This window comes from Schistocerca piceifrons, chromosome 4 (assembly GCF_021461385.2).
Source record: "Schistocerca piceifrons isolate TAMUIC-IGC-003096 chromosome 4, iqSchPice1.1, whole genome shotgun sequence".
In the NCBI taxonomy this organism is placed as follows: domain Eukaryota; kingdom Metazoa; phylum Arthropoda; class Insecta; order Orthoptera; family Acrididae; genus Schistocerca; species Schistocerca piceifrons.
This window is the reverse complement of record NC_060141.1, coordinates 486322206-486610563: the sequence shown is the minus strand read 5'-3', so window position 1 is coordinate 486610563 and position 288358 is coordinate 486322206. Positions and strand designations below refer to the sequence as shown.

Sequence of the window (288358 nt, the reverse complement as noted above, 5' to 3'; positions counted from 1 at the left end):
ACAGTAATTATACAAGAAGTACAAACATCTAGGTATATTTCTTGTTTACAGAAAGATACAAAAACTTTCATATAAATGTATAAAATGGACGGAATTGTTACATAACCTTGTACATAAAAGCTTTACTAGTTCAGCAGCTATTACCTAACAACAACATTACAAAATACCTTAATTTTCCATTAGGAACAGGATTACTAAATACATCGATTTTCAGAAAAGTAACATCTTCCAGAGAATTTTAACCAATATATTTCAGCATCCTGAAGGCACATCTTATAACTTTTTAAAATAAATGAAATTTAGCTGACACACTTAAAGGAGAAACAAAAGAACCAATATTTACTCTAATTTCATTTCATGGTTCTTCCTTATCCTGCACTTTCCAAATGACAAGCAATTCTTGTTACAACTATTCATCCCTGGGAATAAGATTCATTTGTTTTTCCTTTATTTCAAATATCTGATTAGAATTGTGCATCCAAAAGCAGGTTCATATAAAAAAAATCTCTGGTGCTTTCCCTAATACACAGAAAATTGTCAATATTACTTTCATACTTGTCACTGTGGCCCCAAGTACAAAAATTTGATTTACCATTAAAGGTAAGAGTACAATAATACTGCAAAAGAATATAGTGTACTGACACAGGAATTTTCAATAAACATGTAAATCAAGAATATAATTATTTTAATGATGATAAAGATGTCTAAAGTTTCTCAGATATCAATATCAAATGTTACTTTTTGTTCCATGTAATGATTTCGTATCTGTTGGACAGACAACCAACAATTTGTGCTAATATTAAACAAACATGAGCAGAACCCCTTGTAGTTTTGCATCATGTGATGATTCCTATCCAGTTTGCTGAAACATGTCGTCATCAGCATAAGTGAAGTGACGGTTTGGCACTAGTATCACAAAGCAGAATGAGAATGTTGTAGTGATTACTTCTTGGCCAGTTAATCTCAATAGTGTTTCTTTCTTTTTAAGATGTAACTTCTATTTATAAAACAGAATAATAAAAATTATAAGTAAGTGAAAACATATGAAAAAATATAGCTTTTACACTTTATTATTCTGTGAACCCTGTTCAACTTAAGGCTGAGATTCTGTGTGAAAAAAAAAATTGTGTATCAAATAACACAATGAAACATAACATTTTCACAAAAATGGTGTGGTCCTTCTAAAATATAGAAATTGTAGTGTACATTCCTGCCATTTGAATTTTACTACTGTGAGTTGATTACATATTTTTCTGAACACTACACCTACTGTATTAGAGGCACTTGCATTTCTTCTTTACAGAATGTTAGTAATGGCAGTATCTCTGTGCAATAGATACCAGAATGAAACTATCACTCTGCAGAGGAGTGTGCGGCAGGAAGTTCCAATAGATACCAGTTTCACTACAGCGATACTTAACAATACGCTGTTTCAGATCAATTGTCAATACAAAATTAACTATGCCAAGCATATTTGCTTCTTGAGTTTGTGTTAACTCTACTGTAAGAAAAGATGTAATGAATGGCAAGACAATACCAAGTATGTTAAAGTAATACGAACAGAGAGTTGCCGCTGTCAGGCGTAAGAAAGGTAAAAATGAATATATTGAAAATTACCAAGTAATTCTTCCTATATCAGGAATTTCTCAGTTTGGCCACCAGAGCTGAACTGTTCCTACATTGACACTACTGTCTACTTATGAACCATAAATGATAACTTCTGAAATCTCATTTATCACTGTAGTAAGCACATCAATTATTATCCTGTAACTGAAATACATGTTTTCTACTGTAACTGGATCACGTCAAAAGTCTCCAAATTCAGTTAATATTATGGTGAATTAATCACTATTTTCGTAGTCAAAGAATCAAAATTTATTTTCTTCAAGTACTTAATTCAAATACTATGAAAATATGACACTAGACATATAAAGTTTTCATGGGCAATGAGGATAAAAGAAAGCTGAATTCAACCCACCAATTACCTTTCTTCTACACGAGAAATTATCAAGAAAAATACACAACTTTGATAAAATTCTACCTGAAATGAATTATTCTCAAAACTATGCATACGATACTTTCTGTTCATATGTTTTGTCTTCCCATTCATACTCTGTTGGTTTTGCTGTGTGTCGTGTTTTGCATATTCTGGGACCATATTTAAGCATGACAATAATAATCCCCAGAATAAACAAGGTAAATACTGTCAGAGCTGGCCAGTAGATATGGAAAGCCATTGCAGATTAGAGATCACTCTCACGCTTTTGAAGTTCCAAATACTCCTGAGGATATTCGGCAGCAATCGGTTTTGAGGGTATATAACACTCCTCAAGTTCTGTAAGGTCAAGTGGTGGCTGATGATGTGGAGTTTTCGTCCAAATTGACACAAGCCAACGATTGCCTGGAAAAACAGCAAACAGTACGTTAGAATTTCACGTACAATGCAACAGTAATTATTAATGCTACACAAAAGTGGACTGAAAGTGGTGAATTACTTAAGACATAAAAAAGTTGCAAATTGACAAAACTGCTACATAGAATACTGTGAAGAGATACCTGGCTATCCATTCCCTCCAATTTGACACCATGGAAGTAAATAAAAGAATGAGCAATGATAACCACTCACTGTCAAATCATTTACTTTAACTACCATGTCCAGGAAGAAATCACACTTTTCTTCTTCTGAACTGCACAACTTTTATGCCCTTTGCAAAACAGGATTTTTCTGTAATTTCACTTATCAGTAGGTGATTCGTGTCTGGACTGCTCTGCAGATGCACATACTATCCTCCTCATACCCTCTTGTGACCAAATTATTCTGCACCTTGGGACTCCTGTTCTTAATCTATTACAGGTTCTTCAATTAGTGTAACTGTCTATTACAGGTTCTTCAATTAGTGTAACTGCAGTTAATTTCTTCCCCTTGGACTGAAGCCCTTCTTGCTTTCTAGCACTTTCTTATGACAATAAAATGCGTGCAACATCTGGGTTGACATGTAATGGTAACATTCGGTACAAAAGACCTTTTTTATACACCAAGTGTCTTGAATTCTCAATCTAGTTGTTCTGTTTCATTTCTCCCACCACTCTGCATGGTTTTAGTGGGGGTGCACTGCCAGTCAAAGGGCAAATCTTTGGGAGTGTAACCAAGTGGACTAACTCATTTAAGGTCACATCCACATGCATGGTGTGAACCAACGGTCCCTAAACTGGTGCCCCATTTTCTCTTATAGAAAAACAGGATCCTAAGACGAATGACTTTGAAGATGGGGATTTTCTCCCCAAGTAGAACTTGTCAGCTTTCTCAAGATGTTTCTAGTGCAGATTTTTCCTTTCAAACCCATTCAAGTATGTTCTAAACCACAGGGCTTGGTCCAGAGTAATTCTCAGATATTTCGGGATGTTACAATGCTGAATTTCCAATTCTCTCCACTTGATATTAAGTTTTCTTTTATTGTCTCCGTTTCTTATGCAGAAAGCACTTACTTGAATCTTTCCTGACTTGACCTTAAGAAGGTTTAGGTCATAATATTCTCCCAAACATTCAAGTCTATTGCTTATTTTGGTTTCAATTTCCTCAAATGTCCTCCCTTGGGCAATCGTGCAGCTGTGTCATTCTCACAGGTAAAACACCTTGGATCTGGAAGAAATGTCTGACTACTCACACAAATATTGTAAGGAACTGGGGGAAACACATTGCCTTGGGATAATCCATTCTTCTGGTTTCTTCAGTGACACCTCTTATCTTGCAGTGTTACGCAGAATCTGCTGCTATGGAGCGAACCTCTGACTACATTTGTTAGCCTGAAACCTTGTTACCTCATACAGCTTTTGGATATTTTTTTGATTCACACTGTCATATGGAGCACTGAGGAATACAAAAGCTGCACCAGTGACTAGTTTTTTCTCATATCCACCTCAGATGTGTTGGATAAGGAGGGTGATTTCATCTCAAATCATATAAGTCATGTCAACTCGTGGTCATGAATTTCTTCAGAAAAAAATATATATTAGATCTCTATATCACAAGTGTTAAGAAATAAAGTATTTTCATTTTATCTTAATTTTTGTAAATGGTACAGCTCTTTGAAAAATGTATATCTTGTAAATAGCTCTTTAAACAACACGGGGGGTGGGGGGTGGGGGGAGGAATATAAAAGTACGGGACACCTGGTATATGTTTTGCGTTAAAGCTCCCTCTTAGTGTCCTGGAATTTAGTTCACACCCGCACACTCATGGGGCTCGTTTAACTTACAAATTTAAGACAAAAATACAAAATTTAAGATAATTTTTCCACTTAATTGTTTTTCTTTTTAGTTTGGAAAGTCACAGAATGCTATCTTTACTGTCATATTACCAGATACTACTGATGTGATTATAAACATATCTTCTCTGCTCCAGATATCTGTATTATGTAAATACTTATTACTAAAAATGTATAAAATTGCATTTTTCTGAATTTACCCAAAAACCCCCATCCGAAAACTTTTGAGAATTACACAAAATACTGTTTGATTAATATGTTAGTAGTCAGTGCAAACACAGTGGGCAATATTTTTGTGTGTAAAGTGTTAAAATTTGTTTGACATTCAGCATATTTCGCATCACTGAATGTTTAGTGTAAAATATACATGTTGGCAAAACTGTTTTCAGTACTCTTCTGTTTATAACAAACGAGTGAGCAATTGCATGTAAACCATTCTGAATCAAGTTTTGTATTTGGTTTGAACTTTTTGTTAGATACAGTGTCAGTTAGGAAGTACAGTAGTGACAGAGGGAGGTGTGTGGACTATTAAAAGAAGACACAAGTAGGTGGTGTTTAAGAAAAGAGAAAAATACTTCACAGTTGTTGAAAATCTGTCACAGGGTGTTTCAGAAGTATCTTGGACCTCAAGTAATGGTATTAGCATCACATCCATTGTGCAGGAATTGCTACACTCACAACAAGAATTAATTTAATGACACCCCACCCGAAAGATCACCTTCACCCGAATGTGAAACTGAAGAAGACAGTTCAGGTGTTTATATTCCTGGGTGTGAAATTGTTGATGTGTTGAATGTTAGCATTTCTGATAAAGCCCCTACTATATCCTCACTTAAACAACCAGCAAAGTTAAGAAGCACTAGAAGAAAACAGTATGTAAAAGAAAAGTAAAAGAAACTGAAACAAGTTTTACACAAGCAACATCTCCAAAACCTTATGAAGTGTATAATGTAGATGTATTTGGCATAGAACCTGAAGATAGTGATATGAGCATGAAATGTGATGTGTGGTTTCCAAACCTAAATACTGCAGCCTCAGCAGCCACCTATACAGTAGTTACTGACACTGATACCAGGTAGCTACTCTAGGCAGCAGATACAGAAATACATACCCACTTCCTAACATTATTTACTTTCAAAAGCTCATAAAATAAAGAATAAGAAAGGTATTTGGGCATGTCCAGATTCTTACTGTGGGCATTTGTTGGAAGATGATAAGCATACTGTTGCTCTGGAAGACTACCTAAGTGATGACAAACATTGCAGCAGGCAAAGTCCTAACCAGGCTGATGTTATCTCTGTTAGTGAAAAAAGATACATGACAAGATCAATAAGAGAAGCATGTCTCCTAATTAAAAAGGAGTGCCCGAATTTAAAAATTGGTCTCACAAAATTCTACTCCTTACCAACAAAATGGGTAAAATGTCAGCCAGTGAAGTAAGTATGCACAAGTATTTAATTTGAAACTTGTTTGTTTCTGCATAAGTAGTGTCACAGGAAAGAAGTACACAGAGATGGACCTGATGTTTTGTGTGTATTTCAAGAGCAGCAAGATAAACGTTGGTTGCAGGAGTGTGCGATGTGTATTGGTGCTGATGTGATGACTGTTGAAGCATTACACCATCAGGATACTGACAATGACATAACCTGTCTATTGTGGGAGGGTGTAGAGGTGGTGAAAAAGCCAGTAAAGGCAAAGAAGTTTGTTACAGAGGTTACACATTGGGACATGAAAGGAATAGCTCACCATCATAGTCAGAGACAGCCCATAGCAGAAGTATTATTGGGCACATCCCAGAATACTGACACATTAGTTCATTTCAACATAGCTGCGAACTAGTCTGTTGCTTTGCAGAACAAAATTGAAAGTTACTACTGGAATGCATCATAGGTATCAATATTCACATGTGTTGCTCACTTCCATGGAACATCACAGTGTTTTGCTGTTGTCAGCAATGACCTCATTCATGACAGTGCACATGCATGCTATGCTGTTAGCATGATAGCTGATGACATAGCATCCAGATGCCATGCATTTCCTAAATGTGTATGTGACTGATGGTGCAGCATCTCATTTTAAAATCTGCTTTAAGCTTTATGAGCTTGGTCCACTCTGTAGTACAGAAATTAAGGCAAAAAAATGGATATTTTCAGCAATAGGTAATGGAAAAAGTGCATGTGGTGGGGTAGTAGGTCTCTGTAAACATCTTGCAACAAGATTTAATACCAGCATGAAGCTCTTGATGCTACAAGAGATGCTACTGTATTTGTACATACCATACCAGCATTAGTAACAAACACGACACTCTTAATTCTAAATGAAAGTACATTAAGGGAATTCTATTAAGAAAGAGAGAAGAGTGGTCTACTATGAAACCAGTGGCAGGAATTCAATCAAACCATTACTGGGTTGCATCCCAGAGTGGCACATATGCTGCAGGAACGGTTCTCCAAGAAATGCAGCCTGTTGTTGTGGTCTTCAGTCCAGCGACTAGTTTGATGCAGCTCTCCATGCTACTCTAACCTGGGCAAGCCTCTTCGTCTTCGAGTAACTACTGCAACCTACATCCGTCTGAATCTGCTGACTGTATTCATCTCTTGGTCTCCCTCTATGATTTTTACCCTCCACATTTCCCTCCAATACTAAACTGGTGATCCCTTGAAGCCTCAGAACATGTCCTACCACCCGATCCCTTCTTCTAGTCAAGTTGTGCCACGAATTCCTCTTCTCCCCAATTCTATTCAGTACCTCCTCATCAGTAATGTGATCTACCCATCTAATCTTCAACATTCTTCTGTAGCTCCATGTTTTGAAAGCTTCAATTCTCTTCTTGTCTAATCTATTCATTGTCCACGTTTCACTTCCATACATGGCTACACTCCATGAAAACTCTTTCAGAAAGGACTTCCTTACAATTAAATCTATATTCCATGTTAACAAATTTCTCTTCTTAAGAAACACTTTCCTTGGCATAGCCAGTCTACATTTTATATCCTCTGTACTTCGACCATAATCAGTTATTTTGCTTCCCAGATAGCAGAACTTAGCTACTACTTTAAGTGTCTTATTTACTAATCTAATTCCCTCGGCATCACCTGATTTAATTCAACTACATTCCATTATCCTTATTTTGCTTTTATTGATGTCAATTGTTACTGTGTGTGAAATGCAGAGACCACAGGATAAATTAGAAGACTTTGTAATGAGCCACTTCATTTCTTGTGTGTATAACAATCAGTGGTGGTTGGGACAGTTAATGTGTGTCTCCCATAAGCTGCAAGATATAACCGTGTGCAAATTCAGCTCGGCTATACAAGTTCAATGAGAAGCAGAAGAAAAAAACAAATGAACTCTTTTCAACGGTGCACTGTTGCTTGTTACATTGTAGGCAATTTTAATTCATGGAAAGTGAGAAAGAAGTACAGTCATGACAGAAGACAATAATAATTTGTGAATAATATCTTAAAAAGAAAAATGGGTATACATATATTCCATATCTCATTTTTTTATAAAATGCTTTCACACAAAATTATGAATTGTTTTCCCACTCATAATGTTGTAAAGTAATTATTTTGATTCAGAAATACCAGTTCTGCATAACATTTACTTAAAACCAGATCAATTTAAAATATTTAAATGTCCATGATTTTTTGACTTGGAGAGTAAAGCTAGGTCTACCTAAAAAAATTTTCACACTTTGTACAGACAAGTATTAACTACTCTGATTGTACATTCCCAAAGTACAATGACCCACTAATGTACCACGAAATTTTTAGAAGATTTAGGAAGGGAGTTTTGGAGAAAATAATTTGTAAATAACCAAAAAATATTTCAGATTCTTTCATGTTTATGTACAAATATTTTGACAGTTCAAGAATTTCTTGCATTAATGTCATAAATGACAGTTAGCAGTCCTTCCACTTGATCATTTCTCAAGACAGTTAACATCCTGTGACTATCTATATTTTCAAAACATAATTTTTAAATTCACAAAAAGTTACAAATTTTCATAGTTTATTAAAAGAAAAAGAAGCTCAGAAGTGTGTATGTATTAATCATGTCTCATAGTATTTGTGTTTGTTTGTGTGTCTATTGACCTGCCAGCGCTTTCGTTCGGTAAGTCACCTCATCTTTGTTTTTATATATAATTTTTCCCACATGGAATGTTTCCTTCTATTATATTGATATCAGTATTGGGAACAAAGTATTTATTGAAAATAAATTCTGATCTCTATCACTTTCAGTTTCTTTATTACAATTTTTCAGTTTTCCCTTTCGTTACGACATTTTCACAAATACCCTTATTTGGAGGGGTCTGTAGCGTTTTAACAAATCACCAGAAAATCAAAATATTGTAATTTTGGATGGGTATCATGTGGAACATACTTTTTTTCAGCAAACTATGAAATAGTGGTGTGACACACTCACTCTTGACCTGTATGGTTTGAGATGAAATCACCCAGGACCTAGCCAGAGCATGACTTCCCTGGCCTAAAACCAACTTGCTCTGAAACAATATTTTCATCTCCATTCGATCAATTCCTGCATTACCTGACAAAAAAAGTGAAGCACCTAGAATGAGAGGAGGAAACGAAATGAGTTTATGGGGTGAGACAGGGGGTGGGTGAGAGAGCGGATATGTGATGATATTTAAGTGATTACAAAATTATGTCAAATTTACAAAAAACTTGGCAGTATGAGCTCACTTAGCAGAATGACTTTACTTCCCCTACAGACTGGATACATGCACTGATTTGACTGAAAAGGGTGTCGTAAGGCCAGCTTCACACTTGTTAGCTTGTCCTCGATACCTGCATACTGGCACTGGGATAGTGTGAGACTGAGTTGGTCCCACACAAGTTCTATCAGATCTGGAGGTCTTGCTATACATATAAGTATCTGAATGGCTAGCAGCAGTTCACAGGTGTGCATGTCGTGTGGGCGAGCATTGTCCTGTTGAACAATGGCACCACGATACTGTCACGAGAGGTAACACATAGATACAGATAGTCTGATGTACAATTGTGTTGTCAGAGTTCCTTCAATCAATACGTCATTACCTGATGGCTCTCCACACCATGAAGTCAGGAGTGATACTGCTGCATCTCTCCAAAACGTTAGAAGAAGGGATCCTCTCAGCAGAGTGCCACAATAGTTACCAAAGGTAGTCACCTGGGGTAGAGCAGAACTGCAATTCATTGCTGAACACCATGTGACACCATTCATCTGCAGCCCTTGCTTCCCAGTCATTGCACCACTCCACACACAGATGTTTCTGTTGTGACATTAGCAACATTCTATGCACGGGACAGGAAATCCATAGTCTGTCTGCTGCTAGTCTTCTACCAATGGTGCAGGATGACACACAATGTAGCAGATAGTCCACTTCTTGTTCTGAGATGGCAGTCACAGACGTGAAAGGGTTAAGATGTGTTTGGTGCATAATAAGGTGATCCAGCCTCATTGTGATCAGACAGGGTCGACGGGAATCTTGCCGACCAGTACGAATTTCAATACTGGGCCACTGTCATGTCACATCCAAATGCCCCACAATTCTGGACATTTTTGCAACTCAAGCCGTATGATGAGGCCACTTTCAAACTCTTTCAGGTGCTGATAACACTGTCTCACACAAGTATGTGGCATCTCTATGATCTTCAGTGTGTTCAGTCAAAATCTGACACTGTTCATGCCACTTATAATGTGCCATGCCTGGAGCAACACATATGCACCCTGGTGGCCATTGTAGTTATCACAGATAATTGCAGCTTTAATAATTAACAAGCCCAGTAATTGAGTGTAAGTGTACAAAATTATGCTGACATTTGAACATGTCTTCTGGCTGCTTCACTCTTTGTCAGGCAGTGTAATCAATATCATTCAAAACAGGCACACAAGGAAGACGTCTTCCTTTAGAACTAACAAACAAAATGGATGCAGTGACAAGCTATCTTTACTCATTCCCCTGTTTGTATTCCAGTACCATACTATTTTGAAATAAACAATATCAACACAAAAAAATATGTGTACTCTTACCTGTATTACTGTCCTTCCAATATTCTTTGTACTTTGAACAGCAGCAAAACACTATATTCAGCAAGAAGAGGAATGCCCCAAAAACAGTGCAAATACCTATTGCAATATAAAATGCCGTGTAATCACCAAACTCTTTCTTGAAAACCACTGGTTCTTTCATGTAATCCTTTGGCTCTTCTAAAATGGACATTTTTCAAACCACTGTTGCATATTCTAAAACAAAAACAAAGCCAATAATGGAGCACAAGAACAATCCTCTGAAGCAACGATAGTTATGTCTCTTAATAGGGTTCTGATTCCGATTTTAAAGAAAAGTGTGAATATAGTGTTTCAGGAAATTAATTATACTCATCTAAATTAAGTATAATACATAGTATCCCATAATAAAAGTACGACAATAATTACTATATTTATTTTACTCATTATGAGATTATTTCTTGCCTCTCAGCTTGTAGCAAAATGAATGGCTTTACTTCATTTCACACTGCCACACTGTTCTCGTTACAGGACTGCAGGTCTCATTTTAATAAAAGTTATGTTCCAAGTTTTTCTAACTAATGCATCATCTTGACTTTGAAATTTATACATTCTGCTATCACATAGTTTAGATGAATATTAGGTAGAGAAATTAATCAATAATCTGCAATGGTCAACTTTTACAATATGCCTACTATTATTGAAAACTGGTCTCTCAGCAAAGCAATGGGTCAAATCAGACAGGGACAACTGTCAATTTGGAGCAAAATGTCATTAACACTTTTACTAAAATTGCCAACATTCAGTTAAACTCCCACTGACACACTAGAGATTTTTTTATCCACAAATTTAATTTCATCAAACATAAAACTGGAGACAACTTCTTCTAAAAACTGCTGTCTAACCAATTTGGAGCAAAATGTCATTAACACTTTTACTAAAATTGCCAACATTCAGTTAAACTCCCACTGACACACTAGAGATTTTTTTATCCACAAATTTAATTTTATCAAACATAAAACTGGAGACAACTTCTTCTAAAAACGGCTGTCTAACCAAACAGATTAACATAGTGAAGGATAAGTATTCAGCGAAGTGTGGTTGGCTGATTATTTATGAAAGATACGTGTATGCTAGTCACCCAATCAACACATTCAAATCTTCTCCCTAATAATGCAGGAAGCTAATTTAAATTGTACCACATTTAATTTAAACCATACCACATTAATGTCCATCCACAGTAAAGCATTGTGGTGCTCAAACACACCCTCTGATTGACAGCTTTACCTTTTATTTTACTTGTCACACATCCACAAGGGAAGGTGTTCTCACCAGAGAAAGATTCCATGTGTCTGGATATTGTGTCCAATAGAGAAGCACAGTAATATCACTCCAAAATTATGAGAAAGCATTGCTGACAGGAACTTACCTTCAGGAGGTGAAATAACAGTAAAGTCAATATACATATCTAAAAGGATATCCAATATCCCAGCTTTAAGAAGTAATAATTCCATCATCAGGGAGGAGAGCGGGAGGGATTGTGGGTGGATAAGAGGTATCCATGTATTGTGAGGCTGAGGGCAAATGGAGCTACCTCATTCACAGCTTTTATGCCATCAGAGCCACTGCTGTTGCTTCACTGTTCTTCCCTTGCTGCTTAACTAGTCTGAAATAAGGAGACTCTGGCTGCAGTCTTTGAGTACAGGAAGTAAAGTTCTGGTGTCACAGCCAGACACTAATTGTTCCGTTTTCATGCTGTAAGTGATGGAAAAAGCCTTACCATCTGCAGTGCTGCAGTCATCTGCAACGGGCAATCTGTTTGATTCAGGTGTGCATATCAGGATACACAACAAGGGTTAGGTCATATTATTACTGACTAGCTTTTTACCCACAGGCTCACCCACATATGCGTATGTCATTTGTATATTGCCCCCCCCCCCCCCCCCCACCCAATGGCAGTGCTGCTTTAAGGCCCATAAGCATTATGTGTAACAAGTTTTGTTGAAATTGATCCAGTTGTGTAAGTGAAGATGTGGAACACACACATACTTTATATGACACAGATTTCTCACTCAATCTCATCCCCCCCCCCCCCCCCCCCGAACCAATTGGCACTGTCGCTTTGACTTCAATTGGGTGCTTACTTATCGACGTAGTACACTTCTTTTGCCCAGATGCCAATGACAAAAGTAATGTGATTCTTCACCACCAGGTCTTGGCTGGTGCTTGTGCCCTCAATGCTTTGCCAACTTGAAAAAAGGTTCTTGGGCCTTCCACCAACAGTGAACACTATCACTTGAATACAGTATGGAGCACTATGATCAAACATAGGCGCCCCCCCCCCCCCCTCCGACTATCCAACACAATCTACTGGAGCCTCAGCAAGAGGCAAATACATGTTGAAACACACATCAACACCTGCTTCGATTCTGTCACAATGATGGGAATGTAGTAATAAGGAATGGGAGATGAATATATAACTCAGATAGGAATATGTTCATTCATGGCTAACAAGCTGCAAACACATAAGGGAAAAAGCAACATACATCCTATAGATGAAAACAACTGAAGACAAAAACAACTATCACTGGAAGATCAGAACCAAGAACAGGTTACACCAATGAGAAACTCATGAAAATTACATAATCGTCAGTCTGAATGAAAATGATGTGAAACTGTTCAACATAATCTATATTCTTGTTTTGTCTCTTTTGTTTCAAATGGAAATAAATTATGTTCTTCTCTCACTGTATTCTGCTTAACTTCCATTTTAAAAGGTGTATGCACAAGGTTAAACACCAATGAAAGAAACAATCTGAAACTATGGTTGCGATGACAGAGTCATCTGTGACGTAACCGGAGTTCTAGGTTTGACTGGATGGTCACAATTTGACTGGGAACTGATGAACTCAATATGAAATAAAGGTTGTGGTAACCAGTTGGTGTGTAGTGTAACCATTATTATACCTTCATTGGTGGCAACAATCACTCTATATTTAATACACAGTTATAATAAAATGTGAACTTTACTTAGTGATTGGTTCAGCCATTAACCCTCGCAATACCATTGCGGAGAGGGCGGGGGGAGGGGGGGGGGGGTAGCTTATGCCCACCTTTAGAAAAAAGTAGCCTATTATAATTCTATCAGTTTTCTCATTCTTTTAAAATTCTGAAAAAAGTTTGTTGTTTTAATGAATTATTCTGCCAGATTCCATATGTGTATTAAATTTTTCAATTAAATTTAACCCAAAAATTTAAGTCTCAGTAGCAGATTCACTTCCTGCAATGAAAGTTGTATTCATTATTTCCAGTTTCAGGGTCTTACTTTCACGCCAGTATCTCTTTAAAAAGTATGTTGAGAGTAATAGTAAACAACAATCAAAATTTACATTTTTTATGGTGGTCAAACTTGGTTCTACACATTACTGAAAATCTGTTGATATTGCTATGAATGTTTTAACCGGTATTTTCAGTTTCTGGACCCTGATTACATATCAGAAACTCTTTAAAAAGTATTTTGTTAATGTAATTCAACAACAATTAATGAATTTGGTTTGTTTTAGTGTTGGCACAAAGTACTCCTCCTGGGTAATGCAGGTTATGGAAGTCTTGGCATTTCTAGGGTTAATAATTACAGAACAAATCTGTTACTGTCATCAGTCCAAGATAAACTGAGGAACATTGTATTACATAAGAGAGAAATGCTAGTTTTGATCTATATTATACACATGTACAAGTCTGCCTCAGTGTGTGTGTGTAAAGCTAAACTTGTATGGCACTCTTTTCATGGTGTCTGCTGGCAACTCAACATCTCCTCTATATGGTGAGTAGCACTATTTCTTTTTCATAATATTCTACATAAATTATGATAAATACAAAGTGGGGCTTACACAAGTAATGTGACAGAAAGAAAGCAAAATATGAGTATCTTTGTGTGCAATTCCATATGGCATTAATTAAGAAAGGAAATAGTGTGACTGACAAAGTTGTTAATTGCAACAACTCGCATATGTGATTACAGTGTCTGGTAAGCATCACTGTATCATTGGTCTACAAATTTTAAGTGCCTCCCATTCTATTAATACTCTTTAATACAAAATACTCAAAACTTTTAATGTCTTGCTACAAATTCCAGCTTATGATACCATACTCTGCTACCAAACTAGTGAAACTGGAGCTTAATTAATAAACTTAAATTACCAATCTGCCATCAATATTTTGCAATATGTGCTACAGTACTTTCTAAACAGCCACGTCACGGAGACTGTTTTCTAATGAAATTGATTTAAACTATAGAATGTCATGTGTCTGCATGAAATCTACTCAACAATTTGGAAGAACTTAGTATTTCAGGGATCTATGAAATTGTAACTGCGGTGGGGTGGCGGGATTGGTGTGTTCGCATGTGTGTATATTATTGTTCTTACAGCGCTTGAGGGTTATACAGCCGGGACACAAGCATAATCCATATTCCATTTCAATAACTGTAAATTTGTTGGAGACATCCATAGTGTATTAACGATGCACTGTGCTTAAAATTGTAATCAATCATCGACTATAAAATTCATTAATTTATTTAACAGTCCAGTTTTCGTATATTAATTGGCGGTAGATTCCACATCACTAATATAGAAAATTTAAAAACTTAAGAGTTCGACGCACAGTCATCCGTCCACTTTCTTTCATGTTACGTTTTATTTACATTTTGATGGCATACCAATGAGCAAACGTCTTACCAGCTCTTAGCAAACAATTTCTATGCATAGAGTGAATCGCTAGCGTGACGAAAACAAATTCATGTAAAACTTACAAAACATTTCCACCAAAATTCGTAATAACAAACTCCACCACGACCTACATCTCAATAAGCATCAACCACCGCCCTAACAAGTAACAACGCCCAACAGTAGAGTGACCAACCTACGGAAAAAATACATTAGTCATTAATATCTATAAACATGCTAATGGGAAACACCGGAATCTGAGGCTCTTAGTTTTAAAAATTACAGTCCTTCCGCATTTCTATTTGTTTATTTTCTATCAGAATTACTATGTAATCTGGTTCGACTCACACTACACGGAAGACAAGGAAACGTCAAAACTGGCGGCATTCAACGAAACGGAACGTTAACGTTATTGGGGAAAAAAGACTTGACGCTGACGGGGGAGGGGGGTAGCGTCGTCTACATATCGAATGTTAACCCATTTTTGTGTTCTCGCTCACTCAATTCATAATATGAACCAGAACCACACTAACATAAACAGTCTGACAGTCACTACTGTGAAAATTGTTGCCACCTGACGGTTGGTGGGACCATGGGCGCCGACTTATAAAAAATATTAGGGGGTCCATACTGGGGTCTTGTCCCGGGAAATTTTCTAAATTTTAGATGAAAAATAGTGAGTTTTAAAGCTTAAGCATTATAGATTCATATGATCAACATTAGAACCCTGCAAACTGGACTCTCGATAACTCGACAAGCCGACACATTTTTTGACTTTGAAAGAAGAAACAAAACATAAACACGCACGGAATTTTCGTAAAAAGCTAATTTAATTTACAGTAATAATAATGTGTATAGACTTTTACAGAGCAGTGACCATATAGCTCGCGATTAAAGAATCCTTAACTATCATTAAACATAAAATATTGCTGTCACACAGTAATAGCACTTTGATTAATGAGTGAAACAGCTGATTTAAGCTTCCTTTGAATAAGGCTCAGTGTTCATTAAATAGAAACAATACTCAAAGTTAATGCTTTAACACAATTAATAAAGTTAATACAGTATGCCTAATACTTTCAGTCAAAAAGTATGTAAACAGCAGGTTTTAATTGGGTCTTACACCCTAAAAATGTTTAAGTCTTTGAAAATATCTAATGCAGTACTATAGTAATACAGTACTAAATTAGTAATATTATTTCGAAAATGAAAATTTAACATTATGTATGTATTTAATTCTCTATTTTATAAAGATTTTTAATATTGCTCTAAATGCCATTATTAGGGCTAGTGTGTGTTTGGAAAGATGCAAATGTCGACCGTCTGACTGGATTACTGAATGTGAAGTCGTTGATGACTGGTCAGATATCCAAAACATCTCGGTGGGCATAAAGAACAGCCAAGTTGTTCAATTGCTTCTGTACCATTGTTGATCGGAGATATGAATTCAGATGTCTAAGGGTGCTAAATGACCTTTCTGCTGTTGCTGCCTTGATTGGAACTACTTTGAAAAGCTTAATGCACTTCACTACTTCAAATAACATTTCTCCAACTACAGCACTTGTGTAGTGTCCTTTCTTACATCACACATGATTTCTAAGATCAGTTGTTTTTTATTAGCGATATCGGGTAACATATTCAAGTGTAAGTGCAGTCTCTCAATGTCTAGGTCATTTTTGAAAAACTCAGTTGATTTTTACAAATTTGTTTCACCTCTTTTTACTAAAAGCAAGCAGTCTTCTTCAACTGCAATGACCTGTGTGAGTCCAGTTGAAGCAAACCTCTCAGTAATGCAAGATTGCACCGTTTTACAAACTTCAGTGTAAATAGCTTTGTAGTTTTTAGCTTTGTAGTATCTCTTCGGGGTTTTGTAAGTGTGCAGTGAACTGGCTTCACTGTTTTCATACTTCTTTGGTGTACTTTGATTCCGAGGAAGCGAAGGATCATCAACTTGTGAAGGTTTTTCTTTTAAACACTGTTCCCAAACATCTTCAAAACTATCATGCCTTCCAGTCAATATACAAATCAAGCCCACATATATTTTTTCCAGATCAGCAACATTTAGATGAGGCCATTGAATATTTTCATTGACATCTTCTACTGGGTTCATTGCATGGCAATAAAGACGTAAAAAGAATTAAGTCTTGAATTGTAACATTGACTCAAGGTAGCCTGCACAATTGTAACCTGCCTCTGTTTTGTTCTCTGCAGAAAATGTTTCAAAAACTCTAGAAGTTCTTCAAAGTTTTTCAATATTCTCAAGATACTAGAAGCTCGCATAGTCCATCAAGTCGGGCAAAGGGGTCGTAGACCAGCTTGGTCGTTGGCACTCTCACAGCTTGTGCTTCTGGAAAGTCCCATGCTTTTATTGGATTCCCTTACGGTGTTTAATAAGTCCTTGGCTAAAGCTATTATATCCCTCGTAGACTTAGGATGGTGGAGACTGTCTACAAGTGGCAAGTCTAAACTGTGAGCAGTGCAGTGCACATAACATTCTTTTGGTTGTATATCCAAAACTAACTTTTTTAGTCCTTTGAACTTAACTCTCATATTCGAGGCACCATCATAGCACTGTCCTAACTTATCCATTGACAAATCAAGACGAGCAAAAACGTCTTTTAAAATACTAAACAGAGTTTGTGATTCAGTGTTGGGAGTCTCGTGTAAGCCAATAAAGTCTTCATTGATGATTATGGAATCATCGACAGTACGAACAACACTTTGTGAATTGAACAATCACTTGTTTCGACAACCATAATAGAAAAATGTTCAGTCTTCTTAATTGATGCCAATACCTTTCTCAATGCAGACTTTCTTAGTACATCTACATCAACATACATACTCCGCAATCCAATGTACGGTGCGTGGCGGAGGGTACCTTTTGTTGGATCAGATCAATGATCTGGTTTTCAATATCATGGGATGTCCACTTATACCTTGAATGTCCTAACAAATCTTTAAACTCAGGTATGTCATTCCTTCAGAGTTCCAACAACTGAAAAAAAATTGAGTTTACATCTTCATGCCCTCTAATTGCTAGTCCTTGTCGGCATAGAAATTGCACAGCAGTAAAAATTGTCTCAAGAGATAAACGGCCTTTCCTCATATCACCATCTAACAGTTCATTTAATTGGGAGGCCACACTTCGGTTAGTGAAAGAATTTAGTTTCTGAACGCTTTCTTCATGTGTAAACATATTTTCATGAAGACAGAATTTTTCCAGTTAGAAAACCCTACAGAAGTAAATACATCTTCTTTTTTTTTGAAGTAAATTGTAATAGATTTTTAGCATCTGCCTCTTTGCAGGTTTTGCAAAAAACTTTTTTGGTTCAAATGGCTCTGAGCACTATGGGACTTAACATCTGAGGTCATCAGTCCCCTAAAACTTGTTGTTGTTGTTGTTGTTGTTGTGGTCAGTCCTGAGACTGGTTTGATGCAGCTCTCCATGCTACTCTATCCTGTGCAAGCTTCTTCATCTCCCAGTACCTACTGCAGCCTACACCCATCCTCCTGAATCTGCTTAGCGTATTCATCTCTTGGTCTCCCTCTGAGATTTTTACCCTCCATGCTGTCCTCCAGTACCAAATTGGTGATCCCTTGATGCCTCAGAACATGTCCTACCAACCGATCCCTTCTTCTGGTCAAGTTGTGCCACAAACTCCTCTTCTCCCCAATTCTATTCAATACCTCCTCATTAGTTATGTGATCTACCCATCTAATCTTCAGCATTCTTCTGTAGCACCACATTTCGAAAGCTTCTATTCTCTTCTTGTCTAAACTATTTATCGTCCATTTTTAACTTCCATATATGGCTACACTCCATACAAATACTTTCAGAAACGACTTCCTGACATTTAAATCAATACTCGATGTTAACAAATTTCTCTTCTTCAGAAACACTTTCCTTGCCATTGCCAGTCTACATTTTATATCCTCTCTACTTCGACCATCATCACTTATTTTGCTCCCCAAATAGCAAAACTCCTTTACTACTTTAAGTGTCTCATTTCCTAATCTAATTCCCTCAGCATCACCCGACTTAATTCGACTACATTCCATTATCCTCGTTTTGCTTTTGTTGGTTTTCATCTTATATCCTCCTTTCAAGACACTGTCCATTCTTTTCAGCTGCTGTTCCAGGTCCTTTGCTGTTTCTGACAGAATTACAATGTCATCGGCGAACCTCAAAGTTTTTATTTCTTCTCCATGGATTTTAATTCCTAATCCAAATTTTTCTTTTATTTCCTTTACTGCTTGCTCAATATACAGATTGAATAACATCATGGAGAGGCTACAACCCTGTCTCACTCCCTTCCCAACCACTGCTTCCCTTTCGTGTCCCTCGACTCTTATAACTGCCATCTGATTTCTGTACAATTTGTAAATAGTCTTTTGCTCCCTGTATTTTACCCCTGCCACCTTCAGAAATTGAAAGAGAGTATTCCAGTCAACATTGTCAAAAGCTTTCTCTATGTTTACAAATGGTGGAAACGTAGGTTTGCCTTTCCTTAATCTTTCATCTAAGATAAGTGGTAGGGTCAGTATTGCCTCACGTGTTCCAACATTTCTACGGAGTCCAAAATGATCTTCCCTGAGGTCAGCTTCTACCAGTTTTTCCATTCGTCTGTAAAGAATTCGTGTTAGTATTTTGCAGCTGTGACTTATTAAACTGATAGTTCGGTAATTTTCACATCTGTCAACACCTGCTTCACCTAAAACTTAGAACTACTTAAACCTAACTAACCTAAGGACATCACACACATCCATGCCCGAGGCAGGATTCGAACCTGCGTCCATAGCAGCAGCGCGGTTCCGGACTGAAGCGCCTAGAACCGCTCGGTCACAACGGTCGGCAAACGTTTTCGGTAGATGCTTCATAGTCTAGCCATGTATATTTGATCAACGAAGACTTCTGAAATGGTCTTCCCTTACCGGATTCTCCAGGTTTTGGCTGTGAACTGTTCTCACTTGAAGACAATGAAGCAATCGATGACACAATAATTGTTGGAGGTTGATTTGCGGTATCACCAACTTCCAAGCATGCCTTTTTGGTAACAAATTTATCCATTTCAAACTTAATTCACAATACACTAAGAGACTAAGGTAAACGAATAAAATGTAGTCATATAAAACAGTCCACTAAAGTCATAACTCTAAATAAGTCTGCAGCATGCAATGAACGAAACTATCCACACTGAATGACTGCAAGAGCAAGGTAGGCTTTATATAGCCGCGGCGTCCTGACGTCTCGAAGTGTCAAGGCGATGCAGAACAGAGTGTTCTGCTCCAGTCCTTTCGACGTCGCTGTGGCCACAGCGCTGGCATGCCGGCGCCAGACTTTATCCAAAGGTTCGTGCACTGGGACAAATTCTAAGCGTGCCCATAGCACTGTAACACTATCATGATTCACACCATTTGTTTTCAGTTAACCTGCTTACTACTGTAATAATTATTTGTCTTAACTTATTACTGAATATATTTTAAAAGGTGACTATCGTCAAACAAGGAAAATAAAAAATTCCAGCACAATTTTGTGATTTTACAAAGCATAATATAACTAATAATTTTCTTAAATTATTGGGACCCTCCCCCCCCCCCCCCCCCAAATGAATTTTTCAGGGGGCTCGGGCCCCCTCACGCCCAATGGAATCAGTGCCTGTGGATGCGACACTAGTGCCCCAAGCGGCGAGAAAGCATCCATAAAATTAAAGACTGTTTTTAATCATTTTTCTAGTTAATTAATGAAATAGTTATTAAATTTTTGTCTTCCAAACATTATTAAATTATCAAGAGACAAGAATGATCATAAAATACATATAAAAACAGCCAAATCGCCCAATCGCCTTTATTCAGTGACATAAACTACACATTAATGATGAAGGGGTACTTTCGAATATGTGTATATGCCATAAAATTTCCGTCGTGCAGTCTTTACGCCGCAAAAACATGAAGATGCACATATAAATACATATTTCATGCATGAAACGAATATATTTCTTTTGTTGTCTGTTATTATGATAGGCACTTTGATTGACACGTAACAACTGTTAAGAGAGTCTAATGTTCTGCACCATCAGGGTACCATAGCATCACGCCAGGTCATGTGATCTCAACTTGCATTGCTGTTCTCAACTGTTCTTTGTGTGGGAATTACGATCTTCGCGAGATGATTTTCAACTGTTTTTACACGCGAAGTGCACATACACAATGCGGTAGCTTATAGGCGTGGATTCTAGACTCCACATTTGTCCCAAAATGGTGTTTATTGAACTGAAATAATTCGCAGCTTGCAGGGATAGTTTGTATATTAGATGATGATGAGGTGCCATACTCCGAGGAGCGTAGGGAACGATGTGGGAGACCCACACTGTCGAGCAGACAAGGTCGCAACGGAGGTGGTTTGCCATTGCCTTCCTCCAACTGTAATGAGGATGAGTAATAATGATGAAGACAACACAACAACACCCGGTCATCTCGAGGCAGGGAAAATCCCCGACCCCGCCGGAATTGAACCCAGGAGAACACTGCCGCAAGACTGTATATTAGAGAAAGGAGACAGAAGTGCAAAACAACACAAAAAAGTGTATGGATCTGAAAAAATTAAGTGGTACAACAGAATTTCACATGTTACACAACGAGCTTGAGTAAAAGGAATATGCATTTTGTATTTTGGATAGGGGAAGCATCAGTTTTTTTCATTTGTTAAGTCAAATTGCACACAGAATTATTAAAAGGAACACAAGTGTTATGAGCTGCCATCACATCTTTGGACCTTATAAGGTTGTAAGACAGTTGTCTGATGTTACTTATGAAGTTGAAGATTTCGACCCCGACACAAGACGACAAAAGATCAGAGATACAATCCACGACCTTCTAATGAAGCCCTACAAGAATCCTGCAACCCACAGTAAATCTGAAGCTCCAGCGACAGGTAACAAGCGGAAAGGTGATGAAGAGCATAGCGGCTAAAGAAGTTCTAAGATCACCGCCAGGGCGAGCATCAGTCATTGGTAGTCTGAGTATGCGGGACTGATGACTCATTCCCAGACTAGGAGGACATAACACGGAGACGCTGTTCTCTTAAGGAGAGAGCAATGTTGCAGAAGTAGCTGAGTAGCACAGTCACTGAAGTGTAGTGGTTATGATACTAGACTGTTGCATCGAGGGTTCTGAGTTCGAAACTCACCTGAACTGTAAAATTTTAAATTCTATATTCAGTTCGAGTACATTCTAGAAGTATCCACAAATGTCAAGAGTCATTGAACTGGAATGTTGTCTAACTGTATATATACCATATGTGTTCTGGCCAGAAGCAGTTCGCTTCACGCTCTTGTATGTGCAAGAGCTGAATAAACCTTCGTTAAGCGAAGTTAGTAGAGATGGGTAGTTTGCGAACGAACGGGTGCAAAGGAACGGTTCACCAAGATGAAAGAAAGGACCGAGGAACGAATTCCAAGGAATGATCGGTTCATAGTTCACTTCAGTCGCAGCGGTCTACTTATAGTTCCCGCGAACGAGGAACGATCGGTTCATAGTTCACTAGTTCACTTCGGTCACTTCGGCAGTTCTCGTTCCAGCCTTGGTCCCGTGCTCATCTCAGTCTCGGTCTCCCTTGGCCGCACTCGTCGTTCTTCGCATGACCGCCTGTCTCAGTTCCACTGCCGACTGCTCCTAGTTAGTTCAGTATCCAGTTGTTCGTTTCGTTCACTGCGCTCGCCCATTTTACATGTGTTCCAAACTGTTCTTGCACTTGGGTCTGTCTATTCAGCGTCCACGGCCGGTATTCAAAACGTATTTTATAGTTATGTAAATTACATAAAAATTATGTTGTATGTAATAGGTACGTCTTTTCAGGTAACAAAAGGGCATATCAGCTCACTTCATTACATCAATGAACAGCAGAAGACAGACTTATAACAAGGCAAGTTTTTTTTGTTATTCATATATTTTTTGGTTTCATTGACTTGATTAAGCAACTAACTTTCAATAATAACGATTTTTGTGTATCTTTCATATACAAAACATTACATTTAGGAAGGCTCTACTTATTTTTAAGTTTGGTTGTTTCCAATTTGCATTACCTGCTAGTTTGGTTTCTTTGAGAAAAAAAAAAGGAAAAAGTGGGTTGTGGGACATTTTGGCTCAGTAGGAAAAGCAGTGCCTTTCCATTTGAAAAGACGTAGATTGCCATAAAATCGTATTCACTTATTATCTCAAAAACATTTGTTCAGAAGGAGCTTTAAAATCAAAAACTTTATTACTGCGAACTTAATTATTATTATTATTATTGCTGCATTAACTTTAATAATGCAACATGAAACAAATGAATGGTGAAAGTAAAAATGAACGGTTCCCAAAAAAGAATGATCAGCAGTGAACTAGTTCCCAAGGATGAACGAGTTTGCCCATCTCTAGAAGTTAGTGTTTGTCATTCATCTAATTACACCTTCTTCTACATGGCAATATTATGGACTCCCACAAAGAAAACACAGAAGTAAATAATAGAATATCTGAATTAGGGTTCACTATCATAAATATAACAAGGGAGTTATATTTTGGCTAGCTGTAGTCTGATTTAGTTATAAATCCATTAACTACATGTTGGGTTGATTTAAATACAGAGTCAAATGATATTTCAGAAATTAGTGTCAATTTGAATATTTTAGAGCAAAGTACAGATTTAAGTAAGGTTGACATTTTATGTTCCACTTCGTCAACTTTGAAGGAGTGCAGTAGTGAAGCATTTGAACTTGGTTTAACAAGGTTTTGACATGACTATCAACACACCGCATTTGTGAGATGACATAGCTAAGCAATCTATTTTGGAAAGATTAATTGATTGTAGTGTAAACAAGTAGTTAAACTGGTTGATCACGTATGTGACAGATTAGTCAACAATTTTGAAATAGTTTTATAGATTTTAGCTGTCTATTAGCATTTCATGTTAATTTATATGACACATTATATTTTCATAAAATTAAGTAGAAATGATTTAGTGTTAACATTTAGTGAAGTGATTACTCGTGAAAAGCACAGTGTTGGCCTCAGTTACATATTTATATTTTTATTTTAACCCTTTCGTCCCTGAATTAATATATTTTGCCATATGGCATATAGTTAGTACTCACGAAATGATTGCCAGAATTTGATAAAATAGTTTATTTTTAAGAATTGAATACAAATACAAGATATGCTTGTGATACAGGGAAGAATATCAATGCAACAAGGAGAATATACCTTTATATGGATGACATGACCATTTCTAAGTTTTTCTTATACAACATAATATAAACATGCTGTCAAGGTAAGTTACAGAAAACTTCATTTATTACTTGGTGTGGAAAGACATAAATCAATTTTTTTCACTTGGTAGACATAGGAACACTTTACATTTTATGCATGACACACTGCTGAATCCTTTAGGGCATAGCATGCATCGGCCTTTCTGGTGGCTCTGTTGTGGCCAGTGACCAACTTCATCATATCTGACATCTGCAATTGGCCTGGAGGCTGAGAACCTCTTCTTTGGAGCTTATATATCTTTTGTAGATGGTCTTCCTCTTTTGCAATGAACAACATTTCCTGCCATAGTAAGACCAGAAGCAATATGAGTCTGGAAATCCAGAAAAGAAAGATGAGATGTTGCGTCTCGCTTATTCAAGTGATGTCTGTAAAGCAACCACAAATTTACAACTGCAACATTGAAGCACCAATAAACTATTTGCGTATACTACTTTTTCGAATGGACATTTATCCTATAAAGTTCTATGAGCATGTCTGCTAAAGTCACTCCTCCCATGTGTTCATTATATTCCTTCACAATCAGTGGTCAATTTATCTGAATTGACTGATTATCCTTTTTATTCCACCTCTTGCATCTATCCCGTGGATTAATACGTGCATATGTGTAAACCAGCTGCACAGCTTTATTGTCATACCACCTTACTGCTATGATGTTGGATGATTCATCAATGCTATAATCCAGTGCCCTTCATCCTTTCTTTCTCAGCTCCTTTTCTTCTGCTATGGGGCTGAGTGACACTCTGTCTGAATGAATAGTCACAACACATAAAATAACTTCCTGTTTGAGAAAGTGTACAAGTTCTAAAGAGCTGAACCAATTATCAAAAAATATTTTGTAGTTCTTGCCCTCTCGTAAATTGCAAAGTCATATATTAGGCCTTATACTCAATCTTGAGTACACACTTTATATCCCCATTTATGAGGTTTGTTTTTGAGATACTGAACTAAAGAACTTCTTCCCTTGGAAGGGATTATCTGTTCATCAATGCTCTGTTTCTCTTCTGGAGGGAGTTGCAACATATTGTTCCGTAAAGAATCTATCAGGGGCCTCACTTTGAACAACTTGTCATGCTTCGGATCACCATTTGGTTTCTGGTTGTTGTTATTGTTTAGATGGAAATATGACTTTAAAGTTTCAAATCTATTCCTACTCATAACATATGCAACTGGAGGAAAGCAACACTGTTGTGAACAGTACATTTTATATTGTGGCATTGGAACTGCACCCATAAATAGTAAAATACCAATATATTGTTTTATTTCATTACAAGAAACATCAATGACAACCTCATCTTTGATGTGTACGTAATGATTTGTTGCAAGGGCAATGGATTTACATATTTCATCATCAATGAACATCTGAAAATAATTCATTGCAGTCAGGTCTTCATTAGATGGTGGTGGAGGTACGTTGTGTTTCCATTTGGTATTTGGCGGAATGAAATCACCTTTGAGGGTTGACCTGCTTCCTGTAGCATAATGTATGCATAAACAATCAGTTTTGTGCATTTTGAGGTAACACTATGTAATAATTTTTCATCCTGAAAAGATATAACACTTACCTTACTGGTGGTAGGTTATACACCACTACTCTCTATGTTTGTTGCTTGCAGTTTAGAGATGTCCTCATGATCAATACTATAATCCTTCCCTTGCATATGTATTTCAGTATAATTACTTTGTGGATATTCTAGGACACTGTCGGAGCCTTGTTGGATAAAGTCAGACTCATTATTTTCTTCATCTGACGAAAAGCTAAATTCTGAAATATGGAATATGGAGCAGCTCTAATATTTCCTTATCAGTTAGACTTTTCTGGGGGAATGACAATCTCAGAAAACTGTGAAACAGGAAGCAGTTTCTGAGATTACGTAAACGCAAGACATGAATTCCCATAGTTGCCAAATGGCAGCAGTCACATTTCAGTAAGTGTTCTGAGTATAAATCGTTACAAATGTGTTATTATTTTACAGTTAGTGATACAATGCAGTTTTAACAATATTATGCAAAACTTACCTTATAAATATTCATGAAGAGACGAGTACCAAAGCACAACAACTAATAGCACACAACAGCTGATTGAAACATCAAAATGGTAGCTCATACCAAAGATTACTTTTAAGACCCATATGTGGGCATTCCGCTGCCATCTGTTGCTGTTTTCTCAAAACACATATGTGTGGCCACATGGCAACTGCAGGATAAAGATTTGAGGTGGAAACATCCAAGAATGGCCCATAAGAAAGTAGTGTTGCCACATGGCTACACTGGGGATGAAAGGGTTAAGTTATGTTATTAGTGATTTTAAATGCTTATGGAAGATCAAAATGAAATGAAAAGGGAGATTTGAAATGGAATGTCGACTGCTTGTAGTGTTCTGTGAGCAGATCAGGATGGGAGCTGAAGCTATCTCCAATTGTGAAGTGGTTTGTCCAACTTGTAGACCTGGTGTCTGAGAATACAAGCTGGAATATTTTTAGATAAGGAAACTTGGTGGTTAAAGGACAAGGAACTCAGAATAATAACTCAGACTGGACAACAAAGTAGGATTGGACATTATTGTTGAATCCTACAAGGCACTATCACATTGATCTTATTCTTCACACAGATTTTCCTACAACGATATTCACCCATTGTTTTACACATGAACTGAAAACACAATTTACAACATTTACAATGTTTACAAATTCAAAATACTACAATCAAGATTACAATGCTTGACACTACATAACTCCAAGCAGGCATGTTGCTTAATGAAAATCCACTAAAAGCACTCCTTTGGAAATACAAAATTTCGTTTTCCAACTCATCCAGTTTATGCCCTGCTGCATTTAAATCTTCCAACTATCTCATTACATGTTCAACAGACAGATTCAAAGTAAGTACTGTTATATTCTTCTTTTCCTGATTGACAATGCAACACTCTATGTCCATATTCAAATTCAGGATTGGATTGATTTGGTGGAAGAGACCATACAGCAAAGTCATCGATCTCATCGGATTAGGGAAGGATGGGGAAGGACGTCAGCCGTATCCTTTGAAAGGAACCATCCCAGCATTTGCCTGAAGTGATTTAGGGAAATCATGGAAAACATAAATCAGGATGCCTGGATGCAGGATTGAACTGTTGTCCTCCCAAGTGTGAGTCCTGTGTGCTAACCACTGCACCACCTCGCTCGTTATTCAAATTCAGGACTACATAATTATTTGTTACAGTCTTCTAATAATATGTTCAGACTGCATTAATACGAGGGTGAGTCAAATGAAAACCTTAAATATTTTTTAAAATATTGTTTATTGTGCATAAGTGGTACAAAGCTGTATCACTTTTCAACATAATCTCCCCCACGCTGAATGCAAGTCCTCCAGCACTTACAAAGTGCATAAATTCCTTTAGAAAAAAATTCTTTTGGTAGTCCACGCAACCACTCATTCACCGAGTGGTGTACCTCCTCATCAGAATGGAACTTCTTTCCTCCCATTGCGTCTTTGAGTGGTCCAAACATATGGAAATCACTTGGAGCGAGGTCCGGTGGATGAGGAAGATGCTCAAAATGCAGGTCTGTGATTGTTGGAACTGTTGTATGTGCAGTGCAGGGCCTTGCATTGTCATGTTGCAAAAGGACACCTGCTGACAGGAATCCACGTCACTTTGATTTGATTGCAGGCCGCAGATGATTTTTTAGGAGACCTGTGTATGATGCACTGGTGACAGTTGTCCCTCTAGGCATGTAATGCTCCAAAATGACGCCTTTTTCATCCCAAAAAAGAGTCAGCATAGCCTTCCCTCGTGATGGTTCTGTTCGAAACTTCTTTGTTTTTGGTGATGAGGAATGGCGCCATTCCTTGCTCGCTCTCTTTGTTTCCGATTGGTGGAGTTAACCCAGGTTTCGTCTGCAGTAACGATTCTTGCAAGGAAGTCATCACCTTCTCATTCAAAGCACTGAAGAATTTCTTCACAAGCATCAACATTTCGTTCTCTCATTTCAGGAGTCAGCTGCCGTGGCACACATCTTGCAGACACTTTGTGAAACATGAGCACATCATGAACAATGTGGTGTGCTGACCCATGACTAATCTGTAAACATGCTGCAATGTCATTCAGTGTCACTCGGCGGTTCGCTTTCACTACAACTTCAGCTGCTGCAATGTTCTGTGGAGTCACAGCTCGTTGTGCCTGACCTGGACGAGGAGCATCTTCCACTGAAATCACACCATTTGCAAACTTCCTACTCCATTCATAGACTTGCTGCTGTAACAGACATGCATCATCGTACTGAACCTTCATTCGTCGATGAATTTCAATAGGTTTCACACCTTCACTATGCAAAAACCGAATAACAGAATGCTGTTCTTCCCTGGTGCAAGTCGCAAGTAGGGCAGCCATCTTTATACAGATACTGCGACGGTATGTGCACATCTGCACTATTCTGCCACCTACAGGCGATTCTGCATGCTATTTGTAGCACACTTCCCAACTTACAGGATAATGGCACGAAATTTCGAATTGTTATTACAAACTTAAGGTTTTCATTTGACTCGCCCTCATATTTGAACACCATATCCTCTACATTTGCACAGAAAAATTTCAATTTTCATGTGCCATGAATAACGACAACAGTAGGTTTATTATTGCGACATCATATTGCTGTATAACACTATAAGGCCTTCATCATTTAGTGTTACAAATAACGATTCATTACCTCTTATTTGTGTCCAAACACTTTCATTTAACACTATGTACTTTTGGGTACAATCTTTAGGTATTTTAGTTACAGGCTGTAACATCCCAGCTTCAAGCATTTCATGGTCATAGATAGGTAAAAGGAGTAACGTCTGATTACATATTCTATGACTCTGATCTAATTTTTTACATAACAACCAATAATGACTTAACTTCACATACTGTCTTTTTGCTTCATCAATTAACAGTATTTCCTCCTCAGGCCCTAAAAATGTAAACAACCGTTTCTTTACATCTACCTCGACAGGAAATGGCCAGATTTTATACGTGTTAAAGACACTATGTCTACAAGGGACTTAAAACATTGCCAGCTATGAACACATCAAGGTCTGTTACTTTGAGCTACTGATAATGATTGTCCCCTGCAAATGCTATTGGGAATCTCTTATCTTTAATGTAATCTTTTATCAGTTCTAAATATTTTTCTACCTGCACGGGAGTAATAAGATATGGTTCTAAAACACGCTTTTGTGCATTTACAATTGCAGTAATTACCAAATCATATTCCCATTCTAACTCACTAAAGATAGATGTCTGCTGAATTAGCTGCTAATAAATGGTTATCAGTATAACAGCTCTCTGCAACCTTCTATTAGTGCTATTTTCAAACTGTATTATGTACTGAATAAGCCTCTTCATTCCCTGTATGACAATCTGTCCATTTCTTGCTAAGGAGATAAGTGTTTGGTTAAAACTCATTAGTATTGCTTTTACTATGGTAACTTGGTCTCTTATTAACTTGTTAACTGTAACAGCTCTTTTGGCTCTCCTTCCAATACATCAATTTTTGCCCTAACATATGATGCACCATCTTCATCCAGAGTTCCAAATAATATTTTTCTTATTTCCCCAATAAAATTTAGAACTTCACATTTTTTAAAATTATTCTTTCATGGTGCTAACTGTTCGATTAGGCTTTGTGATTCCTCTATTTTACTTAAATGAAACTGTAATGCCTGCTTTGCACTGGCACTTTCTGAAGCACTCGTGTTAAGCAAAGTGAGTCTTCCCCAATAGAATTCCACAGCTCTAGTAGCTAATACTTCAGTGTTTTCAAACTCATTCTTTAATTCTACTGAGTTGAAATAACTTACAATTTTCCATGTGACACTATAAAGACTGACTTTCCCCATGTTGTCATACTACAATCCTGAGGATGAGTGGAACTTGGATGATGTGCCATCCTTTGAACCACAGTAATTCTGAAGGACAGTATGGCAGTTGCCACTCCCAAACATGTTGTGGCCGTACTGTATTAATTACAGTACTCTGTGCCCATTGTTTCACTAATAAAGTTACCACTCATATCAGTCAGTAGTATGGATGGTATACCAAGTTTTAAAAGAATATTTATACTAAAGTGCTTGCTGCCTTTTTGATATCTTGCCTTTCAACAGGTTCAGCAACTAGGAACTTTGTTAGTGAATCCTGAAAGGTTAGGATGTACTTATAACGTTTATCTGCATGTAGAAGAGGCCAACAAGGTCGACATCACATCTTTCAAAAACACACTCAAGAGTTGTCATTATTTTCATAGGCATTTTAGTTTTATTTTCGGTAATCTTATTCTTTTGGCAGCTTTCACACTGGCGAATATACTGATCTATATCTGCTTTCACACATTGCCAAATACAATATTTCTTTATCCTGTCATAAGTTCTAACTATTCTCTGATGGCCACCAATTTGTGAACCATGGAACTCTTTTAGAATCGCTTTCTTTTCCTCTGGACTCGGTCTAACAGCTGGTTCCTTCAGCATGCCATGACCTGTGTATGTTTATTTTCCACAAGGCCTGGGTTGCTGGCCCTGCTTATCTCCCCTTCTTCAGATGGCCCATTAATGTCACCACTTACAGCCTCAGGAATGGCTTTTAAACTCCCATCCCCTACAGCTGCCTCAGCTGTTCCAATTGCCATTTCCAAGTTGCTTTTATTGTCTTCTTTCTCATCAGTCACAATTCTCAGATTTCTAATTCTAGAGAGGGAATCTTCAACCTGATTTTGCTTGCCACTTTTGTACAGCATTGGATATTTACACTCTTCCAGTTTTAATCCAAACTTTAACAATCAAGATGACTGATTTGAAATATTACTTATCCCTGTTAATGGCTTGTGATTCAAGCATACTCAGAATTTTTGGCCAAATAAATAGGTCGAAAATGTTTAACTGCCCCATATTGGCTAATATTGCCCTCTCTACAGAGCTGTAAGACTGTTATACCTTATTCAATGTTTTGGATGTATAGGCAACAGGTAGGTCACTATTCAGTTTTCCCTGGCGCAGTACAGCCCTAATACAGCACAAGCTAGCACCAGTTATAACAGTGAACTCTTGACTAAAATCAGATCCTGCTATATTGTAGGACTTAACAGTTTTTCCTTCAACTGTTGAATTGCTTCCTCCTGTTTCATGCTCCAGTTGTATGTTACTCCTTTCTTCAGCATATCATATAGGGGTTCTGCAATTTACTATACAGTAATTACTTATAAAATGAGGTAGTATCCACTTAACCCTAAAAAGATTTTAAACTGTGAAGTCTTTGTTGGGAGGTTCTGCTTTACTGCCTCAACCTTCTTTGGATCACGCTTTAACTCCTCCGCTGTAGGAAAATGTCCCAAGAAAATAACATCTTTGTGCAAAAATTCACATTTATCTACTTGTAACTTTAAATTGTAAAGACCCAATCTTTCAAAGATCTCTTCCAGTGACTCTTAAGCCCTTCTAGTGAAGCACTAAATATTACGACATCATCTACATAAATGAATACCTTTTCTCCTTTCAATCCCATTAGAATGGAATTCATTAACTTTTGGAATGAACTTCGAGCTGTTTTCAAACCCACTGCCATTCTCTTCTATTTATAATGCCCATATGCCATACTAAACACTGTTTTCTCCTGGACTTCCTCAATCTAACACCACTTGATAGTACCCCTTGGCTAAATCAAGAGTTGAGAAATACTTGGCTTTTTCTAGCTCATTTAAAATCTCATCCACCCTAGGTAGAGGATATACATTATTAACAGATATCTTCTTCAGACAGCAATAGTCTGCTACAATCTACCATTTTTGTTTCCTGCTAGAATCCATGTTCTTTGGAATCATTATAAATGGAAAATTCCACCTATTGCTACTTGGAACTATGATACTGCCTTGCAACATTTCACCAGCTTCCTCTTGCAAGACCTCTTTTGCACCTGTGGTATTCTATATGGCTTTGAACATACCGCCCAACCTCCTGCTTGTGGTATTAACTTTATTTCATGCCTTAACAGATCTGTGTGCATCAGATGGTCTCCTGGAAAGTGAAATATATCGTTATATGCCATACATATTTTCATTATGGCATTTCTTTCTCCATCATTTCAGTGCTCAATCTGAGTTTCTCTTTTAACTTACTTGCCGTGGATTTTATCTTTGGCCTTACTTTTTTCACCTGCCTTTCTCTAGATGCCTGTTCAGGTGGCACTTCTGCAGCCACAAATACTGAACACTTCATTGGCAGACACTCTTCAGTCGTGTTTAGCATACTCATTATGTATGTGGCATTTGTTACTCATACCAGTGCTTATGGAACATATATTTCTGGTCCAATTTCTTGCTTAGGAATGATCGATTCTGACACATTCCTTAAGTCTACATGCACTTCAAAAATTCGCTATTCTTTGGACCATTATTATTCTTTGACTTTTTTAATCTCTATTATTGCTCTTGCACTGACATTTCCCTACATTCGCTGCTCCAACTGCAAGTGAATCATCATCTTGTTTAACAGCTTCTGCTGTTATCGACCCAGCTCCAACTCCATTTGATAACACTGCCTCTGTCTTGTGTTTCCAACACAATTGAACCAACACATTGCTCTATAGTGGCTCCAACTGCTTCTATGTTAAGCTTTTGTTTTTCTGTGGCTCCTACCGCCATCAGACCGGCACCTACCATACCTTTTCCTCATCCTATGACTCTACCCACAAATGAACAAACAAATGGCTTTCTTGTGGTTCCTACTGTCATCAAAATGCCACCTACTGTATTCAATATAGTTTTTTCTGGTTCTGTGGCTCTGACCGCAAACGGGCAAACACACCGCTGTCTCGCGGTTCCTACCACACCTCCACTAGAGTAACTGTTTCTTGTGGCTTCTGCCACTCTATTGTTTACATTTTTCATTTGAAATTCTCTTTGGGAACTGTCATTCCCTTGCAGTTCACAACTCAATTCGTTTCCAACGAGTCCATACACTTTTTGTACCACAATTTATTACAGGATTCTGTCTGATTAGCAAATATCTTCCTAATAGAACCTCAAATGACAGATCTACTTCTGCCCCTGCAGCGTGAACGTGTGCCTTACTAACAGATCTCTTATGACCAGTAATTCAGTGTCTATAGTACCTCCCATCTTAGCAACAGTATTAGCGATCCCTCTGATCTTGGTGCCTGTCTCTGTTCCAACATTCCATAAACTTTCCTTTTTAATTAAACTACTCTGTGTGCTTTATTTATTAAAAACCTCATCGGATGCCAGTTTCCTTTTGTACAAGTTATACAAAATCATTCTTATTTCTGCCGTTGATAGCAAATATCTTGCCTCATAAGGCACAATGCGACTGCGTCATTAAGCTTTGTTTTATTTTTCGAGCACTTGTTCTTTCATTTTGCTAACCACACCCACTCATTGCACTGTCTGGCATAATGGCCTCTCTGGTTACACTTAAAGCATATTACGTTACATGATACTGAACATGGAGCACTTTGTCCTAATAATTTGCACTGGGAGAACTTCATTGGCTTTAGATAGTCTGTTTCTCTACAATGCTCTGTCCCCTAATAATCTGCACTGGGAACACTTCATTGGCTTTAGCTAGTCTGTTTATCTACAATGCCTTTTGAATTCTCATTTTATTTCTGCCAGCCTTTCCACAGTTTCTTATTCTAATTTCGCTAGTCTTTCTGCCTTTTCTTTTCCTCCTTGGATTTTCTTTCTGCTTCTGTCTCAATTATTCTTACTCATTTTTGCTGATGATAATCTTTTGCCAAGTGTCCTGGCTCATCACAGTTGAAGTAAGTTAGTTTTTTAGGTCTGCCTGTCCTCAGTATTCTAACAACAGTTCTCCCTGTCAGCTTTTCCTTTGCCAACACAATAGCATTTTCCTCTTTACAGGCAACATCGACGACCTTACAGTGTTTTACTGTTTCTCCTCTAACCCTTACTATTGTTTTAATTCTGTCATCATAAAGTCCTTTCATGAGTACTGCCCTGCCCAACTTCTGAACCTGAGCAATACTGCCAGCTAACTCTGCTTCAGTCATTGCACCTCTAATAGCCTCTCTAAAATGATGCTGCAAGGCATCAATGTGTGAACCCTACTGTGCAATGCTTTCACTATGTTCTTGTCTACTTGTAAACATTTTGCAGGCATAGTAATCTAAAGTCCATTTGCAACTGCAGTTTTCCACCAAAATAGCATGTAAAGTTGGCCTAGTAGTTGTCAGGGATCTGACTAATAATTTACTCCTAGTAGCACCAATTATTTGTGCCTTAACAATCTTGAGTAACACATCATGCTGATATTAGGAGCCACTAACTCCAATGCACTGCCACAGTTATCTAGAAATTCATTTAAGTGTGCTTTATTACCATCAAAAGATTGTGGCAGTAAATTCACAGCATCACTTAAACAATGTACTGTCTAACTGGTGATGATTGCCCAACATTACTATCACTTACTTCTGCCTGCTTATGTGTTTGCACCAACAATTTTTCTTACCTTATTTGAGTTCCTCTGTAGTATGAGTTGGCCTTCTCCTGTCGCATCGCCTCCCAGCCATGCCGTTAATCTTGCCAGCCCCGACCCAGCTGCCACCAGTCTTCGGTTACATCATCTCGTTTATTGGTGCTGGCGGACCCCTCTGGAGCGTCTGCTGAGAGATGTCACTGCGTCCATCTCTGGAACGGTGTTTTCCCACATCTGGTGCTGACTCACCTCCCATGAAGTTGAACCCATGCTGTGGGGGACCTCATTGGCCCACGTGAAGATCTCGCGCCACTACCTCTCAAGACTGGCGTGCTGTCACACCTCCTCGTCAACCCACCTCTCATGCCATCGAACTAGTGCTGTAATGGACCTCCCTGGTCCACCAGAATAGTTTTCTTCTTTCTTCTCTCTTCTACTTTCGCCTCAAGACACCTATTACACCACTCTCAGATTTATTTCTCAATGCCATCAGTCCTTTCCTGACTTTGGGCTGAGTATCATTACAAGTTAATAACATCCTACACCTATTTCTCAGATCTGTGACCTGGTTAACTACAGTACTGTGCAACACAGTAAAGCTGTGGCAACCTGTAACCAAAACCTGACAGAAGCGATACCTAATATGTGCTAACAGGATGGGAGCTGACGCTATCTCCAGTTGTGAAATGGCTCGTCCTGTTCTTAGACCTAGTGCTTGAGAATACAAGCTGGAATATTTTTACATAAGGAAACTTGGCGGGAAAAGGATGAGGGGCTCTGAATAATAACTGAGACTGAAAAACAAAGTAGGATTGAAACTACTGTCGAAGCCTACGAGGCACTAACACACTGACTATATTCTGCAATCCTGGGTAACATGTGCAGCTAAGTGCCATGAGAAACTAAGTCTCATCCTGGGGGCAGAGTAGCACAGGTCCAGCATCTGAGGCAGACTGAGATCAGAATACCCAGCAGTGCCAGTAGCACCACTTACATAGGCTCTCGTGATGCTCCTCCCATGCGATTACGCACTGTCCCCCTGACCTCAGCTCCTCCACAAGCTTCTATGCTGCTGATTACATACTCCACATTATCTTTTATCACAAAAACACAGTTTCTCCTGCTCCCTAGCGTCCTTCTAGTGTTAGGTTACTCCTTTAATGGCACACCTTGTACAACATTATACGCTTAGCTATACACTCACAATTATTCATGATACTCATTCGCGACATGTACATGAGATGCCTCATACCTATATTAAGCAAACTGAGTAACATCGGTTGACTAGCGCATCCAGAAAAGTGTCGTGCAGGGGCAGGTCTTTCTTAAGGACTATAGGTGCCCAGCCCAACTAGAAATTTTGTGATATAAAGTTATTCTGTGTATTTTTTCGGTATTTCATCAAACATTTTGAGTATGGCATGATTCTGGTGTGGTACAAGTGACAGAGACCAGAGATATATAGGTCTAGTTTCCATAGCTCTGCTGCAGAGACACAATTACTCCGAGCTGCCAGCAGCCGGGTCAGGGTCTTGCTGCTACCCCTTCCCTCACCACAATCTTCCACAGTGTCAAACCCGTTTTCCTTTCCCTACCGCAAACATCCAACAGCAGGACCAGTGTCAGGTGGCTCCCACTCCTTTCACACCCCTGGTGCCTAAACTGCAGTCACAGTTATGTGACCACAGTGTTTCCCTTTCTCTATCTCAGCCCCTTGCCATAGCATAGCTTAGGGCCATCTGGGGCCGGCCTGATGGATGGACCAGTGGACTCCCCTTCGCCTTTCTCTGCACCTCAGCAAATCCCTGCATTCTGTCTCTCTCACCTCCATGCCCACCTGTCTATGTAATATTTGCGGCCAAATGGTTTGGGCTCTTAGTCAGAACCACACCAAGCTGATCCTGTACCCCTGGTAGAACTGCCAAAGCTGCATAACCGCCCCCCCCCCCCCCCCCCCTCCAAAAAATGATCTTCCTGCAATGAAGTTTACTGAAAAATATTACATAAATGAGTCATATAGCTGAAAAATATTGCACACAACAAATTTAATGTATCTTGGTAATAAATAAATTACATATTGTACAAACTTTATAAAACAATTGTTGAAAGTAAAACAAATTATGACTTAATGTTCATGGCAGCTAATGCATTTTGATTTTATCATTGTGTATAATAAAGAACAGATTTTATTTGTTCCTATTAAATTATTACCAGTGTACAAATCATTAACAGGAAATAAAAGAAAAGAGGCTACATTTAAGTGTTGAGAACACATTCCTTTCCAAGAAATATGTTGTTATTATTAAAATTTTGTTTTCCATTTCATGCTTTGAATGTCGAAAGCTCATTGATAATGTCAATGAAGTCAAAGTTATCAGCTGTGTGTCATATTCTTTTGAAATGATAGCTGAATTGGACAGTCTGCTTCATATTAATTGACCTTAGATAGTTTATATAAACTTTAAATTGCTGAAAGTATGTTGAAATTGTCATAAATATCCTCAATGCTATCTCAGTGTTTGGACAAGCGTCTCGTACCTCGTGTCCATGCTCTTCATGAGCTCTTTCTATTGCAATTTGAAAGTGCCTACTTCACTGACTACCTTTGCTATATACATATTTCTTTTGTATTTGGCAACAAAATCTGCTGCATATTTTTTCAAAATAAGATACTGAGCTCTCATGTAACACTTCCCTGACAGAAAATTGTGTTACATGTGATATCTGTTTCCCGTTTCACTTATTATTCTACCAAATATTTTGAAGCAGTCTAACATAAAACACTTTCACTCCAATCTTCAGTTGGCAGAAATCGGCAAACATAGGCAGCCTTCAGGTAAACAGCATCTTATGTGAAGGCTCAGTGGCTAATCTTTGAAGCCCTACAATACTGTTGCAAAGTAGCAGCAAAAGCTCCATTGTTGAACATTTGCTAGCTGTGTCGGCAGCAGCTGTATGAACCAAGTGCACTGTTGACAAATAACCCAAGTGAAACCTGTTGGTAGTAGTCATTTATTTATGTGCTACTTGGATGAAAAAATGACACTATGACAACAATGTGCATTTTCAGACTCATGCTAAGAGAGGGGCTTTTCCTGCAGGCTAAAGATAGGAACACACTTGGGGCAGAACTCACATGCCTCCCAGTTAATTATTAAATTGCTGTTCTCACTTTTTCTTACCTGGTCAGTTTTTGCACCCCCTCTGTGCCTGCAACCTTGGCAGGAGCCATGACCTTGGTATGGCCCTGCCTGTGGTCTGAATTTTCACTTGCACCATCTTCCATATTCTGAAGCTGTGTCATTGAAACTTGAGAATTCTTACAGTGATTTTAAAATGACTAAAGTAAATTGTTTGCTAAAAATGCTCCTTATTAAGTATGGAGGAGATGTTAAAAATCAAGCATTTAGGTGCACATGAACACCAGCTGCTACTGGTGTCTTTGGATACAGTTTTAGTTACATGCTATAGTGGCATGGGCACAAACTGCAGCATAATGCCAAAACCCGAATGTTTGCCGACACCCACAAGCTCAGCAGTTACACCATGCCAGCAGGTCCGCAACAAAGACCCAAGTGCTGGGGGCAATAACCTGTGTTTTGAGACATTTTAAGGGCACTTGGTAGGCTGCATATATGACCTCAACTGAAAAAAGATCTCTCTTGTCTTGCATAAAAGCTGGCCATCTGGCGTATTGACACAGCTGGGTTTCAAATAGGCATCCACTCTGTGTTGGCTTCCGCTGTCAGGCCACCAATGTTATTTCCGGTGCAGGCTGTCATTGGACGTGGCGAGAATCAAACCAGTACTTTTCTGGTTGTCAAGATGCTGAGTGCCTGTCAGTGCCCAACATTCACTTCAGCTCATTGGGACACAGCTGCCCTGCCAGCAATGTTACAACATAATGCTGCCACACCTGACTGACACTACCGAGGTATGCCAACCATGTAAGGCTTTGGAACTTCTGGAATAGCAGCTACGACTGCTTCTCAGCACCTTTTGCCATGACACTGATGCCTGACCATGCTCTTGAAATGTGGACAGTGGGCTTCACCACTGAATGAGGGTACATAATTGCTGTAGCTTGTAATAAACAGTTTTCATGCATACCATCCATCTTGATGTAGCCAGCTTCACCTCTGATGGACTCCCGTAGCCCTTGCCAACCCATGGAACCCACAATGCCTAGATGGGGTAAACTTCGCCATCTTGAACTCTAGAACTACAACTCTTCCATCTCTCTACAGCAGTCATTTCACTGACAGCCTGCAACCACTTTGGTGGCCAATATGAGGCCATCCAACACTCCTGCACTACTATAGTGAGTCCAAATAGTATTCGTCTAGCTGTATATTTTTTTAAAAAAGGTATGTCTGTGGCATGTGAAAAGAAGCAAATACAGAATCAGAAGCGCCCATCTTGTGGAAAGTACCACAGTAAATCATTTTTATTGAAAAACAAGGAATAAGTTACATTAATAATGCTAATAAGGTTAACAAAATAGGAAATTTCATATAAAGCTACTTCATAAAGTATTCGGCCACCGTGTGAATATGCCTAAAATTCGCACCCAGGGATAAAACTTTACTGCTGACTCCTGGCACACTCTAGCATCAATTGTTTACTACCAATGTCTGCCACTTGTTATTGTTTTGAGTGGTGCCAGTACAGTACATTTGCAACATGGACCGCATTTGGTATTGAGATGACCATAATTGAAAGAAACCAGTAGTGGGATTGGCAAAGGTGCTATAGCATTAGCAATGCAAGTAAGTAGCAGCATGTGTTTGGTAACTTCTCAAGGGTGCCTTGTTTCCACTTTTCCTGGTTTTGTGTCTGTGTGTTTTTTCCTTTTCTAAGACAAATATGTCAGGAACTAATATGAGTGTATATTGGGAAAGTATAGGCAAGTTGTAAATAGGAGATGATTGTATAGATAGCACGCAAGTGTAGACACTATTTATTGTCATCACATAGGTTATAAAGTGAGAGTTCTCCAAGGGTCTACGCTAGTAGATTCATTTGACATCTACAGACTGCCCAACTGATGCAGCATTTCATCTTTCCTTCCCATTTCTGCTACGCACTTCTACCACTTATTCTATTTTCTAGCATGGTAATTGTAAACCATGGGACAGTGTTGACGAGATGAAGCATACATCATTATGCAAAGTTATCTTATGGTTTGGGTCTTTTGTCTATGTATCATGCAGCATTGAGCAGCAATATGCTGAAGGTACCACACGGATGCAATTTTTTTTTTAATCTTTTTTATTTTATCTACAAATTCCATAGATCCTGTTATGCGTATGACGCTAGGATGTAGAATGACTTGAGTAATATATGTTCACAGACCATGGTATCAATTAGTTTACAAGAGCAGAACTAGACATAAATTACATAAGACTTGCAAAAATAATAATGAACTAAAATAAAGTCGTAGGAATAATACATTATGCAAAGTTTATCACATTGCAAAAGCCTATTTGTCACAGTAAGTACGTGGTTACAAATAGGAACAAAAAGAACATAAACAAACAACAGTAAATATAAATACATACAAAGACTACTTTTCTCTGTTGAAGTATTCATCAAGTGAGTAAAACGTTTTCTCGATTAAATATGTCTTTAGATTATTTTTGAATGATGCACTGTTACTACGTAGACTTTTTATATAGCTCGGTAATAAGTTAAATATTTTGACACTGGAGTAATGCACTCCTTTCTGTACTCGAGTTAAACTTTTTAGTTCAAAGTGGAGGTCAGCCTTCTTTCTTGCATTATGATAATGGAAGCTTTCATTGGTTTCATAGTGGGCAGGATTGTCAACCAAGAAACTCATTAGGGAAAAAATATACTGGCAGGTTGTGGAAAGTATTCCAAGTTTTTTAAAGAGCGTACGGCAGTAGGTTCTCGGGGGTACTCTGCACATTATACGGACTACTTTTTTCTGCATGAGGAAGATTTTTTTAGATGAGGGTGAATTGCCCCAGAAGATAATGCCATAACTCATAATGGAATGGAAGTATGCAAAGTGTGTGGACTTCGTGACATTTATGTCTCCAAATTGTGAGATTGTCCTAATGGCAAAAATTGCTGAGGACAGCCTTTTTACAGTCTCAAGGACATGGTGGTCCCAGTTGAGCCTACTGTCTATGTGGAGGCCTAAGAATTTGGTGCAGTGTACCCTTTCTATCTGATTATTGTTATTTAAAACAGTAATCTCCTGGGGGAGTTTGTGGTCAAGGCTGAAATGGATATAATTTGTTTTGCTCAGGTTTACTGTGAGCAAGTTCACTTGGAACCAGGTTAATAGTACTGTAAGTAATTTGTTGGCATCAACCTCTATATCAGTGAGCTGTTTGTTACTAATCAAAATGCTGGGGTCGTCAGCAAACATGGTGAACTTGCATGTATTGCATGAAAAAGGTAGGTCATTTATGTATATCAGAAACAGCAATGGACCAAGGATGGATCCCTGGGGTACTTCATGAAGTACAGTGCCCCAGCCTGACTCTACTACCTCTCCCTCTTTATTGCTCCCATTGAGAATTACCTTCTGCTTCCTGTTTTGGAGGTAGGATTTTAGCCAGCTTCCCAGTGCCCCAGTGATCCCCTAGTGGTGTGCTTTGTTGAGGAGTATTTTGTGGTCCACACAGTAGAAGGCTTTGGACAGATCACAAAATTTTCCAACTGCCTTCATTTTATTTTTTAGGGATTCCAGTATATCATTTGTGAAAGAAAATATGGCCTCAGTTGTGGACATACTTTTCCGGAAACCGAACTGTCTATCACTTATGATGGCAAAGTTTTCTAGGTGCCTTACAATTCTAGAGTCCAGTAGTTTCTCAAGGAATTTAGTGAAAGTGGACAGGAAGGAGACTGGATGATAGTTTGAGACTTGCGTTGTGTCTCCCTTCTTGTGGAGAGGCTTCACTATAGCAAGTTTCATGCCCTCTGGGAAAACACCCTGGTACACAGAGGCATTAAATATATGGGCTAATACTTTGCTTAATTGGTCAGAGCAGGTTTTTAGCAGCTTACTGGAGATATTATCTACACCAGATGATCCCTTACATTTTAATGAGGCAATGGTTTTTTTAAATCTCAAATCTGGTTATGGGGGATGTCCTTATCTCGCTCACTGGAATGGGAAAACTGTGCTTCAGTAGATCCATGGCACTTTCTAAGGATCCATTGCAACCTATTTGCTCTGCAGCACTTATGAAGTAGTCATTGAATGCATTCGCAATAGTCTCTTGGTTGCTTACAGTATTGTCATCAATGTTTAGTACAATGTCTACTGGTTTACTGGCGCTGTTCGTACCAGTCTCGCTCATTATTATGTCCCAGATTGCTTTAATTTTATTACTGGATTGGTTGATTTTGGATCTAAAATATATGCTTTTTGAAAGTTTGATTACCTTACTCAAAGTTTTACAATACTTTTTATAATGATTTATTTGATTGGGGTTTCCTGATTCTTTTGCTGTTATGTACAAAATTCTTTTTTGCTTGCAAGATGTCCTAATCCCATTTGTTAACCATGGTTTTTTTGTGTTTTCTTTTGGTACATTCCTATAAACTTTTTTTGGGAAGGAGGTTTCAAATATTGATGCAATTTCTGTACTAAACAGGTTATACTTGGAATTTACATCTGTTTCAGAATATATGTGACTCCAATTTACATTATGGAGGCATGATTTGAATGTTTTGATTGTTAGTACAAGACAATTCATTGGCCCTGATATCATTTAAACCACTCAATGTCTGATGAGAGACAGTGTACGTGATAGCAGGAAATCTGCCTGGGATAACTGTCAGAATCAGTGTAAGGGAGGAATATTTAAGTCTACCAACGGGCACATGTTGTACCAGGGAAAGTGGCTGTGCTTGAATAAATCAGTGATATCAAGGAGCTGAAGCAGCATGATTCACTGGAGGAGCCTCTTGGGGTGACAGGTATAGTTTAATGTTTAGGTGATAGTTCTCTGGTTCTTATGGGAATTATAATGTGACTGAAGTGACTCTACCTTGAATTAATTACTTTTGGTGTTTGTGAATACTTTAGGTTAAGCTCTTCTTCTGAAAATATGTGTCACATGTTATGGCTGTCTCTATGTTTGAATGCATTTAGGAATGATGAGATTCAAATTGGAGAAGGTGCTGTATTCACACATGAGCCTTGCATAGTAGCATAAAGGAGACATTTTGCTGTAGTTAAAATATGTGATTAGATAATATTTTAAAGGAACTTTTAAGTGATATTTGCATTTTTGAGGAATGCTTAATGTTGTAATGTGTATAATGGAAACTTAGCAAGTTTTGTTTAATCTGGCAACATGCTGACCATTTTCTGTAGTGTGATAACTAGGTCAGGTTAAGTAATGTGTTTTCAGAGTTGAGTAGAAGAGTCAAGAAGGACAGCACAAATGAAAGACAGGGCACATAAATCTGTAATGTTGTAAGATGCCTTCCAGAACCCCAGAAGATTCTTCCTATGAGGTGGTTTAACAATGCTGCCAAATTGACAAGTGAGTAACATGGACTGTGTTTTATGGACTATCTTTGCCTAGAGGTTCAGTGAGACATCATAGGAAAGTTTGGAAGGAGCAGTGAGTGGACTCTGAAAAGTGGTCTGAAGTGTGAATGGTGTAGACATCAGTAGCCAATGGAGTTAAATGTAGTAACATATTAGGTATATTAATGTCTATGTCACAATACTTGAGCATAGTTTGCAGAACCAGCCGGTGACTAGAAGAGTATGAACTGTAGATAGACTTGTCTTCATAACTGCATATGAGCCCAAGAAGGCAGAACAGTGAAAATAGCGTAAATACAGAGGGGTCCAAAAAAATGTATCCACTGTTTAAAAGTCCATAACTGACAAACTAATTGGCGCAGTTGTCTCATCTTTAGTAGTGAAATAGTTTGTAGTTCTGGCAATCGCCACAGAAGCATTGTATTGTGTTGTTTTGTTTTGTCAGATGACAGTCGCCAGATAGTCAGTGTGTTGTTCTTAGTTGCACCTCGTTCCTCGAGTAAACATGGCTGGCGCAAGGCTTACATTTGATGAAAGGAAGTAAGTTTTGAAGTGGTATTTTAAGTACAACAGCATTAATGAGGTTCAACGGTAATGGCAATCCTGACGACCTGTAACAGTAACAAGTCCAGCTAACTCCCGTCCTGTGTTACAGCAATTCACTCGCTCACCACAGAAGTCTGTGAGACAGTGCACCCATGACACTGGAGTGAGTTGTTCAAGTGTTCGGCGAATTTTTAAGACAGCAAAGTGGAAGTGCTTCATCCCACGATTGCTACACGCAATGAACGAGGACGACCCAGATCGTAGAATGGAGTACTGTGAGTGGTTTACTAACATGGTGTGCAACGATGAAGAGTTTGCAGAGATTATTGTGTGGTCTGGTGAGGCACAGTTCAAACTCAATGGTACAATAAAGCGCCACAATTGCATCTACTGGGCCGCCGAAAATCCGAACATCCATGTAGACAAAGCTGTGAATTTGCCAGGAGTAAATGTGTGGTGTGGGTTGTCTTACCGGGGCTTGATTGCGCCATTCTTCTTTGACAGCACAGCTACCAGTTAGGTGTACCTTTAGAAGCTTCAGACATCCAATTTACCTTCCATCTGAGACTTTTATGGAGATGGAAGAGTTTACTTTCAACAAGATGGTGCCCCAGCCCACTTCTAAAATTGTGTTAGGGTGTATCTCGACAAAAATCTACCAGGAAGATGGATAGGCCGTGGAGGTGCTGTGGAGTATCCACCACGTTCCCCCAGACCTAACTCCTCTGGACTTTTACCAGTGGGGAACACTAATGGACGTCATTTATCAACAAAAGCCACGCACATTGGATGAACTTCGAGAATCCATCCTACATTCATATGCAAATATCCAACAGAACACGTTGCAACCAGTAGTTCGTGCTGCAATTCGGCGGTATAGTTTGTGTGTGGATGTTAATGGTAACCATATTGAACACCTACAGTGATATCTTCAAGTTGGACTTTAAGCTACAATTTCACCCAAAATGAGACAACTCTGTAAATTAGTTTGCAAGTTATGGACTTTTAAACAGTGGATACATTTTTTTGGACCCCTCTGTATAAATAGGGGAATGAAGAGTACAGACATATGTCAGCTAACTTAGAGTCTTGTAAAATATGAACAGTAGAAGCAGTTCCTTTGTTGCCACCAGACGTTAGCCACTCAGGAATCTGCTGGGAGGAATTACTCCAGGATGGGAGGAGTACTTGTATAGGGGTGTGAACACAAGCTGGGGTCCAATGCTGAAATCCTAATGCTTGCCAACACCTGCAACCTCAGCACTTATGCTGTGCCAGCAGCTCTGCAACCACATCCCAGACACTAATAGCAATATCTGGCATTTTGACAGCACTTGGGTGCTGTGTGCTTGGCCTCAAACACAATAAGACTTGCATTGTCCTGTGTAATAGCTGGCTGTCTGTTCACGATGGGCATGTCATCATAGCTGGGCTTCGAATCAGCATTTATTGTGGATCAGCTTCCGCCATGAGGTTGCCAATGTTTTTCCTGCTGCAGGCCACTGCCAGATGGGGCAAGGATCGAACTGACATTCTCTTAGTTAATGAGACGTTGGGCACCTGCCAGTGCTCAACACTCACTTCAGCTGGGCTGAACACAGCTGTACCTCCAGCAGTGTGAGAACAAAATAAGACTGCTGCATCTGATGCAGCACTACCAAGGTTTGCCACCATCCAAGGTTGTGGCAGTTGCAGGTACCATCATCCTCATGACACTGCATCTCACCACCATGGACTGAGAAAGCAATGCCTGTCAATGCACATGGAACATGGACACTATGGGTTTGGCACTGGGCCACACCACTGGGTGAGAGGAAGCACCTATAACTGCTGTAGCCTGTTGGAGCAATAGAGATTTTACATGCAAGCTACCTGTCTTGCTGTAGCCCTCTTCACCTCTGACGGACTCCCATAGCTCTTGTCAACCCATCAAACCCACAATACCTAGGTAGGAGAGCCACCACCGTACTGACCTTTAGAAGAACGGGTTGTCCACCCCTTCATAGTGGTCACTGTACCCCTGACATGTGCAGTTGAACTCAGAAGCTTTACAATCTTTACGAATTATGTACAGTGATGCTTACAAGGCCTTACTTAATAATTATATTACTTCATATTTTGTTTTCTGCATGACAATCCTATCCACTTTAAATTATAATTTCTTCTACTATTCCTATTTATTTCTTTGAAAATAATGGAACACTAGCAGGTGATTTAGTTACAGCGGAGATGTTGCCTTTCTCTCACAGGAATTATTCATGATTTTTCAGTACAAATAATAAAGTGGAGCAGCCTGAGTCTGCAATGTTTGTAGAATCCAAATTCTGACAGGAAAATTGGAGATATGGAAGTGTATTATAAATGTGTGTTGCTGGTGTATAACAAAATATACTTATTATAGCCGCATGATGGAAGTGAACAATTCAGTTACAACACAAAGATTGTATCTGAGTGAGATGAGTGTATGATGAACTTGTAGAAGACTGATGTTACTATAAAGCCAGAGAAAAGGTACTTTACCTACACATTTTTAAATACAAACCCAACATTCTAAAAAGGTGATGTTAGTGACATTACATTGTAGAGGGGAAGAGAGGAAGGATGGAAAGTACTTAATTTAGCTTAAGCCAAAGGAGATGCTAACATCCAGATTAGGGCCTAAAGAGGCCATTGAGGCTCATATCAGCACACATTGATATCAGTTTTTTAACTCACTAGAAGTCCTATATAAGTAACATGTTTTGGTCACTGTTAGGGTCATAAGTGGAATGCTCAGTAGTCAGAAAGTGCAGAAACTAGGCAATCAGATATGAGTTCACAATAAAATGAAAGTAAGTTATCTCAAATACAGAAGAAAAAAAGTGGGGGAGGTATATACTTATAAACATGATGCTGTTTCCTTGTATATTTAAATCATGGAATGTAAAACAAAGATAGACTGCTACTTACCCTAAAGATGACAAGTTCAGTTGCAGATAAACATAATTAATTGTGCCTGTCCGCAGCTTATCTTGTCATCTTTACGGTAAGTAGAAATCTATATTTTCCTTACATTGTTGATATTCCAACCCAGAGTTTCCATTGTTTAAATTACAGAATGCATAGGGTAAGTGTACTGGGGATGAACACCTTAGTGACAAAAGGGAGATATAGAATGTTTCTGTAAGAGTGTGCAAAAATTTAACAGGACGCAGAGGATGCTGCACTGAACAATTTGAGGTAGGGAACTTGCGGTTGGAGAAGCCAGCTTAAGGAGACAATCGGAATAAAATCACATTACTGTGTACTTTTTAATTTACTTTAGTTGCAGTTAACTGCTAATACCATCACTGACACAATGAACATACCATTTATATTGTATCTTACAAAATGTGCTCAACCTGACACCCATCAATCTCAATGAAGCATGACATCAGTGAACAAGATTCTGATGTACCCTGACAAAAATCCCTGATGTGTTTTGAATCACATCACAGGCAGCTACAATTTGGCAACTAATTCCATATCCAAATCCATTGTGGTCTCAAACACAAGTGACTTTACACACCCCTGAATAGCACTGAGTAATTAATGGGTCTGTCAAGGGGATTCAGGTTAGGTGACATCGCAGGCCCTGGAATACAACCTCTCCTTCCAATCCGGTGACCAGGAAATACGGCATTGAGATGGTTGTGGACAGCCAAAAGTATGTTCTCCAAAAACTCAGGTAGAACACTTTGCTCGAACCTCAACCAAGGGGACCATTAAGACAGCCATGTAGAAGATATGGCCCAGTGAGATTGTCGCCTGCAATACCAGCCGAGATATTCACAGCAAAATGTACTTGATGGTGTGACTCTACTGCAGTGTGAGGGTTTTCCTCATCCCATATGTGGCTATTCCTGCTCTTCGAAATACCATCATGATCAAATAAGGCCTTTCAGTAAACAGCACAATTTGGAGGAAATCTGCTCAATCAATCCATTATTGGAGCAACCACTGACACAATGCAACCCTCAGTGCAAAGTCAGTCACAACCATTGATTGGACTCATTGTGGGTGATGTGTAATTGTTGTTCGTGGAGTAATTGCCACACGCTAGTATGTGCAGTGCCCATTTCATGTGCAGTATGTCAAGTACTTATAGTGGGGTCCGCTGTAACACGTTCCAGCACCACCTCTTCAAAATCGGGTGTGCAAGTGGTCCTCATGTTGCCAGATCTCTCATTCTTCTTTCCAATGTTCCAGTCTCCTGCATTCGTCAATTGAGAGAAATAAATACTCGTGATGGATGATGCCTCTCAGGAAATTGTTCCCTGTACAGCCTATCAGCAGCGAGTACATTGCAGTGTACTTCACCATACACAAGGTGCACGTCAGTGAGTTCTGCGAGACTGTACCAGTACTGCTCCATCGTATTGTACTGTACGTCTCTGAATAGCATTGAGTAATTAATGAGTCTGTCATTGATTCATGGCACATTCTGTCATGGGACAATGTAAATGTGGTACAATAGAGCCACCTTATGGACAAGTAAAGTAAACAAAACCTGCATTGTGACTTCCTAGTAACCAGGCTCACCCTCCTTGTTTCCTTGCTGGAAAATAAGAATATACATGTAAATAAGCAGCACAGTACATGTAAACTTTAATGCATGTTAGTTGTAAATCAGCTAGATAACAGTAACGCAAGACAAGTTCACTTCTGGACCTCCTTAAGCTGGCTTCTCCAACCCAAGTTTCCCAACCTCAGTGGAGCACTCTCTATGTCCTGTCGCCATTTTTGCACACTCTTACAGAAACACTCTGTGTATAGGGACACAATCACTGTGTGAATGGTTATATGCTGTGTGAATATCCCTCTGAAGAAGGAGATGTTATTGATAGTTTCTACAGAGCTAGAGTACCATAGGTCTGAGACTTAACCAAAAGTTGCAAATTAGAGGCATCTACCTGAGCTGTAACAGTCTAACAGATACACTGGTTCAGGAAATGATTAATAAGGAGACAAGTATCTGAGTTTTGCATGCTGACCATAACATAAGTTGTAGTGATTAATGGACTGTAGTATATAAAGCTATTAGTAGTTGCTCAAATGTAACTCCATCTGCTTAAATGCAGTGAGCAAATAGAAATAAAAACATTACAAAATAGGTGTTGTAAGGTACAAAAATCAAGCCATTACAGATTATGTGTATCAAGCCATTACAGAATAAGTGCTGTTGTAAGGGATACAATATCAGTAAATAACATTACATAACAAACTGATGGAGCCCATCTATTGACTCATTATCAACACATATTGTTGGAAGTATATGTTACTGTATTTTATGAGAGATTTTGTACATTTAATTTATTTAATAACAAAATCTAGTGATAGTATGTGCAGTTTTCTACTGGGTGGCAGTAAAAATAATTGCCATGGATTTTGGAATATTTTGAACATGCTGAATAATATTATTAGTTTTGAATAATTTTCTAAATGTAAGTAATGGGCAAGTTTAAAAGCTTATGCAGATATGGCTAGCATAACTGTAGTATGGATAGCCAATCTTTTTAGAGAATTCAAGAATAAGCTACGAGTTTAGCTAAATAAAACCAAGGTACAGATAATTTATCATTAAGATAAATTGCATTTTTACCACATAAAGAACTTAAGAATAAATTTCACAAGTGGTTACTTTGGAGCAATATCCAAGTAGCTTCTGGATGAAGTTATCTGACGTTAAGATCATAAAATAAACTAATGTTTTTTAATTTAAATTTGACACAAATTAACAATGCAACCCTATATGAAAGATATAAGATCAATATAGTTATTCAAAAGTGATAAATTTAAAAATACAGATATCACTGCATAGTTATTTAATTATGTTTCGCATGTTGCTGTGACATCATTCATATAAGCAGTGGAATATGTGGTGTAACATATCCCCCCAATACAGTAATGTGTAACCCTAAGTTAACCTAGCTAATGAATCATAGTCACTATAGTTGAAAACATTTGTTCGTTAAATAGTTAAAAATAGAAAACTCTTTGAGGTTTCTGTAATTTGATTTAGCGTGTGATGCAATACGGATTGACTTCAAGATGGGATGGCATTTGCATTATTACTGGCTCATAGTAGGGAGATACACCACAGAGTACGGAACGCGCCATGAAAATGTTGCCACCATCACAACAAAAGAACTGTCAAATCATTGACTCATTCATGTAATGTCAGTGTCAGTGTCAAATGTATAGAGAGAACTGTACATATAGGCAGCATTTCTCTACAGTAAGTAATTGTACATGGAGATGTGCTATAACTGTTATTAGAAGATGTACGGTGTATTCCTTTCTAGCAATTAAAATTTGCTTGAAGATCCTAAGTTTCCTGCATAGTTAAAACTGCAGCAGAAATGAAGTCCAGATGACTGATGTATGCATGGCCCGTGAAGAAGATTTATTCACAGGTACAGCAGTTCAAAATTTCAGGACGACAGTAAATCTAAACACATGTGTAAGGCAACATTGCACAGTTTATTTATGATCACTTGGTAAAGATTGTGAATCTGACATAGTTCTTTTCAATATTTCTGTGCAGAAACTAACACGTTTATCAAAGTAATAACTTCAGCAGTATATATAGTTTTGCTTTATTAATATAAAAATATTTTTATAGAGGTGCAACATGACATGAAAAAAATCACTACGTATTTGGCAATCCTTCCCCTCCCCTTGTGACCTGTCCCACCTAATCTCTTCCCAAACCCTGCAGGCCCCATCACCTGGCATAGAACAGGCAATACATCTAGCAAGTGTTGCTCAAGAAACAGCAGTGATGGTTGACACATGGTATCTACCAGCCATCTTACTGGAATGTCAATCACAAAGTAATTTTAATCAAAATATAGGACTGCTGCAGCTACTGGCTTGGCTTGGGGTCTATGCAAATGGCAAATTTTTAATATTTGAGTAATAAATCATGATGGACACAGGAAGGCATGGATTTAATCTTAAGGGCAGTTACACTGAGAAATTCAGAAATTAAAAGCAGATGCAGAAAATAGGAGATATTAGGGTCAAATGTAAACAGCTCTTCGACTTTAACCAATGAAAGTGCAATGGACCGAAAGGTAGTTGGAACTTTTATTTGATCCCTACTGTTCTGGCCGAAAGATGTCCATTAGTTTGCTTTTATTTTCCACTCAACAGTCAGACAGTTACACATACTCTTTGCTGAACCACAACCTCTACAGTAGGTCTTTGGAGACTGGGTTGGTCATCAGGCAATAGGATTTGCTAACGACTAGTAAGCGGTGTGAGCATTTTGTTCAAAGCAAGTAGCCATTATTCTACTTGCAGTTATCTTGCTGTACAGTACTCTGAAGTGTTAACATGAGTCTGGTTCAGGGACTTTTTGAGGACGCATGCTGTTCTGACGAAGTTCCTTTCGTTTGATGGAGAACCATATTATTGAACAATCTGGAAGACGTCTAATTGGATCAGTCCAATTTATATTCTGTATTGAAGTGGAATTTGCCATGTGAGTTTGCGTATGTTTGTCAGTATTACTCTACATGCTGGTATCCTTCTGCATGCTTTCACACAGTCGTTTAGGTTCAGAGGGGTTAGTCCTTGGAGGCTGGTAATAGCATCATTTATAACTTCATTTCATTCTGTAGTCTTAAATCCCATGATGTAAACTGTTCAAAGAGTGTAAGGTTACTATTGTAAGTATGATTTTGGATTATGTGCTCAACACTATTGTCTTGATTTGTAATGAGAAGTGTGGATTACCCCGCAGCCTGTACAAAAATGTCTCTAATGCACTCTGTCCAGATTTGAACAATTTTTCCTCACTGTGCAAATTGTTCTCTCTGAACTCATACACATTGGCATTTTCCAAATGCTGTCTACAAAATGCTCCATGTGCTCTCCATCCAAGTTACGTGTGCTGTGGAGCTGCAACGTGCAAGACAAGCTTATATTTTTCCTCTTAAGCTTTTGGAGAGCTAATGGTTTTATCCTTACAAAGAGGACTTTTTATCTTTATTGACTGGTCTGAACTAAACTGAATGCCGTGCTTCCGTAGAAGTCTAATGGTCTTTCCAGATATTGGGTCAGCATAAGACAGGCAAGTGATTATTGGCTTCTCTTTTTCTATGTCTGTCTCAGTTTCTTTCTCAGGCATTCTTGAGAATGGTAATGCCCAGTCAATTTTGAAAATCGGAGTACCCACTCCTGAAGAACACTAATTGCCTGTGTTTTTGTTATTAAAACACATTTCTTTATTGTGAAAATAAAGTCCCTCTATATTGAGCTTCCTCTGAGAGTAAGAGCTGTTTAGCCAATATTCAGGCTTTTCAAAACTGTATCTTTCTGCCGCACTCATCCTGGTGTTCTGCCACTGCTAACTTGTAGTGTTGTCTTAGTCAGATATATATTTCATATTCAGACATGTGTGTGGTACTTGGTCACCCCATTTCACCAACATACACCAGTCTACACCTGCACCCAAATTCATAACTCCAGCCGCATGTAGCTTGTTAACTGCATCTTTTGCTGAGCCAAGGACATCCATTATTTTGTTGTTGCTTTGAAAAATCAGCTTGATACCTGCTCAGCAGATAATTTTGCCCACATGTTCAAATGACCCCTTGAACATTGTGTAGTACGGTGATGTTTTGTGTTTTATGCTGTACTTCCCTACTGCCTTCATCCTTTGTAACCATAGTTTTATTTGTCATTTTCACCCCACAACCATTGGATCCAATTTCATCCCAGACTTTGTATAGTCTTTAGATTTTCTTCAGTGGTAATCCTGTGGGCAATCTTGGTTAAAGTGCATGGGATGGATATCTTTAGTGTAGGGTGACGGTGGGAGGAGGCGTGTAGGTACCTACCTGTGCTGGTGGGCTTTCTATATAATCTGTGGCACAGTTTATCATTGGGCTTTCGGTAAACTTCCATACTGAGGAAAGGCAGCAACCCATTCTTTTCTATGTCCATAGGGAATTGGATTTTGCAATGTTGCTGACTGAGGTGTTGCTGGAAGTTCTATAGCTCTTCCTCTCCAAGTGCCAAATAATGAAGGTGTCATCAACATATTGGAGGCAGCATTCTGGGCATAACATCCCTCCTCCTCATCCTCAGTACCCCATCAAAATTATGATAACAGCCTCTTCTGCCAGTACACGACAACCAAAACTTCTCTCATTCAGGTAACAGTTGCCGGGGGGGGGGGGCACCTTGAGGAATTTGCAACAGTGGCTGAAACATCAGAGAATTTTACGCACTGAAAATGTGGTCACATCAACAGAAGAACTTTATTGACTGTGGTAACGGGCATGGAAGCCTATGGCCTGCAGAATAAACTAGTCTATTTTTAAATTGCTTATAGCAGCAGTCATGTGTACTGCTGACATAGATGAACAAATGAAACCAGTAGTGAAATAATGAAATGTTGTTCATCTGAAGTTAGGAATATATTCAGCTACTTATGTTATGAATATGTAGCACATTGCTATAAAGACTTAAAAGATACTGTTGACAAGCTGTTTATCATAAAAGGAGACAAAACACTGGTCTAATGAAATACTGGTCCATCTTGTAGTGGCTTGGAAAGCAGCCCAGAACTGTAACCAGGCTGCTGCCACAGCATGCCAGTCAGTTATTACTCCTTCCAATATAGCAATTCAGCAGACACCACTACTTCAGTATGGCCACTCCGGTGTACCAATGACCTGGGAACTGAACTGACCTCGTGAAAGTTCTGCATTCTGACTAACTGCTGCATGACAACACCCATTCCCAGGTCACTGGGCTCTGTGCCAAAGGTTTCCAAGTGATACAGGAACATGTCCCTCCTGCAAACACAGCCCTGAGTAGTGGTGTTTAAGCCTCATGTCCAGCTTGTCACAAATGGCACTGCTGGACCCTACTATGGGGTACAGCCTGTGCCAGTCATCATCATACTTATAACTCAGCTACCTTTGCTGTCTCTGCGCTATGAAGCAACAACCGCTGTCTGCCTGAGCTTGGGCTGCCAGCCAGCTGTCACCACTCCACAGCCCAGTGGTCCGGGCCACTCAGTGAGTTTCATGCTGGCCACCGCACCTCTCCAGGCTGCAGTTCCGTGTTCATAGCCTGGGTAGTCCTACTGGGCTCCCATGACTAGCCCTGGTTATACCTCAATTGATGCTGCCAACTGTCTATGGTCTGCTTACTGCATGTACCCTGTTCTACATTTCTGAATGATAGTTAATACAGTGTCTTGACAACAGACTGTCTGCCTACATCGTCTGTATTTCCACCCACCTACAGCATGCAACTGCTCGCCCACACCATCCTGAAGCAACAGCCCATCGCACTTGGTATCAGGACAACTGTTGGAGGCTTAATGGTGAACCAACGGATGGCAGAAATGAAGAAGATTCAGCTGCAGTGGCAACCAGTACAGGTCCATATCAGGTCGTGTTCCTTCCTTTTCTTTTCTGTTAGTGGAAAAGTGACAGAGTGAGTCAGCATTTTCTGGATGAGGTAAGTCTGGGGAAGATGTTTTTGTCTTTTTTATAGTTTGCATAAAGCTGCGAAGTTGGGGAACTGAAGTAGCGAGTGGTTAAGTGTGGTTTATTTAATATTAGTAGGGGCACTAGAACATATGTAATGTGCAATTAGAAACTGCAGGATGCTCAGTCCTTTGTGGGCTTTGAGGAAGGGTTAGTAGGTAATTGCAGAAGAAAGAATGCCTCTGTGTTTTACCGTGAATGACTCAATGGTATAGTGTAAAAACCAGGAGAATCAGTCGAAATATTTGTAAACCATATCAGGAAAATCAATATTAATGCTTATAAACTGACAGATGATGATCATGCCAATAAGTCATTCTGCAGGGAGCAAAGCAACAAGCACTTGAAGCGTTTTTATGGGACCTAGCAGCTGCCATGTAAAAAGTACACACCGAATGCCCCAGAACCTTGGACGAAACAGTAGCAACTGCAGGAGCTTTGTCTGAAATTGACTCAGTAACTAGGACAAGGGAAAAGCAAGTAGTTTTTAACACAGAGGTCAAATGTTATAGACTTGGCTCACTGGGCAGCAGGAAGCCACCATGTCAAAGGTGCAAACAGCTGGGACATCCTGTTCAGAAATATCCGCAGACAGATGGAAGGTGGAATTGGGGTAGCACTTACAACCCTCCATTAGGGGGGACAGGGCGGTGTGGCCACTGACACCCCTGTCTGAAATCAGTAGGATACTTTTGACTATCCAGCTGTGTAAAAGGAAGGTTGCATAAGATTTTGTTGGATACACAATCACAGGTATCTATTGCTAGCCAGAGTGTATTTGGTGCAGTGAATTTGAACCCAACACATTGGAGACTAAGTGGTGCAAGTGGTAATAGCGTACACTTGCTCAGTTCGGCATTGTTGGGTTTCAAAGTGGTTTCAAGGTGCGTGTGGAAGTTCTCCCTAACATAGGCATATGCTATCACACCATTCTTGGGATAGACTTCCTAGTGAAACATCACACCAAAGTCAATCTCCAATAGCACGTAGTAGAGCTGGATGGGCCATTGTTCCACTGTTGAAAGAACTGAACTGTCACAAGGAACACCCGAGACAGTGGATCAGCCAATTAAACTGCGGCCACAGCCTCTTAGGCTCAACCTGCAGGATACAATAATGAAAACTACAGGAAGGCTGCTCTGAATGAGTGTGGGAGACGATCTTACAATTAACACTTAGTGCGTAGTAGAGGAACTGGATCAGGCACAATGTTTCACACGATGTAGTTTATCTTCTGTGCAGGAAATTGACAGAATTTGGATACTGCCCTTCAGCATAGAAAATTTTGGTTAGGAAGGGGTGAGGCTACAGAAAGGTGCACCAGTAGCTTACTTACAAGGGAAACTCCCCATGGCACCCCTCACAGATTTGTCAGTAAGATGGCCCAGTGGATAGTCCGCCAAAAACTGAACAGAGATAAAGCATGAAAACAGGAAGGAGGTGTAATGAACTGTGGAAAAAGAAGCAAAGTAGAAACAGTGAATAATCCATGCTCAAGCTGTGCAACACTGAGCAAATTGGAACAGCCATGGATCAGCAGTATGTGGTCACTGCACTGGACTGAACAGTCAGAGGCGTGTGTTCAAATCTCACTCATGCCCACTCCCCCCTTTTTTTCACAAAATTATGAACTGTCCATCCAGTCACTGATGTGTCTCTTACTTGTACTCAAATTTGGATCTGTGTTGTGGTGTAATGTCTTTTTGCAATAGCAAGGTGCAAGGTGCAAGGTGCAAGGAAGGTACCTATACTGAAAGCTGATTCTGTAGAGCTACTCCGTTAGCAGCTGGAGGGAAGTGGCTCTCAAATGGGAACTGCAAACATTTAATGACAAGGTGACAAGTCAACCATATTTTCCACCAGAAAACACATCTGGCATGTCATACATGACATTAATGCTTCTTTGACTGTCTTAAGTGTTCACATGAATGTGAAGGTGACACTCCCAAAGAAATGATGAAAACATAATAGTTTGTCACATATGCTGGAACAAATGAATGCAACAGGTTCCCTATCACACAGTTTTCCCTGTGCTCTATTAAAACTTATGTTTTTAACGTTTTTTAAGTTTTCCACATGTACACCATCAAATCCTGCATATGTCTACATCTACATCTACATCCATACTCCGCAAGCCACCTGACGGTGTGTGGCGGAGGGTACCTTGAGTACCTCTATCGGTTCTCCCTTCTATTCCAGTCTCGTATTGTTCGTGGAAAGAAGGATTGTCGCTATGCTTCTGTGTGGGCTCTAATCTCTGATTTTATCCTCATGGTCTCTTCGCGAGATATACATAGGAGGGAGCAATATACTGCTTGACTCCTCGGTGAAGGTATGTTCTCAAAACTTCAACAAAAGCCCGTAGCGAGCTACTGAGCGTCTCTCCTGCAGAGTCTTCCACTGGAGTTTATCTATCATCTCCGTAACGCTTTCGCGATTACTAAATGATCCTGTAACGAAGCGCGCTGCTCTCCATTGGATCTTCTCTATCTCTTCTATCAACCCTATCTGGTACGTATCCCACACCGGTGAGCAGTATTCAAGCAGTGGGCGAACAAGCATACTGTAACCTCTTCCTTTGTTTTCGGATTGCATTTACTTAGGATTCTTCCAATGAATCTCAGTCTGGCATCTGCTTTACCGATGATCAAATTTATATGATCATTCCATTTTAAATCATTCCTAATGCCTACTCCCAGATAATTTATGGAATTAACTGCTTCCAGTTGCTGACCTGCTATTTTGTAGCTAAATGATAAGGGATCTATCTTTCTATGTATTCGCAGCACATTACACTTCTCTACATTGAGATTCAATTGCCATTCCCTGCACCATGCATCAATTCGCTGCAGATCCTCCTGCATTTCAGTATAATTGTCCATTGTTACAACCTCTCGATACACCACAGCATCATCTGCAAAAAGCCTCAGTAAACTTCCGATGTCATCCACAAGGTCATTTATGTATATTGTGAATGGCAACTGTCCTATGACACTCCCCAGCGGCACACCTGAAATGACTCTTACTTCGGAAGACTTCTCTCCATTGAGAATGACATGCTGCATTCTGTTATCTAGGAACTCTTCAATCCAATCACACAATTGGTCTTATAGTCCATATGCTCTTACTTTGTTCATTAAACGACTGTGGGGAACTGTATTGAACGCCTTGCGGAAGTCAAGAAACACGGCATCTACCTGTGAACCTGTGTCTATGGCCCTCTGAGTCTCGCGGCCGAATAGCGCGAGCTGGGTTTCACACGACCGTCTTTTTCCAAACCCATGCTGATTCCTACAGAGTACATTTCTAGTCTCCAGAAAAGTCATTATACTCGAACATAATACGTGTTCCAAAATTCTACAACTGATCAACGTTAGAGATCTAGGTCTATAGTTCTGAACATCTGTTCGACGTCCCTTCTTGAAAACGGGGATGACCTGTGCCCTTTTCCAATCCTTTGGAACGCTACGCTCTTCTAGAGACCTGCGGTACACCGCTGCAAGAAGGGGGGCAAGTTCCTTCGTGTACTGTGTGTAAAATCGAACTGGTATCCCATCAGGTCCAGCGGCCTTTCCTCTTTTGAGCGATTTTAATTGTTTCTCTATCCCTCTGTCGTCTATTTCGATACCCACCATTTTGTCATTTGTGCGACAATCTAGAGAAGGAACTACAGTGCAGTCATCCTCTGTGAAACAGCTTCGGAAAAAGACATTTAGTATTTCTGCCTTTAGTCTGTCATCCTCTGTTTCAGTACCATTTTGGTCACTGAGTGTCTGGACATTTTGTTTTGATCCACCTACCACTTTGACATAAGACCAAAATTTCTTAGGATTTTCTGCCAAGTCAGTACATAGAACTTTACTTTCGAATTCATTGAACGCCTCTCACATAGCCCTCCTCACACTACATTTCGCTTCACGTAATTTTTGTTTGTCTGCAAGGCTTTGGCTATGTTTATGTTTGCTGTGAAGTTCTCTTTGCTTCCGCAGCAGTTTTCTAACTCAGTTGTTGTACCACGGTGGCTCTTTTCCATCTCTTACGATCTTGCTTGGCACATACTCATTTAACGCATATTGTACGATGGTTTTGAACTTTGTCCACTGATCCTCAACACTATCTGTACTAGAGACAAAACTTTTGTGTTGAGCCGTCAGGTACTCTGTAATCTGCTTTTTGTCACTTTTGCTAAACAGAAAAATATTCCAACCTTTTTTAATACTTCTATTTACGGCTGAAATCATCGATGCAGTAACCGCTTTATGAGCTGATTCCCTGTTCTGCGTTAACTGTTTCAAATAGTTCGGGTCTGTTTGTCACCAGAAGGTCTAATATGTTATCGCCACGAGTCGGTTCTCTGTTTAACTGCTCAAGATAGTTTTCAGATAAAGCACTTTAAAAAATTTCACTGGATTCTTTGTCCCTGCCACCCATTATGAACGTTTGAGTCTCCCAGTCTATATTCGGCAAATTAAAATCTCCACCCAGAACTATAACATGGTGGGGAAATCTACTCGAAATATTTTCCAAATTATCCTTCAGGTGCTCAGCCACAACAGCTGCTGAGCCAGGGGGCCTATAGAGATATCCAATACCATGTCTGAGCCTGCTTTAACCGTGACCTTCACCCAAATTATTTCACATTTCGGATCTCCGTCAATTTCCTTCGATATTATTGCACTTCTTATCGCTATAAATACGCCTCCCCCTTTACTGTCCAGCCTGTCTCTGCGGTATACATTCCAAGTAAATCTGAACACATCTTGGAATTTCGGAGAGTGAAGTTGATTATGTGTCACTGCTTGGACTTTGATAATACAGTGTAGACACATGATCATTTAAACAATATTGCTCAGTGCATCTGTGCAGCTTCAAAAAACTGTAGAATTTTTTTACATATTATTTCACTTCTCTACAGCCAAACACATATAACAGTTGCACAATAAGTGTACAACCTGGAGGAACAGTAATCAAATCTACTCCAACACCAAAATTGTACAATGCCTCATCCTTCAATCCTGTATAGCCGTCAAGGAATAGAGTAAAATCTTTGTTCGAGTACAGAGCAATCACATGTTCATTAGAATCTTTCACTAGTCTTTTCTCCAATTTGCCTGATGCACAACAATTCATAATGAAACTGTGGGTTTACGCAAGCACCCTATTCACCTGTTGCTGAACTTGTGGTCCAAATACATCCTTTTTTTCTTTCAAACATAAGTCAAACGTAGATAAAAGAAATCCTGCTTTGTTAAGGGCATATCATATGGTGTAACTGTGGGAAGTGGCATGCAGCTGGTCTACATTACATTTAGTGTTATCTTTTCCAACTAATGATAACGTGTCAATTTTATTTCATAGTTAAAACTGGACTGATCCTTGTCTACTACATTATGCATCTTCATACTGTTGGAATATCATGTTAGTTGCTGTAACCAACTTCTTGGAACAGTTTACAAGGTCTTCCTGTTCTGGTCACAATTTTGTGTTTCCTTTTGAAAGTTAACAGCCAGTGAGGTGAGCTTTAAAATCCAGACCAATTTGCTTAGCATAATGCAGTCCCCAAATCTGTAAGTCTGTATCATGCACTGCACTTATTCCATTTCTGGCTTGAATAAATTGTTGGTAGACATAGTCTACTAATTCACTGAAATTCCACCTTCAGGCTCCAGGTCATTCCATGACTCCTTAACAGTACTTAACTGGGCCTTTTCCCTCCATTTGTTTGTCCCTTAATAATCCATGTTTGTGCCTTTTTATTGGTTTGGGCACTACTCTATATTGGAGCGTTTCCATCATGTGACCCAACAAAATGCCATCAGTTCTTTGTACAGATCATCAACATTCTCATCGTATGGTATACACACTCCTGCAGCAATCAGCACTGTATCTTCATCAGCACACTTACTATTTATCATCAAATGCAGGTAATAAACATACAAATACTGTCAATCATCTGATCCCTTAAGGATAGACCTCGTTATGCAATTCATGCGCTAAATTTGCTGGATTCATGTTGCCCACAGAATATAGCTCATGTATTTAACACGCCCACATCCAAAGGCACAAACAATCTGCTGCCAGCCAGGCAGCTATGTCAACAGGAGTCCCCTCTCCTCGGAGCACTGTAGTCAACTGACATCCTCCGTGTATTTGTTTTTATGTTTGTTTGTTTAGGCGTAGTGTTCTCATACTACAGTGCGGTTATCTCGTATAATACCTATGCTTACAGCGGGGTCTGAACCACTAGCAGATTTATATCTGAGATCTTGTGTGTTTTCACCAGCGCTCAACACTGGGATCCCATGATTAAAGGCGATGTGCAGATGTAAGTACCTCCTATTTGTTCTACAAAAGTACCAAATGTTATTAATCTTGCATTCTGTTTTGACACTTCAATCACTTTGTTATAACATAGTTCACACCGATTTGTTATTTTCTTTTCTGTGAGAGATGACTATGTGGCATCTTGCTTGCTCTCACTTCATTACATTTACTTGCGACCGTAATTTCTTACCACATGACTAATATTCTGGGACCAATGTATGGTAGGACAACTGCCAAGACTACAGAAAGAAAACAAACACATCAATGACCAAATGGACAGTTCATAATTTTGTAGAGGGGAAAAAAAAGGAAGAAGAAATGAGGCACGAGTGAGATTTGAACATGGCTCACCCACTTCGCAGCCGAACAGCATGCACAAACAACCATGATGCCATGGCTCTTCCAACTGACTCGATGTTGCACATCTTGAGCTTAGACTGTTCACTGTTTCTATTTTGCTTCTTTTTTCTCAGTTTGGTACACTTTCTACCTGTTTTTATGGTTGATCTGTGTTCAGTTTTTGCTGCACTATCTACTAGGTCACCTTACCACTAAATCTGAGGGGAGTGCAATAGAGAGTTTCCCTTGCTAGAATTGTTAGAGGAAGACGAGATGAATACACATTTTGGTGTAGAGTACACAATTCTAGGACAGTTTGTCGATTTAACCGCACTGGAGAGGAAAGGTGTTGCATCTGACAGGATGCGATGGAGTGTACACGGAGAGATTATTAGAGGAACACACAGATATATTTAACCTGTCTGGAAATTCTTGGCTATGCCACTAGTGCAGCACAGAGTTCCCACTGGGAATGATCCACCTGTACAGGAAAAAACACTATTGGGTCCCACACCATGTACGACCAGTGATGGAGGAGTTTATTGATCAACAACTGCAGGACAGAATTATAGAAGAAAGCAGCAGCCCTGTCATCATCATTCCAAAGAAGTGCTCAGACGGTAAGAATGCTTATAGATTCTGCTGCAGCTATAGATATCTAGACTAACAGACAACAACTGACGCGTACCCCCATCCCGAACATTACAGAGACTTTAGACAATCTGGGGCAACTCCATTATTTTACCACCATGGCTTTACAAATAGGGTACCACCAATTACAAGAAGCACTGGATGATCGACCTTAAATGGTGTTTTCGGTTTCATTTGGTCATTACCAGTATTGTCGGATCCAATTCGATCTGAGAAAGGCACCGGCAACCTTTGGGATTTCAAAAAGGTCTGCCAACTTCATAGGCCATATTTACCTCAAGACATGATCTACTAAAATAAATAAGTCAGAACGTACTACCACTGGGAATATTTTGTGACCTGGCTATGGCTTTTGATAGTGTGAACCACAATATTTTTCTCTATAAAAGCTAAAATCATAGTGAATAGTAAACACAGGAGGTTCATGGTTTTTTTCCTTCTAATGTGTATGGCAGAAAGCAGTGTTAACAATTCCGTGTCTATCAAAGTTTTGTCATTTTTGCAGATGATACAAGTATAGGAATAAACAGTTGCACCTGGCCCTTACTGAAAAGCATCTAATGAAATATTTGTAAACATCAATGGATGGTTCAAAGCAAATGGATCATCACTGAATTTTGCTAAGACTAAACAAGGAAATTACGCCCATTTTTGTCATTTTGGATTTTTTCCAGTTTTAAGTACTATTTATGAAGCTGCTTTCAGAGCATAAAAGATGTATGTCCAAATATTGTAAATAACTGTTACTGGATTGGTGACACTGATGAACATGGAGGAGGTAGTCTCCTGTTAGGAGCAAAATGGGAATGTATCCATTGTCACAGTTTACATGGTCGGTTTTGTCAATGTGTGAACTCAAGTAATGTTGACTGATGATTATGAGTGACCTGTCTGAAGATATAGAAGCCAACACATTGAAATATCAATGTTCTAGCTCAGGTAAGCTAATAATTCCTATGTGAATCTGATGAGTAAGAATAAACTAATGAGTTAATAATTGCACTGGGCTTCTGAACTTAAATGTATGATTATAGTATTCTTATATTTTACAATGTTTTGGGCCTAAAATGTAAGACATGTATAGTATTAGAAGGCCCTTTCACAGTCACTGTATGTTATATTAGCACCTTTTTCTTTTAATGCAGGAGAGGAAAAAGCTGCTGAGCAAGCAGCAGCTGACAATGTCTGCAGTCAAGATGGAGCAGAGAACGAAAATGTTTTCTATGTCCTGAGAAGAGGAGGTAGCAAAACTGTGGGCAAGAGTGTACTGTAAATGAGGGCATAAGAGTTGCAGCTACAAGCCTTCCTGCTTACATTCCTGATGGCACTAGCAAACTGAAGGAGAAGAAGAAGATTATGGCATCAACTGGCTAACCATTATATTATTAAAGGGGCAATCAAAACCTTTCTGTTTGAAGACCACACAATTCAGAATCAGTATGCCAATCAAGCAAAATCACCATGAGTATGAGGCAATAATCCCACCAAAGCACCAGGTTGAAAATACTTATTTGGTAAAACACTGTGTTCTGCTGCATGGAGTCTTAACTGCCTGTTGCACATCCTGCAGACCTTCTGAGTTATGAAATTTGAGATATGGGGATGGATGTTATCATGAAGCAGCAGCATCCATTGTTACAGTTGGTTTTTGACAGACGTACTGTCCCATACACATTCTTCATCCTCTGATGAATGTCTCCTGGTGTTTGTCCTTCAGCAGCAAGAAAATAACAACATGCTGGTCCTGTTTGGGTGTATTTGGTGACAATGTCACCATAGTTCATGTTTCTGCATTTACTGCTCGCACGTTGGAAAGACACAAATGCCATACTAATCCCTTGCCTACATGTCGGTGGTTATATATCCACATTGGAGTTGCACTACAATGCATATCCGCTGAGGCAACACCCTCAAATTGATACTTTTCAACTGCCCCTTATAAATAGAATCTCCTTCTACCTTGATATTTAAGCAAACTCTGATGAACCCTGGTGTACAATTTGATAAAAAGAAGCACGGCCATCCCATGACATACCTTGGTGACATCCAGCAGGACCCTCTTTATACCTAATGTTGACTAATACCATAAGCGAAGAAGAGGGACACCGAAGATTTTCTGCTATATATTCAGGTTGTGCATCACCATTTTTTCAAGAGTTTACCATGTGACAATGCTACCAGAGCTTCCTCAGCTTTGCAAGAGCAAGCAGACAAAAGTGAATACATTTTTCTTTGTGTAATTTCTTGTTTGGAAGTATTTGTTGCAAACAGACACAGGGAATAAAATCATAATTACATATTACAGGAATGTCTTTGCTTTATAGTTTCCTTCATAAAACCTGAAGACTAGAAGAAAGAGGAAGAAACAAGTAAAATACATTAACTGCACAAAAGAATCAAGTCCAGAATTTTACCTTTCAACGTAGCATTTTTTTTTTTTTTTTTACTCAATTTGATTCATTGCCACCTCACTTGTTATGCAGCCTACCCATCTAATCGTCAGCACTCTTGTGTAGCACCACATTTCAAAAGTTTCTATTTTCTTCTTGCCTAAACCGTGTATCATCCACGTTTCACTTCCATACATGGCTACACACTATACAAATGCCTTCAGAAAATACTTCCTAACAATTAAATTGGTATTAGATGTTAACTATTCGCTATTCCAAGCCTGGGTTTTATATCCTACTTCAGCCATCATCAGTTATTTTGCTGCCAAAACAACACACCTATTACTTTTAGTGTCTCATTTCCTTACCTAATTCCCTCAGCATCACCTGATTTGATTCAACTACATTGTATTACAACAGTTTTACTTTTGATGATGTTCATTTTATAATTTATTTTCAATACACTATCCATTCCATCCAATTGCTCTTCCAAGTCCTTTTCATGTCTCTGACACAATTACAATTTCATCGGCAAATCTTAAATTTTATATTTTTTGTCCAAGAACTTCAATTCCCTTTCTGAATTTCTCCTTGGTTTGCTTAACAGCTTGCTTAATGTACGGATTGAGTAACATCAGGGATAGGCTACAGCCCTGTCTCATTCCCTTCTCAACCACAGCTTCCCTTTCATGTTGTTTGACTCTTAAAGCTGTAGTCTGGTTTTGGTACAAGTTGCAAATAACATTTTGCTCCCTGCATTTTATCCCTATTACTTTCAAAATTTCATGTTGTATAGTCTAGTTAACACTGTCAGAAACTTCATCTAACACTATACATGTAGGTCTGCTTTTCTCCAACAACCTCCTAGGTTAAGTTGTAAGGTGCCTTGCCTTACATGTTTCTACATTTCTCCAGAACCAGGACTGATCTTACAGAATTCAGCTTCTACCAGTTTCTCCAATCTTCTGTAAATAATTTGAGCCAATAATCTGCAACTGATGGTCCAATATTATTCATACCAGTGGAGTGTTATAGGTGAATGGTTTTGGTAAGTTCAACTTGTAATCTAACCCTCCCTACTTTGTCATCGCTACTGTCTTTATGGTTAAGTCTCTTCATAAGATTCGAGAGGAGTAACATTTACAATAAACGTTTCTGATTCCTGGAGCTGAAATTTTCACATTTTTGGTTCTCATGTTCCAATTGATGTAAATAAATTTGAAGAATGCCTATGCTGACTTTTTGTTTTTACGTTGTTTATTTGCATCATATTTTACTATATCACACTGCATTTAGATTATTCATCTTTTTTTCATGTCAGTTAAGGTAAAAGCCTCTCACGTCCAAATTTAGTTCTGCACTTCCTGCAGTAACATTTCAGTATTTGATTAAATAATGAACTTGAGTGTAGCTGTCATTAGTATGAGCTTGGTGTAAATTTGCTTCCTATAATTCACTGGTGTGTGTGTGTGTTATTGGTAACTGCTGCTATATAAAGTTGAGTGCACTGTGTCAGTTTGTATTCTGTGTGCTATTCAAAGAGAAATATCAACAAAAGTAACTTCAATAACCAATATTCAATTTCCTTTAACATATATTTCCAAATTAATGTGCCTAATTGAGCTGGTGACTGTTCTTTTTTTTTTCATTCACTTATGATTTTACCACTTTCATTGACTCCCAATGTTAAAGTCCGTTTAGTTTTTCTGTTAATTTCACTATATTCAGAATTATAGTCTGACACCCTTTGTCCATTAAATACACAAGCGGTCAAAATTCAAAAGCCTCTTTGAGGGTAACATCAGTGTGTTTCACGGCACATTAGTGTTATAACCGTTCTTGAAGTTAAATGCTGTAGTGGACCTACTATATTGTGAGACTTCACCTCATGCAGTTAGGACAAGTGCTGAAAGAGAGTTCTGATCTATTCAAGCTACTGAATGATAAACTATTTTGTGACAATTCTTCTCTATTGTAATTGCAAAGTCTCCAATGCAGTCACTTTTAAAAATACAAGTGATACAGATCTCATAAATTTGTAGGTGTACTGCCCTAGCATTTGAGAGACACCAAGAGAATGGCAATTCTCATTTATTCTTCATTTGTTCTCACATTTGCATTATAGTCAGCATCCTTTACCATATGACTGCCAAGGCACCACCAAATTCCACAACAGCTGCAGATATGCATCTGCCGTCATGCCTTGTCGATATGCTGAGGTGCCTTCTTTTGCATCAAAATGCACATACAGCAAACCAAACTGTGCATCGTAGTATGTCCCACGCTTAATAACAACCTAAACAACATTTTTGGTTTCCAGGAACATCTTTCGTCAGTCTAAGTGGGACAAGCTATTCCATAGAATTGCCATATTATAACACAAATGCCCTCACTGAGACAAAGATGTTGTGTAAGCAAACTTATTTAACTAATTACATCATCAAATAACATTAAAAAGTACTCACTAAATACAACAGGTTTCACTTTCATTCAATTATTATTACAATGTGCACGTAATATCCCGTAAGACAAAATTAATTTTTATTTTTGAAAAATATCCATCACTTAATTCAGCTTGCTTTGGATAAAACATAACATCTTACATTTAATATACTTCATTCAAAATACTAGTACACGTGTACATTCTATAATCCAGTAAATTACTTTCCAAATTCGCATTTTACTACTCTATTTGTATGAGAGTTCCTTTTATACTACCATCCAACAATTTTACAAGGACATTGTTTCCTTTTTCATGGATACGAAAATGTGAGATACCTGCACTCTTTGATCGAGCTATATGACTACTATTTTACTTTTATTCAAGGGTAACTATTTACTTTGTTTTCAAATCAGTGATCACAAAAGTATAAATTTTTCAAATTTATTGAAAAAACTGCTTAGTTCATCTTTACCATGAGATGTGTAATAAGTCCAATGTGTGCAGAAATGTAAATGCAAACAATCATAAATGTCCAGATAAGTCTATTATCAGGATATGTATGTGGACAGGCGAAATCAGCCCAAATTTGACGCAAAGCATGTTCTTCCGCAACAGCAACTGCCTCAAAGGCAGTGCAGAGCATACGCCTGGTGTCCCAGAACTGACTGCCAAATTAGCGGACATGCCCCCACAGGTGTGACACACAACTGCTCGGCGCAGTGCCTGTCACCCACTTGGTGTGTCCGGCCTCCGATACTTGCGGAGTGCGAATCTTGTTCCCATTGTCTGCTGGAGGGATTACACATGGCTGAGCAGTGTATGACCTAGACGCTGTCTGGGATAGGTGACAGTCTTGTGCTTGAAAGCGCCACTATTGACAGTGTAAGCTTCCTCACCTCATGCACACCATACAGCACACTTCAACATATTTGCGTAATTTATGATTTCCAGTAACTCTTTCACACCTATATCCTCCCTCTTTCACACCTATATCCTCCCTTCCCGTTCCGTCCCAACTTTTCATGGCACAAAAAGAGTCGAAGTCCCAGAAATACGCTTTTTCTTTAGTAAAAACACACAACAGCCCCGTTGAAAGTACATTATGTGAATGTTTGAAAGAATGGACACGACACAGAATCTGCAGCTGTGATGCATTAAAAGTAAGTTGAAGGTGGAGGGGGGGAGAAAGGAAAGGGACCATTGATGTCAGTTGCACCAGGACTTGGTGCAGTATCAGTGATGACGAGTGAGAATGTATGCTGGACTGGGATTCAAAACTGGGATCTCCAGCTTACTACGCAGTTGCATTAATCACTGTATCACCTGGACACAGAGTTTATCGCAACTGCATGGACTATCTCAGCACGCCTCCCAGCTGACACACACTCCCACCAAGTGCCACCCATCCGCAGTCCTTGTCCATGTCCTCCATGCTCGTTACTTGGAAATTCCCACAGGATGTCAGACATAATTGTGTATCCACACTGAAGTAGGTGGATTCATTGCCCATTGAGGTGAATAAATTATATGAATGCATGGTGTCGGTTCTTTTGGACATTTACTTCGAAAGTAACACTTCTCTAACTGTCATTTGCAATATTTTCCCACAACCTGTTAGAAACTTAAACAGTTGTGACATCACGCTCATTGAAAGCAGTTTATTGTTATGAAATATTGCACATTTCAGTGGTTGGGCCTTTGCACATTTTGCTGCTGGCGGACACTTCTGTGTGCACAGTGTTATGGTGTTGTGTGTGCACAGTGTTATGGTGTTGCATACAGCGCATTTTCTTTCCAACTAGTTTTATTTTGGTATTATTCTCTAATTTGTGTTCTATTCCTGCAGTTTTATTCTGCAGTAGATGGTCAAAGTAAAATTCTTTGTTATAATGTCATTTCTTACAAGTCAAAATTACAAAAATTTAACTGAAAACTGCAACAACGAAAATTCCGAGAATTCTAAAAAATTTCCCACATTTCTCCTAGGGCTTATCCACCATGATTATCTTTTAACTACTCATTTCATCAGTAAAGTTCCAGGACAGGGTTTTCAAAAATAGAAAACTGCACTTACCAAGTAATGATCCTAGCTCCTATCAAAGTAATCCCCTTGTATATATACACACAGTTATCAATGTTTCTGGAGGTCTTGGAAGCAAGCAGGGAAATTTTCAACTGTGATGCTTGTAAGCTCATTTGTCACAGCCTGTTGGATGTCTGCAATATCCTGATGGAGCTTTCCTTTCAGTTGCCTTTTCACTTGCGAAAACTAAAAAATCACAAGGGGAGAGGTCGGGCAAATACAGCAGATGTGGAATGGCAACAGGAGTGTGTCTGGCCAGATACCTTGTAACATATAAAGTAATATGGGGGTCTTACATTTGTCATACAGTAAGAACTGGTCCTGAGAATGCCGCAACGTCAAATTGCCTGTCGTAAATGTTTCGAGAATTCGATGTAAAGATTTTGGTTCACTGTTTGATCTGGAGGAACATACTCATGGTTAACTAATTCTCAAAATTCTCCGTTGTTTAAATTGAACTTTGAAAAGGCATTTCCAAAACTATGCATGTCTGTATCAACATCTCACAAAAACAGATAGATAACAACAGGTATTAAGAAATCCTCCCAAACACTTAAACACCTCATTTCCATGAAAAAGATTCACAATGATCCAGAATTCCTAAATTTCTATCATAGATACAAAAAGATCTATAGGAAGGTGCTGATTGCTGCAAAAAAGTCATTTAATGACAAAATAATATATAATGCATAGAATAAAAGCAAAGCAGTCTGGGATGTTATTAAAAAGGAAACGGGGAGAGGCAAACAAACGCAGAATAACTTACTGCTAAGGGAGGGGGATAAGGTAATAACTGATCCACAACACTTAGCAAACTATGTAAATGAGCATTTTTCAAGTACTGCAGAGAAGTTACAGCAAAAATTCCCCAAAACTAATATAACACCTGAAAATAACGTTGCACTAAATACAACGATGTTACATCCAACCACAGAGAATGAAGTCAATAAAACTATTCAAAAACTAAAAAATACAAAGTCAGTAGGCTTAGATGAAGTACCAATGTGTGTACCGAAACAATGCATAGGAATTATACAAGGCCCTTAACAAATATAATAAAATAATCCTACACATCAGGGATATTTCCAGAGCAGTTAATACAGGCAAGAGTTGTACTTTTGCTTAAGAAAGGTAGTGCAGAAGACATAGAAAATTACCAGCCCATTTCCCTGCTGTAAGCATCCTCAAAAATAATAGAAGCAATTATGAAAGACAGATTAATGAATTACCTGAACAGATACAATCTTTTACGCGAATCACAGTTTGGTTTCCGAAGTGGCAAAAGATATAGAGTCAGCCATAGTAGAATTCACAAAAGTTGTACTTGATGCTCTTGATAAAGACAAGTGTGTGGCAGACATATTTTTGGATCTTTCTAAGGCGTTTGACACAGTCAACCACAAGATTCTATTAAATAAATTAGAAGCATTAGGAATAAGAGGGGTAGCTAATGACTGGTTTGATCATACCTAACAGATAGGGTACAAAGAGTAGAGATAACACATACTTCAAATAGATCAAAACATTTAGTACAACACTTATCAGAATCAAAATACATTAATATAGGTGTTCTGCAAGGTAGCATATTAGGACCAATACTGTTCCTGATATACATCAATGACTTTCCCAGTGATGTTACTAATGGTGAAAAAATTCTCTTTGCTGATGACAGCAATATTATAGTCACTGAGAAAACAAGAGAACTCCTTGCTGAGAAAGCAAATGAAACTCTCAAGCAAGTTTATGATTGGTCAAAAAGCAATAAAGTGACACTGAATGTAAAGAAAACTAATGCCACGAATTTCAGTTTGAAGAGGAAAAATGACAATGTTGAATTAAACGTAGATGGCACGTCTATGGACTGTGTAACAAATGCAAAATTTCTAGGAATGAATATTGATTCTCAGTTGAAGTGGTGTGAACACACAAAGGTACTTGCAAACAGAATGTCATCAGCATGTTATGCCCTTAGAATCCTATCATCAGTGTGTAACATGCAGTGTCTTCTAGTTACATACTATTCATATGTACACTCAATTGTTAGCTGTTCAAAACACTGGAGATTTTAACTGCTCCATGTGAATACATTTACCAGTCAGTTGCACACATCAAAAACAACATTGGTAATTACTCCACGAACAGCTCTGACTATGACCGTGCAACAAGAGATAGACTCAACTTACATTTACCAAGAAAAAATAAACATAAAATTCAAAACAGCATTTTCTACCAAGGAATAAAACTGTACAATAAATTACCAAAAGAGATTAAAGAAATTGCAGAAATACACTTATTTAAAAAGGTAGATAAAAAGTACCTGTTATGCAATACATTTTATACATTGAAGGATTACTTAGATAAAACAGAGTAGGGGTTTGATAAAAAAATGTTATACAAATAAATAATAATAATAATGACAATAAAACATCCAGCATTCCACATAAAACTTTCACTTTATGTTTTTTTTTCCTTCTAGAAATACTTACCCCCAAGCTATGCATAGCACAATACTAACACCTCTTCCTCTTTCTGAGCTCAACATCTCACTCATTATGGAGGGATGCTGACTCAGTTTTTTAGGATAGCAAATGGGAAGTTGTGGTACAGAAAATGGCCCAGAGATCGCCAGTGTGTGTGTGTGTGTGTGTGTGTGTGTGTGTGTGTGTGTGTGTGTGTGTGTTTTGAAACACTGTGTGTATAGTGTGTGTGTGCAGTGACTGATAGTGAGATATGAGTGAACGGTGTGGCATTACATTATTTAATAAGTAATTTGTATATATATATCAGGAGTAAATCTATGATTTTGTCTAACTAGAAGTCTGTAAATATATGTGTATACGAATTAGCTTATTTTAAATTGGTCTAAACTTGTAAATACTTTGACATGTCCTATATCCTTGTAAAAAGAGATCTACGTATGAATAAAGCTACTACTACTACTACTACTACTAATCCTTTACCATCAAAGAATGTGATCAACATTGTCTTTGTTCTTGATGATGATTGACTGACATTTTTGAAGGTGGTGATTCAGGACTCTGCCATTCAGCACTTTGACGCCTCATATGAGGGTCATACTGGTAGCAACACAGATCATCCCCAGCAATAATCTGTCAGAAATGTGCAATCAAGTCTGGCGCTATCTAGTAGTTCAGCAGAAATTCTTTGTCTTTCCTCTTTCTGTTTGTCTATTAGTGTGTGAGGGATGCGTTTTGTATTAAGTTTCTGTTTTCCTAAATCTTCACCTAAAATCCTATAACACACATCACGATTCAGATTAAGTTCTTCTGATATTGGACACATAGTTACATTACAGTCTCCTTGCAATAACTGCCTTACATGCTCCACATCTCCACTGGTATGTGCTGTAGACGGGCGATCAGCTCTGGTATCGTCTTGCACTAAATCTCTGTCTTCATGAAACCACCTGGGCCACTCAAAATCATGACTTCTTGAAAGTCTGCTTAATCATTGTCCACATTTCACTAAGGGTTTCCCCGAGCTTAATGAATGACTTAATGTTCACCCTTTGTGCTCCAGCATAACGACTGCGCCGGCACGACGACGAATGGAAGAGCAGAGAGGACTGTGAGACAATGTCCGCCAATAGCACGCTGGCTAGGATGACACCAAGACAGGAGCGGTATCTATATAAAGAGAACAAAAGTGCTACTCCGCCTAGTCATGGGCAGTGCAAGACGAGTCATCACACAACACAACAGCAGTGGCTTATGAACTCTTTTGTTTAGCTTGCATTGAAACTGTATATACCAAAGGACATTAATTACTGACACTGATTATTTGCATGTCGCTATTTGCTTGTGACTCACCTTTGTGAGTACACAAAATTAAGTATTACTGTAATAAACTCCATTAATATGATTTGCTTGAATTGTTGCCTAACGATCCGAGAAAACAGCTTCCTAGGCACCCTATATTAGACAAATGGGTAGGACAACACATTGATGACGGGAATTCAGAGAAAAAACCCGTACCTTGCGGCCATTGAATTTTCTTTTGTGTTTCGCTGGTGCCTTAATTCTCTTGTTTTTTACTTTGCAGGGGTGTTTACTTACTTTAACAGTCTCTTATCATGTTTTTGCTAATCAGTGTAGTTGGGTGTTACAGAAATTTTCTTTGCTTTTGTACTTACTTCTCTTGCTTGCTTTGTCTGTTTGTTGCATTTCTCTTTTCCAACATGCCCACCCCACCTATCCCACCCCTGCTCGGGCACCACAGGTGCCAGCATTAGATGCAACACAGCTAATGCACATGTTTCAGTTCCCAGACCAGCAAATATCTACAATGCTCAATATGGTTCAGCAGCTACTGGCCAACACTGCGTGCCTGATGGAACAAGTACCACCTCATGCAGCTCAAAGTGTTATACTGCCTTTTGTGCTAGTTTCATGAAGAACAAAGGAATGGCTCGAGGGGTTTCAACAGTTTGAAGCCCACATAGTTTCTCACAACATACCAGGTACTGTGAAAAGCCATTACTTTCTCTCAACAGTAAGAAGTTCAGTGTTTAGGCTAATACAAAAACTGTTCCCTAATGCCACTCTGAGTAAACTTTCTTATGATAAGGTTGTAGATCTGCTAACTATTATGACCAACAAGTGAATGTAGTAGCAGCTAGGTATCAGTTCTGTAATTGCAAAAAACAGTCAAACAAACTTATTGTGAGTGGGTTAACAAATTTGCAGGGTATGATAAGGAAATGCAAATTCAAATGTGCTTGTGGTGCTTTATATTCTAATGTTATGTTGCGTGATGCCACTGTGCACAATGCAACTGATGTCAGACTCAGAGAACAGATTCTGAAACAGTCCAATCCATCACTTCTGCAAGTAGTGCAAATCCTATACCAGCATGATTCAGATGGCCTGTTGGCTGGTAAATTTGAGCATCCAGCAATTTGTCGGGTTGAGTCCCTTGTTTGTGACCAGCCCATTCAGCAGCGGCAGCTTGTGCTCACCATGCCGTGTAAACAACTCTCCACGCCGCATAAGCAGCTCACTACACAGGTGAACAGAATTAAGTCATGCCCTCAGCGTTATTCGTGGCACAAATACCAAGACTGTCCCTTCCGACAAGCACTGTGTTACACTTGTGGCAAGAAAGGACATGTACAATCCGTATGTTTACAACGGAACAAACATAAGAATTTGGCCCACTCACAAAAATCTAGTCACAAGGCCCATGTCATTAATGCAGTATATTCGAAGTCTGCAACATGCATTAGCAAAACTAGCAAGTGAGCAGTTTCTTCATTGCTATGCCAGTCCAACAAACTTTTGTTCATTTGCTTCTTTGTGGATTGTGTGTGAAATTTCAGTTGGACACATGTCAGGTTCCCCATGCCTGCCTAAAATTAGCACACACTTGACGACTTATAATTTCTCTTTCTATCACAGATGAAGTAAACTACTGCATTACCGTCACTACCACAGTGATAATGTTTAACTGACTTATTGTAACAGCTGATCTGTAACAGTTGAAAGTAAGACTCATTTTGTGATTTAAGCCAAAACATCACCACCGCAATCTTTTAAGATTAAATAATTGCTTTTAGAAGGTGGCTGGGTTACCTCAGGGAATTAAATAAAATTGAACAAATATAAATAAAATGCTTCTATAGAGCTCATAAAATAACTAAATTACACACATCAGTATACCCAGTTGAAATTGCATCCCTAATGATCAATGGTGTCTCTTAGAATAATTTCTACAGCCCCCCTCCAATGGTGAGAGATTCGATACACCTTAGGTTTTTATATTCTACCTTTCTGTTAAATAGTACTTTTTTTTCTAGTAAATACAATGCATCTCCATAATGTAAGCTGCCTTACAAAGCACAGAGTCCACTACTAACAAACTTTGCTCTCTCAACTGACACTAAATGATATGACAACTTACATAACATGTATTCATACTCCAAATCATGTATTCGTTCATATTCACACGCTTTCTACAATAAAACTTAAAATCAGTACTTACTTTGGTATCTCTGCTTGTAGTCCAACTTTCCTGACATACACTGCGTTCAAAACTGAAATATTTTTATGAATACTTATTATAGATTAAATGTTTTTCATAGCTATGGTTACAATAGGACACAGAAATTCTTTTTGGTCTTCTGCTCTGTTGCCCACAACATTAGGTGTAGCACTGGCAGACTCAACTTTCTCTTCTACTTCTTGTTCAAACAACTCCTGTAGGTGTTCCTCCAACCCAGTCAAAATGTTTGATGCACGAATTACTTCACCAAATTGTTTGCTTTGCCCTAACACCTCTACTCAGCCGTGCATACCTGAGATTTGATTAGGTATATCCTTGATTCAATGATTTGACAATTCCTCTATTTGTTTATCTCATCATTTACCTATTTAAACTGTTCTCTAACCTCATTCTTGACTAACTCACATTCTTTAATTGTTCCTGTTTGTAAATCCTTGGATAGAGATGATATGTTTGTTTGTAAACTTTTCAGCGGTTGCTCTTGAGTTGTAATACTATTAGATAACTCGCATTAAAAAATCTCCCCTCCAGGCTTAACAATAGCCACTTATTCTTCCACCTTCCAACTCAATTGGTATACCCTTGTTCGTACTTAAACATCATTTGATTCTGTGCTCACTACTCAAAGCCATCAAAATGTGTCTTCACCATCTATGTGACGATGCTATGCTGATTATATTTATATGTTTTGATGATGCCATTATGGCCGTATCACTTTAGGACATGGTGTAAAATAGATCTGAAGATGGTCATTACAGACTGAAACAGGTCATTGTCTAAAGAATTCATTTGTGATCAGAGACTGGAATAAAAAAGCATTTTAGCATTAGTGGGGTAAGTTACTAGTTGCAAAAAACTCAGATTGGTGCTGTTTACAGCTCATTTAATCAGGTGTACTGCTAGCTCCACAGTTCTGCCTATGAGCAAGTGACATAGCAAAGAGCCACTATGTAATCATTATGTTGTCAGCTGGTCAGCCACTGCAATGCAAACCAATGCTGCGCTTCTGTTGTGCTGGTTGTCTGGTGCAGGGATGCTGTCCGAGATTGCTGCCGCAACGCTATTCTAGAAATCACCAGGTGGAATTCTTCCATGTCATCCATGAATTTCTTCTCAACAATGTGCTAAAGGTTACTTCAGCAAGCAAATCTTTCACTGTTGACCTCACTGCTAAGGTCAACTAGTATTCTTTTCTAAACTCTGGGTGGATATCAATTAGCAACGTCGTATCCTTCATTTTTGTTGAAATTCTTGAAAATTCTCATTATTATTATTATATCATCATCATCATCATCATCAAAGCTCTCTTCTTTCAGCATCTATAATTCACTTCTTGCAGCAGGGCACCAAAATGGAGTGTTAAATGTGAATGGTTTTGGTGTGTTCCACTCCATGTATGATCTGTCACCTTGTTGATGTGTGCCAATTTTACTTTACAAATATTTTGTGGTCACCTTTCTCAAAGTTAACTGCTGTGATAGAACAGCTTTGCAGTACTACTAGACTGTGCTGTGCGACTTTTTCACCTTATGCAGGTCGAGCGGATGCTGAAAGACAGCTCCAATCTATTCAAGCTACTAAATGGTGTAAACCATTTCACAAAAACTCTTGTATCGTAATCACAATGTCTTCACTGTAAAATCACTTTTACAAATATGGGTGGTGCAGATCTCTCATAAAGTGGTAGCTCACAATAGATCATAACAAGTGTTACTGTATAGCTTCGACATTCGAGACAGGCCAAGAGAGAATGACAGCTCTCATTTGTGCATTTGCTCTCACATCTACATTATCAGTAGTGCCCTTTTCTCTGTGACTTCCAAGGCATTGCCAAGGTACCCCTGAGGCGTGGCACCAAAGCATAAGAGGGCCTCCACAGCAGGTGGAGACGCACATTTACTGTTGCACCTTGCTGATACGCTGAAGTGACTTCTCTTTCATCAATCTGCACATACAGCAAACGAGAGTGTGCACTATGGGATGTCCCACACTTAATAACTACCTAAATGACATTTTCAATTTCGATGAACATCTTTCATCAGCCTAAGTGCTTTGAAGTAGAACAAGTTATTGTGCAAAATTGCCATGTTACACCACCCAGCCTGCACCTGCCTTATTTCAAATCAAAATTATCTTCTTTGTTAAGTCCGAGGGTATTTCGCCTGACTTGATTACCTTGCACACCAGGTGGAATAATTTTGCCACGGCTATCACAAGCATCTAAATAAGTCTGAAGTAATGTCATTTACTCGAGGGGCTTTGTTTCCATTTAAATCTTCCAGTGCTCTGTTAAATTCTTCACCTCATATTTGTCTTCTCTTTCTATATATCCTGAAGTATGTTGAGTCTCTATATATTCTTATCACTTTTCAGCTTTCCATACATTGTTTAGTACTGGCTTCCCACCTGAGTTTTTGGTATTCATTCAGATGCTTTTCTTTTCTCCAAAGGTCTCTGTCTTTTCCTTAGTCACGCATGCCTTTTTTTGTTAATCTCATTTTTTAGACATCTGTCTTCCAGGCCAAGAGAAGTCTACTAGTATCAAATGTAGGCCTTAATTTGAGGAAGAATTTTTTTGAGAATGTACTTTTGGAGCACAGCACTTTAGGGTAGTGAAACGTGGACTGTGGGAAAACCTGAACAGAAGAAACTTGAGGCATTTGAGATGTATGCTACTAAATAATGTTGAAAATTAGGTACATTGATAAGATAAGGAATAAGGAGGTTCTCCACAGAATTGGCAAGGAAATGAATATATGGAAAACACTGACAAGAAGGGACAGGATGGTAGGATATGTGTTACGACAGCTATTGTGACATCAGGGTATAACCTCCATGGTGCTAGAGGGAGCCGTAGAGCACAAAAGCAATAAAGAAAGGCATATATTGGAATACATCCAGTAAATAACTGAGGACGTATATTGCAACTGCTGCTCTGAGATGAAAAGTTTGGCACAGGAGAGGAATGTGTGGCAGGCTGCTTCAAACCAATTAGAAGACTGACGACTTCAGTGCCTGCTTCATTTTTATATTTTCTCCTTTCATCAATCAAATTCAATCTTTCTTGTGTTATTTGGGGATTTCTACTGGACTTTGCCATTTTACCTGTATGACCCTCAGCTGTGTTTACTATTTCACCTCTCAAAGCAACCAATTTGTCTTCTATTGTATTCCTTTGCTCCCATTGTAGTCCAACATTGTCTAATGCTCCCTCTGAAACTTTGAACAACATACATTTCTTTCAACTTGTTCAGATCCCATCTCCTTCAATATCTGTCTTTTTGTATTTTTTTTCAGTTTTAACCTGCTTCTTAATCAATAAATTATGGGAGTCCACAACTGTTCTTGGAAATGTTATACTATTTAACATGCATTTAAAAATCTACGTTTTACCATTATATAGTCAATCTCACACCTACTGGGGTCCCCAGGTCACTTTCATATAAATAATCTTGTTTTATGGTTCTTAGAACAAGTGTTAGCAATGATTGAATTGTGTGCTGAACAAGGTTCTACCAGGTGTCTTCATCTTTCTTTCCCTTCCCCTATGCAAACTCAAAAAAAAAAAAAAAAAAACTTTCATCCAACTGAGACATGACAGTCAATGCATCCATAGAAAAGGGTTTGATGTTGCCCAAGGAACAATGATTGTACCCACAAGTGCACTTCTTTGTCCAAAGCAAATAGACAACCATGAATGTCTTTCTTCAGGGCTCCAAATGTACGGAAATTACATGGGGAGAGATCTGGACTGTATGGAGGGTGTTTAATGTCTTCCCAGCAAAACTAGGGCAGAGTAGCTGAAACAACCTCGGCAACATGTGGGCTGACACTTACCTTTTTCTATCAGTAGCAGATAATTTAGGTTTGAACACCTCATAATTAGGTAGCCTCACAAAACACATTTAATAAAGTTGTTCTTAAAAACAGAAGTTCAAGTGATCACATTGCATTTTTACATTCCATTGGTTGTATTCCATGAATGCCATAAAAAGTGGTATCTCGAATGTGAAAATAAGTTAAACATGTACAATTAAGTGCAGTACAGTGAAATGACTTGACTTTACACTGCTATTTGTAATTATAAACTAATTTAAAACATTAAATTTAAGAATTTCTGTGAGTATCTTCAAAGGAGTAGTAGTTTCATAAGAAAATTCTTTAATTCAATCTTAAACTTCATCACACTACCTACATTACAATAAATGCGGTCTGGTAGGTTGTTGAAACATTGTAGTGCTTCGAGAATTTCTGCATAAATTCTAGAATCACTCAGCCTTCTACCGCCTCGAACATACGATATTTTATATATAAGTGAGAGAGAGCCTATTTACTGCACATCACCTGTCTGTGTGTGCAGGTTTGAAGTTTATCGAGAGACGACTATAGACGGTCGAATGGCACCCACAAGTGTTTTCCGGTTGCGCCATGGAAGCCGTAGTTAAAGAACAAGGCGTGTTTATGTATTCCATGCTGCTTTATAACTTTGATGATTGTAGCGGAAAAAAAAGAAAGAACAGTTGAGAAATTGTTAATTAACGCTCATTTTGGACTTGGAAAGGATAAGAAACGTATTCAGATTCATATTGGAAAATGACATGATTATCAAGCCAACGTTATCTTATATGTAAATCTACTTTGTTTCTACGCTTTGGAGATGTGAAGAGACTTACTTGATAGTATTTGTTTACGTGGAGACTGAAATTTGTGAAAGTTTGATGTTCAAATACACATCGTCAAGTGAAGAAAGAGTCTTGAGAGATTCCTGGACCTAGCAAATATACTTCAGAGAAGAAGAAAAAAGGATGTTGCAGCAGCAAGCTAACCAGCAAGGAAAGTCAGTTGGCAATTTCAAGTAAGTTGTATCGTTAAAGAACTGGGAGTTTATACACATACTTCACTACTCTAAGTTGTCCTAAGCGTTAGAATGTGGCGACCTGTGTGAAAGGACAGAAGACAACAGGAATTTTGAGACGAGAACGAGATAAGATGATGGTATGTATTGCCATAGCAACCGAGCATAACAAGACAAAAGAACCAGTTCAAAGAATTGGATTCTGCCTAAAAATTCAATGGTGAAAATTAGTAAATGTGACAAAAGGGAAGACGTAAGAAAGTCATAATGTTAAAAGAAAAGAGAGAAGATCTCGACATATTAGACTAAGAAGAGATAAGCCGAGAACAATTTGACTAAGAAGATCCGGTGTGGGGAGTGACATGGAAAACAACATCCGATGCTGCCGGCACCAGTTGCTGTTCATTAGTGCTGACCTGCTTCCACGTCTGCTCACCAATGTCGATGCAGAAACCTACATCCAACACCACTGGCACCAGTTGTTGCTCACCAGTGCTGATTCCACATCCGCCTAAACTCTACACCGGTTGGGTGTAAAACAGTACTTTACTGTTTGAGTGTAAAGGTGGATAAACTGTTGAGCGAAGCGTACTCGTGTAGTTGTTATACTTAGAGAGTAGTTTTTAAATGTTTACCAGATCCAAAGTGCAAAAGAATATGGATAACGTGAAACAAGTAGAGGAAACTCAAGAACCACCCTATGGGTATGAGAATCAGTAGAGAAATGCCAGAGTCTGAAGTTAGATTTAGTAAATGTTCAGTTAAATTCTAAACTAGAAGCCCAGAGTTTACAATTAAATGAAACTTGAAATTCTAGATTAAATGCTGAAAATGAAACTCTAAGGAAAAAAATAGGTTTGGTACATTCTAGTTTAAATGCTCAAAATGACCAGAGTGAAACCTTGAATAGTCAAGCAACCAATGTAGGTTTATTGAGTGCCAAGGTTGATGCACAGAGTAGAGAATTTGGTAATCTATGCGAAGGCATGGATACTTTAAAGACTGAATTTACGCTAAATGGTAAAGTTGAAAATTTGAAGTTAGATTTAAAGGAGGAACTGAGTAACCCTTTAAGCACTCAGGTAAACCAAATTTTTGCTGAATTCAACCAAAAACAGACTAATCATTTGCAGAATTTCACAAAAAAGTTAGAATTAAATACTGAGGAAAAATATAATAGTGTAGAATTAGAGATTAATGAAAAGTTAGAATCATTGGAGGATGTATGTAATGCTCTGTTTAATGCTGTGAAGCAAGGATGGCATGCTTTGAAAGAGAACATTGATAAGCATAGCAAATTAATGCCCATCATTCAATCACAAATTACAGGTGTAAGTAAACAGTATAGCAAGAAGCTTCAAAGAGAAGGTAGAAAACTCTGATATCATAAATGTAAGTAGTCTGGAGGAACAGGCAGAAGAAATTATAGATCGGAAAGTCACTGAGAGAATAACATTCGGGAATGTATCGCCTATGGCTTCTTACGAATTTGCTGATACCACCAGGAAGAGCATAGATGAACTCTGGAGAGAAGTCAAACTTATGCAGAAACAAGTAGAAAAAAAGAGTATCTTCACCTAATGTTGTGTTAACTAGTGAAGTGGTGACCGATTTGCAGAGGGGAGACTTTCAAAAGAAGTTTAAAGAAAAATACTCGTCTACCAGTGCACACGGAAAGTTAATATCAGATCCATGGGACCCAGGTGGAGTCATATATCCCCTAGGGACGTTAACATTCTGAGTAAACGGGCAGAGTGACGACCATTGGACCCTGAGTTGTTTTTGGTGTTTCTTCCAAAATAGTTTTCCTGCACCGAATTCCCTTCAAATCTTAAACTATTCTGTCATCTATTTCTGAATTCTTAAACTATCCTATAATCTGGTTATCTAGGAAACTGGATATGACTATAACCTAAGAACTGGCTTAAGAGAATCACAGATAAAAGGTGATCTCTAGACGAAATAAACTGAATGGGATATTATGTTTCTGGAAAAATATAATATCAGGTGAATATCTGAACAACTGTTATACCATAGTATATAGATTTTCTATTTTGTATAGCATATTCTATTCCTTTTATAAGATGTGATGTAGATGGGAGGGTTTGTATCAGTTTTGGAAAGGTGTGGGTATTGTGGATAACAGCATGGTTTACAAGGACACACAAATCATGACTAACACAAAACACACATACTTTTCAAACAACCCTCGCAAACAAGTGTGCCTGATTCTCCACCATTTGCCGTTTCCATAGGGTTGCTAAGACTTCCTTCAGTGACCTCAAGGGTGAAGGTGAGGATGTCCGTTCTGTAGGAGACAGTTTAACACTAAACCTTCTCCGGCTTCTCACTCAAGAACCTGCGAGGTAGGGATCCTGGGGAAGGGGTGTGGGAAGGGTTTCCTGTATATGGGGCTATCTTCTTTCTCTTCTTTGATCTTAGCAACCATTCCTATTTATTTCCTTTCTTACTTCTCACTTGAGGAGCTATCTATTTTTTCCCTCTTTCCATATTCATCTACTTCTATCGCAGAAGTCCTTCCTAGTTTCCAATAACCTACATCTTATCTTCAGATAAGAACTATTAATTATGATGATTCTATAATAAGTGTACATAAGAAGGAGGCATGAGTAATGAAAGAGAAAATAAGCCAAAGAGGAGTAAATTGTGATAGTCATTAAGGAATATTAGTCTAACAAATATGCTGATGAATTTTAGGAATTTTGGGACTCGTATAGCCTAAGTAAACATATTATCTACTGAATAGTACATCCAGACAGGGTATCTATTACGGGTGTAGAAGTTGATGAGTAGAGGGGGGCTCTAGGGAGTTGATGAGGTATTAAGAAGTGAATGCGAAGTGTAGAATAGATTTATAGCTTTACCTGAAAATACTTAACTACAGTATACATAGGAATGTATATTGGGGGTAATGTACCATGAGGCCTACTCAGAAAGGATAAGGAGGGGGCGTACCTGGAATTTGCTAAATATACAGGACAGGCATTCCTACATGGATATAGGACGACCTGTAGCCTAATGAATAGGGAAGTTTTCTAAAGAGGCGTACCTACCAGAATGGAAAGAGGAAGTGAACTCATATGGTCAACCCACAAGTAAAGTATAGGTACTGACCCTAGCAGGAGGGACGCGCCAGAAGTGACATGTTTTTATAGGATTATTCTGTGTAACACTAACATTATCACATTTCAGGTAAGTTTAGGAGTGTCAAAAGGAATACTTATTTTGCCCAGAGTTCCTGCAAACTACAGTCTATAAATAATGAGACTATCCCGTACTAAAGAAGTAGTACAAAGAATTAGAATAAAGTACTCAAGTGTCATGAACACCTGAAGTTTGTGATTGGAGTTAAAGAAAGAGTCCTCAGAATTCCTAAGCAATAATGAGGAGGAATGAAATCATAAATAAATGCTTAAGTTCTAAAAAACAAGGTAGAGTAAGGAATCAGCAAAAAGACAACAAGCGGAAGCTTGCTCTATAGAGTGCAAATATTTATTGGGGGGGGGGGGGGGAGGGGGTAGAAGAAGAAGAAGAAGAAGAAGAAGAAGAAGAAGAAAACATGCATATAAAACTATGTAATAAATGAATACTTTTAAAACGTGAATTATTATTATTATTATTATTATTATTATTATAGAAGGAAACATTCCACGTGGGAAAAATTATATATAAAAACAAAGATGAGGTGACTTACCGAACGAAAGCGCTGGCAGGTCGATAGACACACAAACAAACACAAACATACACACAAAATTCAAGCTTTCACAACAAACTGTTGCCTCATCAGGAAAGAGGGAAGGAGAGGGGAAGACGAAAGGAAGTGAGTTTTAAGGGAGAGGGTAAGGAGTCATTCCAATCCCGGGAGCGGAAAGACTTACCTTAGGGGGAAAAAAAGGACAGGTATACACTCGCACACACCCACATATCCGTAGGTGGATGGATATGTGGGTGTGTGCGAGTGTATACCTGTCCTTTTTTCCCCCTAAGGTAAGTCTTTCCGCTCCCGGGATTGGAATGACTCCTTACCCTCTCCCTTAAAACCCACTTCCTTTCGTCTTCCCCTCTCCTTCCCTCTTTCCCGATGAGGCAACAGTTTGTTGCGAAAGCTTCAATTTTGTGTGTATGTTTGTGTTTGTTTGTGTGTCTATCGACCTGCCAGCGCTTTCGTTCGGTAAGTCACCTCATCTTTGTTTTTATATATAATTATTATTATTATTATTATGTATGATATTAATGTACATAATGATTATGTATAAAATATCGCGTGTTTGATCTGAGGAGGGGGATATGCAGCGTTTCGAGAATTTCCGCGTAAATTCTAGAACCACTTGGCCTTCTACCGTCTTGAACAAATGATATTTTAAATATAAGTGAGAGAGAGCCTATTTACTGTGCATCAACTGTCTGTGTGTGCAGGTTTGAAGTTTATCGTGAGACAACTATAGACGTGGCGATCGAACGGCACCCACACGTGTTTGCCAGTCGCGCCATGGAAGCCGTAGTGAAAGAACAAGGACTGTTTGTGTATTCTGTGCTGTTTTATAACTTTGACGATTGTCGTGGAAAAAAAGAACAGTTGGGATATTGTTAATTAATGCTCGTTTTGGACTTTGAAAGGATAAGAAATGTATTCAGATTCACATTGAAAAAAGACCTGGTTGTCAATACAACCTTACCTTATGTGTATATCTACTTTGTTTCTGCGCTTTGGAGACATGAAGAGACTTACTTGATAGTATTTGTTTATGCATTAGGATGGATGCTGTACTGTCAAGACTTATTAGTTGTCATGTGAAGTAAACAAACACTGTGACTGGTATACTTACAAATTTGTGCCAGCATTCAGAATGTATTAATAGCATACAACAAAACTACAGCAAAAACATAGTAGGAACAAAATACTATTAGATAATATTGAAGTAATTAAAATTTTCATCTGAAGCATTGTTTGAACAAATAAGACATCAAATTTTTGCAAGTTAGTAAATGTATTTCTGTTAAATTATCATCGCACGTGGAAGTCCATACAAAAACAAATCTGGAATTATTTATCAGCTGTCCAGGAATGTGAAACTATACTTATAATTTATGAAATGTCCTCAAATAAAAATGCATGAACTTGACCTTCATTATAGTAACTATATATAAGTATCAGTGGTGGTATCCACACATGTTTGCATCAGATTATGCGATGTCAAGACCGAGTTTCGTTATGCTGAAATTTCTGTAATAAATATTTTGAAGTTAAATTTTTTATTTCACATAAATCTTTTTGTAGTTAGCATGTCACAAATTGCTTGACATTGCAACGAAGGGAACCTTAGTGGAGGAGCTACAAGATAAAACAATTTACATCATTCACTGTTTCGACGACAGGTACCCAGATAAGTATTTGATTGTTCCCTTAAACCTGCAAGTATTTTGAGTCTCCTGATGTCAACCTAGTGAATCCAGTGTTCAATAAATAGTTCACGAATAATACATATGTACATTCAAATGTGTTTGGCTGTTAACACTGACAAAATATATAACAAACACTTTGTGAAATTTACTATCATACATGTTTGCAAGGGAACACCAGAATTACATCACAATTTTATGTTGGAAATTATTTGGTGTGATTTCAGGACTGTTAAGAGTGTGTGTGTGTGTGTGTGTGTGTGTGTGTGTGTGTGTGTAATTATCCTGGTTAAAATACATCAAGAGCAGAGAAATTCTTCATAGTTTGTGTGTCCATCATTTATTTCACAGAGAATAATTTAAATTTCCTTCACACAGCTCTGGGGAATTCTAAAGAGGGAAGTGAAGAACTTTGGGTTTCAGTGTACCAGAAGCTGACAGCCGGTCAGATATGTGACAGGAGCAGCCAAACAATACCATTGCTGGATAAGCAGTGCTAACGTTGCAGATGCTCAGTTACACAGCCGCTGAGCCAAGTTAAGACCAGGTGGTACATGGGTCGAACTTCTTGATGTCGAAGACTGTTGGCACCAGCCAGGGAGGCCATATTCCTCTTGACAAACACAGTGAGCGAGTCCCACTGTTGCTCCCAAAGCCTCACCAACACCAGACAGTTCCATGAAAATGTATTTGCCACATATATACATTTACATTTCTCTACAGCAACTTAATAAGCTACCAGTATACACAAATCGAAGATTCAACATGAAAATGTGGAGTCAACCACCCTTCACAATGCAAAAGCACTAACTATGGCACATTTTGAAGGAGAAAGACTTTGCCAACAGAAACATTCCACAAGAATCTCACAGAAGTTATAAAGATGAAAACATAAATAAAAATATAAAAAATAATAAAAATTAATGGTAACTTCCCTCATAACCAGGTTTCCTTAAAATGTGCTTATCATTTATTCATTCAATGATGGCCCACAGACCTCCAGGAAAGACACAGCTACAAACACACAAGCAGCGTGAGTGATCACTTCATATGCACAAAAAAGGGATCACAGAGACACCAACGAACATAGATCATTTGCATCCCCACAAATCTCATTGCAAAAAGACTGGCGACAGTATTACTATAATTAAAGTAGCTAACTGAAGACTGATATTATAACACATCTACAATTTTTTTTAAAAAGTTGTTTGCATCTCGTAAGATCTATTCATTTAATTTTCATTTCTCCCGCTATGCACTGTAATCTCTAATAGATCCAATTTTCTACCCCTATCCTATTTGTGTGAAATTGAGAGGCCTTTTTCAGTTCCCAACATAGGGTGGCCAGTTTCATGGCTGTGTATGGCTACGGTGGACATTTCTATACTGTGAAGCTGAGAAGTGTCTGTGTAATCCTTGTGCCTTGACTAAGTACCTATCCGCCTGACCGATTAACATCGCATTACAACTGTTAAAGATGTACAGCATTTATCAACATACTATTCTAAATTATTCCTTATTCATTATGTTTTCATGGCTTCTGTTAGCTCTGGCTAGTTGTCTGATAATATTCAGCTCAGTCACTGTCTCCTGTTTAACCACCAGGACTTTAAATGTTCTATCTACTATGCCCTGAAGGGTGGAAAGTTTTTTGGTCATTTGGATGACATGAGTTATCATATAATAAAATATCCATTGTCATCGGGTCCTTTAGACTTTGAAGGCAATCCTACCATTTGATGTTTAGATCAAGAAATGCATGTCATCATTTTTTTATTGTTCAACAGTGAGTTAATTTTCTTGTGGAAATCATTAAACTCATTTACAATTAGCACTTTTATTTTTACAGTCCGTCTTGATCACATAGATTTCTTTACACTTTATGACCGGTTTCGACTTATCGCCATCTTCAGATCTGTTGTAAATATAAATATTGTTTAAGCGACCAGGTTCAATTAATTAAGATTAAATCTATACAAGTCTTAGTGATGCATGAAATATAAAATAGGTATAGCCATGTATGGCAGTCATACATACCGTTAAAATATTCTGATCTAAATCATCGTCAAGGTAAACATGTGCGTGCTAATACTCAGATCGTGTCAGTATTTATACAAAAACCTACTGGCAGCAGAGGGCACTTTAGCCAGAGTACATAGTAAACCAGTGTCGCCAACATAAAGATTAAAATGCGGTAAGCATTGTCTGTTAGTAGGAATTGTTTTTGTGGTCAGATTCATGTGGGGGAACAAAACTGTAATATAAAAAAGGTTTTAATCTTAAAAGCAATTCTAGAAGAGCATAGTTCTTTGGAGGCAACTACACTGAAATATCTTATCTCAGGCCATTCTTTTTTGCCTAATGATAGTGACTTTGGTGATGTAGAATGTGCTCTGAAGATGCAGGATAGATTCTATATTCCAGAAGATTACATCTGTGTAATGCAGAGAGCAAGCAAAAAGAATCCCCTACAGGTCCATAGGATGCAAAAACTTGACTTCAAAGGAACCACACAACTTAAAGAGTATTGTTAATAGGAAACAAGACATACATCAGAACAAAGTAAGCTGGCTGCAACTCCATCAGATTAGAATCTTAAAGAGCACACCCTTCTCTGTATTTATGAATACAGAATTAGATAGAATTTTGTTGAAGTTGATGTCAAGAAAAGAAGAGCTGGTCGCTCAAAGACTGGAGTAAACTTCTCATCGCTCCTTTTACCTTTTTGGCCTAATGGAAAGCCTATATCACAGCCATCTCTTATGCATCTCATTCCGAGTGACGCTACCATGTTTACAGTAATCTTTCAGTAGATTATGATATTGATGGGGTTGATGGGGAGCTGGACTTCATCTTGGAAAAACATCAGATTCATTGTGCAAAATGTATTATTTTTCTTGCCATTGCATTGTATTATGTTCATATTGTTTGGTATATAATTGAAGTTTAAAACATCACTACTGCCAGGTTTTTCAAGCTCCTGATGCACAATACCCAGTCCCTCAAAATACAACACAGAAGATCCAAGTGCCATTTTAACTTATTGAGGCGAGGGTCAATCAAAACCAAGTTTGTCCAGCACTGGTTGCTTGACAATCTCAGAAAATTTTTATATTTGATGGGTGAATCACCCAATGTTTAGTAGTCACAAAAATATTTTTTTACAAAAATTATTGTTTATTATTTTGAAATGGTGGCCATATTTGTTCCAGGCCGCTTGCATTTTTCTATATTTGCAAGCATCTACGTTTTTTACAATTATTCAGTAGTGGATTGTCCTAAGCCTTTCAGATAAAATGCATTTAGTTCAACACACTCTGGGCTTCAAATTAACATCATTATCACTCAGCTGAATGTTTTCTTTAATACATTTTTAATAGTTCAAAGTTGTCAGCCACAAATTAAAAAAACTCAATTGCTGAACAGCAGTTTTCCAAAGAAAGATTAATTTATCAGCTTTAATACATTGTATAGTACAATTACTTTTTATAGAGTATCAATAGTGAGCAGCTTATAGTTTTAAAAAATACACTATTTTAAAAAAGGGATTTTTTTTTGCAATTTTTCCATTTTGTGGCCTGCAACATCTTTTTTGGGGGACAAGTTAAAAATCTGAAAATTTCACAGTTAATAGACCTTTATGATATCAAACTTTAGTATAAATTTGTGTTTTGCCAGGATAACACGGCGAGAGAACCACTATGAGAAACTGGACTAAGCCTAACAATCAAATGGCGAAAATCAGTAAATGTAACAAAAGGAGACATAAGAAAGTCATAACATTAAAAGAAAAGAGAGAAGATCTTGACACATTAGGCTAAGAAGAGATAAGCCGAGAACAATTTGACTAAGAAGATCCGGTGTGGGGAGTAGACAGCTCTCACACGCATTGCGAGGGCACAGACGTGGAAAACAACATCCGACGCCGCCGGCACCAGTTGCTGTTCATCGGCGCTAACCTGCTTCCACATCCGCTCACTGACGTTGATGCGGAAACCTACATCCAACGCTACCGGCACCACTTGTTGCTCACCGGTGCTGATTCCACATCCGCTCGGCGACGCAGCCTAAACTCTAAGCCGGGTGAGTGTAAAACAGTACTTTATTGTCTGAGTGTAAAGTTGGATAAACAGTTGAGTGAATCATATAGGTGTAGGTATTATACTCAGAGTGAAGTTTTTAAATGCCTGCTAGATCTAAAGCTCATAATAATATGGATAACGTGAAACAAATCAAAGAAACTAAAGAACCAGCTATGGCTATGTGAGTCAGTAGAGAAATGCAAGACTGATATGAATTAGTAAGTTTAATCAAAACTCAGAGGGCAGATTCAGAAACTTTAAGGAAAGAATTAGGCTTAATAAGTTCTCATTTAAATGAAAACTAGAAGCCCAGAGGTTACAATTAAATGAAACCTTAAATTCTCGATTGAATGCTTAGAATGAAACTCTAAGGAAAGAAATAACTTTGGAACATTCTAGTTTAAATGACCAGAGTGAAATTTTGAATAGTCAAGCAACAAATATAGGTTCACTAAAGACTGAATTTGACACACTAAATAGTAAAGTTGAAAATTTGACATTAGATTTAAAGAAAGAATTAACAAGTTCCTTGAACATTCATATAAACCAACTGTTCACTGACCTTAGTAACAAGCAGAATGATACTTTCCAAGATTTAGCAAAACGGCTACAAGATTTAGATTTTCTACTTTGTATAGAATATTTTATACTATTTATGAGATGTGATGTAGATGGGAGGGTTTGTATCAGTTTTTAAAGGAGTGGGTATTTTGGATAAAAGCATGGTTTACAAAAACACACAAATCATGACTAACACGAGACACACACCATACCCTTCAGATGACCCTCACGAACAAGTGTGCCTGGTTCTCCACCATTTGCCATTTCCATAGGGTTGCTTCGGGGGATCTCAAGGGTGAAGGTAGGAATGTCCGTTCTGTAGGAGACGATTTAACACCAAACCTCCGCCGGCTTCTCACTCAATACTTGTGAGGTAGGGGTCCTGGTAAAAGGGGGTGGGAAGGGTTTCCTCTTTTGGGGCTATCTTCTTTCTCTTCTTCGATCTTGGTATCCATTTTTATTTATTTCCTTTCTTACTTTTCATTTGAGTACGTATCTATCTTTCCTTCTTTCCATATTCATCTAATTCTATCGCAGAAGTCCTTCCTGGTTTCCAATAACCTACATAAGAAGGCCGAAGAATCAGACTATACGAACACACATCTACATACACACTAAGAGAGACGGATACACAAACAATGAGGTAACAAATGAGAAAGCTGTGAAAACCGCCAAGTGTTGTAGGGGGAAAGATATGTGTACATCAGGAAATATGCACACATCTTTTTTTTTGTATGCTGGTTCTACATCGCCTATTTATATAAAAAAACCATCTCTCTCTCTCTCTCTCTCTCTCTCTCTCTCTCTCTCTATGACAATTTCATATAGCCTATATACCGCACACACACATAAAAACACCTGTGACGATTTCACATTGAGCGAGTATACATAAGAAGGAGGCATGAGTAAGGAATGAGAACACAAGGAAGATTGAAGTACTCACGACGTTTATTTAAGAAAAGTCAGTGTAGCAAATATTCTGATAAATTGAGGAGTTGTAGGGTAGTGGGACTTGAATAGCGTATGGAAACATATTGCCTACTGAATAGTATAGAGATATGGAATCTGTTAAGCATATAGAAGTTGAAAAGTAGTGGAGGACTCCAGGGATTAGATGAAGTATTAAGAAGTAAATGCGAAGTGTAGAATAGATTTTTTATCTTTACTAGAAAATATTTAATTACAGTGTACATAGAAATGTATACGGGGCTTAATGAACCATGAGGCCTACTCAGAAATAAGAAGGGGGCGTACCCGGCACTTACTGAATATAAAGGGCAGGCGTAACTGCATGGAGATGGGACGACTTGTGGCCTAATAAATAGGGATGTTGTAAAAAGGGGAGTACCTACCAGAATAGATAGAGGAAGTACACTCATATGGTCAACCCACAGGCAAGGTATAGGTACTGATGCTAGGGGAAAAGGACAGTATCATGACAGAAGTCACACATTTTATAGGGATTATTCTGATAAGTTTGAATTCTATACACAACAAGCATTATTACGCGCTATGTAAGTTTACAAGTGTCAGAAGGAATGCTTTTATGTTGCCCAGAGTTGCTCCAAACTACATAAAAAATTAGAAGTAATACATACTTAGAAAAGGTAGTATTAAAGATTACTCAAGTGTCACAAACACCTTAAGTTTACAATTGAAAATAAAAATAAAGTCTCATGTTTCCTAAATGCTAGTCAGGCTTACTGGATCACTAATGAATACTCCGGTCTGGATAACAAAGAATCACTCAATGTATACTGTTAAAATGTGAATTATTATTATGTGTGATATTAATGTACATGATGATTATGTATAAAATATCATGTGTTCGATCTGAGGAGGGGGATATGCAGCATTTCGAGGATTTCCATGTAAATTCTAGAACCACTCGGCCTTCTACTGTCTCAAACACGATATTTTCAATATAAGTGTGAGAGAGCCTACCTACCGCGTGTCGCCTGTGTGTGTGTGTGTGTGTGTGTGTGTGTGTGTGTGTGTGTAGGTCCGAAGTGTGTAGTAAGAAGACTGTAGACGCAGTGGTTGAATGGCACCGACAAGTGTTTGCCGGTCGTGTCATGGAAGTTTAATGAAAGAACACGGCAGAGTCAAGGAACTTCTGTGTTATTCCATACTGTTTTACAACTTTGACTATGTAGAGAAAAAAGGAAGAATGGTTGGAACATTGTTAAATGGATGCTCGTTTTGGACTTGGAGAGGATAAGACGCAATTCAGATTTAGAATGAGAATGGGCTTGGTTTTTCAGCCAACTTTCTCTTAGGTGTACATGAACTTTGTTTCTAACCTTTGGATACACGAGAAGACTTACTTGACAATGTTTGGTTATGTGGAGAATGAGATTTGTAAAAGTTTGATGTTTAAATATACATCATTAAGTGAAGCAAAAGAAACTGTGTACATCTACTTATTTTTATAAGTAGAAAGAGTCTTGAGAAATTCCTGTTCCTGGTAAATATACTTTGGAGAAGAAGAGACAAGGAGTTTGCTGCAGCAAGCTAACCAGCAAGGATAGTCGGCTGACAATCTCAAGTAAGTCATATCGTTAAAGAAGTCAGAGTTTAGATACATACTTCACTACTTTTAAGTCATCCAAAGCGTTAGAGTGATTGCACCTGCTCTTTTCAATCTATATATCTCTGACTTGCCTCAAACACGATCCAAGAAAAATGGTTATGCTGACGACCTAGCACTAACTGCCTGCAGTAAAACCACAGACGAGGCCAGCAATACACTCACAGAGGACCTCTCCATGGTGGGCTAATACTTCGCTGACAGGAGACTTACTCCTAACATGAATAAAGCTGTAGTGTCCAGTTTCCACCTCAACAACTGACAAGCAAATAAGCAGCCAGTAGTATATTTTAACAACCACCTCCTCCGCTACAATCCATACCTGAAATACCTGGGCATCACACTGGATAGAACGTTGTCGTGTAAAAGGCACTTTGAGAACACCGCAGCCAAGTTTATACTAGGAACAACATAATCCACAAATTATGTGGCACAACCCGGGGTGCAAATGCATCCACACTTAGAACTTCAGCTCTTAGCCTGGTGAATTCTGTTGGTGAATACTGCTCCCAAGCTTGACTAAGTAGTTGCCACACAAAGAAAGTCGACATCAAGCTGAATGAAACCCTGAGAATAACCAGTGGTGGCTACTTAATAAATAAATAAAAATAATAATAATAATAATTCTTGAAATTATATAAACTATATAGCCGAGGGATGATGCTACTTCATACCCCACTTAGCAGTTAAGCTTTGATAGCTGATTTTTATATATTTTTATTAGCTGAATCCAAATCTAGCCTTAGTTTTTTTTGCATCACCCATATTTTTCGAGTAATATGCTTTTTATCACATAGTATAAAAATCCTATGCTACATGGTAAACGGGGAAATTAATGAAATGCTTTGTTACAACATAAGCATGGTTTGTATTTACAGTAAGCTACTCAAAACAATGATATGTGTTAATAGAGGTTTCACTTGTCAGCTGGAATTGGTTTGTATTTTCTTTCTCTTTTTTCATTGAAGCTTCTTGTGTAGCTTTTCTATGATGAGTCATTCGCTGAACTTCTCGGTGAAGTGACTGACAGTATTCCACCATCATGTTAGTGTTCCAGTGGCCTTTTTATCGTTTTTCCATCACTTTAATGGTCTGGTGAAAACACTCTCCTTGCTTCTCACTAACATCTCCCATATTGTCCAGGAAGTAATCAAGGTGACTGTTCAAAAAGTGAACTTTTAGGCTCATTAAACATCCTAAAGTTGTAAACTTCTTTAACAGTGTAACTATAATAGAAACTATTCTGGGTCTTTTCCATGTCCTAAGAACTTTGTAACAACTTGCTAGAATGATACCCATACTTCTTTCTCATTTAAGATTATTGTGGATTCAAAGTTAACATCAAACATCAATTCTCTAATGTCAGGTCTGACAAAGATGCCTTCTTTTAGTTTAACTTCCGAAAGGTGTGGAAACGTGTGGCAGAGATACTTAAAACATGGTTCATCCTTAGGCAAAGCCTTTACAAACTGTTTCATTAGGCTTAACTTTATATGTAGAGGTGGTACGAGTACGTTATTTTGGATCTACAAGGTTTTTGCGTAGAATGTTCTTCTCACCAGGTTTTAAAGACTCCCTCACAGGCCAGTTCTTTCTGCACCAATGTTGATCCCTAGCCCTACTGTCCCATTCACACAAGAAATATGGAAATTTGGTAAAGCCACCTCACTGACCAAGGAGCATGCATGTTACTTTTAGATCACCACATATCATCCAATCATGAGCAGAATAGCCTATTTTATTTAGCACTACGTCTAGGTTTTCATAGCTTTCTTTCATATGCACAGAATGTCCAACAGGTATAGATGCATACATGTTACCATTGTGTAATAAAACAGCCTTTAAACTAGTTTTGGATGAATCAATAAACAGCCTCCAGTTTTCCTTTTTGTATTCAATACCAAACTCATTCATCAGATCGGGAATGTCTGAGCAGTACTCTAAATCACGTTCTAGTTGAAAAAACTTTAAAAATTGCTGCTCGTTCTTTTTATACATGTATATGCTGGTTCCAACTGCCAATAAGTTCTTTTCTTTTAATCTAGAGCCAAGCAATTCAGCTTTTTCTTTCGTTAAGCCCAGATCCCTAACCAAATCGTTACGCTCGGTCTGAAAAGACAATTTGGGCTCTAGACTTTCTCTATTACAATGGAATTGATCATTATCTGGTTTGTCTAAATCAGATTGTACATCAGAAAATACTTCTGTTGGAATAGAATTTAAATCATCTGGTGGTTCAGGAACTGGCAAATCTTCACCATGCCCTACTGGTCGGATGGTGAGAAGGTTAGGGTAGCTTATTACCTTCCTTGTTTTTCGAATTATGACCAGTAATATCAACACTGCAAAAGTAGCAATCATCGGAATGATTTCTTGGCTATCATAGGAACAGCAAATCTAAAGGCTTTTTTGTCCTTTTTGGACCATTTTCTCAGATCTTCAACACACACATAACACACCTTATGTGGCACCCAAGATTTATCTTGATCACCAAATTTAGATCCAAGGTATGATAGATACCACTTTTTCACAAAGTGTTTTTTAATCACAAATTCACTACAAATATAACAATAACTGTCAGCAGAGTTTTTACAATCACGATTAGACATTCTAATGAGCACATGTACAGGGAACAGGGAAGTGTGGTTAAGTTGACAGTAAACAAAACGCCATCTGTTAACACAAAAACAGAATCAACCTCTTTTTGCCAGTAAATGTTTTTCAACAGTGCTACCAATGTCATCGACATTCATTACACCTCCTTTCTAAATTATTTTAACTATGTAAAAGCTATTAAATTCTTTAAAAAAGTCTCTTACTTTAATAAATCTAACTGTAAAATGTCAAGAAATAGTGGGTGATAGAGTTTTTCAAGTATCATATTTGGATTTCCTGCCCTAAAAAACTTAAAAATAAGGTATTTTCAGCAAAAACGTTTTTCCAACGTTGGCCTATGTTATAAATTTGTATGAAAATTGTAGTATAAAACTTGGATGGTGCTCAGAAGTACAGCAACTACATTGACTCCAGTGGTGCTCATGTGACCAAGTTTACAAGCAAGCATGCTCAGGAGGGCATGAGGTCATTGGTCACTGGTCCTTGTTTTGGTGGGTTGTTGTTTGGGCGACATGTGCCGCAAATTCAACAAATTTCGGACTGTGACTTTGTGAACTTAGAGATATGGGTAACAAGAGGACTTGTCTAGATTTTCAGACTTTCGATATTGATATGATTTAATTAGTTCAATGATATTGTGCTATAAATAATCGCTATTTTAGTGAATATTATAACTAAGAAATTGGGAGTGCTGCTAAAACTATCTGTTAGTATGTATGAGGCCACCATTCTAAAATGTAAATAAAGCTGCTATAATTCAGTGGACATTTTATCCATTTGCTAACTTGTCTCTCTACCTACAAAAGGTAGCCAACACCTTTTGATGGAGCCATGTGATCTGTTAACAGCTGCACATTGCTCTTACTCACTGGGATGTGCTACACGGAATAGCAAGTACCAGCAAGTAATGTTGTAATGCTATCATCCCCTTCCAATTCACGCCATGTTCATGTTCATTGGGTGCTGCAGTGCGTCTGCTTTGGCACCCATGCATCAGGTGCTGCCTCTTCCTCCAGCATTCCTGTTCTGCACACCTATTATCTCCCTCGAGTCATTAGCTACCCAACTCTAGCCCCTTCTTTTACTTCTCACCTTTTTCTCCCTCTACCCACCCCACCCCCACACAGAACAATCGCATCCCGGTCCACTTCCCGAACTGCAAGCCCAGTACTGCGCGTTCAGCAGGTACAATGAAATCAAGCTCAGCACTGTGTGTTCAGCAGGCACAGTTAAGAGTGAGTGTGTGTGTGTGTGTGTGTGTGTGTGTGTGTGTGTGTGTGTGTGTTTACTCTAGCTCATCCAAGGATTTCATCTGAAAGCTGGCAAAGTTTTCATTCTCTTTTGTGTATGCCTCTAGCGGTCTCCTTAACTCCTAAATATTTACATTCTGCCAGAACCCTCCTTACCATATGTCAACATTATGTGCATGACAGGATTCGAACTCCCAAATATCTTGATAGGGATGTGCATTAACTTTGATCACTGGTGTCTCTTTCATTTCTCATTTGCGTACATGAAGTACTCAATTGCATCACTTATGTGTTTATATTTGTATGTGCCTTTCCTGGAGCTGTACAGATTGTGCAAGTGAAAAACTGTTGATGTGACGCTACCTTTACTTACAGACTGTGTACACCAATTCATTTTATTTTATTTTATAGACTGAATGGATGATGTTAAACATACTTTAAGGAGAGACGGTTACAAGGGTACTGACTACAAATTTTTTATATCTTTATTTATATTTTATCTTTATCACTTTGTACAATTACTGTAGAAAATTTTTTAAAAGTGTTTTTGCTGTTTGAAAGGTGGTTCAGCCTACATTTAAACACTGATTTTACTGACCTGTCTCATATCCATTATGGATAAAGTAAAAATCAAAGAACAGTGGTGCAGAATCTTTTTGTAACACTGCATTTGTTTCACATGGCTAGTTCAGCTGCAGGAAATTTTAAACTTTCTTCAATCCATTTAGCAGTGCGAAACAACGTATCTTCTTTGAACATGGGTGCCATTAACTGCAAACTGAGTGGTAGACCATTTTTGGATAGCTTCACTGGAACACTGATGGCAGGTAAACCTGAAACAGCAGAGGGAAGTAAGTTTGTTTCTTGATACTCATCACACAGTCCATGTTCATTACTTAAATTACATTGCGAAGGACAGATACAGTGACATGCTGAATGTGCTTATCGCATGAGACTCATCTGTTACTTACCGGTACTTCCTCTATAGTGGTTACATACAAACGGTAACTCTGATTTTTTTGCCTGCTGTGTATGAGATTTGGCCTGTGACGGCATTTTAAAGTATATATAATGAGGTGTTGATCAAAAACCATCATCAGCTCTGTCCAGTTATGAGCCTGACAACCTGGAGTGCAGATTCTGCATTGTTAATCTACATCTACACCCATAATCCGCAAACCATAGCGAGCTTTCAAAAAAAACTATGCATCCTCCGACTCAGAGTTGTGATATTAAAAATTTTGGCTGGTTTCATTGTCTAGGGGCTGAGATACATAGCTGCCGCATTACAGGCCAAATACTGCTTAGTCTACAGTATACGATAAGAATACACATATGAATCGAATGGTCGAAAGTTTCTATCACTAGGTGATTGCGAATTACGAATGTAACATATAAATTCATATACGAAAGATTGCAATTAAATAAAATCTGCAGGTACTATCTTAACGATTTTAAATGATGAGTACGATAGTAGAAGTATTTTTGAGAATGCAGTATATTTCTCAAAACGCTTATTGGTGTCGATGGTCCAGCATTTAAATAAAATAGAAATTGAATAACAGGGAAACAATAGATTCCTACTTCACGTAATTAGTTATACAACATAGCTCGCTAGATATTCACTTCTGAATGCATACTACGACTTCACTGCAGACACAGCAGAAATCACACAAGAGCACAAGTCAGCATTCCGAAATATTTCTATCATCCGCAACCACGCGCAAACTGCTCCACTGTCCAAGTTTTTCCGCCGACTCCATGTCCGCCGCGCCGTCGAGTACAGCACTTCCCATGTCCTGCCCAGTCCTGTCCATCACTCCTGCCCTGCCAGAACTTCGGTAGTAGCCTCCCTTAGTAACGAGCGCTGTGATTGGCTAGAGCGCTTCCTCCACGTCTCCAAGCTAACGTACACTCACAAACATAAAACACTTTCGAAATACTGGATTTACATTTAAATAACTTGAAATTAAATAAATATTCCTACGGCTGGACCATAAACATGCTCTAATACACCTTATTAAATACATAAATTAAATAAACATATATGAAAGGAATAGTAACAAAAGGTAGACCAGTAGCCTAATGTCTCTGTGCTTTCTAAAACACACTAAATATTTAACCAATTTATTCATTAATAGTATATATTGGATATAATCAAAGACACAGATGAATAAGTATATTTATAAGCATGCTGCTACCGTTTTTTCGTGTAACTGTGGAGTACTTATGGCCTGACGTGATCGATAGTAATCGGCCACTTTGACCTCCAATAACTCATGGGCCTCCAATAACTCATGTACTATTTAAGTTACATGCCTGTAATTCACACCAATTGAGGTTTATACTAATAGCTTTCTAAAGACATGGTGATTGACAAAACCGGATGAAGTGTTTATATTTTGGAAATTCATTGCTGGGTGTTACTTGCATAATTTACCATCAGATACTAAACTTTAAACTAATAAAGATATTGAAAATCTGATTACACCATAAGAATCTTCGTGCAAATGATAGTAATGTACTTGTTTCTTTTTGAGGTATCATGATTAATCTGGTTACTATTAATTTCCATACGAACTGTGAAATGTCTCCAATTAAGGCTTCACAAAGTCCGCCATCTTTGGCACTCCCAGCATAGGCATCTCCTTCATTGACACAAAACACCATCCTCGGCACAGCGGAATTCCCAGCCACGTGGCTGGACCATGCGCTGGGGCTACCCCTCTTGTCCGGCTAACGTTTTGCACCATGTGGTACCAGCTATTGGGCGGCATCATGCGGTTGTTAACAAGCTGCGGCTTTGACGAGCATCCTGAGTGGCCGCCTCAACTTCAAACATAGAATATTTCCAGGGCGCCACAGCTTGTCCGTTACCTCACACCACTGAGAAGTACCTGACAAACGATATATTTCACAGATAATCATTATTGTTCCATCCTGTTCAGTTCACATATGAAGGGTAGGAAAATGATTGTTTAAATGTCTACACTCAAGTCTAATCGTGTATTCGTGGTCTTGATGGGTGCTTGTCATTAGCCATTTTTCAGATATGAAGTAGAGGATGCTATATTTTATAAATAATAAATGATAGTGTTTTATCACTTTAATCGTATGTAACGAAACAAGATGTTTCAAGAGAAGCTGATCTCATTGTCAGGCTGTCAAAAGTGACTCTTAACAATACATCTGATACATTCATGATAAGAAATAAACACACATTGGACTACGACACCTCATCTTACTTTAAGATTGTCCCTTTCTGTCCTTAACCATCCTATCACACCCCACAACCATGCACCACCTTGTGTGCTCATTATCTGGCTGCAACACGAGTGTCCAGCTGACATTTCTTCTAGTGCCTGGGTGCAGTTACGAACTGCAACATTTGAGGTATTACCGTATGCACAGCTAACAGCGAAAGTATCAACTGGACACACTTGATGCAGGGAGCTGATAAGGACATGGTTTGGTGTGCGATTGTCAAGTGGGATGGGACAGTTAGGAAAAAATGGACAGTCCTAAATTAAGATGAGAATCCGTAGTCCAATGTGTTTTTTATGTTATTTTATTTCATGAAAGCCACAAATGTGTGGCTGGAGTTTAAGTGATTTAGCTATATGTGTCTAGTGTTGACAACCTGATGAGAGCAGTGTGTCTCAAAACTTATTGTTGATTTGTCTTAAGTATGCCTTAAATAGGTGAATGTTACCAATCGTTATTAGTTCTTTGGGAGCAATACATAGGAAGCTGACGTATATTTCTAGATTATTCAATGTATAGTTCTTTACACTTTGTGAAAAGGCAAAACAGAATAGTTGAGGCATGTTTTAATGCACCTGCCAGTTTAGGTTTTTCAACATTTGCAGAATACTCATCTGTAAGTTGTACAAGCCTGTGACCATTCCCGCTGTCCTCCATTCAATATTTCTTGTTAGTCCTACTTGGTATTGCCAGACACATTTGGGCCAGTAGCATGTGTGTTTTGTATGGCCACTGCCTTTCACTTTTCTTGTAGGACTCCACACACACACACACACACACACACACACACACACACACACACACACACACACACAAACGTGGCATACCCATTTTTTGAAAGACATCCTGTAGATTTTGTAATTATGAGGCAATGCTCAGCTTCTGGTATACACTGGGACGAAGTGAATCATCTGACATTCACTTCACAACAATGTCTAAGAATGATAATTGCTCATTCATCTCTAAAATTTTCCAACAATAAGCAAAAAATTTTGTGTACACCCAATTTTTATCTCGGTCAATGTGAAATGCAAGCTATCCTTATTGCATCATAATATTTGAGGACTAAGAAGTAAAATTAACTGACGAATTAGAATGATCAAAGTCATTTGAAAATCTGCCTCTCTGAACATCATGTGACTACTGGCATAGATATGTTAAGTATTATGGGGATATAGGTTCGTATTTCACGTTTGTACAGCACAAATGGTGAAACAAGTAGCCATATTCCTCAGAAATGGTCATAAATTTAAAAACACAGAAATACAAAAATTTTGCCTAGAGCAGTACATGGAAGTATGTGCAACAGAGGTAGAATTTCACAATAAATCCTTCATGATAGATGGTATGTATTGAGCACCTGCAGGCTGAAGGTAAATCAAAGAAATAGTGGTTGCTGGTGATTTTAATGTAGATTTTCCTACAAACTCTTCCAGTAAGAATTTATCACAGTCAGTAACACTAACAGTCAACTTAAATCCTACTGTAAACTTCCCAACTACGTTAGATAATGACTCATAAACAGCCAGTCATAATATCTTTCTAAAACAGTCAAATGAACAAAATTAAATTGCAAAAGATAGGTCAATAGTCTCTTAGACCACGACATACAGTTCCTTTTGTTAAATGTTAATACTGAAAATAATATAAAAGCCACTAAATCTGAAATCAAGAGGATTGTGAGTATGCCAAAAACTGATTATTTTTAGGATATGTATACAGTGATCATGGCATGAATGAAAAATACAACTTTTTATTAATACAGTCCTTATCTTATATGAATACTGTTTTCCCCACAAACTAACCCAAACTAGACTGAAGTCTACAATAAAGCCATGGATTACTCAAGAAAAAAGGTATGCTGTAACACAAAAAGGAAACTGTCGTCTGTCAGCCAGAAACAGCACTGATTTTGAAGTAAAAGCTAATTACAAGACATATTGCAAATTATTAAAGGTAATAATGTGGACATCAAAGCAGATGCATCATAAGAAAAAGATAATCACATAAAATAACAAAATAAAGCCAGTATGGGATATAGTGAATGAGAAGACTGGCAGAACCAGACATGAATAGGAGCAGATAACACTAAGAGTAAATGATACATTAGTAACAGACTTGAGTGGCGTTGCAAAACCTTTTAATAAGCCAAAAACTTTCAATGATCATTTCATAACTGTTACTGAAAAGGCAGGGTTGTTAGGTTCAGTAGATGCTGCTGTGTACTATCTCTCGCCAGTTGTCAGAAGTAGTTTCAGTAATATAAATATGTCGATTATAATAACAATATTAAGAAAAGGATAGTTGGTACTCATCATATAGTGGAGATGCTGATCACAAACAGGCATAACAAAAAGACTGTCAAAGATTTTGGCCAGACAGGCCTTCAGCAGAATTCAGACTTCAGTTTGGCCTTGGTAGCCAAACAATGTGGTCATGTGTACATTTGCCTTGTCTAATTCTGATGAAGGCCTGTTTGCTGAAAGCTTTGTTGTACTTATCTGTAACTCAGCATTTCCTCTATATGGTGAGTAGCAACTACTTTATTTTATGGACTCTAATAAGCACTCTTTCCTTCGAAAACTCGCCTCCAAAATTCAGAGATGCACCTTATACTCAAAATGTCCAGTATTTTTATTTAAAATTCCCACCAGTCTTAAAAAATGGCCACATTCAATACCATGGGAAATCTACCCCTATATGGCAACAATGGATTCAACTGGCAGCAGCAGTGCACCCATGCAATGAACATGAGTTGCAAGGATTCACAAGCTTGCTAACACTGCCTCTCTCCTTCCCCGCTATCACAAATGCAAAACACTTTCTAGCCTATTGTGCATCATTGTAGTGTGAACTTGAATTGAAAGTAATCAAAATATCCACGGGTGTACTGCCGGTCTACAGTGTCCAACGGGCACAATATTTTGGCGATCATACATGTCGCCATCATCAGGTGAACTGACGGACTGAGCTCCTGTGAACGTGCCGGCACGGAGATCCGTACACTATGGCTGCTCAGAGGGAACTGGGTTCGGTCGCGGCGGCGGCCGATTTAAATACCCTCCGCCCGCGGCGCGCTCCCTCCACTGTCTGCGCCCCGCGCCATGGTCGCGCGGTGGAATAGATTGCGCCGGCGTCTGAGATGACGTCGGTGTGATGGCTCTGTCCGCCGTGGTCGTCACAACTATACGTTTGCTCAATTTACTTTTGATTAACCCAATCGCTGGTTCCCAAGCCTTGCTAAGATTATAGCCACAGTCACGGTTTATGAGGTCGTCATTGGTGCGAATTTTGATGGCCTCTCTAAATACGCTGTCCCAGTATCTCGACGTCTGTACCAGAATCCTCGTGCGTTCATACTCCATAGCATGATTTTCCGACAAACAATATTCAGCGACTGCTGACTTGCTCGGATACATCAGTCGAGTGTGCCTCTGGTGTTCACGGCATCGATCCTCGATGGTACGCATCATCTGACCAATATACGACTTGCCACATTGACACGAAATCTGGTAAATGCCAGCCTTCTTCAAACCGAGATCATCTTTGGCGCTCCCCACCAATGCACAAGTTTTATTCGGAGGACAAAACACAGTTCCGACCCGGTGTTTCTTCAAAATGCGGGCGATTTTCCCCGAGAGTGCGCCTGCATATGGAATAAACGCAGTGCCTACCTCCTCCCTCGTGCTTTCATCCATCTCCACAGGTTGTGCTGTAGTGGTTGGGTGGAGAACACGTTGAATCTGCCACTCTGAGTACCCATTTTTTCGAAATACAGTTCTCAGATGTTCCAATTCCTGGGGTAGACTCTCTGCGTCAGAGATAGTGCGCGCCCTATGTACTAGAGTTTTAAGTACCCCATTCCTCTGTGGAGGGTGGTGGCAGCTGTCTGCGTTCAAATACAGATCAGTGTGCGTTGTCTTCCGATAAACCCCATGACCTAGGGTGCCGTCAGCCCTTCTCTTGACCAAGACGTCAAGGGAAGGTAATTTACCCTCTGTTTCAGTCTCCATAGTAATTTGATGTTGGGGTGTATGAAGTTTAGATGTGTAAGGAAGTCAAGGAGTTTATCCATACCATGTGGCCAGATGACGAACGTGTCGTCCACGTAACGGAAAAAGCAAGTAGGTTTCCATTCGGATGACGACAGGGCTTCCTCCTTGAAGTTCTCCATGTACAAATTCGCTACCACCGGTGAGAGTGGGCTACCCATGGCGACTCCCTCCCTTTGTTCGTAGCATTCTCCATTAAAAAGAAAATACGTGGAAGTCAAGACATGCCTAAATTGAAAGTGATTTGTGCTATCAGTAAAAGTACAATATTTTTGTTAACAGCTAGTTATGTAATGGAAAAGAATAAAAGATATTCATATGATGTGGGCTGTAAACTGAAAGTAGTAGCATATGCAGAACAACATGGAGACAGAAGAGCTGAGTGGCATTTCAACTCTCCACCAATAGAAAAAAAAGCCATTCATGATTCATGGGCTAGTCAAAAAGAACTGAAAAAAATGAGTACGAATAAATGTGCAAATAGTGGACTGAATGCAAAATGGCCAAAATTAGAAGATGAGATATTGAAATGCATTCAAGGACACCCTCAAAATGGCATTGGAATTACTGCAAAAATGATTCAAATACACCCTCATAAGCTAGTGCTACAGTGGAACTTAACATCCTTTAAGGGTGGAGCTGGTTCGTGCTAGAGGTTTATGAAGCATCATGAGGTTAGAATTTGAACCAAAACCAAAATATCTCAGAAAATGGAGAGAAAATATTATCTTTCCATCACTTTATTATTCAACATCAAAAGAAAACCAGAGCAGAACTAAGCCTAACAGCAAATATAAGTGAAACTCCTCCGACATTTGGTGTGCCGACTAACAGAACTGTTGCCACGAAAACTGTAACTATAAAAACAAGTGGACATGAAAAACACGCAACATTGTTATCCTTTCATGTTGTGCTATGGTATTAAATCCAATGATCATTTTCAAGTGCAAAACAATGCCAAAACCTTCTGAAATACCACCAGGTGGTGTTCTTCACATATATGACAAGGGTTGGAAGGTATGAAATTATGGATTAACAGAGTATGGGAGGGAGGGAAGGTGCTTTATTTAAGAGAGATCTCTTCTTGTGCTAGATCAGTTTAGCAGTCATTTGAAAAATTCTGTGAAAGAGAAATTGAGACAGAAAAATAAGAACTTCTTGTTATTCTTGGAGGACTTACTCCATAAAACAACCTCTTGATGTCTCGATAAATAAACCCTTTAATGTGTATATGAGAGAGGAGTGGAACAAATGGATGATGGACAAAACCCAACATGAATTAATGCCAAAGGAAGCTTTAAAATGATCTACAGTCAAACATGTGTGTCAGTGCACAAAACAGTCATGGTCTAGAGTGAGAGAAGACATTACTGTTAAATCTTTCAAGAAGTGCCGCATAAGTAATTCTCTTGATGACTATGAGGACCATCCTATATACGAAGAGTCCAATGAAGACAAGGAGGAAGAAGAAGGAAAAGAAGAAGAAGAAGAAGAAGAAGAAGAAAGTTTAGACGACAATTTTCAATTTTCAGGGATTTTAAAGGTCAGTTCAGTTTTATAAACAAGTTTTTTTTTTTTAATCTGGCTTTGCAATCTAATAATAAAAATGGAAATTTTTTTTAACTGCTTGAAAATTATAGTGCATAAGATAAGGTACCCTTTTCATAATATTGTCATTATTCCATCCTGGATATGTCCACTATAAATTCTTTAAAATCAAAAATTCTAGTGATTATGATAAAATATCAACCAAGTTAATGAAATAGTGTGCTTCTGAGTTTAGTAACATATTAAGATGTCTGTGCAGACAGCCATTTACCCAGTGAGGAATATTTCCTGAATGGATGAAAATGACGAAATTATGCCTTTGTTTAAGAAAGGAGATACAGAAATACTGCTAAATTACCATCCAATTTCACTTTTGCCAACATTCTGAAAAATATCAGAAAAGGCAATAGATGTACAACAGTCTTCTTAACCAACTGACAACAAATTATATATTGTCAAAGTTGCAGTTCAGATTTCTAAAAGGTTCTGGTATAGAGAAGGGTATCTACACATACAGTGAGAATGGACTTACTTAATTAGACAATAAATTACAGGCTACTGGTACAGTTTGTGATCCATCAGAGGCATCTTACTACGTAAATCACCTTATACTTGTAAGTCAATTACAATATTACAGTGTAGCAAGAAATGCTGAAAAATGGTTCAAATCCTGTAGCTCTGACATGAAACAAAGGGTGTCATTAGGAAAGAAACTTTTATTAAGCTACTGGGATTTATTTACATATTTTGTATCCCACTAGTTTCCATATTACCACCCTTACTTTGTGTGTATCAATGACCCTTAATTTGCCACATCACCAGATGTCAAGCTTATTTTGTATGCAGATGATACAAACATCGCAACAAGTAGCAAATCAAGTGTAATCTTAGGAAGATCTGGTATGGAATTTTCATGGACATGAATAAATGGTTCCTAGCAAATTCTATGAAAAGGAAAGTTGCTACTCACTATATATACACAAGGTGGTCAGAAAAATGTGTGAAATGCTTGTAGGGATGTTACAGGGCAGGTTGTACTGAGACATAAATGTTAAGAAAGAAATTGCTCCATTTCCGAGTTATTTAGCATTGAAGTTAGCCAATCGGGGCATACATTTTAGCGGCCTGCCAGGGGTGGTGTTGCCCAACGAGTGCTTTGACTCGTTAGCTGAAACTTGATTTTACGCGCGCGACGCCCAGATTGGCTAATTTCAATGGTAAATAACTTGGAAACGGAGCAACGTATCGAATTTCTTTCTTAACATTTATGTCTCAGTACAACCTGCCCTGTAACATCCCTACAAGCATTTCACACTTTTTCTGACCACCCTGTGTGCGAGTTGCATTTGTGTGCATTTTCTGTTTTTGACAATGGCCTAATTGGCAGCAATCTTACTCTGTGACAGCCTCTTCCTTGTGCCTATCTGCAACTCAGCATCTCCACTACACGGTGAGTAGCAACTTTCTTTTTCATAATATTGTTACATTCCATCCTGGATTTTCCATTGTTTAATCCTACCAAATTCTTTGTCACTAAAATTTGAAAAAACATACTACCTGCTACTTAGAACTTGTAAGAAGTTTCCTGTCAGAATATGCCTAAAATACTGGGTGAGCCAGCACTAAAAAATTAGTGTGGTGAGAAATCGTGTTTCTTACCAGTGGTAACATCTATGCTAGTAATGGATAACCTTGGCAGAGATGCATAGTACGTGATGTCCAAGCAGTTTCATGCCCTTTTGATGTCAGTGTTGAATGAATTGTGTACGCCACAAATACGCACTAGTCCCAGACTGAACATGTGTTTATTCTTGAAAGTTACTTCAAAGCACAATGTTTCTTAAAATGTTATGAAGACTTTCAGGTAGCTGTTCCTGATACAATGGTACCTAAAAAATCAATGATTTCACACTTAGTCGCTCGTTTCAGAAAACCCGCAAGTGTGAATGAATATGAGTGTCTTGTCCGACCTTCAGCGTCGAGAGATACCTCATTGGAATATATCTGCACACCCTTGCCACATTCACCAAAAATGTCGAAACAAAAGCTGTGTCAGCAAATTGGAATGTGTTAAGGAGTGCTTACAGAGCCACAAACAGGCTGAAACTGCATCTGTATTGCATTCATATTGTGCATGAGCTTTGTGAACCTGATAGAGGAAAAGGACTACATTACTGTCAATGGTTTTTGTATTTTATTTGGTATAATGTTCAGGTGTTTGATTTTGTATTCTTCTCCGATGATGATAGTTTCACCTAAGGGGCTATGTAAACAGCCAGAACAACAGATATTGGAGTTCAGAAAACCCTCACTTTTTCAACAGATTCCATTACATTCACAGAAGGTTGGAATTTGGTATGCAATTTCACACAGAGTATTGTAGGCCCAATTTTTTTCTTGGGAACAACAGCAACTGAACATCACCAGGACATAGTCATGCAACTCACAGCATGATTAGAGGCCAATGGATGACATTACTGGCTGCAGCACACAGCACAATGATAATGATGAGCAAGCCAGATTTACCTCCCCTCGACTTTTTCCTCTGGTGAAATCTGAAAGCTAATGTCTATAAGAACAGCCCTCACACTATCGACTCACTGAAGCACATCATCAAAGAGTACATATACAACATAGGTGTAGCTACCATTTAAAAAGTAACAGCTAAAATTAAGAACTGTGTCGAGGTGAGTGTTGCAGCATGAGAGACATTTCTAACATCTGTTATGAGAAAATACACACTGAATCTGCAAAGAAACTGGTAAAGGCACACATATTCAAATAGAGACGTATGTAAACAGGCAGGATACGGCGCCATGGTTGGCAATGCCTATATAAGACAAAAAGTGTCTGGCACAGTTGTTAGATCAGTTACTGCTGCTGCTACAGTGGCAGGTTATCAAGATTGAAGTGCGTTTGAACGTGGTGTTACAGTTGGGCATGAGCTATGGGACACAGTATGTCCGAGGTAGTGATGAAGTGGGAATTTTCCTGCACGACCATTCCACGACTGTACTGTGAACATCAGAAACCTGGTAAAATATGTAATCTCCGACATCACTGCGGTTGGACAAGATCCTGCAAGAATGGGACCAATGAGACTGAAGAGAATCATTCAACGTGACAGAAGTGCATCCCTTCTGCAAATTGCTGCACATTTCAATGATGGGCCATCAAAAGTGTCAGCCTATGAACCATTCAATGAAACATCTTTGATACGTGCTTTTGGAGCTGAAGGTCCACTCGTGTACCTCTGATGACTGCATGACACACAGCTTTACACCTCTCCTGGGCCTATCAACACTGAAATTGGACTGTTGATGACTGGAAACAGCCTCATGAATCCATGGACGCTGCACGTCAGTGGGGGACAGTTCAAGCTGGTGGAGGCTCTGTAATGGTGTGGGGCATGTGCAGTTTGAGTGATATGGGACCCGTGATATGTCTAGATACGACTCTGACATGTGACAAGTACATAAGCATCCTGTCTGACACCTGCATTCATGTCCATTGTGCATTTCAACGGACTTGGGAAATTTCAGCTGGACAATGTGACACCCCACACATCCAGAATTGCTCCAGGAACACTTCCTAGACATGAACATTAGTGAGCATATCTGGGATGCTTTGCAACATGCTGATCAGAAGAGATTTCCATCCCTTGTACTCTTATGGATTTATGGACGGCTCTGCAGGATTCATGGTGCCAATTCTCTTCAGCACTACTTCAGACATTAGTCAAGTTCATGCCACGTCATGTTGTGGCACTTCTGCGTGTTCCCAGGGGCCCTACACGATATTAGGCAGGTGTACCAGTTTCTTTGCATAGCTTCTGGCTCACCCTGTATGACAACAAACAGATAGAAGAAGTTGACTGTATTAAATTCTTGAAATTACTGCTTGATAATAAATTCGACTGGGACGAGCTTAGCACAGAACTTCTGAAGAGTCTAAACAAATCTCTCATTTGCAATGCAAATGTCAGACATGAGAGATACAAAAATAAAAAAATCTAGCATACAGTGGTTACTTTCATTTCATAATGTTGTACGGAATTATTCTTTGTGCTAATTTATCAAGCCGAGCTTCAGTTTTCTGGGTCTACAAATGTGTAATAAGAATTATTTGTAGTATGAATTCAAGACTATCCTAAGAAGGCCTGTTTAGGGAACTACATTAAAAACTGATATCTTTTTCAAACCAACAGCTCAGTTCATGGAATAAATACTGGAAATAAGTGTAATTTTAACAAAGATTTTAAGTCCTTTACTTTTTTCCAGAAAAGTGTCCGTTATTCAGGGACACACATTTTCTATAACTTGCCAGCAACCATAAAAAGTTTAACTACTAACAAAGTTCAGTTTAAGAGGGCATAAAGGATTCGCTGATGGCCAGCTCCCACTCCTCCTCCATTGATAAATTTCTTAGTAAAGACAAGTGATGTGTGTGTATGTATGTTACTAATAATACCAAGAATTATCACATACACCTCAGTGTATTGAACCTTTACTTGTATTTATTACTGTTTAAATGAAAAAATGTTTACGATTTTTTGGCTTATTCCACATTCATGAGGACAGTATCCCTTGGGATCTGTGGAAGGTACATTAACATATTTCTTTGTAATTATGTATTGTATGTTTTTATTTTTTTGACATGTTCTTCATCTTGGAGGAATTCCTTAATATGGATCTACTGGAATGAAAAGTACATGTAATCTGCTCCATGGTAAACTTGATACTGCAGTGTTAGGAGTGAGGTTCTGCAAGAAGTCATTGAGCCACATCATACCATCCATTTGTATGATAAATATGTCATCCAGAAATCAGAAGAAACAGGTGGGTTTATATGTGGATTCTTTCTTTTGAATGTTCTTCTTAGAAATGACCCACAAACAGCTCACGCTAACCACGGGACCACGGCGCTCCAGAGCTCACACTGCCCTTGATGTTGCCTATCTTGCGAATGGATTACTCAGTTTGTATATTTTCCTTATTTTTTTCATAGTTCCACACAACTTCTTCCTGTTTTCTCGATTGATCTGTGTTCAGTTTTTCAAGGTCTATCCACTGTGCCAACTTATAACTAAATCTGAGAGGGGTGCAATGAGGAGGTTCCCTTGTGAGCAAGGAGAAAAGTAACTAAAAGAAAAATTTGGAGCAAGAATTAAGATCCATGGAGAATTAGATTAGGAAATAAGACACTGAAAGCAGTAGATGAGTGATGGTCGAAGTAGAGAGGATATCAAATGTAGATTGCCTATGCCAAGGAAAGCATTTCTGAGGAATGGAAATTTGTTAACATAGAGTACAGATTTAAGTGACAGGAAGACTTTTCTGAAAGTGTTTGCATGACTAGAAGAAGAGGTCCGTTGATAGACACATTTTGAAGCATCAAGGGATCACCAATTTGTACTGGAGGGAAGTGCGGAGGGTAAAAATCATAGAAAGAGATCAGCATATGAATACACTAAGCAGATTCAGAAGGATGTAGGTTGTAGTAGTTATTTGGAGATGAAGAAGCTCGCACAGGATAGAGTAGCATGGAGAGTCTCTGGACTGAAGAGCACAACAACAAGAGCCACAACAACAACACAATGTGTCTTAACAAGTCCATCATGGCAGAATCAAACTTTCCACAATAATTTCTAATGAATTCTTTAAAGGAACTTTATCAAAACTGATCATGATATAAGTGTCTGTGATTCATAATTCTTTGGGACATTCAGTGTAGTCTGGTGACTTGTGTACGTTATCTACATCCACACACACAACACACACACACACACACACACACACACACACACACACACACACACACACACACTCACTGCAAGCCACCTTGAACTACTGCTAGTGATTCGTTTTCCTTTTCCAAATGCAAATGAAGTGGAGGAAAAATGAGTATCTATATGCCTCAGTACACGCCATAATTTATCTTGTCTTCTTGGTCCTTACATGAGATTTATGTTGGTGTTAGTAGGATCATTCTGCAGTCTGTCTCCAATGCTGGTTCTCTAAACTTTCTCAACAGTTTCATGAATAGAACACGATTTTCCCTCCAGGGATTATATTTTAGTTCAGGACCATTCCCATAATACTCTCATACTGATTGAACCTACCAGTAACAAACCTAGCAGTATGCTACAAGTGCTTCGATCATTTCCATTACTCAGACTTGGTGAGAATCCCAAACACTTGTGCAAAACACAGGAATGGGTCGCACAAGCATTCCGTATGTGGTCTCCTTTACAGATGAGCTACTGAAGTCTATCATTAGCCTTCTCTGCTACCGATCTAATATGCTCATTCTACTTCGTATTACTATGCAACAATGAGTCTAGCTATTTTAATCAACGTCACTGTGTCAGGTGCCACACCAATAATACGATATTCGAACATTACAAGATTATATTTCATACTTATCCGCATTAACTTGCATTTTTCCACAATTAGAGCACGCTGTCATTCATCATTTCAAACAGAAATTCCAACCAAGGCATCTTATATCTTCCTACAGTATGCAACATTTTCCTATAAATTACAGAATCATCAACAAATAGTCGCAGATTGCTGCCTACCCTTTTAATCAGATTACTTATGTATACAGGGTGTTCCAAAAAGGTGTGGCCAAACTTTAAGGAAACATTCCTCACACACAAATAAAGAAAAGATGTTATGTGGACATGTGACTGGAAAAGCTTAATTTCCATGTTAGAGCTCATTTTAGTTTCGTCAGTATGTACTGTACTTCTTCGATTCACCGCCATGATTTCACACGGGATACTCTACCTGTGCTTCTAGAAAAAGTACGACACAACATGTGGTGCATGCACGATGGAGCTCCTGCACATTTCAGTCGAAGTGCTTGTATGCTTCTCAACAACAGAATCGGTGATCTGGATTGGTAGAGGCGGACCAATTCCATGGCCTCCATGCTCTCCTGACCTCAACCCTCTTGACTTTTATTTATGGGGGCATTTGAAAGCTCTTGTCTACGCAACCCCGGTACCAGATGTAGAGACTCTTTGTGCTCTTGTTGTGGATGGCTGTGATACAATACGCCATTCTCCAGGGCTGCATCAGCGCATCAGGGATTCCATGCGACGGAGGATGGATGCATGTATCCTCGCTAACGGAGGACATTTTGAACATTTCCTGTAACAAAGTGTTTGGAGTCACGCTGGTATGTTCTGTTGCTGTGTGTTTCCATTCCATGATTAATGTGATTCGAAGAGAAGTAATAAAATGAGCTCTAACATGGAAAGTAAGCATTTCCGGACACATTTCCACATAACATATTTTCTTTCTTTGTGTGTAAGGAATGTTTCCTGAAAGTTTGCGCGTACCTTTTTGTAACACCCTGTATAGAGAGCAAGAGTGGTCCTATGACACTTCCTTGGACCACTCCTTATAACTTTTTTGTCTCAGCTGAACACCCATATCTGAGACAACTTACTGGGTTCTATCAGTCTTGGAGGCACTCACTTATCTGAGAACCTATTACGTATCCTTGGACCTTTGCTAACAGTCTGTAGTGTTGCAATGTGTCAAACACTTTCTGAAAATCTATGATTATGGAATCTGCTTGTTGCCTTTTATTCATGGTTCACAGGATATAGTGTGTAACAAGGGCAAGCTGAGTTTCACACAAGCGATGTCTTCTCAATTCATGTTTGATATGTGGACAGAAGCTTCTCTCTCCAACGAAAATATATTATATTAGAACTTAGAGTATGCTATAGAATTATGTTGGAAACTGACATTAAGTATATTGGCCTGTAATTCTGCTACTGAAAACAACAATATCAATTACAACAATTTAGCTGCAGTATAATCATTTAGATACTTGTTATGATGTCGTAATCTAAATTGGTACACTGCCATTTAGAAATCGTTTCATAACTTTCAACAGATGAACAGCTGTTTAAACCTCTCTGCGTACATTAAGGGGAAACATTTTATAAGGATACTGACTTGCTCTTGATCATTCTAAATACATTAATGCAAACTTATGTCCTGTTACTCTCATTAATATGACTCTTTCAAATTATTTTCAATTACAGACTTCCCATCTGCACAGTTTTTGTTGGCTAGGTGTTAGTGTTACCAGTCATCAGGAATCTGAGAGGTGAAAACTATTGTGTTGTCATGAGTACCTACCAAATCAGAGTCACCTGACAGTGCTCTCCTTATTTAATTGTTATCTTATTTATTGGACCTAAGACCTGAAACAGAGTTCTGGGCATTTATTTCTTTCACTATTACAATTGAATATATTTGGCATAAAACAAAAATCTGAAGCTGTAGAACTCACATCTGGCTTTAAGAAGTGGGTTTCGTTAGAAATCATATTCAGCTGGGATCTCACGTGAGTTAATAATGAAAGTTGCCCACAACACTAAAAATAAGGAAAATTTAAGATGTAGTTTGCAGAATAATTACACCAGAACCAGCTCTGTAAGTACCACAATAAATTTATATACAGCTGCAAAATGAAATGGTCCTTGTAGTTGCTATTCTGATAAAAATTTCATTTTACATAAGTAAATAATTTATTTTATGTTAATAATCGATGTTATGATGTGAAAAAGAAATTGTGCTGAAATTCACAAGGTATATAGTGGTAATCTGAATTAAATTGAAATTAGCACAGCAACTTGCTACAAAGATATCTTCCTTAATTCTACAAAAATTTCTCACCTGCGAGGTTGGCAGGCTGTGTGCAATAGTCTTGACTACTGCATTGTTGTCTATTGTCCAGCTTGACAAATTCTGAGTGCCTTGGAGCATCAGTCATAGTTACTGGTGTCAGCAGCACATCAACACCCAAAGACCACACCTGTTCAAAATCCTGAGCTATCAGTCTTCGCAGTTTCAATGCTTGTACAAAGTACTTGTTGTAATTCCTGTAAAACGACATCCTTATCAGCACTACAAGCTGTCAGCAGTATACGAAATGTCACTTTTGCAAAGCTGCACACATGCATACTGCACATATACACATTGCACATAAATGCATGCAGACAAAGTCTACATCCAACTATGTCTACCACTGTACTCTGAAAACCAGTGAAGTGAACAGCAGAGGATCTTATGAGATTAAATACATTTATCATGAATTGTTCATATAATCTTTGTGTTGATTTTTAAATGGCCTACACAAGTACGCAAATATTCACGCTGTCCCTGGTGTGGCAAAGATATTGTAGGAGGATTTGATTATGTCTATGCTGACAGAAAATTGAAAAACAAAACTATCCATTTTTTATGTATTTTTTTTTTTCTTTCACCAATTTCAGTGTCTGTTGGGTCTTTTGAGCTGGTGCTATGAAAAGTACATAGTTGCACTCTTTGAGTATTTCCTTCACTAAAAGTTTCCATTCTACTACTGAGCTATGTCCTAATTTCCTTCTCCCAATGCGGTAAGGGCTTGCCTTTTTAAATGGACCTTTCTTGAGACAATGTCAACACAGAGAGAGAATAGCCACCATAGCCACACCAGCATTGTTGTAAATTGTTGGGGAGGAAAGGTAAATACCGAGCCGCATGCCAAAACTAAAGGAATTAACACTGAATAAATGTTCCAGAACTGCCACAACATTCTTAAAACACATGCATCTATACCTGCGCATGTTTCCGGATGGACAATTTTTGGTGCGGATAATGGACAATTATTTCAGCTCTGGACAATTCACATTATTTCTCTCCCCAACCACTATATCTGGCGACCGACACTAGAACATGGCATCGGGAGAGTGTTAGCACATTTGTAATAATTTTAAAAAAATTATATAACTTTGTAAATTTTCTATTATGCTAACTGGTGTCTTCCTCTGTTTCATGAATGGGATACTATGTTATCTCAACAAGGATGGAAAGTACATGATGTGCAAAAGCTGAAACATGATCAATTGGAGAATTACTTGTGGAAGGAGTGAAAAAGCCATCAAAAAGGTAGAAAAATTCATGATCCACTGTGTGCATATCTGTGCTTAGTAGCGTCTCTGCCAATAGTGATGATTGTTGGTTTGTGAGGCGCTCAACTGCGCTGTCATCAGCGCCCGTACAAAGTCCCAACTTTTACGCAGTCCAATTTTATTCACAGCTCAATTTAACCACTGTCACAAATAATGATGATGATGATGATGAACACAACACAAACACCCAGTCCCTGGGCAGAGAAAATCTCCAACCTGTCTGGGAATCGAACCCGAGACTCCATGATCCAGAGGCAACAACGCTAGCCACTAGACCCTGAGCTGCGGACGCTCTGCCAATAGTGATCACAATACTTTCCTAATCCTATTCCCAAATTGAAACATTCTTGTAAAACACGAGACGAGTAATTTTATGGAGAGAAATTTGAGCATACAATTGAGTTATGCAGACAATGTATTTTGGTTCATATAAGTGAGGCACCACTGAATAGGTTTTGTAGTGGTGTCCTCACAATTACAAATATAAAATTTCATTTTCAAAAGTATTCATTTACTTTGTTATTTTGTAAAACTTTCAAAAAATGAGTATACAAAATAGGCACATTGTTGCCAGTCCATTGCAGGATAGCCAAGCACAAGATGTTGCTGAAATGGAAGTTGCAACAAATGAAATCTAAACTGAAAATGTTGTTCGCAGTGACAACTAATTACATTTTTCAATTAACATGGACACAGATAATAGGAACATTATCATTCGAAATTATACAATGATGACAGTAGATGAGACAGAGTCATTGTTTCCTCCAGGGAGTATTTTTTCCTTTGGAGAAAATGTAACACACGGCATTGCAGACTTATTAAATCATTCTTTGCCTGCCACACTTATGCCTAATGCAAAACGTGATTGGACAGGGTGCATTGCGCACACTGGAAACTCCGATCATGGAGCAAATGTTACAACAGTTATTTAAACAAAGCTTCAATGATTTCAGGTCTAATGAACTCGTGTCCGGAAATGCGTGGTTTCCATGCCAGAGACCATGTATTCAATCATATGTTGTTACAGATGCTGCACTCTAATACGCATTGTACCATGCAGCCACAGTTACATACGTGTTGAAATAGTTTTCATTTGCCTCAACGCATGTGTGTAAGCAGTGTAGCATGTTCTGTCTCTCATGTTAACATCAGCCTGGCTGCATCCAAACAGCGTCAAAGGCAGAAAGAATATGCTGCTCCAGTGTCTCCACATCTGGAATGGGCTCTGCATACATGATAAATTTGAGATGGCCCCATAACCAGAAACTGTGCAGGTTGAGATCTGGTGGATGAGATGGTCATGCAACTGGACTCCCTCATCCGATCCATCGATCAGGAAAGACATGACTGAGAAGCATCCAGACGTTAACAGCGAAGTAGACTGGAGCACCATCATGTATCAGCCACATAACCCTTTGAATCATCAATGGCACTTCTTCCAGCAGGGGATGCAAAGTCACCTGCAAGAAATGCTGATAGTTCCAGCCTGTTAGGCAACGTGAATGGAAATACAGTCGCCAATTATCCTGGCCTACACCTTCAAGCTGCACCGATGCTGATGATATGATGTCACCATTACCATGGAGGTTCTGCATACTATCCACAGATGACTTATGAAAGTTCAAGATACCATTCCGCGTAAAGGCGGCCTCATCTGTGAATAGGATGGATGACAAATCCTGGAATCGGAGTTGCCTGGTGTAGAAACCAGTGACAAAACTGCTCCCGATGTGGAAAGTCTGTTGCTAGTAAGGCCTGTACACACAGTAAGTGATAAGGGTAGTAACAGTTGTCATGGAGAATGTTCCATATGGTTATCTGGCTAACGCTGTAGTGGCAGTTCAACTGTCTGGTACTGACATGGCGGTTGTCTTCCATAGTTTTCATCACATTTTCCTCCAAGTCTGGTGCCCGAACATTATGGGTGCGTGCGTCCTTCATAATTTCCTGCTTCCTGAAATGATCCTGTGTCAGACAAACAGTGAAACACTGTTGTAAAGATTGAATGCTGTGGTTGTTGTCAGTGGGGATAGGTACCCTGTTACAACCTTGCTGCCCGCTGCCTGTTGTCATTTACCTTTCGGTACATAAACACCATGTTGGCAAGCTCTCAATTCGAATATGGATCCATTATGTACAACACTGTATCTCATCCACAACATGGTGAGTCAGCAAGAGAAGTGAATCACACACAACATTACCAATTAATACAGCAGGAGAGAGTATGAGGAACAGTTCCACCCTCTAGGAGCAAACCATGCATACAGTAACTGTGGCCGCATAGTAAGTACCTATTAGTCCACAGTCTCTGTAACACAGTATGACTGAATAAACGGTCTCTAGCATGGAAACCATGCATTTCTGGACGTAAGTTCATTAGACCTTTTTTTGTCCTGTATCCTCTCACTGATCAATCCCTTAAGTTTGTACATGGTGGCAAATCACCTTGTATATACAGGGTGTAAATAAAGTCTGGGAACACTTTCAATTACTTATTTCACAAGAACTAAACATTGTGCAGGGGTCATACGAGGTGCGACAATAAAGTAATGAGAGTGATGTGAAAAAATTGTTGCTTACAGTTTTAGTCAAGTTTAGTGTTGTCTCCTTCAAAGTAGATCCCTTCTGATTGCACATACTTTTTCCAGCACTTCTGCCATTGATGGTAACTTTTCTGGAACTCATCTTCTGTAATATTCTCCAAGACCCTCGTCACAGCTTTATGGACATCTTGTGTTGTTTGAAAATGGTGTCCCTTGACCGCTATTTTGACTCTTGGAAATAGAAAAAAGTCACACAGAGCGATATCTGGTGAATAAGGTGGCTGTGGTAGTACTGAAATTTGTTTTGAGGTTAAAAATTGCTGTACTGACAGAGCAGTATGGGATAGTGTATTATCGTGATGCAGAATCCAATTAACAGCAATGTTGACAAAGAGACGAAGAACTCTTTTACAAAGTTCAGTTCTTCTGCAATCATTTTTACGGATAATCTTCGATCAGACTGTACAAAGTCATGCACCCTGGCCATGTAGACATCTGTCCATGAGGTTGATGGTCGTCTACTGCAGTCTTCATCTTCAACATTCGTTCTGCCTTCACTAAACATTTTATGCCAACAAAAACCTTGAGCTCTTGACATAACCTCCCCTCCAAAAGCCTTCTGATGCTTACCGTAAGTTGTCATCTTGTTTTCACCCAATTTAAAGAAGCTAGTAGGTTGCTGTTGGATCCAGGCCTGGACCCAGTCACACATTTTGCCATCCACTGTGAATTGATGTCCACGAATAGTTTGTTTTAGAGGTCCAAACACATGAAAGTCACACGGTGGATGTTGCAGCAGTTTCAGTGGGAAACTGCTGGAATGTCATCCTTACCGCACTGGCCATGTGTGGGAGGGCATTATTGTGCAAGAGGATAACGCCATTGGACAACATGCCTCAGTGTTTCGACTCGATGGCTCATCTAAGGTTCTGTAAAGTGGCTTGAAAAACGCTGGGCATTGATGGTGGTTCCCTGCTCCAGGAACTTGACAAGCAGTGGGCCTTTGTGGTCAAAAAAGGAGGGCATCATGACCTTAGTGTTGTGCAAAGCCTTTGATTTCTTTGGAGATGGTGAAGTCGCATGTTTCCACTGCTTGCTCTGATGCTTGCTTTCCGGTTCAGAATGGTGACACCATGTTTTGTTGCCTGTGACAATGCGCAACAGAAAGGTGTATTCCTCCACATGATAACATCGCAGATGACTCAAAGACAGCGCCATTCAAGTATTGCACTGTTCAGCGATCAGTTGGTGGGGAACCCACTGCGCATAGATTTTTCAAAAGTTCAAGTGTTGATGCATTATGATGTTGGTGGTGCTCTTGCTAATACCCAGTAACTGATGGATCATATCCACAGTGATTCTGCAATTGTCCAGGACTACAGCATTCACTTCTGGAACCATTTCTGGTGTGATGACAGGGTGAGCCTGTCCAGGACGAGGCTTGTCTTCCAGTGACTCGCACCTCTAAAGGAATTGTTTGCGCCATTCCACAACACTTGAACGACTCAGACTGTACTCACCATACACAGCCTTCATCCGTCGATACATTTCACAGCCTCCAACTCCCTCCACTGCTAAAAATCAAATCACTCCTTGTCATTCCTGCTTACATGCCTGCATGTTCAAGAGTGGACGATAATTTGAGACACCATCCTCTCTTCGGTGTGAAACCATTCTGGTGCTATGCAACATCAAACAGTGCACATGCATCAGTCTCTCTACCAATAGATGGCGCTACCATACCCGCAGTTACATGGTGCCACCTTATGTGTAAGGCAAAGGTAGATGCACTGACACACACATTTGAATGAACCTCATACTTCCATACTGAGCAGCTACACATGAGAGTCAGCTCATTAAATGGTAGGAGGTATAAATTGTCAGTAACCAGAGATCAACTGCTAAGGCATTTAAGTACTTTTTGACTTCAAGTTATTGAAATATGGCAGTGAACTCCATTTGCCTTCTTTAAAACAACAACAACAACAACAACAACAACAACAGGAAGATGAAGATTTTCAAGTGCTGTTGTGCTGAGGTTGAAGGAAGAATAGGAAGTTGAGAAAGCATCAAAAGACAAAGAGCATTTGGTTTGGATCTTTACTGTGAGCACAACACTATTCAGACAAATGCCAAAAAGACAACTATCATTACATTTCCTCAGGGCACCCTGTCCTCTTGCAGAACATTTCCGAGACTTCAATGAAAATAGTATTCATTTGAAGATTAATGTATTAGAAGAGAAAGACATTCTTGTACTCCCCATTCACAACCTAGTTCGCAATCTTGTTTTAACAAACATCATTATAGTCTTTCTGGTTGTCGTATAAGAGTACTATGAGGTTCACTCATTCATTTGTTGGCTTCCACAGATCTTAGTGGTAATTTAATATTTGCTGAATTACAATGGTATTTTTCAAAGGAAATAAATAGTGGTGTGGGCACAGGAACACCTCCTGTATTGCTGCTACCAGTATAGGGAAATTATCAAGTTCAAAGTGGTATCTGCTGAACCTAAAATTGGAGTTACTTGTTTTTTGGACTCAAGAACTCAAACAGGTTGACGGTTAAGGAGTTGTTTGAGAGTCTTTCGCACATGAAATCTTATGTCAATACAACAGCTCGCAGAGGAGGTAATTTGTTGTCACTGAACAACAGTTGCATGTCTGACCAAAACAAACTATTTTTACCACCTACAATAACCATTTTACAGTTTTTGTTTACACAGCACAAAAAGATAAATATAACTTTACTCACTACTGTTTTCTGGTCTCTTTGTCAATTCTGATAATGAAATTTCAATTTTTTTACTGCCAATTTTCCTCTAAATTGTATAAAAACACAAAGTTTGATTACTTCTTTAAGCTCGCCATCCGCATCATCCTTGTCTTGCATCGTCTATGTCTTGCTCTCTGTCTAACAACAGCTTCTACTGCTCATGCCGATGACATCTGCATCTATTTTCACTGCTGTTTCTGAATTAAAGACTGGAATTAATTGACAACATTCTTCAATGCAACATGCTGTCATTCAATCATTTAGTGTTTGAAAATATGTGTATAGTATAACTGAGGCAGTAATTGAGAATGAACCAATCACCCAGCTCAATGAATATTATCTGTTAGGAATGTTAGCTGATATTCCACAAGAGAGGTTTAAAATAAACTTAGCCCACCAGCGATTAATGGGCTAATGTTCATTAATTCATCATAATATATGCATCATGTCATAAAGGAGAACCTTTTGAGGGTATTTCTTTGGTTCTGTTAATAACTGATGTTTGTCTCCCACTGCTAGCTTAATATTTACATGACAACATTATCGAAGTGTAGCAGTAATCTGCACAATATAAGAAACTCTCCCAACTACTACGGGCACTACTACTTGTCATGCTGCCAACAAAAATCTTCAAACTGGATCTTTAAATATTTTCCATCAATAAACCTGATTTATCAGCTAGCAAGATTATTTACAAGTCAACTTGTGAGCCAATATGTGGCTGAACATTTTTCAGAACTTTTCTAATTACGTGTTTTTTACATTACTGTATGAACCGTATCTCGTGATTAAGTTTTACCTTTCCTATAACTTTCTGCATTTTCTAGATTATACATAACTTTTACATTGAAGTATAATATAAAGCTGCATACTGATAATAGTCATACAATACAGATCTCACCTTCTCAGGAGGAAATAGTTCCCAGAGAGAATTCGGCTGCGAACAACCTCACCAAAGCCAGATCTGCGAGAAGCAGCGAAGAGTGCTTCAGCTGAATTGCTTTCATTTGCCCGGTATCCATATTCGATGCCATCATAGCGAGCCATGTTGCTAGCAACTTCAGTGTGATTCAGAACCGAATAACATGCTATTGACAGCTGTGTATGTGGTAAGGATACCTGTGAAATAAAATAACAAATGGTTCTTTATCCATTTGTACACAAGATGTAAATAAAAAGTGTTTTACAACACAAATTACATCACTTGTGACCAATATGTACATCAAACAGTAGAAGCCCTAAAATCAGCAGGTGGAAACTGGCATGTTCCTTCAGTTAAACTGATAACACATGTACTGGCATGTGGTAATTATTGTAAAGTTCATCCCTCAAAATGGCTCTGAGCACTATGGGACTGAACAGCTGAGGTCATCAGTACCCTAGAATTTAGAACTACTTAAACCTATCTAACCTAAGGACATCACATACATCCATGCCCGAGACAGGATGTGAACCTGCGACCGTAGTGGTCGCGTGGTTCCAGACTGAAGTGCCCAAAACCACTCTGCCACTCCGGCCAGCAAAGTTCATCCCTGTCACAAACATCTTCCTACAGTTGAGTCAGTGTAGGTTGATCCCTGACAGCAAGCAGCCCTGCTGCCAGCAATCAACTACACAGCGCAAACAGCTGCAGGCAAAAACAGTAGCCACCTATAAAAGCTCCAACAACACTGAGGCGTTGCTATAGAGATGTTTACAAAATTGCTTAAGATGATTGGTTGTAGTAGGCACCAAAACTGCTGCACCCAGCCCACTATACCCATCAGGGATCATCTTACAGTGACTCAACTATAGGTGTTGCAACTTTGACAAACATTACGAGTAGTGCAGCTTATGTTAAAAATTTATTGTTGGAAATTTATTTCCTGCCAATGATATTAAAATTACTAAACTTCAAGAAAGTCAGTAAAATAACACACTCCTGACCATAAACCAAGGAATCCTTTAAACCAAGAAAAAATTTGAGCTTCAGTGACATACAGGTACATTGCATATTTTTGCAACACTGCATGCAGTACCTGTAGTAGTCCACAAAATGAGTGCATAGATATTTTGTGTAATGGTCATGAAAGAGTGACTCGCAGACAAAGTTTGAACCAAGGGAGCAGAGTGGCATAGTAAGCAGACTTTGCATGTGGCCAGATCAGAGGCAAGTGAAATGTTGTCCACAGCATCACTTCATACTTGTGGGAAAGATTCCAAAACTGAGGAAATATCTGATGGTAAACAGGATGAGTTCAAGATCGTGTTCATCACTTAATGACGGAATTGTTAATTTAGGTTCAGGCCAAGTCCTGTGTAAGTGACAGAACTGAGCAGCATCATGTGGCCTCAGCATAACGAACTTTAAAGCAATAAGTAGTAGTGTCGGTTGACACACTCCAGTGTCCCGTGTCGACATACTACTTCTATAACTTCACCTACCAACATAATGGCATCAAAATACAAATACGGTGATAAAATTACTCTCAGTTACAAAAATTACATGACACCTTGTACTGTGTGTTTTTCCTTTATCGTACTAGTAAAAGAGCCTTCGCACGTTACTGCCAGTGCTGGAATCTTACCATCACAACGAAATATGCTGAGCACTTCATTGCAGTCACTGATCCATCTATCTGTCAAAAGGACCTAGGAAAAGAAAAATATTTCTCTTAAGTCATTGCTGGGATCTTACCATCATAATGAAACGTGACGAGCACTTCACTGCAATTGCCGGTCCACCTGCTTGATGATACAGATGGAACAATTACCACTGTCAAAAGAACACAGGAGAAGAGAAAAATATTCCTCTAAAGTTACTATATTGCATTTTCAGATGCTGTGGATGCAGAGTAGTCCAGGAATAAACTTTTAGTGTACTCCAGAGTGGGATGCGGCAAGAAGTAGTGAAGGTGTTTCTCTTTAATTTTACTGAAATTGTATCATTTGTTTGTCTGTACATGCACATCACATATACTGATTTCCACCCGATTTGGGTAATTCCTTCATGGTGCACTGTATTTTTTGTCTTTGAGGGTATTTATATTTTCTCATTTGATTTAAATTTTTTTTACTTTGTGATCAAATTTAATTGATAAAATTCCCACTACACATTTTGCAAAGAGAGAATATTGCAAAGAGATGCAGCAGCGATCCACTTAAGACTTTACAGGATCATACAGTGATCCCTACTCTTATGAATCTTAAATTTCATGAACAGCTGCAGATGGTGCTAGAGCTACCTACTGATCAAAAAGCATATCTTTATGAATCAGTTACACATGCAGCAAACATTTCTGTCATATTGTCTGCCAGTAAAGTGAATAGTTTTCCTGCTGTTAACCTCAGTTCAAATGGTTCAAGTGGTTCTAAGCACTATGGGACTTAACATCTGAGGTCATCAGACTCCTAGACTTAGAACTGCTTAAACCTAACAAACCTAAGAACATCACACACATCCATGCCCGAGGCAGGATTTGAACCTGCGACCATAGCAGGAGCGCAGTCCCGGACTGAAGCGCCTAGAACCGCTCGGCCACAGCTGCCGCCTAACTTCAGTTAACTTAACTCCGTTTCAGGAAAGATCACAGGAAATGTCATCAGATTTTTACAAAATGTGTACCACATCAAATGAATATTCTTGACCTCATGAGTCACATTTAAACATTTTGTGCCTAAAATTGAGTGGCATGCAAGGTTCTATATGGATTCTATTGAATAACTGAGAAATGTCAACACTTTTAAAGTGGTAGCCTAAGGACTTTCTGTCTGGTACTCTGACAAAAATAGTAAGAGTTTCTACTGCAATGAGCTATCTATCCTATGCCAGTATGCAGGAGAAAAATTTGTAACACTTGCCGACTGCATTAAATCAGTTCCTGGGCCCACTCTGTAATAGCATACCACCCTGGCAGTGATATAACACATTCCATTTAGCTTCACAGTTTTAAAAGTCGTGTTAATCTTTTTTGTTCATATCTTTTGTAAGTTGACAAGGTGCTCACTTGAGCAAAATATATCTCTGCTCCTGAATAATTTTCACTTGTCACCAATGAAGGTTGAACATAAATGACAAGATTTATTCTCTCTCTCTCTCTCTCTCTCTCTCACACACACACACACACACACACACACACACACACACACACACTCTAAGTACCAGTTGTACAGGGTGCAGATAAGGTGAGAAATACATAAACATTTGTACAAGATTTAAGAGAGGTGTTCCATAACTAATGCAACTAGTTTTTTTTCTTGGCCACTATCAGTTCAAAAATGCAGAATTTGTTGTAGGACATTGTGGAATATTCCCACTTCAACTGAAGAGCAGCACTATAGGATCCTCACATTTTGGCTGTGTTTGATCTTCTCCATTATCATGAGCATTGAAGGGAGGCCTCCCATCAAAGCTTCACTACTGTTGAGTCTATCTTTAGTGTCCTGGAGAAAGAACCCCTATCATTGATTTGCACCTAAGGACTATAGTAAGACTTCATTTGAAGGGCATGGAAGTGTCTGTGCTTTTGTCCTCATGATGACAGGGTATAATCCTTGACTCTGTCTGTGACATTCGACTAGCAAAAGACTACGAGATACAGCTTAATGTAGCACTTAAGTAACTTTTCCAATAGTTCCACTTTCTGCAAAGGCTTAAAAATCCATACACAACTTCCCAGGCTCTAACTCGTTGGTCGATGCTTGGTATTATGGTACTCTCAGTCCTTCTCCTAGGCATGCAGGCTCTGTGTGCCATATGCAAGCCAGCTGCCTTGTTTCTTTGGTCCTGATGACACATTTGCATGGTCATTCTAAGTACTGCCTGGTTTAAACAAGAACAGTGTATACATTGGTGTTTCGGATACACGATAGTGAAGCAGAAAGTACAGAGTGAAGGCTGTAGTATCTTGCTTCACTGTGTTACATGTGAGTGTCACGACAGCTGGTATTATATCCCAATTCCTGTGTTTGACATCAGTATACATCGAGAGCATAGCAGTCAACATCTTACTAGCATTCTGTGTGGCCATTTGTCTATGTATGGTAGAATGTTGTTATCCTGGGGATGACAGTGCAACGTGAAATTACCTCTGATGCTTGTCTCATCTGGAAAACTTTTCTATCATTAGAGATTATGACACGAGGTGCTCCATGCTTCAAAATGATGTCTTCTACAATGAACTTTGCAATTTCTTGGGGTTCGGCAGTTGGCACAGCTTTGGTCACTGCGCAGCATGTGAAGCAGTCAGTGCAGACTACTACTTAGTTTCCCATTGTCAATTTCAGGAACCTCCCGAGAATTGGTATCAGATGCCCGAAGGTAATTAAAGCATGTGGTTCCATTGTTAACATTTCTACAATGGCTGAAACAGTGTCTCAGGGATTCGTAGAGGCCTGTCGTATTCACGAATCTCAGGTGACCAGTTGGCATGTCATGGAAACCAAGATAGCTGGTTGTAGATGAGATGGGATTACAAGCAAACATTTCCACCCCAGCAGATCATAATTCCTTTTACACAATGTTCTATTTATTAATCAGAATTCTCCTTTGGTTGGTTCCTCCTGCTTCATGGTGTCTATGGTTTCCAGCAATGCTGGACCTTCCCTCTGTTCAGCAGCAATGTTACTGAATGCAGTGATGACTGAGATTTCATCCAAGCTACTGTGTTCTGCCAAAGAATTCCCTGAAAGGGAGTCAGCTCTAATGTTTCCGACTTAAAGTGTGAGTTTGAAACTGGATTATTTCAGTTTATTCCCCCAAACCACCCTCCACTTCTTTATGAGGTGACTTGCTTGGAATTTGCAGCCACTCTTCTTTACTGGATAGCCGGCTGCTGGAAACCCTCTTGACTTCTTCTCCGGCAAATAACGCTAGGTACAGGAATTTTTAGACTCTCTCTACTTATAAAACAAGTAGACATACAAACTTTGCCTTTCGTCAATTAACGATGTATTTGACTTTCATACACAATAAAACTCACTTTCAACATAAATATATAACTTCCGGTAAGTCCCTCGTACAGTCGAACGTCACAAATTAAATTACAATTAAAAGAAAGTTGGCTTTGATACCATAACTTTTCTTAACATAAATCAGCAAATAAGTCTTGCCTATAGCAAGGTTAGGTTTGGTTTGGTTTGTGGGATTAAAGGGACCAGACTGCGATGGTCATCGGTCCCTTTTTCCAAAAAATTAAAACCACCCAAAGAGAATAAAAAACGAACAGCAGGAAAGACATCAGACGACACAGGACGAGAAAGACTCCGACAGAGATCAGACAAAACAAATTAAAACACACAGAGAGTGACGGTGGTCGGCCAACCATAGAGAAAAAAATGAGGAAAAGCCAACCACCAAGAACACATTAAAAACTCAGTTTAAAATCAGAGGCTAAAAGCCAGAATCAACACTAAAAAACATAAACACTCAGATTAAACTATAAAAACCCCCTGCCCGAATAAAACGCAAAACTAAGTCCACCATGGCAGAGTCATCTAGTAAAAGGGCAGGGAGCGTATCAGGCAGCGCAAATGTCTGCCTGAGCACAGTTAAAAGCGGACAAGTTAATAAAATGTGCACCACCGTCAAAACCGCCCCACAGCGACAGAGAGGCGAGTCCTCACGACGCAATAAATAACTGTGAGACAGTCGGGTGTGGCCAATGCGGAGCCGACAAAGAACAACTGAATCTCTGCGAGTGGCTCGCATGGATGACTGCCACACATGCGTCGCCGCCTTGAGAGAACGGAGTTTGTTGGGCGTGGGCAGACTGCGCCATTCAGTGTCCCAAAGCGAGAGAACTTCGCGGCGGAACACTGCCCGCAAATCAGTCTCCAGGAGGCCAATGTCCAGGAGGGGTTCACTGGTGGCCTGTTTGGCCAGGCGGTCAACACGTTCATTGCCCGGGATACCGACGTGACCGGGGGTCCACACAAAGACCACAGAGCGGCTGCAAAGCGCAAGAGTATGCAGGGACTCATGGACAGCCATCACCAGATGAGAACGAGGAAAACACTGGTCGAGAGCTCGTAAACCGCTCAGGGAATCGCTACAGATAACGAAGGACTCACCTGAGCAGGAGCAGATATACTCTAGGGCTCGAAAGATGGCGACCAGCTCAGCAGTGTAAACGCTGCACGGCAAGGAACGTTGTTCGGAATGGTCCCCTAGAGTGAGCGCATAACCGACTCGACCAGCAACCATCGAGCCTTCAGTGTAAACAATGCCAGAGCCCTGATACGTGGCCAGGATGGAATAAAAGCGGCGGCGGAAGGCCTCTGGAGGGACTGAGTCCTTTGGGCCCTGTGCCAAGTCGAGCCGAAGGCAAGGGCGAGGCACACACCATGGGGGTGTGCGCAGAGGCGCCCGGAAAGGAGGTGGAACAGGGAAAAACCTAAGCCCAGAGAGGAGCTCTTTGACGCATACGGCGATCGGACAACCCGACCGGGGCCGACGTTCTGGCAGATGGACGACTGATTGCGGGAACAGGACACAGTAATTTGGATGCCCGGGCAAGCTAAAAACATGGGCAGCGTAAGCAGCCAGTAATTGTTGGCATCGTAACCGCAGTGGAGGGACACCTGCCTCCACTAGTATGCTGTCCACAGGGCTGGTGCGGAAAGCACCAGTGGCAAGGCGTATCCCGCTGTGGAGAATTGGGTCCAGCACCCGCAACGCAGATGGGGATGCTGAGCCATAAGCCAGGCTCTCATAATCCAGACGGGACTGGATTAACGCCTGGTAGAGCCGCAACAGGGTAGATCGGTCGGCGCCCCAGCAGGTGTGGCTCAAGCATCTCAGAGCGTTTAGATGCCGCCAACACGCCTGTTTAAGCTGCCGGATATGAGGCAGCCAAGTCAACCGGGCATCGAAAACCACCCCCAAAAACCTGTGTGATTCCACCACTGAAAGAAGTTCGCTGGCAATATAAAGCCGCAGCTCCGGGTGGACAGTACATCGCCGGTAGAAATGCATAACGCAGGTCTTGGCTGCCGAAAACTGAAAACCACGCGCTACAGCCCAAGACTGCGCCTTGCGGATTGCGCCCTGTAGCTGACGTTCAGCAGCTGCAATGCCAATAGAGCTATAGTAAAGGCAGAAGTCGTCAGCATACAGGGAAGCGGAGACAGAATCGCCCACGGCCGCAGAGAGCCCGTTAATGGCTATTAAAAACAGGCAGACACTTAAAACAGAACCCTGTGGCACACCGTTCTCCTGGACGTGGGAGGAACTATATGAGGCCGCGACTTGCACGCGGAAGGTACGATACGACAGAAAATAGCGGATAAAAAGCGACAGAGGACCCCGAAGACCCCATCCATGAAGCGTAGAAAGGATGTGATGACGCCATGTCGTATCGTACGCCTTCCGCATGTCGAAAAAGACAGCGACCAGGTGCTGACGGCAGGCAAAGGCAGTACGGATGGCCAACTCCAGGCTCACCAGATTGTCGGTAGCGGAGCGGCCTTTACGGAACCCACCCTGAGACGGAGCCAGAAGGCCCTGAGACTCCAGTACCCAATTCAAGTGGCGGCTCATCATCCGTTCAAGCAACTTGCAAAGAACGTTGGTGAGGCTAATGGGATGGTAGCTGTCCACCTCCAGAGGGTTCTTTCCAGGTTTCAAAACGGGGATGACAACGCTTTCCCGCCATTGCGACGGAAACTCCCCCTCAACCCAAAGACGGTTGTAAAGATCGAGGAGGCGCCGCTGGCAGTCCACTGAAAGGTGTTTCAGCATCTGACAGTGGATGCCATCTGGCCCAGGAGCGGTATCAGGGCAAGTGGCTAGGGCACTGCGAAATTCCCACTCACTGAATGGAGCATTGTAAGATTCTGGGTGGTGGGTGCAAAACGAAAGGCTCCGACGTTCCATCCGCTCTTTAATGGAGCAGAAGGCCAGTGGGTAATTGGAAAAAGCGGAACTAAAAGCAAAATGCTCTGCCAAGTGGTTGGCAATTTCGTCGGAGTCTGTACAAACTGCTCCATTCAGTGAGAGTGCAGGGACGCTGACAGGGGTCCGATAGCCATAGAGGCATCGGATCTTGGCCCAGACCTGCGATGGAGAGACATGGAGGCCAATGGTGGACACATACCACTCCCAGCACTCCTGCTTGCTTTGGTGGATAAGGCGGCAGGCCCACGCACGCAGCCGTTTGAAGGTGATGAGGTGTTCAATGCAGGGATGTCGCTTGTGACGCTGTAGTGCCCGCCGGCGATCTTTAATCGCTGCAGCGATCTCAGGCGACCACCAAGGCACAGTCCACCGCCAAGGGGACCCAGAGGAACGGGGAATGGCAGGTTCGGCGGCAGTAAAGATGCCGGTGGTGACCGATTGAACCACCGCATCAATGTCATCATTAGGGAGAGGCTCAAAAGCGGCAGTGGAGGAGAACAAGTCACAGTCAGCCTTATTCATAGCCCATCTGCTAGGGCGCCCAGAAGAGTGACGCTGTGGTAGTGACAGAAAGATCGGAAAGTGGTCACTACCACACAGGTCATCATGCACACTCCATTGGACAGACGGTAATAGGCTAGGGCTGCAGATGGAATGGTCAATGGCGGAGTACGTGCCATGCGCCACGCTAAAGTGTGTGGAGGAACCATCATTTAAAAGCGAAAGATCGAGCTCTGCTAATAAATGCTCAATGGTGGCACCTCGATGTGTCGCCACTGAACCACCCCACAGAGGGTTATGGGCGTTGAAGTCGCCCATTAGCAAGAAAGGTGGCGGCAATTGGGCTATCAGAGCAGCCAGGACATGCTGCGCGACAGCACCATCCGGTGGAAGGTAAAGACTGCAGACGGTAACAGCCTGTGGCGTCCACACCCGAACAGCGACAGCCTCTAAAGCTGTTTGCAGAGGTACGAACTCACTGTGAAGAGAGTTAAGGACATATATGCAGACGCCACCAGACACCCTTTCATAAGCTGCCCGGTTCTTATAACAACCCCGATAGCTACGGAGGGCGGGGGTTCGCATTGCTGGAAACCAAGTTTCCTGAAGTGCAATGCAGAAGAAAGGGTGAAGGCTGATAAGTTGGCAGAGCTCAGCTAGATGGTGGAAGAAACCACTGCAGTTCCACTGGAGGATGGTAGTGTCCATGGATGGGAAAGGCATGAAGGGACTGGGGAGGCAGATTACGCCTCCTGGGCCCCTGCTGCTACTGAGTCGCCACCTGTACAACAGCCATCCATTGCGTCCGAGGGACTGGCAAGATCCAGGTCCTCAGCGGACGCCAGAATCTCCACCTCATCTTTGGATGCAGAGTGAGAAGGTTGCGGTGGGACAGGTGCCACTGCAATGTCAGCATGCGTGGGAGCCTTTTTCTTGGACTGCTTTGCGCTCTGTGCCTTAGGTGGTTCTGGCTGGGAGGGCCTCACTGGGTCAGTCTCAGGGACGGAAGACGACAGTGACGCCCTACGACCAGCGACCGGTGGTTGTTTGAGATACTTGCGGGTGTCCGCTTTGGCACTGAGCAAAGCCTGGGATGGGAGGGCCCCAAGGGACCCCTTCCGGGCGAGAGGAGCCGAAGAAGGCTCACGCTTCTCCGGCTGGGAAGGGGGAACAGATGTCCCCGGTGGTTGGGGTGGTGTTGCTCCTGAAGTAGATGGAGCAGGAGCAACAGGGAGTGAAGTACCCCCCACAACCAAGGGGGCCGGTGAATTCTGACAGAGCTGAGATCGAACTGTAGGTGACGACACTGTAGAGGTTCGAACCGGTGTTGCAGCAGCGGCATAGGCAGACGTCATGGGCACAGGATGTAGCCGCTCATATTTCCGCCTTGCCTCAGTGTAGGTCAGGCGGTCCAGGGTCTTATATTCCATTATCTTCCTTTCCTTCTGGAAGATCCAACAGTCCGGTGAGCAGGGTGAATGGTGTTCTCCGCAGTTAACACAGATGGAAGGTGGAGCACATGGAGTATTGGGATGCGAAGGACGTCCACAATCTCGACATGTGATGCCGGAAGTACAGCGAGATGACATGTGCCCGAACTTCCAGCATTTAAAACACCGCATCGGAGGAGGGATATATGGCTTCACATCACAACGGTAAACCATCACCTTGACCTTTTCGGGTAAAACATCACCGTCAAAGGCCAAGATGAAGGCACCGGTGGCTACCTGATTATCCCTAGGACCCCGATGGACGCGCCGGACGAAGTGAACACCTCGTCATTCTAGGTTGGCACGTAGTTCATCGTCGGACTGCAGAAGAAGATCCCTGTGAAATATAATAACCTGGACCATGTTGAGACTCTTATGCGGCGTGATGCTAACGGAAACATCCCCCAACTTGTCACAATTGAGCAACCTCCGTGACTGGGTAGAGGATGCTGTTTTGATGAGTACTGAATAGAGCGCATTTTGGACAAGCCCTCCACCTCCCCGAACTTGTCCTCTAAATGCTCCACAAAAAACTGGGGCTTGGTTGACATAAACGATTCCCCATCAACTCGCGTACACACAAGGAACCGGGGTGAATATTCTCCACTGCCGTCTTTTGCCATACGTTCCTCCCATGGAGTGGCCAGGGAGGGAAATGATCGTGGTTCGTATTTCCTGCCGTTGAGGTTAGACCTCGATCGCTTAGAGAGACTGCTGGTGGAGGCCCACCAGCGAGAGAAGATGTACCACGACCAGGGGCTCTCCCCACGGGCGCCACCCAGCCACAGCAAAGACCACCTGGCAGGATGGCCTTTGCTGGGAGTCCCGATGCCCCAGAGAGATAGGCATCTACTCCTCGGCATACATGGGGAGGTAGCAGCTCAGGCATCAGCAGTGCGATCCCTGTGCAATCAGGGGGCTACCACCAAGAGGGTACATGACGACCCCACCACAACGGACTGGCTACCGTGCTGGATGTCGGGTGTCAAGTATCCATATGTGTCAGGAGGGCAAAGATGGAAGTTCATAATGGAGGGCATGTATGCTGCCCGGAACACACAGCAGCTGATGTGGCTGGAAGCACGGTGTAAGGCCAACTCCATGACAATATCGGTTGTGCCAGATCTTAGGGCAAGAGGGATATATAATACACCACGTAAGGCGTCCTTCCCCAGATGGTACGCACTAACAGAAAATTTTGAAAGATAGGGGTCAAACCCCGTAGGGGACCATCACATTAAGGCCGAAACGTTTGAGACTCCTTTTAGTCGCCTCTTACGACAGGCAGGAATACCGCGGGCCTATTCTGGCCCCGAACCCGCAGGGGGGTATAGCAAGGTTACATCAAGAGTTTTGAAGAGTTCTTTTTCAACTGTCTTTGTTTTAATAGCAATGACTCAATAAGCACAGAGCTGCATATAAACTCCATGATTCTTCCTTACACACCCACTAAAACACCTATGGATTGCCCGACAGGCACTTGTCAGTGCCGTACGCCTGCAGCATCTACTTTCTTCCTGCGAGTGATTTTAAACCTGCACACTCAAACATGTGACAAGCAGTAGACAGGATTCTACCAACCCACACTCATACCAGAATATTGCGTGTTCAAGATGGTAGAAGGCTGAGTGGTTGTAGAACTTACACAGAAATTCTCGAATCACTACACAGCATCCAAGTGTTTGCATCCTTTTTGTATACCACAGTGATGTCATCAGTGCTCATCTCACCAGTACACTTGATGGATTCCTCAGGCTAGTCAGCCAGCATAGCAAATGGTGGTCCATCACAACAGTGAATGGTTTGTGATACAAATATGACAGAAACTTGATGATGGCCCAAACAACTGCAAGGCACTCTTTCTCAGTTGTAGAATAGTTCCTCTCTGACTTTGAGAGTATTGTGGAGCACCTTCCTGAATTTGCACTGGAACTGCACTTATCCTATAACCACTAGCATCAGTATGAAATTCTGTCTCAGCATTCTTGTCATAAAATGCTAGGACTTCTTTGCCAGCATTTCCATAACGACAAGGACAGATATTTCTTGCATTAAATTCCAGGAAAATTTGGCACCTCACTCCAGTAGTTCTTGAAAGTTATGTGCCTTGGTAATGAAATCCTTTATGAATTGCTAGTTGTGTATTCACATTCTGAGCAAATTTTTCAGATCATGAAAGTGCCAAGGAATCAGAAAATCTGTGATAGCTCTCATTTTCTCTGATGGAAACATACTACAGTGCCATACACTAGATGCTCCCAGATTTTTATTTGACTAAGCACTTTTTCATATTCAGGTGGAGGCCTGCTGACTGAACACACTTCAACATGACTGACATGTGGCTTAGATATTCTTCAAATGTCTTTGGAAAAATAATGTTATCCACATAGCAATGATGTGTAGTTCATTTAAAGTATTGAAGCAGGCTGTTTATCAGACATTCAAAAGTGACTGCAGATGTAGAAAGTTAGTAAAGTTTGTTTTACAAGCTGCAACATAGTCGCAAATACAAACAGTGATCCAGGTACTGTCAAATGTTTTTTATTCGGGTCTTTGATCACAATATTGTGATCAAAGATTAGAATAAAAAACATCTGAAAGTTTATTTTATTTAAAAAGCTTTACGAACTTTCACATAAAAAATTCGGAGACATTACTTTACAGCACACCTTTGTATTTAATTAGCACAATGCATTTCAGCAACATGTCACTATAATCCAGAGCATTCCAGTTTCATGTGCATTACATTAATCTGAAGTGTGATTAGTTTCACTGGTTATATGTGTCAGTGAGATTGGGCATCAAAATAGCATCCTGTGCATAAAGATACATGTATTTTAGTGTTTACATTAAGTGATGTGCATGTTTAGATCATTTCATTAGTGCATTTACTTAATTTTTGTTGGAAATTTAGTTGTCTAGCACACAGAGCACAGTGACAAGCGCAGCACAGCATGACCCTCACTCCAAAAGTCTTAGCTGCTAAGATAAACTAGTTCCAATTGGCAAGACTGTAATATACAGCGAAGATGAAACCTTTTCTATAAAGACAAACATTTCTGAAAATACAATATAATTGGATGGACACAAAAATCTACTTGCCGAGCAGCAGCTAGAGAAAAGGCATAAAAGTTGACAAAATGTGCAAACACTTGTACAAACAATCCTACTAACAAAGAGTACTTACATTTTGACAGTTGTCATTCTTTCCGTGTCAAACATTCCCTCCCATACAGCTGTGGCACTCGAGGCAAACGTATTGTTCAGATACAGACTCTTACAGCAATACACCTCCGCTCTCACCTCACCCTTCACTGGATTTCATCATCCCATCAGCCTAATTGAAAAGCTGATTTTCTGAGCCAGCAATCCAATCCTGGTACTGCTGATCCTTCCCAGAAACAACTTAGGGGTACACCTCTTGTCATTAAGTATTATCTTGAATGTATTAATCAGCTACTTCAACAAGGCTACAACTTCCTACAATCTTGCTCTGAAATGAGGTCCATTCTGTCTGAGAATTTGCCCACCACACCTAGAACAGCTTTCTGCCCCCCCCCCCCCCCCCTTTCCCGTCTTTGTGATATCCTGGTCAGACCGTTCCTACTTCCCTACCCCATGGTTCCTATCCCGTGACTGTCTGTACAGTAAGACTTGCCCTATGCACCCTCCTACCACCACCTATACCAGTCTTGCAAGTAGCAAAATATATACTATCAAAGGGAAAGCCACCTGAAAAATGACATGGCATGTACCCGCTGTTTTGTAAAAAATTTGGCCTTCTACATCGGTATGACTACCAATAAGTTATCAGTCAGAATGAATTGGTTTAGACAGAGTGTACACTGACTACACACAATATCCTGTTCCAAAGCATGCTCTACAAAACAACAGTCCTGACCTCAGTGCCTCTTTCAGCAAACACATCATCTGGACTCTTCCCCCAGACACAAGTTTCTCAGAAATCCATAGGCGGCAACCTGCCTTGCAATGTGTTTTTGGTTTTTGCCATCCACCTGGCCTTAATTTATGTTAATTTCTTCTGTCTCAGCATTCCTTCTCAGTGTCCTGTGTCAAATGCCTCTGCCATCTAAAAGTGGTTTAGTTGTTGCAAAGTCATGTGAGGAAACTTAAACAGAAGGAATTTTGAAGGGAAATATGTAAATCTGTAATTAAATAATTGTTCAATTAATTTGAGTAATGGTGTTGTAGAAATCAAGCTCATGGATGGCTGAACATTGGCAGTGATGCAGTAAAACAGAGAAAGTGCAGCAGGTACAGCAGATTCCAAAGATCGCACACCAACATCATGGCCTGGCTGCTACATGAAGCTGTGACAGCCATCATCTACAATGATTTTATTATTGTAAAATTACAAAATTGATGCACGTTTTGTCTCTAAATATGGTTCATGTTACAATTAACATGGAGAAATGGGCAGTTCCCTTTTTGTCATGAACCAAGGTAGACCGGCTTGCAGGGAAGACAATGGTTAAGTGTTACTTATCTCGCTTCGTAAGTCTAACTGTGCATAGTGTATGCAGATAGTAAATTTAGAAGGATATCACTAGCTGGAATTTTGGTGTGTTTGAAGAAATTTAGTTCTGGTTACCAGTTTGTAGGGAAGTTAGTACAGAAGTGCTTTTGCAACCACTAGGGACATCAATTAATTAAGTGATGATGGTGGTAAGTGAATCGGAAGGAACGAGTTAACTTGCGCAGCACCTCCAAGTTTATTTGATGGAGCATGGGTACGATAGTTCAATTTTGTCAAATGGTGTATCTGACTGTTTCCTGTGGGTAAAATAGTTGAACTGTTGTCCTACTCTAAGATACTCGAGTCTGATCAATATTTTATTTGATGATTGATGGGGATTTGTTATACCTGAGCAAGGTGAAGTCTCAAGGTATAGTGATTACGGTTATCGTGGCAGTCCCTAGAGAAAAATATTCAGAAAACAGTACTATTTTACGCTGCGAGCGAAGAGTGCCTGGTATCTGAAAGCTGAGATGTACCCTAGCATACAGAAAGGTTTAGGCAAAAACTTTAGAACCATACTGAAACATGAGACGCGGCAATTTTGTAATTCTCAGAATTCACTGTGACAAGTGACCATTATAAAATTAGATTTTATAAGAGGGTTTGAGAATTGTCATGCCTGAAGAGCCAGAGCTTTGATTTTCATTGTGTTTTTGTTGATTAAATGTACTGATGACACACAGAATTTTTGCTTTGTTTTCACTGCATGATTCAGTTCCGATGAGGGGGATCAGTTTTTTGCTGGCACTCTATCTAATTCATTGTAAGAGGTATAGTGTTGCCAGACGAATAACCAACAAAGTATAAAAACATGGTATGCCCAGATTGAAATCAAAGATGAATATAGAGAGATCATTTTCTGATTTTGTAGCTACAGTCATTGTATCTATTACATGAAAGAAGAGGGTTGATAAAATTCAGTGTATTCAACCGTAATTAATCAAAGACAAACACAAAAACTGAATTGTCTCTGACGACATGACCAGCATGTACTAGGAGTGGCAATGAATATTTAAAGTGAAGGCAAAAGATAGACAGAAACATTTTATAGTACTTGCAATCGAAATTTAATAAAAGAAGAAAGATGAAAAATGAAAGAAAAAATTATTTTTCACTATGCATTTGTTGTGAAGTACAATATTTAAAGAAAGTTGAAATCTTTTATACATATACCACTAAGGGACAGAGGAAGTAAACACAAAGAGAAAAGGAGAGATTAAGAAAATTCCAATGACAAAAATTAATTCAAATTAAGACAAAAAGCCTAACTTTATGTAAATTATTTAAAGTTGCATTTAGAGATCACAGATGAGGTCGACAGACTACCATATATTGTAAGCTGCAATAATAGTATCACAGGGATAAACAAAGTCAGAGAAGTATTTTCCATTGAAATAATTAGAGACTTTCGATACACATAGCACTATCTTAAACTATGTACGTTATTTAAATTGTCAAAGTAAGAGAGATTTCCACACGGTAAATAACTGAAAGAAAAGAAAGACTATTTACTAATTGGTATACAGCTGAAAATTTCTGACTACTGGCAACACCATCCCAAAGCATACAGGTATTCTAATCTTACATGTTTAAAGAGGATTATCATTAAGGTTCCGCTTGTAATACTTACTGTGTAATATTAATTATTAGACTAAATACTGAGGTGATAATAATGGTTAGTTCTTGGTGTAAATGTTGTTTTGTATTGTTGTTGTGGTGGTCTTGAGTTTTCTGAGACTAGTTTGATGCAGCTCTCCATGCTACTCTAATCCTGTGCAAGCTGCTTCATCTCCCAGTATGTACTGCACCCAACATCCTTCTGAATCTGCGTAGTGTATTCATCTCTTGGTCTCCCTCTATTATTTTTACCCTCCACACTGGCCTCCAATACTAAATTGGTGATACCTTGATGCCTCAGAACATGTCCTACCAACCAATCCCTTCTTCTAGTCAAGTTGTGCCACAAACTCCTCTTCTCCCCAATTCTATTCAACACCTCCTCATTAGTTATGTGATCTACCCATCTAATTTTCAGCATTCTTCTGTAGCACCACATTTCGAAAGCTTCTATTCTCTTCTTGTCCAAACTATTTATCGTCCATGTTTCACTGCCATATATGGCTACACTCCATACAAATACTTTCAGAAACGACTTCCTGACACTTAAATCAATACTCTATGTTAACAAATTTCTCTTCTTCAGAAACACTTTCCTTGCCATTGCCAGTCTACATTTTATATCCTCTCTACTTTGACCATCATCAGTTATTTTGCTCCCCAAATACCAAAACTCCTTTACTACTTTAAGTGTCTCATTTCCTAATTTAATTCCCTCAGAATCACCCGACTTAATTTGACTACATTCCATTATCCTTGTTTTGCTTTTGTTGATGTTCATCTTATATCCTCCTTTCAAGACACTGTCCATTCCGTTCAACTGCTTATCCAGGTCCTTTGCTGTCTCTCACAGAATTACAATGTCATCGGCGAACCTCAAAGTTTTTATTTCTTCTCCATGGATTTTAATCCCTATTTCAAATTTTTCTTTTGTTTCCTTTACTGCTTGCTCAATATACAGATTGAATAACATCGGAGAGAGGCTACAACCCTGTCTCACTCTCTTCCCAACCACTGCTTCCCTTTCATGTCCCTCAACTCCTCATAACTGCCATCTGATTTGTGTACAAATTGTAAATAGCCTTTCGCTCCCTGTATTTTACCTCCGCCACCTTTAGAATTTGAAAGAGAGTATTCCAGTCAACCTTGTCAAAAGCTTTCTCTAAGTCTACAAATGCTAGAAAAGTAGGTTTGTCTTTCCTTAATCTTTCTTCTAGGATAAGTCGTTAGGTCAGTATTGCCTCACGTGTTCCAATGTTTCTACAGAATCCAAACTGATCTTCCACGAGGTCGGCTTCTACCAGTTTTTCCATTCATCTGTAAAGAATTCGCGTTAGTATTTTGCAGCTGTGACTTATTAAACCGATAGTTCGGTAATTTTCACATCTGTCAACACCTGCTTTCTTTGGGATTAGAATTATTATATTATTCTTGAAGTCTGAGGGTATTTCGCCTGTCTCTTAGATCTTGCTCACCAGATGGTAGAGTTTTGTCAGGACTGGCTCTCCCAAGGCCGTCAGTAGCTCTAATGGAATGTTGTCTACTCCCGGGGCCTTGTTTCGACTTGGATCTTTCAGTGCTCTGTCAAACTCTGCACGCAGTATCATATCTCCTATTTCATCTTCATCTACATCCTCTTCCATTTCTATAATATTGTCCTCAAGTACATGACCCTCTATATACTCCTTCCACCTTTCTGCTTTCCCTCCTTTGCTTAGAACTGGTTTTCCATCTGAGCTCTTGATATTCATACAAGTGGTTCTCTTTTCTCCAAAGGTCTCTTTAATTTTCCAGTAGGCAGACGTTTGTCCTCTAGCCATCCCTGCTTAGCCATTTTGCACTTCCTGTCGATCTCATTTTTGAGACGTTTGTATTCCTTTTTGCCTGCTTCATTTACTGCACTTTTATACTTTTTTCTTTCCTCAATTAAATTCAATACTTCTTCTGTTACCCAAGGATTTCTACTAGCCCTCGTTGTTTTACCTACTTGTTCCTCTGCTGCCTTCACTACTTCATCCCTCAGAGTGCCCCTGGAAATGTCTTACAATTTAAAACCTGGTTTCTGAATCTCTGTCTTACCATTATATAATCTATCTGATACCTTTCAGTACGAGTGTTATCCACAAAGTACATTACGTTTTGGAATTAAAAATAAATAAAGTATTGGATTTTTTTTTTTATTATATACAGATGAAAGCCACACTTAAATACTACTTTTCTACATAGTTGCCATTTAAATTAAGGCACTTATCGTAGCGTTGGACGAGCTTGGAAATTCCTTCGTCGTAAAATTCGGCCGCCTGCGCCTTCAACCACGTGGCGACTGTCTTTTGGGACAGAAAAGGTGTGATTTTTGTGGATTTCCTGGAAAGAGGCACAACAATAAACTCTCAAAGGTATTGCCAAACTCTGCACAACCTCAGAAGAGCAATACAAAACAAGCACAGGGGAAAGTTGGGCTCAAATATCTTGCTGATTCACGACAACACCCGGGCCCACACGGCAAATGCCACTCGTGAAGTTCTCGAATCTTTTAAGTGGGAGTTGTTTCCTCATCCGCCATACATTCCCGACCTGGCACCGAGCAACTTCCACTTATTCCCAGCAATGAAGAAGTGGTTGGCTATGCAGTGTTTTGATGACGATACACAGCTTCAAGAAGAGGTAACCACGTGGTTGAAGGTGCAGGCGGCCGAATTTTACGACGAAGGATTTCCAAGCTCGTCCATCGCTACGATAAGTGCCTTAATTTAAATGGCAACTATGTAGAAAAGTAGTATTTAAGTGTGGCTTTCATCTGTATATAATAAAAAAGAATTCCAATACTTTATTTATTTTTAGTTCCAAAACGTAATGTACTTTGTGGATAGCCCTCATATCTCCAGGATTCTTCCATGTACACAGCCTTGTTTTATGATTCTTGAACCAAGTGTTAACTATGATTAAGTTATGCTCTGTACAAAATTCTACCAGTGGGTTCCTCTTTCATTTCTTACCCCCAATCCATATTCACCTACTATGTTTCCTTCTCTCCCTTTTCCTACTCTCGAATTACAGTCACCCATGACTATTAAATTTTCGTCTCCCTTCAATACCTGATAATTTCTTTTATCTCGTCATACATTTTATCAATTTCTTCATCACCTGCAGAGCTAGTTGGCATATAAACTTGTACTACTGTAGCAGGCGTGGGCTTTGTGTCTATCTTGGCCACAATAATGTGTTCACTATGCTGTTTGTAGTAGCTTACCCGCACCCCTATTTTTTTATTCATTATTAAAACTACTCCTGCCCCTTGTATTAAGGTTCTAATTTATAGAAGAATTTGACATTCAGAAATACCTGAGATTGACAAGTGTCACGCCTCGTATAGATACATCAATGTTAATGCATATTAATTCACATAAGAAGGTAAGATATTGAATTGCTTCACTAAGTACTGGTGCTGTGAAATAGGTCAAACATGCATGCAAAAATTAGCTGTTGAAGAACTCTCTTCTTCTTCTTTTGTCACATCACATTGAGTGTTTGATAATCACTGTATAGTAACACTGGCATTAAAATCAAAGTACGGTATGTCATATGATCACACTAAAATTAAGCAGGATATAAACACAGCACTCAATACACAGGCACATAACATCAGTGACTATTCCTTTCTTCAGTCTCTTTTAGTTTTCTAGCTCTTATTTTCTGCCCTGCCCGGACACTCCAAGTCTTCCACAGTCTATGACAGGTTTTGATGCCTGCAAGAAGTTCCATCCAAGTATAACATTATGAATACATTCTGTTAAAATGACAAATTTGAAGGGCTGTGCTCCATACTGATAGTTACTCTTTTATTCCTTTTGGCTGGATGTATTTCCCATTTGTGACATTTAGCACAATCACTTTCACATAACAGAACACAGTCTTCTTTAGCTGGTAACAATAAGCATTCTGCGTTAAAGAAAAAGAAGCCCCTTATTTGTCTAGTGGCCGGACAAGATAGCCAGTGAGGAGCTTTTTGGCACCTTAGAAACTGTTGTCCTGGAGGATTTCCACATGTGGGGGCCTCGCTTAGTTTTCATGGTTATGGTTTTGGTGACTAGGTGAGCAGCTGGTACCTCTGTACACAATGTGTAATGGCTACAATATGTTGGGGAGTGACCTCGTCCAGCGTATGGAAATGTTGTTAAGGCGCCTGCAACCCCTTTTCAACCTCAGTGAACAAAGAAAAATTATACTTCCCCTCTTCTCTCCCCATAACTAGAAACACACTTTATCCATGACTTATTGAATCTTTTGTAATCTTATCCGAATGTAAGGAAAAATCCCTATGTCATTTTGCTGAGTTGGCATGAATACAACTAGACAGTACACTTTTTCCATTGGGAATGATGTTTAGTGGATTCACCATGGTGTTCCCATGAGTAGCCAGCGACAGAGCTCCACACACCTGGAGACTGATGGTTTCTGACTTTCTTTTTACCACCCTCGAGATCAGGGTGGTTAAGTGAAATCCCCATTCCTTGCAATGTACAGAGTTCCAGTGCAGTTACACATGTGGTTTCAAAAATACAAGAGCTTACAGAATATTGGCAGTGCTCACCAGACTCCAGCTTAGGACATCCATATTCGCCAAACCTGTACACAGATGATGATGGCTACAGTCATTCTCATATGGGATGTGCTTCTCATCATTAAGCCCACTAGATGTGGATTACATTGTGGTTGGTCCATGCTTACAGACGAGCTTCATACCAAGAACAAAGAATTTTTGATGAATCTTCAATGTACCATTGACAAGTTATAATATGAAAATAGCCAAATGCATAAATTCTACACACACACACACACACACACACACACACACACACTTACAAGTTCCTAATGGGTTCATAGCTTTAAGTCCAGGTTGGAAGTCCCGTCAGAAGCTTCCACACAGGAACTGTGTAGGCCTTCCACAGTCCCTTTGAATACTCTGAGAGAACATTCAAATGCTATATGATGTACTGTCTGCTGTTCTTCATAGCAATCATATTCAGGGCCATCTCCCATGATGCAGCAATGCTCCACATCTGTCCCAGTCAGTTCTGAATTGATTCATTATGTACTACTATCATTGGCATAGATGAAAACCTGCTGGTTGCTCCCATGCAGTTTTGATTAATTGGAGATGCTTAATTAAAGATTGCTCCTGCCATTGATTGTTCCAGCCTTCTTGCATGTTTGAGTTAGTATCCAGCAAGCTGATTGCTGTGCGTCACGATGGCTTTCTATACCTCAGTCACTGGGGTTCTGACGATGAAATTTCTGAATGAATTGGTTATTCTGTTTTATTATTATTATTATTTCTGTCCACAAATGTGAGTGGTGTATTCTGTGACTCAGTAAGAAAGAGCTAGAGTTGCTGATCTGTGGGCTGTTGCGGTGACACCGCAGGTGGTTCCGGTTAACACTAGAATGGTGGAGGGTCTGACATTCCTAAAATGACGGAAAGGGGTAATTTTGACCCCACATGAAATATTTTCATGTTTGACTTATACAAGGATTTTTTTAGTATTTGTTAATCCATACTTTCTTTCTAGTAATCACAACAATTATTTACAATTATAAATAATAATTACTAATTTATTTGAACAATAATGTATCATACATATTTATTGTTGCTATGCATACAACCTTCTACACATATTTAGTATATTTGGTCCATTTTACTCTCACAAGTATTTTACAAACAGCTCTGTATTACTTTTCACTAAAGTCATTTGAAGCTGCTAGACGTACTTAGCACAGGCGATTTCTGTTTTACGCACACATTTTCCGCACACGGCTTTGTGGTACTTTACACAGTTTTCACTGGTGGTGTTGCCTTTACAGAGACTGATTTGGCATTCCGCTTTCTAGGTGATTTCTGTCCCATATCCTCTAACTTTGCCTGACGTTCTTGCTCTTTCCTTCCCTTGAGTTAATTTGCCAGTTGAAGTACGAACTTTTTCCTTTCCATTTTCTTGTCCGTTATGATATTATAGATGACACATGCATTTATTACCGCCATTTCCAGAATGTTGTAGAAGACATCTCCTACATGCAACCTTCGTAGAATATTTATGGGTCATCTGATCAACCACGTCCACCCCGTACTCTGTCGCATTGTAGAACATTACGGTTTCAGGTTTTCTTTCCTTCCTTGCTTATCAGTACTTCAGCATGCAGCGTATTCAGAAGAATAAAATTTTTAATCTTCTTTCCTTGCTATACAGTCAAGGTGCAGTCTGCGTTGTCACTATTGTGCAGTATGTGGCGCAGTGTATTTCAGCATTCGGCTTCGTTATTTCTTCGGGGATTTCATAGATCTTGTTGATTGTACCAACAAATGAAGTTTAAGACATGTAAAGAAGTTGTCTGTGGTCACTTTTCTTCCTCGATTTACAAATGGCTCCATGGGACACACAACGTCGTACTCTCTAAGTGGTTGTTTCTCTCTATGCGTATCCTCTTTGCCACAGGAAAGCATTACATATATACTTTGTCATTACATCAACAGCCAATCGGAATTTGAGACCATATTTGTCTAGTTTGTTGGACATGAATTGAGTAAACCTGCATCTTGCTTTGCTCGTGAATGGTTCTATTTTCTCCAGGGCAGTAAGTGTGAATACTGTTTTCAACTAACTTTCCCCAAATTTCAGATTGCTGCCAGGCATTCAGCCTGGGTTGACTTTTCATCAAGGCATAATGTCCTTGATAAAAGCAGGCCCCCAAGAGTGTGACCAGAGATCATCCACAGACATATCTTTTGTGCACAATACACCCCGAAGATACATGATGGCTATCAGTTTCTCCAGTTCCTCAAGTGACACAGTCCAATAATTGTTTTTTAGTACTTTTTGAACATTTAATTCTATGTATTTCTTCATGAAACGTAGCACTGCTTCATCAAAAACAAGGCGGAAGGCACCGATGACAGAGCTGTCTACTCGTTGACAAGCATTAGCAGTGGGACCTCTCTCCTTCAGAATATTCACAGCTAACTGCCTTCCAGATGATAAATAATTTCCGATCTCCCACACGGATTCATCCCTTGCAATCATCTTGATAGGTGCTTCCAACTGTACCTGCCGTGGTGAAAGAGGTAATGATTGACATATATCGGCAACTGAATCCTCTTCCACTTATCGCCCCTCGTTCAAAATGTCTTCATCTTCACTTGTGTCAGGTACATAATCATCATCATCATCATCATCATCATCATCATCATCGAACTCAATTTTCGATTCAACTTCGGAATTCTCTAAGAGATGTAACACTTCTTCATCAGAAAGTCCACACTGACGATAAATGTTCGAAAACGTGTTACACGGACAAAGACTGCCTGAGTGACATGACATAAGCTGTAACGGACTGGAATGTATATGTGTCAATTTGCAACAATGAGGAGCAACTGCTCTGTGTTACTGCTCACTGTTGCCACTGTATTGTTGGATAATTTACTTATATTCAGAAGAGAAATTATGGTGGGGTCAAGTTGACCCCTTCTGCCGTTCCAGGTATACTGAATGAAATGGTGAAGAAAATTAAAAAACCATAAAAAGTCGTATAATTTCATTAATGAAGTAAATAAACTAGATATGACAATGAATGAAAAGCATTTCACAAGGTTCATTTTGACCCCTTCTGCCATTCTAGTGTTAACTCCTGGAGTATATTGTTCCAAGTTTTGATTTTAGCTGCCATATTCCAGAGATCGATTTTGTACGTCAAAAACCTAGGAATTTTGGAGTATGCAATAGTGTCGAGTCTGATCTCTAAGTGTGAGTGTAGATTTGAAGTTTGCTTATCGATTTCACAGGTAGAAAGTTGAGACAATGGTCTTTTGACTGTTTGGTTGCAGAGAATTGTGTTTTAAGTATTTGTCCAATGTCCTTCTGTCTGATGTTAGTGTTCCTTCATCTTCCCTAAAGCTTTGATCCTGAATGATCAGAGCAATATCATTAGCATAAACAAAACTTCCTAGCCTTTGTTTCTGGAAGCTCATATTTACACAAATTAGCTCATATTTACACAAATTAAAAAAGAGTTGGGCCAAAACAGAACCTAGTGGAATACTATCATTTATTTTGTAAACTCTGCTTTTGGATTTCTCTGAGAACACCTGGAAGTATCTATTGATCAGCATGTTGCCAATTACAGTGGTTAGTTTGCAATATAGAATAACACATAAATGTGAGCTGGAGTTTGTCATGCCAAACAATACCATAGGCAACAGTTAGATGATTTAGCTTCCCAACAGTTAGATGATTTAGCTTCCCATGATTATCTTCTGCTTCTCAAAGCCATTTCGATATGAGTTGTTTTTGCTAGCACCTGTTCCTCATACCCTCCTACTTGCTCTACTGGGACATGTTTGCTTATGGCTGAACAGATTCTCTTATGAATGAGCCTCTCCAGAAGCTCGAAAGAAAACTAAAGAGAGCAGTGGGGTAGTAGTTTAAAACTTTGGATGGTTCTTTGTTTGAATTTAGTACAGCAATGATCTCAGTTTTCTTGAAGAGAGTTGGCAAATGACCTGTCTAAGGTATTTGAAAAGAAGGTGTTCATCCATTTGAAGTAGGCCCACAGTGCAATAGAAACTCAGGGTAAATACCACCCACACCTGCTGCCTTCCTAGGTTTCATGTTCTTTGTAGCTTCTATGGTCTCTTTCAACTGAAGTGGAGGGGAGAACTCAGATGTTTGAGGAGCTGACCTTATCTTTATATTTAAGAGTTGTCTACTTCCTGTTTTGATGTGTTTATCTCTTGTTGACATGGAAGTGGTGATCATGTCATTGGCCACATCATCTTTTACTTTACATTTCTGTCAGGTGATTATAATATAAAACCTACCAAATAACTGGAAATGATGAAAGCCAGTGTGCCATCTCCCAATTTCCGCTTGTGATGTAGAGTGCAATCTTTTATCTCACCGGCCATATTCCTCTACACGAAGCAAATGTTTGACATAGTAAAACAAGTTCTTCATCCTATAGAATGCTGTGGAACACAAAATTTCACACTATAACATCACACAACCAAACCACTTCCCTATCCATGAACATTTTCTTGTGCCATGTGAGGACAGCATAAGATCACTAAGGTCCTCACCATTTGGTACAAAACAGGCACAGGTGGTATACTGTTTATGGACATGGCAAGTATTTAACTTCAGCCGGCCCCCAATGCCCCCTTCCATGTTTTGATCTGTAGAACTACTAAAAATAACAATGTAATTTCACTTTGTGATATGCTGGTTACACTTGAAGATAGTTTACACATTGGGAGAAACAGATGACACAAAAATTAAAATGTGCAGTACTTTTGAAAGGTAAGAGAGATGAGCCATTAGCAAACAGCATACCTGTGAAACAACTGCTCCATTATGTTCCAGTAAATCTGCAACCTCAGTCCACGCTGCCAGCACCTCTGTGGACAGCCCAGGGCAATGGTACTCTGCAGGCACACCCACTCTCAGACCCTTAACATCTAGATCCTTAGGAAGAAAAATTGGCGAAAATGGTTTACGCACTGTAGTTGAGTCCATTGGGTCGTGGCCAGCTAGAATGTCTGGAATAATGAAAATTAACTTGAATATTTCTTAATGTACATCACAAGTAGATCCTTCACAAACAATTACACTTGCAGCCATAAAATTACAAATGACCAAGCAATTTAGATGCTGGTGAAGTAAAACAAGTGGCATACAAATAATCATCTTCTTAATGCTGGATCTCTTGTTTTTAGCTGTATTTCCAAAATATTTTTTCCAAATCCACAATCCTGAAAGCACAGAACGCATTTCTTTCTTTTGGTTACTCATTTTTGAGCCATGTTCGGCCAATTTCACTTTCTGTAGAAATAATGAACAGTTTTGAGTAATGCTTGAGTAATGTTGTTTTAGACCTAAATTATTACATTTACTCTTATTTTTGTTTTAGTGCCAGTGAAAAGATTGATTTGTTGCTCAAAAAGTAATAACTTTTACAAAAGAGCAATGGAATAAAATGGAGGTACAACATAACCAATACAATTACTCTCGTAGCAGTCCCTCGTGATGATTGAGATACTGTCCATCTCGAGCTGAGTGGTCAACATGGCTGAACGCCGTGCAAAGGAGCCCAGGTTTGATTCCCAGCTGGGTCGGAGATTATCTCCGCTCAGGGACTGGGTGTTGTGTTATCTTCATCATCATCATATCATCTCCATTGTCACACAAGTCACCGAAGCAGTGTAAACTCAAAAGACTTGCACCAGAACTCGACGGGAGGCCCTAGCCAAACATTTCATTGAGATACTGAGCTTAAGTAGATGGTGAGATATTAGTATTATACACTATAGATCTAGGCTGAATTACCTATTATAACATGACACAGGTGTTTCAGATGTCACTATTTTCTTTCAGCAACTCCTACTCTCAGTTTTCTAAGCAATCCATAATTGTGTAGTATGAATTATTTAAGAGATATATTCTGACTGCCTTTTTGAAGATATATTTTAGTACTCTTGCATCTCCCTGGACAAAATACTGTAGAATTTCAATTATGATAAACTCAAAACATTTTTAATCAGGAATTGAAATGTTAGTTTGGGCTTATCCGTAATTGTGTAGTATGAATTATTTAAGAGATACATTCTGACTGCCTTTTTGAAGATATTTTAGTACTCTTACTCTTGCATCTCCCTGGACAAAATACTGTATAATTTCAATTATGATAAACTCAAAACATTTTTAATCAGGAATTGAAATTATACAGCATTTTGTCCAGGGAGATGCAAGAGTAAGAGTACTAAAATATATCTTCAAAAAGGCAGTCAGAATGTATCTCTTAAATAATTCATACTACACAATTACGGATAAGCCCAAACTAACATGGGATTCTTAGGAATAACATGTTCCATTTTTATCCCCTTAGGCCACCGAAAGATGTTTGTGAGGAGTGAAAACGTAGTTTGAATAGTTGGTAAGTGTAGAACATCCCACAGTGCACACGTCCTTTTGTTTTATGTATGTGCAAATGAAGTGCAAGTCACATCTTTTTCAGACATCAGCAAGGTGCGATGGCGAATAAACCTCGCCACCTGCTGTGGCAGGGCACTTGTTCTTTGGGTGTAATGGCTTGGCAGTGCCTTGGAGTCAAGGAGCAAAGAGACGCATGCAAGAATGTAAATGAAAAAACATCTGAAGAGTCCTTAGAAGAACTTTCATTCTCTCAATTGATAATGTCAAAGCAATACACATACATGCGTTGTAACCTGTCATGAGTTACAAAATAAGACAAATCTGTTCATTCATTATTGTAACTAAAGTTGTATAAGAAAAACATTGTGCATATAACACAGAAGAGTTCATACAAAACTGCTAACGTCATTTAGTAGTTTTGACAGACTGAAGCTCGACAGACTGAAGCTCTCTTCTAGCAGCCGCAACAAGATAAAAAGAGTCCAACTGCTTGGAAACATGGCACAGCATAGCAAGACCACAAAAGTAATTAACACTGAGAACAGCGACCAGAAAGTATCTACAAGGTAAAGGTGACACACATGCAACAGGATGTCACAAATTCACCATGTAACTATCTAGTTTTGCTCTCTTGTGCAGGGCGCAAATTAGGGATGTGAAAAGGAGGTAGCATTTTTGGGTTTTCAAGAAGTTTGAAGAGAATAACAGAAGAAAATACAATGCTGTTCAGGGCAACCTGAGTCAACAACTAAAGATGTATAAGGAGGCACAACACTGTGTTGTTGTCTAAAATAACAAAGAAAAACTAAATGTAATGTGGTTGTGACTGAAGAATTGATAATTGGTTTCAAAAGTGAGAAAAGAATAATAGTTGACTGTAGCAAAGGTATGAACAGCAACAGGTACCCACATGCTTACATAACCTTTGGCACTTGCCTGATTATATCATATATGAAATGAAGAATTCTGTTGTGCAAAACTACAATGGCCGCAATGATCTCCAAGGGCATCTCTGCAGCAGCTGACCAGCGTAACGACAGAACAGCTCCACTTTGCAGCGCTGTGCCCAGTCAGTGGCTACGCAACGACTGTGCAGTAGCTCATACCTGTGTCACTGGGCCCAAACAAAACACATCGGCAGCACAATGTGTGGCGGGGCGGGGCAGGGCGGGTAATGATATTGCAGCGTAAATGTTTGTTCACTGTCTTTCATCATAATGTTCACTACAAAAGTTCCACCTACCTCAGTATGGTGTCTGATCACCAGCATGTTTCTCTGCATACGTAGGTACTGTTCAGACGGCATTAAAAGCAGCGTTGATGAAAAACGTTGTCGATACTCACATTGAAAAGTCTGCGTAAACTCTAGTAGCAAGCTATCCTGTAATATCTTATAACAATTTTCGGGTGGAGGGCAATTGCTTCTTATCTTTAGTAAAAGGTCAAAATTCTGAAACTAGTGTTTTTATTTCCTTAGTTCAACAAAAAATATCTGCTATCAACCCAAATTTAATTAACTAACAAGATCATTGTTCTCAGTTCACAGTCATGCAACACATTTCACACGCAAAGCAGCCAGAAATGCACTTAAGTCTGACCCAAATTATTACATGATCTACAGTCAAATACTCTGCTACTATGTATGAGTTTCACATTCAGTCCTTTTCAGTGGATTTCTATTAAAGAAACTGCTTGCCAAACATTCCATAAATGAAACATGCCACGCGGAATTTTTACTAAGGCCGAAAGTTGAAGTGCGGTTCTCTCTCCAACAAAACAATCCAAAAACTTCCAAACTTCACAAAACTGTCTGTAAATGCAACTCCTATTATGGCCACACAATCTGGACATGAGAAGCCAATTATTTCATTTTACACATAATAAAAACGGAAGCGTTCAACATGACCTGCACGTCCGATAGCTGACTCCTGTTCAGTCTGCTTCTCTCCCTGTACAACTACCTAGCAGTGCGCGGGAACTGCTTAACTCTGACTGGTTGATCAAAATGATCAGCCAATCAGAACTATCCTTCAAGATTATTCTCGCACCAAAACTGTCCTACGCCAACCTCTATTCACAGATGCATTTACGTCATTTCAAAATGCAAATATTAATATAATGTTTAACAAAACCAAACGAATAGAAAACTAATCTTGAAATAAATTTAGAAACTTATTACTCTGCAAAGGGCTATTCTGGCTGATTTCTTACAAAAGCAAGTACACTTAGACATACGACATCAGTCATGTGGGTAAAACATAACTTTCCCACGACACAGTTACGTAATGGTGTATACAATATAATATTCAAATTTTACGTATGTCCCACGTACACACTCTCACTCATTCTCACTCATTCCACAACAACAAAACAAATAGTTATTATTTTTTTTAATTTTTATCTTACAAAAATAAAAAGTAGTTAAAGTTTTTAAATGTGGAAATCCTGATTAAATAGTGCTGTCCAGTGAGAGTCCTGGAAATGTTTTCTAATGATACCAAAATATAAACTATTATAGATCCTAATTGAATTTAATCTTATAAGTGTCAGTTTTTGATTTAAGTAAATTTCTCTAACTCTGAAACTATGATAGATAGGAAGCTGAAATTTTTATACAATATTGTCTTGAATAACAAAAGGTAGTGTACTAATTTTAACTAGATTGAATTAAATTTAATATAGTTTATTTACATTCTTAAAGGCTTGAATATACAGTTGCTCAAAGTGACACGGATACCGCTTCTCATGGCTAGCATAGCGACAGGTGCCAATGACTCATTGCTAAGACACAATTGGCAGTCTCCTTCACAGCCAATGGCTCCAATGCTACGGGCTGTTCTGCAAAGTAGCTTACTGCAATAAAGTTATCTCGCACTGATTCGCAACGTTACAAGTGCAACTTGCTGTGCAGCCAATTACATGTGCTGTAAACAGTCCCGAGCTGAAATTATCTTTAGTAATCTGCTGTAAAAAGTTGTAGAAATACAGTTCTGTGCTACACACACACGACACACAGCGTGTCCATAATTAAAATTCCAGTTTCAAAACACTGTAGAAATAGACCCACTGCTCAGAGTTATGTCAAATGTGAACAGCATATTACTGATGCAGGGGAAATAATGCAGAACCAAAAAATTTAACAAAAATTTTATCAAAAGGTGGTGCTGTAAGCACCTTAGTGTAAATTGGTTGGCTACAAATGACAGATGTACTGCAATATGATGACTATGGTTTGAGTTAAACATTACACTACCCTTACTCTTCACTGTGCCTGAATGCACAAGTTCAGCAGTCAACAGTTGTGGCATTGTTAGATTGGGAAGCCCATCCACGATGGCAAGGGACAAATTAGTTTTTAACTGTCCCAAGGCCATGAACCACAATAAAGGCAAAATTTCATGCAACTTGGCCAAGACATGATCAGTATGCTGTCCACCATTTTCTGTCACAAGTTGAAATCAAGAAACAGCAAGTCCCACAACAGATTCCAGTGTCTCAGGAGTCACGTTCACGTTCAGAACATGTTGCACAATGTGTGCCTTCAATTCAACTTTATTCACAACGAGAGCATTGAACACAAAGTATTTCAGATAACCCCATAGCCAGAAGTCACAGGCATTAAGATCAGGTGATCTGCATGGCCAGGCTGTCACCAAATGACAGCTAAAGATTCTAGTATTTCCCAAATGCCTCTGCAGCAGCCATTTCACTGGCTAAGCAATGTGTGCAGGAGCACAATCTTGCATAAAAATTATCCTACCCACACATCCACGCTGTTGAAGGGTTGGAGTGACGTTAGTGCACTAAAGGCTCTCACAGAGTTTACCATTTATAGTACAGGTAACAGGATCTCCTGAAAAAAAATACGGCAATATGATTAACAATGGCCTCAACACGCACCCACTGTTGCCTTTGCAGAATGAAGTGGTACTGGTTGATGTGCGTGTGGATTTTGTTAGATTAGATTAGATTAGCACTTGTTCCATAGATCATGAATACGACACTTCGTAATGATGTGGAACGTGTCAGGTAAAAAGGTGTCTATACAAGATATTACATTACACAAAATATTACATGACACTTAATATTTTTTTTATTTTTATTTATTTATTTTTTTTGGGTGGGGTTGTGGAAATTACCCACTTGCTATATCCAAAGATTCATCTAATGAGTAGAAGGAGTTGTCATTACAAAATTCTTTTAATTTCCCTTTAAATGCAACATGGCTATCCGTCAGACTTTGTATGCTATTAGGTAAGTGACCAAAGACTTTTGTGGCAGCGTAATTTACCCCGTTCTGAGCCAAAGTTAGAGTTAACCTCGAGTAATGAAGATCATCCTTTCTCCTAGTGTTGTAGCCGTGTACACTGCTATTACTTTTGAACTTGTTCGGATTGTTAATAACAAATTTCGTAAGTGAATATATATATTATATATATTGTGAGGCTACAGTGAAGATCTCTAGCTCTTTCAATAAGTGTCTGCAGGATGATCTCGTGTTGCCCACATTCTGCAATTCTGGGCATTGACATGATTGACATGCCCTTGGAGATGGAAATGGGCTTCATTGTCCACAGAATGTTCCATGGCCATTCATTGTCCACTTACATTTGATCACGAAATTCCAGAGCAAATATCTGTCTTGTTGGCATGTCAGCATGAAGCAAACTCCTGAACATGCGTGATTTTGTATGAAGAGCAGTGTAGGATGTTTCACATGATTTTATGCACCTTGTTTGCAGGCACGCTCAATGTTCAGGCAATTCCCCAGCACTACATTTTTGCACACCATCACTCAACCACTAATGCAATGCTGTGGCCACTATATCCGACACACACTGAATCAACTGTTTTCCTCCCTCTGTCACACTGCACTCCAAAAAGAATCCGTCTTTCTGAATTTTGTAATCATTTTCTCCAGACCCTCAGCAGACACTGGACCAATGCCTTTTTCCATACCCTTGAGTGTCCACAACTTCTGAAGGGCTACTGATGTACAGTCAGCACACCTGTAAAATAGCTTTAGCAGTGTGCAATCCTTCATGGAGACAGTCATGTTGGGCATCTTGGACGCAACTGGAGGAACAGCTGTGTGCTGTGCATCAGTTGGTGTATTTTCTGACGCTTACAGCACCATTTATTAGTCTAATTTTTGTTGTTATTTTTTTCCCCAAGAGGTTTCCACCATATCTGTGAGAAAGTAATGTTATGTTTCTTTAACAGGTGGCAGCAGTGGCAAGGAAGTAACTGCAACATGGCGGACGTGCGTTTGAGCTTTGAAGCACGGAAGCAGATAATTAAGTGGTACTGGAAGTTTGAGAATGTAGCTGTGGTTCGAAGACAGTGGAGAAGTGATGGTACAGAACCACCTTCAAGGTTAACAATTACACGTCTACGAGACAAATTCAAAATTCATGGAACAATGTGTGATGTGCATACAGGTTGATCAGGGCGACCTCGTACAGCTACAAGTGATGATTCCACAACTGCGGTCTTGGAACTGTTTCAGCATTCGCCTCAAAAATCTTCAAGGCAAGCGGCACGAGAGAGTAATGTAAGTGCTAGTAGTGTGCTACGCATTCTGAAGAAAGGCAAGTTTCGTGTGTACATTCCAAGGCTGGTGAAGCAGCTAAGTGACAACAATCCAGATCGAAGGTTAGAATTTTGTGAATGGGTTCAGGAGATGGTGAGACGTGACCTGGGATTTATGGGTAGCATAATTTGGTCGGATGAAGCCCAATTCAAACTCAATGGAACTGTAAATAGGCACAATTGTGTGTACTGCGCTGAAGATAATTCTCACATTACAGTTAAAAAGGCTGTGAATTTGCCTGGTTTAAATGTGTGGTATGGCTTGTCTGCAAGGGGATTCATTGGGCCTTTCCGCTTTGAAGGTACTGTTACTGTAGAAACTTACCTAACAATAATTGCTGACTCCATATTCCCTGCCATTCGTGCATTATACAGTAATGATGAGTTTTATTTCCAACAAGATGGCGCCCCGCCGCACTATCATAGGGACGTACGAGCATACCTGGATCACAATGTGCCAGGCCAGTGGATAGGACACAGGTGACCAATCGAGTTTCTTGCACACTCTCCAGACCTCACGCCACTGGATTTCTTCTTATGGGGCACAGTAAAAGATGAGGTGTACAAACGTAAACCACGCAACCTGGACACACTTTGAATGAGATTAAGGCGGTGGGTGCACAAATCTCATTGGACACTTTGGTACGATGTACGGAGTCAGTGGTGACTAGTACTCAGAAATGTATTGACGCTGAAGGCCACCAGTTTGAACATTAACCACATTTTCAAAGTACATTTATTTTTCCAATTGGAGTTTAAGCTTTCCATTTCCAGAAATTTAACATTGCAGAACAGGAAATAAATTTTCTATGACACTTCAAAGTGTATATACATTTTTTTGACGCACCCTGTATATTGATATTCACATATCAATATACAGATAGACTACAAGCCTGTCTCACTCCCTTCCCAACCACTGCTTCCCTTTAGTGCCCCTCGACTCTTATAACTGCCATCTGGTTTCTGTACAAATTGTAAATAGCCTTTAACTCCCTGTATTTCACCCCTGCCACCTTCACAATTTGAAAGAGAATATTCCAGTCAACACTGTCAAAAGCTTTCTCTAAGTCTACAAATGCTAGAAACGTAGATGTGCCTTTCCTTAATCTATTTTCTAAGATAAGTTGTAGGGTCAGAATTGCCTCAGATGTTCCAACATTTCTATGGAATCCAAATTGATCTTCCCCGAGATCGGCTTCTACCAGTTTTTCCATTTGTCTGTAAAGAATTCCGTGTTAGTATTTTGCAGCTGTGGCTTATTAAACTGATAGTTCGGTAATTTTCACATGTGTCAACACCTGCTTTCTTTCGGATTCGAATTATTATATTCTTCTTGAAGTCTGAGGGTTTTTCGCCTGTCTCATACATCTTGCTCACTAGATGGTAGAGTTTTATTAAGCCTGGCTCTCCTAAGGCTGTTAGTAGTTCTAATGGAATGTTGTCTACTCCTGGGGCCTTGTTTCTACTTAGGTCTTTCAGTGCTCTGTCAAACTCTTCACGCAGTATCATATCTCCTATTTCATCTTCATCAACATTCTCTTCCATTTCCTCAAGAACATCGCCCTTGTATAGACTCTCTATATACTCCTCCCATCTTTCCGTTTTCCCTTCTTTGCTTAGAACTGGGTTACCATCTGAGGTCTTGATATTCTTGCAAGTGGTTCTCTTTTCTCCAAAGGTCTCTTTAATTTTCCTGTAGGCAGTATCCATCTTACCCCAAGTGCTATGTGCCCCTACATTCTTACACCTGTCCTCGAACCATCCCTGCTTAGCCATTTTGCACTTTCTGTGGATCTCAGTTTTGAGATGTTTGTATTCCTTTTTGCCTGCTTCATTTACTGCATTTTTATATTTTCTCCTTTCATCAATTAAATTCAATATCTCTTCTGTTACCCAAAGATTTCTATTAGCCCTCGTCTTTTTACCTACTTGATCCTCTGCTACCTTCACTATTTCATCTCTCAAAGCTACCCATTCTTCTTCTTCTGTATTTCTTTCCCCTATTCTTGTCAATTGTTCCCTAATGCTCTCCCTGAAGCTCTCTACAACCTCTGGTTCTTTCATTTTATCCAGGTACCATCTCTTCAAATTCCCACGTTTTTGCAGTTTCTTCAGTTTTAATCTACAGTTCATAACCAATAGATTGTGGTCAGAGTCCATATCTGCCCCTGGAAATGTCTTACAATTTAAAACCTGGTTCCTGAATCTCTGCCTTACCATTGTATAATGTATCTGACACCTTCCAGTATCTCCAGGCTTCTTCCATGTATACAACCTTCTTTTATCATTCTTGAACCATGTGTTAGCTGTGATTAAGTTAGGCTCTGTGTAAAATTCTACCAGGTGGCTTCCTCTTTCATTCCTTACCCCCATTCCATATTCACCTACTACGTTTCCTTCTTTTCCTTTTCCTACTATCGAGTTCCAGTAGCCCATGACTATTAAATTTTCGTCTCCCTTCACTATGTGAATAATTTCTTCTATCTCATCATAATTTCATCAATCTCTATGTGATCTGCGGAGCTAGTTGGCATATAAACTTGTACTACTGTGGTAGGCATGGGCTTTGTATCTATCTTGGCCACAATAATGCGTTCACTATGGTGTCTGTAGTAGCTTACCCGCATTCCTATTTTCCTATTCATTATTAAACCTACTCCTGCACTACCCCTATTTGATTTTGTATTTATAACCCTGTATTCACCTGACCAGAAGTCTTGTTCCTCCTGCTACCGAACTTCGCTAATTCCCACTATATCCAACTTAAACCTATCCATTTCCCTTTTTAAATTTTCTAACCTACCTACCCGATTAAGGGATCTGACATTCCCTGCTCCGATCCGTAGAATGCCAGTTTTCTTTCTCCTGATAACAACGTCCTCCTGAGTAGTCCCCGCCCGGAGATCCGAATGGGGGACTATGTTACCTCCGGAATATTTTACCCAAGAGGACGCCATCATCATTTAACCATACAGTAAAGCTGCATGCCCTTGGGAAAAATTACGGCTGTAGTTTCCCCTTGCTTTCAGCCGTTTGCAGTACCAGCACATCAAGGCCGTTTTGGTTAGTGTTACAAGGCCAGATCAGTCAATCATCCAGACTGTTGCCCCTGCAACTACTGAAAAGGCTGCTGCCCCTCTTCGGGAACCACACATTTGTCTGTCCTCTCAACAGATACCCCTCCGTTGTGGTTGCACCTACGGCACAGCCATCTGTATCACTGAGGCACGCAAGCCTCCCCACCAACAGCAAGGTCCATGGTTCATGGGGGGGGGGAGATATTACATTATGAAAGTTTCATTTTGACAGACAGCACCTATAGGTCTTAGGATATATGGTACCAGTACATGGCATTAAACCAGATCCTGAAAGGATAAGAGCCAGAAAACATCAGCCTGAATCTGATCACATGAAACAATTATGCTCGTTCCCCAGACTAACCAGATTTTATCATTGGTAAATGCAGCATCACGAAATTAATGATCTTCAACTGTTGTGATATAAATAAATATGGGATGAAGGGGCATCAGAAACTTTTAAGAATATAAAAGGAACACTAGTGAAAGCACCTATACTGAATAACTATGTGATGTATGAACCATTTAAGTTAGCAACTGCCATGTCAGAATACAGTGTCACTTTGGAATTATTTAAAGGAGAATGGAATCTTGAAAGTGGTGAATATAAGACTACTGCTTTCACAAGTTGAAGCCTTAACTACCATGAATTAAATTACACAGCTACAACAAGGATATGCTAGCTATTGCTGGGAGCATACAAAAATTCCAAAAGTTAATTTGGGGATCCACTATCATTATCTGTATTGACCATAAAGCTTTAGCATTCCTGATGGAAAGCACACTATCACATATCCGTCTAATGAGAAGGGCCTTGTTTTTATGAGAATTCCAAGAAGAAATAAATTCCATAAAGGGTTCTCATAACCAAGTATTGAGGGACGTGGTATCATTTTTGCGATTAATTTTTTTTAACCTCAAGTTTTACACCAATAAAGAGGTGAGGACATTAGCAATCAGAAATAAGGCATATGAAGAAGTGCTCCTTAGTCGCCCAGTATTACCCCAGACTTTAACAGTTGACCCACATCCTTTATCATGGCTTTGATTACCTATCATCATGCACCGAAGTAAGGGACATTCTACCCAAGATTCTTCCCACTCCCCCTAAAATAGTGTTCTCTGCCCACCAAACCCCTCCAAAACATCATAATCCATCCCTATGCCACTCCCAAGCACAAATGCTTGCCACAGGGATCATATCCCTGTGCAAGACCCAGGTCCAAGACCTGTCCAATACCCTTCCTATTCCAGCCCTGTCACAGGCGTATCCTAACTCAACAGAGGCTGGGCCACCAGTGTAAGCAGCTGTGTCATATACCAGCTCTGCTGCAATCATTACGCAGCCCTTTTACATTGGTATGACTACCAACCAGCTGTCCAACAGGATGAACGGCCATCGCCAAACTGCAGCAGAGAGCATAGTAGACCACCCTGTGGCACAACATGCAGCTAAACATAACATGGTTTATTTCACTGGCTGCTTCCCAAACTGGGCCATCTAAATCCTCTTCACCAACAGCTTTTCTGAACTGTGCAGGTGGAAGTTATCTTTAAAACTTTTTCTCCATTCTTGAAACTACACACCTGCCCGTTTTTCCCCTTCCCTGTTCCTCACCTCCTACCTCCTCCCCCCCCTCCCCAAGCAACACTCCCTGCCCCCCAGCCTACTGATGCTGTGCCAGCCAGTCTTGTCATGTCTCAATCTAGTCCCTGCACACTCTGCCAAGCAGCGTTCGTCTCCCCACCCATACTCTGCTATCACTCCCCCTTTCCTGCCCCACTTCAGATTGATGCTCAAGATAACAGTTGCAGCCTGGTCTGGGCTGCATGTGATAGTGATCAAGTGTGCACAGGTGTGCTTGCTTGTGTGAATGTTTGTGTTTTCTTTTCTGAAGAAGCCTTTGGCTGAAAGCTAGACGTGTAACAGATCTTTCATTGTGCCTGTCATCAGCTCAACAAGTCATTGTTATTGTGAGTAGCACTCTATCAATGCCTCAGGATGTATTGCCTCAATAGAACTTGTTTTAGCCAAGTTATATCATAAATTTCTTTTGTCATTGACTCAATTTAGTAACTCTTCATTACTTAAACCATTTGCCCATATAATATTCACCGCAAATTCTTTGCTGCTCAGTCTGCATTCCAAGCGAACTATGTACAGGACTTTATGCGTATCCCCACTAGTGTTTATTTCATACATCATTAGACGATCAGCCAAAGGGAATCTTAAATCACCACAGGAAAATGTCAAAACGTAAAGCTCGTCACTAAAATGTCTTGAAGGCACTGATATCGAAGCTGTGTGTGTGTGTGTGTGTGTGTGTGTGTGTGTGTGTGTGTGTGTGTGTGAGAGAGAGAGAGAGAGAGAGAGAGAGAGAGAGAGAGAGAGAGAGAGAGAGAGAGAAGTTTTTGTATGTGATTTATGTAAAGTGAGAGCTGAATCCACGCTTTACTCAATCTCAAGTTTCTGCCAGTTTTGATTAAATTATCCAGACACAAATTCCGATTGCATCCTTTACTACACTATTTCTGAAATTTGCCACTTGTACCATGAGACTGGTACCTTCACTTTTCATTTCATGCTCACAACTGAATTAGTGTTCGGCTACAGCTGATTGCACTGACAGCTTGAATCTTAACACTAGGCTTCTTTACCCCTCTGTTTAGTAGTGATCCAACACTCCTCTTTGATCTTCCCCAGCCAATACCTCTCTTCCTTCCCTTACTACCGCATCTTCTTCTCATCGCCATCCACTTCCTCTTCCCTTTCTACAATACTGTCTTGAAGTCTCTCCTTTCTACAGTTATTCTGTAATTTCCTTCCATCTTCCAAGCCTTCCCTTCTTTGCTTAGTACTGGCCTCTCATCTAAAATCTTTAAATGTTCACACAGTTACTGATTTTTCCTCCAAAGGTTTTTTACTTTCCCTACAGTCAGGCTTGCACCTACAGTTTCACATTTCTCCTCTAGCCATTCCAATTTCATAATTCTGCTCCTCATGTCAATCTTATTTTTTTAGACATCTGCATAATATTTTGCCTGTTTCATTTACTGTATGTCTACCACTCCCCTTTCATAAATTAAATTTAATATCTCATGCATTACTCAAGGATTCTAGTGAGACTTGTCTTTTTTTCCTAGTTGTTCCTAGGCAGGTTTCAGTAAATTGTCGCTCAAAGCTACCCATTCACCTTCTGTTTATTTGTTTTGCCTATGTAAGTCAATTATTGCCTAATAGTTCCTTTGAAACTCTTAACAACCTCTGACTGTATCAGTGTATTCAGACACCATTTTCATAATTTCTGAGCTTCCTGCAAATTCTTTAGCTAAAACTGACATTTCATAACTAATGAACTATGGCCACACTCCACAACTGCTCCTGGAAAGTTTCTTCAGTTTAAAATTATATCGGAAGCCTTCAGGTGTCTACAGATCTCTTCCTCATATAAATCCACCTTCAACCACATATAAAACCACCTTCACGAGTCCTAAATCCAGTCTTTGCAATGACTGAATTGCAATCTGTCCAAACACTACTAAAGCACTTCTGGATTATTCCATGAAAAGTGAAGGTTTTGTTAAGTCCGTAACACGTCCTATTCTTTTGTTTAGTGGCAAATCAACACACTTGTATCATCAAACCTTTGCTGTATATTGTTCAGGTTCAGGACTGTGTGTTTTTTATGGCAATACTTCAATGTCAATTGTTCAGCTGTTACATCTGTTACAATGAAATAACACTTTCCATTTCATTCCAACCCCCCCCCCCCCCCAGTCCATCTGCTACTATTTTTATTTCTCTTATTTGTCCTAGTATCGAATACTCGTATTCAATTACTATTAAATTTTTGTCTCTATACAGTCATTTCAGAATTATTTTCTCTTCGCAGATTAATAAAGAATTCTAAGCAGAAGCAACAAGCCATCATTTATATGTTAGCATGGGTACAGTGTCATCTTTCTGACATCTAAGAAGACTACAGAGTGTGAACAAAGATGATGCAGTTGACAAGAAAAATTTGTGCAGGTGGGTGAAGAAGTTTACAGATGAGGCAACTACAATTAAAGGAAAGAAGCACAGTGGCTGTGATGGAGGAGGTATGAAGTATAATAAAAGTATACATGGAGGGTGACTGATGATATGGGAGTGAATGAATAACTTACATCTGCTGATGAAGTGACAAATACTTTCGCTTTGCTTCAACAAAGACCTCATATGCTACTGAAATCAACATACCTCAGCCAGATATTATGTGAAGGCCCAACAGAAGTACTCAACTGACACACACACACACACACACACACACACACACACACACACACACACACACCAGACATGGATCACTAGTACCTTAGCTATAAATGCTAGTAAATATATACAGAAAATCATATTACACTTACTAAACATTGTTACTGCATCATCAACTGTTCTGGTAAGTATGCCTGGCACATCCATTGAATTTACAAGAGGTATGAGACCATACCTCGACAGCAAACCATACGTAGGTTTAAAACCTACAATGCCACAGTATGCCGCAGGATTGCGCACAGAGCCACCTGTATCTGAGCCCAGTGCCCTGCAACAAAAAGACAGATCACAGAAAGGATCCATAGTAGATTCCTTATCCAGCTTGTTATTTTTGCACAAATCTATTTACAATGTCCTTATTTGTGCCTGAGTTCCTCCTAATTACAATAGCTATATTATACACATAGCCTCACAGGTAAATATTCCTTTTCTTAATCACTCTTTAACTACGTAGTTTTTATTTTAAAAACAGTGCAGTCACAGCCTCGCCCTGATTGTAGTGCTGTTAATGCGCAGAATGAAAATGGCTGAGGCTGCTTTATGATTCATAGTGAAACACACGTGTGGAATACAGTTAAAAAGCGCCGAGAAATAGGCTGTTCTTAATGTTTTCCGTAAATTTATGGAGATAATCGGCTTTGAAGTTTTCCTAGTCACTGTGTGTATTTCAGTTGATACATACACAACAATCATATGTATAGCGCAGTCAGTAGTGTAGTGGAATGTTAACTAAATACAGTTTTTTCTCATTCAATTTTAAATACCTACATATCGTAATTATAGAACTCATCATTTTTTTTTATGAATAATGCACGTCTTCTTGTTTTTAATTAAATATTGGATGCGAAATTCCTGTTTCCATTTCAAATACAAATTCTTAATTATCGATGTTTCATGAAAGACTTTTCATAAAAGTTACTTAAATTAAGAAAACATAACAATTTAATTTTTAAGGCAAAAATGAAAAACCAAATCCTCTTTATTTGGACTATGACCATTTTTTTATACCACAGAGGTGCGTGAGTATGTAGAAACATGAATAACAATCATTTTCACAGCATCGAGCACATCATACAAATTCTATATTTTTTCTTTTGATACTGTACCATTACAATATGAACCCAACAGAACTGATCTGGAGCCAAGTTGCGGGATTTGGCCTGGGAAGTAACAAGACTATTAAGTTGCCAGATGTACTGGAACTAACGTGTGCAGCTTTTTCACATGTCACTGCCGAATGCTGGCGGTATATAGAACGGCTCATCATAAAAGAAGAGAAAATGCAGCGCCTGGTAGGTTTGTGGATTTTGTTGTTGATAGGCTCGTTATTAATATAGCAAGTGTGACATCCAGAACCGAAATGGATTTCCCGAATCCGTATAAGGAAGGAGCTAAGAGATTACCAGACGACTGACTGTAATTAATACCTTCAGTGGCTTCAGTATTCAACTATATGGTGAAATCCCTGCAGTATGCTTTTGCATTACATACAGCTCACTCAGAAAAATTACCTTATGTTTATGTTAGAAATTTCATCACTCTTGTTTGTAATTAGAGTACTATGTTAAGAAGCATCTGGTAGTGTTGGAGTTTATCCTAATATCATTTCACTCTCTTTAAAAATTAAAAGACATTCAAAGCTATATTGCTTCTTTGCTCGTCTCTTTTTATGTCTGAACTGCAACTGCTCACATCATTGCAGGTTAGCTGGACCAGTGTTGTCCAAATTTAATGTTTCGGTAAAAGTGCTGTCCTGCATTATTGCTCAGTCTATGTGAACAAAATCCAATGAGATTCAAGCAAACACGGAGGAAAACATGATGTAATGTTTACATCAGGTTTATTCTTATGATGAACAGAATACAGTACCAATTCTGATATATATATTTACTTGTCTCAATGTTCTTCAGAAAAAGAATTCTTGGTCAGCAGCTAATAAGCGGAACATTAGTGGCAATAAACACGATTCTTTTCATTCTAACGTTAAGTATTACTACAGAAGTGACACCACTGGCGAAGCAGAAGTGAAACATGGGATCAATGTTTGACTGCAAGGAAGGCACAGTCATATTCATGACCTCATGGAGAAGCTGAAGTTTATGGGACATGAAGTTTATGAGAGGGCAAAGTATGGCACCAATCACATATCAAAAAAGCCTTAGTTTACAAAGGAACCAGAATATCATGCATAAGAAAAAGGATATTGTCTGAAATGGTTATAACAAAGGGAGAAGCAGAACTGATTTTATATTACAAGTAGTATTATGGTGTCTTAGCTTTCATGAGGTTGATAACTCTCAAGTAATTACTAAAATCCTGTTCTTCACATACTTGCAACATGTGAAGAGACTAAATGAATAATGTATAAATTTTCTGGTTATAAAGTCCACTTAGAACTGTACATTAAGTGTAACTGAATGAGGTAATGTATCTGTTAAGAATAATGAAGAAGAATTGCTATTAAAACGGTCTGCTTGACATGCAGCTCTTATTACTTACAAAAACTAAAAGTTAAGATCAAACAATGGTTAATTCTATAATTTTTTCAGTCAGTCAATCAGTACTGCTCTAGGTTGTTGCCAAATTTAAAAAAAAAAATCAAATCTGACTGTACATATCTACACAGCACAAGATAATCTTACGGCAATGTGTTCAATTGAACTTATGATTTAGTTTCATTAATTAATTTTACAAAAAAAAGTCAGATTATGAGGATTACATCAAAATAGGAGATAAAGGGTGTGTTTCCAGTTGACCACATCCATTAAAAGAACTGCATTAAGAACAGAGGGAATATTTCATTGGCATGACAGTGTTTTGTCTGAGTCACTGGACTGTGTTAATGTTGGTCTTTATAAGAGTTTAAATTGCATCCAATTCTTCATTTGTAATTTTGTTGAAAATTGAGTGGCCCAGTGAAACACAATGATAAGTACTACTGCCATGTATTTTGAGTTATAGGGCAATCAGCACTACCTATTAGCAGCAGAAGATAATAAAGCAGGAAAAAGTTCTAATATCACTCAAGAGGTGTCAGGCAATACTTCATTGTTAACAGCAGCCAGCCATGGGAACATAATGGCAAGCAACAGGTAAAATGGCTGGCACCAAGAGGGACCTGTGTACATTTTCAGAGATTTCACTAACATTTGATGTGTCATAAGAAAACAAAGATGTTTTTAGTAATTGTGTTGCCTCTCATCAGGATCCTGAGTACATTCCCAATCACTCAGAGTTACGCAAATTTGGAAATCTGTTGTATTTAATATGTTTCACGAACATAATGGTAAGTCCATGTACATACCATTATTTTCCTGAATGCATGAAATATGAGGTTGTTACTGAATGTGTAATGGGACACCCTCCTCAAACATTACCTTTTTTTATATATATATACAGAAACAGTCGATAGTAGGGATATTTTCGAATCTTGTATAGGTGAACATTATCTCAGCTGTTTCACTAAAAGAATTTCATATGCATTATATTTAAGGCTAAAATGTATAAAAAGAAATTAATTTGTTACAATTGATATGTACTAACTCTGTATGTGTGGTTAAAATTACTCTTAACTTAGAAACACTGGAAATTATGAAATATCTAGCATACTTAAAATTCCTATTATTAATTCCACAACCTGACAATATTTATTAAATTTATTTCTGGACTCATTTACAAAATAATGATATAACTTGGTGAAGATTCTTCTTTAGTTAAGAAAGTTTGTAAACTCTCTGGAATATTGTTAGCATGGCAGAATGAGTTAGTAGTAGTGGGCGTGCCTCTGATGGAATCGGATTGGCAATAACAATGTGAATATATGTTCTAAAGTGGAGATTGTAAAGACAGTTTGACATAGGAGAATGGGTAAAATAAAAGAGTCATTGAAACAGACGTTACTTCATCAATTATCATGCAAACTGGAACCCACAAAGTCAATATTTCAACCAAAGTCAAAATTTCAACCTCAAGAAACTATCCCTTGGCGCAACGAACTGCAGCCAACAACGAGAAAATGAAGATAAGTAACAAAATTATTTGTACATCTTACTCCTCTCGAAGCATTTGAAACAAAGCAATTAATTTTTTTGAAGAGACTGAAACACTACTGGTGATGTGTGGGAAGGTAATACTACAAATGGATGCTGTTGAACGCTTGATGACGTGTATATGCATATTTCTTCATTTATCTTCATACAAGTAACAACAACAGCAACAACAAAAGTAATTCTGTCTGTAGCAATTACTGGGTTGACTGAATAGCTCGGTGGTTGTGGTGCCCACCCCAAGCCTGAATAAAGCAGGATAAAAAACTAGAACACCAAGAGACATCTGTCAATAACAGCAAAACATCAGCTGCCACATGGGCTAACTACCCTTAAAACGAGGGCGATTTAAATCCAATGTGTGACTCACTGTACCTGGGCTCAGACCCACCAACTGGAATCAGCCGCAAACTCGACATCAGGAAACACATGCAACAATGTAGCTACCCTCGCCCCAAGCTGACAAGAGCGAAGGCAAACCTGTTCTTTCAGTTGCTGGGGGACCACGACTTCTTGCTGGGTCAGAACTTGCCAGAACTCCTCAAACCCAAAAGAAAGCATTTCATTGGTACCCCAATGTACAAACACTGACCAAAACAGGAGAACTGAAGATGCTGATGGACTCCTGCTACAAATTCAGAATCCACATACATACTTTACAAGAAACACGAGAAAAAACTACAACCTCACTTTAAAATAGTAATTTACAATACATTGGGATCTGCTTTTCTAGTGCACAACAGTATCAATCATTCTGTGATACATTTCACCTCACCCTCAGAACGTCTCTGTTTGCACCATGGAATATGACAACCTGGAAATCACATAGGGGAATATCAAATTGGTCATATGGAGGTAACCAGAAAATTCTATCCGGAAATCATGAATATGAAGGTACATCAAGTGTTTTGTGGAGTCTGACCATTATCTCTCTCAGATCAAAATCTCTTTCATACAAAACAGAAAGAGTTGCCAAAAGTCTAAGCTCTTCCATAAAAAGCCCCGGAATACCTAAAATAAGATGCAGAGGAGTTTGTACAATCACTCTAGCCCAACATACAAACATGGAATGAATGTCTTTAAACCCTGCATCAGCAAGAAAACTTGTTCAACCACCACAGAAACGGAAACACAGATGGTGGACCTCAGATAGCAACAGAGCCATACAATCTCTTATCTGAGCCTCAAAGACTTGTCATAAGCACAAAACTCCAGAGAACTGGCTTTTTTTAAACAGAGAAACCAATCAGGTTTATTAAATGGGTACATCATCTCAAAAGATTAGGGGAAATTGATAATAATTTCGAAAGGAACACCACACATTTTTTTTTTTCTTTTTACAAGACACTGAGGGAAGAACTAAGCTACAAGACACCTAGTCTTTCTTTTTGATGCCCTGATGGGACACTTGAGACAAATACACGGACCAACTGTGAAATCCTGGAGCAGTACTTCAAGAAACTGCACAACTGTGAGCAACCTACAGAAGACCCCAATTTCATTTAACTGCACCAAATCGAAACACTTTTCTACCGATACATGAGGAAATATGAACCATCATCTTACATCTCAAAAACAACAAAGCGCCAGGGAAGATGGTAATATCACAGAAATGCTCAAGATCGGCAGTAAAGTCTTGATTGACAAACTAAAAGCAATTGTTGCCAATTAATGGGAAAATGCATCACACCAGCAGATTGGAAAAATGCTTTGATCCATCCAGTACACAAAAACGGGGGTGAGATGGATCCAAACAACTGCCAAGGTATTTCACTTCTACCAATTGCCTACAAAATTTTCTCATGTACCCTGCTTACCAGATTGGGGCAACAGACACATCATTTGATACGTGAATATCAGGCAGGCTTCCAGAACAGATCTGGAACATTAGAATCATACTGCAACAATGAAAGTCAAACTACACAGTTGTCACTTTTGCAAACTTCAAAAAAGCCTACAACTTGGTTGACTGCATCACCTCGTATAATGTACTTCAAGAATACAGAGTGGGTAACTAAACAACTATATTAATCAAACAGATCTTGACAAACACATTCTCTAAAGTAAAATTTATGGGTGAAATCCCCCCCCCCCCCATGAACCATGGACCTTGCCGTTGGTGGGGAGGCTTGCGTGCCTCAGCGATACAGATAGCCGTACCGTAGGTGCAACCACAACGGAGGGGTATCTGTTGAGAGGCCAGACAAACGTGTGGTTCCTGAAGAGTGGCAGCAGCCTTTTCAGTAGTTGCAAGGGCAACAGTCTGGATGATTGACTGATCTGGCCTTGTAACAATAACCAAAACGGCCTTGCTGTGCTGGTACTGCGAACGGCTGAAAGCAAGGGGAAACTACAGCCGTAATTTTTCCCGAGGGCATGCAGCTTTACTGTATGATTACATGATGATGGCGTCCTCTTGGGTAAAATATTCCGGAGGTAAAATAGTCCCCCATTCGGATCTCCGGGCGGGGACTACTCAAGAGGATGTCGTTATCAGGAGAAAGAAAACTGGCGTTCTACGGATCGGAGCGTGGAATGTCAGATCCCTTAATCGGGCAGGTAGGTTAGAAAATTTAAAAAGGGAAATGGATAGGTTGAAGTTAGATATAGTGGGAATTAGTGAAGTTCGGTGGCAGGAGGAACAAGACTTCTGGTCAGGTGACTACAGCGTTATAAACACAAAATCAAATAGGGGTAATGCAGGAGTAGGTGTAATAATGAATAGGAAAATAGGAATGCGGGTAAGCTACTACAAACAGCATAGTGAACGCATTATTGTGGCCAAGATAGATACGAAGCCCACGCCTACTACAGTAGTACAACTTTATATGCCAACTAGCTCTGCGGATGACGAAGAAATTGAAGAAATGTATGATGAAATAAAAGAAATTATTCAGATTGTGAAGGGAGACAAAAATTTAATAGTCATGGGTGACTGGAATTCGAGTGTAGGAAAAGGGAGAGAAGGAAACATAGTAGGTGAATATGGATTGGGGGACAGAAATGAAAGAGGAAGCCGCCTGGTCGAATTTTGCACAGAGCACAACATAATCATAACTAACACTTGGTTTAAGAATCATGAAAGAAGGCTGTATACATGGAAGAACCCTGGAGATACTAAAAGGTTTCAGATAGATTATATAATGGTAAGACAGAGATTTAGGAACCAGGTTTTAAATTGTAAGACATTTCCAGGGGCAGATGTGGACTCTGACCACAATCTATTGGTTATGACCTGTAGATTAAAACTGAAGAAACTGCAAAAAGGTGGTAATTTAAGGAGATGGGACCTGGATAAACTAAAAGAACCAGAGGTTGTACAGAGATTCAGGGAGAGCATAAGGGAGCAATTGACAGGAATGGGGGAAATAAATACAGTAGAAGAAGAATGGGTAGCTTTGAGGGATGAAGTAGTGAAGGCAGCTGAGGATCAAGTAGGTAAAAAGATGAGGGCTAGTAGAAATCCTTGGGTAACAGAAGAAATATTGAATTTAATTGATGAAAGGAGAAAATATAAAAATGCAGTAAGTGAAACAGGCAAAAAGGAATACAAACGTCTCAAAAATGAGATCGACAGGAAGTGCAAAATGGCTAAGCAGAGATGGCTAGAGGACAAATGTAAGGATGTAGAGGCCTATCTCACTAGGGGTAAGATAGATACCGCCTACAGGAAAATTAAAGAGACCTTTGGAGATAAGAGAACGACTAGTATGAATATCAAGAGCTCAGATAGAAACCCAGTTCTAAGCAAAGAAGGGAAAGCAGAAAGGTGGAAGGAGTATATAGAGGGTCTATACAAGGGCGATGTACTTGAGGACAATATTATGGAAATGGAAGAGGATGTAGATGAAGATGAAATGGGAGATATGATACTGTGTGAAGAGTTTGACAGAGCACTGAAAGACCTGAGTCGAAACAAGGCCCCCGGAGTAGACAATATTCCATTGGAACTACTGACGGCCGTGGGAGAGCCAGTCCTGACAAAACTCTACCATCTGGTGAGCAAGATGTATGAAATAGGCGAAATACCCTCAGACTTCAAGAAGAATATAATAATTCCAATCCCAAAGAAAGCAGGTGTTGACAGATGTGAAAATTACCGAACTATCAGCTTAATAAGTCACAGCTGCAAAATACTAACACGAATTCTTTACAGACGAATGGAAAACCTAGTAGAAGCCAACCTCGGGGAAGATCAGTTTGGATTCCGTAGAAACACTGGAACACGTGAGGCAATACTGACCTTACGACTTATCTTAGAAGAAAGATTAAGGAAAGGCAAACCTACGTTTCTAGCATTTGTAGACTTAGAGAAAGCTTTTGACAATGTTGACTGGAATACTCTCTTTCAAATTCTAAAGGTGGCAGGGGTAAAATACAGGGAGCGAAAGGCTATTTACAATTTGTACAGAAACCAGATGGCAGTTATAAGAGCCGAGGGGTATGAAAGGGAAGCAGTGGTTGGGACGGGAGTGAGACAGGGTTGTAGTCTCTCCCCGATGTTATTCTACCTGTATATTGAGCAAGCAGTGAAGGAAACAAAAGAAAATTCGAAGTAGGTATTAAAATTCATGGAGAAGAAATAAAAACTTTGAGGTTCGCCGACGACATTGTAATTCTGTCAGAGACAGCAAAGGACTTGCAAGAGCAGTTGAATGGAATGGACAGTGTCTTGAAAGGAGGATATAAGATGAACATCAACAAAAGCAAAACAAGGATAATGGAATGTAGTCTAATTAAGTCGGGTGATGCTGAGGGAATTAGATTAGGAAATGAGGCACTTAAAGTAGTAAAGGAGTTTTGCTATTTGGGGAGCAAAATAACTGATGATGGTCGAAGTAGAGAGGATATAAAATGTAGGCTGGCAATGGCAAGGAAAGCGTTTCTGAAGAAGAGAAATTTGTTAACATCCAGTATTGATTTAAGTGTCAGGAAGTCATTTCTGAAAGTATTCGTATGGAGTGTAGCCATGTATGGAAGTGAAACATGGACGATAAATAGTTTGGACAAGAAGAGAATAGAAGCTTTCGAAATGTGGTGCTACAGAAGAATGCTGAAGATTAGATGGGTAGATCACATAACTAATGAGGAAGTATTGAATAGGATTGGGGAGAAGAGAAGTTTGTGGAACAACTTGACCAGAAGAAGGGATCGGTTGGTAGGACATGTTCTGAGGCATCAAGGGATCACCAATTTAGTATTGGAGGGCAGCGTGGAGGGTAAAAATCGTAGAGGGAGACCAAGAGACGAATACACTAAGCAGATTCAGAAGGATGTAGGTTGCAGTAGGTACTGGGAGATGAAAAAGCTTGCACAGTATAGAGTAGCATGGAGAGCTGCATCAAACCAGTCTCAGGACTGAAGACCACAACAACAACAACAACAACAACATGGGTGAAATCTCTGAAGCTTTTCAAATTAGAACTGGGGTACGAAAGAGTGATGAGCTGTCTTCACTCCTGTTCCCTCTAGTACTCAAGATGATCATCAACACTTGGGAGAAACAAATGCTTGGAGTAAGTACGGCAACAAAAGATAAACCAATAAAGATGAAAATCCTTGTCTTTGCTGACGACCCAGCAATAATTTCCCGTACTCCCAAGGAAACCAGACACACCATTGTGAAGCTTTATGAGATTGCCACGAGACCAGACTCCAAATCTCTTTTTAAAAAAAAAACAACACACACACACACACACACACACACACACACACACACACACACACACACAATGCATAGACTCCATGAGCCAAACTTGGCAATCATGTAACAAAGTACGGCAAAATCACACTGATGAAGGACTTCAGGTATCTAAGTGAAATTATTGGCAGCACTAGCAACAGAAGAGTAGATCGTAAGAAAGTTCAGAAAAATTGCATAAAGCCTAGACAGTTCTCCAGAATATGTACAACAAGAAATTGATGTCCATCAAAGTCAAACTACATCACTACTACACAGTCATTCTTACATAAGCATTCAATGCTACAGAGATATCATTAATTACCAACATCAAAGAAAAATACCAAGAAAAATATTTTGATGCCAAATTCAAGATAGTATCTGGATGCATAATGGCTCAGAGGAACTGTATTTCCTGACTGAGCAGTTCACCTAATTTGCAAGGAACAGGCATATGAAATTCTATGGTCGTATAGCACAAATGGAAGACTCTCACTTGACCAAGAAAACCTTGCACATCATCGATGGGACCCGACAACCCCAAAATATGTTCACTGGTAGATACACAGAGCGACCTCACAGAGATGTCACTAACTTGGATACCTGTCGTGAAGGGGTGAAGAACAGATGACGAGGTCTTCTCACAAAATGATGAGATACACCCCACAGCAGAAGTTTTAATGGAAGAGGTGTAATACACTCAAAGAATATGAAGCTTGTTCTGGAGGAACTGAGGATAAAAAGAATGTAGGACCTGACTGCCACTGTACTCTTAAATGTTTTGACAAAATAGGTGAACAATGTGAGGCACATGTTCAAAGCATTGTGGGAAATTTGTGACTGATGTTCCGAATGCATCTGGTTGTCAACCTGAGGAATGTATGCAGTTGGACGGTCACTTCTGACAACCCACAATCTTTATTCGTCTGCTAGATGTTAAATCCTAACACCTGGCAAAAAATAAGTCTCAGGAAATGAGGGCGTCAAAACCCAGTTCTTATTCTGCAATTAAAATACAATGGACTCACACTCATTGAAAAGAAGAAAGATGCTGATGTTCTGTCCCTCTTAGGTTACGTCCCTCCTGTTCATTACTGATCTTTCTTGCCATTAAAACCAACATGTTTCTACATCTACATATATACTCCCTCTCCTTCCCTCTTTCCTGATGAGGCAACAGTTTGTTGCGAAAGCTTGAATTTTGTGTGTATGTTTGTGTTTGTGTTTGTTTGTGTGTCTGTCGACCTGCCAGCACTTTCATTTGGTAAGTCACATCATCTTTGTTTTTAGATATATATTTTCTACGTGGAATGTTTCCCTCTATTATATACATATATACTCCGCAATCCACCGTACGGTGCGTGGCGGAAGATACCTCGTACCACAACTAGCATTTTCTCTGCCTGTACCATTCCCGAACAGAATGAGGGAAAAATTACTGCCTATATTCCTCTGTACGAGCCCTAATCTCTCTTATCTCATCTTTGTGGTCTTTCCGCAAAATGTAAGTTGGCGGCAGTAAAATTGTACTGCAGTCAGCCTCAAATGCTGGTTCTCTAAATTTCCTCAGTAGCGATTCATGAAAAGAACGCCTCCTTTCCTCCAGAGACTCCCACCAGAGTTCCTGAAGCATTTCCATAACACTCGCGTGATGATCAAACCTACCAGTAACAAATCTAGCAGCCCACCTCTGAATTGCTTCTATGTCCTCGCTCAATCCGACCTGATAGGGATCCCAAATGCTCAAGCAGTACTTAAGAATAGGTCGTGATAGTGTTTTATAAGCGGTCTCCTTTACAGATGAACCACATCTTCCCAAAATTCAACCAATGAACCGAAGACGACTATCCGCCTTCCCCACAACTGCCATTACATGCTTGTCCCACTTCATATCGCTCTGCAATGTTACGCCCACATATTTAATCGACGTGACTGTGTCAAGCGCTACACTACTAATGGAGTATTCAAACATTACAGGATTCTTTTTCCTATTCATCTGCATTAATTTACATTTATCTATATTTAGAGTTAGCTGCCATTCTTTACACCAATCACAAATCCTGTCCAAGTCATCTTGTATCCTCCTACAGTCACTCAACGGCGACACCTTCCCGTACACTACAGCATCATCAGCAAACAGCCGCACATTGCTATCCACCCTATCCAAAAGATCATTTATGTAGATAGAAAACTACAGTGGACCTACCACATTTCCCTGGGGCACTCCAGATGACACCCTCACCTCCGATGAACACTCACCATTGAGGACAACATACTGGGTTCTATTACTTAAGAAGTCTTCGAGCCACTCACATACTTGGGAACCAATCCCATATGCTCGTACCTTAGTTAGGAGTCTGCAGTGGGGCACCGCGTCAAACGCTTTCCGGAAGTCAAGGAATATGGCATCCGTCTCGTACCCTTCATCCACGGTTCGCAAGATATCATGTGAAAAAAGGGCGAGTTGCGTTTCGCAGGAGCGATGCTTTCTAAAGCTGTGCTGATGCATGGACAGCAACTTCTCTGTCTCGAGGAAATCCATTATATTCGAACTGAGAATATGTTCGAGAATCCTGCAACAAACCGATGTTAAGGATATTGGTCTGTAATTTGAGGATCCGTCCTTCTACCTTTCTTATATACAGGCGTCACCTGCGCTTTGTTCCAGTTGCTCAGGACTTTACGTTGGGCAAGAGATTCACGATAAATGCAAGCTAAGTAAGGAGCCAATGCAGTAGAGTACTCTCTGTAAAACCAAATTGGAATCCCATCAGGACCTGGTGATTTATTTATTGTCAACCCATTCAGCTGCTTCACAACCCCAGGGATGTCTATCACTATGTCCTCCATACAGAAATCTGTATGAGATTCAAACGGTGGTATGTTTGTACGATCCTCCTGCGTGAAAGATTTCTCAAATGCTAAATTTAAAATTTCAGCTTTCATTTTGCTGTCTTCCGTTGCCAGGCCAAACTGGTCAGTGAGCGACTGGATGGAAGCCTTCGACCCGCTTACCAATTTAAAATTTCAGCTTTCATTTTGCTGTCTTCCGTTGCCAGGCCAGACTGGTCAGTGAGTGACTGGATGGAAGCCTTCGACCCGCTTACCAATTTATGTAAGACCAGAATTTCCTTGGGTTTTCAGCAAGACCTTTTGCTAAGGTATGACAGTGGTAATGGTTGAATGCTTCATGCATCGCTCTTTTCACAGCAGCACGAATCTCTACTAACTTTTGCCTGTCCTCATTCTCCCGATCTTTCTTGTATCGCGGGTGCAACTGTCTTTGCTTCCTGAGCATCCTCCAAATTGCGCTGTTAAACCGCTGTGGGTCTTTTCCATCCGTAACCCACTTTTTCAGCACATACTTGTCCAATGCGTGATTTACAATGTGTTTAAATTTTGCCCATAACTCTTCCACGTCCATCGTACTGGAAGGAAATGAAGTCGATTCATTTACTAAATGGGATGCTAACAACTGCTTATCCACTCTTTCTAGTAAGAATACTCTCCTAGCCTTCTTGACCGAATTTTTAACATTTGTAACCACAGTCGTAATGACAACATCATGATCACTAATCCCTGTCTCAACACTGACACCGTCGATGAGGTCTGGTCTGTTCGTGGCTACCAGATCTAAAATATTTCCATTACACATTGGCTGTCGGTTTAGCTGCTCAAGACAGTTTTCAGATAATGTGTTCAAAAGTAATTCACATGACAGTTTGTCTGTACCACCTGTAATGAATCCATAGACATCCCAGTCTATACTAGGTAGGTTGAAGTCGCCTCCGACTAATATAGCATGATCCAGGTACTTCTGCGATACAGAGTGTAGACTCCCTTTGAATGATTCTAGAACTGTCATGGTGGAACCTGGTGGCCAGTAATAACACCCAACAATTAACTTTATTTCTCCTAGCCCCGTTAAACGTGTCCACATAACTTCACAATCACACTGTACTTCGACCTCAGTAGACACAATATTTTTGTCAACTGAAATGAAGACACCACTTCCTACGGTGTCTAATCTGTCTTTCCGATACATGTTCCAACTCTCACTAAATATTTCAGAACTTCCTATCTCAGGGTTCAGCCAGGTCTCAGTTCAGAGAATAATTTGCGCGCCACACACTTCCTGGAGGGCAGTACATTCAGGAACTTTATTCTGAACACTCTGAAAATTTACTGCTAATATCTTGATAGAAAGACCTGAATTGAAACAAGTCCCCGGGAGTAGACAACATTCCATTAGAACTACTGACGCCCTTGGGAGAGCCAGTCCTGACAAAACTCTACCATCTGGTGAGCAAGATGTACGAGATAGGCGAAATACCCTCAGACTTCAAGAAGAATATAATAATTCCAATCCCAAAGAAACCAGGTGTTGACACATGTGAAAATTACCAACTATCAGTTTAATAAGTCACAGCTGCAAAATACTAACGCAAATTTTTTAAAGACGAATGGGAAAACTAGTAGAAGCTGGCCTCAGGGAAGATCAGTTTGGATTCCGTAGAAATGTTGGAACACGTGAGGCAATACTGACCTTATGACTTATCTTAGAAAATAGATTAAGGAAAGCCAAACCTACATTTCTAGCATTTGTAGACTTAGAGAAAGCTTTTGACAATGTTGACTGGAATACTCTCTTTCAAATTCTAAAGATGGCAGAGGTAAAATATAGGGAGCGAAAGGCTATTTACAATTTGTACAGAAACCAGATGGCAGTTATAAGAGTCGAGGGGCACTAAAGGGAAGCAGTGGTTCGGAAGGAAGTGAGACAGGATTGTAGCTTATCCCCGATGTTATTCAATCTGCATATTGAGCAAGCAGTAAAGGAAACAAAAGAGAAATTCATAGTAGGTATTAAAATCCATGGAGAAGAAATAAAAACTTTGATGTTCGCCGATGACATTGTAATTCTGTCAGAGACAGCAAAGGACCTGGAAGAGCAGCTGAACGAAATGGACAGTGTCTTGAAAGGCGGATAAAAAATGAACATCAACAAAAGCAAAATGAGGCTAATGGAATGTAGTCGAATTACGTCTGATGATGCTGAGGGAATTAGATGAGGAATTGAGACACTTAAAGTAGTAAATGAGTATTGCTATTTGGGGAGCAAAATAACTGATGATGATAGAAGTAGAGAGGATATAAAATGTAGACTGGCAATGGCACAGAAAGCGTTTCTGAAGAAGAGAAATTTGTTAACATCTTGTATAGATTTAAGTGTCAGGAAGTCGTTTCTGAAAGTATTTGTATGGGGTGTAGCCATGTATGGAAGTGAAACATGGACAATAAATAGTTTGGACAAGAAGAGAATAGAAGCTTTCGAAATGTGGTGCTACAGAAGAATACTGAAGATTAGATGGGTAGATCACATAACTAATGAGGAGGTATTGAATAGAATTGGGGAGAAGAGGAGTTTGTGGCACAACTTGACAAGAAGAAGGGATCGGTTGGTAGGACATGTTCTGAGGCATCAGGGGATCACAAATTTAACATTGGAGGGCAGTGTGGAGGGTAAAAATCGTAGAGGGAGACCAAGAGATGAATACACTAAGCAGATTCAGAAGGATGTAGGTTGCAGTAAGTACTGGGCAATGATGAAGCTTGCACAGGATAGAGTAGCATGGAGAGCTGCATCAAACCAGTCTCTGGACTGAAGACGACGACAACAACAACAACAACAACAACAACAACAACATCTTGACAGCTGAAGTGTCTTTACACTGAGCGTGTCCTGATTTCCCTGCCTGCATGTCGACTGGTGAGTTTTCATCAGGACACCTCGCACTACTGCCTAGCATAAAAAAAAACCCATGTGCACGCCACAAGTACTCTGCTATCCGAGTAGCCGCTTCCTTTGTGTAGTGCACCCCTGACCTATCTAGGGGCATCCTACAATTCCCCACCCAATAGCACAAGTCTAGAAATCTGCAGCCAAGACCGTCACAGAGTCGACGAAGCCTCTGGTTTAGATCCTCCACTCGGCTCCAAACCAAAGGACCCCGATCCACTCTGGAAATGATGCTACAAATAGAGAGCTCTGCTTGCACCCCGCGGGCTTGGCCAGCGGTATTCACCAAATCCACCAGCCGCCTGTACGAACTGAGGATCGCCTCAGAACCCAAGCGACAGGCATCATTGGTGCCAACGCCAGCAACTACTTACAGACGACTGCACCCCGTACACTCGATAGCCGCAGGCAAGGCCACCTCCACATCTTGGATGAGACCCCCCCGGCAGACAAACCGAGTGCACGTTGGAATTCTTTCTAGCCCTGTATGCTATTTCCCTAAGGAGCTCCATCACCCGCCTAACGTTGGAGCTCCCAATAACCAGCAAGCCTTTGCCCCCATGTGCCTGCTCAGGCCCTGCTGAAGGAGTGGCCACCAGCCCACTGACAGGCTGAACGGGCAAGGCCAGCCGGACAGCCTCCACATTGACCCTCCGCCTCGAGCGACGCGAACGCATTGCAGTCTGCCACTCACCCTGAGGTGAGGGCAGCCCCAACGCGCTGGGTACACTAGAAAGTGCCTCGGTGGCTGAGTCAGCGGACGCAGCAAGCGACACCACGGGCGTCTCAAGTGGCGCGCTAGACCCTCCGCCGTCGCTGCACCTCGAGGCAGCAGCCTGAAGGCAGCTGACCATGGCCAACAGCATGCTCAGCTGCTCGCGGCCGCGGCCAGTTCCTCCTGCACCCGCACACAGCGTGTGCGTGTGCGCGCCCACACACACACACACACACACACACCACACACACACACACACACACACACACACACACACACACACTATCCATCCTACTGCTAATATCTAATGACTCTGCAAATTTATACTCTACAGCTATCAATTAGCAATATAACTCCTCTCAAATGCGAGAATACGCAAGGATTTTATGTAATTAAATATGCAAGCGCACAAACACTCAGAAATAAATTAAGAATCAAACTACAAAACAAATATGAAAGCTAAATATGCGACTCGCTACTGCACTGATGCTGCACTGCCACTGCACTGATACCCCCAGGATGAGAGTGATGACTAAGTATTTTCAAGCAATGAGCTGTACAGTTAAGTCTTCTAATAACTCCATATAAATGTTCTCATATGATTATCTATCATTATAATTTAACAATGTAAAGAAAACAGAGATTGCTACTTACCATACTGATGACACATTAGGTTGCAGACAGGCACAATTAAAAGACACTTACACATTAGCATTCAACCAAAAAACCACTCACCGACCCCCACACATACATTCACACAAGCAAGCATGTCTCATACACACATGAGTGCCATCTCTGGCAGCTGGGACCAGATTGCCATTCTGGGGTGTGTGTGTGTGTGTGTGTGTGTGTGTGTGTTTTATGATGAAGGCTGTGACCAAAAGCTAATGTGCAAGTGTCTTAATGTTGCCTGTCTGCAACTTAAAGTGTCATTTTTTACAGTAAGTAGCAATCTACACTGATCAGGCAGAACATTATGACCACCTTCCTAATAGCCAGTATCTCCACCTTTGGCATGGATAACAGTAGTGAAATGTTGTGGCACAGAAGCAAAAAGGCCTTGGTAGATCGCTGGATGGAGTTTCCACCACATCTGCACACTAGTCACCTAATTCCCATAAATTCCAGGAAGGGGAGGCAACGAGCTCTGAAGCCACGTTCAATCACATCCCAGATGTGTTTGATCAGGTTCAGATCTGGCGAGTATCAGTCTATTCCAATGATCTCACCTCTTGCCCTACTGCCAAATTAAATTGTTCTAGACTTGTTAAAGATGTTCTCTCTTTCTTGCAGTCCATACAGTGGAAATATTTGTTCACTATCAAAGCTACCAATCGCACTCAACCTAAAACCAGTACTGGTCCCTGCCTGAATCGGTTCACTCCTTCACCCAACTGTGATCCATCCCTGCTGCCTACAAATCACCTTTCAGAATTTCTTACCCTCAAATCTTGCCCACCATCATTCCCCAAATCCCTCAACATAGAAACCAGCCTTACATCTGCATAAAAGAACTGCAATCCATCATCCACAAACTGCTGACAAAGGCTTGACCACCATGGTTCTGAACCACAGGGATTTCCTGGCAGAGGGATTAGCCAGCTGTCAGATTCATCCACCTACAAAAACTACCACAGTAAGCCCAATTCAGAAATCCAACAGGATCTCTAGTCCCTCCTCAAATCCCTAGATCCATCCTACAACCTTTCCCCTGAGACTACCTCTCTCCTCACCCCCACACTCCTACCATCTATATGCTTCCTTATGTGCATAAAACCAGCCACCCAAGACGCTCCATTGTGGCTAGTTACCGTGCCCCCATTGAGTGAACTTCTGCACTCGTGGACCAACTCCTTGAACCTATTACCCGTAACCTAACCTCTTAGTAAAAGACACCTACGATTCCCTCCACAGTTCTTGTTCCTTTAACATACGGCACCCTGCTCATCCCTGTTGATACCATCCCCCTCTACACTGACATCCCCAATGTCCATGGCCTTGCTGCTATTGAACATTACCTTTCCCAAGGCCCGACTGACTCCAAACCTGCAACCTTCTTGCTGGTCACCATGACCAACTATATACTCGCCCACAATTCCTTCTTCTTTGAAAGGATCATCTACAAACAACTCCCTGGTACAGCAACCGGCATGCAAACACCATACTACACCAAACTGTTTATGGTTTTTAGATTCTGGTGGTTAGCAAGGATTCCTCTAAATGGCCCCACACCTGGCTCAGATCCACTGATGACATCTTCATGATCTCTACCGAGGTTGAGGACACCCTATCCACACTTTTCCTGAACCTCAGCACCTTCTACCCCATTTGCTTCACTTAGGCCTCCTCAAACCAACAACTGATCTTCCTCAACGCTGACCTCCACCTCACGAATGGCTACATCAGCATCTCTATCCATATCAAATCTACCAGCTACCAGCAACACCTTCACTTCGACAGCTGTTGCCCGTTCCATACCAAGAAGTCCCTTCCACATAGCCTATCCACCTATGGTTGTCGCACCTGTAGTGATGAGCAGTTCTCTCCATATTACCAAATTACCCTCCCTATAATGGACAGAAACAGATTTCTGGTACCTTGTCTCTCCAGTCATCTACAACCTCCCACATATTCATCATCCAGTCACAAAGCAGCACTCCTCTCCTGACTCAACACCACCCATAACTGAAGCAACTTAAATCATATTCTCCATCATGTTTTTCACCACCTCTCGTGCCACCCTGAAATGAGGAATGTCCTGCCCACTATACATCCCACCCCGCACCCCACATAATGATATTCTGACATCCACCAAAACTATGCATTACTTTTGTCCATCCCTACTCCACCTGGCTTCATGGATCATATCCCTTTAATAGATATACATGCAAGACCCATCCCATTGAAGGCAGGACTACCTGTGGAAGAAGCCATGCGATCTACAAATGAGCTGCAACCACTGTGCTACTTTCAATGTGACCTTGACAATTAAGAATCCATCTGTCCGCACAAATGGCGACCGATAAACTGCGGCTGAGACACAGTTGGACCACCCAGTTACTGAACATATTGCCCAACACAACATACTTCACTTCAATGGCTGATTCACAGCCTGGGCCATCTGGACCCTTCTTACCAACATCGCCTTTTCTGAACTGTGCAGGTGGAAGCTCTCCCTGCACTATATCCCACATTCCCATAAACTATCTGGCCTCATACTTTGCTAGAACCTGTCCTTCACCTTCCTATCCCTTCCCTGTTTCTACTCAAACAATATACAGCCTTCTACTCCGCCATCATGCCCACAGACTTTCTCCCTTTTCTACTTCTCTCCTTTTCGATTCCACTCCCCTTTCCATCCCCTATCCTCAAAAGCACCCAACTGCACCTAGAAGCCCTGCCCTGTCCATCACTGCATGCTCCCACAAGCAGCACTACACCTTCTCCCACCTCTACCCTGTTATCCCTGCCCCTCCCCACGTCATGCCTCTTCTTTACCACAACAAACCACACCACACTGTTGCTCCAGTTTTATATATATATATATATATATATATATAAAAACAAAGATGAGGTGACTTACCGAACAAAAGCGCTGGCAGGTCGATAGGCACACAAACAAACACAAACACACACACAAAATTCAAGCTTTCGCAACAAACTGTTGCCTCATCAGGAAAGAGGTAAGGAGAGGGGAAGACGAAAGGAAGTGGGTTTTAAAGGAGAGGGTAAGGAGTCATTCCAATCCCGGGAGCGGAAAGACTTACCTTAGGGGGAAAAAAGGACAGGTATACACTCGCACACACGCACATATCCATCCACACATACAGACACAAGCAGACATATATATATATATATATGCTTTAATTTACCAAACTAAAGCGTTGGTGTGCTGATAGAGGCAAAAAACACACAAACACACACACAAATTTTCAGCTTTCGCAACCCACGGTTCCTTCATCAGAAAAGAGGGAAGGAGAGGGAAAGACAAAAGGATGTGGGTTTTAAGTGAGAGGGTAAGGAGTCATTCCAATCCCGGGAGCGGAAAGACTTACCTTAGGGGGAAAAAGAACGGGTATACACTCGCGCGCACGCGCGCGCACACACGCACACACACACACACACACACACACACACACACACACACACACACACACACACACAAGCAGACATATTTAAAGACAAAGAGTTTGGGCAGAGATGTCAGTCGAGGCGGAAGTGCAGAGGCAAAGATGATGTTGAATGACAGGTGAGGTACGAGTGGCGGCAACTTGAAATTAGCGGAGATTGAGGCCTGGTGGGTAACGGGAAGAGAGGATATATTGAAGAGCAAGTTCCCATCTCCGGAGTTCGGATAGGTTGGTGTTGGTGGGAAGTATCCAGATAACCCGGACGGTGTAACACTGAGCCAAGATGTGCTGGCCGTGCACCAAGGCATGTTTAGCCACAGGGTGATCCTCATTACCAACAAACACTGTCTGCCTGTGTCCATTCATGCGAATGGACAGTTTGTTGCTGGTCATTCCCACATAGAATGCATCACAGTGTAGGCAGGTCAGTTGGTAAATCACGTGGGTGCTTTCACATGTGGCTCTGCCTTTGATCGTGTACACCTTCCGGGTTACAGGACTGGAGTAGGTGGTGGTAGGAGGGTGCATGGGACAGGTTTCACACCGGGGGCGGTTACAAGGATAGGAGCCAGAGGGTAGGGAAGGTGGTTTGGGGATTTCATAGGGATGAACTAAGAGGTTACGAAGGTTAGGTGGACGGCGGAAAGACACTCTTGGTGGAGTGGGGAGGATTTCATGAAGGATGGATCTCATTTCAGGGCAGGATTTGAGGAAGTTGTATCCCTGCTGGAGAGCCACAATCAGAGTCTGGTCCAGTCCCGGAAAGTATCCTGTCACAAGTGTCCAAATTGAACCCTGCCTGGAACAGTTCCGTCCACCGTCGCAGCGGGACCCTCCTCCTCTTCCTCAAAATCACCCTCTCCTAACCTTCCAGGAATTTCTGACTTCCAGCCTTGCATCTCAGTCCTTCTTAAAAAACCTTAATCCTACTCCCAACATCACAACTGCTGAAGCCCAGGCTATCCGTGATCTGAAGGCTGACCGATCCATTGTCATTCTTCCGGCGGACAAGGGTTCCACGACCGTGGTACTTGATCGTCGGGAGTATGTGGCTGAGGGACTGCGTCAGCTTTCAGACAACACCACATACAAAGTTTGCCAAGGTAACCCCATTCCCGATGTCCAGGCAGAGCTTCAAGGAATCCTCAGAACGTTAGGCCCCCTGCAAAACCTTTCACCTGACTCCATCAACCTCCTGACCCCACCGACACCCCGCACCCCTACCTTCTTCCTAAAATCCACAAACCCAATCATCCCGGCCGCCCCATTGTAGCGGGTTACCAAGCCCCCACGGAACGTATTTCTGCCTACGTAGATCAACACCTTCAACCCATTACATGCAGTCTCCCATCCTTCATCAAAGACACCAACCACTTTCTCGAACGCCTGGAATCCTTACCCAATGTGTTACCCCCAGAAACCATCCTTGTAACCATTGATGCCACTTCCTTATACACAAATATTCCGCATGTCCAGGACCTCACTGCGATGGAGCATTTCCTTTCATGCCGATCACCTGCCACCCTACCTAAAACCTCTTTCCTCATTACCTTAGCCAGCTTCATCCTGACCCACAACTTCTTCACTTTTGAATGCCAGACACACCAACAATTAAAGGGAACAGCCATGGGTACCAGGATGGCCCCCTCATACGCCAACCTATTCATGGGTTGCTTAGAGGAAGCCTTCTTGGTTACCCAGGCCTGCCAACCCAAAGTTTGGTACAGATTTATTGATGACATCTTCATGATCTGGACTCACAGTGAAGAAGAACTCCAGAATTTCCTCTCCAACCTCAACTTCTTTGGTTCCATCAGATTCACCTGGTCCTACTCCAAATCCCATGCCACTTTCCTTGACATTGACTGCCACCTGTCCAATGGCCAGCTTCACACGTCCGTCCACATCAAACCCACCAACAAGCAACAGTACCTGCATTATGACAGCTGCCACCCATTCCACATCAAACGGTCCCTTCCCTACAGCCAAGGTCTTCGTGGCAAACGAATCTGCTCCAGTCCGGAATCCCTGAACCATTGCACCAACAACCTGACAACAGCTTTCGCATCCCGCAATTACCCTCCTGACCTGGTACAGGAGCAAACAACCAGAGCCACTTCCTCATCCCCTCAAACCCAGAATCCCCCACAGAAGAACCACAAAAGTGCCCCACTTGTGACAGGATACTTTCCGGGACTGGACCAGACTCTGAATGTGGCTCTCCAGCAGGGATACGACTTCCTCAAATCCTACCCTGAAATGAGATCCATCCTTCATGAAATCCTCCCCACTCCACCAAGAGTGTCTTTCCGCCGTCCACCTAACCTTCGTAACCTCTTAGTTCATCCCTATGAAATCCCCAAACCACCTTCCCTACCCTCTGGCTCCTATCCTTGTAACCGCCCCCGGTGTAAAACCTGTCCCATGCACCCTCCTACCACCACCTACTCCAGTCCTGTAACCCGGAAGGTGTACACGATCAAAGGCAGAGCCACATGTGAAAGCACCCACGTGATTTACCAACTGACCTGCCTACACTGTGATGCATTCTATGTGGGAATGACCAGCAACAAACTGTCCATTCGCATGAATGGACACAGGCAGACAGTGTTTGTTGGTAATGAGGATCACCCTGTGGCTAAACATGCCTTGGTGCACGGCCAGCACATCTTGGCACAGTGTTACACCGTCCGGGTTATCTGGATACTTCCCACTAACACCAACCTTTCCGAACTCCAGAGATGGGAACTTGCTCTTCAATATATCCTCTCTTCCCATTACCCACCAGGCCTCAATCTCCGCTAATTTCAAGTTGCCGCCACTCGTACCTCACCTGTCATTCAACATCATCTTTGCCTCTGCACTTCCGCCTCGACTGACATCTCTGCCCAAACTCTTTGTCTTTAAATATATCTGCTTGTGTCTGTATATGTGTGGATGGATATATGTGTGTGTGTGTGTGTGTGTGTGTGTGTGTGTGTGTGTGTGTGTGTGCGCGCGCGCTGCGCGCGCGCTCGGCGCGAGTGTATACCCGTTCTTTTTCCTAAAGTAAGTCTTTCCGCTCCCGGGATTGGAATGACTCCTTACCCTCTCCCTTAAAGCCCACTTCCTTTCGTCTTTCCCTCTCCTTCCCTCTTTCCTGATGAGGCAACAGTTTGTTGCGAAAGCTTGAATTTTGTGTGTATGTATGTGTCTGTTTGTGTTTCTATCGACCTGCCAGCGCTTTCGTATGGTAAGTCACATCATCTTTGTTTTTAAATATATTTTCCCGCATGGAATGTTTCCCTCTGTTATATTAATTAATAGAGGGAAACATTCCATGTGGGAAAAATATATCTAAAAACAAAGATGATGTGACTTACCAAACGAAAGCGCTGGCACGTCGATAGACACACACAAACAAACACGAACATACACACAAAATTCAAGCTTTCGCAACAAACTGTTGCCTCATCAGGAAAGAGGGAAGGAGAGGGAAAGACGAAAGGATATGGGTTTTAAGGGAGAGGGTAAGGAGTCATTCCAATCCCGGCAGCGGAAAGACTTACCTTAGGGGGAAAAAAGGACGGGTATACACTCGCACACACACACACACACACACACACACACACATATCCATCCACACATATACAGACACAAGCAGACATCCTTTCGTCTTTCCCTCTCCTTCCCTCTTTCCTGATGAAGCAGCCGTTGGTTGTGAAAGCAGAATTTTGTGTGTATGTTTGTTTGTGTTTGTTTGTGTGTCTATCAACCTGCCAGCGCTTTCGTTTGGTAAGTCACATCTTCTCTGTTCTGTTTTAACAACTGTCTGGTCAGTCAAATGTGTTTTCATTCAGTTGGTTTTTTCATCAAATGAAACAACTGAATGGCACTAATCTCTACAAGTATATCAGCTATATGTATGTTTTCACTCAGTCAACATGTTTAAGTGGTTTCACTCAAAGCAAGACAGCCAACGAAAACAAGTCTCCATCAGTTGTGGCCATGATATGAATGTTTTCACTCAATCACCAGATTTGAGTGGTTTCATTCAATGCGAGACAATCAACTGACAAGTCTGCCAGTTGTGGCAATTATGTGAATGTTTTCACTCACTTTCCAGCTTTTGAGTGATTTTAATTACATACTGTTTCACCCTTTTCAGTTATACATGAACCATGACTAGGGTTTACAACTTTTTGGAAGGCAAACTACCATATTTCAAAGGGGTGAAAATAAATAAAAATGAAGTACTTTCAAACTGTATGTATTTACATAAACTGAAGGGGAATCACCGCTGTCAGCTGCAATGGGACATTAAGCAGAACCAGCTGTGATGAACGAAAATGTGTACCAGACCACAATTCGAACCCGGGATTCCTGCTTTCTTGGCAGGTGTGGTAATCGCTGTGCCATCTGGGACATAGCAACTGTGCAGACCATCTCGGTACGCCTCACAGCTGATCCACACTCACCTAACCCCACCTATCCACAGTCCCTGTCCATTATACTCCCGTTCGCTACTTAGAGATTCCCACAGGAGATCAGATGTATTTGTGCATTCCCACTGAAAGTGGATCCATTGCCCAGACAGGTTTACCAACTATTTGAATGCTCAGTGTCTGTTCCTTCGAAAGAACAGACACCATGCAGATCCTGCAGCTGTGAAATACTGTGTAAATTGAAGGGGGATCGCTGCTGTCAACTGCAGTGGGATATTAAGTGGAAATGTGTACTGGATCAGGACTCAAACTTGGGATCTCCTGCTTAATAGGGAATTGTGGTAACCACTGCACCATCCAGGACACAGCGTTGTCACAACTACACAGACTATCTCTGACACACACACACACACACACACACACACACACACACACACACTGCAGCTTCTTACAATAATTGCAACACAATAATCTTGACAATGCAACCAAAAGTTACCTCTAAAGGTATCTTATGTGTGTTAAAATGTGTTTGCGTAATAGTGTTAATGTGCAGATATATTTTTGTCCAAATGGCCAAATGGCTCTGAGCACTATGCGACTTAACTTCTGCGGTCATCAGTCGCCTAGAACTTAGAACTAATTAAACCTAACTAACCTAAGGACATCACACACATCCATGCTCGAGGCAGGATTCGAACCTGCGACCGTAGCGGTGGCTCGGTTCCAGACTGCAGCGCCTAGAACCGCACTATATTTTTGTGCTGTACGCTTTTGTGTATCATATAAATGAGGCTGAAGTGGTTAACCAGCCCAGAATTCACTTAGACAACAGTGGAGAAACCGTGTGAAAAAACCATATTGAGGCTGGCTGGCAAAAGTGGCTCGAAGTAACAGTGAATCAAACTCATACATCTTTTGCCTTCCTAAGTCTGGCAAGTAGTGAGCAAACACACTTTTAAAATAATACCTTAAAATTACTCATTTGAATTAGATTATAACATCTTGACCATTGTTCTAACGAGATGTGAGCATATTTGCTTAATGTTACTACGAGCACAAATATTTATTGGTTTAGGGCTGGGCTATAATTTTACAATATTGTCTTTTTATGTACTTTTGAATGATTTCATAAAGCATAAAAAGCATAGGCATGTACTGATTTTTAATGAAAGCATAAAATAGTTAAATACATTTCAGCTAGGAGCGAGATCTTAACAAGTCAGATGGTGCTACTGCAGAGTGTCAATTTAACAGTGTACTTTTGATCAGCATTTAAAAAAACATCATCTTGTGCAAGTTCTTTAATTTCAGCCAGTTCCTCTTCTCTGTACAAATGTGTCCAGCCTTTGAAAAAGCTCACTCTCAGGAGGTTGTAGTGGCCGGAACACACAAATACTTTAAGGCAGCATCAGACAAAGATGGCATGGACTCGTGGTGTACCTTCAAAAAAATTAGTGGATCAGGTTTCTCTTCTATGTCTAGAAGCTTTTTGGACAAACAGAGCCACATGTCCTCTTGTACATATTTAAGTTCTGCTGACACTGATTCATTTTTTGTTTTTCTGTTTCATAAAAGGTGCCCAGATCACCATCATCATCATCATCATCGACACCAATGCTGTCTTCTTCATAAGGCGTCATCCTTTTTGACACAGTGGTGCCTACATTAGTTGTTGCGGTTGTATCTGTCACTGTTCTTTGGCATCCTTGGACAAATGGAACTACAATGGAGGCTGTTGTGAACTGTTCTCCCGGCAGTTCTTCTGTTAATTCAAACAGAGATTCCAGTAGATGAAGGCAGCCTTCCAAAATGTCCATTCTACTGCCATCAAAACTTCACATTAACATAAGAAAACATTGTTATGGGGGTATCTTTTACCAACACTAGATGCTGCATGATTAGAAACGAAGTTCCACTTGCTGAGCGTTTCCTGTTTCAGTTTTACGTGTTTTTTGTTCAGCTGAACTTGGCAACCTACCAGTTTTGCAGCGGCTACTGTGCTGTTTTTGAAAAATCTGACAATTTTGTGACATTTCTGTCTGAGGGAGCTAGTGATGCTAATTCATGATCGTTGAATACATCTGACACTATTAAATTAAGTGTGTGAGCAGCTCATCCCAACATTCATTTTTCTTGCTACATCCACAACACCACTAACGTTGACAGTGACAAGGGAAAACACTTCGTCACCTCTTCCCCATTCAGAAATAATTGTTTCAATGCTCGTGGTAATGTTTTCGAAAGTGTGCCAATGAGCAATGTGCACAATGGGCAGGACATCAGGCTGCAGCTTGTACTACTCAATAAAATGTGCAGTTACTGTCAAAAGTCCTTGTGTGTTTATGTTGGTCCACATGTCTGCAGTCAGTGGGGCACATTTGGTTTCAGCCAAGCTATTTCCAGTAACTTCCCCAATTTTGAGACAACGGTCATTTAACTGTTTGTTTGTCAGGGTCTTACTGGAAGGCAAAGAATACCACGGATCTAATGTCTTAACTAGTTTCATATATTTGATATTATAATAAAAAAATAAAAAAATAAAAAAAAGAGAGAGAAAAGAAAATGGAAGGTAACACTCAGCCACAGCAACAACAAGAAGGTTGCCAGTCTCTCTAATTTTACTACTAAACAGTTCTTTTACCTTCATGGTACCAAAAATTGTTGCCTGTCTTGATATTTTTCTCGGCACTTGAGACCATTAGAGGGTTAGTTTACAAAAGTTGTTTAAGTCATAATACTTCTTGTGAAATCAGATTGCATACTTGACATATTAGCTAGATTCATGAACATAGCAGTGCCAACACAGCAAGAGGCAGCGCACACGATGGAGCAGAGATGGAAGAGGTAGACATAGTGCCAGCAGCAGAAGGGATGAGCTGACGGCCCGTTGTATCTTCCAACAAATTTTTAAGACCCACAATGTTTAAGAACTGATGGTGCTTCTTTTTCAGGTGGCCCATCAGATTACTGGATGAACCATGAAAACTTATTTCCTTTTTACGTATTGTTTCCACCAAGAATTGAATGCATATCAGTGGTCAGGCAAGTCCAATTGTCACTCCCAGGGTGCTCAAGGCGTGTGAACTTGGTTACACTTTTACAGAATATTTACAATGCTGTCTTGAGATAGGCTCAACTGTGTAACTGAAGTAGCAATGTATGAATCTGAGTAGTACTACTTCATTCCCATGAAGTATTACACAAGCTACTTTTCACGGACTGTGAAATGTAAACAGCATTTGTAATGACACAAGTATACATCATACAGTGTAGGAATTGTTCCATTTCATTTCAAAGTTATTTTGTTATTCTCTGTAATAACTTAAAAAATACGATCAGTAGTAGAGCAGTTGTAAAAACTTGTATAAAGCAAGCAGTGAGGTGATAGAGCACTGATGGCGCACACGCCATTTAATGGCAGCAGGGTAAAGAAAGGCAGCTAGCCACAGTATGGTGCTGCCACAAGCCTGCAAAGTATGCAGCCAATAATCTGTAACTGTGTTTTAAATGTGTAGCTGTAAATGATGTTTTTTGTATTAATCTCTATATAGTGTTAAATAGATCTTAGTTTTAAAAGTATAATGAATCTTTAATTAAAGCTGTAACGAATCATGACTTCAGGCTCCAGTTAAAATCTAAAGGGACTTCCACACTGAAGGGTAAGGAGGGAGAAACACTGTGACAGTATGTTACAGAACAGTTCTCTTTATGAGTCTGAAGCGTTGTGAAGTAGTGTGTGGTACAATGCCCACGTACTTCATCGAGTGGTGATTAAAATGAGCACAATCATTGCTAACGGCCTCAGATGTATGGGAAATTATTGCTACACGCAATTCTACAGTATTAAGCAGCTATCTGTCAACTCAGCAGAAGTGGCAATGATGTTACGAGGGCCAGAGGGAAGTCGTTTGCTGTGAATGAGGCAGTCATTTTGTTGCAGCATTACCCACTGTACTGGCCAAATTTTACAATGGGAACTACGATTTGGAAGCCACTATTTAAAAAAGGGTTGCCACAAGTTCCCCAAGTGAAATTTCCTGATATTTTCCTGATTTCCAGACAAGTTTTAGCATTTTTCCCTGACAAATTTTGAGATTCAAGGGCAACTAAAGACATAAGTTGACAAAAAATGTAAGGGCTTCTGTATTTCTAAACGTATGAGCAAAAAACTGAAGTACTAACATCAACATCTTTTGTAATGAACTGTTCTTAGATGGAGAAAGCAAGCCAAATGATATATATGTTTCATTAAGATCACTGATATTATTTTATTTCAAGAAAGTGAAACACGTCTGGTGACAAAAATACACATTTTGTTGGAGTCACAAGATAGATTTTAAATGCTTCCACTGTTTCCAGAAATAACCTCTGAAAAAAGTAGGCCTCTTGCAGAAACGTATAAGGTGGGGAAGAGCTGTACAAACCAACACTGTAGGTGACCGCCAATAAAATGTTGGTTCTACTATGTTCATTATTGTTGGTTACTACCCATTGTGTTATGTCTATTATTCTAGAGGTATTGTGTGATTTTTCTTTCAAGAAATACACGAGTACATAGCGTACAAACTGCCAGTGACTGCCATAATTTTCTTCTTATTGTCCATACTTTCTAATATATAAACTACTTTCAAAGTGCCAAAATGTACTGGAATAAATAAAATGTCTATAAGATGCTCCACTGTACAAGGCACTTGTGGTGAGACAGTCGCAATTCCTGAAATCCATTGCCCACGACCTCTGGCCTGCCAAGGACCACCACAGTCCTGGGTCCACGGATAAACCATGAAAATCCACCGCATTATGCCACACACATACACACCCGGCCTGCAGACAGATCAGTGAGACTAGATCTGACAAGCAGGGCCCACACGTTAGTGGGAAACTATGGGCCTCAGAACAGAAGGCCCAATCCATTAGATATACCCACAGAAATGGCCTGCGGTTTTTGCCCGCCATAGAAGTCCACTCATGTGGCCAGCTATTCATGAGTCATAAACACCACGCTGATGAAATGAGACTGCAGTGATCACCCACGCAACAGATAAATTATGCAAATACTCTGAGAATTGATACTTATGAAGATGGGTAGCAACTTATCATACAGACGATCGCTGAGCCACAGACAGGCACATAGAAAAGACAATAGCACTCTCACAACTAAATTTTTTGCCACAGACTTTGTCAGAAAACGAGAGTGCATACACATTCACAGTCACTCAGACACAACTTATGCACACATGACCGTTGTCTCCACTCGCTGCATCAACATCTCTGACAATCAGATCCAAACAAACCACTCCTCACACCTCCCTGTCTCTCATTAGGAGCTGCTCGGCTAGCAACAAGTAGTGAAGGCAGCACTGACTGCAAGCTGAGGGGAGGGGTGGGAAGGGGAGAGGCAGTAAGAATGAGAGAGCAGGGAAGCGTACTCAGCTGCGCCCAGCCAGTGATAAAGCATGACGTCTCAATAAACAAACAATTTCATGCTACTGAGACAAAAACGAGATTTTTCAAATTTTTTTCCCCCAAATTTCCCTGGTCCATTTGAAATTCCCTGATATTCCCTATTTTCCAGAACTTGTGGCAACCCATTAAAAGCTATTAAACCATCCATCGGTAGCAAATTCTTGTCAGATGCTGCAATACGTTGCTCAATACCACAAAAGAACTGAAATATTTATTTCCATGGTGAAGTTCAGTGTATTCTATTTTTCATACTGACTGACATACACTATATGATCAAAAGTATCTTGACAACCCAAAACATACAATTTTCATATTAGGTGCACTGTGCTACCAACTACTGCTTCGTTCTCCATATCAGCGACCTCAGTAGTCATTAGACATCGTGAGAGAGCAGAGTGGGGAACTCCGTGGAACTCACGAACTTCGAACGTGGTCGGGTGATTGGGTGTCACTTGTGTCATATGTCTGTATGCGAGATTTCCACACTCTTAAACATCCCTAGGTCTACTGTTTCCGATGTGATAGTGAAGTGGAAACACGAAAGGACATGTACAGCACAAAAGCATACAGGCCGACCTCGTCTGTTGACTGACAGAGAAGGCCGACAGTTGAAGGGGGTCATAATGTGTAATAAACAGACATCTATCCAGACCATCACACAGGAATTCCAAACTGCATCAGGTTCCACTGCAAGTACTATGACAGTTAGGTGGGAGGTGAGAAAACTTGGATTACACGGTCGAGTGACTGCTCATAAGCCACACATCACGCTGGTAAATGCCAAACAACATCTCGCTTTGTGTAAGGAGCGTAGACATTGGATGATTGAACAGTGGAAAAACGTTGTGTCGAGTGACGAATCACAGTACACAATGTGGCAATCCGATGGCAGGGTGTGTGTATGGCGAATGCTCGGTGAACGTCACCTGCCAGCGTGTGTAGTGCCAACAGTAAAATTTGGAGGCAGTGGTGTTATTGTGTGGTTGTGTTTTTCATGGAGAGGGCTTGCACCCCTTGTTGTTTTGCACGGCACTATCACAGCACAGGCCTACAATGATGTTTTAAATACCTTCTTGCTTCCCACTGTTGAAGAGCAATTCAGGAATGGTGATTGCATCTTTCAACACGATCGAGCACCTGTTCATAATGCACAGCCTATCGTGGAGGGGTTACACAACAATAACATCCCTGTAATGGACTGGCCTGCACAAAGTCCTGATCTGAATCCTATATAACACCTTTGGGATGTGTTGAAACACCAACTTCGTGCCAGGCCTCACCGACCAACATTAATACCTCTCCTCAGTGCAGCACTCGGTGAAGAATGGGCTGCCATTCCCCAAGAAACCTTCCAGCATCTGATTGAACGTATGGCTGCAAGAGTGGAAGCTTTCATCAAGGCTAAGGGTGGGCCAACACCATATTGAATTACAGCATTACCTATGGAGGGCGCCAAGAACTTTTAAGTCATTTTCAGCTAGGTGTCCGGATACTTTTGATCACATAGTGCATTGTAAAAGTCATGAGTCGTCATCCTCTTGCACAAGTTAAGTAATACAACTTAAGTGTTTAAAAAGCAACTAGCTTTATCACAGTGTTGTTATTTCAGTAGATGTTTAGTGCGACCTTTACACATACTATGATATTTAATCAGCAACATTTTCATTTTCACATCATAAGCTGATTATATGTAGGCCTATATAAGTTGCTTCAAATTATTATTGCCATATTAAGAAAAGCATCAAATTGTGTACAAAGTACCAACTATTTTACTACATTGGCATAATAAAAGCAGTTGCAGAAGAAAAAAAAGACAAACTACATTAATGTATCAACAAAAGTGCAGGAAAGTGTTTCTGTTACATTGCATTGAAGTACTATCAGTTCAAAAATTCTGCACATTGAAAATTATCATGAAACTTCGGTGTAAAAACTCATTTACAGTCAGTGGTCAATTCTGTATAAAGGTAATGTTAAAGAATGATGTTTCTTAGTTACAAAAATTACAAATGACACCACCACAGTCGCTACGCATCTTCAATGCTTAGCAGGATATATTCACTCAACATTTCAGTGTTATTTTACATAAAAAAGTTAAGTTTGAAATATTCATTCTGTACTGATGAAACTGTCTTTTGCTGCGGTAACAAAAGTAATACATGTATAGGATCTATATTGTCCATATGCAGTGTATGTCACTATTTCAAAGTGGTTATGGCATTCTACGGATCGGAGCGAGGAATGTCAGATACTTTAATCAGGTAGGTAGGTAGGTTAGAAAATTTAAAAAGGGAAACGGATAGGTTAAAGTTAGATATAGTGGGAATTAGTGAAGTTCGGTGGCAGGAGGAACAAGACTTCAGGTCAGGTGAATACAGGGTTATAAATACAAAATCAAATAGGGGTAATGCAAGAGTAGGTTTAATATTGAATATGAAAATGGGAATGCAGGTAAGCTACCACAAACAGCATAGTGAACACATTATTGTGGCAAAGATAGATACGAAGCCCACACCTACCACAGTAGTGAAAGTTTATATGCCAACTAGCTCCACAGATGACGAAGACATTGATGAAATGTATGATGAGATAAAAGAAATTATTCACATAGTGAAGGGAGACGAAAATTTAATAGTCATGGGTGACTGGAACTTGATAGTGTGACAAGGAAACATAGTAGGTGAAATGGAATGGGAGTAAGGAATGAAAGAGGAAGCCGCCTGATAGAATTTTGCACAGAGCATAACTTAATCATAGCCAACACTTGGTTCAAGAATCGTAAAAGAAGATTGTATACATGGAAGAAGCCTGGAGATACTGGAAGGTTTCAGATAGAGTATATAATGGCAAGGCAGAGATTCAGGAATCAGGTTTTAAATTGTAAGACATTTCCAGGGGCAGATGTGGACTCTGACCACAATCTATTGGTTAAGAACTGTAGATTCAAACTGAAGAAACTGCAAAAAGGTGGGAATTTGAGGAGATGGGCCCTGGATAAACTGAAAGAACCAGAGGTTGTAGAGAACTTCAGGGAGAGCATTAGGGAATGATGGACAAGAATGGGGGAAAGAAATACAGTAGAAGAAGAATGGGTAGCTTTGAGAGATGAAATAGTGAAGGTAGGTAAAAAGACAAGTGTTAATAGAAATCCTTGGGTAACAGAAGAGATATTGAATTTAATTGATGAAAGGAGAAAATAAAAAAATACAGTAAATGAAGAAGGCAAAAAGGAATACAAACGTCTCAAAAATGAGATTGACAGGAAGTGCAAAATGGCTAAGCATGGATGGCTAGTGGACAAGTGTAAGGATGTAGAGGCGCATATCACTAGGGGTAAGATAGATACTGCCTACAGGAAAATTAAAGAGACCTTTGGAGAAAAGAGAACCACTTGTATGAGTATCAAGAGCTCAGATGGAAAACCAGTTCTAAGCAAAGAAGGGAAAGCATAAAGATGGAAGGAGTATATAGAGGATCTATACAAGGGCGATGTTCTTGAAGACAATATTATGGAAATGGAAGAGAATGCAGATGAAGATGAAATAGGAGATATGATACTGCGTGAAGAGTCTGACAGAGCACTGAAAGACCTAAGTAGAAACAAGGTCCCGGGAGTAGACAACATTCCATTAGAACTATTGACAGCCTTGGGAGAGCCAGGCCCAACAAAACTCTACCATCTGGTGAGTAAGACATATGAGACAGGCGAAATATCCTCAGACTTCAAGAAGAATATAATAATTCCAATCCCAGAGAAGACAAGTGTTGACAGATGTGAAAATTACCGAACTATCAGTTTAATAAGTCACAGCTGCAAAATACTAACACGAATTCTTTACAGACGAATGGAAAAACTGGTAGAAGCCAACCTCGAGGAAGATGAGTTTGGATTCCGTAGAAATGTTGGAACACGTGAGGCAATACTGACCCTATGACTTATCTTAGAAAATAGATTAAGGAAAGGCAAACCTACGTTTCTAGCATTTGTAGACTTAGAGAAAGCTTTTGACAATGTTGGCTGGAATACTCTCTTTCAAATTCTGAAGGTGACAGGGGTAAAATACAGGGAGTGAAAGGCTATTTACAATTTGTACAAAAACCAGATGGTACTTATAAGAGTCGAGGAGCATGAAAGGGAGGCAGTGGTTGGGAAGGGAGTGAGACAGGGTTGTAGCCTCTCCCCGATGTTGTTCAATCATATATTGAGCAAGCAGTAAAGGAAACAGAAGAAAAATTCGGAGTAGGTATTAAAATCCATGGAGAAGAAATAAAAACTTTGAGGTTCGCCAATGACATTGTAATTCTGCCAGAGACAGCAACGGACTTGGAAGAGCAGTTGAACGGAATGGACAGTGTCTTGAAAGGAGGATATAAGATGAACATCAACAAAAGCTAAACGAGGATAATGGAATGTAGTCAAATTAAATCGGGTGATGCTGCGGGAATTAGATTAGGAAATGAGAGGTTTAGAGTAGTAAATGAGTTTTGCTATTTGTGGAGCAAAATAACTGATGATGGTCGAAGTAGAGAGGATATAAAATGTAGACTGGCAATGGCAAGGAAAGAGTTTCTGAAGAAGAGAAATTTGTTAACATCGAGTATACATTTAAGTTGTAGGAAATCATTTCTGAAAGTATTTGTATGGAGTGTAGCCATGTATGGGAGTGAAATGTGGACGATAAATAGTTTATACAAGAAGACAGTAGAAGCATCTGAAATGTGGTGCAACAGAAGAATGCTGAAGGTTAGAGGGGTAGATCACATAACTAATGAGGAGGTATTGAACAGAATTGGAGAGAAGAGAAATTTGTGGCACAACTTGACTAGAAGAAGGAATCGCTTGGTAGGGCATGTTCTGAGGCACCAAGGGATCACCAATTTAGTATTGGATGGCAGCGTGGAGAGTAAAAATCAAAGAGGGAGACCAAGAGGTGAATACACTAAACAGATCCAGAAGGATGTAGGTTGCAGTAGGTACTGGGAGATGAAGCAGCTTGCACACAATAGAGTAGCATGGAGGGCTGCATCAAACCAGTCTCTGGACTGAAGACCACAACAACAACAGATAAAGGTCCAATTTTTTGTCCCAAGACAGCCAGTCCATGCCCAATTTTCAGACGATCAACCCGTCCTGGTTAGGTCAACATCAATGCATCAACTTAACTGTGAAATAAGTGTAATACGTACTGGCCATGTGTTAAAACAATGACAGTGTGTGTTCAATATGTACCCTATTATTCTGCAAGAACTGTGAACTGTGTGTTCAGGGTTTTACTGCTCATAGATATTCAACAATAAACTATTGTAGCAGTATGCTGATGTTTTCCTGCAACCTATTAATGAGGCTTATCAAAATTTGCCAATAGTGAACTGGCCATATTAACAGTGTATATTGGGGGGTTGTGAACAGTGAAAGTAAAGAACTTTGAAACGTAACTGTATATCAAGCCATTGTCAGTTTCCATGACCAAAGCTGCTACTTCTTAATGAAATATTTCTCAAATGGTCTCACAATGGCTGAGTGCACCCCACGCACCAACAGCACTCTGAAGACCTGGATGACCACCCATCCAAGTGCTAGCAATGCCTGACAGCACTTATTTTCAGTGAACTGATGGGAACTGGTGTTACCGCAATGGCAAGGCCATTGGCGCACAGAAGCCGAATCGCCCAAGTGGAATAGTAGTGGCTTTTAGCAAAATAGCACACAAAAACATCAAGAATTTTGCTAGCTTTCAGATGGAACCGTCTGCAAAGCTGTAGACTACACATGCACAGACATAAATACACACTTGTAAATTATAGAGGTGAGTGGGGATTCGAGTTGGGGGAGTTTTGTGTGTACTTCATAGTGCTGCAAATGCATTTATCCGAAAGTAAGCAAAGCTCTCACTCTTACTTATGTGCCTTTCAACAACCCAGCATCTCTACTTATCGATGTGTTAATAGTTTTACTCTTTAAATTAGCTACATTCCACCAAAGCTTTCCATTACTTGTGTTGGCAGATACTATAATTAGCAGGTTGTCTGCTAGGCAAAGCAGTCTCTAGTGTTTATTATACTGTGACGCTGGTTCCAGTAATGGCTCTACACTAACATCTCAGAACTGGAGCACAGAGCTCTGCGGCCAGCCTTTGGTGATGTTTCTAACAATTTTCTTTCCGGGACATTCTAATTGCACCTGGCTGTCTGTGCACCAATTTCATAGGTTGTTATGACATATGTGGAACAGTTATCTGTTTCATTGTTTCCAACAGGGCAGGCTACCACAAATTAGCAAATGCTCCAGATATATCAATCATTATGCCTATAACGAACTTCTTGTCTGAAGTGTTTACAATATTCATTGTGTAGTTTACCACATCCTCAGTGAATTTCCCTTTCCTCAAACAGTACTGCACAAGGCTTGAACCTATTACTTGTTGTGGTCCTATTCTTTGGCTAGAGCATTTACCTAACAAATCTGCCCGTAAGATTTCAGTTATCTTGAGTCTTTGTCTTCCCCTTTTTTAGTGTAATGATCTTCATAATTTTCCAGATTCTGGGCACCTGTCCCAGCAAGACAATCATTTAATAACACTATTATATGTGGCACAATTTGGCCTAATAGCTGATGCAGCCGCTTCTGCAATAATTTTATCAGGGCCTGGTGCCTTCTTCTTCTTTAACTTCACTATTGTAACAATAGTGAAGTTAAAGAAGAAGAAAAGATACTACCAGAGATCCTCCTGTGTAAATGGAATCAATACTATTACTCACAAGCTGCTGTAATAATTCAGAGCAAAGATGCTGATGGTACTCTGTGTCTTCCATTGTAGTACCATCAGGAAACAGAGTTCTGAGCAGGTACTGCACTGATGTCTCCCAGTCTGTTGTCATCGTGCCAACGGATTGTCTCAGAGTTTGTAATACAGTGGGTGATCGAACCTTGTTTGTTGCAAGTTTTAATAAAAACTCCTAACATTTGTTATCATTTGGTCCTTTATGTATGCCTTCCATTTTTCAACTCTTGTTTGTTGTAATAGTTCTTTATGTTGTTGTTTGACTGTTCAATAGGAACTCAGTCTTCTCTGTCATTACGTTTCTCCTAAGGATCTCTGGTAGTATCTTTTCAGCTGCTTTGTTCTGCATCTTAAAGACTGTAGGATGGGACTCCATGGAATTTAAAACCCTTTCGACTTCCTAACAAATGTTGGGATTGCCTTCTCTTGTGCTGTCTGCAATGCTTCCACCAATTCATCGGCTTTAGTGACAACATCAAATCTGCTTCAACGCAGTAGTTGTGCCTTGAATCCTGTCTTTAAAAGTTCCCAATTTGCTTTGCGTCGATCGTATAGTCACTCAAGGGGATGGTGGTGTCTAAATCATTATATGTGCCCTTAATTTTGAAATAAGCAGGTTGAGAGGCCTATTCATGATATGAAGGCTAAGTTCTTGTACATCATCCTGAAGGCAGAGTCCTCTCATTAGTTACTCTGCTAAGCTACAATGTTCATTTTGCATTTGCATCAATTACGAAAATGTATGTGGTGTCAAACCAGTATTGCTGCTGTTTTTAACTTTTCTATGTGTTGGTGTATCTCCTGACTGTATTGATTGGTTATGTAATATTTTTCTTAGGCAGTCATTATTTGTATTTTAACTGACATTTACATTACTGCACAACTGTCATCTGCATGCTAATGGTTGTCTAACATGCTTAAAACAAGCACTTTTTTTACAAATAACTGCTGTAGTTTCAGCCAAATGGGCAACCAGCTCTTCTTGGAGCAAGTGTCAGCTTCTTGTACACTAAATTCTTTATCTCCACACTCACAAAAGGAAATCCATAGATCAGCGACAGTTCTGAAACACTTACACATAGCAGTATTCATGTATTTTCCCTCTCATCTCAGTGTCTGAGTGGCCCCTCTTTTACTTCTAATGTTCCCCAACCAATTCCTCTTTTACACCATAAGAAGAAGGAACTAATACTTCTGACAGCTAGGTCAATTTCTTGCCCTTTTACAGGTGTCTATCATCAGTACAAAGAATTTCACTTCCTGAGAATGTTAGTAGATTAACACTGGTCATAATTTGTTATTAATATACTTCACAGAAGTTGCCAGCAGCGGTTGCTTCTACTTGTTAATATATTAAGTTGGTTTGTTCCATACCCCTAAAGGTTCTCCATCACTGCATTTGCTCAACATAGTGTACAAATGACTGAACAGCAGGTTGACTCTGTGACTGACAATGTCTTTGAATAGTGTGTGAAGGATTCTGGGAAGAGTATTCCTCATTTCACACACACTAAGGCACTGAGCGTATTACATTGACAAAGGGAGTGCTACTTCTGGGCTGGTCAGGTTAGCGATGAGTGGAGATAGGATGCAAGATACCTGTCTCCGTAGTTTTGAGTTGCATAGCTTTCAGAAAGAGCTTTAGTGTACCAGGAGCAAAGGCATGGGGACTGGGGAGGGGCTGGGGGCAGGAGGAGGGTGAAGACAGTAAAAATAATGCATCAGAAATGGGAAGGACTTTTTGGTGCAGAAAGTGGAATGGGTGGTTGCTGCTAAACAGGCTATATATGCAGTAATTAGGCTGACATGGACAGAGTGCAATATTTACAGGGGTACAAGAGTTATTTTCATAGGGTATTAGTCTCTTCATTAGTCGCCGCAATGCAGTATTGATAAATTCATTTTGTCATTTTTCTCATTTAAGATTCAGTTCTATTATTATAGAATCCTTTTAAAGGAATAGTTACTTAACAGTGGGCCATCTGGCGGTCTAGCAATGAAGTGCTTGACTGAAAATCAACAGGTCATGGGATCGAATCCTGGTCAGACCTTGGATTTTTTCAGCCTGCGTTTTAACCTATCTTCACCTCTCAATGATGTGAGGAGTGGCCAGAAATTACACATTAATATTTTTTACCTTTTCTGATCACAATTCAAAATTGTAGCACCAAAAAAACTGTTCAATTTTATTTATGTGCATCTGAATGCATGTCATTAATATATGAAAATTTGAAATGTAAATAAATCATTTGAAGATTAAAGTTTATAATATTTGATGTAAAATATTTAAATTGTCTTTGGTGAACACATGTGCCTTGAGTAAGTTACAAGTCAGATCTGTCATTAGCCTAAGTTGGTTGTGACTGGAAAACAATTTACCATAAACGTTAAATAAATGTGATGTCTGATTATAAATAAAAAAATTTGAAATTATTCATTTATTTCTGGTAATACGGAACCAATTAACAGTACATTAAACTCCAAACTGAATCTAAAGCCTATCTGAGGGGAAGCAGTCTGACAGTGGTTGCTAGAAGATTGTTCAGAGAAGTAAAAATTTTTACTAGTATTGTTTGTTCTCAATTTTATATGTACATGGAAAATATTCATTATTTTGGAATAGTGTGCATTCAACTGTTAATATTTTATATAATTAGGTGAGAATGAGTAGCTTAAAAGATCACCTGTGAAGCAGATGTGAAAACTGACCAAGGTTTATACGTTATGAATAGAAATCTATGTCAGGGCCAGGATAAGAAACTGTAATTCCTGGTCTTCACAACCAATCATTATGCCCCTGGACTGCCTAATTCCTGTTACTAAATAATTACCTGTGATTCTTTAACTTTATGCACAAAGATTCTCCCATTGTGAGAATCACACTGTACAAAATAATTCTTCTCTCTTAGTTGGCTTGCTACAAATTCTGTTTTGTGTACTTTCCAAGATGAAAAAGTAATTTCATTTAATGTCTCCATAAGGCCTATTTTTTATTTATTTTATTTTATTTTATTTTATTTTATTTATTTATTTATTTCTTCTACAATTATAATGACTCAGTTAATAGCCTGCCAAATACTTACGCAAACACAGCTCCACTTGCTACAGCGACAGCGCTCCCTCCTGAGCTTCCACCTGCTATGTGCCAATCATCACCACCACCTGCAGCATGCGTCAAGGTGCTCACTGTATGAAACTCACGAATCCTTTGTTTTTTGAAAGAGGCATGATCGCCACTGTCAAACTCTTCATGCTGCAAAGGATTGTCTTGAGTATTTTTTACACCTTGGAATCTTGAAAGCCAGATATTTTTAGTAGGACCATAGAGTGAATCTACAGTGCCACACCTGAAAGACAACCGAAATTATGTAAAAGTGTCTAGTAAAACAATCATATTTGATAATCAATAAATTAAGATGTTTTGGGACATTCTGAGCAAAATTATGTGTACTTTAAAAATTTATTGATGTAGGTCATCCAAACTTCACATGCCATTAAAATGCACAGGTGCCCTGTAAGCTTTATTTTCCTTGCAGGTGAATCATGGGCTCCAAATATTAAAATGTGTTGTCAATGATTGCTTGGCAAAAGAGGATGTACAAGTTGCATGAATAACACAGAATCTACGGATTGTGAACAGAGATGGAACCTCTGGCAACAGCAATGTGCATAGATGAATTGATACTTTTACAGAAGGGAAAACCAGCACTAAACAGTTCAGTGTGAAACTCTTAACTGCGGCCGCTGATGAGAGAAGTCACCAAATAGGTGATTTAATTCGCATCGTAACTGTGTCATGATCCATGAACTTTTTGCACAACTGAAATGCAGTTACAATGCGAAGCAGAATACAGTGAAGAGTTTGAAGTTCCTTATAAGAAAGTGTATACTTCTGAATTTGACCCTCGATTTTAGCGAGTAACAATTTGAAGTCTGCTTTTACCTGTCTGTACTATATGAAGAAAATAATTACCTCTTTTCATCAAAGATGTTTCTTCATCTGCAAGAATGAAGAACTGGTAGGTCGAATGGTGTCCCACTTCTCTTTAAGAGACAGCGATCAGCACAAAGTCACATTACATCTTTGGAGATCAAGAGGGTATCCGTCATTCTACCCAATTTCCAGGAGCGCAGTCATACCGTTGACAGTGTATTGAAATACACCACAACCTTAGATAAGATATTGGGAGGAAGAGTAATAGGATCTGAAAGTGACAAAGATGTCATGACAACTCACAGTCACACACCTTTTTGGCAATAAACATGGTAACAGCCAAATGTTTTTTGGTTAGTATTGGGTTTGCCACTCACAATACAGCATGCGTTTAATGTCTGGTCCAATTGCGCAGACTTTTTGAGGGTAACAATTTGATGATAGATGTAGTAAAAGTGGCTCTTAAGAAATGGATATGTCAGTGCACACCTGTTGTTGTTGTTGTGGTCTTCAGTCCTGAGAATGGTTTGATACAGCTCTCCGTGCTACCTTATCTTGTGCAAGTTTCTTCATCTCCCAGTACTTACTGCAACCTACATTTTCTGATTCTGCTTAGTGTATTCATCTCTTGGTCTCCCTCTACGATTTTTACCCTCCACACTGCCCTCCAATGCTACATTTGTGATCCCTTGATGCCTCAGAACATGTCCTACCAACTGGTCCCTTCTTCTTGTCAAGTTGTGAAACAAACTCCTCTTCGCCCCAATTCTATTCAATACCTCCTCATTAGTTATGTGATCTACCCATCTAATCTTCAGCATTCTTCTATAGCACCACATTTCGAAGGCTTCTATTCTCTTCTTGTCCAAACTATTTATCGTCCATGTTTCACTTCCACACATGGCTACACTCCATACAAATACTTCCAGAAACGACTTCCTGACACTTCAGAAACGCTTTCCTTGCCATTGCCAGCCTACATTTTATATCCTCTCTACTTCGACCATCATCAGTTATTTTGCTCCCCAAATAGCAAAACTTCTTTACTACTTAAGTGTCTCATTTCCTAATCTAATTCCCTCAGCATCACTACATAGTTAGTTGGTTGGTTTAAAAGATGGGGAAGGGACCAAACTGCTACGTCATCGGTCCCTTGCTCCGAATAAAAAAATGCCGTGAAGGTGAGAATAAAACAAGCAAGACTGACAACAAAAAACGGAGAGAAAGGAAAAACCACAAGAACAATGGAAGGGCAACAAACATTTAAATGGACAAAAGGGGAGGAGAAAACCACAGAAACACAAGAAACAGGTAGAAGAGTTTAAAATGACAAAACAGATTACCATGGCTGGCTGATCATGAGAATAAAAAGGAGAAGCCAGCCACTCTGCAACACATTAAAACCTCCATCATAAATACACTAGGGTGGAGGACACAGAGGGATAAAGGATATGCACTTAAACTTAGATCAAATGATAAAACCCACCCTCACAAATAAAATGTAAAACTTAAACAGCTGATGAGGTGTTGTAAGATAAAATTAGTGGCAACGAGTCCTGTAACCGAAGATTACATCGCAGGGCAGTCAAAGTGGGGCAGTGCACCAGAATATGAGCCACTGTCAACCGGGTGCCGCATCAACATTGAGGCAGGTATTCACAGTGCAGGAGGTAGCCATGGGTCGCCCAAGCATGGCCAATGACGAGCCAGCAGAGAACCACAGAGTCCCTGCGAGAGGCCTACATGGTTGACTGCCACACATTCGTAGTCTCCTTAATGGCACGCAGTTTGTTGTGCGTACTGAGACTATGCCATTCCATCTTCCAAAGCCGAAAAACCTGGCGGTGTAAAAACGAACACAGGTCAGTTTTTGGAATGCCAATCTCCATAAGCGGTTTCTGTGTATCCTGTTTTGCCAGCCCGTCAGTAAGTTCGTTGCCTGGGTTTCCGATGTGCCCTGGGGTCCAGACAAACACCACTGTATGACCAGACCATTCCAGGACATAGATGGGCTCCTAGATGGTCGCTACCAAAGGATGACGAGGGTAGCACTGGTCGATAGCTTGTAGGCTGCTCAAGGAGTCAGTACACAGAAGAAACGACTCGCCAGAGCATGAACAGATGTGCTCAAGAGTGCGAGATATAGCCACCAGCTCTGCAGTAAAAACACTGCAGTCATCAGTCAAGGAATGCTGTCCAATATGTCCTTCATGGAAACACGCGAAGCTGACGTAACCATGAGCCATCGAGCCGTCAGTGTAAACTACTTCATGGCCTCATTACATGTCAAGAATCGAGAGGAAGTGACAGTGGAGAGCCGTGGGATGAACTGAGTCCTTTGGGCCATGAGAACTACGAACGTGTGCAACTTAACTGGCCAGCAGTTGTGCACGCCTGACCTGCAATGGAGGGACTCTAGCCTCTGCCAGGATGCTGGTCACCGGACTAAAAGCTCCTGTCGCTAGTCTAATGCCACAGTGGTGCACTAGGTCGAGTGAATGCAATGCTGAGGGCACCGCCGAACCATAATCCAGATTCCCATAGTCAAGGCAGGATTGAACGAGGGCTCTGTAGAGCTGCAGCACTGTAGAGGGGTCTACACCCCAGTTGGTGTTGCTCAGGCTGTGGAGGGTATTGAAGTGCTGCCATCACTTTCACTTAAGCTGACGAAGGTGTGGAAGCCAAGTCAATCAGACATCGAAAACCGGTCCTTAAAAACTGATATGTCTCCACTGCAGTGAGGGGATCGTCAGTAAGGTAGTTCTGTTTTGGATGAACGGTATGACGGTGACGGAAGTGCATAACACATGACTTTGCAGCCGAAAACTGGAAGCTGTGGGCCAGAGTCCATGGCTGCACCTTGTGGATGGCTCCCCGTAGGTGCCACTCAGCACTGCTGGAGCAGATACGAAATGCAGAAGTCATCTGCATACAGAGAGGGTGAGACAGACAGCCCTACAGCTGCTGCTAGACCGTCAACGGCCACTAAAAATAGAGATACACTCAATACAGAGCCTTGCGAGACCCCATTCGACTGGATATGGGGGGAACTATGGGAGGCACCAACTTGAACACGGACAGTATGAAGCGACAGGAAATTCTGGATAAAAATTGGGAGTGGGCCTCTGAGACCCCACTCGTATAATGTGGCAAGGATATGATGTCACCAGGTGGTGTCATACACTTTTCGTAAATCAAAAAGGATGGCAACAAGGTCATGGTGTCTGGAAAAGGCTGTTCAGATGGCAGACTTGGAGGACACAAGATTATCAGTGGTAGAGTGACCCAGACAGAAACTGCCCTTGCAGTGAGCCAGTAGGCCACGTGACTGGGACCCAACCCAATTGTCGACACACCATATGTTCCAGCAGCTTACAAAGAATGTTGGTGAGGCTGATGAGCCGATAGCTATCCACATCAAGCGGGTTTTCGCCGGGTCTGAGAACTGGTATGATGGTGTTCTCCCCCCAGTGTGATGGAAAGACACCATTACACCAGCTCCGGTTGAAGATAACGAGGAGATGTCGCTTCTAGTCAGATGAGAGATGTTTAATCATCTGACTGTGTATCCGATCTGGCCCAGGAGCTGTGTCAGGGCAATGTGCAAGGGCACTGAGGAGCTCCCACTCTGTAAATGGGCGTTATAGGGTTCACTGTCGTGTGTACTGAACGAGAGGACTTTCTCTTCCATCCACCGTTTGAAAGTGTTAAAGGCTGGGGGTAATTCTCCAATGCAGTGGCGTGAGCATAGTGCTCAGCAAAGTGCTTGGCAATTGCATTTGCGTCGGAAGATAACACGCCATTTATGTCAACACTGGTAACATCTGTTGGGGTCTGATACCCAAGAACTCGTTTGATATTTGGCTAGACTTGGGAAGGTGACGTATGGCACCCAATGGTCGAGACGTATCTCTCCAAACACTTCTGTTTCCGTCGTTTGATAATCTGTCGAACACGGGCACGCAGCCGTTTAAAGGCTATGAGATGCTCCATGCAAGGATGCCGGTTATGCCGCTGTAGAGCTCACCGACGCTCCTTAATTGCCTCAGTGACTTCTGGAGACCACCAAAGGACTGTATTTCACAGGGGGCTCCCTAAAGAACAAGGGATCGCATTTTCTGCCGCAGAAACGATCGTTGTAGTTACCTGCTCAACCACCACATCAATGTTACCATGTGGGGGAGATTCAACGGTGACAGCAGAGGTGAAGGCTTCCTAGTCCGCCTTGTTTAAAGCCCATCTGGGAAGGTGTCCATGGGTCTGACACTGGGGCAGTGACAGGAAGATGGGGAAGTGGTCACTACCACACAGGTCATCATGTGCTCTCCAGTGGATAGATGGGAGAAGGCCAGGACTGCGAACCAAGAGATCAATGGCTGAATATGTGCCATATGCCACACTGAAATGTGTGGGGGCACCTTTATTTAAGAGGCAAAGGTCGAGTTGTGACAGTAAATTTTCGACATCTCTGCCTCAGCCAGTAAGCATGGTGCCATACCAAAATGGGTTAGGAATGTTAAAATCTCCCAAAAGTACGAAAGGTTTAGGGAGTTGATCAATCAGTGCAGCCAATGCATTCAGGGGTACTGCACCATCTGGAAGAAGATACACGTTGCAGACAGTTATTCCCTGCATCAACCTTATCCTGAGAGCCACAGCTTCAAAAGGGGTTTGAAGGGGCACAGGTTCACTGCATACTGAGTTCAGGACGTAGACACAAACTCCACCTGACACACTACAGTTCTAGTAGTATCCCCTATAGCCATGGAGGGCAGGGGTCCGCATTTCCGGGAACCAGGTTTCCTGAAGGGAAATGCAGAAAGCGTAACTGCATAGTTCTGACACACGTCATGTGCACCGCCAGCTGAATTTGACAGATCTTCTGCATAAATATGAATTTTGGTGTACTTGTTTTCTATTCCTAGATACACTCCCTCCCAAACTATGCATTTCGATATAAACAACACATACAGTTTCACTATTACACAAACATTTTCCTTATACTCAAGACCTGACAGACAACAATATTGTTTATATTATAAATCTGACATGTAACAGCCCAAGACCACTATCAAGTTTTTTAATGTGTTGCTAATAATCATGACATCTGCCTCATACATACATCACACTACTCTGACTGGTCTTTCAAACTACAGTATCCACTAACTGATCTGCTAGGTTGCCCACAGTTAAGCAAGACCCAAAGAATTAGTCAGAAAAGTGAGTTTAAAATCAAGTATAATGAATATTTTCATAAATACAAAGATGAGGTGACTTACCGAACAGAAACGCTGGCAGGTCGATAGACACACAAACAAACACAAACATACACACAAAATTCAAGCTTTCGCAACAAATTGTTGCCTCATCAGGAAAGAGGGAAGGAGAGGGGAAGACGAAAGGAAGTGGGTTTTAAAGGAGAGGGTAAGGAGTCATTCCAATCCCGGGAGCGGAAAGACTTACCTTAGGGGGAAAAAAGGACAGGTATACACTCGCACACACGCACATATCCATCCACACATACAGACACAAGCAGAAATATGTCTGCTTGTGTCTGTATGTGTGGATGGATATGTGCGTGTGTGCGAGTGTATACCTGTCCTTTTTTCCCCCTAAGGTAAGTCTTTCCGCTCCCGGGATTGGAATGACTCCTTACCCTCTCCTTTAAAACCCACTTCCTTTCGTCTTCCCCTCTCCTTCCCTCTTTCCTGATGAGGCAACAATTTGTTGCGAAAGCTTGAATTTTGTGTGTATGTTTGTGTTTGTTTGTGTGTCTATCGACCTGCCAGCGTTTTTGTTCGGTAAGTCACCTCATCTTTGTATTTATATATAATTTTTCCCACGTGGAATGTTTCCTTCCATTATATTGAATATTTTCATAAAAATGACATGACCGCACCATTTCATTACCTGTGACATTTTACCTGTTGTAATGCTGGAATCATAATTTGAAACACTTGTTAAGTTGGCTCCAAAGTAATTCAAAATGGCACACAGACTTCTTTAATTTTAAAAACTCTAATATAATTTGTGGTGTCAAACCACTTGGGAAAAAGTACAACACATTCTGTGCCCTTTACATATCAGTACAGCCAAAACACAATCATAGTAAAGGACAACTCTCTGATTTAAAAGCACATTACTATGGAATAAATCATAAGTGTAATTCGAATAGGTGGGACTTTGCATTTGACTGTATTTGCAATAGTCCATAGTTGTCTGTTAAAATATAGTAACAAATGAGATGGTCAACCCAATGTAACTGAGATGAATGTATGGGATGTGTATAAATTTAGTATTTTTTTTTTTTTTTGAGTAATTAAAGATAAGTTTGTGGAATAAATATGCTGCGGTCCTGTCAAACTATATTGTTCTAACCCAAGAACACTGTAATTTATTCCTCTAACCGTACACACACACACACACACACACACACACACACACAGAAGGTACATTAAAATGAGCAACACACAAGCGACTTGTGGAGCTTTGCATTCTGGCCTATATAGCATCTAGTGCCAACAGGGGGTGCAGCCAGCAGGTGGTGTGCACAACTACTGTCGTATTAGCAAGCCAGGTGGCCTATAGTGGCTGAATCAAGGACAAACTTCATGAGCAAACCATGAAGCGGTGCACACACAGAATTGATATGGTAATTATAGCATTTCTTTTTTCTCGAAATTACTAGTAGTTTCACGCCTAAAATAAAAAACTGTGTTGAAGAATGGCTACAAAGAGTCAGAAGGGTAATTATGATTGTGGAAGGTCAGTAGCTCAGCACAAGTCATGTTAGAGTGTCACCACTTGAGGGAGTGTGACAGGAGTGTAAAGAGAGCACTGGAAAGAAAGGTCATTACCAGCAAAACCACTGCATGAACAAAAGAGCCCAGCTGATTCCCTCCCAACTGATTATTATTATTATTATTTTGGATGTGAAGTGCTCAACAGCACAGTCATAAGCAACCTTACAAAGAGTCAGCATGTCATTCTCATAGAGGGACGAAGGCTGTCCCCAATTGGGAAGTTGTTTACAATGCACCGAAGTTCATCGCCCCTGCCCAGCACTTTAAGGATGAAGCCCGACAGTTCACAAACATTTAAAACACATGGTGGGAAGAGCTCCAGTCAAACCAAGAGTTGCCTCGATGTCAGTATGTAAGGAGCGGTCAAATGGAAACAAGACAGACTAGAGCTTGTGCGCTGCAGACGTCAGTAATGCCAATAGGTGGATGTATAGAAGTGCCCTGTTAAGAGGAATCTGGAAGGACTAGTGCAACTGTACCACCCCACAAACGATTAAGGGCATTGAAGCCGCCCAAGACTAGGAAAGATGGGAGAAACAGAGAGAGTAATGCTGACAGTACATCCTCGGATGTGACACCATCGAGAGGGAGATAAAAACTGCAGATCATAAAATCTTGATGTGCCCTTACCTGAACAGCCACAGCCTCCAACAGTGTATCAAGAGGCACAAGGTCACTTTATGCAGAATGCAACACATATGTACAAAGTCCACCCAATACTCTCTCATAGTTGGTACAATGCTTAAAAAAACTTTAGTAGCCATGAAGGGCAGGGGCCTGAGTTGCTGGAAGCTACATTTCCTGGATGGCAATACAGAATGCAGGGTAAGTGCTTAGAAGCTGCCATAGCTCAGCCAGGTGGTGGAAAATTCCGTTACAATTCCAGTGGAGGATCAGACTGTGTGACTACTGTGGGGCAAGGAAGTGACGGGAGGGGGGGGGGGGGGCAGTTCATGATCCAATGATCCAGGGTCATGTGCTGTCACCAGTTTGAGACGTCAGGGGATCAACTGACATTAGTTCTGCAGCACACTGTCTGGGGAGATCTGGTGCTTCAGGGGCCACCGAGATCTCCACCTTGGGCACAGAAGGAGTACATCCAGAGTACAGTGGGGCATGGGGGCCACTGAGTTGCCTTCATCTTGGAGAACATATTTTTTTCCTTCTTGTCCTGCTCCTCCTTAGAAGAAGAGGACTGAGAAGGTTTCTCTGAACTGGTTTCAGCAGCAGAGGAGGAACGAGAAGTCCGATGGCCAGGAGCCTGTGGTTTCTTCAGCCACCGGCTGGTGTCTGGCTTTTGACCAGCAGCAACCGTGAAAGGAAGAGTCCTGAGGGACCTCCTCTTAGCTAGAGAAGACAGAGGAGGATGAGGTACCTCCAGTGAGGGGATGGGAACCGGTGTCCCTGGCAGGTAGGGAGCATATGCCCTTGAAGTGGTTGCAGTCGAGGCAACAGAAGGACTCCCAACTGCCTGTAAGACAGTCATTAGCAGGTGGCACCAAGGGCTCACTGTAAGAGGCGCAACAGAGGAAAGCACTGTCAACTAAGAAGGCAATGATATTGTGGCTGTAGATCAACACAGCGTCATTTGTATGTGATTAAGAGGATCACACTTTTTTCTCGCCTATTGATAAGCGAGTGTTTGTCCAGGTTCTTATACTTCTCTATTTTCTTCTCACACTTAAAACTCAAGCACTCTGGTGAGCAGCAAGAGTGGAGCTTGCTGCCGTTTACACAGATGGGGGGAGGGGCACAATGAACGTTTGCGTGCAGAGGACGTCCACAATCCCTGCAGACAGAGGTAGCAGTGTAACAAGAAGACATATGTCCAAACTTCATACATCTGAAACATCTCATAAGAGGAAGAACACAGAATCTCACATCACACCTGTATACTATCACCTTGACCTTCTCAGGCAACATATCGCCCTCTAAAGCCAACTGAGGGGCCCAGTAGCAATTGTTTTCCTTTGGTCTCCTATAGATATGACAGATGAAGTGTACATCCTGTCGCTCTACATTTGCCTGTAGCTCATTGTCAGATATCTAGACCACATTGAGACTCTTGTGTGGTATGACAGTCACAGGAATGTCACCGAGCTTTTCACAAGAAAGCACATCTACATAGATACTATGCAATCCACCATAGTGTGTGGTGGATAGTACCCTGTACCACTACTTGTCATTTCCTTTCCTGTTCTGCTCGCAAATAGAGCAAATGGAAAACAACTGCCTATATGCCTCCATATGAGCCACAATTTCTTGAGTCTTATATTTGTGGTCCTTATGCGCAATGTATTTTGGTGGCAGTAGAATCGTTCGGCAGTCAGCTTCAAATGCCTATTCTGTAAATTTTCTCAGAAAGAACGTCATCTTCCCTCCAGGGATTCTAATTTGAGATCCCGAAGCATCTCCGTAAAACTTACATGTTGTTCGAACCTACTGGTAACAAATCTAGCAGCCTGCCTCTGAACTGCTTTGATGTCTTCCTTCAATCCGACCTGGCACAGGTCCCAGACACTCAAGCAGTACTTGAGAATAGGCCACACCAGCACCCTATAAGTATTTTCCTTTGCAGGTGAACACTTTCCTAAAATTCTCCCAATAAACTGAAGTCTGCCATTTGCCTTCCCTACCACAGTTCTCATGTGCTCGTTCCACCTCAAATCGCTTTGCAACGTCACGCCCAGATATTTAAATGACTTGACCGAGTCAAGCAGGGCACTAGTAATACTGTATCCGAACAGGCAGTGCCTGTGATTGAGCAGGAGACAATGTAACCACAAGGGACCTGATCATCTTAGAGATGGCTGCAACTTCCCCATATTTATTCTCAATGTGTTCAATAAAAAATAAAGGCTCTGTGGCAGAAAAGGTTTTCTCATTGGTCCTGGTACAGATCAGGTATTGAGGGCGGGGGAGGGGGGGGGATTTTGCTCCTTGTCATCCAGGCCTGTGTTACTCCCACAGCATGGCCAGGGAAGTGAATGCATTGGATTGTACTTAGCTGCATCATATGAGGCCTTTCCATGTAAAGGGAAAATCACTTGAAGTTCGAACTATCCCACCCACTCTGAACAGGGGCTCTCCCCATGGGCATCACCTAGCCACAGCAACGGCTACCTGGTCAGTAAGCCATTGCTGAGAATCTCTGTGCCCCAGTCATAATGGGCACATGCTCCATGGTGTACAAGCGGAGTATGCAGCACAGGCACCAGCAGTGTGATCCGTGCGTGGTCAGAGAGCTACCACTGTGCAGGTACTTGACGAAACCCCCACCCCAACGGTATGGCCTTTGTGCTGGGTTATGGGTATACGACAACAGGAAGGAAGTGTGGCAGAGTGGAAGGGCACAGAGGCGGAGCATACACCACAGTGGGTGACCTTCCCTGAACGACGTGCACTTCTGTACAACATAGAAAAGATGGCAGGTCAAACCCAATAATGGGGACCATGTAATTGTTAACAGAAGGCGAAGACATTGCCAGGAGTGAAACTAGGAGTCAAGACCAAAATCATGAACCAAGTCCAGGCAGGGCCTGCACCAAAAGGACCATCTGACAGAAAGTCAGAGGAGCTAAGACGTAGACAAGTGTAGGTTTGCAGTACAGGATGAGGAGGTAATGCTGCCAAGGCTAGGGTCCTAAGGTAGCCAAGTACGTACTCGCTAAAAAGTGGTGAGCCCCCTGGAAGTTCACAGAGTGGTGGATTCTCCTACTAGAGGAGGAAACCATATGTTAAAGGACAATGTCCTATGTGCAGTCTGGTGAGCAGCACCACCTTCCATTGGTATGCTTGACATGAATCCACCATGCCTTTGTGGTCAGTTTCATGGAGTATAGTCTTTTGTTCGTGACCTCCAATCATTCAGTCTCCTACAGATACATGTTTCTTCTGTCACATAATGAGAGATGGCGTGCAAGGGGGGATAGCATATCAATATGCACCAATGGCTGATTTGTTGGCTATGATGTTTCCCTGTATCCCGATGTGTCCAGGTACCCAGCAGAAGATCACATCCTTACCTCAGTACTGGAGCCCCCATAAGGTATCATGGATGAGCTGAATCAACTAGTCTACCGTGTAAACTAGTGGAACACACGTAGTGCACTGGGCGAGTTAGAACAGATGAGGAAACTTGCACTGTGATGCCTTTGAATCCACTCCCGGGCCGTCAAAGTAATATAATTCCGCACCATAATAGGTAAATTGGTCCAGTAGGTGTACTTCAAAAACACTATCACAGAAAACAGCTGAACAACAGAGGCCATTCTCTTGCTGGAATGCATCTATAGAAACAACAATAAAACTGCCGTACATATTTAAAATTGAAGAAAACAGAGTTGTAAAAATGTAATCTGGAGTACAAGCTTCCGTGTACTGTGTCAAGGCTTAAAATCACTTTGGACCTCAAAAGACACTAAGGTGGCAATTTGTTCCATCCCTGGCTGTTTTTTTTAGCTCTAACATATCTAGATACGTGAGACATTCAATAACCTATATCCCCAATGGCATGGTTACATGGGGTGGTTCCTGAACAGCCTCTCAAAGTTGTGGTGGACTGTCGCAATAAATGCCATTGACTGAGGCAATGCTGAAATTCTCAGGACATGTTAAGCCAGGATGAGGCATAACTGAATCAAGAGTGGTTGTTCACCTTCCTCTGCACACAGACTCTAAACTGAGATGACCCAAAAAGCTTCAGTCAGTATCCAAATGCCCTTACGGTGGACAGCGTCTAACATCTTGAGGTTGGAAATATATAATTCCCAACTGTTGCTCTGCTGTAATCTAACCAGTTCCCTATAAAAGTGCAGGAGATGGAACCTGTCAGCTCCCCATGCCTTTCCGCTGAGGCTTTTCAAATATTTAATGTTCTGAAGCCCTTTGTTGGCAGATCTTTCAGGAGTCAGTTACTTTTGAGTCAAACAGTACATTCTAAAAGTACAATTGTCCTTAAAATTTAAAATAGTATACTTCATCATGAGCTCCGGTGAGTGAAAGCTATGATAAGCATGGTTAAAGTTGACACAAGTAGTCTTCCCATATGAGAAACAAAAATTAGCTTTATTAGTCCAAGTTGCCAGCCTCCTTATAGTCGGCTGAAGTTGTTTCATCACAGTAAGATCAGAGGAAGGCTAGAAGATCATTTTCTGGTCTTGTTTTGCTTTGGGGCGCAAAAAAACAACTGGGGTCATACGCACCCAAGTCAAAACTATCGAACACGAAGACAGAGAAGAGATAAAAAACGACTATACGTCAGACCCAATTGACATAAGACAGCTAAAAACAGGCATGTGGAGAAAGGGCTAAACAAGACACCACACAGAAACAGAGGTCCAAAACTAAAAAGTTAAATGGCCTTCACCATATTGCTTTGGTGGATAAAAAGTAAAATGCGGTCAACAACCCACCCATCATTTGCTAAAATGGTTGATAACTCAGACAGCAAACCCAAGTGGGAACATAAACGGTTAAAGAAATGGGCATTCCGTCAAGAAGCTGTGGACAGTTAAAACTTGGGTGTAATGTGGACAAAGTGGTGGGGTAGTGCCACTTATCAAATGATGACGGTTAAAAAGGCAGTGGCCAATACGCAGCCTAGTTAAAATGACCTCCTCCCGCTGGGTGCACCGAGAGGTGGTCATCCAAGCCACTGGGCGAGGCTAAATAAGCCAGAGCTTATTCCCGTGAAGGGAGGACCATTGGCGATGCCAAATGGACACCTCCTCCTGACAGACGGCAACACAGAGATCATCAGAGGGAATATAGGAACTAGCTGGCTGACATACGAGGACTGCAGCCTTGGCAGCAGCCTCATTTTCTGGCAGACCGACATGACCAGGAACCCACAGAAACATCACATTGGCTCCACCAAGAGTGATCAAGTGACAGTTTCTCTGGAACCGCTGCACTAAGGGATGGGCAGTGTACAGAGCACATAGACTTCAAAAGGTGCTGAGTGAGTCTGAGCAGACGACACAATTGAAAAGGTTGTGTCACCAGATGTACAATATCTAAAGACACGGGTGCCAATGACGATGGCACACCTGACCCCATAGTCAGTCCGAGAGCCATCAGTGTATACAAAGGTATTATTGTGAAGTCTCATGCAGGAAGTGAACGAAGGCCAAGGTTAACATGGGCTGCTTCATGAGTGGAACTGTTAAAATAACTAGTGAATGAAATCACTTTGCACGCATCTGTTTATAATGAATGCAGTTTGCCATCGTAGGATGACGGTTAAAAATGCAGAGAGCACATCTCCATACACGAATTGCATCGTGGGACACAATGTGGTAAAGAGGGAGTGCGAGGAATGGAACATTCTGCAGCAGTGAGGATAATTTTTGTGAGATATTCCACCTCGTCATCACAACTGGGGAAATCTTGGTCTTCAAAGGTTGCCAGGGAGGATGCTACCTTGACACTGGGCAATTTCACAACCTCAGAGCTGAATTGGAGGTCACATGTCTGCATGGCCATGTCCTTCATGGAGCGAGGGGTAACAAGAACAGAACTATAGGTGCCTGACGGGAGGACGCAAGGTTTGCGACTAGCCAATAACTTGCGAGCAACTGGGTAAGGCACTTTTTCCTTTTGTAGCATGAGGCAGAGGTGATCTGCCAACGACCTCCCCTACCCAGGAGAGCCTGGAAGTGGGGACTAGTCACAAGCAGTACCATCTTTGGGGGCATAACCAGAAACAAGTCATTGCAGTGAGAGCAGGAATGCCGGAACTGATTACAATAAGAAAGGCAGCAGAGTACTGGAGGCAGAGGTCACAGTGCTTTTAAATTCAGAAATGTCAAGGCTCATTTGCTGCCACACTCCCGGGGCTGACAGGTGCACTTAGTACAGCAACATAATGTCATAACTGCAACAGCTCTGGCTAGGAGCTAGTGTTTCTGGAGGACCCCTAGTTGTGAGGTTCTGAATATCAGAACAATCTCCCAAATTACTTCAAAAAAAATCCCAAAACACCTATCAACCAATGAATATAGATGAAAAAATACTTAAACATATCCCAGAGACTGATAAAAGACATTCCTGTTACTGCTCCACAAGAAGAGCAATGAAATGTGATGATAAAAATTAAATACATAAATAAAAATGAAGAACACTTGAAAATATTTGAGAGGAGTAAGTATTTGAAAGCAATAACTATACAAACACTCTAATTATGGTAGATGTTAAATAAGGCATATTAATTCATAATTATACTGTTGGTAAATCTCTCTCTCTCTCTCTCTCTCTCTCTCTCTCTCTCTCTCCACTCTCCAGTTCCTACCCCTGCCCTCAATTCCCAGGATTTTCTTTCTTCGCTAGTTCCAAACACAAAACCTTATATTTTAAGAATAATGCATACACATAAGAAATAGGCTGATACACATATACAAAAACCTCATCACTTACCCCATAGCAAATTCATCCATATTGCACTTCCCCAATAAGATTGCACCACTTTCCTTCAGCTTCCGCACCACAGTTGCATCATATGAAGGGCAAAAGTCTTGCAACATCCTTGAAGCACAAGTTGTTTTTATATTCTTCGTACAGAAATTGTCTTTTACTGCTACAGGGACACCATCAAGTGAGCCCTGTGGACAACCTATAAAATTATGCAAAAATTTTAGCTTTGTTTTTGGTTGAGTACACAATTTTTTGTCTCCCAACTCGGAGTTTCTGAAAAAGCTAACCTTACTGCTATTATCAGAAACTAACAAATCAGTATTTCAACATATTTCCACTCTCTGTCTTATAGTATAATATCCTGGAAAGAAAGCATTTATTGAACAAAAATAAATATAAATAGTGAGAAAAATAATTGACATGTGCAGAACCCCCTCCCCCCAACACACACACACACACACACACACACACACACACACACACACACATCAGTACTTGACTATCTTCTACAAAATGACGGCATTGCCTAGATAGAACAACAACCAAATGATACAATGCATTCCATTTGCTAACATGGCACTCTTTATGCAGAAGATGGGGTTGTTCTTATGTTGGATACGTCCCCATGGCCTCTCAGCATATCTGCCATCATCTCACTCCGATGAACAATACAGGCACTTATTGTTCGAATGTGTGCAACTATCTTTTCACCCACAGCACCCAGCAGTGGAACAGTACCCTCAGCAAGATGTGCACTATCCCATCATACCCAAAACATGACTAAACAGTTAGGAGAAAATTGCACAGCCTTGAGATTGGTAGCTGAGTCCCCTGAATCATCCAACTGAAGTGCTACTGATGTCTTGTGGACTTCCCTACAAAATATGTGGAGGAATATTCTCTGGAAATGTATTCAAGCCATCCTCAATTCTATGCTACAGGTTTAGAGGTCTTGACTGCATTGTGCTGCATCTTCATCTTCACATCCTACTGAGTTGTTGAAGTCAAAGAATAAGTACGCCTCTGGATTCATCATCATCTGAGTATAGTCAAGTACTTAACACATGGTTTAAAAGTTCATTTCAGTGACACGTATACTCCTCAGTATTGCAGTTCTTACAAATTCAGTGTAATAACTTTTGAAACTATTCATAAGGAGCAGCCCGAAACTGAACTCCCTTGGTCGCGCAAACAAAACTATGTGAATAAATTTAACACACCAATATTGGACTATGAAACAATTGAAAATCTGGGATGAAATAAAAAAATGAATTTGATAAACTGCTGCTTACCACATACAGAAGGCATTGACTAGAGAACAAACAGATTTAAAAGTAAATCTTTTTAGCTACTGGACAAAGCACTTCTTCAGATGAAGAAACAACACACGCACGCACATGCACACACACACATCCATTGTTGTCATTAACTGCTGTTGCTGGTGCACTCCTCCCTCCCCCCCCCCCCCCCCCCACCCCACCCCACCCCTCCCACAGTTTTCACAAATGAAGTGATGAGTAGACTATCTCAAAATGTGCTGAAGTGTCTCACTGAGGTCTTAGGAGGCCGAAATTACCCTCTCCACCTTATCCAGAAACAGCTCCCACACATCTTGTCTTCCCAGTCACCCACCATCCCCCACATACTTACTCACTGACTGGCCACAAAGAAGTGCCCCTTCTATGACTCAGCATCACCAAGGACTGGAACAACTGAAACACACTTTCTGTCGGGTTTCAACAGCCTTTCATCATGCCAAGAAATGAGAAGTATTCTCCCCACCATCCTTCCCACAGTGATATTATTCTACCCTCCCAACTTGCGCAATATCCTTGCCTGTCCCTATTCCACCCTGCTCCCAATCCCTTGCCCCATGTCTCATATCCCTATAAAAGACCCAGGTTCAAGAACTGACACATACCCATCCTCCCACTGCCATCTATTCTACTGCTGTCACAGTCATTTCCCACACCATAGAAGGCAGGCCACCTGTGAAAGAACCCATGTGGTCTAGTAACTTAGCAGCACCCACTCTGTGGCTTTCTATGTGAGCACAAACACTAACAAGGTGTTTGTCCAAATGAACGGTCACCACCAAACTGCGACCAAAAGACATCTAGAACACCCATTTGCTGAGTATGCTGTGCAGCATGGTATGTTTTGACTTAATAACTGCTTCACAACCATCGCCATTTGGATTCTTCGTGCCCAGCAACAGCTTTTCTGAATTGTGCAGCTGGGAACTCTTCCTTTCACATATTCTTTGTTCCTTTAAGTCCCTCTGTTCATATAACAACCTTCACTAGCCCCTGTGCTCCACACTAAATACATGCACACTCCCAAAGGCAACACTACAGCTTCTACCTCTCCCTCCGTCATCCCACGAGTCTTCTGTATCCTCACTACCCACCCCAGCTAAGATCACTACTCATCCCATTGAGGCAATAATGCTCGGAGAGGACGTGTGTGTGTGTGTGTGTGTGTGTGTGTGTGTGTGTGTGTGTGTGTCACAGTTTACTTTATCTTATACAAGGGACTACCACCAATAGCTAAAAAAAAAAAAAAACATCCAACAGTGTGTGGAGTTACATCTCGACTGACCACTATTCCCACTAATAAATGGAACTCAATGAAGGTGATGCCATACTGTGTGGACTTGGAAGCATCTGACTCAATCTTACTTGCAAATGTGAATCAGGCACTCTCTTTGAACACTGACTAATGGAAGCTAATCATTGGAACGTATGTGAACAGGAAGGGCAGTACCACAAATATGACTCCTTAAACATGATGTTCATGTATATTGCATTCAATATTAACAAAACAACAGAAAAATAATACTGACTACTGAAATCTGGAGGAAACAGCTTTCTAGTGTTCAATATCAAGCTAAAATTAAAAGTTACAAAAATGTAATCAATGAAGTCGCTATAAGGTCGTGACGAGCAAGAGAGAGGAATGCAAGCAATAAGGAGCAACAGAGGAACACAATGCCACGTTACCTACTCTGTATGTCATATAAATTCAAATACGTCCTCTGTGAGGTGTCTGGACACTGTGTGTTAACTGCTCCAGGACACTGACAAAAGTGAGACTGATTGACCCTTTTGGGTCCTATTTAAAAACTTAGTCCCAGAAAGGAACCAACAGATTGTCTGTGTAGGTAATAATTTCTATTGCCATTATAAAAAGCTGTCCCTGCAAAAAGCTATGTTTGTCTCACCCCTGATTTCTGAGGGAACTCTCCATATCTGTTAGGACGTCATTATCTCACTGTTCCTAACAGCTGACTTTATGTCACAATTCTGTGTGTTACAACTAGCAACTCCCACCCAAGAATGTATCCCTAAGCTCTTGCTTTTCTGCACAATGTTTTGATGACCGACCAACCTGTCTTCTCCATGTGCTGCAAGCTGTATTATTATGCACAATTAATCAACTGTACCAAGAAAACCCAAGAGATCACATCTAACATAACATTTCAATGTCACTGCTATGCAAACAGACCTCATTTCTGAGACTTGTTATTCACTGATCACCAAAAACATTACGACCACTGCCCAATGTGACATTGGATGCCACCTGGTGGCATTGCAGGCATGTGACACAGTAACAAAAGGATGTAAGTGGAGCAGACATGGATGGGGGATTACCCTAGCGAAGACATGGGCTGCAAATGGGGATATACATAGAGATAAGTGACTTTGACAAAGGGCAGATTATTATTATGCAAAGTCTTGTGAACAAGTATCTCATAAATGACAAAGCTGGTTGAATGTTCACGTGCTACTGTTGTGAGCATCAATGGATAGAGGTAGAAGAACAGTGAAACTACCACTAGGTTGTAAATGGTTGGATGTCCACGGCTCTTCACAGAATGTGGAGTTCTGAGGCTTGTTTGCTCAGTAAAGTAGGATAGATGGTGGTCTATGGCATGCCCGCCAAAAGAACACAATCCTGGCGCATGCACAAATGTTTTGGAGTACACCATTCACCATACATTGTTGGACATGGAGCTCCGCAGCGGACCACCCTCTACATTTTCACATGTTGACCCTTAACGACATTGCCAATTGGGCTTGAAATGGGCATGGGACCATCGGGATTCAAATGTCGATCAATGGAAATGTGTTGGCTCTTTGGGTGAATCTCACACGATTGTATCCACAAACACCGTCATCGAGCTCAACAGCCACTCGAAACATGCACATCATAGACGCAGACTGGTGGGAGCACTATTATGCTATGGGAGGCATTATCCTGCACTTGCGTGGGACATGTGATAGTAATCAAAGACATGCTGACAGCTGTGAACCACCTGCATCCCTTCACGTTTGATGTCTTCCCTGACGATGATGCCATCTTTCAGCAGCATAACTGTCCATGTCCCGGATCCAGAACAATGCTGCAGTCATTTGAGGAGCATTATAGTGAGTTCACATTGATGTCTTGGTAAACAAACCCCATGGAACCCATCTGGGTCGCTATCAGGTGCCATCACCGCGTACACAAATCAGCAGCCCATTATTTAAGCGAATTACGTGATCTGGGCATAGATATCTAATGCCACATACCTCCAGAAACGTTCCTACAAACTGTGGGATCCTGATACATAATTGATAACTGCTGCTTTTCTGGTGACAATGTTCAGTATTTTACCAGTAACCCCCCCCCCCCGCCAATTCTTTAAAGAATTGAACTCCTACACATAAATGAAGTTGTATCTACGGAACTATGTGTAGTACAAAGATATAATTTTGTGAGGGCTGTCTAAAAAGTATATCACCTTATTCTTGATTCTTGAAACCAACAATGGTATCGGGGTGCATGCACTCTCTCTGTTTGTAGGTATACATGCTGAACATGACAGATATTTTTCACAACATGGAAACAACCAATCACTGGCTAGCCATTGACAAGTGAACACATGTAAGTGGTAGTCATCAGATTTTGTGCTGTGGGCAAAATGATAGAAAAAGTGGAATGTTATTGCATAAAATTTTGTTTCAAACTCGGCGATTCTCAAGTTGAAACAATCCGGAAAATTCAGCAAGTCTTTGGGGTCGAAGCAATGGGTACCACACAGATAAAGGAGTGGCACAACTGCTTCAACGTTGGCTGTTCACCAGTGAAGAGAAATACATTCGGGTAGGCCCTCATCTTTCACATATCAAGTGGTAATTGATCACGGAAGGACCACAGTGATGTAGGATAGACAAATCACAATCACAGAACTTGCAGACAATGATAAAATTAGTACTGTGCCCATTGATTGCATTTTAACGGAACAACTGGACCTGATGAGGACCTCAGCAAAACTTGTGCCGAAATTGCCAACAACTGAGCAGATGCACATGACATACTGGGTACTATGAACAGTAAACCCCAAATTTCTTAACACAGTGATCACTGCCGATGAGTCTTGGGCTTATGGGTATGATCCAGGCTCAAAGTTCCAGTCATCACAATGGAAGCAGCCATCATACCCTAGACCCAAATAAAAATGAAGCTGGTCCGCAGCAATGTGAAAGCATGACTCCAATGGCGTGATCCATCATGCTTATGCCTCAGATGGTACTAACGTCAGTAAGGAGTACAACCAAGAGCTCCTGTATTGCCTTCATAAAGCAGATCCATACAGTCGGACTTGGGGGCAGTGGGCAGCTGGCACCTCCACCAAGACAACACATCTGTTCATTGTTCTCAATTAATTCAGACTCCTTTGGCCAAACGGCATGGCTGCTGTTTGTTAGCCTCCCCATTCCCCTGACCTAGCATTGAATGACTTCTGGCTTTCCCCTAAACTGAAAAAGATCAGATTTCAGAACATGAAAGACATGCAAAATTCTACGGTACTGATGTGCACCATACCAAAAGAGGTTTTTCATCTATGCTTCCAGCAGTGGCAACGGCATTGGGAGAGGTGTGTAGAAGCTGAAGGGGACTACTCTGAAGCTGACTAGTATCAAACAATTGCATCTGAATGAAGACTGATTTCATAAACAGAAGTAGGATACTTTTTGAACAGCCCTTGTATTTGTGGACTCTGTCTGTAATGTGTTTTCAGCGTGCATATGTGGACAAAAATAAATTCCCAGATTTCACGGTTAAAAATACACTTTTTCCTGGGTGAAAATACACTATACTCTAGGTAAAATGGTATTTCTTCTGTGTTAAGTGACAATATACTTTCCCTCAGAGCTGTGAAACTTATTAATCCTTTGAATGGTGAAAGCTGTATTCACCGATGTAGAGCTTCCCGGCACTTTAGGAAATGAAATGCAGCAAAAAACAATATTTTGGAAGGATGTGCAGCAACATGTACAACCCGTATTTATGAACGTATAGAAAAGAATTCCGCCAAATACAGTATGGTAGCTTTTGATGCACTAAAATTGAGATTCTGCTGTACAATGTGCTTTTGTCAACAAATCGTAGCAAGTCACGTAATCTCGCCACTCAGTAACAGTAGATATTCAGAGCGTAGGACACATGATGATGTCAGCCAATAGCAACATCACATCAAGTATCACTAACACACAAATAGAAAATGTTAATGTTTAAATAAATATTTGTACAGTATAGCTACAAGATAAGCTAAGCTTTCACATACAATATTGGTCACAAAAATTTTTTTGCTCTGGACGCCGCACAAAATCTTAAAACACGAACGCCGATTGCCTCGTTATTAATTAAAATAATGGGCGGATTCTGTGGGAGACTCCATTAAACCTTAAGGCCATCACATGAAACACACTCGGTTAAAATAGATCTTATTGACAGCTGCATCCCACATCTGACATACTGGGCACGCCTCCCGACATAACAAGAAGCCATGTGTCGATGGGCAACGTCCCGCTCTACGCCATGTAAGGGCTACTTCTTCAGAACATTGTGGGTGGAAAGAGGTAAACCACAGGCACACTAAAGTTTTTATGGAACATAGGTTATTATTCCTCACTTCCAGCCACTGAGGCTCCCACCAACACATAGCTTTTTTGGTCAGAAATGAAGTAACTGCCTGCAGGGGGACTGAATATCAATCAGGAGGAGGAAGGCAGCAAGCCTCCTTGGCACCTGCATCAGCAAGTTCATTTCCCTGAATCCCTATGTACCCTGGAACCCAGCAGAAAATTATTTCCTTGTCTTGCCTTTCAAGAGAAGGAGAGTTTCCTGCACTTGTTGCAACAACCGATCTGCTGGGTACATCTGTCCAGTAGCGAGAAGGGCATTTTAGAATCTGAGCAGATGAGGAAATTCTTGTCATGACATCGTCTCATCTGCTCCACTGCCCTCAGGAAAACAAACAACTCCACATAATACATTGAAAACTGCTCTGGGAGCCCTATACTAAGGACAATGTTGGGGAACATGACAGAACAACCGAGAAAATATCTCTGCTTAGAATCATCTGTGTAAAAAGTATTAAAATCTGTGTGGCTATGTAAAATCTTGTTAAATTCAATTTTAAAAATATAGTCTTGAGTACAATGCTTCCTGTAAGCAGTCAGTTCTAAAAGTAACATGGGCCGGGGGGGGATTCCCTACTCCACCCTTGCCTTTAGACATTAATGTTCCCCACCCCCCAAAAAAAACACACACACACACACCTGTAATAACTCAAAGCTCTCCCTTGCAGAGATCCCAAATGACATTGTTGCTTGCGGCCAATGATTGAACAGCCACTTGAGTGGCAGATGTACAACATATCTGGATGCTGGCAATGTAGGGATGGACACTGTTGTATACACTTAGCACATAATGAGAAGAAGACACCAAATAGACAGTGGAGGCTAACAAAAGGGTCGTGGTGAACCACAGCCAGCATTTTGAGGTATGAAGGCCTTGCTGACCCATATTCAAGCCAGGGTTGCACAAAGGCCTTATGAAGTATGAGGAAATGTGCCCTGTCGGTTCCCCAAGACCTATGACTGACAAATGTTTAAGGCCTGGAGACATCTCAGTTTCAGTTTTTTAAGATGTGGCAGCCATGTTAACTTCCTCGAAAGGTAAGAATCGTGTCCCCCAGTTTTAAAATGTGCAAGTTCAATTAACAGCAGGAACAATTACAATCAACAAAAACTGTTTCCCTCAAAAAGAATTTAAAACTTGTGGTATAAGACTGCCCCCTCCAACCACCCGATGATCAACTGCAATTGCCGAGTAGCCATTGCAAGGCTGGAGGATGCACATAAGATGGAGAAGTTGCCCACAAACAAGGAACATAGTACAGGCTGTCGCACTGTGGACGTAATACTGTTTACAGCAATGGCGAATGCTGTGATGCTTAAAACACTCCCATGAGGGACACCATTCTCCTGCTTAAAATGGTCAGACAAGACATTCCCAACCTTGTGTCTAAAATATCTGTCTGAGAGAAAGACCCGTATGAAGGCGGGGAGACATCCACAGAATCCCAGCTGATAGAGCTGCGACAAAATATTATGCCTCTAAGTAGTAATGTAGACCTTTTCTAAACCAAACAAAATGCTAATAAGGTGTTGCTTATGAAGGAAAGCTTGTTGAATTGCTGCTTTGAGCAGGGTAAGGTTATCGAGTGTGGAGTGATACCTCCTGAACCCACACTGGGAGAAGTGGGTAGGGACCTGGTTTCGAGAACCCACACTAGGCACCAACTGACCACATGCTCCAGCTTCTTTCCTATGCAGCTTGTCACACTAATCTACAATAACTACCATGTGTGTCCGATCCTTCCCTGGTTTTAAAATTGGAATTAAAATAGGTTCTTTCTACAAGTTGGGAAGATCTCCAATCATCAAAATTTCATTAGAGCTGAAGGAGGACCTCCTTGAACTGTTGGTCCAACAGTTTCAACATGCTGTAGGTTATCAAGTAATTTCCAGTGGTTATATCACAAGCTACTGACAATGCACAATCTAGCTCTCACAGAGAGAAAGGCTCATTGTATTCCTCCATGCTGGTGGAACAGAAATCAAAAGCAGCTCGTCCTGTGTCTCCTGATATCAGTGGAGAGTAGGCTCCTGGATAGACTTGGCCATAAGGTACTTATATGATTCAGTCATTGTCTGAGCTATGTCTCTCAGCGATGTTACGAGAGAACGCTGTATTCGTACAGCTGCTATTGGTAGTCGAGAGCTGTATCTCGAGATCCTCCTGATAGCTTCCCATACTTTACTTGTGGATGTGGACCTGTTGATGGAGTTCAGGAACTATTGACCTCTGCTTACTCTCCCGAACTATTCATCTCACCTTTGCACATGCCATTCGAAAGTTTGCAAGGTTTTCATCTGTAGGGCATGACACTCTGCACATAGCCACTCTTCTGTGCCTGATTGCAGAACAAGTCATCATTCCACGAAGGGACAAGTCGCCTTCTAGGTGTTCCCATTGACTTTGGGACAGTTGCATTAGTGGCATGGATCACAGCTGTAATATGATCCACTCAGTTCTGTATGCCATCACACTGCTCAAAAAAGTTAACAGCCTGTAAAGCATCCAGTAAGCCTTTTTGAACAACCATCTCCGTGGCTTTCTTTTGGGATTTGCTACATTAGGCAGATGGATCCAGATAGGGTAGTTGCTACCACGAAGGTCATCATCCACTCCCCACTCTGCAGTGTCTGCAACAGCAGGTGAGCAGAAGCAGAGGTCTATGAATGTAGACAAACCTGCAGTGGTGCAAAAATTGTTTAGCTTGACTCATGTCCTCAAGAATCTGACCCTTGGGACAAGTGGTGTCAGAACCCCATAGTGCATTGTGTGCATTCAAGTACCCTAAATGGAGAAATGGAGGGGGTAGTTCACCAAGAAGATGAGTGAGGAGCCCACTGTCAAGATGCTCATGGGGTGGTAGGTACACAGAGCATACCGTGATGCCAACATGGGCCACTATCCGAATAGCAACCATATGTAGTACTGTGGTTAAGAGACAATTGAAGTGTGAGAAGTGTCTTTGATGAACACTGAAACCCCACCTTCCACCCAGTTACCTTAAGGTTGTCTTTTCTGTAGTGATAGCCTCCCAGTACAGGTGTAACCATCTCTTTAAAATTCTCTTGAAGACAGAGGCAAAGGGGTCTGCCCTGCACAAGGAGTCTCAGTTCCTCCAGACCAGCCCTGTATCCCTTAACACATTCACATTCCACTGCAGTATGGGAGTCATTTCATCAGTGTGATGATTTACCCATCCTTGCACCGGGGTGGGAAGCGCTTGTAGAGCGAGGTGGGGTTGAGGGGCTGCCTGGGTCTGATGTCCTCATCTTCAGTCAGACATACCAGGACAGCTTTTCATCCAAATGTTGATGCTGAGATCCTTTCCCTGCTCTCTTTCCCAGCAAGGATGAAGGGGAAATTGGGGGGGGGGGGGGGGGGTGATAGCCATTTTTATTGGGGGGGGGGGGGGGGGCGTGACAGCCATTTTTCTTTGAAGAAAGTGGACGTTGAGAAGCACTCTACTTTCAGGATGCTCACTGCAAAACCATTACTGATCTCTTCCTTCATAGCTGTCTTGATCGCTATGTCTTTAACTTTGCTTTGGCACATACTGTTGCTGGTGGTGGATAATGGTATGTTGGATGTTGTCTGTGTCAACCTTAGGAACAGCTTTCTGCACCACAAAAGCATAAGTGGCAAAGAGAGGGTTTCATTGCCTTATATTCCTCTTTGGCTTCTGCTTGGTCACTTATTTCCTGAACTGTGCATTTCTCCAAAAAAACGGGGCAGTCTCAGCTCCAGACTGTGTGGCTCCCAGAGCACTTAATGCAGTGTAAGGCCAAAACGCTGACATTTGAAACAGCACATAGGGTTAGGTAAATAAAGGCTAACCCTAAGTTGGAGGAAACCTGCCATGGTGTGTTCAGGTAGCAACGGCGAGCTGAAGATCATAATGAAGGTGGTAGTCTTGTCAATTTATCTATTATTCTTAGGTGTCCTTTGCTACACATTCGCAATCCCCTGCAATGCTGATTCTTGTTTGAGTTTGGCAACATTCATGTCCATAATAACACGGAAGGTTTGTTTTCTTTTGTTTTAGGGTGCAAACACGACTAGGGTCATATGCACCCATGTCAGAAATGTAGAGCACAACGACAAAGAGAGGGGGTAAAACTGTCTACACGTTAATTCAAATCGACAGAAGAGAAGACAACTAAAGACAGGGACTCGAGAAACATCAATCAAATACGCCATAGAGAAATGGAGGTTCCGAATTAAAGATTAGATATATGGCTATGACAGATAAAAAGTTCGCTAAAACAGCCAATGACTCAGATGGCAAAAACAAATGAGAACATATGCGATTCAAAAGAGGGCATTCCATCAGGAAATGACGGACCGTCACAGGTTGAGGGTAATGAGTACAAAGTGGTGGGGGAGCACTACTTAACAAATGTCGATGGCTAAAAAGACAATGCCTGATATGCAACCTAGCTAAAATCATCTCCTCACAGCAAGAGGGCCAAGAGGTAGTCATCCAAGCTGCAGGGAGAAGCTTAATAACCCAGAGCTTGTTCCCAATAAGGGAGGACCAGTGGTGATGTCAAAGTGACACCACATGCTGACAGATGGCAACACAGAGATCATTGGAGGGAATGTAAGAACTAGTGGGCTGGGGTATGAGGACTGCAGCTTTGACAGCAGTCTCATTTCCTGTCAGACCCATGTAACTGGGGACCCACAAAAACAGCACAGTGGTTCCATCAAGAGTGAGTGACAGCTTTCCTGGAACCTTTGCACTAAGGGGTGGATGGTTACGGAGCACAGAATCTTTGAAGAGCACCAAGAGAGTCAGAGCAGATGACACAATTGAAAAATCTCTGTTGCCATATGTACCATGTGGCATGATACAGGGCTAAGAGCTCTGCTGTAAGTACTGAAGAATGTTCTGGAAGCCGATACCGAAAAATATCAGTGCCAATGACAAAGGCTCACCCAACACCATGGTCAGACCAAGAACCATCACTGTACATTAAAGTACTATCACGAAGTTGCGTGCAGAAGTCGTGAAACTGAAGGTGATAGAGCGAGGCTGGAACAGCGTCCTTAGAAAGCGAATGAAGGACAAGGTGAACAAGGGCCGCCGCACAAAGCCAAGGTGGTGCAGGGTTCACACTCGTTGGGAAAATGACAGTGTGAAGTTAAGCTGCTGAAGCACTAGCCGAAGGTGAACTCCAAAAGGTAACAGAAAAGAGGGATGTGCTCCATCAAAGGAATCGGCACAGGATGGGTGGCCAAGCTTGGCAGAAGGCGAACTCCAAAAGGTAACAGAAAAGAAAAGAGGGATGTGCCCATCAAAGGAATCAGCACAGGATGGGTGGCCAAGCTTGGCAGAGAAAGTCACGGTGGTAGTTCGGCAGCTTTGGCATACAGACTCTCAACTAGGCTAGTGCAAAAGGCGCCATTGGCCGCTACGATGGTTGATAGTATTGAGACGGCGTAAGAAGAACGGATGTGCAGATGCATAAAAAAACATCCATAGTCATGTTTCGAATGGGCAAGGGACTGGTACAAATGGAGGAGGGTGGGAGGGTGGTCCGATCTGCTCCCCAGGAAGTAATACTGAGGACATGTAGGACACTGAAGGATCGCATACAGCAGGCAAGACACGTGGGAGGACCATTGAGCATGAGCCCCAGAAATTTCTTAGTTTCAATGAATGGAAGAGCAACAGGTCCCAGATGTAAAGAGGTGGAAGAAACCAACCGTGCCACCAGAAATCCATACTAACAGTTTTCCCAATGGAAAAACGAGAGCCATTGTTGATGGTCCGTGAGTTAAGATGACCAAGGCATCGCTGAAGACACCACTCAATGTCATCCATGGAAGCGATCTGACAGGCAACCTGCAACTGGGAGACAATTTTAACTGTTTAGCATTATGGATGATACTATTTATAGCACAATTTAACGAATTTAATTAAGTCGAAACAAGGCATATAGAGCAGATAACATTCCCTCAGAATTATTGAGCTTCTTAGGAAAACATTGCTCAAATATCAAACTTCAAGAACAAGGTAATGTTTACAGTTAAAAAAAAATGTGTTGGCAGGTATACATATTACTGGACCATCAGTTTTAGTAAGTAATGATTGTAAACTACATACACGAATTATTTATTTAAACTGCAAATACTGGCATATGCCAACCTTGGGAAGATCAATCTGAGTTTTGGAGAAATGTAGAGACTTGCGAAGCATTACTCACACTATGATTTACCTTGGAAGGTAAACAAAATAAAGAAACTTAAAATCTACAGCTTTTGTAGATTGTAGATTCAGAGAAGGCTTTTAAAAATGTTAACTAGAACATACTCTTTGAAATTCTTAAGATAGCAGGGATAAAATCCTGGGAGATGAAGGCAATATTGTGAAAAGGCTAGATCGCTACTCATTGCCTCAGCAGCCAGAGAATGTGTGTGTGTGTGTGTGTGTGTGTGTATGTGTGTGTGTGTGCGCGCGCGCGCCTTTTGTCTAATTCATACGAAGGCCTCTCTGGCCGAAACCTTACTTGTTTGACTGCATTTCTGTAGTGCCTATCTACGACTCAACATCTTCACTACCTGGTGAATAATGATCTATCCTTTTCATAAAGTGTCATTATTCCATCCTGGATTTTCCTGCGAGCTAAAGGTTTTTTTACAACATGTACAGAAACCTGGTTGCTACTCCAAGAGTGAAAGGACATCAAAGGGAGGCAGTGGTTGATAAAGAAGTGACACAGGGTTGTAATGTAGCCCTTCAGCAAACTGAAATGCACCAAGAAGAAATCTTGAAAGGGAGTTAAAAGTTCAAATTTGGTGGTTTGCCAATGACATTGTAATTATGTCAGAGATAGCAAAGGACTTGGAAGATCAATAGAGAAATGAAAAGAGATTGTAAGATGGATAAGAACAGCTTTCTATTAATGTGAAATGTGGGTGGTACATAGTTCTCACAAGAAGAGACTATAAGCTTTTGAAATTGGATGCTACAGATGAATGTTGAAGATCAGCTGGATCAGTCGAATAACTCGTGTGCAGGTAATGAATGGAATTGGGGAGAGAGAAAAAAAAAGTATGGTATGACTTGACTAAAATAAGGAATTGGTAGATAGGGCACGTCCAGAGGCATCAAACTACGACAAACCTGAATCAAATTCAAGTAAATTTTAGTAGTTACTCAGAGATCAAATGGCTTGCACAGGACAGACTAGCATCGAGAGATTGCCCAAACTACAATAACTATTGAAGACAATCCGAAGTAGGAACTTCATATATATTCCTTTTTGAAAGAGCTGTTTGAATGCATGTTAGCAATGACATATTAAACAAATAAAGTCAAGGTAATGTTATAATAAAGACTGTTGTGTATGTTCACTTTCCTCAATCAAATCACAAAACTGATTGAGTGCAACCACCGGGATAACTGAAGTGGACTCTTGGTCCTGCAGAAAAAAACTGTCAAAATCATACGTCTCTATTTAACATAAGGGTTCTTACCAAACTTTCCTACCAAAACTAGAGCTATGGTAGTAATGAACACACATTGTCACAGAATAATACTTTTTGTCTGAATACTGCAGCAAGCAAACACACACACACACACACACACACACACATTTTCAATCTGCAGAATGCATAGAATGTGTGCTCCCCCCCCCCCCTAGAAAACATAATTTAATTAATAAAATGCCACTCTATATATTCTTTAAATCCATTACCTGTTCTGATTTTAACAAGCATTCCATTTTCAAGTGGATTTGAATATGGCCTAGATGGGAAGGGTGAAAGCAGTATTAACTCAAAAAAACATTCCAACAACTGGAGCAGCCCATCATTGAATATACATTTGCGAAACAACAGCACACACTAAGCAAGGAGAAGCTAATAATGTTATCATTATTCTGGAGCTCTATTGGCTTTCTCAAAGCAAGTTTCCACCAGTGAACTTACTGTATAAGAGTCTGCAGTTAATATTTCCAATGGAAAAAGTAGACATCTATAAGATATTGCCTCTGGTTGTGAACTAGAAACATTATTACTTTCTTGTGGATAATGAATAATTTTTCAATAAGTTAAAAGTTCCCTAAAGATACTATCCTACAGGACACAAAGAACTGCGTAATTTATAATACAACAAATATTATAAGGACATGGCATCAAATGTATTACCAAAATATTGCACAGAAAGTTCTACATCCTGCAGGATCCCTCACCAATTTGAACTGGTACTACATCTAATCTAACAATGCCACAGGACATGCTTACCATCTTTATATCGAATATTCGATTCTGATGCCTGTGCGCGTGCCAACTTTTCTTCAATGCGTATGAATGCGTTAAGCTCTTCAATGCGTCGTGATCTTGCCAAGCACTCCTCACACAAACTGCTCGGCAACAATAAACCATCACGTAAAAACTGAGAGACCTGTGGATAAATATTGGTGCAATCGCTATTTTTTAAAAAAAAAAAATAATAAGTGTAAGGTTATGTTGCATTTTCCAACTGCATTTAAAACTTACCTGACGAATTGACAGAGAGAGCATTATTGGTAAATCTCAAGATACTAGAAGAACAAAATCAACTACGCCCCTGACACGACGGTAAGTCTCAAGCCAGTCATAACATTTCAGAATAACTGTTTACACTTTCTCATGAATCTCAAATGCCCGCCATTAGATACCGTGCGAGTTTATGATCTAAGAATGTCTCGATTCACCTTTAGAAGGCTATAGCTGGACGTTGCTTGAGCGGAGTTTCCCCCGCCTAATTGAGGACTGCAAAATCTACGCAACTTCCCATTGTATTTACATACAAAGTGTATTTTCAAATTTTTTGGCTGGGGGATATTTTCCGGGAAATAAAATGAGTAGAAAATATTTCACTGCACAGTCTATCATGGTCTAACACAACAGTGGCGACACACTGTATCGTTTTTGTTACTCCCAGCGCTAACAGCAACCCAAGCAGCCAGCAAGTGACACTTGTGAATAGGATATAGAATGAGTGCGAAGTTTATACTGATTTGTATCATAGTTTTTACAATAAGGAGTGTATGTAGCACCATAAAAATCTACAGTAACTAAAAAATTACACGTCATTTCTTATTATTTAGTTTCCCAAGAACCCCGGGAGTTACGAAACGATGAACTACAGGACAGTTTATTTACTTCTCTCTTCTAACGAACAGACATTTACTGAATAATGTAGTTTCCTTTAATAACTAAAGCCTGCTTATAAACACCCAGAAGACCTGACCTTTTACAGAGAGACGTTGTGTATCTAACCAACAAAGTCGAGCTTTGTTCGCTACATTTTCAGCCAAGTCGGTGAATGTGGGACGTAGGAAAACTATGTGGAATGTAATACCTATATTACTTAACGTATCAAATAAGCCATCTGAAATGTAGCCTAAGGGAAAACCACGCAGACCTGATAATAAGGCGTCAAAAGCAATAAAATTGTTTCCCAACGCAGGAGATACAAAATTCCCCAACTTCTGCTAAATGTGAGGCACAAACGGAAGAATCATCACATTCGCTTTTGAAGCAAAAGTAATCACATTTACAAAGTTATTCACGTATTAGAAAGTCGAGTGAGGTGTAAGAAAGGTCGAATCATTGGCCTCCACAATTTTTTTTAATGTCAAGGAAGTGTATATGATAACAGAAATATATGCTTCTCACGTACGGAATGCGTTTATATTCTCTTCCTTTCAACGGAATAAGCTGGAAATATAGTAATATTCGAAAGATTTTTTTCATGAAAGAGTTGTAGCTTATGTCGTTCAGTCAGAGTGATTCTGGTGTTTTAACATGTATTTCACGATAATTTAGATCTCTTGGTGTCTTACCAACGCATGGCACGCAAGAATATAACAACTATTCCGTTAATTAAGTAGAAAACAATTAATCACAAACACTATCCTTGCGACAGCCATGACTGTCTGCTTTATCACCACTTGTCACTACAACTCTCAAGTTATTAGGGCTTTTTCCCCTTGGTTCGTTTATGCACACATGCAGTTGCCAGAGAGCGCCAGAGAACAGGCTGTATTGTGCATGTGCAGCTACGACGACGTAGGCAGCCTGTGCATGATGTTTGCTCTCCTCATACGCTTTTCGTCGCATTTCTGTTTGGAATTTCGTGCGCGGTGGGGCTTCATGTGGCCACGTACAGCCCTGCTGCATGTTGTTGAGAGGACATAAGGAGTCGCATCTGGAGCAATTGTTTCATCATTTCCTACCCAGTTACAGCTCAAAGTACCCTAACCTTTTGCTATGTGGTGACTTTAAACAGATTTTTTTTATTTGTATCTGCAATATTGTTACGTAGTAGTTCCAATCAGGTTTACGTCTACACAGCACTCCAAAAAGCTAGCAGGAAGAAATTTTTTTGCAAAAAATAAACAGTTCCTTATGTAGCTTACACCAGAATAAAGGATAATAAATTATTTTACGACTATTTCAAAATGTTTAAAAAATTAACAAGGCTGCCCGTCAAGTAAAGAAACTGTTCAAGTGACAGTTTATATTGTACATTAGGAATAAATATAAAGCTATTTGGGGAGTTAAAATGATAAAAAACGCTATGCTGTCAGTATACAATTTATTGTGGAATGGCATTCCATAAATATAAGATGTAAACAACAGAAATTAAGAAACAACGTAAAGCCTAAAGGAAGTACTACACAAGTGTCTGGTGACAGAAAAACATTGTGTTTCACGGAAAGCAGATCTGTAAATTTCTGCTAAAGCCGTCAATATATTTGAAACAAAGTATTTAATTCGAAACTACTGCCCAAACGTGCCTGCTTAGTCAGTTTCAAGTAAATATTTACGTATGTTCGTATTTATACAGCGTTAAGAGATCATACAGTGTCATAAAAGAAACAGGGCATCAGAGACTACTCCAAGAGCATTTCAGTTTCGTAAACCATACTGAAATGCTTAATATGGCTTAAAGTGCACATTTGTATGTCCAGATTCACACTGAAGTACCTGATATTCAGCTTTTCTATGTGGTTTATTGGATACCAATTTTATTGGGGCACCAGTATTGAATCATCTCATGTTTGGTTCTTTATTTTGGTTTAATACCATTCCTACCAGAAAAATAAAATGTGCACCTGAAACTGAACGAAGTCGAAAGTAGCGAATAGTGTCGAACGAAACACTTCATTTCAAATGAATTGACTGCCTTGGTGGAACAGATTAATAAAAGCAAATTTCTCCAGGAAACCGACAAAAATAACTTCATTAAGACAATTATTGGTTGATTACTAATAACGTGGAAAGAATACAAAATCAGAAAATTGAAACCACTGCCTTATTTTAGTCTTCCATGATTTTGAGAATGCATATTAGTCACTTGATGACTCCCAGTCACAGAAATCTGTTTTGTTTTCATTTGACGTGGGAGCTGTAAACAGCAATATCACGAAACATATGCACGGGACACGTGGAGAATGATCTCCCACTATAACTCAGATCGCTCTGCATATGCGCGAATCTGGCGACTTGGGTGCGCCAGAAAAATTTTTCCGGATTGCATCTGGCTACTTGCTGCTACTGCTCGTACGGCAAACAGCCACACGTCACGTAGCTAGAAGAGGGAGGCGGCACTGCTCATACGCGAAATCAGTTCTGCGCATGCGCATCAGTCCACTGGCAACTGCTCAAACAAACCTCCTTTCATTCGAGCATGGAGAGGAAGAGTAGCTTCTTAAATGCCTCTGTGGTGCGCACTGTAATTAGTTTACTGTTGTCTTTGCGATCCCTAATAAGCCGTAGGCACAAGGACCGTGCTGTGGAACGTCGACATTGAGCGTGTCAAGTTCAATGTCCTGATGAATGCTCAGAAATGATGCGACTTGTGCATACGGTACATAGGCCCCAACGTGGTATATGTGATCACAACGCAGTCCAGCGGCAGTTGCGGGATGTTTCTAGTTCGTAAATCACACTGTTTACTAAACGGGTACGCGTAAAATTCTCACGTTATCTCTATTAAAACGCACATTTCCTCCAGCGTCCACGAAAAGGAATGTACCTTGTCTAATCAATAAGGACACCGGCTTATAAAAGTTCCATTACAAACAGTGCGGTACAAATTTGGAATACTTCTCCACATAAGATAAACATTATTTCATCATTCCCACATTTTAGTAAAACCCCAAGGACAGTCTTACTTGATCATTGTTCCTACCCAGTAGCAGAATCTTTGCAACATGTGAATTACGAAGCGTAAAAGAAAAAGGAGCAAAATATCTTTATACAAGTAGCGCAAGCTGTCCTGTAGATTAAGCCAATCGAACAAAGTCACCCCTCAAAAAAAGGTGAACTTATATTTACAAACATCATAGGCTATACTTATATTAAGCTAATAATAAAGTATCAGAAATAAAAACTCGAACGATAGGAAAAAAAATTGGAAGTGTTGAGACACAAACCACCGCCCTAACAAGTAACACAATACAGATCAGTGACGCTACTGTTAGGGAAAAAAATCGGAGTTGTCAAGACGTGAACCACAGCCCCAACAAGCAACACTATACAGATCAGTGACATTACTCATTACGCATTTTTTTTTTCTTTTTGTTCCGGTTCTAGGCGCTTCAGTCCGGAACCGCGCTGCTGCAATGGTCGCAGGTTCGAATCCTGCCTCGGGCATGGATGTGTGTGATGTCCTTAGGTTAGTTAGGTTTAAGTAGTTCTAAGTTCTAGGGGACTGATGACCTCAAATGTTAAGTCCCATAGTGCTCAGAGCCATTTGAACCATTTTTTTTTTGTTCGCTTTCGTTCATTGCATCCGCTCGGGGCGGACGTCGTAAGACACCCGTTTAAGTTCGTCGTTGATCGATTAACCCAGTTTTTTTTGTTACAGAGGGCAGCTAACCCTCCTTTTTTATCTCATTTTGTTCGCTTTCGTTCGTTGTATCTGCTCGGGCGGACGTCGCAAGACAAGACACCCGTTTCAGTTCGTAGTTGAACCATTAACTCAGTTTTTTTTTTATTACAGAGGGCAGCTAACCCTCTGACCAAACACGCTGAGCAACTGTGCCGGCGATTACTAACTGAAATTTAATTATAACAAATTGTACAAAGAACAATGCGTTCCGGGTGGATCTTCAATGTGTCACTGCCTTCAAATATCATACTCTGATAATACACAACTTACAATAATTCTTTTGCTACGAATATGACGTTTCTCTTTATTTTATTGGAACGAATCACACAGTTAACAACGGATTTTTCAGTGATTCTCAACTTGCTGGTGCTCAAAAACGGAATATATATATTTTATTGGAACGAATCACACAGTTAACAATGGGTTTTTCAGTGATTCTCAATTTGGTGGTGCTCAGAAACGAAATGAATGCTATATGGCGCCTCACAACTCTGTACTGAAGGGAGACGGCGTGCGTGTGAAGTAGGTGGCGTTGTGCCATCTCATTGGTATTAAGGGCAATGAAGGCGACGTTGTACGTCCTTTCACGCGATTACATTAAGCCTGTCATACTAATTTGACCCGTTTCTGGTCAATAGCGCTTAGAATTTAATACAGTAGCTTTACACACTTATCCAAGGATAGCCATGAAATACTATCACCGACCCCAAGTAATTGAAAAATGGGTTATTCATCCCCCATATTTTTAGGCTGCTTCTAGCTGATGATATTTTGTCTGACCTGTGTGCAAGCTTTTTGACCATCCATGGAATTTGCTATCCCACGTATACAGTTTCAGCCTATCCACGTTCTATGGTTGTATAAAATTGTCCTCGAGCTAGGACATTATACATAAACACGCATTAGCTTCCTGCGCCTCTGACCCAGACATCAGATCACTTTCGTAACACATTTTATGCCAATCACATGGAAGAAGACGTTTTCTCAATTTACACATGCGCGTTCCTTTCTGACATCCTCACAGCCTAGCCGCCAGCGCCACCTTAGTTTACCTGAGAGCCCACGGCCCATCGAACGTTGGCTGGGGTGAGGAAGCACGCTTCTGACGTTTGAGTTAAGTACAGCTATTGACATGGTACACACGTACCGTTTATTTTACATTTTATGCGAGTCTTTTGGCCTTTTGGGAGTTCTGTATTAATGTTAGACCATGCCCCTTTAGGCAGTTTGTAGTTTCAGTGTGTTCTGAAGAAGGCGTGGTCATCCGCGCCGAAACCTAGGTCAATATATGGTTTCTATTTGCAATCGAGGCAGATTCTGTATAATCATTAAACAGGGAAATATTTGTGCCACTGAAGAAAGTATATGTCATTGCTGTTCATTTCACTCCTAGCAATTCTAGCTGTTTCTTATATTTCTGGCTAACCACACCTTCGGAAATAGCGACATATTCGGAAATTCCAGCAAGTGGGAATACAAATGTCATTACTTGTTGCTTCACCCACAGCAATTTCGTCTTTCGTTTTTTAATCAGACTGAATTCACAAAATGGGAGTAACTCATTACTGAGGGAACACACTCTTATACGTAAATAACACTGAATATTGTAGAAAGTACTTAGCACAACCCAGGACATGAAATCTCTCTTATACAGTGTCTCATAAGTGGCGAACAAAGGGCATCAGGTGATCCAAATGTCAGTCTATGTTAATGACGCTATTAAGCAGGCCTTAAAATCAAAAACTTTGGGCAGTATTGACAATATCCTTGACAGTCTCTCATATGCTACTGTTACTTGAAAAACGAGTTCAAAACAAAATGAAAGAACATTATTATCAGATTTCATCGAAATGTATTAATGATTTCCTGCATTGTGGCATGTCAGGGCAGATGAGTACAAAAGCATAAGTGTTATGAATGATGAACTGTAAGATTTGTTGCCTAGAAAATACAAGGATGGCCACGAAGATAAATGTTCTTAAAAAGTGTAATTAATGCAAAGTAATGAATAACAGTATATACTGATATTTGTCTTTGAGTATACAGCACTTACCCACATATAATCCTTTAGTAGACATATTATTACATGATACATTTCTGTAATTACATCTGAGATATTGTAAGGTGAAACTGCAATCACAAATTCAAGTCTTTGGAAGAATTGTCAGTAGCAAAGAATTGTAGCCTAATAGGTAACAACTAACTTGATGGAAATGCATCTCTCATTGTATTATTTCGTTTTTTGATGAAAATTCATCTGTTGGGGGGGGAGGGGGCAGAGCAAGAGCTTATGTATTGGAGTGCTAGTGTATGGGGAGATTCATTATCAGTAATGTAATGCATGTTGGACCATCAACCCATCACCACACAAAAGTTATGATAATTTTTTTTTTTTGTTCAACCTCAATTCTCTCAACAAGTTTTTGTGAGTGATCTTTGACACTCCTTAAACAAATTTTTCCTCCAGTGGTCCAGGAAGAACTTTACTAATATTGCACAATATTATTGACCATTTAGGGTCGCTTTAGTAATTCAGTGCAGAGTGGTTTGTCTGTCCAGTCCATTACCTTCCATACTCTCAAGAACAAAACAACCTTCAACTGATGAAAGTCGGAAATTTTTTAAAAATGTTGATAGTTGCCCTTTAAAGAGTTTATTGCTCGACTTATCTATGTAAATGTATTGTTGAACTTCGTATCATGACTTTAGTGTCAAACTGAATTCACAAAATGGGACTCTCTCTCTCCCTCTCTCTCTCTCTCTCTCTCTCTCTCTCTCTCTGTCAGTATCCTTCATGCTGACTTTATGGTTATGTCGAACTGTATGTTATAGGACCGTTTTTCGGAATGGACCCAAACATATCAAATTTACAATATTCAAATTAAAGTTCCACCCTTGACCTATGTAATTAAACTGGTCTTAGATCTATGAGTTATCGTTACTTGCAGTAGTATAAACATGGATTTGCATGCTATTGGGGAATAAGGAAATGCTTTTGGAAGGAAACTGGACAACATAGCCAGTGGACTGAATGCCAGGACGCTGGGCGCCCCACTCCACTTCTTTGGGGAAGGGACCACGCTGTGTAGCAGTCACACAATGGCTAAGAGTCAGCAGGGTCTTCTGTGATGACAAGCAGCGCCACCAGATGAGTTCCATAGCAGGGAAAGATACCTATCACGTGCACCTGTGAAAAACAGTTTAAGAGATGGAGTGAGTAGGAACCTTAGCAGAAAACCCTATTTTCTGCTGAACATAGAAAAGACTTTTTGAGCAGGCACTGTAAAGTAAACTGGGCAGGTGAAAAGAAAGCTCTGAGTCTTTGAAAACCATGGGACACCGCTGAATGCACCGCTCTTACACAGAAATTTGCATTTGTTCATACAGAACTTTTTCGCAGAGTAACTGAGAGCACAGAAATGCCAAAAGGATGTTCCCTTATCAGTTGAACAAAGAGACACAAAGAGAGATGGACGACTTTTTTCCTAGGAAACTATCAGGAAGAATTTCACTGGTTAAGCAAGATAGACATAATCCAGGGAAGGAGATCTGCACTCATAGAGACGCCTTTTTAGTGGTCGGAGCTCACAAGAAACAGAATCCAGCCAATCAGGACTAGCTCGTAACGGAAACCGTGTTTAAAGAGACACTTCCTTGATGGGCCCCATGGCACAATACATACATACAAGTCATCTGACACTTCTCCCCTCCTGGTCACCTTGCGGAGTGTCTCTGTATATCTTCAACCTATGATGCCAGTTTAGAAGGAAGGTCGCTGGAGTTATAGCACAGTGAGGTCGCAGAATTTCTGACACCAACAGTTACAATATAGTGAGACTGCCCTGCATCTGCGTGAGCCGTAGAGAGAGCCACATCCATTCACAACTTTAAAATTTTAGAGCTTCAGTTTAACGATTTGTTTTGCAAGTCATTAAAAGTTTGCTTCAAAATTCCACAGGATGTGTGAGGTACTGTCTTCCTAATTCTACATGTTACCTTCAGCAATCCATCCTTCACTAACTTTTTTATGATGATCATTCAGCACTTACACCATTTACTTTCAGTTTCCCCCTCCCTGTTACTGACAACTAAAAATAAACTAAATGATTATTAATACTATGTCATTCATTCGAAAACCACCTGCATCTTGGTGACTCCTGCCTAGGAGTCCTACACGTCGTACTCCTGTTAATCAAATAAGGTCACAAAGAAAAAACCCAATGGAAGATTATGCCCCACCACCTTAAAAATAATTTAACTCAAAATTAGAAATTAAATTTAAGAGCAGGTGCATAACCATATACGTCATTTCTCCAGGAAGGAACTGAAGAGGTTGGCTGGTACCTGTTAGTCGTTATGGAAAAGAAGACCCATTATAATTTTGGAGGGGAAAGATTACTTTTTTTGTATGTAAAAGTACTGGCAGTATTTAGGGTTTTCAATTGCTGGGATATGCCAAGAATTGTTAGGGCGAGGACATGTGGTTCAGCTCGAATAAGTGAAACTACAGATAATTCATATAAGTTTAACGCAAATTTACAGGTGGAAATACCATCAAAAATATTCAGGGAGTAGAGAACAGCAAAATGACGGAAGAGATGATTCAGTGAAAGCCGAATTTTTTTGAGGAATGCGATCAGGAAAAAAGAGACAATTCAGTATCGGGAGTAGGAACAAGAGAAATGGAAAAGCGTGGATTTTCGTCTGATATAGGAAATTTAGAATTTACAGGACACTAAAGAGCAGAACAGAATGTTACCAGACTTGAACCAACTCAACTCCACCGCAATTTGCCGCATTTGGTTTATGAACGTTCTTACTTGAACAGTTCAGTAAATGTCAAGAGAATAATGATGCATGTCTTAAACAGAATGAAGAGTTACTTAAATGGAACGAAAACCGAGCGAGGTGGCGCAGTGGTTAGCACACTGGAGGACGCCGGTTCAAACCCATGTCCAGCCATACTGATTTAGGTTTTCTGTGATTTCCCTAAATCACTTCAGGCAAATGCTGTGATGGTTCCTTTGAAAAGGCACAGCCGACTTCCTTTCCTACCCTTTCCTAATCCAAGGGGACCAATGACTTCGCTATTTGGCCCCTCCCCCAAATTAACCAACCAAACAATCAAGAACGAAGATTTTCTTAAGGAAAGTCAGGAAAAGAGTCGTGCACAATTTGAGTGTACTGAAGAAATGAATGAGAGGCAGTTCAAAAAATTAAGGGAAGAATGCAAAGCACAATTTGATCACTTAAACAAAAAGATCGCGATCAGATTGGAATCGTAAATGAGAGAATTAATGAACACTTTACAGAATGCAAAGAGGCAAGTAAAGTTGCCAACAGTAAAATAGAAGAAGTAAATTCGCTAAATTCGCTAATGCCAAAGGCGTGACAAAGACTAGTTTCTGAAAAAAAAACATGATTCTGAAAGAAAGTTAGATACAGTGTCGAAGACGGTGGACAAGATAGTAGATCAAGTAGGAATATTGACCACCACCATACAACAATTAGCAAGGCCACATCTGACCAGACAGTGCCAACTGGCACTGGCGAACATGCAGAGATTCAAGACCTCATACAATTAGGAAACATATAAGAAACCATCAGTCACAGGAATAGAGAAATGTTGGACATGCCTTAGTATGACACAAGGAGAAAAGCTGAAATTCTACAGATGATGACAGGTAAGTACAGAGAACAGGTTACAATGATAAAGAAGGGCAAGAACTTCTTGAACATACGAAAAGATTGTCTCGGATTCGAGGAGATACGCCACATTCAGGCCCTCCGGAAATTACCACTGTGCCAACAGATGTCAAGCGATGCAGGCGACAAAGACCTGCGAAGGCAGTTTATGATGATTCAGCAATTTCCATTGTTCTCAGATAGAGAAAACCATTTACATCCCGAATTATCTGCAAAATGATGCCAAAATCTTGACTACACACCATACAAATCAGTTTTGTATGCAACCATTTCTGTGGAGAAGCCGCCTCAAACATGAGAGCAATCTCGAAACAGTGTAGAACGTCTGACGACTCTATGTGTGCCTTTCTGGAAGCATACTGGTCAAGGGGAAAACAAAAAGAAGTGAAAATAGTTATAATGGTGACCGAAAACTAGACTGGATCGCGACAGCCAGACCTGTTACAATATTTCAAACACATGGCAGAGAGAAATAGCTTCTTGGATGTGCTGTATCTGCCATTCGAACCAATACAGATTTGCACATGCAAGTTACCGAATCCTATTAAAAAAAGGGTTACAGACCGCTGGTATTGTTGACTTCCCGTGTCAAAGGAGTGAGTTTTCAAGATTCTTCAGCGTTTGACGTTCAACAGTAATGATAGAGGAGATTGTTGGAGATGTATATTTGAATAAAGGTGTAAGAAATAAGTCTGGAATGCGGGTTGCGAATATAGGAGGAGCGAGAAATGGAGTGTAGTAACACAACTGAAGTAAGAAGAATTTTAGAAATGAACCCAGAGAGTAATAATCAGATTTGTCTTAAAAAGAGTCACTATTTGAATAAAACGAACATAAATATACAGAATGAGTCACTAACTATTGCCACCTAGAATAGCTCTGGAAGTAAGACAGTAGCTGAAAAGTTTGTGGGACAAATGTTGCATGGGACGATGGGGGGGGGGGGAGGGGCATTATTTGACGTTGGTTTTTTGTTGCAAGGTAGGGTCGCTTCAGAGATATGAAAGTCAACTTTGTTTTTTAAATGGGATGCTATAGTTTCGTACTTATTTTCTGATAGCAGAGGGTGGCACATTTTTTAATTTGGTATTATTTACTGACGAGGGTACATTCACGAACCATGGAAGTGTTAATTTGCATTACATGCATTATTAGGCAACTGAAAATCCATTTTGGCAGTGCCACGTTGTGCACCATAAACCATGGTTGATGAATGTGTGGTGTGGGATTCTGGGCCAGCTCGTTCACCAGATCTGACGCCTTTGGATTTTTTCTTGTGGGGATTTGTAAAAGACTTTGTTTATAAAGACGTTCCAACCACACCTTAAGATATGTGAGAGAGAATTGTCATAGCATGTGCTTAGATAAGTACTGATATGATAAGGAATACCACTCAATCCATGATAAGAAGATTGCAGCACTGCGCTGATATCAATTGTCATCACTTCGAACACATTCTGTAAATGGGCGTTCGTGCCGCCTTTTTGACCTTCGTTGACCTCCAAAGACTTCACTGTTACACATCATTGGATTTGTCTTGATAGCTGCTATCAGAAAATAAGCACCAAATTATAGCATCCCACTTAAAAAAAACAAAGTTGACCTTCATATCTCTGAAGCGACCCTACCTAGCAACAAAAAAACGAACGTCATATTATGGCCCCCGTTGTCCCATGCAACTTTTGTCCCACATACTTTTCATCTCCTATCATACTTTCGGAGTTATTCTGGGTGGCAATAGTAAGTGTCACTCCTGGTATATATTGTGTACCATATCGAGTGTGAAGGACTGTACATGAGACTGTTGTGGAGCTGGAAACTTTGAAAAGCTACAAATCAACAGGGAGTCAACACATCTCCCACATCAAAATATTGAAAGAATAAGAGAGCAGTAAGGGAAGTGCAAAATCGAGTCTGTGTTCTGTCATCAAACCAAGATAATTTGTAACAACATGAAGTTGATCCAAGGAAAACGTAATTGAAATTATATGGTATAAATCGAGATTATCAGAAACAGTCATGGAGATGGTAGCTGAGATATGAATGTAGGAATGCTGGACGCTTGCTGGTGACAAGTGCACAAGTACAGAAATGTATATTGGAGATTAATAGTTTCCAGAGATGATGTTTATGGGGTTTCGCAGATGCAAAGGACGCTGCCGAGTTGTGAAAAGGGAGGTATGATGCTTATGAGGATTAACGAGCACAAAGAATGCTGATATTTACATTTGCTAATTTATGTGAGTAATTCATGTTTTAATGAAAATAAAATGTGATACTTTTATGTAACTCCAGGTGCTTTTAAGATGTTGTGATTTGTATAAATGATTATCCATGTGATAGAACTGGAAACAGGATGACAAATAAAAGGAAAAAACTTGGATTGATGCATTCCAAGAGAGACTAAAATAAAGGTGGAACACACTGAGGGGTAAAAGAGGAAGAGAAAGAGATAACGTAAACAGCAAAGTCAAAAAAGTTTTGTAGATAGTAACAGATAGTGATGCAGGATAAATTTTGTCAATGTTGTGAAGAAATCGTGTGTGTGCTTGTTGTTACTGCGTTAGGTTTCTACTCTTGTTTGATCTGCAATGAACTAAGTTCAGGGAGGACTCTGACTTTCCTAAATAAATAAAATGGACAATGGACAAAAAATGAAAAAATGACTAAGTGGGGTAAGGATAAGTAGTATAGGTCCCACAATAGACTAGGGGTGATGGACTTGCTGCTGACACAGCTAACAGAGAGAGAACCACCCAGCATCAGTATATTTCTCAGGTCAATGTCAAATGAAAGAAAATTTAAGAATGTAAAGTAAAAGGCGGAACGTGAGACCTGTACATACGAAATTTAAATGATTTAATGTAACTTCATGATTTTGAATTTATGAGATGGGTTTTTGGTTTTTCAAAAGGTGATTTTGAAACAAAATACGTAAATATAATCCATTAAATTTTATGAAACAAATCAGTTTATTTCGTTAAGCAGTTGCTGAAACGAAAAAAATTTGAATTTCTTTGAGTAAATTTTACTGAACTGTGTACTTTCACTTTGTTAAATAGTAATCTTGTCAGATAGAAACATAGAATACAACGGAATACTTATAAGTTCTATAATAAATCTGAAAGACAGGAGTTATTTTGCAAATTATAATGAGGGTAAAAATTTGTAATTGTTCTGTCTAAGCCATGTAACTAATTACTGTTGTAAATTTTCGAGGTGCACCAGCCACAAGACTGCTAGAAAAGACGAGAGAAGTTGCAGATGAGATGTAATACAATTCACTGAAGGGACCTTGGAGAACACAGAACTGGAGGATGCACCACTTGGAATTTGGTCAGACAAAGTCAAATGGCACAGGTTCACTGTCTTTCGCAGGTCTAGGGAAGGAAACAGTAACTTACCGACTCTGTGGGGGGCACAAAAGGCCACCGTCACGCCACAGGTGTCCCCTAACCACATTTACAGCCACAGGAGGTCCGAGGATGCTGACCACAAGCAAGAGTTGTGTGCAGGCTGTGTCACTCACTGACGTGCTATTCACTTTGACAAGACACACAGCATCAAGCCTGTTGAATACATCTAGAGACTATTTGCTGTATCAGACCATATGTCTTGTTGGGAGATCGTTTTTCATTGCATTTCACTATCATGAAGTAAGAAACTTAGCTCAGTAAGAAGTGTTATGCATATGGCCAATCATGTGTTACTTCAACACTGGTCAGTAATTCGCCAGCTAAATTGAATACTCAAGGGCGTTAAACAGTCACTAATTAAAAGCTGTTCTGTGATGTGTTGAGCACTTACGAATATACAGATTATACACCCAGTCATTATCTGAAAAGAGACATGAACTTGTAAAACAATTAAGGTCTCTTGTGTTTCCGTAAATATGAACTATAAACAATGAGAATATGTTTGATAAACTTTAAGATGCGGACACTATGATTGATACCACATCGAAATTAGGTTACCTTCATCCAAAACAAATCCCATCCATGATGTTATGATGATCAGTGTGTGAATGAACAGTGATCATTGATCTAGTGATACCCTCACGTATTTGAACAGTTTTTATACTTCATGTGATAAACTAATTGCCTCAAAACAAGGTAAGATTTTGTTCGCATTTTAGTCGCGGTATTTTCAGGGACAGCTCCTAATAATAATGTTTTAAATGAATTATGCTTATAATCAAGGACCGAATTTGTGAATGACCGCCACTGGACATCAGACAAAATGCAAAAGTAGTTAAGTTATTGATTTCAGGAAATGATACATAAAGAATAGCTTACTATAAAAACTTAATGAGTCTCTTAACTAGTAGCACTGATATTTTCTATAATTATGTATTTGGTATTAGTCATTCTGTTTTGTAACATATATATTTTGATGACCTGTAATTACATACTACGTTTGATTTCCTGGAAAGATATTAGATTTTGGTTGTGTTGATTGATAATGATTTAAATGATAGTGTTTGTAAGTGTTTTATAATGATGACTCAAACTGTGATAGTGTTTTGTATTTATTTGTGTAAAGTCACGTTTTGAGATTAATAATTATGACTTCTAGTAGTGTTTCATCATTAAATAAGCATCATAAGGATCACATGTTATGAGTGAGTGAGTCAGGTAATCGGTCAATTATTCAAGAATAAGTGTACAGGACTACTGAATTATTCAGAGGATCGAATGTTAGTATATCCTATAAAAGTTTTGCTACAAAAGTGAATAAGTTAATAACTAATGATGGATGAGTGTGAGGTGGGGAAATCATGAAATGTAGATGTTTTAAGCACCAGCAGCACTGATGAATGGGTGAGCAATGGTTTGATAGGAAAGGCAAAAAAAACTGTTTTCTACCCTGGCAACATTCACATCCCGAACTGTGTCTCTTACAAGTATGTAAACCCAGTGACAAATAGGAGTCAAATTTTCTTGAAGCACTTGTGCTTTGAACACAGCTGCCTCAGCAAAAAATTGAAATTTAGGGAAGTGGTCTTGTTACAGGACCATTTTTCAGAAAAGACCCACAACACATGCAAATTCACAATATTTCAATTAGATAGCCCTCTCGATCTCCTAATTAATTGGTCTAAAATGTATGCGTGACTGTTACCTGCAGTAGCATTAACAAGGATTTGCACACTACTGGGAGTAAGGAAACGCTTTGGGATCAAACTGGATGACATGTCAGGAAACAAATGCTGGGACTGCTGGCCCCATTGCGCTTCTTCCAAGAAGGAATCACACTGGGTGGCAGCCACACAGTGACTGTGAGCCAGCACAGCCACCTCTGACACTGGAGCTTCTTGCCATAAACTCTTGCAACCATGTTTTATGAAATGGGGTGAGGAGGAAACTTAGCACAAAGCGCTATTGTCTGCTGAACGTAGAAACGACTTTTGGGATAGATTCTGGAAAGCTTTACTAGTGGATGTCTTTAATGCTGCTCTAAAAACATGGGACAAACCTGATCATGCAGCGAAGCAGATCATTGTCAGAACTGTCACAGCAAAGGCCATGCTTGTGAGAGTGCATGAGATATATGGAATAAGCTACATGCTGTGTTCGAATAGAAAACAAAGCAAGTGGCACATTCCATTCTGTCAGAATTCTACAATTTTCACATGTGTTCAGGAGATGACATGGTGACACATTTCACCCATTTTGAAAACTTGTTTCTTCGAATGCAGCAACTGAGTGTGAAACCTAATGAATCATTATTAATTGTGTGACTAAATGACACGCTGCCTCACAGTTATGAAAGTTTATAACAGTTGTGATTGTCAAGTTCCGAAGATCAACAGACTCTAAAACATTTCATGGATATGTTAACATCTCATAAAAGTGGTCGTGCTTATTGGGGGGAGTTAGTCGCACTGTCCACAACTAAAGTAAACATTACAGTAACAAATAATGGAGATGGCATCGTTAACAGGAATGTTACTTCATCAAATAAATATGAAAAGCCTACAAAAAGAAGCTGAAACGTTTCGGTTATAGTGGATTTGGTCACATTAAAAATATGTACAAAAATCAGTCACAAACAAGAAACTGTACACAACCAAAATAAAAGTGAATACCTGACCAGGCTCTCATTGGAGAAATAATGAGTACAGAATTCTATTAGGACCTGCGAATGGCTGTTTGTGGAGCGAGGCATCACACAGGTAAGAAAACTGAGCGGCATACATCGTTTGCTAAGTTTGCAAAACCGCTGAAGATATGTACAAACAATGATTCTGCTATGAACATGCGAGGAAAAATGACCATTTGTTTTGAAGCTTTTGTCCATGGAGGATAGAAGTTACCCTATGTGGATAATATTTTCTATACTCCAGAAGAACGAAGAAATCTCTTTTCTATGTCATTTGCTATCTACAAAGAATTAGACTTTTAATCATCAAATGATACGCTTGAAATCTACAACAATGGCACTGTAAAAGCATGTAGCATATACCACAGCAACTTACTGCAGGTATTGATTTGAGTGACAAATCATTCATCCTTGTAATCCAGAGGTAAGTCTTGCATCAAAGGAATCCTCGAAAATTAGTCGTGAACACTTGCGTCATCAAAACAAATGTCATGCCAACTAATCTTTGAAGCATCATGGTGCTGAAGTTAAAGACTTTCGTATAGACTGTTGTGAGGCAAGCGTTAAAGGGAAGCAGCATCAGAGCAGTCACGACAGTAGCATGCCACACGACCTGGAGAGTGATTCATGCTGATCTCTGCGGATCTATGTAGTGTAAATCGCTATAAGTGGCTGAATATTTTCTCTGCCTTACTTTTGATTTTTCAAGATTGTGCGTTGTTTATTTTCCTCAAGCGGAAGTCTGTGACAGCTGAGAGGATTGCAGAAATGATGAGCACACTGGAGAATATTTGTGGTGAACTATCTAAAGCATTTCACTGAGATGGTGATGGGAGTTACTTGATAATACTGAAGTTAAAGATTGGTTGAAGTTAAATGCTTTACAACTCATCATCACAGATCCTTACACTCCAGAGCACAACAGATGTACTGAGCATACCAAATGAAGTGTTGTGGAACTAGTTCAAACCCTATTGCTAGCCCAGGGTTTGCCTAAGTTCTGTTGGTAGTAGTGGTAAACATGGATGTTTATTGGTACATAGATCTGGTACAAATCGTGTGAATGCCAGAATAACCTATGAAGTATTCACTGGAATGTCGATATAGCTTATTAAACTTCATATCTTTGGGGGGGGGGGGAGATGTTTCTCTCATATTCTGAAGGTAAATCGAAATAAATGGGATACAAAAGAAAAACTACGAATCTTTTTGGCTATTTTGGTGGCATTCATGGCTTTTGAATGTTGATTGAATGAGAAAAAGACCAGATTATTCGAAGTAAGGATGTTGTTTTTGAACCCAAGAAAACTGAAAGGACAATGGTATTACTCCCAAGATGGGCGATGAAGCATCGAAGAGTCGCCATGAGTAAAATGAAAGTTTGTTGAGTGAACCTGCAGAAGGAAGTCCTAGCAAAAGAGAACTGAGATAGACTACAAATGGAGAAACCAGAGTCTTTTATTGAAATTATGCTGGCTGAAATAAAAGAGCATAAGAATTATACAGAAGCTATTAACTCTGCAGACCATGAAATCTGTAGAAGAGCAATGGAGGAAAAAGTGCTTCATTGGAGGAAAAACGTATGTGAAGTTTGGAACTTCTGGCACCACATCATAAGCCCATTAAGAACAGTTAGAACTAAAGGTGAAGCTGACTGTAGAATTGGTCACAATACGCCAGACTATTTGTTCAGGGTTTAGTCAATAAGAAGATACTAGTATTGATTATAATGAAACTTTTAGCCCTGTTGTTAGATATGATACAGTTTGAGTAATTTTGAGTTACTGGTAGTGAGCATCTTCAATTGTTACTGTTCAGTGTAAAATCTATTTTTGAATGTCTCCTTAAAAGAAGAGATATATATGGAGCAGCCTGAAAGATTTAGTGATAGGACTGATCAGATATGCAAGATTCATAAAAGTTTGTGTGTACTAAAGCAATCTCCAAAGTAATGGCATCAATGATTCAAAGACTTCCTAATTAATCTTGGGCTTGTCGGAAATAACTGAGAAGACTGCAGCAACAAATTGATGGTAGTTCTGGATGTCAATGATAGGTTAATACCTGCAAGTAAGAAAAGGGACATTAAAGTTTTCTGGACAGAAATTCTAGATGGGTTTAAGATTACTGTTGAGCCAGTAGGATATTTCTTAAATATTAATACTATACGACAAGAGAATGGATCAACAGAGATTAATCAAGATAGTTATGATAAAGATAGTATTTGAGAGCTTAACATGACAGAGGCAAATCCTGTGTTAACTCCAATCGTGCAATATCTATAGCCACACATGTTGCCCAATAATAAATCAACTAAGGCCCCATATTGAGAAGTAATTGGCTGTCTTATGTATCTAGCTGTTCTTACAAGATCTGATATAACATTCGTACTGAGCTATACCTCAAAATTTTTAGAGCATTCTAGAGAAAAATGACAGGTCTTTAGTAAAAACGGTTCTAAAGTATATAAAGGGATCAGTGTCATTGGGTATAAAACATGCAAACTGAAAACTGAGATGTATACTGATGCTGATTATGCCAGTGATCCAGCAGCTCAATGCTCAGTGAACTGATTGCAATATTTTTTGGAGGAGCGGTTACCTGGGCTAGTAAGTGACAAAAGTGTATATGAATGAACAAAGTCAGAATATGTGGTTGCCAGTGAAGAGGAAAGAGAAGAAATATGTTTATCCAAGTTCTATGAAGAAATTTCAGCATTGGAGAGTGTTGCTGCTCTTCTAATAGATATTGAAAGTGCCATTAAAATGAGAAAAATCATGAATTTCACAAGAGAACAAAGCCTACTGATATTTGCATGCACTGCATCTGCGAGAAAATTCAAGAAGGCTGTAAAGGGAGACCCTTCTTTAGCATTATTTTTTCTCAACGGAATTAGTCAATACCAGAAGTAATTTTCGAATTTTGGACATGTCAATATTATCTCAACCGTTTATCTGAAAAATTTCATAGAATGTTACACACAATATTTTAAATTTCAAGCTAAAAACTATGGTATAGAATTACTTTATTTTCGTTATTACTATCGATATGTAATCGCTCTGTATGTAATATTGAATTTATTTTTTTAGAAAAATTTGAAATAACGAAATATTTGGCACACTTAAAGTTTCAGTTATTGGTTACACAATCTGGTACTATTATGCTTATTTCTGGACTCGTTTATAAATTAATAGAAATCAATTTGTCGAGAAAATTTGTACACCCTTGGGAAAATTGTTATTACTGCAGAGTGAGGAGGACATGCCTCTGATGTGATCGGATTTGTTTTTGTATTTTGGAAGAACAATGTAATTTCGGCTTTGTTGATGTGAAAATTCAAAAGACAATGTACTATTGTAAAATGTGAAGGAAAATAAACATAAAAACAAAAAATCTGCACAGACATTCATCAAATTTATTTACATCAATTAGTGCCTAAAATGTGGAGAAAAGTTCAGCTTCAAGAATCAGACCTTTAGAATGAAGAACTGGAGCCAACAATGAGAAAAAAAGGTAAGTGAAAAGTTTATTGTAAATCTAACTACTCTCGTATTTTTGAAAAGACTTAACCATCGACAATAGTAGTGACAACAACAAAGGAGGGAGGGGGCGATTACAAGGCCAGCTAGCCATTATACATGCACTGGGCAGTAAGCAACCTGTAGATATTCTCACGAAATCAATGCCCAAGTCTATGGCCTGAATTTTTATAATCTTTAATTGGAATGTGTTAAATACTGCATTTAGCAATATAAATATTTAGGGGTAGCATTGAAGTAATATGTTTACATTAATCTCAATGCAGTGCAAGTTCTAGAGAAAGAGAGTTGAGCAACAGACAACAACTGAAGAAACCAGAGCCTCTTACTGAAATTATGATGGTTGAATAAAAGACACTAAGAATTACACAGAGGCTATCAATTCTGTAGACCATTAAATCTGTCTTTGGTTGCTGTCCTAAAAATATGTGTCTTGTTGTAGTAACCACATTATGTGTGTTCCTCATATTGTGCCCTCTTCTTTCCTTGTCGTTTCTGCAATATTATGGCATCACTGTCAAATGGTGGAGGTTTCACATTAGACAGAATGTCAGCAGGACATCTATGCTTAGCCCGGTAGCAAAAGGTGAATGTGAGTTTACAGCATGCCAGCTGGTATTCGAACAGTTGGAGTGTACTTCCGGACTGAGGAACTAACAATGATAAAATTTATTGATGGCCATAGCAATCTTCATAATGGATATTCTTGATCAATTTTGTATGGTACCTTGCTAATAAGTAAAACAACATTTTGTATCATCGACATTTATTTACTAATGAAATAAATACATAAAGCACAAGAAACAGTATTTATAAGGGTAGACGTAGGGGCTGTCTGCATTATGAATATTTTTTTCTTTCATAGGAAATAACGCCATAAACAATTGCATCAATCAAGGAAAATTTTATTTAGAGAACTGCTCCTTCAATTTATGATCTTGCTTATAGACATTGTAGTTGTCATCTCTGTTCCATTGTAGTAAAATCTCAAAAGCCTTTTGCTTTCAGATTTCTGGCCTTGCTTATGTAAGAGTACTCAACAGAAAAAATATCCAAATCATCATCGAACATCTGCAATATGTCACAAAACAATGTAAAATAATGAAATAAAGATTAGGAAGAAACAAAAGTGCAAAATCCGTTAATGAAACAAAAGTGAACATGGCGAAAATAGGTTAACTCCTGAGGTTATAGTCTGTTATAGTCTGCTACATTTAGGAAGGCGTCCAATTTTCAGTAGTTCTGCGCTTCGCTCTCCATTAGTTGCTGGCAGCCAATTAGATTCATTCTCTTTCCGAGCAGCTAGGCGTGAACTGCTGCTATGTGTTTAGAATCTCTCTCCTACAGGCTTGTGCATTTGCCATACTTGGCTCTGAGCACTATGGCACTTAACATCTATGGTCATCAGTCTTTGCCATACTTCTTAAGAATATATCTCTGAATTTGTATCTGTGACTATGTTAGTGCGATTCCGAGATGATTATGTCAGGTGATGGCAATAAACATTAAGTGCCTCACAAGCAGACAAGGAGAGTTGTTTAGCACATTTATAACATTTTCAGAAGTGAAGCTGAAAGCTGGACTCCTACTGTTGACATTTTGAAGATAGAACAACAGAATGCAGAAGCATGTGATGTTGGAAAGAGAGTTGTACAGCTAATTGTTAACTAAAGTTTTGGAGCTACAGAAATGTCACGAAAAGCTGGTTTAGTGTCACTTTAAAGCATCTAAATAGCAAGAAATCTGTATCACAAATGGATGGTTTTCACAAGGATGTTTTAAAGTGTCCGTGTTTGAAATATATATAAATAGTGAATATCCAATATCCTAAAAACGTGTTGAATTATACTTGTGAAAACTCGCTTCCTAAGTGCACAAATTTAAATTACATTGGCTTCAAATACATTGAAAGTAATAATGGAAGAAAATTTTTAATGGAAAGCTGCAGCATTATTCAGAATGATGCACAAAATAAGAGGAGAATGCAGTTCAACAGTGTAACCTTGATTAAACATGGGTGAATCAGAACCATACCAGTAAAACCTGCTGGAAGATGAGTGATGGTAGTGACAGTTTGAATGTTCTCTTAGGAAAGATTCTCAGAAAACTATTCTGCATGGTGGTTCTTCTTATGGTTTTCTTTCAGAGAGCAAACTTGTATTTATGTGCAACAAAAACAGCAGTTGCTACCATGAAGAAATGGAGACTGCCACTTTAGAAGTGCTTCACTGAACTATTCTTACCACATACTGATCTAGAGTCCATCATTGTAATGTACTACGGTTGTTATCACTCAGCTGTCGCCGAAAAAGCTCGAAGTACAAACGCGAGGAAAGCGATAATTGCGAACCGGCTTAAAAATAAAGATATTCTGCATAATATAAATCGGACTCCTCCCAAAACCCTCCACCTCGTTAATTTATACAAGTCACGCAACAAAACATATTAGCTACACTTACAGAACTTAAATGTGGTCATATAGTTTTGCATTTATCATCTTACCACTGTCAGTACAATCCAACTGAATTAAGCTGGACCCAGGTTAAAGGCTATGTGGCAGTAAAGAACAAAACATTCAAGGTAGTAAACACTGAACTGCTTGTGCATCAAGCAGTAGACAACATTTCCACTTTATCAAGGGCAGACTGTGTGTGACAAACTGAAAAGCTTCAGGAAAAATACCTTGTTAGCAAGGTGAAAACGGATGCAAGCCTTGGACCTGTAATCATAAATTTACAGTCAGATGGTCTGGATACATACAGTCTCAGATAGATGAGACGATGGAATTACGATGTAGACTTTGGAACAAAGTAAGGTATTAATAGTTCTTGGTTTGAAAGAACTGTGGTTCAAAAAATGTTTTTCTTTGTCAAGATATCAACTGTATAAATAGTATATGAGAACTTCCTAGTCTTTATTGTTTTGCGAATTTGTATCCTAAGAAGTATGCAGCCATTCACTTATTATGAGTGACATAACTATGATTTTCAACATATTACCCAAGGAGAAGTAATTAAATAGTAGTGTAGTAGTGCAAGTTAAGCTTTTCCGATCATACACTATGATCTAATACCTCACAATATGGAGCCAGATAAATTCGTCAAAAGCTTCTATGTTTCGTCATGTGACCCCCTGTCATTTTCACGGAACGAATTGGTAGATGTCTTAAGATGACAGTGAGGGTTTCCTGTCGAGATATCAGCGGTTTCGACGTTACTGGGCAGCATTTCCTAATGGTACTCAAAGAAGATGGTTAGTTGTTTGCTTTTTGCATGTATCGTACAAGCCATTTCTCACTGTAATGTCAAACGAGTTAGTTTATAGCGGTAACGGTCTTTGACAGCGAACAATAAACAAGCATGTACTAAGGAAATGTGGTTCTGCCTTAAAAAAAAAAGGGATAGTTTTTCTTGTTTTAGTTCCAAAACAGGCTTTGGAGAAGTTTCTCCATCCTCAGGGGGTTCATTTACTCTCTTATGCCGTACCAAGAGAACCTCTTACATAATGCTGACTGAGTAAATGAACCCACTGCAGATGGAGAAACGTCTCTTAGTACTTGGTTACTAAAACAACGAAAACTGTGTTTGCTCAAGGTAGAATCACATTTCCTAATTACGCATTAGGAAGCAAATGTAGACAAGAAAGTGCCCAAGCCAGAAGATGAATGTAAGGATATAGGCGTAGACAAGATTTAATTTTTCTTGGGGGGGGGGGGGGGGGGGGGGGAGTATCAACGTACGACACTCTAAAAAAAATGGATATACAATTTATGTTATTTTGGGTCATTTGGCTAATAAACTGTAACGTTCGTCATCAAGTACGTAACAGTCAGTGAAACTATTTTGTTGATGGTATCTCCATCGAGATGTGTTCTTGTATTGCAGTAAAAATTGTTTAGAGGTGTCAGTGAAAACTTGCGCATACATGTTGGCAATCCACGTCTTTCCAACAAGTGGTACAGTTTCAAACAATAAAGAGTTAGTGAGAGGAGGAAGCAGCACAATGGCCATCAGGAAGAGAGGAGAAGTACATGGGAAAGAGTTTACATCTTGATCATTGCTGACAACACAAGTATGATTCCCACTTTATACGCCAATCGAATATTTTCTATCATATGAGTAATGAAGTGAGTTTAGTGTTCCGTGTCTCGACGACACTTAGGTCCATAAGAGACGGCTATTTTATAAGTGGAGGGGAAGGAAACAGTGTTGAGCTTATCATGTAACCATCCTACAATTCGCCTAGAGTGAACTGGAAGCAATGGAAAACTCAACTCTGGATTGCTGGATCTAGGTTTGAATCTGGATCTCCAGATTGTGAGTCTACTGTGTTGGGCATTACATCACCCCGCCCAGTACTACGGTACAAATGACAGACGGAAAGCCGCGCCGAGTGGCTCGTGGTTTGAGGCGCCATGTCATGAATTGCGCGGCCCCTCCTGCCGGAGGTTCGACTCCTCCCTTGGGCATGGGTGTGTGCGTTGCTTCTAGGATAAGTTAGTTTAAGTAGTGTGTAAGTCTAGGGACCGATGACCGCTGCAGTTTGGTCCCTTAGGAATTCTCACACATTTGAACAGACGGAAAATGGCAGATTTGTAACGTTTATGTACAAATGTCCTGCTTATTAACAATAATGAACATGAATCAAATTATGCATATTGTAATTGTGTTAGATGGTTGGCTTCCGCTAAGAAAATTTCTGCAGTATTATATGTACTTTTCGAATAGTTTAGGAACGATTTTTGGTTAATGAATGCTAAACTGTATAATCTTGCATAAGTATTAATTAGTGTGAATAAAATTTAGTGTTTCCTACCTTACACGAAGTTAATATATCTCATTGGACTTTCTGCACACAAACACAGGGTGTACATACAATTATTTATTGTGCAAGACCTAAACATTGTATAGATGTCGTACATATTGCATTTTGAAGAGAAACTCTGAAAGTTTTTTTTACAAACATTCAATATGCAAACGATGAAAGGCCCGGCAGACGTCAATCGAATTCTTGCCATACCCGTCCCATCATAGCATCATCGACTGTTGCAGTCGCTCCCGTATTCTCTCCTGGAGCTGTGCTACATCACGTGGTAGAGGCGGTACATACACCAGATCTTTAATGTGTCCCCACAGAAGAAACTTACATGGTGTGATATTTGTGAGATATGGTGATCGGGGAGGCCATTTCATGAAACAGCTGTCCCCGCACCTGAGCTCGCCATGTTTTCAACTAGCGCTGACTATCGGAAAATTACCAAACTAAGCTGTGGCGGTATACATGAAAAAAAAAACTTTCAAGGTTTCTCTTCAAAATGACATATGTGTGATATCTGTACCACGTTTGGTTCTTGTGCAATAAATAATTGAAAGCGTTCCCAGACTTTATGTGCAACCTGTATACACGATTTCTGATGCATCAAGTTGTATGCTGTAGTGGATGTTCATTAGGGTCAAACCATTGCGCCTATTTTCGAAAATTCTGTTTCTAAGATAATTTTTTAATCTCCTTAAGCTGGAAAATGCTCTTTCTAGAGCAGTTGTTGAAACAGATATTGTGACCAAAATCAGAAACAGTATGTAAATGTTTAGATAAAGCTTTGAATCACTCTGGCCCAAATACTCCAGGGCAGATTTCTGACTAACGTTCTTTGAAGTCATCTGTGCCTTCCTAACTTAAAATTCTATTTTTATCACTGATGCATTTTTTTCAGGAGAAATGACAAGTACATTGATATTGCCTCAACAACGCCGGTGATCCTTTCGAAATTTTCAGGTGATAGACCATGTGTGGGGCGGCGGGTGGAAATAATAGAATAAATGTTTTGTATTTATGCTGTTTGCCGTTCTCAACACTGGCTCTCTAACTACAATATTGGCAACCAGAAAGTGATTAGCAGAACGTGAAGCCTGTAATTAGAATTTCTAGTGCCCACTTCATCTGAGAAATACATTTATAGTTACAGCTTATAGCTCTGAGGAATTAGGAGATTGTCTGGGATTCATAATCAAAAACCATTCTCTCTAAAATGTTCACTATATTCTGAAAGTCACAGACCAAAAAGAATCCACACAATCCAACTACCAGAGCAGTTTGGAGTCTAATGTGCTGATGCCACTATAACTGTTCAAATTATATGTTTAAGTGAGTGCTCGCCATAATTTGATTATCATGTTCATCAAACGCCACGCTAAATAATGGTAGAATGTCTGTCCTGTGGCGGTACGTGAAAATACGACATACGCAAACTGAAGATAGATCATTAAAGTCATCCCAGAATTAACACTTCACTCGAAAACGATTTCATGGTTACGCATATCCCGAGTAACTTATTACGGCATCCAAGGCTGTTTATACCAATGATACCGACGCGACGCGACTCCCGGCACAGGTGGTGCGCTAATCAGCGTCTGGAGAGATCTGGGGCCTTCCTTTTTCTCGTGCAGCATTCTTACATATAAAGCCACGGTGCGGACGGCTAAGGGAACGCCTGATCAAATCTGCTCTCCCGACTAGCCACTGGGCTAGTAATGCACCACTTTAAGTTATCGAATAAATCATTGCTTCCTTTGCTGATGGCCAATGAAGCTTTCAATTTAAATGTGCAATCAGCATAGAGGTAAGTAATCATAATAAAAGTCTGATGTGGCTAAGTCAAATATTTTGGGCGAGAGAATTAATTTAATTACACTACACCCAGTAGACGAGCTCTGAACTTGCCCTTTGGAGACACGCTATAGCCATAGTTTTATAGTTATTCTGTTGAAACTACTCACATTTTTATGATTAAAGCAGATCTCCCTTCTACTTAAATTTAAACATCCTAGCTTTATTTATTCGCCTACTTAATCTATCTTGCTTCCTTAATTTCTAAGACAAAAACCAGAAAATCATGAATTTCAACTAAAATTTTAATTTGTGAGATCCAGAATACTGTTTCTACTAAATTATTATGCAAAAGGAATCTAAACATAAATTTTTAAGTTTCTAGCTCTTTTCTGTTGCGCCAATGATTTTTACAGAAAAACATCCAAATTTCGAAAATGGTTAAAGTTATTGAACTGATATCCAACACATATTGATTTTGTATTACTCCTGACATGCTAGAAACGTTTCAGGTTATTTACTTCATTTTAAAGTATTGCGCAACATTTATGACGGCAGAGCTAGTTACAGCGGACTAGGCTGGCACACAATGGAAAGACTGATGTGAATTTTATAAGGCGTGAGTATGCTACTTCCCTACACATGTATAGCACGTATTAATTTTCAATGCTTTGCAAACGTTCAGTTAACAATTGGTTGTGTGCGCAAGGAATGAAATAAATAAATTCACACTTTAGTGTGTAATTACGTCCGCTGTAGTCGTGTTAGAGCGGTTCAGCTACTTCCCAGTAAGATGAGGTACCATCAGCAAACAACCATTTTACTCCGACGTGATCTTTGCTACTACGAAAAGCTTCGTAAATTCATAGTCTGAATTAACTCTCAACAGCTGCAAGAGTTAAGAACAGTGTCAACATTATGAATGTTGCAATAAGATCTGTATCGATTCCATGCAGCTGTTATGCTATCGACAGCGTGGATAGCTCATCAAATTTTGATGGACCACTAAACTCATCACAAAATTTGAACTATGAACTGTGTTTTCTTTTTATGGCTAGATTGCAGTTTTTCGAGGGCAGCAAGAATTGCTTTGTAAATTTACTTCAAACGGATATGCTTCACGCTTGTGGAACTATTCACATAGTGCATGTAAACTTTTTTGATTTTCAGTTGGTAACAGTCCGCGAATTGCGTCCTTTAATACGGCAATGCTCTGAGCAGAATGACTGAAGTAACACCCAACAAGGAGCACAATCCCCACACTATTTCTAATTTATGTTCATGAGCCTGCATCAGCAATTACAAGGTTAAGGGAGTGTGCACTACAATGGACATAAAGAAAATAAGCGCATTCTTTACAGACATATGGGCCATAAAGTGAATGGTCGAACAGTTCTCATCCAAAACTCTGAAGGAGACCTGCGGTACGATTGACTGTGTATGTGAACAAAACTTTTGCACTAAGTTTTCCCCGACGCTTGTTTTGTATTGCCCGCCTTAACTCTGTGTTTGACAATACTGCTGTGAGTTAATTGTGGTGCCACGTTCTATCACCGAGAATCACTTAATTAAAGTCAAAGAACGCAGTAGGCACGATCTTTCTTGATGACAGCGTTTACAAATACTTCCCTGGTTTCTTGGGGAAATTTATGTCTCTATTCCATCGACTGCCTTTTTGTTTCACGATTGATATGCTTCAACCACGTCTCGTTCCTAGTTACGATACGATCGATAACTTTGTTACCATTTTTCACGCAGTTCTCGAGGACGGTCAGTGCTGCGGCCAGTCTCTGTTTTTTGTGGTCTTGCTTTGGGATCTTGGGTACTCACCTAACACAAAATTTGTGGTAACCAAGGTTCTCCATCATAATTTAATTTAAATTTGGGGGCAAAAGTTCCGTGGTCGTGAAATGATACTTTTCACTAATTTTGTCGTTGATCTTCATCATCATTTCATCAGTCACAAGGCTAGGCCTACGGCTGTGGTCCTCATCGTGAACATTGGTACGGTCACCTTAAAATCCATGCATCATTGCCTCACTCGGCTTTCATTTATTATTCTTTTTCTTTACGCGTCACAAAGGTCGTGATAAATTTCAGTTGGTTTGTAGTTTTTTTGCCTACAAAAACCTAATCACAGAACACACCTCACAAATGGAGGGATTTTCTTCTACAGCAGCACATATTTTAACATGTCACAAAATAAAGGTAGCAGAGACGCAGCCACACGTCATCGTCGTTGGATGTGTGCTGAGTATCGGAACATAATGCTATCAAGGCGGCAGCTGTAGCCCAGCCAACGCCGCGATAGACGAAAATGTCAGATACTTCCTGGATAGACCTCGTGGTTTTCACACAAATGGTACCACGAAAAAATGTTTAAGAAATTTTGGAAATTGCTAAAAGGAAAGAAAGCAAAGGCCTATTGCTGTTGAATATAGCAACAGAGCACTAATGATTATTATAACTGATAATGCTTGGTCCTACCTTGACGTTCGCGGATGTGTTCATTTACGTATTTACGTAAATGTTTCGTTTTTTTATTTCCTTTTTTCATATTCTTTCAGTATCCTTCCTGGATTTTATTTTATTTTTTATTTTGTTATTCTCGTTTTCTTTACAATCTCGTCTCATGCAAGGAAAAAAAGGTTCATCATTATTATGTGGACCGTCAAATTCTTTCCATTAGTTGAACAAATTGTACTTACAAAATCCGGTAAGTGTAGTCCATGTAAGGTCGCCACTTATAGTGCTAAAGTTGCACTACTTACCATTCAGTTAAGTGTTTTAGACGTCCTTCGAGAAACTGAAAGAACAATGAAAAATTTCATACAAAGATTTTTATACGACGTTAACATTTGTATGTGTTTTCCTCACTGAGTAATTGTAGGTGCTGATTTTTCTGGATATAGTTAAGATCGTCGTTTTGCCTCTTCGTTGTACAGTCTTGGAGTCTCTGTAAATTAATAGTTGTCCTCCAAAAACAAATCTTACGTTGTTCCCGTGCAGCTTGGATTCGGCATTCGGAATACTTTTTTGTCTCGCCGTTCTGCTACTTCTGTACTTACTAGCAATATCTTTCTCGTATCTGGTTGATAGACAAATGAGTTGAACAACTTTTATATTCAGAAACAGTCGTACATATTCCTTTTCTATGCACATTGTATTGCAGAGCGTTAATATGGCCGATTTTCTCAATATGGTCCAACGATGAAGTGTACAGAAAGAAACAGCTAAAATAGTTGAATGTAGTCCAGTCTTCAGCTTTCGTTTATGACTTCCAAGATATTATGTTTCCTTAGGTCCTATTGCTACGCACAATTTACCGTAAGCGCTTACAAAGTTGTTATCTGCAACAAGCAGAAGACGTGCTTTGTTGGTACTGCACCTTTTCGCGATGTTCACTGAGACAGATGTGTGATGTATGGAAGTGACACATGGACGATAAACAGTTAGGTCAACTACAGTTCATCTCCGTCTGCTGAAGAGATACAACATAGTAGTGAGGCAATAACATTTTACTTCCTAAAGCTAGAACACCAATCTACTGAAAAATCTTAAGTCAAGATTGTCCGTGCGCTCGTCGCTGCAGAATAATGCTGCGTTTCATTGTGCACTCACAGATGTTCTTCTGGCGACTCCCACACAGCTCCCCCCACGGTAGAGTGGAGCCCCAGGAATGTAGGGGTGTTTAAATTTTACCCGACGTTCAGCTCTCGTGTGTACTGAAGGCACTGCTTGAACTTCTTCAACCTCTAGCGCTGGCAGTGACGGTGCTACTTCCGCTTGTGGCACCGAGACAGCATCATCCGTGTGCAGTAGTGTGGATGGTGACACGTATGTTCAGCATGTGCATCTTTTCGGTCGGTAACAAATGTGCAGGTTTGACGATTTCCAACGATACCATTTGGTTCTTCCCATTTTGATCTACACTACTGGCCATTAAAATTGCTACACCAAGAAGAAATGCAGATGATAAGCGGGTATTCATTGGACAAATATATTATACAAGAACTGGCATGCGATTACATTTTCACGCAATTTGGGTGCATAGATCCTGAGAAATCAGTGCCCAGAACAACCACCTCTGGCCGTAATAACGGCATGGATACGACTGGGAATTGAGTCAAACAGAGCTTGGATGGCGTGTACAGGTACAGCTGCCCATGCAGCTTCAACACGTTACCAGAGTTCATCAAGAGTAGGGACTGGCGTATTGTGACGAGCCAGTTGCTCGGTCACCACTGAGGAGACGCTTTCAATCGGTGAGAGATCTGGAGAATGTGCTGGCCAGGGCAGCAGTCGAACATTTTCTGTACCCAGAAAGGCCAGTACAGCACCTGCAACATGCGGTCATGCATTATCCTGCTGAAATGTAGGGTTTTGCAGGGATCGAATGAAGGGTAGAGCCACGGGTCGTAACACATCTGAAATGTAACGTCCACTGTTCAAAGTGCCGTCAATGCGAACAGGAGGTGACCGAGACGTGTAACCAACGGCACCCCAAAACATCAAGCCAGGTGATTCGCCAGTATGGCGATGACGAATACACGCTTCCAATGTGTGTTCACCGCGATGTCGCCAAACACGGATGCGACCATCATGATGCTGTAAACAGAACCTGGATTCATCAGAAAAAATGACGTTTTGCCATTCGTGCATCCAGATTATTCGTTGAGTGCACGATCGCAGGCGCTCCTGTCTGTGATGCAGCGTCAAGGGTAACCACAGCCATGGTCTCCGAGCTGATAGTCCATGCTGCTGCCAACGTCGTCGAACTGTTCGTGCAGATGTTTGTTGTCTTGCAAACGTCCGCATCTGTTGACTCAGGGATCGAGACGTGGCTGCACGATTCGTTACAGCCATGCGGATAAGATGCCGGTCATATCGACTGCTAGTGATGCGAGGCCGTTGGGATCCAACATGGCGTTCCGTATTACCCTCCTGAACCCACCGATTCCATATTCTGCTAACAGTCATTGGATCTCGACCAACGCGAGCAGCAATGTCGCGATACGATGAACCGCAATCGCGATAGGCTACAATCCAACCTTTATGAAAGTCGGAAACGTGATGGTACGCATTTCTCCTTCTTACACTAGGCATCACAACAACGTTTCACCAGGCAACACCGGTCAACTGCTGTTTGTGTATGAGAAATCGGTTGGAAACTTTCCTCATGTTAACACGTTGTAAGTGTCGCCACCGGCGTCAACCTTGTGTGAATGCTCTGAAAAGCTAATCCTTTGCATATCACAGCATCTTCTTCCTGTCGGCTAAATTTCACATCTGTAGCACGTCATCTTTTTGGTGTAGCAATTTTAATGGCCAGTAGTGTATATCCATGTTCCATGGTATGTTCATCCCAGGAGAGAACTCCGTAGGGCCCAGAATATGGGGGCTGCAGCAGTGACTTGACAGAGTCTGTCCATAGCATCACATGTGTACATGACCGTAGATCTTTGTGCACGAACGTAACTACCGACCCATTTCTCGAGACAGCGGATAGGCGAAGTCTGGCCATATACTCGCGTACCGTTTGCAGTACATAAGGCAATTCGGTCTGTCGTGCCCCAGTTTGATCGGTGAAGAATTCTGTGGGCAGTCTTAGGGGCTCACCATAAATCAATTCTGCAGTGGATGCTCCTAAATTTGCTTTTAAAGCTGTACAAGGGCCAAACAAAACAAGACTGTGCGTGTCACGTAAAAGAGGCTTTTAACGTTCTATGCCAGCGTTCCACTATTCCATTCCTTGTTGGGTGGTAAGCCCTGATATGATGATGGTGGAAACCGCAGAGGTTGGCCAATTCTAAGAACAGCATCGATTCGAATTAAGGCCCCTGGTCTGTGGTGACATGAAACGGGCAGCCGAAACGTACGAACCATGACTAAAGAAATACCAGTGCCACCGTTTCGGCAGAAATGTTCGATAACGTAACGCCTCCACCCATCTAGTGAAGCAGTCCATTGCAATGAGGAGGTAACGGTATCCTTCCGACGGCAATAGAGGCCCCACGATGTCCAGGTGCACATGTGTGAAACGTTGTGTCGAAAGTGGGAAGTTTCCTACCGTTTTGTGCTCATGTCGTCCGATCTTGGCCCTCTGACAATCTAAGCACGTTTTTGCCCAACCACGACAGTCTTTCTTTATATTGGGCCTCACGAATCTGCCCGTCATCAGTTTGACGCTGGCGTTGATTCCCGGATAAGCCAGCCCATGGAAGCTGTCAAGTAATTGCCGTCACAATATCCTAGGTACAAGGGTCTCGGTTTTCCCTCTGATACATCGCACTAAATTCGTAAACGTTCATCAGCAGGTTGTATTTCCCGCAGGCGTAACCCGGATGTACTGCAGCAACAGAATTCGACGAGTTGTTGGTCTGTCTCTTGCGCAACAGGTAGCTCCTTGTAGTCAACTGCCTGAGAGATTGAGTCCAACCGAGACAGGAAAACCGCCACGACGTTCTCAGCTCCTTTTATTTGCTGCAGGTCTCTCGTGAATTGGGCGATGAATTCAAGTTATCTAAATTGTTGTGGTGAGCAGCCATCCTTGTTCCTACTGATCGGCTTGCGGTCTGTGAAAACCGTGAATGGCGTGGCTTCCACTTGTGGCCAGAAATGTCTGACAGCTTCATAAACTGCCAGCAATTCCATATCGTAAGCGTACCATTTAACTTGTGACGACGTAAGCTTACAGGAGAAGAAGACCAGGGGCTACGGGTGGCCTTAGACATTCTGGTGTAGAGCTAGTCCAATGGCTTTCACAAGAATAGCCAGTCGCGCCTGAGGGACCGGGTGTGTCAACATGTTTACATTGGCGTAGACATGCCTTGGTCTTATGGAATACCATCAACATCTGGGGTGTCCACATTGCAAAGGTCGTTTGCCCATGTGTTCTTGCCAGCTAGTGCTGACGCCAAAGGTGCCTGGATGGCTGCCACATTAGGCAAATGTTGTCTGTAGAAAATGGTGTTGTTGTTGATAATCGACGGGGCGAGCCATCTCTTCGATAATGGCAAGTTTATCTTGCAGTGGGCTGATGCCAGCTGTTGTCATTGAGCCGGCCGGAGTGGCCATGCGGTTCTAGGCGCTGCAGTCTGGAACCGCGGGACCACTACGGTCGCAGGTTCGAATCCTGCCTCGGGCATGGATGTTTGTGATGTCCTTAGGTTAGTTAGGTTTAACTAGTTCTAAGTTCTAGGGGACTAATGACCTAAGAAGTTGAGTCCCATAGTGCTCAGAGCCATTCGAACCATTTTGTTGTCATTGAGCATCCCAAGAACGTCGTCGAACCAAATACTTTGATTCATTGATCGAAGTTCCATATGCATGAATGGGTTGGTAAACAGTCTTTAGATGCAGTTTGTGTAATTTCTCGGACGTCGAAAGAGCAGGGTACTATCGAGGTATGCGAAGCAGTACGATAAACCTCTTAGTACTTCGTTGACAAACCGTTGCCAAGTTTGTGCCGCATTTTTCAAACCAAACGGCATATGGAGGTATTCGAACAAGGCGAATAGCGACGTGACAGCTTTCTTCGGTATATCAGCTGGTGCTACCAGCATCTGGTGATATGCTTTCTGGCAATCAATGACACTAAAAATGGTCGCGCCTGCCAGCACGTGCATAAAATCCCTAATATGTTGCATCGGATAGCGATCTGGAACAGTACGGGTATTGAGGGCTCGGTGGTCTCCATGTGGTCTCCAGGCTCGACTTTATTCTCTACTAGATGATGTGGCGATGACCACGGGCTGTCGGATCTTCAGACGATTCCTGAGCGCAAGAGTTGTTCGAATTCTGCCTTCGCTGTGGCGAAACGATCAGGAGCTTACCGGCGCGGGCGCTGGGATACTGGTTGACCTGGTGTAGTCCTGATGTGATGGACCGTGTTGTGCTTAACTGTCTGCGCACAAGGCACGGATTCGCAGTTTGCTACGTGTGGCGTCACTTACTGTCTGTCTTCGAACGTAGGCAGAGAACCTCGTTCTAGGGTGCCTCTAATGCTCTGCTTACCCAGGCTGATGCTCGACGAACCAATATCTACTACAGCTGCATAATCAAACAAGAAATCGGCACCCATTATTGCCTCGGACACATCGGCAATCACTAACGTCCATGCTAAACGATCTACATCTAACTGGCATTTTCCATAAGTCACTATTGAAGACTGATTTGCTGCTGTGAGCTTTGATTGACATGGAAGAAACTTAACAATGCAACTTCAAACAGGCAATGCACTGACGTCCGAGCCTGAGTCGATAAGGTAAACGCGGCCGGATTTAGCATCTGTGACAAAAAGTCGGTAGGACAGCGAGGGTAAAGAAGAAAGGTTACTTAACAGTAGTTCCCTGTCAACGCTCTCACCTTGCAGTGGTAGGCCACCTATCGCTGCCCGCTGTCGCCATTTGGGTGAGTGGAGGGTGAAGTGCGTCGCATCACCTTGTTTCCGAAGTGAATGTGGTACCAGCAGATAAGTTCCTTAGACACGTTGCCATCTTCCTTGGTCTTCTTGTACGTGGCTGCTTTGCCTCCGAGCATCGTCGATATCTGTCGCCGCAAGTCGTCAGTGTGATTTCGTAGCTCGTCCAATTGTTGAGTTACGTCCGTTTGTTGGCGTCGTTGTATCGCTACTGCTTCCTGAACGTCTGTACTGCTGCGTTCTAACGTCACAGATGACGTATGCCCTGCATCTATTGAGGCATAGACCCTTTCGGCTAGTGAGAGCAACAATGAAATGTCGCGTGCGTCGGATAGCACCACAGCCGTTCCAACTGCCTCTGGCAACTGTACCCGCCATACATGGCAGTGTCGTATCTGGCAACACAGTGTCGCCGACTAAGTTTCGCAGGTGCCGCCAAAATTCCGAAGGCGGCTTATATCTACATCTGCATCTACATGATTACTCTGTAATTCACATTTAAGTGCTTGGCAGAGGGTTCATCTAACCACAATCATACTATCTCTCTACCACTCCACTCCCGAACAGCGCGCGCGAAAAACGTACACCTAAACCTTTCTGTTCGAGCTCTGATTTCTCTTATTTTATTTTGATGATCATTCCTACCTATGTAGGTTGGGCTCAACAAAATATTTTCGCATTCCGAAGAGAAAGTTAATGACTGAAATTTCGTAAATAGATCTCGCCGCGACGAAAAACGTCTTTGCTTTAATGAGTTCCATCCCAACTCGCGTATCATATCTGCCACACTCTCTCCCCTATTACGTGATAATACAAAACGAGCTCCCCTTTTTTGCACCCTTTCGATGTCCTCCGTCAATCCCACACCGCGCAGTAATATTCTAACAGAGGACGAACGAGTGTAGTGTAAGCTGTCTCTTTAGTGGAGTTGTTGCATCTTCTAAGTGTCCTGCCAATGAAACGCAACCTTTGGCTCGCCTTCCCCACAATATTATCTATGTGGTCTTTCCAACTGAAGTTGTTCGTAATTTTAACACCCAGGTACTTACTTGAATTGACAGCCTTGAGAATTTTTCTACTTATCGAGTAATCGAATTCCAGCGGATTTCTTTTGGAACTCATGTGGATCACCTCACACTTTTCGTTATTTAGCGTCAACTGCCACCTCCCACACCATACAGCAATCTTTTCTAAATCGCTTTGCAACTGATACTGGCCTTCGGATGACCTTACTAGAAGGTAAATTACAGCATCATCTGTGAACAACCTAAGGGAACTGCTCAGATTGTCACCCAGGTCATTTATATAGATCAGGAACAGCAGAGGTCCCAGGACGCTTCCCTGGGGATCACCTGGTATCACTTCAGTTTTACTCGATGATCTCCTTCCTTTTCAACATGTAATGCTTGTTGGATACGTTGGTCCACTGGCCGACGTAGTAGCTCAAGGAGTAACTGTTTAAAATCCGAATACTTCCGCGTGGGAGGCGGAAGGAGTATTATACTTGCGCTGATCGATGCTATTTTATTGTCGAGCGCACTAACAGCGATCGTAAATTTGGTACCTTCGTTTACAATGCCGTGGTGCTGGAAAGTCAGAAGCCATAATTCTGATTTACCAGGAATGAACTTCAATGGGTGTAGCTTCATCTTGCTAGTGTTATCCGCCGAACGGCCGTTCCTTAATGCTATAGCAAATTTCAACGCAGCATTTTCTTGGTTTCAATGTTGCGTCGTGAATCTTCGATGTCTTTCGACAAAGTGTCGCGCTGATACGTAGCACTCTGTGTGTCGCGCGGACGCGCCGACTCTACGGTAGATGCCCAACGGTGCTGCATTTGATCGTCTAAAACGGAATTCAATTTACGGGGTCACCACTTTGGTCAACTACAGCTTACCTACGTCTGCTAAAAAGATACAACGTAGTAGTCAGGCAATAACTTTTTATTTCGTACAACTCGAACACCAGTCACCTGAAAAATCTAAGTCAATACAAAGAATACTAATAAAAATCAAAGAGAGAAGCAGATTGTCCGTGCGCTTGTTGCCACAGAATAATGCTGCGTTTCGTTGTGCATTCACAGATGTTCTTCTGGGGACTCACACAACAGGTTAGACAAGAAGAGAATTGAAGCTTTAGAAATGTGGTGCTACGGAAGAATGCTGAGAATTATATGGGTAGATCACGTAACTAATGAGGAAGTAAGCTGGCCCGGTTGGCCATGCGGTCTAACACACGGCTTTCCGGGCGGGAAGGAGCGCCTGGTCCCCGGCACGAATCCGCCCTGCGGATTTGTGTCGAGGTCTGGTGAACCGGACAGTCCATGGATGGTTTTTAGGCGGTTTTCCATCTGCCTCAGCGAATGTGGGCTGGATCCCCTTATTCCGCCTCAGTTACATTATGTTGGCGATTGCTGCGCAAACAAGTTCTCACGTACACGTACACCACCATGACTCTACCACGCAAACATAAGGATTACACTCGTCTGGTGTGAGACGTTCCCTGGGGGGTCCACCGGGGGCCGAACTGCACAATAACCCTGGGTTCGACGAAGGGTGAAGTGGACTGCGGTAGTCGTCGTGGGGATGTGGACCACTGCGGAGCCTCTCCGTCATTTCTAGGTCCCTGGTTAACATACAATACATACAATACAATGAGGAAGAACTGAATAGAATTGATGACCAAATAAATTTGTGGCACAACTTGACTAAAATCGGTGTATTCGAAGAGGTCCCGAGAGTGGTGTACCTGTGATACCTGTACCAGAGGTACCTGAAGTACTATCATCTCCTGTGGATCCTGTCTTCTCTGCAGGAAGTAAGGGATCTATCATTACCCGTCAACTTGACTGCGAGTGACATTTCACTGGTACTCTAGGCGTCCTGTACAGAGTGGACGACGACCAAGGTGGACTAAGGGTGTTGTACCGATCTCCCTAACCAACAAGTCTGAGGTGATGTCTTCCACTGAAACTGAAACTGAGCCAGTGTGACTCACTTCACCTGTTTTGGGGAAATCTTTTTTGTCCGGTGTCAGGAGACCCAAGTGCAAAACGGTGGGAGGCTATTAATCGTCAGCACTTCAGACATATGGTCAATGAGGGTACCCCTTAGGGAAATGGCAGCAAGGGACAGAAAAGGACAACAGATGCACTCAGTGTATATGGATGTGGGCCTCATTCAACATGAAGCGATTATTCTGCCAGCCATTGGGTGAACAGGCTTCCACCAACTGCAGATGGTGGTGGACATTGGAACATGCCTGTTGTCTGGGCTCCGAGGTCTCTCTTGGGTCATTCCAGCATCTGGCAGAGAAGGTTGGGAAGGTCACACGTGAATATGGAGTTTCAACGAAGCTCACAATTTGCAGCATTATCCACAAATTAGTTGACCATATACCGTATAGATATGCACCCAGTAAAACAGTTTCAATTGTGGGGGAGGGGGGGGGGCACACGTGATGTACAGTCAATGTAAGGAAATTTCTAAAGAAACAAAGATTATTGTATAATAATTGCAAAACGAAGCACAGGTTTACAGATAGAGAGATGCTGAATGAAATGCATTTGGCTGTCAATAGAGTAATGTGTGGTGCCTTCAATGACTACTGTAGCAGAATGTCGTCAAATGATCTTTCACAAAATCGAAAGAAATTGTGATCACATGAAAATACTATTAGTGACAGCAAAGTTAGTGTTCAGTTCCTCACGAATGAGACAGAAACTGAAACTGAGGGTAGCAAAGCAGAAGATATAATGCTTAATTCCGTTTCCAAGTGTTCCTTTATAAAGGGAAACCCAGAAAAATTGCCCCAATATAATTCTCGTATCACTGAAAAGATGAGTGAAATAAGTGAGAAATAGCTGAAATCGTTAAAATCGAACAAAGCTACAGGGCCCGATGTAACTCCTATCAACTTGGACACTGAATTTGCTGCTGAGTTAGCACTTGTTCTAACTATGATCCATTGTAAAACCCTAGAACAAAAAATGGAGCCCAGTCCTTCGAAGCTCAGGTCAAAGCCATCTATAAGAAGGGTAGTAGAAGTGATCCACAAAACTAGCGTACAATATCCTTGATATCGATTTTTTATAGAATCACAAAACATATTCTGAGCTCAGAAATAATGAGGTATCTCGAGCAGTATGACTTCCTCCATGTCAGCCACCATGGATTCTGAAAACACTGATCATGTGAAACCCAGCCCACGCTATTCTCACACGAGATAATGGACACTTTGGGTCAAGGCAGTTAAGCAGATGCAGTACTTCTTGTTTTCCGAAAGGCATTTGACTCAGTACCACAACTACTCTTATTGACAAAAGTATGATTGTATGAGACATGGACCGAAATTTGTGACTGGACTGAGGACTTTTTGGCTCGAAGAACGCATTACTGTATATTATGTTGGATGGAGAGTCAACATCAGATGTTGAAGCAACTTCAGGCGTGTCTGCGGGGAAGTGTGCTGGCGACTTGCGTACTCCATCATTTTGTGCAACAAAAACATTGTGAGTAGCGGTGTGTTTGTATGTGTACAAACGTAAATTGTGCAAAAACGGTTACTCGTGTTACTTGCAGACGCATAGGAAGAAGCGGATAGTCTGCTGTTATTTTCTACAAGTAAATTCTTTAGTTAAAATAGTACTGTTGGTTTCCATGGAGTATTCATTTCGCTGTTTTCATCCACTGACTTTAAAATTGCGTCCACACGATGCCCTTTTTCCGTTCAACTTCGTGCATGAGCTAAATTTCCAATAGCGCAATTACGCATGCATTTTGTGCGTTTTATTGTTTAAGGCGTTGAGGTTATGCTGTGAAGCGAATTATGTGCGATAAGTACTTGAATAAAGATAACTGAAACCAACAATGTCGTTTATTCAAAACATGCTACCAGTTTCGACACCAAAAAGTGTCGTCCTCAAGCCCCAACCACAATTAATTATGTGCAATAATGTCTGTTGACTCCAAAGCAAGCACGCTTAAATTTATAGATGATTAAAGACAAAGAAAAATCGTACGGAATGCCGCTTCCGAGGATTATTTGAACAAAAATTGAAGATGTGAAGCCCTGAGCGTCAAGTATTAGATAAAAAGTCTCTGATCATGTTACCTTAAAGAATAAGATATCGTAAGTTTCGAAGAAGGAAAACGGAGAAGAATAAGCCAAAAATTTATGAAGGTGTATATGAAAACTGTGGACGAATATTCATGCTCTGGCTATTTAATAGTACAACTGAGGGGCTTGGTATTTGAACATAAGAAACGATGGGATAGGTGTAGCACCTTAAGAGACTACCGGTACTGGAAATAGGAACTGGTGGATTCTGATCTCTATTTGTCGAGCCTGAGGAGTTAATCCTCTTATAATCTTCCATGACTAAAGTTTTGTAAATTACTTTTTCATAAAATAATGTACAAATGACGCATTGAAAGTTAATTAACCTTCACGTAATGACTAAGACCCTCCCTTAAGTATACTTTCAGATGTAGCAATAGTCACTGAAATGCTTTGTTTTGAAATGCGGAATAAATAATTCGAACTGGTAAGTCGCTGGTTACTAGCCAACGAAATGTTATTTCCTTATCCCTGTAGTTGTGCATGCATAAAATCTAAAAGCTCACCGTGACGTCTTGAAATCTGCAAACCAAACTTTGTCACTTCGTATTTCTCGTACCTCTATTATTTAGATACTTCTTTAACCACAGTAGGTTTTGCGTTTTGTTTTTCTAACACTTTCCATTTCTAACACTTTCCATTATGATAAACGGAGCACAATCTCCCAAACAGAGAAGAGGGTCCATAGCGGACTACTTGTTCAACGAGACAACGTACGGCCACAAAAACGCGCAAGTGTACATGCATTCCGAATGTGCATGCCCTTTTATTCCCGTGCATCTGTGATTGCGAACGAGAAAAGCGGCAGCGTGTGGACATACACTCACGTTTACAGTTTGTAGGTTCACGAAGAATACTGCAAGAAAGAGCGTGTGGATCAAGGCTTTGCGACGAAATATAAAATATCAGCAAAATCAGCACAATAAGTTCAAAACGTTTTCGCAGAGCCCAGCCTGGCCGAACTTCAACGCCATGTGTTTTTCACAGAGCCCACTCTTGCCGAATTTCAGCGCCTTGTGTTCGCATCAGAGTCTTGCACTTTTTTTCCATCGTTTCTTTCATACACGCAGAATGTAAGTTGCACCAGTTTTTTCGTACGTGATGGTAATGTTTACATGGTACCGAAAGCAGCTGTCTGTGCATTGTATATTTTACTTAAATGCTTACACTTGAGATAATCCAGAAAGTGAAAGTTGTGACTAGGCAACAAATCATTTATTCAAAATTTTCAACATTTTAATTTTTTGTTGTGTATGTATATATACATATGACTATTATGCTCTGTGCTAACTGTTATGTTGGAAGATTTTTCATATTTTGAGGACTGCTCCTCCAGATGGTAGTAATAATATACGTGCATGAATAACATTGACATGTAATGTTACTTTTATGGATCTGCTGGTTTTACAGTGTTGCCAAAAGACGTTCCCCTCAATCCAGATGCATCGCCTCATGACATTGTTGTTCACACCAAGAGAACGCTGTGCACTGTGTGTGAAGTTAACATGCAAAACAGCTTCTTCAGCAGCCTAACTATTGCCCCAAGCAGCGAAATAGTAGTCTGAATCACGTAATAAACGCCTTGCAGAAGAAGAACTACACAGATGAAGAATATTTCAGTGTTTGACAATGTATCCAGTGTAAACGAAGTCTTGGCACCTCACTTTGTCAAGGCAATATTTTCTGACATTCTTACAGAATGTGGCTCAGGTTTAAGCTCTTTTGCACCAACGCCTGACTTTAATCTACAGGAGCATATGATTGTGTCAGGGTTGTAAATGGGACTTGCTTGGCATATCATAAAACAGTAAGTGGTTGCAAATGGGGCACCTTGTTTCAGAAGTGATGCAATATGTTGGGACCTATGTACAGAGAATTCCGTTGATTTAATGGTTAATGAAGTTATAAATGTTGATGCAAGACTTTTCTTTGCATCACTGGTCACTTGATAATCATTAGGTGTTACAGTCTAGAATGCTTCATATATTCATAATACTGAATTTCTTTTTCTCACAGAAACAAAAGTGAATGCAAGTACAGTGACCACATTATCTTTGAAGAATTGTAATCAGATTTGTGATAAAGCATGCTGGTTAATAAGCTGCAAGTTTATTTTGTTTGTGGAAGTGAAACAAAGTATTGTTTTGTTACGTATGAAGTGGTCATTTAGGTGTAAAACCTTTCCCGACAATGCAAAATTGTCAAACGAAACTGGTATGTGTAGAATGTCCTTATCATTTATAGAAGGCGAAAAAATGCGTGTGAGTGAGAGACAAAGATAGGCATTGCTTGACATTAAATGTAAGGTTTTGATTTTAGTGCTAATGCTTGGTTGCACATATTCTCAGTCAATAATTTGCATACATATTACCGTGTTCCTTGACTAAAAAGAGTCATTTCAATGATTACATTGTGAAAATCGTACATTTTGGTAGTGAAATGATAGGGAGGATCTTGTACCAATTGTACTGTTAATTATTAAAGCTAATAGCTCGACTTCAATTAAAACAAGCTGCTGTTTTGTCGCGATGTAGTCAGTTCTTACCGAATTAAATTTTCTATCAACAAATTAAGTTCTTAATTGTCTGATTATGAATATATCTCCACGAAAGTTTGTGGTATCTTCAGTGGCTTTAGTAATAAAGCAAGTTTCACACAGAATATTAAGGGAGACACACTTGTTTTGGTCTGAAATAGCTGACGGACTGCCCCGCCCTCTGGTTTCAGCCAATGGCTGTTTTCAGCATATAAAACGCCATACCCTTTATTCTAACCTCCTTGGCAAAAACAGAACTGATCCAGGAAACTCTAGAAGGAGGAGGATATAGTCTCATCAACAAATATGGACTGAAAACATCTATAGTGTCCATGCAACCAGTGCAATATGAGGATCTCTTATTATTCACAGGAGAAGGTATAAAGGCAATTAGCCAGAAAGCTCTATAGACGTAGCAGCCCACTAGTTAGAAAACATATATACCAAACACAACAACTTTTGAATTCAGTCAGCCGTTACCAACAACCAAACCAGTTTCACACAGAATATCAGGAGATTAGACACAGACAAGTTAAAAGGAAGCCAAGGAAAAATAAAGAAAGCAACATGTCTAAAGCAGCATCACCAGACAATGGAAGCATGGGAATTATGCACAACGACTCTGCAGTCCTGTTACAAACAAATAAAAGTGAGGAAATCACAGCCATGTTCCGACAAGTAGCGTTTTGATGAAGAGCAGAAGACGTTTTCTGCGCTTCACTGCTTATTTTGTAGGATAAATGGATCACAGGACCAATGGAAAACAAGGTGAAGAAACCGATAGTTTTTTTTAAGTTGTTCATGACGTTACAAAGACATTTCGAAAATCGATAATGGAAATGGTGATAAAACATAATAATTACTTCGGAACTCAAGTAAAATTTTGAGGATGGCACATTAGAGATGTTACTGGTTTTGCATGAACGAATTTTTAATGTCAAACATAAACAGTTCATGGCAAATTCTGTCACTTAGTTGTGTGGTGAGGGAGTCAGAAACATTCGGTTCGTCACTGAACACTTTTTTTCACTAGGGATAATAACACAACGACCAAGGGTCTAAAAATCTGTGTACAGAAGGGAAGCAAAGAACACTAGTCAAACAGAATGTATATCAAACTACAGAGTTAAAGGTCTTGTGGTCGATAGTCGCGACAGATCTGTCTCCCCTGTCCCCTCCCCCCTCCCCACCCCCCTGAAATGTAGATCACAGGGGGAGAATCAGAACAGGGATGACATCCACAATGTAATCTCGCATCCACCTAGGGGGCTGGAGGAGGAATCCCACATATGAGTGGGGTGGGGTTTGTCAATCAGAGCAGGATCCAAAAACTCGGATCGGCCAGGAATGGTTGCAGAGAGTGTTCCACTACCTGAGGCCTTGGGTCCAATGAGGTCGAGGTAAGCATCTGCAAGGAGCTCAAAGGAACCCAACAGCTGCCTGTTGGATGTTTTTGAGGCATCTCTGTGTGTAGACAAAGAGACAGCGAAAATGAAGACTGTGTGGTCACAAACTTCGACAGAGAGGTCGTCACAAGTGAGGTCTCTGACATCGACACTGAACACTGGGTTTAGGAGTAGGCAACCTCGAGAAAGTGAAGTCACATGGAGGGGCAAGATCATAGTATGCATCTGGCCTTGTGTTTCATAGAGATGTGGTGATGGAATTGTCAGAGGAGAAGGTGTCCTCACCCTTGGCAGATGCCTCTGTAGGCACGATGGGGAAATAGGCATCGACCCCATCCAGGGCCAGTTTCACTCTATTCAAAGAAACTGCTTGATGTTTGCCGCTGAAAAAAATGTCCAAGGTATTTTGCCTCCAACTGAGGACCTAGTGAGGGCCTGAGCATGGGGGTTGGAGAGGGGCACAGATGGAGCTGTCAAGCAACATGACAAAATCACAGTGTGTGATATCATTGTATATGAAGAATCCTGTTACAGAATGAGGCCTCGGTGGAGGCCTTTACACGCTCGTCTAGAACTGGGAGCTTGTCATCATTTGGAATGGGAGTGTGTTCAATGAACTCAGTTTAAAGGATTAGCGGCGCGCCATAGAATATGTTGGCAAATGAGGCTCTTCTCTATGGGCAGCAGGTACTCAAAGGAGAACCGATGGAAGTGCCTCTGACCGTAAATCACAGTGGCACATGAGTACCACTTTAAGTGTGCAGTGAAAATTCTCTACAAGGTCATTTCTCCTTGGGTGTTAGGCAGTGGTGTGAATTGTCAACACCGTAAAATTTGGCAAACAGTGAGGAATAAAACTTACTGACACATTAAAACTGCGTGCCAGACCAAGACTTGAACTTGAGAACTTTATCTTTCACAGGTAAGTGATCTACCAACTGAGCTACACAAGCACATCTCACGATCTGTCCCCACAGTTTTATTTACGACAGTTACTTGTGTCCTAACTTCCAAACTTCACAGGAGCTTTCCTGGAAACATTCCCGAGGCCATGGTTAAGCCATGTCCCTGTATCATACTTTCTTCCAGGAGTGCTAGTTCCACTAGTTTCGCAGGAGAGCTTCTGTGAAGTTTGGAAGGTAGCTGACAATGTACTGGTGGAAGTAAAGCTATAAGAATGGGTCGTGAGTTATGCTTGGGTAGTTCAGTTGGTACAGCACCTTCCCATGAAATGTAGAGATCCTGAGATTGAGTCTCGGTCCAGCACACAGCTTTAATCTGCCAGAAAGTTTCATATCAGCAAACGCTTCACTTCATAGTGAAAATTTCATTCAATGGGAATCAAATTGATGGCCCTGGTCTGAGGTAATGGATGATTCGACCCATCTGGTAACTCCGTCGACTATGGAGAAGAAGCCATCAGACGGAGGAAGCAGGCTGCCAGTATTGAGTGGTGCAGGTGTCTTTTTGGGATGTCGAGTGTCCCTAGTAAAGGTGGTGTATGTCTGCCAACTTTACTTCGCTAGTGTGGGATGCAAGAACATATCCATTTGCAGCAGACACTCTTAATGCCCAGCCAGATTAATCGTTAGGTGACCGGCTTAGTAGTGGTTTTGATGCCACAGTGTGCTAGATTGTGTAGTGATGTGAACACTTTCCATCGAAGAGGTGGGGGTACTACTGGGCAAAGGGTACCTTTTCAAGGTGTCACACACAGTAGTGTGGGTGAGCCAGGTAGAATACAAGGTTCGATAGTCAATGTGTAAATGCTTCTTTGAACATATCTGCTAAGTCAGTGTAATCGGTTTGTAGGTAAGCCAGGTTATCCATGTTAGTAGGGGATATGATAATGTTCACCTTGGACAAACAGTTGGCGACCACATTGTCAAAGCCACATATATAGCAAACATTTGTCAAATACTGGCAGATTAGGGCCTTGTGGCACAGACGTTGGGGGGAGATGGGTACGACGAAGACTACACATCTTTGCCAGGATTACAATGGCATCTGCAAGTGGATGGTGATTGGTAAAGATGGTGAATTCATGCCCCTCGATATCATCATGGAAGTGTTTGACTGCCTCATAGGCCATGAGGAGTTAATGGGAACATTGACCATTTATGCTGGGCAGATTCTTTGGAAAAGAATCAGAGAGGTTTCGTGGTGTCATCAACACGCTATTGCAGCAATGCACTGATGGATGCATTGCCCGAAACAACAACCATGTGGCTGCTGGATATTGGGAGAGCTAACGTGACAACATGAGCAAGGATGGAGTTAAGGTTGTTGAAGGTTTGAAGTATCTTGTCTGTTCCTGGTGTTTTTCTCGTCAGAGTGTCTGTAGCCCCCTGAATGCTGATAATGGAGTTATTCATGGCTCATAACGTCAGTCTGGTTGGGGATGTAAGAGTGGGAACCAGTGCAATAGGAATGCTGCTGGCCTCCAAGTGAGTATCACTCAGATATTTAATGCCTGAGGTGCAGTCCTCCACATATAGAGCACCATGTCCCATGGATGTTGTATATGCTGATTGTCGCTTGGTGAGCCATGATGAGGAGGAGGCGGAACAGGCCAGTGCATCTAAAATGGACTGGGAACAAGCAGGGAGGTCAACAGAACAGCACTGCATTGCCAGACATAGCGTACAACCAGCATAACAGATATAGAGGGTGAGGTTTATTCCATGCTGCCTATAAACCATCTGTTGGAATCTGAGTGGAGTCTAATGTGTAATCGAAAGAAACTTTGACAATGATTAGCAGGGGTTGGGTGCTCGGTGCAGGTAGTGCAGGTGGCTGCATGTCTTCTTGAAGTTCAGCACACATTCTTGCATTGTCTCTGTTGGCTGGCAGAAGTGGATGAGGGGGTGGGGGTGGGGGGGGGGGCGTCGGTGGCGAGAGTAGTCACTGGTATGAATCCTATCCTCCTCTCTGGCGCCTATATTAGTGAGGAGATGGCGGTTCAGATGAATGCTCTAAGGCTGGTCGACTAGATGCAGCTTAGACCCCAAAGGATCTGAAGTGAAAGATAGTAACTGCAGTTGTAGCCCTTACAGCGGTTTGACAAGCCATACTGGTCATAGTACAATATCCAGCATGAATTCTACCATCAACCGATGCATGTAACCATCACCAGAGATGGGATGGGGCCTGTGATCCCAAGTTGTCTCTATGTATGATGTGATGTAACACTTTGGATGGAGGGTGCAATAAACGCTTGTTGATGGTGGCTTTTGCAACAGAATACTTGTGGTGGGTGGACAAACACAGAACTAAATCATTGATCAAGTCCATATGTTCATGTAGATGGTTGACGAGTGCGAGTCACAATTCATAATATCGTGAAGACTGAAGAGCTTGCCATCCAGGGCAAAGCAGACCCAAGGGTTTCCTTTCGACAGGGGAGGTAATTTCAGAATCCTGCCTGTAAGCACCTGTTGTGCCTGAGAAAGCTGGGCCTGAAGACCTGGAGGATGAGTACTTGAAGAACAGCAATGAGTGGCGATATCTTGATTGAGCACTGAGAGGTGTCCCATAATGCTGTCGCTTAAGGTCATCACAGGGGCGTCAGGTGGTGATCAGAATTGGAAAACAATGCAATAGATGCGGAAACGCGTTTGACTGGTGTGGCGGACATGGCCAATGTCACTGGATGCAGCTGCAATATGTGTATGAGCAAGTGAGCATACTGTGTGATGTGTCGCCCCAAGCCCCCATGGAGGAGGGTGGGATATCGCGACGCCGGCCGGAGTGGCCGAGTGGTTAAAGGCGCTACAGTCTGGAACCGCACGACCGCTATGGTCGCAGGTTCGAATCCTGCCTTGGGCATGGATGTGTGTGATGTCCTTAGGTTAGTTAGGTTTAAGTAGTTCTAAGTTCTAGGGGACTTATGACCACAGCAGTTGAGTCCCATAGTGCTCAGAGCCATTTGAACCATTTTTGATATTGCGACACAGGACTTACGGGGAGCGCGGTCGAATGTTGTAGATGGAACAACCGTGGCTGTGATTGTCGGTAATGGTAGTTGTGTAGAATACATGATCAGAGGATGTAGAGTGTCTTGTGTAGCATGTTGAGCAAAATAGTTCACTGTTCCAATGTCACTGAATGTCGACGGCGCTTGTCCCGCACTGAGTGGTGAAATCCAGTCCAAAACACATGTGAGCAGGAGATTGTGGAACTTGTGACGACGTTGGTGTGATGTGGCGTAAGTATGGATGGAAGACAAAGCACTAGATTCGCGCCATTGTGAGGTCGAAGAGCTTAGAGAGCTGAGTTGTGTCATACAAAGAGATGATCGTTCCTGTTCCATTTTAACAGCAGCTTGTAGATTTTAACACATTTGAGCTTCACAGCCCGAAGGAGAAATGTAGTGCAAGAACAGTGGATACAATCAGTTGTATGGTGGTAGGCTCATTGTTCATAATATGCAGCGCTTCACAGTAAACAATCATCAAAATAACTAATGGAGAGATGAAATGAGTCCGAAGTCACTGATGTAAAAAATGCTGTCCCTTAGTTGTGTGATGAGGGAGTCAGAGATATTAACACTCAGTTAATAATACAACACTTTTATTCACTAGAGACAATAACATCACAACAAGTGTTGAAAATCCATTAACAGAAGGGAAGCAAAGAATGTCATTCAAAGAGAATGTAGGTCAAACAACGGAGTTAATGTTCTTGTGATCAACAGCCACCACAGGTTGAACAAACAGTAAGAGTACTGAATATGAAGGAAGAAGTTCTGAATACAAATAAAATAACAATGATTAGGGAAATCAGGCGCAAAAGCACTCTTTCATTCTGCATACTGTCTGTGAATGGAGTCGCCAGGGAGCAGGTGATACTGACACTAAAGTACCCTGTCTCATTTATCTTGTTGTGGCTTGTAATGTACAAATACACAAATATGATGTAGGAAAATAAACGAAAAAAACAGAAATTGTCGTATACACGCTGTCTTCTCGGTTTGACGGCCTCTTTTTCTGCATTCGCAGTTATACTAGTTGTATAGATTAATATCATCTTTTGCGACTGTAATGAAGGTCTTATTTAGACAAAATGTACTATGTCCACGAAAATAACAACAAAAAGGCATGCATTTAGTGTTAGTGAATGTGCTGTGTGATAAATTCTACCACTTATATGTAGAAGAACGTGAAGAATCATGTAAGAAGAAAAGAAACTGGTCACTGAAAAGCTTTGAAATAAAGCAAAACGTGTTCCCTCTTGATAAATCTTTTATTGCAGTCACCGAAAATGTCGTTAACCTGCATATCTTGTGGAGATTATCATTGTGTACAACCTAGCCATTATTCTCTCCTACATAACAAACTTTTAAAAAAATACTGATGCAGTCTTCCAGGAAGCCCTAAGCTAACGAAAATTGTAAGCTGCTGCCATGAGAAGGAATGTTTTCTTTCTGCTCCCGATCACAGCAGCTGTGACGTTCAAAGCAGCCCTCATGCACAGACAACAATATTTGGACTTTCCAGGGCTCCAGCCAATACTGTCACCACTGCTGGCTCTTCGCTGCCATATTCCCCTAGTGCACTAGGGCTTGTTGAAATAGCCATGGTTTGAAAACGCGGTAATTTTGAAATAAAGAGCCGGGCGCTGCGACCGTAGCAGCCGCATGGTTCCGGACTGAAGCGCCTAGAACCGCTAGTCCGGAACCTTAAGCCGTCGGCACACGGACCGTGCTGTCGAATGTTAACTTTGAGCGTGCCAGGTTCAACGTGCTGCTGAACGCTCATAAACGATGCTTACTTGTGCATATGGTACGTGGGCCCCCAACGTGGTATACGCGATCGTAACTCACTCCAGCGGCAGCTGAGGGATGTTTCTAGATCGTAAATCACACTGTTTACTCAATGGGCGTGCATAAAATTACCACTTTAGCTCTATTAAAACGCACATTTCCTCCAACATCCACGAAAAGGGAAGTACCATGTCCAATCAATGAGGACACAGGCTTATAAAAGTTCCATTACAAACAGTGCAGTACAAATTTGGAATACTTCTCCGCATAAGATAAACACTATTTCATCATTCCCACATTTTAGTAAAACCCCAAGGTCAGTCTAACTTAATCACTGTTCCTACCCAGTAGCAGAATCTTTGTAACATGTGAATTATGAAGCGTAAAAGAAAAAGGAGCAAAATATCTTTATACAAGTAGTGCAAGCTGTCCTGTAGATTAAGCCAATCGAACAAAGTCACCCCTCAAAAAAAGGTGAACTTATATTTACAAACATCAAATATCATAGCATATACTTATATTAAACTAGTAATAAAGTAACAGAATCTAATAAAAACATCAAATATTATAGCATATACTTATATTAAACCAGTAATAAAACTAATAAAAACATCAAATATTATAGCATATACTTATATTAAACTAGTAATAAAGTAACAGAATCTAATAAAAACGCAAATGTTAGGGAAAAAAATTTGGAAGTGTTAAAACGCGAACCACTGCCTCAACAAAAACTCATTATTATTATTATAATTTTTAAATCTCATTTTGTTCGTTGCATCTGCTCGAGGCGGACGTCGCAAGACATCCGTTTATGTTCGTTGTTGATCCATTAACTCAGTTTATTTTTATTACAGACGGCAACTAACGCTCTGACCGAACATGCTATGCTACCGTGCCAGCTAGAACACAGACGCTACTCACTACGCTAAACCAACAACATGTAATCATATCATGTTCCCACACACTGAAAACGTTAATTGCAGGTAATTATGTTACTAATTGAAATTTAATTATAACAATTGTACCAAGAACAATGCGTTTTGGGTGGATCTTCAGTGTGTCACTGCCTTCAAATAGCCTACTCTAATAATACGCAAGTTACAATAATTCTTTTGCCACGAATATGATGTTTCTCATTATTTTATTGGAACGAATCACACAGTTAACAACGGATTTTCCAGTGATTCTCAACTTGCTGGTGCTCAGGAACGGCATACATACATATAGGCTTGAAATGAATGCCAATATGGCGCCTCACAACTCCGTACTGAAGGGAGACGGCTTGCGTGTGACGTAAGTGGCGTTGTTCCATCTCATTGGTCAACGCTCAGACGCACGCTCAGAATATCTGACATGCCAGATATCACTCTGCACGTTCGGAAAGCCTCCCGAACGTGCTATTCCACGCTATGACGTCACAAACTCGGCACGCTCAACGTTCAACGTTCGGCTGCACGGTCCGTGTGCCGACGGCTTTAGCGAGTGCTACGACACAGTTCGAATCCTGCCTTGGTCATGGATGTGTGTGATGTCCTTATGTTAGTTAGGATTAAGTAGTTCTAAGTCTAGGGGACTGATGACCTCAGATGTTAAGTCCCATAGTACTTAGGGCCATTTGAACCACTTTGAAATGAAGATTACATTACAATTGATTTTAAGATAACTTCTTTCCTCTTTCTGGCTTTGTCAGCGTTTTGGAGGAGGGGGAGAGGAAGTCTTCGAACCACCAGCACCCTCCCCCTTAGCTATCCAAATGATATATGAGCAACTAAAACTAGGAGGGTAGAACCGAGTATGTGTGTGTGTGTGTGTGTGTGTGTGTGTGTGTGTGTGTGTGTGTGTGTGAGGGGGGGGGGAGGGGGGAGGAAGGACTGGGTCCACAATGCCATCGTTTACTGCAAGGTGCGATCTTTGTCTTGACTGCCGAATTTACGAAAGCATCTTTAATAATTTCATCACAACAAAATGTTTGTAACAAGCATTTGTTTCACTTGCAGCAATTTTATTTCTGCTATTAGGTTCCTGCCTAACCCCAGCCTCGGAAATCGCAACATATTCGGAAAAAACGGCAAATATTAGTGAGAAGCAATTTTATCTTCCTTTTTTAAAATCAGACTGAAGTTACAAATCGAATAATCTCGTTCCTGAGAGAGTGCACTCTTACTTGTAAATAACATTGGTTACTGCAGGACATGTTTTGTTACATGAACGAGAAAGTCCCAGAATCAGTTAAAAATGCGAAGATAAAAAAGTATTGCATCTCACATGATGAAAACATATTTTCTTCGACTTCGTAACTGCGCATCTCTAACCAAAAACCAAGCTGAACATTTGCTACTCTGAGCATTATTATCGTTTATCTTACGATTTCCTCCAGGCTTTTATCGTCGATGTGTCATCAAATGACATTTAATTATAACAAATAGTACCAAGAGTAATGTGACTGTGATAAATCTTCAATGCACCATTGCCTTAAAGTGCATACTCTTAAAATAGACAACTTATAGTATGAGAACAACAAAATAGGTAAATACAATACATCCTGCAATGTAGCGAGTGAGGGACATCATGTGACCGATTTCTGACATCAGCCAAAAACCAGCCAGACACTGTAATACTATTCTCACTTTACGAGAATATAATGGCCATTTGTATGTTATTGTACTTTGCAGCAATCTTTGGTATAAGTAATTCTTTTTTACACATAGTAATGTAAACTTTAATTCAGTCAAATACGCCCACACACATGCATTATAAAATTACACATTTTTAAAAACTTCTATGGAGTAAGAGGAGTTGTCAAGAAAATATAATGAATTCAGCTTGTGTTTAAATTAAATCTGTTGTGCAGGCCTATTACATTTTTACTGATAATATAGTCCAAATCACACTAAAATGACAAATATTCGAACCTGTTTCTATGACCTTGATGTTAGGCAATCGACTTTTTGAGAAAAAAAAGGCTGCATCTATTGTTCTCACATTCTAATGTCAAATGGACTATAGTTGTGGAATAGTCGATGCAAGATCGTCAACATGTAAAGAAAGATTTCTCTCTTGTGGATGACTGATCAAAGTTAGTTTTAAAATTTATTATTTTCCTCATAGATTTGAACTTGCAGTATGATGTACCATAGGCAAATCCACCTGATCGTTGTCTGCAGCAACACAGTTTGGTAATGAAGGCTTTGTGTGCCCATTCTCTTCCACCATACTTACGAAAACCTTATCCCCTCTACACTTCCATAGCACTCCGCCTCTTTTCATATAAGTATCTTCCTACCTGATGTGGATTATAGCTGATGACGACAAAGTTCTCCTTACAAACGTCAACATCAAAACATTCTTCCCGATAGTCGCATGACGAGACTTGGCATGGCGTTCCATGTAGTTGATGACCCATTTGAATGCCGCCATTCAACATTCGTAGAGGTATGTTTTGATGTAATGTGACGCAATACTCCGTTCCGTCGAGAATGAATGCCATTTCAAGTGTCACTACTTGTCATGTTTATTGTACATCGAATTTTATATATCAAGGTATTTCACAATGAATTATTTAAGAAATTGACAAACAAAAGCAAGAAAAGTATGTTGTGTAGTTGCCTCGAATTTATTGTGTCATTACACAGTCCATAAGAAATGTGGAATTGGGACAGTCTAATAAAATGTACCAGACTTAGATATTCAAAAGTAACTGCATCTCTCGATTTCCACATTAAATATATTGCTCTTGATAGTCTTTTAAAATATGATTGTGTTTTCCAGAGGTCAATTTGGAGTCAATATGAAATCCTGAAAGCAAAACTTACTTTTTTCTGTATTATTTAATATTCCTAACAGAGGATGGTGGATCTTATGTGGTTACACAGAAGTTTATTTGAGAAGAACGATTTCACTGCAGCACTAATGATTGCAGTGACAATTGTACTAATACTCATGAACGGTATCTTGAGAGACAGTAATAATTATTGTGTCATCTGCATACCAGTTCATAGCATAAAGCTTTACTTAGGTCACAAAAAACAAGGAGGCCTTATAATACATCTACACCTACACTCCAGAAGTCATCTTGCAGTGTGTATCAGGAGGTACTTCTGATAGCACTGTCTCATCCCCCCTTCCTGTTCCATTCACGAATGGGAAGAATGATTGTTGGAAACCTCTTTAGTAGCTGTAATTTTTCGAATTTTCTCAATGTGGTCTCATTGTGCATCATATGTGAAAGAAAGTAACAATTTTTCAGAAGTGGTGATTAACTGGCTTACAATGTCAAGGGCTGGTGAAGTGTTATTTTTTCCTCATTTTAACCAAACTGATTCTTTGAAAGGATGTTCTGCTCCTCAAAATAATCAGTTAGTTGACTGTAAATAAATACTTTAAATGTTTTGGAAGTTCTTGGAACTGTTGAAATTGGTCAGTAATTTTGGAGGTGAGTTTTATCGCCATTGTTAAAAATTGGAATTTTGAAATTTTTAGTGATTCATGGGAAATTCTATAATGAACATATTTTTTGAAGCGAATGTAATACATTCATTGATCAAATTGAAAGTTTGCTTGATAATGTACGTAGACAGCTAACAATAATCCATAGTTATAAAACTGGAGTGTGGTCTCTGTATGTCAAGTATACAAAATGGTTGCAGGACCTCAGATGTTCGATATAAAATGTCAAATCAAAACGCCTTCAGCTGTCTAAATCTCTAGTTTTATTTTATTTGTGCACTCAATTTCAGTATTACATTATGCCATCTCAGGAGCCCATTTCAGCTGCACAAGAGGTGGGATTCTTCCTACACATAGGTTAGTGGGCCTGCAGATGGTGTAATGTAATGCTGACACTGGCTGTGCAAATACAATAAAACTAGAAATTTTGATGGCTGAAGGTGGTTGGTTTGACATTTTGTGTTGTCAGTTGATTTCACAGGATTCTGTTGAAAAAACTTTCACTGGAAGCTACTTACCAACTAGTTCACTTTCAGAAGTACCATTTGCATTGATTTTGTTTCTAATTTCTTCCACTGCAGACACACAGAATTCATTCAACTTTGCTGGTTTATGTGACATCTTTTGAGCATAGGTAGGAGATTATTTCTTGTGTGATAATTTTTCATGTTTCTTTGTGCTTATTTGGTGCAGCTTCTGTACCCTGTCAATGCCATCTTTTTAGAATAAAGAAGTTTAGCTTTGTAAAGAAAATTGTAATTCAGATCTGCCTTTTAATCTACATCAACCTGTTTGCTGCCACTTTTATAGATTTTATATCTGCTTCACAGTAACAACATTTTATCCCTAGTGCTGTCAAGGGCACTATAATACTAGGGTACCACACATCAGTTTGTTTGCTACAGATTCTGTCAAACATTGTGTGAGCATTAGTAGGTTCAAACTGAGTTTGAAATGTAAATTCTATTTCACATAATTTAGTCTATCAGCAGACAAGTTGCATTCTACTGCCGCTGATTTATCTTTATGATTTCATGCATAATGTCTGGGTTATTGGTGGTTCTGCTGCTGAAAATTTTGCTGTGGATCTTTTTGACCTTAGGTTGTCTAATGCTGCTGTTGGTGGTGATAATACTGTGGGGATGGTGGATCTCGTATGCTGTTCTTAATTGATTGTTGTCTTCTTATTTGGGAAGATACTGGAATTGGTGTTGTCTCTGCACACACTGTCTCAGTTGGAAAGTATGTTGTTTTTGGCATTAGCTACCTGTTACATTTTGAAATGGAATTTTTAATTTTTTTTCTTGTAGTTTGATCATAGAGCCACGAACTGATGACTTTTGCAAACACCATTGCCATTTTTACAAGTTTTGTAGAAACAAACAGTAGATACATTTTATATATCCATAAATTATTACATGTATGTGGTACAAATATCAGTGTTCTTAATAAGGCCACAAAATTGTGTTACATCATAATTATCTTTAATATTCAGAATTTACAGAACGAAATGTTATACCAGACAAAACAACACTTGTCACCACAGTGATAGTTGTTAGCTTTACTCCTGGAGGTGGCTGAGATGATACTACAACACATAAAATATTAGATCACTTTATTACAACTTTAATAGGACGGAATACCTAACTTTACAATAGCCCAAGTCCACAGGAATGTCATGAATATTTATTACTGTCACCAAACATTAACATATTCGCTTGACACAGAACAAGATACTAGTCTTCTCACAGAGTACAGTGACCCTTCATCTGTCTTCACTTGAAAGATTCACCCAGCAAGGTAACACCAAAGAGGACCATGTGTGATGTTGGTATCCTGTGCACAATGAGTTTGTACACAAGGCTGTCATGTGACATGAAGTCAAAGGTACTGGAGACATCAAGGAACACTGCTCCAAAGTAATCCCTTGTTTCCAACACCTTCATAGTCAGTTCTGCCAGTTTCAACAGCTGGTGCGACGTGGAGTGGCGACTCTGAAACCAAAACTGTTTATCTAGCATGACACTCTCTTGCATCATGTGTAACATCAGCCTGCTGACATATGAGAGTAGGCTGATTGGCCGATAGCAGGATGTCTGGCAGGAGTCCTTATTGGTTTTCTTGATAGCCACCACTTCCATATGTTTCCATGCTGGTGGATGGGCGCCCAACCAAAGTATGTGAGGGGAGATGTCAGCTAGTAGCTGATGGAACCATGATGTAAGGTTCTTCAGCAGGTGACTGTTGGTACCATCACTGCTTCCTACTCTCCTGGCCTCAGATACCAGATTAGGACTGCAACTTCTTCCTCTGTTATTGGCTGCATGACTTCTTCATCTTCTACCCTGCCAGCCAGGAATGTGGGCAGTTGCTCTTCCACCTGGTGGGTGTCGTTCTCGCCGACGATGCCAGCCAATAATGTGAAGTTGTACACTAGTGCGTCAGCCAGCACGCTGGTCTTGGCATCTAGGCTC

At 40.3% G+C, this 288358-nt stretch overlaps 2 protein-coding genes across 5 annotated transcripts; both read right to left on the bottom strand.

Moving 5' to 3' along the window:
• Window positions 1–2105: 2105 nt before the first annotated feature.
• LOC124794950 lies at window positions 2106–15480 on the bottom strand. 2 transcript variants are annotated; one of them, XM_047258664.1, is made up of 3 exons: window positions 15350–15480; window positions 10302–10514; window positions 2106–2401 (listed from the first exon to the last, which is right to left on the bottom strand). In XM_047258664.1, the coding sequence occupies exons 2-3, from the start codon at window positions 10489–10491 to the stop codon at window positions 2244–2246; spliced, it is 348 nt and encodes a 115-aa protein (XP_047114620.1). In that variant the 5' UTR covers window positions 10492–10514; window positions 15350–15480; the 3' UTR covers window positions 2106–2243. The 2 variants fall into 2 exon arrangements, with proteins under 2 accessions (XP_047114620.1, XP_047114619.1); XM_047258663.1 differs by lacking the exon at window positions 15350–15480 and adding an exon at window positions 15088–15215.
• Window positions 15481–84338: 68858 nt separating this feature from the next.
• Window positions 84339–231991, bottom strand: LOC124794824 (glutamyl-tRNA(Gln) amidotransferase subunit A, mitochondrial). 3 transcript variants are annotated; one of them, XM_047258484.1, is made up of 10 exons: window positions 231850–231991; window positions 231595–231754; window positions 216376–216571; window positions 201306–201569; window positions 161272–161447; window positions 146600–146805; window positions 121098–121315; window positions 113599–113804; window positions 96631–96865; window positions 84339–90137 (listed from the first exon to the last, which is right to left on the bottom strand). In XM_047258484.1, the coding sequence occupies exons 1-9, from the start codon at window positions 231871–231873 to the stop codon at window positions 96708–96710; spliced, it is 1608 nt and encodes a 535-aa protein (XP_047114440.1). In that variant the 5' UTR covers window positions 231874–231991; the 3' UTR covers window positions 84339–90137; window positions 96631–96707. The 3 variants fall into 3 exon arrangements, with proteins under 3 accessions (XP_047114440.1, XP_047114441.1, XP_047114442.1); XM_047258485.1 differs by having other exon boundaries at window positions 84348–85589; XM_047258486.1 differs by lacking the exons at window positions 84339–90137; window positions 96631–96865 and adding an exon at window positions 98668–98929.
• Window positions 231992–288358: the final 56367 nt, after the last annotated feature.

What these genes read in the sequence shown, in the direction of transcription:
- LOC124794950 (XM_047258664.1), bottom strand. Translation starts at nt 10,491, where the DNA reads ATGTCCATTTTAGAAGAGCCAAAGGATTACATGAAAGAACCAGTGGTT. An exon ending in TTGGAAGGACAGTAATACAG is followed by an intron (nt 2,402 to 10,301) that starts GTAAGAGTACAC and finishes CTGTTTTTCCAG; the next exon opens with GCAATCGTTGGCTTGTGTCA.
- LOC124794824 (XM_047258484.1), bottom strand. Translation starts at nt 231,873, where the DNA reads ATGCTCTCTCTGTCAATTCGTCAG. An exon ending in ATGGATGAATTTGCTATGGG is followed by an intron (nt 201,570 to 216,375) that starts GTAAGTGATGAG and finishes GTTGTCTTTCAG; the next exon opens with GTGTGGCACTGTAGATTCAC. An exon ending in GCAAGTGGAGCTGTGTTTGC is followed by an intron (nt 161,448 to 201,305) that starts GTAAGTATTTGG and finishes TTTTTGTTGCAG; the next exon opens with GGCACTGGGCTCAGATACAG.